Here is a 288,358-nt window from a genome sequence, read left to right on the forward strand (position 1 = left end):
TCAGCTCAGCTCAAGGACATCACCACAGAGGTTCCTCAGGGTAGTGCCCTCGGCCCAACCATCTTCAGCTGCTTCATCAATGACCTTCCTTCCATCATAAAGTCAGTGACAGGGATGTTCGCTGATGATTGCACAATGTTCAGCCCCATTCGCGACTCCTCAAATACTGAAGCAGTCTATGTCCAAATGCAGCAAGACCTGGACAATATCGAGGCTTTGGCTGACAAGTGGCATTAACAGTCGTACCACAAAAGTGCCAGGCAATGACCATCACCAACAAGAGAGAATCTAACCATCGTCCCTTGATGTTCAAATGGCATTACCATCACTGAACCCCCACTATCAACACCCTGGGGGTTACCATTGACCAGAAACTGAATTGGACTAGCCATATAAATACTGTGGCTACAAGAGCAGGTCAGAGTCTAGGAATCCTGTGACAAGTAACCCACCTCCTGACTCCCCAAAGCCTGTCCACCATCTACAAGGCACAAGTCAGGGGTGTGATGGAATACTTGCCTGGATGAGTGCAGCTCCCACAACATTCAAGAAGCTTGACACCATCCAGATCAAAGCAGCCTGCTTGACTGGCACCACATCCACAAAAATTCACTCCCTCTACCACCGATGCACAGTAACAGCAGTGTGTACCATCTACAAGATGTACTGCAGGAATTCACCTCAAGGCTCCTCAGACAGCACCTTCCAAACCCATGACCACTACCATCTACAAGGACAAGGGAAGCAAATAGATGGGAATATCACCACCTGGAAGTTCCCCTCCAAGTGACTCACCATCCTGACTTGGAAATATATCGCCGTTCCATCACTATCACTGAGTCAAAATCCTGGAACTCCCTTGCTAACAGAATTGGGGGTGTACCTACACCACAGGGACTGCAGCAGTTCAAGAAGTCAGCTCACCACTACCTTCTCAAGGGCAACTAAGGATGGGCAATAAATGCTGGCCTAGCCAGCATTTGGTTGGGCCGAGGGCATTACCCTGAGCAACTCCTGCAGTGATATCCTGGAGCTGAGATGATTGACCTCCAACAACCACAACCATCTTCCTTTGTGCTAGGTATGAATCCAACCAGCGGAGAGTTTTCCCCCTGAATCCCATTGACTCCAGTTTTACCCAGGTTCCTTGATGCCACACTTGGTCAAATGCTGCCTTGATGTCAAGGCACACCCCGTGAATGAATTAAGAAAATGGGGCTGCTGTTTCCAGTTGGAAGGGTGGAACTGTACAGGTGACAGTTATTGCAGAATTACTTGCACTGTTTGAGTGACCAGTTAAATGGCGTCACCACGGGCAGGCTACCTGTCATCATACCACATGAGCTGGATTAACATTGAGGGGAAGGGAATACACTAACTTAAAACGATAAGGATATTTTAAAAATTCCAAAAATACTGCAGATGCTTGAAATCTGAAATCAAAACAGGAAATGCTGGAGATACTCAGCAGGTCAGGCAGCATCATTGGAGAATCAGCATTAATGTTTCAACTTGAAAAGCTTTCATCAGAACTGGGAAAAGTTAGAGATGAAATAGGTTTAAACAACTGGGAAAGGTAGAACTTCTTCAAGGTGGGAATTCCTGGATAAGTAGTGACACTGAAGTAAACAGTTATACCAAAATAAACCACTAGTTACTGAATATTGATCATTCCAATGTATTTCTGCTCATACTTGCAGACTAAGACTTCTAATTATTCATGGGATGTGGGGGTTGCTGGCTAGGCCAGCATTTATTGTCCATTAATTGCCCTTGAGAAGATGGTGAGCTGTCATCTTGAACCGCTGCCATACACGTGGTGTAGGTACACCCACAGAGCTGTCAGGGGTGGATTTTGACCCAGCGACAATGAAGAAACGGCGTTATAGTTCCAAGTCAGGATGGTGTGTAGCTTGGAGGGGAACTTCCATGTGGTGGTGTCTCCATGTGTCTTGCTGCCCTTGTTTTTCTCTATGGTAGGGGCCGCACTTGGAAAGTGCTGCTGAAGGAGGCTTGACGAGTTGCTGCAGTGCATCTTGTAGATTGCACACACTGCTGCCACTGTGGGGGTAAATGAATGTTTAAGTTGGTGGATGGGGATGCCGATCAAGTAGGCTGCTTTGTGCAATGAACGCAGGATTAGCTTTTGCTGTGGAATCCTTGTTCCAGGGGATTTTTTAGATCAATCAGAAATAAAAGCAGAAAATACTCAGCAGGTTATGCAGCATCCGCAGAGAAACAAGAGTTAACAGTTCAGACCCATGACCGATGGTGAAAACTGGGAAAAGATTCATGAATGAGACTCTCAATGATCGATTTCATTCCGAGAAGGGGGGTGTGTGGGGAGGGGTGGGGGGGGGAGGAGCTGCTCCATCCCTCTCTTCCCATTGGCCAGCCCCCGACGGAGGCCCGCCTCACTCGGCTCACCATTCGACGGAGCTGCCGCCAGAAACCGTCCCCTCGATTGTCTCCGATTGGTGGAGAGCGGGCAGTGAGACCCCACCCACTTCTGGTGGGGCGTTGACGTCAATGCGGCAGCAGCCGAATGCAAGTGTTGAATGTAGCGAGAGCGGTAGAGACAGACAGCCAGAAACTCCCATAGACAGAGACCTGGACACACATAGAGAAGGAACCAGGCTGCAGGCAGTCACACCGGGCATCTCTCTCTCTCTCTCACACACACACACACAACCAGGTAAGCGACAAGGCAGCTTCTGGGCTCTGTTTTGGGTCGTGGTTTTCATTAACGATCACGATATCTTCTGTCTAGTCTCTTACATTGAGTGAACCTTGACGATGCTTATTTGCATCGTTACTTGAAAGAAAATTATTGCCTAAACCATCTTTTTGTGTATCACTTAAAAGCGAGACTGTAGTAGTGTTTTTCGTTCGCCCTTTGCTTTGGACGTTCGTAATTGACACCCAGGCAGACTTGATCTTAATGCTGAACCGCTCGCTGTTGCTGCTTTGAGGCGGATTTCTTTATGCATCGAAAGTAAAGCCAACGTGATTCTCCTCTCTGTTTCCCCCCCTGCCAGTGGAAGAAGCTGCACTCTAAAAATATATAGGATAGGATGCCTCTAGGAGAGATGGACAAAACATGGAAAAAGAAGGAGGAAATTAAACTGGCGTACGAGTTCAGAGAAGTCCTGGGAACGTAAGTACGATCAGTATATGTCGGTGTTTTCTCCCCTCTGGGAACTGACTCTGTTGGCGAAGATCAGGACGACACGCCGAGATCTGAATTGATTCCCAAGATGGCATTTCTTAAAAATGCAAATTCTGGTGGCCTGATAGCTTGGGATGAACACTTCATACTCATTTTGGTGCTTAACGACTTAAATCTGAAGGAGATACACTTGTGAAAGTAATTGCATGCGGTATAAGAGGTAACAGGGGACATCCCCAGATCTGTAGCAGCATACCTCTCCTGAGTAGTAACCAGTTACAAGAGGACTATGCCTGGCAGTCTTTTGAATAAGAAATATGAAAAGAAGCTTTGTTTTTGAAATGTTAGTTCTAGGAGATCTTCAATAAACACTGCTGTAGACGATTAAGAATGTTTTCCATGGCTTCAGGGTATATTACCAAAATGTTTGAGAATATTGGAACTTTTATTGTATATGATGATCTGCATAATCCATTATTTGAGTGGTGATACATTAACTTGTTGATTCCTACCTCGTGTGCCTTTTATACTTCACACCCCTTGCCATTTCTTTTGGATGCTCACTCTGAGGTATGGTTCCATAGGGTCTTCACCAATTCTTTGTGTAAGCCTAAGTAGTTAGCGTTAGGACATTACAACAGAACCTGATCAAGTTTTCATCCAACGTCTACACACTGCATGCTGCACGGCTCCCAGGACACAATCAGTGCAGGAACCCTAGCACCAAGATGCAGAGGCAAGTCTAGCACCCAGCGTTGCTATGGTTGAGGCTGGGTGAACAGGCAAAGAAAATTGTATTTTACTGGTCTGTTAGTCTGCACAACGGTATGCTTACCCAAATATCCATTGAAGGGTTTCAAGTTTACAATATGCATCAGATCTTTATAGTTTTAGTTATATTTTTAATCATTTGTAACCTGATGGAACACCACCGCCTGGAAGTTCCCCTCCAAGCCACTCACCATCCTGACTTGGAAATAGTTCCTCATTCCTTCACTGTCGCTGGGTCAAAATCCTTGTACTCCCTTCCTTACAGCACTGAGGGTGCACTTACCATCTTATCAAGGGCAATTAATGATGGGGCTATAAATGCTGGTCTAGCCAGCGAAGCCCATATCCCATGAACCAATAAAAACAAATATGATCTGGAGAACTCATTCCAATGCTAGGGTTGGATTTTTTGACCTAATCTTTTTTGCTGCCTCCCAAATTGTTGCTAATCTTTCCAGCAGCTCCATGTTTGAATAATTCCAAATAAGTTTCTGCCCGTCACAGCTTTGAATCAGCCCTTACTGAAGTTACAACATCATATGTATCTGTGGTAAAATGTCCCTCCCTCACTCTGCATCTGTGGTAAACTATCCATCATTCTGCTTGATCTGTATGCGGCCTTTGACACAGTTCACCAAATCCTCCTCATTTTCTCTCTCTCTCTCTCGTCGCCACCTCCCTTTCTCGACCCCTCTCTATTTCTCGACCCCTCTCTATTTCTCGCCCCCTCTCTCTCTCGCCCCCCTCTCTCTCTCTCCGCCCCCTCTCTTTCTCGCCCACCTCTCTCTCTCGCCCTCTCTCTCTCTTTCGCCCCCTCTCTCTCTCTCTCGCCCCCTCTCTCTCTCTCTCGCCCCCTCTCTCTCTCGCCCCCTCTCTCTCTCGCCCCCTCTCTCTCTCGCCCCCTCTCTCTCTCTCTCGCCCCCTCTCTCTCTCTCTCGCCCCCTCTCTCTCTCTCTCGCCCCCTCTCTCTCTCGCCCCCTCTCTCTCTCTTGCCCCCTCTCTCTCTCTCGCCCCCTCTCTCTCTCTCGCCCCCCCTCTCTCTCTCGCCCCCCCTCTCTCTCGCCCCCTCTCTCTCTCGCCCCCTCTCTCTCTCGCCCCCTCTCTCTCTCGCCCCCTCTCTCTCTCGCCCCCTCTCTCTCTCGCCCCCTCTCTCTCTCGCCCCCTCTCTCTCTCGCCCCCTCTCTCTCTCGCCCCCTCTCTCTTTCTCGCCCCCTCTCTCTCTCTCGCCCCCTCTCTTTCTCGCCCCCCCTCTCTTTCTCGCCCCACCCTCTTTCTCACCCCCTCTCTCTCTCTCGCTCCCTCTCTCTCGCCCCCTCTCTCTCTCTCTCTCTTTCGCCCCCTCTCTCTCTCTCTCGCCCCCTCTCTCTCGCCCTCTCTCTCTCTCTCGCCCCCTCTCTCTCGCCCCCTCTCTTTCTCGCCCCCCCCTCTCTCTCTCGCCCCCCCCCCTCTCTTTCTCGCCCCCCCCCTCTCTCTCTCGCCCCCCCTCTCTTTCTCGCCCCCCTCTCTCTCGCCCACTCTCGCTCTCTCGCCCCCTCTCTCTCTCTCGCCCCCTCTCTCTCTCTCGCCCCCTCTCTCTCTCTCGCCCCCTCTCTCTCTCTCGCCCCCTCTCTCTCTCTCGCCCCCTCTCTCTCTCTCGCCCCTCTCTCTCGCCCCCTCTCTCTTTCTCGCCCCCCTCTCTCTCTTTCTCGCCCCCCTCTCTCTCTCTCTCGCCCCACTCTCTCTCTCTCTCGGCCCCCCCTCTCTCTCTCTCCCCCCCTCTCTCTCTCTCCCCCCCTCTCTCTCTCTCGCCCCCCCTCTCTCTCTCGCCCCCCTCTCTCTCTCGCCCCCCTCTCTCTCTCGCCCCCTCTCTCTCGCCCCCTCTCTCTCTCTCTCTCGCCCCCTCTCTCTCTCTCTCTCGCCCCCTCTCACTCTCTCTTGCCCCCTCTCACTCTCTCTCGCCCCCTCTCTCTCTCTCTCGCCCCCCTCTCTCTCTCTAGCCCCCCCTCTCTCTCTCGTCCCCCCTCTCTCTCTCGCCCCCCCTCACTCTCTCGCCCCCTCTCTCTCTCGCCCCCTCTCTCTCTCTCGCCCCCTCTCTCTCTCTCGCCCCCTCTCTCTCTCTCGCCCCCTCTCTCTCTCTCGCCCCCTCTCTCTCTCTCGCCCCCTCTCTCTCTCTCGCCCCCTCTCTCTCTCTCGCCCCCTCTCTCTCTCTCGCCCCCTCTCTCTCTCTCGCCCCCTCGCCCTCTCTCGCCCTCTCTCGCCCCCTCGCCCTCTCTCGCCCCCTCGCCCTCTCTCGCCCCCTCGCCCTCTCTCGCCCCCTCGCCCTCTCTCGCCCCCTCGCCCTCTCTCGCCCCCTCGCCCTCTCTCTCGCCCCCTCTCTCTCTCTCGCCCCCTCGCCCTCTCTCGCCCCCTCGCCCTCTCTCGCCCCCTCGCCCTCTCTCGCCCCCTCGCCCTCTCTCGCCCCCTCGCCCTCTCTCGCCCCCTCGCCCTCTCTCGCCCCCTCGCCCTCTCTCACCCCCTCGTTCTCTCTCGCCCCCTCGTTCTCTCTCGCCCCCTCGTTCTCTCTCGCCCCCTCGTTCTCTCTCGCCCCCTCGTTCTCTCTCGCCCCCTCGTTCTCTCTCGCCCCCTCGTTCTCTCTCGCCCCCTCGTTCTCTCTCGCCCCCTCGTTCTCTCTCGCCCCCTCGTTCTCTCTCGCCCCCTCGTTCTCTCTCGCCCCCTCGTTCTCTCTCGCCCCCTCGTTCTCTCTCGCCCCCTCGTTCTCTCTCGCCCCCTCGTTCTCTCTCGCCCCCTCGTTCTCTCTCGCCCTCTCGCCTCTCTCGCCTCTCTCTCGCCTCTCTCTCTCTCGCCTCTCTCTCTCTCTGCCTCTCTCTCTCTCTCTCTCTCACCTCTCTCTCTCTCTCTCGCCTCTCTCTCTCTCTCTCTCGCCTCTCTCTCTCTCGCCTCTCTCTCTCTCGCCTCTCTCTCTCTCGCCTCTCTCCCTCTCTCTCGCCTCTCTCTCTCTCTCGTCTCTCTCTCTCGCCTCTCTCTCTCGCCTCTCTCTCTCGCCTCTCTCTCTCGCCTCTCTCTCTCGCCTCTCTCTCTCGCCTCTCTCTCTCGCCTCTCTCTCTCGCCTCTCTCTCTCGCCTCTCTCTCTCGCCTCTCTCTCTCGCCTCTCTCTCTCGCCTCTCTCTCTCGCCTCTCTCTCTCGCCTCTCTCTCTCTCTCTCGCCTCTCTCTCTCACTCTCGCCTCTCTCTCTCACTCGCCTCTCTCTCTCACTCGCCTCTCTCTCTCTCTCTCTCTCTCGCCTCTCTCTCTCTCCCCTCTCTCTCTCTCGCCTCTCTCTCTCTCTCTCGCCTCTCTCTCTCTCGCCTCTCTCTCTCTCGCCTCTCTCTCTCGCCTCTCTCTCTCTCGCCTCTCTCTCTCTCGCCTCTCTCTCTCTCGCCTCTCTCTCTCTCGCCTCTCTCTCTCTCGCCTCTCTCTCTCTCGCCTCTCTCTCTCTCGCCTCTCTCTCTCTCGCCTCTCTCTCTCTCGCCTCTCTCTCTCTCGCCTCTCTCTCTCGCCTCTCTCTCTCGCCTCTCTCTCTCTCGCCTCTCTCTCTCTCGCCTCTCTCTCTCTCGCCTCTCTCTCTCTCGCCTCTCTCTCTCTCTCGCCTCCCTCTCTCTCTCTCTCTCTCTCTCTCTCGCCTCTCTCTCTCTCTCGCCTCTCTCTCTCTCTCGCCTCTCTCTCTCTCGCCTCTCTCTCTCGCCTCTCTCTCTCTCGCCTCTCTCTCTCTCTCTCTCTCGCCTCTCTCTCTCGCCTCTCTCTCTCTCTCGCCTCTCTCTCGCCTCTCTCTCTCGCCTCTCTCTCTCGCTCTCTCTCGCCTCTCTCTCTCTCGCCTCTCTCTCTCGCCTCTCTCGCCTCTCTCTCTCGCCTCTCTCTCTCGCCTCTCTCTCTCGCCTCTCTCTCTCGCCTCTCTCTCTCGCCTCTCTCTCTCTCTCTCGCCTCTCTCTCTCTCGCCTCTCTCTCTCTCTCTCTCTCTCGCCTCTCTCTCTCTTGCCTCTCTCTCTCTCGCCTCTCTCTCTCCCCCCGCGCTCTTGCCCCCCCCGCGCTCTTGCCCCCCCCCGCACTCTTGCCCCTACCCTCGCGCTCTCCCCCCCCCCCTCGCGCTCTCTCGCGCTCTCGCCCTCGCTCTCAGCCCACCCTCCCTCGCTCTCGGCTCACCCCACCTTTCTCTTGGCCCCCCCCCTCGCTCTCTCTCTCTCTCGCACCCCCCCCCCGCTCTCTCTCTCTCGCCCCCCCCTCGCTCTCTCTCTCTCGCCCCCCCCTCGCTCTCTCTCTCTCGCCCCCCCCCCTCGCTCTCTCTCTCTCGCCCCCCCCTCGTTCTCTCTCTCTCGCCCCCCCTCGCTCTCTCTCTCGCCCCCCCCTCGCTCTCTCTCTCTCGCCCCCCCCTCGCTCTCTCTCTCTCGCCCCCCCCCTCGTTCTCTCTCTCTCGCCCCCCCTCGCTCTCTCTCTCTCGCCCCCCCCTCGCTCTCTCTCTCTCGCCCCCCCCCTCGTTCTCTCTCTCTCGCCCCCCCTCGCTCTCTCTCTCTCGCCCCCCCCTCGCTCTCTCTCTCTCGCCCCCCCCTCGCTCTCTCTCTCTCGCCCCCCCCCTCGCTCTCTCTCTCTCGCCCCCCCCCTCGCTCTCTCTCTCTCGCCCCCCCCTCGCTCTCTCTCTCTCGCCCCCCCCTCGCTCTCTCTCTCTCGCCCCCCCCTCGCTCTCTCTCTCTCGCCCCCCCCTCGCTCTCTCTCTCTCGCCCCCCCCTCGCTCTCTCTCTCTCGCCCCCCCCTCGCTCTCTCTCTCTCGCCCCCCCCTCGCTCTCTCTCTCTCGCCCCCCCTCGCTCTCTCTCTCTCGCCCCCCCCTCGCTCTCTCTTTCTCTCGCCCCCCCTCGCTCTCTCTCTCTCTCTTTCAGCAAGGGAGAAATATAAATTGGTTTAAGGTGGGTGGGGGGAGGGGGGGAAGAGACACATTGAGGGTGTGGTGTGAGCAAGACCACCACCTTCAACACCTCTTTGACCCTTTTGTCTGTGACATCCTTTGATTATCTGCTCACACCACACCCTCAATGTGTCTCTTCCCCCCCCCCCCCACCCACCTTAAACCAATTTATATTTCTCCCTTGCTGAAACTATGCTGCAGTTCTGCCGAAGGGCCATGAAGGCTCGAAACGTTAACTGATTTCTTCTCCGCCGATGCTGCCAGACTTGCTGAGTTTTTCCAGGTAATTCTGTTTTTGTTTTGTTTTGGATTTCCAGCATCCGCAGTAGCTTTTAGCTTTTTGTTTTTAGGATTTCTGATATGATTGACCAATACAAAATACTATTTGTCTTTTTAAATTAACATAACAATGACTAATGGAGCCCCAAAAAGGTGAAATGAACATTGAAAGAAAAGCATGCTGACTAGAGAAATAGCCTTTTCAAATAAAATTCCGTGCCCCTTTGAGGAACTCCTTGGCCGGGATTTTCGGGCCCTGCCATACATGTTCTGCACTGGTGGATGCGGTGAGCCATTAAAACGTTTGTTGAATTCGGTGGGACCAGAAGATCCTGCTGGTGGGAGGAGCCAAAAAATCCCGGTCAATGTGTACCTTTTGAAGGGCACTTTGATAGGACTTAGGTTGTATCAACAACCTATCACTGAATCTGGAAATAAGTTTCATGTGGTGGAATTACTGATGCAAATAATTTAGAACTGTTTATAGCTTTGAAATTTGGTAGTCTTGAGAACAACAAATTATAAAGCTTTTAAAAAGAAGCTTTAGGTTAAAAACAAATGTGTTATAAATATTTTTTAACATGAACAAGTTAAAAAGCTTTTCAGCACATGTAGGAAAAAAAGCTTTTCTACTGAAGTCTATAATCTACTGAACTCTTAATGTGGTATTTACAAGTATGTAATTTGGTTAAAAAGTAGGCAATGTGATATAAAAACAGCGTCCCACCTAGGATATGCTAGAAGCAAACTTGTCAGCAATTTTAGTTGAATTGTCATCGTTTATCATCTCTTAGATGTTGGGTTAAGATGAAAATCCTAGTATGCATGAAAAAAGATAGATTTAAATCTGTTCAAAATGTTAGAAATTGCTAGTTGAGAACCACAGATGTGCTTTGAGAGTTTATTTTTAAATTAGCTTCTGCCTTTGCTTGACGGAAACAGTTGATATTAATGACCTGTAAATGGACAGCAAAGCTTAAATTAAAATGTAGCTATGCAGCTAAACCCACACGTGCCATTAATGGTTAGAGGTTATGTATTGTATTGTGTTATGTATTGAAGGCATGTATATATTTTTCTTGTACCCAGTTACAGGCATTAGCTTGGGAAACTTCTCTTGTGAGTAAGAAGTCAGAATCAGAAGCAAAAAGAATGTTTTCAATAACTTCATTCTCACTGGGAATGTTTACTTGGATAATTTGTTAAATGTGAAAGACTGCTAAGTACAATAATAGATTCTCTTTGCCTGTACCCAGTGCCAAATGTTTCCAAAATTCCTTTTATTTAGATCATATCTCTGTAAAAATAGGAAACGTTTCACTTGATCTGCGTCAAGTCCATATTCTTAAATCTGCAACTTAAAAAAATAATTTCTCTCTCACTCCCTGTCTCTCTTTCTCCCTCCTTTCCTTGTTCTCTTCACCCCCCACCCCATCCCCCTGTTCTCTCTGTCACGTGCACTGCACTCTATCCCAAAATAGACCAAGTAATAGTCCCATGAGGTTTTTTTTGAAAGAACAGTGTTTAGGAGGCCAGTATAGTCCAAAACAGAATCTGAGAGTTTATTTAGTGAGGGCATCTGATAATTTTTAAGGATTATTTTCTTTTCTGCTTGCTTGGGTCTTGCTGAGCTTAGGCACCCAAACACTGCCTCTGAATGTTGTCCTCTCTGGCTATTGGCATCTCTGCTCTTTGGCTAGCTGCCAGGAAGAATATGGGAACAGCCAGGCAACAACTCACTCTCTGTTCACTCTTGCCTCCTTCCAGCATGTTGACCAGATATCCATCTAGTATCTTCACCATTCTGCTATGTGCAATTGAGCAATAGTGCACCACCCTGACCAATTTGAATTTTGATACATATGCATTTGGAATAATCTTGTTTACACTTTGATCAATATTTTAGTGATAAATCTCTGTCGTGGACATTGCCCTGCTTTTGAACTCTGATCCGATTTCCTGTGCATGCATAAGATTCATAAATCAAGTACTAAAGGAGGCAATTAGCTTAAAATAAAATCACATGAATTGTAAAATTGAAACCTGAGGTGATTGTTGCAACTTATGTAATCTACTTACCTTCTGACCTGATCAGAAAATCATTATAAACACATATTTCTCATAATATATAGCTCATGATTGCAACAGGCCCTTAATGCTGTTCTTTTAATTGCAATAAAGTTTGTTCCAACCAACAGCTCCCTGCTTTCTTTGGCAATAGATTTTTATTTCCTGTATATAGATTTGATGGAGATTAGCGTAATGGGAGCCTTATTAAAGTACAATTCTCTTCTTTATTTCATACAATACCCAGGGACTTGATGTTTGTTATTGGTTCACATGTTTAGTTTATTTCCCAGTGGTGCCTTGCAAGCCACTGTCAACCACCAGTTACAACCTGTCATTACTTGTGAAACCTAAAGAGCATTGGGTCATTTCTGTATTCTATTCTGTTGGTTTCATAAATCATTAAAGGAACATTTGTGTTTATATGGCCACTTGCACAATGTCAAGATGTTCTGTGTGTGTATCTGCTAAAGTCCTGTACAGACCAACAGAAAGAGATGTCATACTCTCTTAATACCACTCCATATCTTGTTTAAGTGATAGAATAACGTATGTAAAGTTCTGCTCCAGTAGGCTAAATTGCTTATTACCTGCACTTTCCTGTTGCTCAAGGCAATGCTGGGTTTCAGACTGACAGCAAGGTAGTGGCATTTTCAGTTCGCATTACGACTTTGCAATTCCATTTTCTGTTGGCTTGCAGCTGGTTTCTAGATCACGGACGCTCTGCATTCAGATACCTTTGTTTTTTGAGGTGGGGGTGGGATTAAAGGAATGTTTTATTATTAATTGTAACTGGTGTGTTATGCACGGCGACCTGATCTGGAGGTGTGCATGAACATTCCTGCGAGGAGGGAAGCCCGTCTTTTAAATGAATTATTGAGCTCATTTCACAGAGACAATTCCGGCAAGCTGCAGCCTATCGATTCAGAAACTCAGTGGAATCAATGCCAGTGGATTTATTGAAGACTCTGCATTGGGTTATTATTAAAATGGTGGCTCTCATTTCTAAGGTGCTGGGGTAGATCCATAGGTGCATGAAATGCAAGGAGTAATGAATTTGAGCCAGATGCTTTAACTTGGTAAAAGCACACAAAGCTACTTGCGATGAACAATCAGGCATGATTCCACCCTTTTTTTTTTAGATGGTTGAAGCACTTGGTTCAAGGTTTAAACTTTTCTAAATTCTAGTGCCACCCAGCAAAAATAATTTTCTTCCAAAGTAACCATTCAATCTGTCATGGAAATGGAAGAGAATTCAAAATGAACATCTTCCCCATTATGCTGTGCATTGTTCTACATTAACAATTAACTGAGTAAAGAATCTTCTATCCACTACAGCAGAAGGTTTGGGATTTGAGCAGGGTGTGTTGGGGTGAGGGTCTCAGTCAGCGACAGGAGCTATATAAAGGACTTATGAGTGCTGCATGATGCACTTGAGTCACAATGGATGAGTGTCCCATTGTCAGTTGTGAGGTGTGTTGTTCTTTCTAATACATTGTGAAATTCCTGGAGGGTAAGTTTAAAAATAGCTCAATTTTAAAAGGATGTTACATAAAAATAATAAAATCTAAATTATAAACAGAAAATGCTGGAAATACTTATTATGCAGCATCTATATATATTAATATTAATATGCATATAAAATACGTGTGTGTATATATGTCTATGTGCATTTCTGGATGAACTGGACTGAAATGATGACATTTGAGCTGATGTATAGTTGAAGCTTTTTTTGGACTACAGTCACCATTCTCACTTTTTTCATATGTATTTATACACACATACTTATATTAAATCTATTCAAATAAAATACTAATTTGTTTTATAACCAAATGTAACGTAATTATTAAAACAGCAGTTTTGAAGATATTGTTTTAAACATACGTGGTTAGCAATGCCACTTCAGAACTGGTAGATTGTTGTACAGTTAGGAATGGGCTGTAAAGCGTCTGTGTTGGAGATAGGCCTTTGCTGTAAAATACCAATTAGTCTTCAGACAAGGTTTAGCGGTTGTCATGGAATTGATACTAGCCTGCTTGTCCCACAAGGTCAGAAGGAATTAGTATATTTAGAGCAAATTATATACTGTATTACTAGAAACCATGTAAACAAAGGCTGCTTGGAGAATAGGAACAGGAGAAAAAGATGGGCACCCCCAAGGTAATTTTTGTGCTGTACAATGCAAACCTGGATCTAACTGACCAGTACATTTGAAGCTAGCAATCCCCTCTATTGCAGATCTCCTGATTGGCTGTTTGGAACTTGCCAGCACTTGTGTGTCAACTGAGGCTCAATGGGTTGCACTCTTGCCTCTAAATCAGAATGTTGTGAGTTCAAGTCCCAGTCCAGAGACTTGATCATGAAAATCTAGGTTGACATTCCAGGACAGTACTGAGGGAATGTTGCACTATTGGCGTCAAAGTCTTTCAGATGAGATATTAAAGGTCCTGTCTACTCTTAGTCGAGCCCTGGCACTATTTGGCCAGAGAGCAGGGGAGTTTTCCACCATGTTCTGGCCAATATTTATTCCTCAGTCAAAATCACAAAAGCAGATTATCTGGCCATTATCTCATTGCTGGTTGTGGGGGCTTGCTGTGCACAAATTGGCTGTCCCATTTCCTACATTAGAACAGTGACTGCACTTCAAAAGTAGTTAATTGGCTGTAAAGCACTTCAGGACATCCTGAGCCGGTGAAAGTTGCTATATAAATTTTCTTAAACAATTGATTAAATTGCTGCTCTGCCTCTTCTCCAGAATGTTGTTGCTGGAGAAAAGGTGGTAATTCTTTTGTTTTGTTACATTTGTTGCTCTTGAACCCATATGAGTGTTGAGTGGAGTGTTACGCAGCTATTTAAAGTCCTGGTGAATTTTGAGGAGCGGAGCTCAATAGTGCAGTCATAAAGACTCCCGTGGGATCCTTTAACAATTAACCAGTTAAGGATAAAGAGCAGCTCATTAGTATCATTATCCATTCTTGTGCCGATTATGATGATACAGCTGGGCCAATTTTCTTACAATAATGGGGAGCCGTTTGAAGTAACCATGACAGCTGAACACTGATCACTGTTAATGATTGCAATAACATAGCGTCAGATGGGATTGGCGTGTGGAAAATTAACTTTTGTTGTTTATAAGCAACTGACCACTCCAGATGATGATCAATCTAACAAGACTCCCTTACATTGTGTTGGTTCTTAGACTGGATACTGCATTTGGTGTGTGCCTGTCTCTCTGGATTACAGTCATTCTGCATCTCTCTGAAAGCCAGTCCTTTTGTTGGCCTCTGGGTTGCACTACACAAAAACAGCTATAGCCACTTAAACCAGCTAAGTGTTTAGCTTATTCATTGAGCATTACTGTCAGTTCAGCCCCATTCGTTGTGATGAGAAACAACAAATTAATTATAAACAGCTTCTTTCAAGGGTTAGTGAGTGCGTGTTTTACTGTAATTTATTATACCACAGTTTAGCCTCAATTTATAAAAAGATTTACAATTGTCCATGGGCTTAGAAGATGATACAAGTGGGCAGGGAAGAGAAATGGCAACCCATTTATATTGCAAAGCTTGATTTGTAATTCAGAGACATGAGTTTGGATGTATTTAAATGTGCAGAAATTGAGAGTTCTTGATTTAGGCGGAAGGAGAATGATGGTGGTCCAAGGAGATCTTGAATAGGAACCTAAATAGCAACATAACATAAGAAATAAGAGCAGGAGTAGGCCATTCTGCCCATTGAGCCTGCTCTGCCAATCAATAAGATTGATTGTGGCCTTAACTCCACTTTCTTGCCTGTTCCCTATAACCCTTGACTCCCTTGAAGATCAAAAATCTGTCTAATACAGCTTCAATGGCTCAGCCTCCACCCTCAGAATCTTATACATTTCAATAAAATTACCTCCCATTGTTACGAACTCCAATGAATAAAGGCCCAACCTGTTCAACCTTTCCTCATAAGACAACCCCTTCATCTCAGGAATCAACCTAATGAACCTTCTCTGAGCAGCCTCAAATGTAAGTATATTCCTTAAATGAAGCCAAAACTGTGTGTAACGCTCCCGGTGTGGTCTCACCAATGGCCTGTATGGTTGTAGCAAGACTTCCCCTCTTTGGTACTCCATCCCCCTTGCAATAAAGGCCAACATTCCATTTGCCTTCTTAATTACTTGTGGTACCTACGTGCTAATGTCTTGTGATTCATGTATGAGGACACAGACCCCATGGTACCACAGCATTTTGTAGCCTTTCTCCTTTTAAATATTATTCTGCTTTTCTGTTCTTCTGCCCAAGGTGGACAACCTCATTATACTCCATCTGTCAAATTTTTGCCCATTCATTTAACCTATCTGTATCTCTTTGTAGAATCTTTGTATCTTCCTCACAACTTGCTTTTCTAGCTATCTTTGTATCATCAGCACATTTGGCTACAATACTCTGTCACTTCATCCAAGCCATTAATATAGATTGTAAATAGTTGAGACCCCAGCACTGATTGCCTTGACACTCCACTAGTTAGTTTGCCAACCTGAAAATGACCCATTTATCCTGACTTTATGATTCCTGTTAGTGAGTCAATCCTCCATCCATTCTAATATATCACCTCCTATACCATGAGTTCTTATCTCATGTAGTAATTTTTGATGTGGCACCCTGTTAATTGCTTTTTGGAAATTCAAATACAACATCTATTGGTTCCCCTTTATCCACCCTGCTTGTTACATCCTCAAAGAATTCTAATCAACTTGTCAAACACATTTTTCCTTTCATAAAACCATGTTGTCTCTGCTTGCATTATGATTTTCTAAATGTCCTGCTACTACTTCCTTAGTAGTGGATTCCAGAATTTTCATAATGACAGATGTTAGGTTAATTGGCTTATAATTCCCTGCTTTTTATCTCCCTCCTTTTTCTTGAGTAATGGTGTTAGATTTGTCAGTGGTGGAGGGAGTGAATGTTTGTGGATGTGGTGCCAATCAAGCAGGCTGCTTTATCCTGGATGGTGTCAAGCTTCTTGAGTGTTGTAGGAGCTGCACTCATCCAGGCAAGTGGGGAATATTCCATCACATTCCTGACTTGTGCCTTGTAGATGGTGGACATGCTTTGGGGAACCAGGAGGTGAGTTACTCGTCGCATGATTCCTAGCTTCTGACCTGCTCTTGTAGCCACAGTATTTATATGGCTAGTCCAGTTCAGTTTCTGGTCAATGGTAACCCCCCAGGATGTTGATAGTGGGGGATTCAGTGATGCTTTAATACCATTGAACGTCAAGGGACGATGGTTGGATCCTCTCTTGTTGGAGGTGGTCATTGCCTGGTACTTGTGTGGCGTGGATGTTACTTGCCACTTGTCAGCCCAACCCTGGATATTGTCCAGGTTTTGCTGCATTTGGACAGGGACTGCTTCAGTATCTGAGGAGTCGCGAATGGTGCTGAACTTTGTGGACTGTTACGGCTGTTTGCAAAAAAAGGAAAGAAAGACTCCTATTTATACAACACTTCTCCTGAATTCGTGAGGGCTTTACAGCCAATTAATTACTTTTGAGACGTAGTCACTGTTGTAATGATGGTATACAGGTGTCAGCTGTGGCTCAGTTCATAGCACCCTCACCTTTGAGTCAGAAGGTTGTGAGTTCATGTCCCACTCCCGAAAAAAAAAAGTCAAGAACTGTGAATGTACTTGAAAGAGTTACATCTTGTAATGATGGTATAAAACTACAAGTTGTTAAGCAAACACACTGCAACAAGATCAGAGCCCCTGTATCCAGTAGAAAGGATGTAAGGACTGAGCTGCTATCAAGACCAACAGGTAGCAGAAATTCCTGGGAATATATTTCCAGAGTAATATTCTTGGATACAGTGCATTGATTCCAGAACTCTTATTAGCTTTAGCCTGAACACAATGGCCTGATAATGTCCTTTTGAAACTGGATAAGTGAGACATGATGCCATGGTGTAAGGGTAATTCCTAACTTTGTGGCTTGCCATCTCATTCATGCTCTGCCCAAAATTGTGCATTTGGTATTTGGGTTCTGAGTCTGTTTATAGAAATTGCCTATTTTATTCTGAACAGGAATGTTGGGAGGGGACTGACACTGTAACACATCCCATGTACTTTCCAGGGAGCAATAGACCATTATGATAAAATTGTTAAACAGGCTATCCAGTATATGTCAGGGAATAAAGAGGCATATTTCTGTTGGCAAGGGACTTAGTTAACTTAGAAGCTGCCATCGAGGCATCAGAACAAATAAATGTGATGGGGAAAAGTCCTTGAAATTCTGTCTGTAGGGCCTCCATTGACTCTCTTGGGACCCAGGTCTGCTGAGAGAAAGTATAGGCGCCATTCTGGGCTTTAAGTTGGGTCTACAGTGGGGACGGCAAATGTTAATTGATTCCAGAGGGACCAATTACTATTGGAAAAGGCGCCATGAGTACATTTTGTAAAAAGTACCTTTGTTTTCCTTTTGGTCTGATTCAGGCCTTTGCTTTCTACTTTCAGAGCACTTGGAGCAGGAGTGTGGGATGGAAGCCTCTGCTGTATCTATGAATATTGTAGCTGGCAAGCAGTTTCAGTCAGGTTTTTAAAGATGCAGACATGCTGCATGTGGGTAATTGATACAAGAACATTCTGGAAACCACCCGGGAAGAAATAACACTTCCACAAAAATAAACCGAAACTCGACTAGATCAGTTTTTTTCTTGGATGGCACAAGCCCAGAGATTGTGCGACTAGTATTAAATACAACTTGCAACGTTTTACATTTGAATTTGAGCTGTGTTTAACCAGATCCTTCAACAAATTATTTTTAAACTGTTTTACAGCATGCATTTGAGGGAATAGTTTAAGCAGAAGGCAATCCCTTTCTTCCTTTCCGTTTAGGTTAGTATCCAAAATGATCCCCAGTTACTTTGCTGTATGCTGAGGGCAAAGTAAGATTTCAGGTGCTATGTTATTGTAACGTGTCTCCAGAGGGTCCAATTTCCATTTCATTTTTGATTGCTGTTTGAGCTGGTTTTCTCCTGTTCTGATTGCTTGGTATTCCTGTGCTACACACAGTCTCAGGGTGGTGACTGTTCCCAGGTTAACCAATGTATGTAACCCTGTGCATAGGAGGTGTATTGAAATGACCCCTGATTATAAATGACTTCCTTTCAGAGTGAGGGGAGGGTCTTTGGTTGGTGCACCCCAAAGCTGACATGGGAGAAATCCGTTGGAATTTCAGTGCTGTACCCACGTTGTACCAACTCTATGACCCAACAATCTTGACCTCCCTTGGAGAATATTGTATTCAAACAGTAAATCAACAGAGAGTTTCAATTTAAAGAGAGCTATAGCTAGTGAATTATTATTAATATTTACTTAAGTACTTGCTTGGGGAGAACCTGTATCACTGAATATAAATGAACCTATTGAAGATTCAAAGCTGTTATTTAATTTGAGCTTATTCATTGTCTAAGCTTTCACATTTGGAGAGCTGTTTCTTATGGATTGATTGCTGTAAGAGTGATTGAAAAACAGAATGTATGTCCCGAGCTTTTAACTGTAACCATTAGAAATATTCATTCATTGAACATGTGCAGTTGTTATCTTAATTATATTTCCTTTCTGAAGCCAGTATAGCTCTTCCTTGGGGCTCAGACACAAGTCCAAATGGGCAGTAGCAGCTGTTTGTTGAACGGATCTGAAGACCTTTAATAAGAGAGAACGCAGTTTAACATGGTTTGATTCCCAGATGATAATTCTTCCAGCTGGGCTAAGATTACAAAGTAAGCAGTTTAATGGATTTGAACCTTTTCCCTCATGTGGTGGCCGTTTAAATTTTGCCCTCATGCATTTACCAGATTAAAAAAAATGTCTGATTGGTTTGAAAGTTTAATGGGTGAACGAAACTGGACATGATCAATGTTTTCCTTTTTTATTTAGTATTCCAGAAACACTCTGATCCTTTTAAGGACCAGTGGGCACATTTAGCTTGGTTCAAGTGGTATTGTGATGTCATATGTGAGGGGCCAAATTGATTTCTGTGTTGTTTTAGTAACTGGGTAGAATTTGCATTGTTGAAAATGAGTTGTGAACCAGTGGAAGATGAAATATTGTAACTTGTCAATTTGTAGCAGCATTGCCTGACTATAAGGGCAGAAACAACTGATGAACTTTCAGCATAGATGGTGAACTTTCCATTTAGACCTCTGTGTGTGGGGAATCTCCGAAGCTGTAATATTTGGGGAGACATCACTAGGTGGCGGATCAGTTGTAAGAGTGATTTAACAACAAAATGTGAACACCCTGAGCTTGTGTTCCTTGAGTATAATCTCTGATTAAAATAGAACAGGTTGGGTTATACAATCTTTTAATTGTTTGGTGAATTGTGTGTCTTCATCAAAGCGATTGATCTTGGTGCTGAGGAATGAAGCATTTTCCATTTTTGCACTTGGTATTAACATCAAGCACTCCTGGGGTCAGATATGGCATTATTAGAAGTGAAACTGACCCTACTTTGTCCCGACAATATACCTGTCTCAACGCAGAACAGCAGCATAGTTAACTTATCAAGCAATGGTTTTATAAAAGCAAAAAACTGCGGATGCTGGAAATCCAAAACAAAAACAAAAATACCTGGAAAAACTCAGCAGGTCTGGCAACATCTGCGGAGAGGAGCACAGTTAACGTTTCGAGTCCGTATGACTCTTCAACAGAACTAAGTAAAAATAGAAAAGAGGTGAAATATAAACTCGTTTAAGGGGAGGTGGGACAAGTAGAGCTGGATAAAGGGCCAGTGATAGGTGGAGATAATCAAAAGATGTCACAGACAAAAGGACAAAGAGGTGTTGAAGGTGGTGATATTACCTAAGGAATGTGCTAATTAAGGGTAGAAAGCAGGACGAGCAAGGTACAGATAGACCTAGTGGGGGTGGGGTGGGGTGAAGGAATCGAAAAAGGCTAAAAGGTAGAGATAAAACAATGGATGGAAATACATTTAAAAATATTGGAAATAGGTGGGAAAAGAAAAATCTATATAAATTATTGGAAAAAAAGTGGGGGGCAATCGGAAAGGGGGTGGGGATGGAGGAGAGAGTTCATGACCTAAAATTGTTGAACTCAATATTCAGTCCGGAAGGCTGTAAAGTGCCTAGTCGGAAGATGAGGTGCTGTTCCTCCAGTTTGCGTTGAGCTTCACTGGAACAATGCAGCAAGCCAAGGACAGACATGTGGGCATGAGAGCAGGGTGGAGTGTTGAAATGGCAAGTGACAGGGAGGTCTGGGTAATGCTTGTGGACAGACTGAAGGTGTTCTGCAAAGCGGTCACCCAGTCTGCGTTTGGTCTTTCCAATGTAGAGGAAACCGCATTGGGAGCAACGAATGCAGCAGACTAAATTGAGGGAAGTGCAAGTGAAATGCTGCTTCACTTGAAAGGAGTGTTTGGGCCCTTGGACGGTGAGGAGAGGGGAAGTGAAGGGGCAGGTGTTACACCTTCTGTGGTTGCATGGGAAGGTGTCGTGGGAGGGGATTGAGGTGTAGGGGATGATGAAGGAGTGGACCAGGGTGTCCCGGAGGGAATGATCTCTGTGGAATGCCGCCAGGGGGGGTGAAGGGAAGATGTGTTTGGTGGTGGCATCATGCTGGAGTTGGCGGAAACGGCAGAGGATGATCCTTTGAATGCGGAGGCTGGTGGGGTGATAAGTGAGGACAAGGGGGACCTATCATGTTTTTGGGAGGGAGAGGAAGGTGTGAGGGCGATGGTTTTGCCTGACTTCCTATCTTGATCATAACTTCTTACTTTTTGCTTGTGTTCTCTGGCATTTGAACCTTCATTCGAATGAAATAGTTTGCTCGGGTCATTTCTCTTCATAAGCTGGAGGCTTTAATTAAGTCACCTTGAGTCCTTGTCTTCTCTAAAGAAAGCGAGTCCAACTTCCTTAACCTTTACTCAAATTCCTGATATTCAGAATCATCACTTGGCTCTGTACCCTTAGTTGACCAGAACAGCACATAATATTCCGGATATTTGGTCAATTCCTTATATAGCAACAAAATCACCTTTTTTTGGCTCGATGCTCCAGTTTTGACATTTTCTTTTTTGTATTCTGTAATTCATTTGTTTCCCTGACCTCTAGTTTACTGGCACAGCTGCAATCTCCATCTGCTTTCCCCACACTCATTGAAGATCTTATTTCACTTTGTAACTTCTGTTGCAAAGCATCAGGCTTCATAGCAAGCAACCACCACCACCACCCCTCCCAAACCAATCTTCCCTGGCTGTGAAATGTAAAATGCCTAAGAAATATTTGGAACAGTTTGATTGTTTGGCATTATTTAATTGAGAGACTTCCAAATTTGCCAACGTAGGTAACTGGCATTTAAGTATAGAACCAGGAGGAGTGCTGTGGAGTGTCTGCGTTCACTGATGTTTATTTCGCAGATCTGTGAACTATTAATAAATGGAGGCCAGGAAACCACGTGTTGAATAATTTATAACTTTTTGTATCAAGTTAGAAAATGAAAGAGGAGATTATGTGCTGCTACCTGTGGTGATCAGAAATTGCATTGGTTTATTGATGGCTGGATCAGTGGCATTTTTATGAATCTGTCTCTGTGTGTACATGTGTATATAATTCTAAATCTAAAGGCTAACTTACCATAATGACTGCACACCCCTCTCAGCTCCCTGTAAGTTGAAGTGCATTAATGTCTGAGGTTCTATTTCTCCCCATATTGCCTGCTTTTAGGACCAAAATGGGGAATCCATTGAGCTTGAGTAGACATGAGTTTGAATATTTTATAGGTGGGAACCTGGGAAGAGAACAGCTGAATGGGACAAATGTCTGTGTACAATCAATAATTCAGCATCAGCTTTCATTCAGAAGAATATTGATTTTTTTTTTGGTGTACTATCATGAGAATAGAAATATGCTGTACAGCAACGATATAAAACTAAAAGCTGTTAAGCTAACATGCTGCAACAGGGCCAGGGTTTCTGTATCCTGTACCTTAGGATATGATTAAATCAGGATAGGTATAGCACTGTTTACATTCCAATGCACAATCTGGGTTATGCCCTTCAATGGTTTAGCTGTACAGAAAATTGAATGTTGGCTTGGCTGAATGGGTAGAATATTGCATTGGGGTTAAATGTTGTGTATTCCAAGGAGGAGATTAGTAAAGTTTGTATTTACTGTAAATGTCCTGATTTGCACTGAATACTACTTATTTGTCTATTAGATTATTGGTTGCGCTTTGGTCTGATTGTGTACACGCATGCCATGTGCGCGCGTGTGCATGTTGTGTGTGGTTTCCTTTTTTATGAATTTGAGGAAATCGTGATGTATTCCGGGAACTCAGAGTACTGTGCCAATGTTTCTATGTTCTATTTCCAGTCTTGTTACATTTATTTAGATGTTGTTCAAATAAGAGCACGCTCTATTGAAGATTTAACATCCATTCGCAGCACTGGCCAAACATCTTGAACCAATGGAGAACATCGACTTGGACCAGCGAATGCCAGGTCAAGGTCACACTCAAGACGGATGGTAAGGGAGCAATCCTCCATCCTCCTTCCAGCTTTGCTATTGGGGAAGCTGTGGCTACCTTGTCTACGCTGGGCAGCCCAAACTTTTTGCCGCTCATGTGGCAAATCTGGTCATGTGGCGGCCAACTGCAGCGCCGCCCTCTGCAAGAATTGCAAGCAGAAAGTGCACCAGACAAAGGACTGCAAACAGGCTAAGTGCTGCAACCTGTGTGGCGAGGCAGGCCACCTCTACAAGACCTGCCCCAAACGCTGCCTCACTTGTGCACAGGCAGCCAACACCAACGAGGGGCAAGCAGATGACATGGTCAGTGTCTCTACCGCCAAGGACACTTGCAAACCTCCACCCACCATGGCCTCCAGTGAGCACAATGGGACAAAGGAAGGCACAGAGAGAGACAAGGCAAATGGAAACATTGAGGCAGCAGACAGCCAGACAACTGCACCGGCCCCTGAACCACCCACTGCTCAGCAGAGCGAATAATGGAGGAGGAACCAGCGGAAAATCAACCAGGGGAGTGGCAGCTGGTGAAGAGGGCCAATAAGAAGAGACCAAGCCAGATCCCAGATGAGTGGCAAGAGACATCTCCCATCCGACACGGATGACAAGGGCAGCTGCTCTTCGGACAAAGAAGGGCAAGGGCGGCACCGACAGAAGAAGGGGCAAAGCTCTAGGGAGCTGGAGGACGAGACACCTGAGCTCCAGAACATTGGAGACAATGAAGAGACCAGCGCATCCCAACTTCACACTCAACTTGAAGAGGCCAGCACACCCCAGCCCCAGGAAGCTGGGAGCAGTGAAGTGCTCAGCGCACCCTAGTTCTGGGAAGCCAGGAGTAGCAACGCCCCAGAGGGGGAATGGATCAGAGAGACTTCTCTAACAGAGAACAATTCAAACCTCGCTTCTTGCACAAACCCCACCGATGCCACCTGAGTGCAACATCTCCAATGGGGTGGTTCAGGATGGTTTCCTCAGCCCATCCAAAGTGAAACAATTTGCTAACACTATGGGCATGCAGGAGCAGACCAAAGTTCTGAAACTATCAAAGACAACAGGTTTGGTAAGCGACAAAATGCTTTAAAAATGGGGATAAAGATTGTATCCGTTAACGTGCGTGGTGTTAAATCTATTACGTGATGTGTTGCGACCTTGGATTACCTTGCCAAGGTCAAAGCTGACCTGTTTCTACAGGAGTGTGCGATGCTGCACCTCAGCTCCTACAGGCAATGGTCACGATGGTGGTCCCATGGGCCATCGATCTGGTCAGGAGGAAATGACTCACATTCCTCTGGCCTGGGTATTCTGCTGTGGGGAAGCAACTTCACCATCTCCGAAGATAAGGAGATGGTGGGCGCGCACCTCCTTGAAGCAGATTCCTGATGGAAACAGTAAAGGATGCCAAGCTGCACGACGTCTTCAGCAGCCCTGCAGACGGAGCGCAGCGTAGATACACCTGGTTGCAGCCAGACGGGTCTGTCCATTCCAGGATAGACTTCCTGTTTGTGTCCCGTGCATTCGCAGTCAGATCCACCAACGTCAAGCCAGTGTTCTTCTCTGACCACTGCCTCCTACTGGCTGACTGTCACTTACAGGAAGACCTGGGGTTGGCAGGGGGACATGGAAGCTTAACATGTAACTGCTGACCCCAGAGAACATTGAGGTACTCGAGATTACAAAGGTTGGAGAACCGTGAAACCCCTCAGAGTCCCTGACACACCGGTGGGAAGTGATCAAGGAGAACATCAAGAAGTTTTTCATCCTCCAAGGCGCCCAGAAAGCTAGGAAGTAACAGAGGGAAATGCCCTGACTGCAGAAAAAGATGCAGAACCTGCTTCGGCTGCAGTCGATGGGGGTCGATGTCAAGGAGGAGCTCCAAGAGGTGAAGAGCCAGCAAGCCTCGCTCTTTGCCTCAGAGGCCTCCAAGATCATCTTCCGTTCCAGGGTCCGCTCCGTGGAGCAGGATGAGACGTGCTCATGTTTCTTCTTCCAAAAGGTACACAGAGAGCGCTCTGTGATCAGCAGCCTGAAGGAAGAAGACGGCTCAGTAAAGTCATCGCAGTCCGACATTCTGAGGATCAGCAAATCCTTTTATGTTGGATTGTATGACGTGAAGCCCACGGACAGCACGGCCTCCCAGTCCTTCCTGTCCTCTATCACGGAGGTCTTAGATGACAGTACTCAGGAGAGTCTGGACAAACCGCTAACTCCTGACGAACTGACTAAGGCCCTTGAGTCCTTCGAGAAGAATAAGACTCCAGGAACTGACGGCTTGCCGGCGGAGTTGTATTCGGCTCTGTGGGACTGGATCGGTCCAGACCTGCTAGAAGTGTACGAGAGTATGCTCCTGGCCGGCAGTATGTCAGAATCCATGAGGAAAGGCATCATCACCCTCATCTACAAGCACAAGGGGGAAAGGGAAGAAATTAGAAATTGGCGACCCATCTCACTGTTGAATGTGGACTATAAGATTCTGTCCAAGGTCATTGCCAATCGGGTCAGGTCTGCTCTGGAGTTGGTGATCCACCCTGACCAGACCTGCACTGTACCCAGCAGGAAGATCCCTGACGCTACTCAGGAATATGATTGCCCATGTATGAAACAGCCTTGTCAGCTTGGATCAGGAGAAGGCCTTTGACAGAGTGTCGCACACCTACATGGTGGATGTGCTCTCCAAAATGGGGTTTGGTGAGGGAATTCGCAATTGGATTCAACTGCTCTACACTAACATCAGTAGCGCAGTCTCAATTAATGGGTGGGAATCAGAAAGCTTTCCAATTAAATCTGGAGTCAGGCAGGGCTGTCCTCTCTCCCCTGTCCTGTTTGTGTGTTGCATAGAACCCTTTGCTGAGTCCATCAGGAAGGATCCGGGCATAAGAGGAGTGACGATCCCAGGCAGTGGAGGCACTCAGGTCAAAGCCTCCCTGTACATGGACGGTGTCACCATGTTTGAATCCGCTGTCGGTGCGCAGACTGATAAACATCTGCGACCAGTTTGAACTGGCCTCGGGAGCCAAGGTAAATCGTGGGAAGAGCGAGGCCATGTTCTTTGGGAACTGGGCTGACTGATTCTTTGTCCCCTTCACCATCGGGTCAGACGGCCTGAAGGTGCTGGGGATTTGGTTCGGAGGGACCGGGGCATGCGTCAGAAGCTGGAAGGAGCAAGTGGCTATGGTGAAAAGGAAATTGGGCATGTGGGAGCGACGCCCCCTCTCCATTGCGGGTAAGAACCTGGTCATCAGGTGTGAGGCACTCTCGCTGTTGCTGTACGTGACGCAGGTCTGGCCCATTCCACACTCCTGCACGATGGCGATCACCCGAGCCATCTTTATCTGGAGGTCGAAAGTGGATCGTGTCCACAGGGACGTGATGTACAAACCTCTAGATAAGGGGGGAAAAAAACGTGCCCAACATCGCCCTCATCCTGATGGCCACCTTTGTGTGTGGCTGCATCAAGCGGTGCGTAGATCCTCGGTACGCAAACACCAAGTGTCACTACGTGCTGAGGTTCTACCTGTCCCCGGTGTTGCGAAGGATGGGTCTGGCCACGCTGCCGCGGAACGCTCCAAGTAGTTGGACCGTGCCGTATTACCTGTCCCTCGTGGAAAAATTTATGCAGAGAAACACCTTTGACCACAAGTCCATCAGGCAGTGGTCGGCACGTAACGTCTTAGAGGCCCTGAGGGAAAAGGAGAGGGTGGATCCTGTGGGATGGTTCCCCGAGCAGACTGTCAAAGTCATTTGGCAGAATGCCTCATCGCCAGAACTTTCCAACAAGCACCAAGACATAGCTTGGCTGGTGGTGAGAAAGGCCCTCCCCGTCAGATCCTTCCTACACGCCAGGAGTCTCACCCCCTCTGCACGTTGCCCTTGAGGTGGCTGTGGTGGGGAAGAGACTGTTGTTCACCTCCTTGTAGATTGTGCCTTTGCAAGAAGGTCTGGAGAGAGATGCAGTGGTTTTTGTCAAGGTTCATCCTGAGCAGTGCTGTGATGCAGGACTCTGTGCTCTATGGGCTGTTCCCAGGGACACACACCGAGACAAACATCAACTGCAGCTGGAGGATCATCAACTCGGTGAAAGACGCTCTCTGGTCTGCCTGAAACTTGTTGGTCTTCCGGTGCAAAGAGTTGTCCCCGACCGAGTGTTGCAGACTGGCACATTCAAAGGTCCAGGACTACGTGCTGAGGGATGCACTAAAGCTTGGGGCAGCCACCGCAAAGGCGCAATGGGGAAAGGTCGTTGTCTAAGACCTTTTAGCCATAGTGCACTGAGGGGCTGGGAAATTGTATCGACCTCTCGGGCTGTACAACTCACAATGTATTTAGTGAAAACTAAATGTATCATAATTGTACTGAAGCACCTCAGAGTGCAACATGATATGTGTCGATAACTCCAAATCCATAGCACTGTCTGACTGTCTGTAATTGACCATGATGAAATGTCTGTAATGTTCATTGATTGAATTTGATTGCACATTTTGTGATGGCCATTTAGAAACGTTTTGTCATGTCCTTTCAGACATTTTATAAATAAAGTATATTTTTCCAAAAAAAAAAATCTAGTTTAAAAACCGTGAAGCTGTGACAACTTCAACGTAAAACTGGTTCTTTGGTTCCGAATTGGAGCCTGAATGGCTGGATGGAACTCCGAATTTCGGATTATTTGGGGTTGTTCAAACCTGCACCATAAAAACATTGTAGCTTGTGGAGGTTGCCATCTTCCACTCAAGGGATAGGGGTTCCATGGGCTTTTTCTGAACTTGCCCCTGTAGTTTCAGAGGCATGCCTAGAAATCCTGGAGGAATGGCAGTTTATGTAGTTTCTTTGAGGTTTCCACTGATCTTTCACTGCGGTTATGGTGGAAGATCAGGAGAACACCGCTTGCAGAAATCCTACCTCATGATCGTTTAGATTTTCAGAGAGGCACAGTTTAAATAGAAAATGAATGGTTGAAGGCATTGAGAATTCAAGCTTGGCAGTCATTTCTACACTAATGATTTCTGTTAGCACTTAGAACACTCAAGATCTCGCTTACTTAGAAGTCTGTTAACTTTTAGGCTGTATTTGCATTGACTGGTGTGGTTGTTACTGAGCTGACACCAGAAAAGTCCCAGCTTTGATTTCTGGTTAATGATAAGCTAATAGATCTCACTTTGGGCAATTGGCTACAATGCCCTGGACTCGATAAGAGGGAAAATACACAGCTTAACGGTGCTCACGTCCACTTGCATAATACAAGTTATAATCTAATAGGTTGCCAACATTGACATTTGAGGCTCATACATTCAAAGTGTCAACCGTGGTTCAGTGGTAGTCAGAAGGTTGTGGGTTCAAGCCCCATTTGGAACACAAAATCTGAGCTAACCCTTCAGTGCACTACTAAAGGAATGCTTTTGGATGTTACGTTAGGCTTCTCGTATGGATGCAAAAGACCAGATGACATTACTTTGAAGAAGAGCAGAGGAGTTCTCCCCAGCGACCTGGCTAAGATTTCTCCCTCGAGCAACATCATTAATGCAGGCTATTTAATCATTATTGCACTGTTGTTTGTGGGATTTTGTTGTGGAGAAATTATCTACAATGTTTAAAAGAACTGATTATAAAAATAGTTGTCTCATTGGCTCAAGATCGATGGGATTAATGAACGAAGTATGGGGGGGTCATTTTAACACCCACAATATGAGAATTGAGTAAGAGTGTGACGTTAAAATTTTAGAAAACTTAAAACCCAATCCCAGTTTGCCCACTTCCAGTTAATTGACGGACTGTGATATCTCTCTCCCCTATCCCAACACTCCACTTGGTTTTAACAGAGTCATGCTGATACATACACACATGGAGCAACTGTTTTTTCCAGCCTTTTCTATCGAGCTTGCCTCACACCATGATGGCCAGCTCCCCATGGCTAAACACCTTTCCGCACCCCATCCACCTCCCAATACCTTCCCCTTTCTCCTCCCCACCACCCCAGCCCCGCCCATTTAACCATGTAATCTCATGGGCGAGACAGAGGAGCCAAAAATAACCCAAGGCCAGTGGTTTTAATTGAACTGCGGAAGATCATCAGCAAATTATAACTGGCTCGATTCTGTCTCCGCCTTTCCATAGCAATTTTGATCATTAACTTTCAGTCCTTTTGAGATTGTCCCAGTTGTCTGCCAAGAAACTTCTAGTGGCACTTTTTCGCAAAGTGCAGTTTCTGCACAGCCATTTGTTATGGTTTTGATCAGGAGTTAAGCTCTCTTCCACGCAGTTAGAGCCCAGTTTAGTTACACATCTGAACTGGGGTGACCTTGGGCCAGATTTTCGCCTCCCAGTGGAGCTGCGCATCGGATTGCGAAAACGATGAACTTAGTTTTCTTTGTCAGAAAAACAACTTTCTTCTGCCTTCCCGACCCTACAGCATTTTTTGTGCTGGTGAGGAAGGTCTTGAGTGCAAAATTCACATTCACCTCTTCTGAACTTGGGGTCCCCCATAGTGAGGACCACAGGAAAATTTCATTCCCTCCCGCACACAATATTCATGTGCTGATGTGGGCTTTGGAAACCATAAAAAATGCACCTTCTTTGAGAGTTTGTGATGACTGGGGGAAACCTGCTGAGGAGTCAGGAACATTCTGAAGGGTAAGTGTTAAATACTTTGACACCTACAAATGTCACTGTTGGTTGCTGTGTTGTAATGTAGATGTGTTTTTAATGCAATGGTTCATCATAGGGATTTGACCTGCAAAAGTAAGTTGTTCCTTACGCTGACCAGCTTTGTGTAAGTGTTGTCAAGTGTTGTAGTGATTTTTCCATTTGAAAGAAGTGCGATAATGCATTTTAAAAAGTCCTACTAGCCTCTGCTGTCATGTTCTATGCCCTAATTTAAATCAACTGACAGCTCTGACCTTTTTTTAAAAAAAAAACTGATTTTCAAAATTGAAAAGAAATCTTTGTACCAGCCTTCTCCATTGATTTGCAGGCACGTAGCTTTGAAGTGGAAATGGGACACCATTCTGTTCTATTAGTTTCAGGCAATGTAGCTGCAAGTTTTTGTTTTGACAGCTGTAGCCATTATGAATTCTTGGTTAGGTTTCAAAAGCTGCTAACGGCTTCAGCTCAGCAGCTGAGCTATTCAGTCAAGAATGATTGACAGTTCTAAGAAACTGTAATAACAGAATATGCCTTTGATGTGGCTTCTTGTTTGTTTACAAATTTAATAGGCACTTAAAGGATTATTCTTTTGTTTGCAAACCTAATAGGCACTTAATGGATTATAGTTTTGGAGTAGTTTGTTTTATTTTCCAGTATCAATGATGATGGGTTTGAATTCAGGGTTTTATTAGATTGTTAGCCATTTAATTTTTTCCAATGATTTTAAAATAATTTCCATTGCTATTGCATGGCTCCTGAGGACCGTTAACAGTGCATACTGGGTGAGTGACTATGAGGGACCGGATGTGGCATGGATGATCTGCGGGGCTTTGGGTGGCAGGGGGAGGGGGATGGGTGGGGATGGAGGTGGCATAGGTAAACCAAGAGTGTATGGTGTGGCATGAGTAGCGGGTGAGTGGGGTAAGGGAGTATGGGAAACCTGAGGGGGTATGTTTGGCATGGGGGTGGGTGGAGGGTGAGGTTTGAGGGCCTTTAAATGGTGTTGGGATCTGCAGATTAGAGGCGGGTTTTCTCTGCACCCACACTGCTCTCACACTCCTTCGTGGCTTGCAAAATGCATGATGAACTTGCCCCCTGTGTGAAAAGGCAAAATGTCCCAGGCAGAGTCACACCTGGGCATTTGAGAAGCTGCAAAAGTGCGTAGGTCAGGTTTTCGCGAGCCCACAGGAAAATCCAGCCCCTTGAGTTTGTTTTGTCATTTAACTTCACACTTTGGAATTTGTCACCCGTTTTCGATCCTAGTGGGTGCACGGAGTTGTTCAGTTTGAAAAGCAGAGCTTGTGTGTGTTGTGGGCAAGACATTGTTTTTAATTTGAGCAGCTTTCAAATGTTTTCAAATTGCCCTGGTCTTGCTGCTCGCTATCTCTGTAATCTCTTCCAGCCCAACAACCCTCTGAAATGCCTTCACGCCATCGATTCTTGTTTCTTGAGCATGCCCGATTTTAATCACTCTGTCATTGGTGACTGTGCCCTAGGCTGTAGAATTCTCTCTCTAAACCTCTCCACCCCTCTACCGCTCTTTCCTCCTTTAAGACACTCCTCGAAACCTACCATTGACCAAGCTTTTAGCCATCTGCCCTAATGTTGGATGTCATATTTTGTTATATAGTGCTCCTGTGAAGCGCCTTGGGATACTTTATTACATTAAAGGCACTGCATCAATACAAGTTGTTGTAGTTCTCTGCTGGTGTTGCATATAAATTCCACAGGCACTTCTGTGCCACTGATTGCGGGTGAATGAATGACTGCCAGTGTGTGTCTCTAGGGTTGAAGCTCTCTCATAACTCGTACTTAATAACAAACCAGCCCCAAAATACCAGGTGCAAACTAAGAATGAGGGATTTCACATGAGGGTGTGCTAAATGATGGACTTCCCTGTAAGATTGTACAGGAAACCATTTTGATGTATGATATATGGCAAAACAGGCCTTCAATTAAAGGGCCAGGTGGACGCTGATAGGTTTTACCTCAGAGACCAGTTTGTTTCTTATATTGCTCTTGTGCTTCTTTAATACATAATTCATTTTTGTCATTGTTTTAGCGTGTGCCAGCTTTGCACCAAGTTCTTACTTAGTCTAAATGTGCCAAAATTGAAGCCTAAGATCAACTGACAAAGACTAAGGATGCAGGGGCTGGGGGCAGTGGGAATAGCTTCTGTGCAAAGGCTTCTGCCTGTGCTCTGATGCTGAGATGAGCAGTGGTCTGGAAATCAGTGGCAAGAACAGAAATCCGGCTGTCATTCACTTTCATTTCAAGAAGCCATCGTTTTTATGTATGCTGTTAGGCTTTTTATGAAGCTTTCGGGGATTCCCTGCCAAATTGACCTGTTCCCAGGGAATCTCTTTCCTGACGATCATTGCAAAAAACGATATATTTTTATTAACATGCAGTATCAAAAAAAAAAGGTGGGGGAAAATTAGATTTCAGCCTTTCAGATGAGATGTTAAATCCAAACCTTGTCTGTCCTCTCAGGTGTAAAATATCACAAGGCAGAATATTTCTTCTGATGTCATGGCTATTATTCATTCTTGAGATAATGTGGGGCCTTGCTGTGTACGAATTGGCTGTCACATTTTCTTTCCTGCATGACAACAGTGACTACACTTCCAAAGCTTTTCATTCACTGTCAAGTGTTTCGGGATATCTTAAAATACTGTACAAGCACAAGTCTGTCCCTGTAATACACCAGAAAGCCAATGGACGAAGGATAGAACTGGAGCCAATATTTACACATTTATTTACAGAGATGCACATTACAAACATGCACTTCCTCCCTCAAAATCTACAATTTTGGTATATTCCTTTTTGTGGGGCACAGCTAATACTCACTATCTGCATACAATTAAATACAAAGTATATTAGTATATTCAATTAACAGAACCTCCTCTCCAAGCACCCCCCCCACCCCCCCCCCCCCCGCTCACACACAGTACAGGATGATATAAATTTGATTACCTTATGCCCTCTTGAGATTTCCCTGTGGATCTTATTTCCTAAATTTAAACTTGAACAGAAGTAGACTGGAATATCATAGTATTCAGTCCTGACATCTCTAAATCATATAACAGTCCAAAGGAGGAACTTCAACTCTTCAAGGGCTATCAAAGCAGTTTATCAGTAATGATATTGTAACTTGAGTGTTGCTTGACAATTGTCAGAATCTTTCTGAGAGCATTTCAGGCAAAGGCAGATTTGGACATAGCTGTGATATGCCAATCTATAGAAAAACAGCTAATCTCTGCTAATTGTTGGATTACATAGAACATTTGGCCCAACTAGCCTGTTCAGGTGATTATACAAAAAGCTGGACAAATCCAATCTGGCCAATTACTGCCCCATCAATCTACTCTTGATCATCAGTAAAGTAATGAAAGGGGACATCAACAGTGCTATCAAGCGGCACTTGCTTAGCAATAACCTGCTCACTGACACCCAGTTTGGGTACTGCCAGGGCCACTCAGCTCCTCACCTCATTACAGCCTTGGATCAAACATGGACAAAAGAGCTGAACTCCTGAGGTGAGATGAGAGTGACTCCCCTTGACATCAAGGCAGCATTTGACTGAGTGTGGCATCAAGGAACCCTAGCAAAACTGGAGTCACTTGGAATCAGGAGGAAAACATTCTGTGCTGGTTGGAGTCTTACCTAGCGCAAAGGAAAATAATTGTGGTTGTTGGAGGTCAATCATACTGAAAGTAGTGGGCTGTGATTATTCTCACAAGCAGAAATGTTTAAATTCTTAAGTAGCTGGACCCGATGTATTTATAAGATCTGCAAATTTCCAATTTTACTGGGGTATGGTTCTACGGATCCTGGCATCTCTCTGCTACCTTGTCCAAGTGGTCATTCCTGATCTGTGAACCCAGATGGTGAATGCAGTTGGCTTTTTGAATGCGAAAGACATTATAGTTAAACTTAATCCTCATTTCCACTGAGTGTCATTGGTCAGTCATCAGGAGCAGGAATCTGGGCGATTTTCCTTTCTTGCTCTTTAGCCCCCTGGCTGTTCGGGTAAACTCGAATTTGAGCTGAAATAAGCTAAGTCTTCCATGCATCTGAAAATTGGGCCAAAAAGAAAAATGTGGGATCAAAGTATTGAGTATAGGAGTTGGGATGTTATGGTGAAGTTGTGTAAGACATTGGTGAGGCCAACTTTGGAGTATTGTGTACAGTTCTGGTCGCCTAATTACAGGAAGGATATCAGTAAGATTGAAAGAGTGCAGAGAAGATTTACTAGGATGTTGCCGGGTCTTCAGGAGTTGAGTTACAGGGAAAGATTAAACAGGTTAGGACTTTATTCCTTGGAGTGTAGAAGAATGAGGGAAGATTTGATAGAAGTTTACAAAATTATGAGGGGTATAGACAGAGTAAATGCGAGTAGGCTCTTTCCACTTAGATTAGGAGAGATAAACACAAGAGGACATGGCTTTAGGGTGAAAGAGGAAAGGTTTAGGGGGAACATTAGGGGGAACTTCTTCACTCAGAGAGTGGTGGGAGTGTGGAACGAGCTGCCATCTGACATGGTAAATGCGGGCTCACTCTTAAGTTTCAAGAATAAATTAGATAGATACATGGATGGGAGAGGTCAGGAGGGTTATGGACTGGGTGCAGGTCAATGGGACTAGCGGAATAATATTTCGGCATAGACTAGAAGGGCCGAATGGCCTGTTTTACTGTGTTATAGTGTTCTATGGTTCTATGGTTCTAACTGTGCAAACTAATACATGACTAAAGACAAATCTAGCCGCCAAAGCCTGGGCATCCATGAGCTGTTATGAGCATTCAGCAGCAACAGAATTGTATGTCACCATAATTTGTAACCTTATGGTTTGCACACCTCTCAAACTTCAAGATGGGAGACTAGCACTGGTTTACTGTATAGTGTACAAGACCATACCAGAAGTGGCACCAAGGTTACCTTGGAATGAGATACCATGTAATGAAGTTAGTACTGAGGGCAATGTACATGTTCAATACCAAGAACAGGTTATGGATAGACCCATAACCAACAGATAAGAGAAAAGCTCTATCACTCTAATGACCTTTGCCACTGAATGTGTGTGGGGTAATGTTTTTGCTCCTGTTTGTTAGCCTATTTGCCTGTAAACAATATATCTCAAAAACTAATGGATGGATTTCAGCAAAACTTGGTACACAAGAGCATGGCCCAAGGAAGAACTGATTAGTTTTGGGCGAAGATTTTTTTAAAATGTTCTTTCATGGGATGTGGGCATCGGTGACTAGGCCAGCATTTTTATTGCCCGCCCATAATTGCCCTTGAGATGGTGGCAGTGAGCTCCCTTCTTGAACCACTGCAGTCCGTGTGGTTTAGGTACACCCACGGTGCTGTTAGGAAAGGAGTATCCAGATCCTGGAAGTTTTTAAAGGATCCGTTAACATTGGGAGAATTGACTTTTTAGAACGTTGTGGGTTGTTCTATTTCGAATGTTTTTTTTTAGAATGTTATGGGTTGTCCCAGCTGCTATGGTGGTATTTGTTACAGCTGTCAAAATGTGAGCAGGGTTTTCAGAGTAGGTTGTTGAATGTGGATTGGCCTGAAACCACCTCAGTGAGATTGAAGCTCTTAATAAAAAGATTTCTTTTCTCAGTTTTGTAGTTACAGAGCATCAACTAGACAGGGAAAACTCTCAAGGAAGAGTTGCATAAATTGAGTCAACACAGCGTGATGGAGGTATGCGCTCCACTGAGTGCCCTCTTCACTCGTTAAGAAATGTAGCTGGTAACTAGTTAATTAATAGGAAGGGAAAGGTCCTTGATGTGCTCCATTCTCGACTATGGCGAATCCTAACATGCGAGTACAAGAGACAAGGCTGAAGCATTTTCAATCACATTCAAACAAAACGTGCCCAGTGGACAATCCTATAATAGGGTGGCTAGGTGCCCAGATTAGTACTGGACAGTACAGATTTCAGTGCAACTTGCCCCATTCTGGTAATGAACACCGTTGAATCTGGTATTTTGAAGCTTGTACTGTTCACAACGCCATTGACCAGCTTTGGGGTCTGTTCTTTCATGGCCACTTACTGACCAATCTGGAGATGTTTCAAAAGTAAATGATATCATAATCAACCAATTGGAGGCTGGATGGTTCTAAATGGTCACCCTACCAGCCTAATTGGCTAAATGCCAGTCATGATCACTTCCAGGTTGGTGAGTGTTCCCGTGAAAAAAAGTCCCATTAGACCTGTCCTTATCCTTATGATGCTGTCTCAACATTATGTGATGTTGTCCTACAAGCCTCATTGGCTAATACAGATGCCAGTCATTCAAAATCATTTCCAGGTGTTGTCATATATATTGGTTATTATTATATTACATATTAGTTATTAGTACAGTTATTATTGGTAATTATTACTTAAATGTAATCACTTTCAATTATAGCAGTGCTCTGTGCCATGCTGGTTTTAATATTGACAGGCCTTAAGCCCATAGCCATTTTTGCATGTGTGTAGGTGCGGGGCTTGGCAGGCCAGAGACGTGGTCTGTGTCTGGCATTCCTGGCCTCAATCAGTGGCCACCCTATCCTATGATAAATGCGAGCTATTTTCCTGTTCTCTACTTCCACCATCATGGATAGCAATATTCAGTCAATTTGGTTTATTTCATGTGAGATTAAGAAGTCACTGATTACACTGAACAGAATAAAAGCTATAACCTTTTAAAAGCTATAACCTCACAACCAGACGCAGTTCTAAAGACCTGCAAACTAGATAGAGAGAGCCACTCACTGAGCTAACTGATGCCAGTACAACTGTGACACTGGCATCTTCCCAACATTATCGAAGATTGCCCTGGCCAGTCCTATCCACAAAAAAAAGGATAGTTTAATCCAGTCAATTACCACCCTGTCAGTTTCCTCTGATTATCAGCTGAATGATAAAGCAATCCATAGTTCCATTGAGTGACTTGCTCATTGATGCTTAATTCAGCTTCCACCAAACCCACCCATTTGAAGACCTCATCCCTGCCTTTAGCCAAGCACGGCCACAACAGCTGTACGCCCTGGAGTTCAAGGCAACATTTAACTAGCCTCAAAGTTCCCTTGCAAAACTGAGGGCATTGGGAGGCTGGAATCATATCGGACACAAAGGAAGATAATGTAGCCATGACAGCAGTCATCGGGACCCCAGGATCTCACTGCAAGAGATCCTCAGGGATGTATCATTGGCCTCACTGTGTTCAGCTACTTCAATAGCTTTTGCTCTGTCAAATTCAGCTGCTTGCTAAAGACTCCAGAATGTTCAGCTCCCATTCCCAACTCCTTTGATTAATGAAACAACCTGTGCCTGTCTGCAATAGAACTTGGATAACATCTAACTTGTACTGACAAGTGACTAGTAACCTTTTGTATCATGTAAGTGTTCAGTAATAAACCTTCTTGAGCAAGAAAAAGTCTATCCATTTCCACTAACTTTCCAAGAGCACCACTATTATGGAGCTCCCCCATTGTTAGCACTTTAGGAGGAGGGAGTGGGGGACATCATTGACCAGAAGATTAACTAGACCAACCACGTCAACAATGTGGCTACAAGAGCAGGGCTGGGTACCCTGATCTGCTGACTTCTCAGAGCCTGTGAACCGTGTGCAAGATTCAAGGCAGGAGCATGATGGAATGTTCGCCACCCACCTGGAAAGGTGAAGTTGTAACCACACCTGACACCATCAGGATAAAGAAGATCGCTTGATTCCTGCTGCTGGACTTCATTCGCACCCCAGGCTCACTGTGCTGTAGAGTATAGGCCAGGGAGCAGCTGTAAATAAATCAGTGCAAATATAGGCGCAAGTCCAGGGCTAACAGCTAAAGTTCCTGACTGAGAGGTTCTAGAAGGATCATCGGCCCCTGAGCCCTTTCTGACAGACTGCAACAGCCAGATTCGAGTGTAAGTGAGCTCATGGGAGTTGTGGTGCCATTCCAGCCCTCAATATCCGCAAATATCTCAGGCTGGGTGTCTCCATTTTAACAGCATTTTTACGATAAAAACATGGAGCCTCTGGAATGGGGGACGACCCACATCCATGAGGCAAGTGCCCCTTTGTGCTGCTTGTGTGCCAGGGGAATACACATTTTCCCTTCACACACACCCCTCCCCCAGGCCTAACAAGCTCGACCTCCACATGATTGGAGCCCGCAATCGGCCATCCTCCTCCTCCCCCACCCTATGCAATGTCTGATTCACTACCACCGTGCCCCCTTCCAACCACTTGATGTTCAACTTAATTGGCATCTGCACCTCAGCTGCTTTCCCACTGGATAACCAGCCTGTCAAACTGCCTGGCTGTTGGGTGTGTTGACAAAATGTAAAAGACACCCTGCGGTCAATTTTCCTCAGGACACCTGGGAAACTGTCACTTTCCATTTTTTCCTGTCGGAAGCTCTTACCACCTCCCTCCTCACCCCCACCCACACCCCACTCTCTTCCTGGTTCCTAAATATCAGAGCCACTGTGTCTATAAAGTATTCTTCCATATGTCGGGGCTTGAACTTTCAGAATGTACGTGCGCGGTAGCTTTGTGTTACACTGCAACACTGAGGAACCTCAGCCTTGGTCCTTCCCCAGGTGATGCTTTAGACTTTGGTAAAGGTTGATGTGGATGTTTTTTTTTAAGAGGAGAAATGGGGATTTATTGAGAATTCACCTAAGCAGGCCAAGCATAAAGTGTCAGCTAAAAAGGCAAAATGTATGAAATAGCTGCTATTCAAAGTATTTACGTTCATGGCAATTGACACTAATTACCTCTTTTACCAGAAAACTAATTATACTGGCAGATAAGGGAAAGCCAACTTACGGAGAGGAAGTGATGATAATCACTATTTTGAGTGTGTATTTTTTTCTCTGAGAAAGTCTGGGCTGGAGCCAATTCCATTCAGCAGTGTAACGTCAGCTTTAGTGGACGAAAGTTGGACTGTAAAGAAGCAGAGGTTAGTACTAGGGCAGGGCATCGAAATACTCTTTAGATTTGGGAATTGTACTCTTGGATTATGGTGACCTTGTGGCAGTGTAGTGTCCCTGCCTCCAAGCCAGGAGCTCTAGGCCCGAGTCCCACCCCAGGACTTGACAGTGAAGGAGGACGCATTCATATTGTGGCCAAACACATTGTGTATCAACCTGCAAATCGTTCCAGCACATGCCAATGGCAGGAGGTAAGAGCAGGAGAAATTCCTAGTCAGCCATGTGATGGAAATAAATTGGAGCCTCTACCATCACTATCCATAACTCCAGGCCACAACATGCATGTGAAAGTCTATGTTGGCACAGCTACTCGGACTCCTTGAGTGACGCACACCATCACTCTTGGATTGGAATGTCACCCTGCTATTTTTTTTGTTGTTGCAAAAAAGAAGTTTATTCATTAAATATTTAAAAGAACATTTCAAAATGGCTGTTACAATGCAATGATATTCAAATTGTCTACGTAGATCATGTTGCACTCTGAAGGGCTTCAATACAATGGTGATGCATGTAACATTTACTGTATACATTCAATGTGAGTCATGCAGCCTGAGGGGTCTATACACTTCCCAGCCCCTGGGTGCTGTATGGCTGAAAGGCCTTAGCCAGCGATCTTTTCCCATTGTACCTTTACGGCGGCTGCCCCGAGCTTTAGTGCACCCCTCAGCATGTAGTCCTGGACCTTGGAATGTGCTAATTTGCAACACTCGGCTGTGGACAACTCATTGCATTGGAAGACCAGGTTTCGGGCAGACCAATGAGTGTCTTTCACCGAGGTGACAATCCTCCAGCTGCAGTTGATGTTTGTCTTGGTATGTGTCCCTGGGAACAACCCGTAGAGCACAGAGTCCTGTGTCACTGAGCTGCCCGGGATGAACCTCAACAAAAACCAGTGCATCTCTCTCCAGACCTTCTTTGCAAAAGCACATTCCAGAAGGAGGTGGACAACGGTCTCTCCCGCACCACAGCCAGTTTGTGGACAACGTGTGGAGGGAGTGAGACTCCGGGCGTGTAGGAAGGATGGTCTTTTTCGTCACCAGCCAAGCTATGTCTTGGTACTTGTTGGACAGTTTGGGTAATGAGGCATTCTGCCAAATGACTTTGATAATCTGCTCAGGGAACCATCCGACAGGATTCACCATCTCTTTTCCTGCAGGGCCTCTAAGATGTTACGTGCAGACCATTGCCTGATGGACTTGTAGTGGTGTTTTCCCCAGTTTTGATAACTGGATAGTTGGTACTATCAAGGGATAGGTGGTACAACTACTTGGAGCATTCTGCAGCAGTGTGGCCAGACTCATCCTTTGCAACACCAGGGACAGGTAGAACCTCAACACTTGGTGTTAGTGTACCAAGGGTCCCGGCACAGCTTGATGCAGCCACACACAAAGGTGGCCATCAGGATGAGGGTGATGGGGATGTTTTTTCCCCTTTTATCTAGAGGTTTGTACATCATGTCCCTGTGAACCCCTGTTATTGAAGAGACGAAGGAGGGAGAAACCAGAAACTACAGACCTGTCGGTTTAACATATGTTGTAGGAAAGTTACAGGAATTTACCCTCGGACAGAATGACTAAGGGGTCGAGCAAATATTAGCTGATAAGTTACCATGGATTTGTGAAGGGTAGGTCAATTCTAAGTAATCTAATTGGTTTATTTTGTGACCAAGTGAACAAGTCAGTGTCAATGGATGTTATCTTTATGAATTTCCAGAAAACATTTGATTAGGTTTTGTACAAGAGATTATTAGCATAAATGAGAGTGCATTGAAGTGGAGATAAGCTTAGGTCATGAGTTTAAAGTTGATTGGGTTTTAGGAGGCAGCCCAAGGGAATGCATTCTGATTGGCAGAATGTGATAAGTGATGTTCTCCACAGAACTGTTCTAGAGCCTCTGATTTTCATTATATATCTCATATGATGAAAGAGGAGAGTTGGCATTAGGTTAGGAGGAACAGTAAGTTATGTAAATGGGGGCGGGATGCTCCAAAGGGATATAGATGGATGAAGTGGATGGGCAAAAGTGGCAGATGGAGCTCAGTGTGGAGAAGTGTGAGGAACTTGGGATCCATGAAAGACAAATCAAGGCATTTTCAAAGTAACAAGAGACTAGAAACAATGGACCAAAGGGATTTTGGTGGCTGGCTACGCAGATTACTAAAAACTAGTACACAGGCATGACAAGTAATCAAAAGGCGAATGGAATGTTGGCCTTTATCTCGAGGGTTGAAATACAAAGGGAGGTAATTATGCTTCAATTGTACAACGTCTTTGTCAGATGCCATTATCTCGAGTCTTGAATTTAATTCTGGGCATTGTACTTCAGAAAGGATATATCGGCTCGGAGGGGTACAGTACCAATTTCAAAGGTTAAGTTATGAGCACATTTACATAAACCTAGGGTTGGTATTCCCTTGAGTTTAGGGGGTTGAGAGGTGATCTAATTGAAACAATTAACGTGATAGAATGATTCAACAGAGTAGTTACAAAGGAACTGTTCCCTGTTGTTGGGGGTCCAGAACAATGGATCATAAGCTTAAAATTACAGCCAGGCTTTGCAGGCGTGAAATCAGGAAGCACTTTACACTTGAAGAATAGTAGAATTGTGTAATTATCTTCCCTAAAGGGTTGAGGGTGTCGAATCATTAGAAATTTTCAAACTGGGATGGAGAGATGTTAGATTAGGGAATAAAGGGATATGGATAAAGCAGGTAAATAGAGTTGGGCTACAGATCAAAATAGATCCAATTAAATTAGCAGGCTTGAGGGGCTGAGTGGCCTTATCCTAATCTCATACTTGTGCCTAAATCTGGATTGTCTGATTTAAACAGACAACTTGCATTTTTATAAAGCGCCTTTCACGACCGCAGGATGTCCCAAAGCACGTTACAGCCAATGAAGTATTTGTTGAAGTGCAGTAAAAGTGGCAGCCAATATACGCACAGCAAGCTCCCACAGCAGCAATGTGATAATGACCAGAGAATCTGTTTTTCCTGATTTTGATTGAGAGGTAAATATAGACCAGGGCATGGGGATAACTCCCCATTACTATTTTCTAACTCCCCAACACTATTTTCAAAATAGTGCAATGAGATTTTTTAACGGGCCAAACAGGGCCTCGGTTTATTGGCTCATCCGGCTGTGTAGCACCTGAGTATTGAGAACAGGGTTCTGAAGAAGAATCATACGGACTCAAACCGTTAACTCTGTCTTCCTCTCCACAGATGCTGTCAGACCTGCTGAGTTTTTCCAGCAATTTTTGTTTTTGTTCCAGAGTACTACACTGGGGTCAGCAAGTCCAGGTGTGGGGCTTGAACCCATAATCTGCTGACTCTGAAGCGAGAGAACGACCAACTGAGCCAAACTGACAGGATTAGGAGTGAAATTCTGAGCTGATAATTAGTAATTAATGGATTCCTTGCAATACTGAAAAAAACTAAAGAGCCACTTAAGAGGGCATAACACTACAGGAACATCTGCTAAATCCTGGTGAATGGATTCTGAGTCTGCAGTGCTTTTGTTTCCTGCAATCAGTTGGAGACCTGACAGCACAAGAGTCATGCGGACTCGAAACGTTAACTGTGCTCCCTTCCACAGATGCTGCCAGACCTGCTGAGTTTTTCCAGGTATTTTTGTTTCTGTTTTCGATTTCCAGCATCCGCAGTTTTTTGCTTTTATTTTTTTAAATATTTTAGCACAAAGCTGATTTTGTTCGAGAAGGCTGGGCTGTTTGTGTGTTGGGGAATTGGATGTTTTGTTGAATATTGAAACAGTTTAATACGTTTGATGATGTATGTAGTGCATTCATTGCACATGAATTGCACATATTTAATGCTGAAGGTTAGAAGAACTTGAGAGCTGAACAATACTTCTCTTTTCACAGTGTTTTAATTCTGTTTTAAAAAAAGAGTGGCTTCCATACTTCGTGCACAGAAAAAGCTCTTCTTGCAGTTTAGCCCTGTCAGTCTACTTCCTGTTATGAATGAATCAATCAGTCCATCTGTTCCCTATCCTTCAGTCACTTGGTTGTGTTCACAATCCCTGACTCTGCAACTTCCCTGGTATGACTTTGTTTCTCTTCCTCTTGAAAGAGTTATCAAAACTGGGGAAAACACCATGAATTTTACTTATTTAGTGGCTTCCCAGTTTAGAGATGGATTCAGAAGGCTATTCCATAGTAACAGGTTTACCATTGTTCACTGTCTTTCATTTTACTGCCCCTCTCTATCTCTGTAATCTGCTCCAGCCCCAAACTGTCCAAGTTAACTATGCCCCTCAAATTCTGGTCTCATGCAATCCCCATTTTAGTTGCCCTACTATTAGTGGCTGTGCATTCGGTAGACTAGGCCCCAGGCTCTGGAATACCCTCCCTATACCTCTCTGCCCCTCTACCCTGCCTTCCTCTTTTAAGACACACTCTCTTTAAAACCTACTGCATTGATCAAGCTTTTGATCATCTGGTCAGATATCTCCTTACCTGGCTCAGTGTCGTACTTCATTTTATGATGTTTCTGTGAAGCACCTTGGGATATTTCATTATGTTAAAAGTGCTGTATAAATATTGGTGCGAATATTTAATTCCACTCCTGTCATGCATGTTTTTGCTTTCTGTAGACACTGGCAAGCTCTTCAGCGGCTCTCAGTTCTGATGAAAGGTCATCGACCTATAACATTAATTCTGTTTTTCTTTCCACAGATGCAACTTGACCTGCTGAGTATTTCCATAATTTTCTGCTTGAATTCCTTCTCTACTTATTTCCCTTGTGCTTATCTAGCTTCCCTTTAAATGTATCTATGGTGTTTGCCTCAGCAGCTTTATGGGGTAGTGAGGGCCACATACTCCTTACACTCTGGAGTAGAGAAATTTTTCCTGAATTCCTCATTGGGTTTGTTAGTAACTATTTTATCTTTATGACCTAGGGTTGCCTGTATTCCTGGAGATTTCATCACATGACTTTCCCCCACAATCCAGTTATTAGATGGCCAACACATCCATCCTTGTGGCGTACTGCCTCCCTACACCAATTGGGAAGCAAAAAAGACTCTTTGCTCAGTTGGATGATGCTCAACTGTGAACCAAGAGGCCTTTATTCACCCCACACTTTCAATATTTTTATATCTGGCAAAGAGAGATGTTCAAAGAAAATGACAAAGAGTAATCTTTTTTTCATATCCCGATGATTTTTCTCCAGAATTGCACGTGCTGCCCTGCAGATTGATCTTCAATTCCTGGAGACTCCTGGCCAATCCTGGAGGGTGGTCCAACTTATTATGATCCCTGGGTTTGGTGGACATTTCCGCATTTGCCCGACATCTACCTTGTTGAAGCACTTTCTCATTTTAAAGAGCTCGATCAGGTCACCTCTCAGTCTTCACTTTTCTAAAGAAAGAGCCTGTTCAGCCTTTCCTCATGCTTGCACATGCTTCATTCTGGGAACGCTCCCATAAATTATTTTTGCACTTTCTTTTCACCAGACTTCTTTTACAAGCCGTCTCCGATTAGCTGTCACTGGAAATGAAATCCCACTGCAGCAATTTTCAGTTGTTGAAGGGAATTAGTTGAAATCAACTCAGCAAGTGGAAATTACTGTCGATTTTTCTGGCCAAGGGCCAAATGAGATTTTAAAAGCACTTTACCAAAGTTATTTGTTATCACTTTGTGGTGGTGGCAGTATGCATTCCATTTGATGTGGAAATTTCCTGACATTGCCCTGAAACATGGTGAACAGGTACAGGTGGAAACTTAATAAAAGGTAAAATATCTCGAAATAGGGAAAAGAGAGAACATATAATTTTATATTGCCTTTCTTGGCTTTAGAATGTCATAAAGCACTTCGTACCTAACTAAGTATTTTTGATGTGCAGTCACTGTTATAATGTAGGAAACACAGCAGCAAAGTCCCACGAACAACTTCATAACCTGGTCAGACCAAATAGCAAATGGATTAAAGCCAACTTTTGAAATTGCATGAAAAAGAAGTAGTGAAGGAAGATCCCAGTGAGACAAGAACCAGATTAACACCCACTCTCATCTCTGAACATCATTCCTCACCAAGCTCCAATCAGGTACCTCCCTGTAAGGATTAAGACTCGAACCTGAACATTGAAGAAATTTTACCATAACAAAATTGGGAACATTTTGAGGTTCAGTTTGAGAAAGTTCTAACTTTGGCCTGGCTGTGAAACTATGAGGACCTAGGTTACCTGCACTTAATGCATGACGGTTATGTTTTCCTGAGAATAGTTCATTCTGAAGGGAACCCTGTACTAATTTTTGTTATGAACATGGGCTCTAGGATATGGGTGATAATTCTTGAAAATGTTTTTGAAGTCATGCCTGTAATAATACCATTTTTATTTTTTGTAAAACAAAGTATTTAGGGAATGGAGACAGGCATCAATCCAACTAGCGCGCCAATGCTTGGCATCTTTGAGTTGTCTAAATTTTACTTTTTTATCGACGAAATGTGTGCATGACTTTTTAACAATACACCTAATTTTTTATTAGAGGGTAAAATAAACAAGAGGGGGAGGATTTGTGTGGCGCAGTGGTAGTGTCTCTCCCCCCCCCCCCCCCCCCCCCCCCCCACCCTCGACCCAGAAGCTCCTGATTCAAGTCCCACTTTCGGGACTTGACGGCCATGAAAGGTGAGTTCATAACGTGGCCAAACGGGTTGATTACTGGCCTGTAAATCATTCCAATATGCCTGATGGTAGACGGTAAGAATGGGAGAGTTCTTTGGCCATATTGCAGTAGGCAGTGGCAGATCACAGCAGTACTTTGCCCGCATAATCATGGACCAATCCAATGGAAGTCCATGGTCGCAATGCCCTCCTAGGGCATGGTACCTGAAGGAGAAAGAGGAAAATAAATGAAAATATGAAGGTCTGAGCAGGTTCAACAGTGTGGTCTTTTCTCTTTTTTTTTCTTCAAACTGGTATTAAAGTAGCATTTCCTAGATGACAGCAGTAACTACATTCAGAAGTACTTCATGTAAAGTGCTGTGGGGCAACCTGAGGTCATTTTTATCTCTAAAGTGTCTGGTAGGGAATTTAACCATAAACCCATTTGAACATGAATGCAGCTACTGGCAATGTAAAACTAGTTCGGTAAGAAATGTGATGGAGTTGAACTTGCTTTCTCTGAGATACCACAGTTCAACCAGAATAGCCCTGTTCTGTTTTGTCTTTTGACTTGGGATTACAATCCTCCCTCTGATACAACTACTGGAGTAAAGCAGCCCTAAATTATGCTGCTGCTGATATGATTTGGTGTCAGTGCGCCTGGGAGAGATTTTTATTCTCTCCCAATCAGAGTTTTCAATGCCCAAGTACCTGTGTTGGAAAGTGAATGTGTGTAGATAGCTGCTGAGGATCAGGTAGCTATCTTGGCTTTGATGCCTCCTGTTAATATATAAATGGCTCGGTGACCCACACTGGCCTTGCATTTGAAGTATGGCTCTGGTCTGGGCAGGCAGCTTATAAAATTATATTCCAGTGGTACTCTTCGAGTAACCATCACCTTTTATGTGGTTTCTGATAAGGGCGATATTCCAGCACAAGCAGGATTTATGAGGTCTGACCTCTTATCGACCATCAACTGTGACCAGAACTATCTTTAAATTGGTATCGCTTCTCACAAGACACTGATAGATTTTGTATTGTGACTGATTTTGGGTGCCGTCTGGTTTAGACTTCAATAAAATGATAACTAGAATTTCTCCCCAAGTGCCCCCTTCACCCCTCTTTCCCCTCTGCCTCTTTGTGCAGCTGTGCATTAAAATGAAACAGAATTCTGCACGAGTGCACTGCGGGTTTGTCTAAATTGGTCAGTGCCATTAAACTGGGTCACAAGATTGTAGGGCCTGAACTCAAATGCTGTGTACACTTGTTATCAGAAATGCCGATGACAGCTGATTTGTATGTGTAGGCTCTTTTGAAGCTAGCAGCCTTAGGGTCAGTTGCAGCATTCAACATTCAGAGGTGTGGGGGCGAATTGACCCTCAAGCCCCCAAAAAGCCCAGGAAAATTCATTCATGGGTGGTGACCATTGAGAGAAAAGTTGCCCTGTACGTGGAAGTGACAGAATCTGAGAGGAGCGGCTCCTCCAATCATAAGCTGTCTCTCTCCCACATTTGCTGCTGATAGGCTCACTACTGAGATGCAACTGAGCCTATCAGCAGCAAATGTGGGAGAGAGACAGCCTGTGATTGGAGGAACAGCAGGAAGGTGCATGGTGACACAGCAGGGAGAGAGGCTGCGACGGAGAGGGGGTGCAAGGAGCCTGTGGTTAGAGAGAGAGAGTTCGGTGGAACCAGGCAGGAAGGCAAATGCTAAAGGAAGACGGGAGTGTTTGTTTAGCTTCATTTGATTTGGTGTTTTTTCAGTTGTTTTGGTGGATTTTTCCTCAACCCAGAGGAAAATCCCACTTTTGTCTGCACAGGTCATGAGTAGCATCCAACAGGCAAAATTGAGAATCAGGTTCACTGCTACCTAGTCAAAGGTCATGATCAGCCTTTGGAGATTGACGCATACGAATACAAATGGGGAATGTGTCCACCTAAATTCTTCTTTCCACTGCTTTCGCAGAGACTAGCTATCTTCAATACATCAGGCACCTCAAAAAGAGTGGCCCCGGTTCATATTGGGATGCAATCTAGACCAAACTGTCCCTCTTGGCCTTTTCTCTATGACCTTGTTCTGAAAATGTGGCTTTTTCTCTATTACCCATCCAACTGTCGAACTCTAAGCAGAATAATGACATAGATTTCTGGGCTTTGCTTCCAGTTGCAATAACTTCTGGTCTTCCATTTTTGCTTTGACAGGGCCGACAGCTAACACAAATATCTGGAAAAAGCAAGTAATTGTAGGTTAATGAGAAACTGGGGAATCACCACCAACCTTTCCACTTTAACTAATCTCAAAAGAACAGTTTTTAAACCTGTCAGCAAACGAATACTCAGCTAACTGGGAGCCAGGAAAACTTGAAGTCACTGAGTTAATGAATTCCTTGCAAATGAATGTCTGGAGTGTCTAGCTTCAAGAGCTGCTGTATGGGGGGAGGAAAATCTAATGGATGCTATTGTAAAGGACACTGTTAACTGGATAATTTAATACCAAACAATTTTATTTCAGAAAGATTTGCATTTGTGTTACCACATCTTAAAGTGTTTCACATACTGTGAATTACTTGAGGTACAGTGACTGTGTTCGAAACAAACATGCAACCATTACTCATATACTAAGATCCCAAACAGTAATGAACGACTTGCATTTTTGTTGTGCTTTTTATGAATAAGTGCTAACAAAGTGCTTTACAGTCAACTTTGGGAGTGTAGTTGCTGTTGTAATGAAGGAAATGTATGAGATAAATGATCAATTAATTTAGGGGAGTCTAGGGCTAGGGAGCATAATTTTAAAATTAGAATCCGATCTTTCAGGAGTGAAATGGCGAAACACTTCTACATACAGAGGGTGGTGTAAGTTTGGAATGCTTGCTTGTCTGCAAACTGCAATAATGCTAGATGAATATCAATGCTAGATCACTTGTTAAACTTAAATCCGAGTTTAAGATCTGATAAGCAGTAAAAAGGGCAGTGAGTCAGGAGTCTGGTTAAAATCTTTCAGCTTTGTGCGTATGTAATGAAAATGCATTAGCTGTGACCCATTGGTCCACAGAAGGCTTGTATAAGGTGATGGCTTTTTGTGTGTAGAAGTGTGTGTCAGTTATTTTGAAAAAACTTTTGCTGGCTTAAGCTTGTGGTTCTCTTGAGCCAATTTGAATACGGTGGTGTCTAGGGAATTAATGCTTCCCTTGTGTGTTGTGATTTAAGTTTAATAGAAGAGTGATGATCATTGAGGTTATTGATGAGCTCTTCTAATTCTGCTTCTGTGAGTTCAAATACCCCATATGTCAACAAAAATACAGAAGGTAATGTTACTAGTGACTGCATCACCTAATAAAAGAGTTAATGAGAATGAAAAGGAGCCCCTGAAAACCAAGAAGTAGCCCCATGAAAATCCCCAGAAGAGCCCTCAAAAAACCCAATATTTTGACCTGGTCAGTTGTTGACTACACTGTGTTAGTGACTTGAGCAAATGCAGTATAGTGAGATGATGTTGCCTTCACCTTTTATACCTTAAGTATCCTCAAAGAACGGTCACTTAAGGGCACCACTTGACTGACCATTTACTAAAATAGCATGATAAGTAATCTGAAAGCGTTGGGAGCCATACCGAACTATATGCTGGAGATGCTGTCCAGTTCAGGAGATGCTTGTAAAGGTGTGGTGGATATCGCACAGCAAACACAATACTGTTGTCATGTAATAAGCCTAGGGTAGAAACAATTATTTTTGCACCATTGCACTTCAGGTGTATTTAAGGATGAAGCAATTCTCTTGTTATCATCTTCTTACGATCCCTTGGGATCGAGGATGACTTGCTTCCGCTCCGGTTTGATGGGTTCTGAGATGGCTGATAAGTCCAATGCGCAATCTGCAGACTCTGCCACATGTGGGGCAGATGGTGCTTGAAGTGTTGGGTAGATGGGTTGTTTGGAGGTTTGTTTGCTCCCTCCCACATCTTGACTTCACCTCTGCACGTTCCCAACGAAGTGTCTCGATGTGTCCGGTGCCTTCCTGAACGAGCCTTCTCCATTTTGTTTGGTCACAAACCAGGGTCTTCCATGAGTCAGTGGGTATGTTTGACCCCTTCAAGGATGCTTTGAGGGCGTCCCTGAAGTGTTTCCTCTGTCCCCTGGGAGACCCCTGTGTAACTGAGGTTTGAGCAGAGCAGTTGCTTTGGGAATCTGGTGTCAAGCATACGAATGACATGCCCCGCCCAGCAGACCTGGTTTTGAGCGACTAGTGCATCGATGCTGGGCAAGTTGGCTTGGGGGAGGACACTGCTGTTGGACCACCTTTGTTGTCACTGGATTTGGTGGATTTTGCGATGGCACTGCTAATGGTACTTCTGCAGTGCTTTGAGGTGTAGTTGTCCAAGTCTCCGAAGCATGTAGCAATGTAGGGATCACTGCTGCCCGGTAAACCATGAGCTTAGTCTTTGATTCGAAATCCTGGTTCTCAAATACTCCTTTCCTCACTCAGTCGAAGGCTGAGCTGGCACACTGGAAGCGATAATGAATTTCATGATCTTCCTTCATCAGGAGGAGATTCCCAAGATATGGGAAATGGTCTAAATTTTCCAGGATCTCGCTGTTGATCTTAATTGATAAGGGGAGTTGTTGTGACAGTTTCCAAGGACCTTAGTTTTTTGGGTGTTTAGTGTAAGGCCTGTTCTCTCAAATGCTTCGGAGAAGGAGTCAATAATGACTTGGAGCTCAGTTTCTGATTGTGTGTACACACGAGCATCATCTACACAAGCGTCAGCTCAATGACTGGGGTTGCAGTGATTTTGAATTGAAGGCAGTGTAGATTGAACAGTTTCCCGTCAGGTTCTGTAGATTATCTCCATGACTGTGGGTAATTTGCTGGAGGTGAGCTTGTAATAAGGAAAATGGAGAAGAGAGTTGGTGCAATCACATAGCCTTGTTTGACCAGTTTTCACTGAAATAGGGTTTGTGGTGGTTCTGTTGGCGAGAATCACGGCCTGCATGTCATCATGGAGTAGAAGGAGGAGAGTGGCAAATTTCTGAGGGCAGCCAAATTTGAGGAGGATACTCCATAAGCCTTTGTAGTCGACAGAGTCAAAGGCTTTTGTGAGGTTGAGAAAGGCCATATAGAGCGGCAGCTTTTTTCCCCAATTTTTCTTGAATTTGCTACGCAGTGAAAACCGTACCTATGGTGCCTCTTGATGTGTGAAATCTGCACAATGACTCTGGAAGGAGTTTCTTGGCCACTGGGAGGAGGTGGTTGTTCCCTTGTTATACATTTGCATTAGCTGCTAACTTGTATCTGACTCGGCCACTGTCTTGTACCAAGACACATGTTGGCCGTGTTTTGAAAGATCACCTGGAACACAAAAGATCTGTGGTTCGGAATCTGAGGAAAAAGATTTTTTTGGACCAAATGACTACTTTCCCAAGATTTGTATGTTCTTATTGAAAGGGCAGGCCGGCAAAGGGACTGAAATAGTTAGCTTTTTGGAGCTTGAAGTTGTCTGAAGGGCAGAATGTTTAAAATTGGCCCTTCCAAGTTACTTTCTTGGTTAGATCAGCAACCTTGTTCTTCCATCACAAAATTAATTTATGAATTAGTCCAAACACATGCACAATGCTGAAATATACATTGTAATATACTATGTGATATACTAGTAAACACATTGCAGAGTGTGTAGGTATTTGCCATTGGCCACTTGACCATTTTACCCCATGTGACTGTTGGCTTCTTAGTTCAATGACCAAACTCCTCCTCCTCTTCCTTAGCACGAAGTATACAACTCGCAGGCACGTTACTAAACTTTTTATTGTTTTACTCTGCAATGGTGCCGTGATCATAATCTTTTTTCTTTGCTAATTTCTTGCCAGTTAATTACTCTTGGAATATTTATGATCGCTCCTCTAATTGAGCCCCATGTGAGTACGTGTATATTGAAACCGGTTTTAAAATACAGCTAGCTTCCTGGAGCACATACTTGGAAATAGGGAGTTACCTGTCAGCTTTGTATTGTCTCTGTGTTGACCCTTGTACTGTGATGAATGGTGAGCCCACTCTATTTTGGCTGAGGTTACTTGAACTTCTTGAATTGGTCCATCGGAAAGTTTAATGAAAGATGCAGTGAATAAATTTTCATCCTCACCAGTGCTGCTTGTCTGGTTCGAGTCACGCTCGTCCATTCTATTTTAATAACTGTCTCTGAGCTCCCGCCTGCCTCCTTTGTCACATGCTGGCTTGTGGTCTGATGAGAAAACAGCATCAGAAGTTGAACAAAAGTCCCTCGTTGTTTTTAATCTTTAATCAGTATTCAAACTTGACTTTGTTGGAATAATTAAAACCAAACTCCTTTCCCTTCTTTCCTTTTTTCAGTATGATTTATTTTGCCAAATCCTGATTTGTAAAATAGATGTGGAAGCTGCTCTGCCATATTTGATTTAACCTGTGTGGTGCATTGGCCTAGAGTATTGGTATACTGTGGTGTGGTGGGGCAGGGCCAAATACCTGCCTTACAAATTTCCCACCTTGACTGCTTTGGACCCCTTGATTATAAATGAGCATTGGCAGAGCAGTGATAAAAGTTCTCTGCCTCGCCACGTGCTGTCTGAGAAGCTTATGTGCTGTATGATACTAAATTTGAGGGACTGAGGGGATGGGAAGTAAACTGCTCAAGAGGCCTTCCACTGAAATGTTCCAGTGAGAGGTTCAATTTCCCGAGTGTGCGCTGTAGGAAAGTTACTTATTTCTTTTGCTAATGTAGGGGTGAGTGTAGTGCATTATTTCTGTGTTATGATTGTTTTATTTAATTTCTACACATATGAAGGGGAGGGATGTCAGCAGGTCAGGCATAGGAAAGTTGGGTGCAAGGTTCAGGTACCTAAAGTACCTCAATCGGATGTACTCCTGGTTTGACTGTCAGTTCAGTCTTGAATTGAGCCAAGTTATGGTGAGATGTAGCCTGTATCCACACCATGAATCCACTTTTGGGCTGATATTGCACAGAGTTCACATCAAGCCTTGACAGCCTACAGAGAGGAGAGTTGGGACAGAGGGCACAAGTGTGATTGAGAACATAAATCGGGTTTCTTTATCTGGAGAGAGATGGTGTAGAATTCACTTTCATTGGGCAGAATTTAATGCCATGCCCTGAGGCAAGTTTGGAGTTTGGGGAGGTGGGAGGCGGGGGCATTTAATCGGGATGGAGGGTGCCAGGTAAGGATCCTGTCACCTTCCTGCCTCTGGCCCGATCAAGTCTGGGCCAGGAGGGCTTTCAGAGCCTCATCCCATCGCTGCTGATATTCAACCAGTGGCAAGCAGGGCACTTGCCACACGGTAAGACCAAAAAGCAAAGCTTGTCAAGTTCGCGTGCAGGCTCCTGGGTGGCATTTGGGGAGGGATGGGGGGTGGCATTCAGTGCCTGATCGAGGGTCCCAGCATTGGGGTGGGTGGAGCCTGGTGAGAACCGCTCCTTGCCCTTTCTCCCGATTTCTCTCTCCCCCCTTCCTCCCTCCCAAGGCAGCAATCCTGTCCCCGTGACCTCCAACCCGCTTTCACTCAGCTGTTACCTGGGCCTTTGCTGATCCTGGGCCTCTGATGGGTGTATTGCTGGCAGCTACCACCGCTCCCCCGCTGGCACTGACGGCAATGAGGAACTGTCGGCTTCTGACCAGCAGCTTTTGGGGTGTGGAATTTCCGCCCCCAGGGTCCTTGATCTTGGAGAAGGCCCATGGCTGGCTGCTTAGAGCCGGACTAGCAGGGTGGGTCTTCCCCAAAGGAGGAAATGTGGGGCTCCATGGGCAAGATCCCCATTGCCTGGATTAAATTCTGTCCATGGTTAGTGATTAAGGCAGAAGCTACGTCGACAGTCAGATTAGGTTGGAGAGGTCGTAAAGGAAAAAGGGTTGAAGGGATATGAAATTAGCATGGGTAAATTTCATTAGAAATGTTTGGGGATGCTGGAGTAAATGCTGACACAGACTAGTTGAGTTGAATGGCCTATTTCAATGTTGTAACTTCTAAGTATTTATCTAACTTTTATCCCTTTGTTCCAAGTTAGTTTCAAACCTGGAATCAGATGCGAAAACATGGTGTGCTAACACATCGAACTGTCCAATAGCCGTACTTATTGGATTGTGAAGCATGATGCTATGATTTACATGTTTTTAAAAATTCTTTCACAGCCAGCATTTAATGCCCGTCTCTAGTTGCCCTTGAGAAGGTGGTGGTGAGCTGCTGCCTTGAACCGCTGCAGTCCATATGGTGTAGGCACAGTCACAGTGCTGTTAGGGAGGGAGTTCCAGGATTTTGATCCAGCGACAGTGAAGGAATGGCGATATATTTCCAAGTCAGGATGGTGAGAGCATTGGAAGGGAACCTCCAGGTGGTGGTGTTCCCATCTATTTGCTGCACTTGTCCTTTTAGATAGTAGCAGGCATGGGTTTGGAAGGTGCTGTCTAAGGAACCTTGGTGAGTTCCTGCAGTGCATCTTGTAGGTGGTACACACTGCTGCCTCTGTGTGTCAGTGGTGGAGGGAGTGCCAATCAAGTGGGCTGCTTTGTCCTGGATGGCATCAAGCTTCTTGAGTGTTGTTGGAGCTGGACTCGCAGGCAAGTGGACTCCTGGCTTGTGCCTTGTGGACAGGCTTTGTGGAGTCATGATGCTCTCTATTGTATTCCACCTGTACAATTAATTTTCCTCCATTTTGCCTTTCAGACTTGGGCTCGAAAGGTTAGCTACTGTGGTATTATTGGATCTAACAAAATAATGTCAGCCATACTCTTGCTGAATGCATTTTGTATGTTAAGTTTATTCTTGCTCCATCTTCAAGTGAAACAGTAATACAGTGGAATATGTACTCCCAGGGAATTTTATTGATTGCATCGTTTTATTGCTATGGAGCAAGACTTCTGCATTGCTCGGAGGCAAATGATATGAACTGGGATGGAATGGTAATCAATAGATGATTATAAATGTTTAACTAAGTTAATTCTCACAATCTAGTTAATAAATAATAAGAAATGAAGATTTCGCATGTATATGGCTGCTAACATTTTGAAAATGAACCTGAAAAAGTGACAAATACTCAACATTGTTTGAAGTTGAATTAGCAAAATGGCTTCAAAACAAAAACACCTGGAAAAACTCAGCAGGTCTGGCAGCATCTGCGGAGAGGAACACAGTTAACGTTTCGAGTCCGAATGACCCTTCAACAGAACTAAGTAAAAATAGAAGAGAGTTGAAATATAAGCTGGTTTAAGGGGGGGGGGGGGGGACGGGGGGGGACAAGTAGAGCTGGATAAAGGGCCATTGATAGGTGGAGATAACCAAAAGATGTCACAGACAAAAGAACAAAGAGGTGTTGAAGGTGGTGATATTATCTAAGGAATGTGCTAATTAAGGGACAAGCATGGTACAGATAGCCCTAGTGGGGGTGGGGTGGGGTGAAGGAATCGAAAAAGGCTAAAAGGTAGAGATAAAACAATGGATAGAAATACATTTCAAAATAATGGAAGTAGGTGGGAAAAGAAAAATCTATATAAATTATTGGGAAAAAAAGTAGGGGGAGAATCGGAAAGGGGGTGGGGACGGAGGAAAGAGTTCGTGATCTAAAATTGTTGAACTCAATATTCAGTCCGGAAGGCTGTAAAGTGCCTAGTCGGAAGATGAGGTGCTATTCCTCCAGTTTGCGTTGAGCTTCACTGGAACAATGCAGCAAGCCAAGGACAGACATGTGGGCATGAGAGCAGGGTGGAGTGTTGAAATGTCAAGCGACAGGGAGGTTTGGGTAATGCTTTTAGCCTTTTTTGATTCCTTCACCCCACCCCACCTCCACTAGGGTTACCTGTACCTTGCTTGTCCTGCTTTCTACCCTTAATTAGCACATTCCTTAGAGAATATCACCACCTTCAACACCTCTTTGTCCTTGTGTCTGTGACATCTTTTGGTTATCTCCACCTATCACTGGCCCTTTATCCAGCTCTACTTGTCCCACCCCCCCCTTAAACCAGCTTATATTTCATCTCTCTTCTATTTTTACTTAGTTCTGTTGAAGGGTCATTTGGACTCGAAACGTTAACTGTGCTCATCTCCGCAGATGCTGCCAGACCTGCTGAGTTTTTCCAGGTATTCTTGTTTTTGTTTTGGATTTCCAGCATCCGCAGTTTTTTGCTTTTATCTTAGCAAAATGGCTTGAATCCCCTAGCAAAGAACAAAAATGCTACTGCCTAATTAGGCAGTGGGACTTTGGAGCATCAAGGTGAAGGATTAAGAGACCCATGATATTGATGCAGTGAATGGAGGAGGGGCGAAGAAGAGAACTATGATCCCTGTGAATGCACAGCATGTAAATACACTAATATTAGAAGTTATTAAGCGGATGGAAAAAATAAATCTGCTTCCTGTGTTCAGCATCATTACAAGTGTTTGTCGTAATGAAAAATGGCCAAGGAGAAAGGAGTGTCCTGGATAACCCTGTGGAGAACAGGTTCTGTTTTTGAGCAGCTAAGCACATCCTGGAATTGGCATTGGCTGCCACACATTAGCAACTTGCATTTTCTCACGCTCATTATATGTGGGGACATAGGGAAAAGGTGAAAAATATGGTTCAGCTGGAGGTTGAAGGCTTTGTTGAAGAGATTTGAGGAGGTTTTGAAAGAATTAAGGCAGGAGGACAGAGGGAATTGGGCAGCGTAATAGCAGTGAAGGAATGGGTAGAGTGAGGTACAAAGAGTGGTGTTGAGTGATGGATGTGTTGCCGGAATTCAGTCTGGAGGAGATCATTTAGATAGTATGATGCAAGATGAAATGACAGAGTGATTTGAGTTTTGGAAGTAACATGTTGGGGCATAGGGAGCTAATGAAACTTGGAGAAAGCAGGGGTGATGGGACTTTTGAGGGTGAGGATATGGACTGTGACATTTTGAATGAGGTACAACTTATGGAGGATTGAAGTAGGGAAGCCAGCTAGGAGAGTGTTGGACAAGTTGAGCTTCGAGGTGATAATTTGAGAACCTGCATTGGCCAAGACTGTTCAAGTGAGGAGGTAGAATTAACACAGGTGGGCAAAGTTTCGGAGGTTGGAGAAAATGGTCTTGGTTTGCCGATGTTAAGTCAATAGAAATTTTGGCTTCCAAATCTTAATGTTGGTCAGGTAGTAGCATCATCCTTTGGATCATTATAGGAGGTGGAAATGTAGCATTAGATGCAGTCAGCATATATGTGGATGTTGATCCATTCCTGAGCATGATATTGCTAAAAAATGTTGGAGAGAAGAGAATGAAGGATGGATCCCTGGGGTGCATTAGAGGTGACTGCTGGCAGAGGAGGGGGTGTCTATGCAGGCAAAGTAATGCTGGAATTATGAGCGGAACAATAGAAACAGTAGTATGCCATTTAACCCCTTGAACCCGTTCCACTATTCAATAAGATCATAACTGACCTGTGACCTAATTCCATATTCTTGTCTTTGCCCTATATCCCTTAATACCCTTGGTGAACTAAAAATCTATCAACCTTAGTTTAATTGTTAATTTTGGAATTATCATCGATTGCTGATTGCGGAAGAGAGTTCCAAACTTCTACCACCCTTTATGTATTGAAGTGTTTCCTAATTTCACTCCTGAAACATCTGGCTCTGATGTTTAGGCAATGCCTTGAAGTCCAAGACTCTCCAACTCCCAAGCTACAGCACCTGCTCCCATTGACATCTTGAAAACTTCGATCAAATCATCCCTTAACCTCTGAAATTCCAGAGAATGCAACATAGCTTGAGTAAAGGCAAATACTGCAGATGCTGGAAATCTGAAACAAAAACAAAAAATGCTGGAAAGACTCAGCAGGCCTGACAACATCTGTGGAGAGAAAGACAGAGTTAACATTTCGAGTCCGTATGACTCTTCTTCAGAGCTGAGTTTGTGTAATCTCTCCTTGTTACTTAACCCATGAAGCTCAGGTATTATTCTATTAAATCTATACTGTATAAATCTAAACTGTATTCCCTCCAAAGCCAGTATATTTTTTCTGTGATGTGCCAAGAACTGCTCGGAGTGTTCCAGGCATAGTCAAACCAGGGCTTTGTATAGCTGACGCATGACTTCTACCCTGTTACACTCTGTTCCTCGAGATATAAAGGCAGCATTTCATTTGACCCTTTGATTACTTTCTGGGCCTGTTCATGGCATTTAGGGAGTGTTAATGGTAGTGTTTAAAGACTAAAGAATTGTGCTGATAATGTCATAAAGGTAAGATTGCTACTTCTCTTCAGCTTTGAAGAAGAGTCCTAAGGACATGAAACGTTAACTCTGTTTCTCTCTCCACAGATACTATCAGGTCTTCTGAGTTTTTCTAGCATTTTCTGTTTTTATTTCAGATTTCCAGCATTTGCAGTATTTTGTTTTTATTTTCTTCATAAAGCCATGATGGCTCTCCCTGATCTGAAAATTTTCAAGGTGCTTAACCACCCTACCATTAATTATAGACTCTCGCAATTTCCCAACAATAGATGTTTGGTTAACTGGTCTGTAATTCTCCCTTATCACCTTCCATGATAACAGAGTGAACATAATAGGACAGTATTTTAAAAATACCATTTAGAGATGTAACCCAAGTGCTATAGCTGCTAAGAATGATGACTATAGTGAAACACTTCACACAATATGTTGATGGGTGACACTTTGCAAAAATGAAATGCTCCAGGGTCCTAAAGGGAGAACCCTGTCCCTGAACTCTCAGCTGACGAGCCATCAAACTGTCACTTCTTTAATGTGTGTGCCATTCCCCCCCCCCTCCCTGCTAAAGAAATGCTGCAGGTGTACAACAGACAACAAGCATCAGGAATTTTTGAAATGGCGTGGTTAACACAGCTGCACTGTTGATTCAGCACAGTAACTATCAACTGTAACCCGGGACCTTCAGTTCAGATGCTAATTATTGTTGTTTGCTAAAATCTGTTGTGCCTTTGTTAATTTGCGATCTTGTTAAAATATTAACAGGCTTCCATGCAGGCTCTAACATGCAATGGCCCCTGCCTTGATTGTGCTTGTGTTGCTATTAGGTGGGAATAGGTTTTTGTTTAGTTAGTGATGCCCTCAGTGTTTGACTATCTTACCCATTCGCTCTCCAAGCTTACATATAACCGCTTGGACGAGGTACCAAAGGGTGGCTGGTGCTTGTTCAATCATTGCCTTCAAGAGGAAGGGGAGCGGGAAGAAATTTGTGTGGGATTGGAGGAAAAAGTGTGGACTTGGGAAAACCGTAATGCCAGAACCAGGTGGAATATAGAAGAATGAAGTAGGCTGGCAATGCAGGGAACGATGAGAATATGCTGGTAGCTACAATGTTTTGGCTTTTAAGGTGGTTGGAAGAGGTTGCCCCCTCACAGTGGAACTTTGAAATACTTAACATTTGTTGCATTTGGTTGTGTCTTTCTGCTTTATCAATTTTTTCCCCCTCTTCCCAGTGGCCTCTGTCCAGTCTTCAATAGCATGCGGTCATTAGAAGTCTTGGCCTTTTCTTGAACCTGATGTCTGGACCACTACATTGCTCATATCTGAGATACTGGGGATAGATGTTTAGCATCTGGTAAAAATATAAGGCACTGTGCTGCCTGATATTTTAAAAAGTAGTTTTGTTTTTCACAACATTTGTTTGCATCAGAATTGCTCAGGAAACCATTTGGCTGTGTGGTTTGAATAGGCTGTGGTGGCTTGTGATCATGTGACCAGCCAGATAATTAAATCTTCATACATCATAAGACGTGCAGTAGCACTGAAGCAGGTTGCAGATCCTGATATTAAACAGACTGGATTGATGGCTGTAAATGTGCGCATGGGTTTCACAGCTATCTGACGCGTTAGCAGTTAGAAACTCAGCCATCATAATGTTTGCATAGCATCATAAACATTTTATTTAAACACTTGTTTTGCTTTTAAAATTTGTCCTAAAGAAGTCTTTCATACTGATTTGAGAAACCTCCCTTGCCACCGCCTCCTCTCTGTGCGAAACATAAATCTATAATCACGTTTTCTTTGTGCCTGCCTTTCTATGGCTCTGTTGCGGAAAACCACAGAACTATCCTGATTGATATGACTGACTTCAAAGGAATATTTCAGGATGAGTCTGTAGATTTCTTATAGCTGGTTGACAGCTGCCGGCACAACATGCTGTATGGCGTGTTGCTGTCAGTGGAGCTGCAGAGCATGCTGGGAGTCGAAGCCAAAAAGAGAATTGTTGTGTTTTCCACACCCAGTGTTAGGGAATCACGCGAATGGCAGCCCTGAAGTAAATGCTGGAAATTGGTAGCAGTCAATTTAGCTCCTACGAAATAACAAGCCAGCACTTGGGAGTCTCCAACCTTTGTTAAAACAAGTGTACCACGGAGATGTCAACCTATCTTTTCTATTCACAGTTGACGATGGACCTGCTGGATATTCCCTGCTTCTGCTGTTTCGTTTTCAGTTTTGCAACATTCTCAGTTTTCATATTAATCAAACGCCACTGCCCTAGTTATGCAATATGAGTTGTTACTTTCTTTTACAAATGACCGTATAAATTTGTTATTGTCTTTTTGAAAGAAATTAGAAATGGGAGATATTTGCCACAATTGAGGAGAATATGGGCAATGTAGAACCTATTTCCGAGGCTTTCCTTTCAATGAAGCACTTTTGAGAAACACAATGGAAGCTGTGATCCAAGTAATGTGTTGCTATAGTGACATGATGTTCCAGCAGTTGGAGAATTTGCCTTCCCTTCACTGTCTCAACCAAACTGGCAAAACAACGCATCAGGTTTCAGTTGCAGTCTATTTTACTGACTGCAGTAGCTGTTTATTTCAACCTTTCTCTGCTTCCCCTATGCATTTAGAATTAGATAGGCCTCTTGCATTGTCAGATCTCAGGGTTGATGATTTTATCTGGGAATGTTTGGAATTTTACTTGGATTGCAAGCTATTGTACTTGGGAACCAAGGTCTCTATTACCTTGTATAAAATCCTCCTATTAGGTAACCTGAGCCCACATCGTGTGGTGGCATTTTCACAAAGCCATTACAAATGTGGGAGAGCCAAGGGGATCTTGAGTGAGTTAAGCAACAGGGTGACTAGCTGAGTGTTTGCATGCACTATTTTAGGGCAGGTGCCAACCTATGGGATTGGGCAGTTTTCACCTAGTGGTTGATATTCTTTTGTATGATATGGGGTGGGGGTGAGGATTAATGGCAACCGGCATTTGTTGCTAATCCCTAATTACTCTAGAACTGAATGACTTGTTAGGCCATTTCAGAGGGCAGTTAAGAGTCAACCACATTGTTGTAGGTCAGGAGTCACATGTAGGCCAGACCACCTAAGGACAGCAGCTTTCCTTCCCTAAAGGACATAGTGAACCAGGTGGCTTTTTATGACAATCGACAACAGTTTCATGGTCACCATTACTGAGACTAGCTTTCAATGCTAGATTTATTAATTGAATTTAAACTCCACTAGCTTCCTTGGTGGGATTTGAATCTGTACCCCTAGAGCCTGGCCTTTTAGATTACTAGTCCAGCGACATTACCACCATACCACCATCTCCCCACGACAGTTATGATGTTCCTAATTAGTTGGAATTGCTTCCTTCAAGCTTTAGAAAGTCCATAGGGCAGAGCGCTGCTTGAAATGTTTGTTATCCTATCATTTGTCCTCGTTACTTGTAGCCATTGTTTTTCTTATGAGGAAGTCCTTGTGTTCACATTGAGTTCCTCTTTTAAACTCCTTCCTTACACTATTTTTATCTATATATTGCTTAAAAACAAATCTTTGTGTATGGTGCACATTTCCTGTCAACAGTCAATGCTTCCTGCAGGTCATGCTGATAAGGGAAGGGTGGGAGGAGACTTGTGTGGAACAGAAACACTGTCATGGACACGTTAGGCTGGATAACCTGTTTCTGTGTTGTATAGTCTATAAAATTCTATGCAACACTTCGTGCTAACACGTGAGACCTGTATGTAAACATTTAATGGGGAAAAATGTGATGGAAATAATTGCCTTTAATGGTGTGTTGATGAACCGATCAAATCACTTGCAAGTGTTTTCTGAAAACATTTTCATTTGCCATTTTTCCCGATCAGCTGAAATTTCTAGGCCTGAATTTTTGCACGGGTGGAGAATTTTTTGTTCTTTTTTTTCCCCAATAACTTCACCACAGTGCTGGTACTGGCTCCGTCTTCCCGAAAATGCCGGCAGAGGCTCCGTTCTGGAAGCCCTGCCCCCAAATTCAGCCTCTGCCATTTTTGGAGGGAATGGGGGTAGGTTATAAATCGCGCACACAGGGCTCATGGTGGCAGCTGCCCATATAAATCGATAGCTGCCTCCATTCCTATGTGATTTTGATGAAGTAGGTGCCTGAAACCCTAAGTATGCAGATTAGACGTGGTAAGAGCAGGCCTGAACCTTGTGGATTTGTTTGGATAGCCAGAGTACCTTTTTGAAGCGGTAAGGTATCCCTTTGGATATGATTCCAGGAAACCTTTGGGAGAGGTAATGGCACCCTTTGGGTTGGTCAGGTGCCCTTTGGGATTGTTAAAAGTAGACATGATTGTGCATAAAAAGTGTATAAGCTCATTGAAACTATCAAGCTGTCAAAGAACTGTCAAAACTATTAAGGGATTTAACTCGCCGGGCTATAAATTTTTTAAAAGTGGAGTTTAAAAAATCAGTGTTTGATATTTCACTCTGTCTGTTGACATAAACCTGAGGGTTATCATTATAAGATTTTTAAAATTCATTCATGGGATGTGGGTGTCGCTGACTCGGCCAGCATTTATTGCCCATCACCAATTACCCTTGTTCAGGGGGCATTTTGGAGTCAACTTCCTTGCTGTGGGTCTGGAGTCACGTGTAGGCCAGACCAGATAAGGATGGCAGATTTCCTTCCCTAATGGACATTAGTGAACCAGATGGGTTTTTAAATGACAGTCGGCAATGGCTTCATTTGTGCTGCATGACTGATTTTACAACCTAACATTAACACAGTGGGGTGCCTGCTAAGTGAGTAATTTGATTCACAGCTCCAAGTGGTTGTAGAAAAGAAATTTCACTGTATTGAATGATTTTTGTCACTTTTTTTAGTAGTAACATCATCAATAAACGCAACTTTATTTTATGTCAGCATGGCCAGCAGGGAGAGCGCCACAGAGGACGCCCCTATCCTGCTGCCGGAGTGTACAGGGAGTGATCCAGCTACCTCAGCATGTCTAAGGTCCAGTGTCACAAGAGGCTCCGCCTCTCTAGGGGCGTAGTGATATCAATATGCCAGATGACTGGGTCGGAGATCGCCTCCAACTGTGTGTGAGCACCCAATGCCAGTAGCTCTGAAGGCCACACGAACATAAGAAGGAGCAGGAGTAGGCCATTCGGCCCCTTGAGCCTGCTCTGCCATTTGATAAGATCATGGCTGCTGGTCACAGCAACCCTCAATATCCGGATCTTTTCAGGGGGTCAGTTGGAGATCTGTGTGGAGTGTCCCACTCAGCTGTCCACAGTTGTCAGGTTTGTCACAGATCCTCTGTTCAGACAGGTCCTCCCCATTCATTCATTATCAGATGGACCAAGCCCGCCAGGCTGAGTGAGCCACTGGCTTCGCAGCGATTGCTGGCTTCCCCCACATCCAGGGTGCATAGACTGCACTCATGTGGCCATCAAGGTGCCAGCAGGTCAGCTGGGTGCCTGCGTGAATAGAAAGGTTTGTCCATGGTGGATTGGCATGGAGTTAAGGGGAAAGGGTGTTAGGTAGGGTGCATGAGTTGGCATAGGGGCTATAAAGGGCCATAGGGTTGAGTGGAGAGCATGGGCTGGCATTGGAGGTATGAGGAACCATAGGGTGTGGGTAGAGGAGCATAGGTTGGTGTGGAGGGTGAGGGGCTACAGAGGGTGGGTGGGGAGCCATTAGGTGGGATGGTTTGACATGGATATGGTATGGGGGGTATGTGTGGGTGTGAGGAGTGAGGGCTGGAGGGCTGTTTTTTGTTTTGTTTTTTTTTCCCCCCAATAACTTCACCACAGTGCTGGTACTGGCTCTGCGTACCCAACCTGGAAGTGAAAATCCAGGCCCTAGTGTCTGAAATAAGGAAAATAAAAAATATGTATTTCACAATGAAAGTTAAATTTACCCAATGAATTGACTTTGTGTCTTTTTAAAACTTTAAAGTTACTTCAAGGGATTAGCTTAATAACATGGCTCTTGGCTGTATTCAACAATTGAAGAGAGCATTTAGTTCTGCCTCTGCGTTCTGGATTGCCCAGTATGTAATCGATGTATCAGCAGGTTTTGGAAGGTAAAAAGGTTTACTAGATTGACACCTGGAATGAGTGGGCTGTCTTATGAGGAAAGGCTGGACAGACTGGGCTTGTTTCCACTGGAGTTTAGAAGATTGAGGGGTGATTTGATTGAAGTATACAAGATCCTGAACAGCCTTGACAAGGTGGACATGGAAAGGATGTTTCCTCTTGTGGGTGAGGCCAGAATTAGTGGGCACTGTTTTAAAATTAGGAGTTGCTCTTTACGGACAGAAATGAGGATAAATATTTTCTGAGGGTTTGGAACTTTGGAACTCTCTGCCTCAGAAGGCGGTGGAGGTGGGGGTCATTGAATTAAGGCAGAGATAGATTCTTGTTGGGCAAGGAAATCAAAGGTTATCAGGGGTAGATGGGAATGTGGAATTTGAAACACATACAGATCAACCATGATCTTATTGAATGATGGAACTGGCTTGAGGGGCCGAATGGCCTACTCCTGCCCCTACTTCATATACTTGTATGTTATATCATCACAACATGTGAGAACTAGGGAGCTTCTTGGAAACGACTTTGAAAGAAACTGGAGATTGAATTCTCAATGTTTAATTTCAAGCAAATACTTTTATAAACTTTGTTTTCTGTTAAGTTATGTTCAGATAGATAGTGCCTCTGGATCAGCAGCATTTGAGACCTTGGTTCCTTTGATACTGTTTTGCAAACAGTATAGATGGATTTTAGGCAGCCTGCTATTTTAGCTGTGTATTCAGTTAAATAAAAATTTCTACTGCTTAACAATTTGTTTACATGCAAAATCTTGGAAACTAATTACTGAGTTAGTGAGTGTTTTATGACTTGCATTTTTTTGGAAATTTAATGGAAGCTGTACAGGTGAGCAAATGTATTAATAGTGCATTAAAGGGTAAAGCATTTGCTTCTGTGCTTCGGGTGCTAGTGGGAGTCCATACCCACGGAATGTGGACTTCCAACCTATGTTTAGCTGCCCATCAAACACCTGATGCAAAAGAAATAGCTTTTTTAAAGGTTTTGAGGTAGGAACATAAATTTGCTGAAAATAATGACGGTGCAGCCATAGCTGGTGTCACAGAGGTCTGTGGACAAGTTTGGGAATGGCAGGAATGTGACTAGGAGTGAGCCTACTGTTTGAAAGGGACCAAGAGCAGTTCCCATTGTTCTGAGCTCTTTCCCCCTCTCCCCTCAGCTCCTGGGCCAGAATTTTACATACTAATAGCGGGCGCTTACCTGACCCATAAGAGTGTAAAAATATTGCGAGAAGATGTCGGGTGTGCGCCCTGATGCCATCGCGCACTCGCACGTTACTGTGGTCGGCGGGCGTTTGCGGGAACGTGCAGAAGCGCGCCCACCGATGATTATTAAGCCACTTAAGGCATTTAAAAGTTCAATGGAATAAAATTTTACGTTGCCCGTGCGATATTGCACTTGTTGTGTGGTTAGGCAGCCAATACGTTTTGTCACTTTCCTCATCCAAGCGCAGGATAAATTACCTGATGGACTAAGCCAACCAGGCTGAACGAGCCAGAGGCTTTGCAGCTATTGCTGGGTTCCCCATATCCAGGGTGCCATAGACTGCACTCACGTGGCCCTCAGGGTGCCAGCGGGCCAGCCGGGCACTTTCATGAATAGAAAGGGCTTCCACTCCTCATGCGAGCGAGCTGTGGCCTCCCCACGGTACACTACCACGGGAGCCGACGAACATTAGCCACTGATGTGCTAGTGTCTAGCGCTGGTGCCTGGTTCAGGAAGGGTGTGACGCGGGTGCAGGTGTGTGTGTGTGTGTGTGTGTGTGTTCTCCTCTGGGGTTAAAGGGGGGCTGGGGGAGTGGGGAGGCTCAGGGTCCTGTGAGTCTCTTGTGGATGGGGTATCTGTGGGAGGAAGAGAACATGTTAGTACGTTCAATCATCACATAGTCAATGTGCAGCTAGGCAGACTGATGAGACAATAGAGAACTGCATGTGAACAAATGAGCATACAAACATACAAAATAGGAGCAGAAGTAGGCCATTTGGCCCCTTGAACCTGCTCCAGCATTCAATAAGATTATGGCTGATTGTGTTTCGAGTTCTACATTCCCATCTACCCCTGATAACCTTAGATTCTTGTTAGGCAAGGGAATCAATTTACTTCTGCCTTAAAAATATTCGATGACCCCACTTTCACTGCCTTCTGAAGCAGAGAGTTCCAAATTTGCACAAACCTCAGAGAAAAAAAAGTTCTCCTCATCTCTATCCTAAAAGGGTGACCTCTAATTTTAAAACCCCTAGTTCTGGACTCGCCCACAAGAGGAAACATCCTTTCCATGTCCACCTTGTCAAGGCAGTTCAGGATCTTGTATACTTCAGTCAAATCACCCCTCACTCTTCTAAACTCCAATGGAAAGAAGCTCAGTCTGTCCAACCTTTCCTCATAAAACAACCCACTCATTCCAGGTATCAATCTAGTAAACCTCCTTTGAACTACCTCCAATGCATTTACAACCTTCCTTAAATAAGGAGACCAAAACTGCACACAGTATTCGAGATGCCATCTCACCAATGCCCTGTATAACTGAAGCATAACATCCTCACTTTTATGTTCAATTCCTCTTGTAATGAAGGACAGCATTCCATTAGCCTTCTTAATTACTTGCTGTACCTGCATGCTAACTTTTTGTGACTCATGCACGAGAACACCTAAATCCCTCTGCCCCTGAATTCTGCAGTTGTTCTCCGTTTAAGTAATACTCTGCTTTTTTATTCTTCCTGCCAAAGTGAATAACTTCACCTTTTCCAGCAATGGTGCCATCTTGATTGGAGGATTAATGAGCACTGATGCTGCAACATCTCCATTGCAGCTGAGATGACTACGATTTTTGCCCTCCCTGCTACTCTTGCATCTGTGCACCTCCCTCAGAGACCCCTACCTCACCACGTCCGGTGGAACAAGCTCCGTGGTGGCATTCTAGCTCCGGAGCACCCATCTCGTAGTGGCTCCCCACCGTCTGTTCTTCAGTGCTCTGCCGCATTATGGCTTCCCTTCTCCTGAAAGGGAAGAACAGATTCCATCATTAGTGCTCCTTCTTCTTACAGCACCATTCCAGCCTGGACCATCCCACTCCCCCACCAAAGAAACAGGTGGTGGGGTGCGGCAGAGTGGCACACCTCACCCTTCAATGCACTTGGCCAAGCGGGCAGACCTCCCAGCCCTAGCTGGCACAGGCTTCAGTGCAAGTTGGCACACACACACTTACACCTTGAGGCTGATGAGGGACAGCCAAATGCACATTTCCATGCCAACTCTGTACACACCCGTGCCAAACATTGAAGATCGTTGGTGCACCATGTCTTGCACACTGGCCTGGGCAGCCACCTCTGCCCACGCCACCTTTGTGACATGCGGCGGCAGCCCCTTCCCATCCCTGGGCATGAGGGATGTCGCGCCTGGCACTGACCTCCTCTATGAGGATACCCAGGCACTCGTCTGTGAAACGGGGGCCAGATTGCCCACCGGACTTGCCCTCCCGCTTTCTGTGCCCACCAGATGCCGAGGCCCTTAGCGCTGCAAATATTTCTTCTTTGATCCTGTGAAGAATGCTCCAGCAGCCTTCCCCATGACACCTGGCAGCCTTCAGGGTGCCGCCTGTCGGGTCGCCATTGGACCTGGCGCCTGATTCATCCCTGCCCACTTCTTCCTGCCTACCCAAGGACACATTGCACGCTGGGCAGACCTTAATTGGCCACCCAGCGTGAAATAGCGTGGAGAAAGCAATCTCATCGGTGAGCAGATTCTACATCCGCTCCCAAGCCCGCCGACTTTGTGCACCCGAAAAGCGCAAAATCCAGGCCTAGGACTCCAGGACTTGTTTTCACCCAAACGCAAAGCCTGCCTTTCTATTGCTTCCTGATCTCAGAACAATTCTGAGATCGCAGGTCCTCTCTCCTAGTGATTCCAGGTCCTAAGACATGCCCACGTTTACAAGGAACCTGAATCTCCAGATTTCCCTGGACTCATCTTCCAGTGCTCCCAGATCCCTGGACCGATGCTCTTAGACGATGAGACGCCATTCGAGTACTGCTGGATCCTCGGCCTCCTCCTGAATGTTCCCACATCCAGTGTTGATTCCTGGTACTACTATTTGGCATAATATTTGGCCCTTATGAAGTGTCCAACTTATTTGAGCAACACCACAGGAGCCCTATTAGTCATAGAAATAATTACTTCCCTTTGTCCGTATATTTTTGTCTTTTAGTGGGCAGACAGACACACAAAGGAGTTTGTAACAATTCAGCTATGGGAGAATTTCCCACCCATCTATAACTATTTATAAAATCTGTGAGCCATCTGTCACATAACTTTTCTCAACCACATCATTCAGCAGTTCCAAAATGAATGAAGCTGCAAGGCAACATTTTTTGTGACTTGATGTTTGTTCCATAGTGACCCCGTGTACAATGACACACTACTAATGCTCATTTGATGGCACTTTCAGTCAGATGAGCAAGGCTCATGCGTCAATGGTGGCTGTTTTTAGAGCAGCTCTACATCACTCATCTTCTGCAAAAACCTCAAAGCTGTCTCTTAAGTTTGACTGAAGATCCTGGTCCATCAAAGTGCTCTGAGCCCCATTAGAATGACTGGGGAGAAAGGCTGGTAGATCAAGCAGTGCAGAACTTCAGCTCAGACGTGTAATGATAAGATTGAGTGAAGCCTTTTATTCCTAACCAAATAGATTTTCTTAAGATTTGAATTGTGTCTTCTTCCTGAGTGGTTTCACTTGGCTGTAGTGATGTATGCCTGTTTGAGTTATGGAAAAGGATTTCTTCTATTGAATGTTTTCCTCGCGTGTCCTCCTGTACATTTCCATTAAATATTTCAGTGGACTGACTGGCATATAGTGATATGAAGGAAGTGGCAGTCAGAAGGGAGTCAGTACAAATGGAGGGAAAGGAAGCCCGAGGGATGTACACAGAGAAACTGAGAGGAAACTGAAACTGAGACTGGAAGAAAATACAGCAGATTTAAGGGAGAGATGGAAAGAAGGGCTGAGAACTGAGGTACCTGAAGGAAATTGGGTGTGGAAAGAAGTGTGAGATCAGATGGAAGCATGGGTGAGAGGCATTAGGGTTCAAAGGGCCTTGACAAAGAGGTGAGAGGAGCTTCAATGGAATTGGAAATATTCTATAAACTCAGTTTTTGCTTGATCTGCACTTCTCCTTTCACTAGGAACTGACCAAAGTTAAAGGAATTAAATGATCCATTTTTTTCCCCCCCCACAGTTCGAATTAGATGATAAGCGACCTAGCTGGTGTGTTAAGGTTGCACTGTGCACGTGGCTGGAACAGTTTCTGGCTATTAGTGCTGAGAGAGGGAAGTGGAGGCTTGGGTAGAATTCTGGATTAGTGGAGCTACCTCAGATTCAGGCAGGGAAAGGTCGACAGAGTCTACTCTGTACATACATTTTACATACACCCTATGTTACGAAACTCTGAATTTTTCTTGTTTTCATGTCTGGAATTGCCCAATCAATATTGAATCTGTAATGAAATGGTGGTTTCTCTTGAAATCCACAGTGCTGTCAGCCTGACAAAGTTTTGTTATTAGTCTGTGTTTCGTTAAAATATTATTTACTCAGCAGTACTTTATTGAATTATCCAGAAAATGTCTAGTAAGGTGTGGCCACAAAGCACAACGGTGGGTCTACAGCTACAAGTCTAGAATGTCTCTGGATTTAGACTATGTTTTTACAACTGTAGCAAGATCTGCTAGACAAAGTTTTTACTCCTTGGGACAGTGTGGGTGATGGATGTTTGAATTATGTGAATGGAAAAACTAACCTCCAGTGTTGACTGCTTGTACTGGAACTTGTTCAAAACTCATGTAGTTAGAAGAACAGTAATGTGAAGATTGAATAATCAGGTTATTCAGTACTTGCAGACACACATTAAGGTATATTTGCGGACAAGCACCTAGCCGCTGGCACTTGCAAATGGACTTGTGCGCCTGGTGAATATTGCTATACGCCTGGATAAACTGCTTAGCTCTTTGTCTACCAGGTCACAGTCATCTTGAAAATGAACTGCTTGGGATTTTAGTGTCACTAGATTACATAATGTCAGGGAAGCCTGTTTTGGTGAGGGATCGGGAGAGGTAGGGATTACATGGGCATGTAAAGATCATTTGTCTGGTGGGATGTTGGTCTGCTTTACTTTATTGTACTTGATGTCTGTTCCTGAACTTTATTTTTCACATCCAAATATAAATGCTTTCTGTTTTGGAAGAGCTCCTGCTTGTCTACTGCAGTTTATTTGAAATGGGTAAACTTTGAACTTTTCATTATGAATTCCTGTACTCCAGTCCTGGAGTTATTATTGTGCACAGTGGACATAAAATGAAATTGAGGGCAGGCTTACTGCAGTAATGTGTTCAGCAATGGTCTTCCTGGTTAGAAACATGTTTTTTTTTTCCCTTGACATGTTAGCAGTTCATTAAAATTAAATATTTTCAGCACATAATTGGAAAAAAACTCCCCAAATCACAAGTTTGCTGAGCTGCATTGATAGGTGAATCTTGTGGGGGTGACGGGTCTCAGCCCCCAGCTGGAGAACCAGGAAGACCCCCGTCCCCCATGTTGCTCGAGAAGGCTCACCACATCTTATGCCACTCAGACACTTGACAGGCCAGCGGCGGGTCTTGCCAAGGATCAAGGACCCTGGGGGTGGAGTCTGGTCTGTCCAGTACTGTTAACCAATCAGAGGCCAGCAGCTCTTCTGTACTCAGCGGTGCCACCAGGGAGGTGGTGGCTGCTGTTGTTATGACACCCACCCAAGGCCTTGTATTGGCAGCAAGGACAGTGGGCGTGGCTTTCAGCACCCACCCTCTTCCCAATGCTGTGTCCCTTGATCAGGCACTAAGTGCCTTTGAATAATGGACCACCCCCCATCAAACAAACATGCCAGAGTTTACTTGTCATGCACCTTGCATGGCGAAACACCTCTTTACACCCCCCCCCCCCCCCCCCCACTTTAATCTGGAATTAAAAGCCTAATGATAACCAAGAAACTATTGTCAATTGTCGTAAAAATCCATCTGGTTCACTAATGTCCTTTAGGGAAGGAAATCTGCTGTCCTTACCGGGTCTGGCCTACATGTGACTGCAGATCCACAGCAATGTGGTTGACTCTTAACTGCCCTCTGAAATGGCTGCAAGCCACTCAGTTCATGGGCAACAAATGCTGACCTTACCCACATCCCATCAAAGAATAAAAAAACAGCGGCAGTGGGGTGGGGCCCTTAACTGGGCATTAATTGCCCAGTAATGGAAGCATCCATGTTTATGCCAACAGACATAATTAAATAATAAGCAGTCATTTCTTTTTAACGTTCCAGACATATGTTCAAAGATTTAAAGGGCAGGACTTTTCAATGCCTTGAGCGCTCTCTTTGATGGGTGTTTCCGAAAGTTTTGGTAGTTGATTTTGACAGATCTGTTGACGTTCCAATGAGCTTGACAGTAAAGAGGTTATGAACTATTTTTACATACTTTTATGCCTACTTTTAACAATTCCAAATGGCACTGGACCTCCCGAAATGGCACTGGACCTCTACCAAAGGGCACCTTACCTCCCCCAACAGCGTCCCAGGACCAGAACCAAAGAGGGACCTTGCCCATCCAAAGAAGTACCCTGGCAATCCAAATGAATCCACAAAGTTCAGATCTACTGCTACTGGGTCTCATCTGCACGCTTAGGGTTTCACGCTACAAGGTTACCAAAATCCCTCTTCAGTGGAGGCAGCTGATGATTTATGTGGCCAGCTGCCGCCATAAAACACGCATGCACGGAATGCTCCACGCATGCATTCCCGCCTCTGTGAAAACGGGAAGTGCCACGTTCAGAGGTGGGTCTTATGATTTTCTGCACCTTCTGCCATTTTCGCCCCATCATGGTGCAAATCTGGGCCCTGGCCTCTCAAAATTATTGAAGCCTAGAATTTATGTCTTAAACACAACACAAGTAAAATCCGGAAATAGGTGTAAATGGCAAATTGGGGAGCAGAGGTTGATTATTTTAGCAGGGAGAATTTGAATAGCTCAGCTCCATGTAATGCCAAGTATCCAATTTTCTTGCATCCTTAGGTTTGAGCAACAGTTATGTGCATTTCTCAATTTTCTTTTACTGGGAGGGATTTGTGAATATCGCCCATCTTTTTCCTTGAAGAATTCGGCAGGAGTACAACTGGATTTTCTTGTTTTCTAGGGTGTGATGAGAGACCTTAATGAGGTTCTGAGCCCTATTCACTGCTCTGTTGAAAAACACTAGTGTTAACTGCAGCCTTGTGAAGCTGCGATTGGCAAAACTGTGGATATTATTTCTAAAAGAGGAATGGAGGCAGAAGTATTTTTTGTTGTGAATGTAGACAAGTGAGCAGCAGTTGATGTTGGAAAAAACAGGATTGATTGTGTTAATGCCAGCTGTGGCTCAGTTAGTAGCATGCTGCTCTGAATAACAAGATTCCGGGTTCAAGTCCCACCCTAGCGCTTGAGCACAAAATAGAGGCTGACAATCCAGTATGGGACTGAGGGAGTGTTGCGTAGCTGGGGGTGTCCTTTGCCTGCTTGGGTGGACATAAATCCCATGGCACCATTTTGAAGAAGAGCAAGGGAGTTATCCTTTATCTGGTCTTAATCACTTTGCTGTTTGTGGGAGCTTGCTGTGTGTAAATTGGCTGCCCAGTTTCCTACATTTCAACAGTGACTACATTTCAAAACAACAGTCCCTTCATCAGCTGTGAAGTGTTTTGAAATGTCCACTGTTCGTGAGAAGTGTTATATAAATGCACATATTTTTTAATACGTGTCACTTTTGGGGCTGAGCCTTTCTAGTCCTCCCTTCAATCCACCCTTGAATTTGTAAGTGTTGTTCTCTTTTACCAAAAAAACCACAAACCTGAGCTGAAGTGTGGAAGCCTGAAGTCAAATAATATGGGGAAGAAATAAAAACAGAAAATGCTGGAAAAACTCAGCAGGTCTGGCAGCATCTGTGGAGAGAGAAACAGAGTTAACGTTTTGCGTGCGTATGACTTCTTCAAAGCTGAAGAGAAGTTGAAATGTGGTGGGTTTTAAAATCCTGCTGCTTTTATCACTGTCTTCAAAATAAGCTCCTTCAAAACAATGGATGCAGGTAGGATAGGTTATGGTAGGGAGACCATTTATATCTGCTGATCCAATGAACATGAATAGATTAGGGTCAGTGTGCATATTCCGGCTTCTATTCCAATAGCAAGGACTGCATTACCAAGGCCACATTGGGTGATGAATGATTGAAACAAGGGGATAATAAAAGGCTGAAATGATTGATGGTGCAAAACTTCTCCTGGAACAGGAGTGTAATCTAATAATTTTTTAAACTTTGTATGCAGTGGCCTAATGGTAAACAGACTTGAGTCTCCTATGAACCAAAGCCTGCAGCCTTGTACATGCTCAGATGGAGAAAAAAGTACTTGCAATTATGCAGCACTTTACATGACCTCAGGACATTCCAATGTGCTTAATGGTCAATTAAATACTTGTGAAGCATAGTCAGTGTTGTCAAAGGTAGTGACCAATCTGTGCACAGCAAAGCCCGACCAACCGCGATGAGATAAACGGCCAGATAACCTGCTTTACTGATCGGCTGAGTTTGCTGCCAACATGGTGCATGTTCTGTTGTACCATTTTACTCTGACGTCACTGAGCAACAGAGATCAGAATCAAAACAAAAAAAAATTAAAACAATTTTCCAAAGTAAAAAGATACACGCAGTTTAACAGAAATAAGTTTCCAAAAAAAACTTGACACAGAAAGCTAAATGTGAGCCAGAAACTAGGCACAAATGCTACTTTCCCCTTGATCTCTAAGTCCGTTCAAGGCAACTCAGTTCAAGGCTTGCCACAGCAGTTATGTACATAGACCGTGTCATTCAGGGTTTTTTGTTAACTTTTTGATTATGTATTAGGGAAGGTAAAACAAAGTTTCTCTGTTTTAATATCCCCCTCCCCTCTATCACACGTTTTTTTTTTAAAGACTGGCTTTGCTAGCGCTGTGTCTCCCATCAATGGCATCATTGGTTTTCTGCACATGAATGGACAGATATGGGCTGCCATCTTGTGTGGCCATCTTGCATTGGTAGGAGACAGTGTTACTGATATTGGTTTGAGGGCTAATTATTGACCAGGACACCAAGAGAACTCACCTGCTCCTCTTAGTGCCATGGGATCTTTCACATCCATGCGTCAGGCCAGTTGGCACCTCAGTTTGCCTGAAGGAGTGACAGTACGACACTTTCTCCATGCTGCACTGTCAGCCCAGATTGTGTGCCTAAGCCTCTGGTGTGTGGCCTGGAGGATGAGGATCGGAGGACGGTGACCAGGAAGCAGCAGCCCGCAAATTTGAAATGTGGGCTCAGGGGGAACATGACAGCCCTTCCCTGTTTCACGTTCAGATAAGCAAATTTGAAAAAGTTGCCTTTTCAGTAGCAAGTGGACACTTGCTTCAGACAAACCAATCTTGTGCAGACCTCAAACAAAAAGTTATTAGATTCCTTCGATTTGGAGGCATGAGCCCTGCACACCTTTCATTTCCCCTTAGCTGATATAACAGGCAGCACAATCCTGGCATATCAATATGTGCGTCCTGCCTGCCATGTTGGGAGTTGAACCCAGTTAGCGCCAGATTTACAGGATAAATCATTTTAGTTTTGCTTTATTTGACAACTATGTTTCTTTTCTAATTTTTGTTTTTAAGATTTGTGACTTAATTTTCTCTTTTGTTCTCCTTCCTAAATGTTTGTGAAATATCTTTCAAGAGTGTCTGTAGTATTGAACCAACCTGAGACTGCAGTGTCACAATAATCTAGGCAGTGAGAAAATGTACAAATATTGCTCAGGGAGTCCCAGGTACCTCCTTGCAAATTTGGTTCCCTCTTTGCCCAGGGCTATTTTTGAAAGTTATGTTCATTTTCCTTCCAATGCCGGTGACTGGTTTATTGGTGTCCAAAGGTAGCCTGAATTTAAATGATGAACGGAACCTGAGGAAATGGATATTGGATTAATGGAATGGCTTTCCACCCTAGCTCCTGCTCTCAAATCCACACTTTCTATTTTCTACTGATTGCAGGAGTTTAATGTGAAAAGGATTTTGTGTAGTCTTAATCCACTTCTTAATAGGTGTCGTTCAATGATGTCAAACTCCCACCCCGTTTCCGATCCTCCTTTTTTCCAATAATTTATATAGATTTTTCTTTGCCCACCTATTTCCATTATTTTTAAATGTACTTCCATTCATTGTTTTATCTCTACCTTTTAGCCTATTTCGATCCCTTCCCCAAACCCCACCCCACCCCCACTAGGGCTATCTTGTACCTTGTTTGTCCTGCTTTCTACCCTTAATGTCACCTATTAGCACATTCCTTAGATAATATCACCACCTTCAACACCTCTTTGTTCTTTTGTCTATGACATCTTTTGGCTGTCTCCATCTACCACTGGCCCTCTATCCAGCTCTACTTGTCATACAGACTCGAAACATTAACTGTGTTCCTCTCCGCAGATGCTGTCAGACCTGCTGAGTTTTTCCAGGTATTTTTATTTTTGTTTTGGATTTCCAGCATCCGCAGTTTTTTGCATTTATCCCTATAATTTTACTTTAATTGGCTGTCACAGTTAAATAAAAGTACAGATATAGTTAGTTGTGAGACTTTTAAAAATATTGGGTCTGATTTTCTGAGGTTGTGATTGGGATACATTGTTTGAAAAGAGTAAAGGGAACTGGACTGCATGAAGCTCATGTAAATTATTTGAAACACATTTCTGTCTCCCTCCCCACTTTGGTGGGCATTCTCCATCATCTAACAAAGTGCACTTGTGGCAGATATTGATACTTGCCCCTCTTTGGGGATAGGAAGGGATTTTCTCTTTTAAAAATGTCAGCCTTTTCTGCTCAGTTGTTCTAATTTCAAGCTTGTGTTTTAAGTTTGAAACTCTGGAAGGGTAACTTTCATAGAAGAAATTGCTAATGGAATAGTCCTTTCACTTACTGCATGCTTCTTTTTGAAACTTCATTCACGGGATGTGGGCATCGCTGGCTAGGCCAGCATTTATTGCCCATCCCTAATTGCCCTTGAGAAAGTGTTGGTGAGCTGCTGCCTTATAAAGTCATAGAGGTCTACAGCACAGAAAAAGGCCCTTTGGCCAATCGAGTCGGCACCAGTCAAACAAGTACCTAACTATTCCAGTCCCATTTTCCAGCACTAGGCCCATAGCCTTGTATGCCATTGCATCTCAAGCGCCTTGAACCGCTGCAGTCCTTTTTTTTTTAAGCAGTTTGATACAACTGAGTGGCTTGCTAGGCCATTTCAGAGGGCATTTTAAGAGTCAACCACATTGCTGTGGATCTGGAGTCACATGTAGGCCAGATCAGTTGAGGATGGCAGATTTCCTTCCATAGGACATCAATGAACTAGATGGGTTTTTATGACAATCAACAATGGCTTCATGGACATCATGGACTTTTAATTCCAGATTTTTTAACTGAATTCAACAAATTCTCCAGAGCATTACCTTTGGATTACCAGTTCAGCAACAAAACCACAACACCACCGCCTCCTCTCCTGTTCTGCAGTACATTGCTGAGGCTACTCAGAATGTTTTCCTTGATCATGGATGAAAGCAACTGTTTGTTTGAATCCAATTTTTGATGCAAAGAAACAATTGCTGCGGAATAATTTAAATGTATTATAGAGACGTCGTAGCTAGAACTTCCTTCAGAGCCTCGGGGATCCTCTCTATATTGTGGAGTACTGAATTGCTTACAAAAACTATACAGCTGTGTGTAACTGCTATGTTTTCTAAATTATGCAGCCGTTTTAGATCATTGCATTTTTGGGGCCATTGCTTTACTAGATGTGCGTTTTAATGCCTGTGAAAGCTGCTGTTAATACTGGTTTTTACTAATCAGTTGCATTGAATTTCCAGCAGTGAGGTTAAACTCTTTGAGTTTCACAATTGACTTTGTGGACCTTCTGTTATCAATAATTTGTGCCTGCACCAGAGTCTAGAGTGCAGTCGATGATTTTCTTAAACTTGTGCAATGTATCAAAGCCATCTGAACTCTGTATATTGCTGCCTTGCAACATGCTCTGGACTGTGCTATTTTGCACAATGCCAGTACAATAGATCTCTTTTGGCATTGCTTGTGGGAAATCTGGTGTCAAGAAGATATAATAATTCTCCATAATGTTATTGGAATTTATTGTACAATAGAGTAATAGTGGGATGCATATATGTGTGTGTATGTGCATGAGAGAGAAACTTAATTGAATTAGGTCTAGGTGCTTTGATCTAAGAAGAGAGTTTAGGTTTGAAATGTTAATTAAGGAAACAGGGAAGTTTAAACATAGGCGTCAAGGAAACATTTGCATTTTGAAATAAACCAGACTAGATTGTTTTCAAAGAAGGGGTGAAATTTGTCACCTAGCCAGGTGAAGTTTAGAAACAGTATGTTTATTTTTCCCAGCGGTTCCTGGTAAAACTTAGCACTACAAGAGGGTTTTATTATCAGGGAGATAAAGTCCACATAATGAAACAATGGGTATTTGTATTCAAAGAGAAAGATGTGTATAAAGAAGGAGCAAGGGCTATGTGTAAGGGAAGGCATTTTTAAGATTTTACAAGTGTGTGAAAAGCCTTCAGCATCTATGCCTCAAGCTGCTGTCCTCAAAGGGCTGAAGTTAAGGAAACTCACCCTGAACAAATCGACTTCTAAGCATCGTGTTTCTTTGGGCCTTTTAAAATCTGTGTTGTTGCCTTAACAAAAGTGTAACTGGAAGTTAGATTGATTAGGGGATTTAGAAGTTATCATAGTAATTAGTAGATCTATGTATGTACTTAAAATCATTTCTCTTATTAATAAATGTTTAATCTAGTTTTATAAAAACCTATAAGATTTGGCTGTCCTATTTCTATCGAATTCAAGACACACATCTAGAAATTTATACAAATTGAAAATTAGTTGTGGCAGTTGTTTTAAGTTTCCCTCTGGGATTTGAACAGCTCAGCATTTACCATCGGCTGAGTCATAACACCTGGGGTCTGAAGCCCTGCTGACCTGCCGTCTCTCAATGCCACTGCTCAAATTCTCTCCTTGGGAAAATAGTCTGAACCTGAGGTGAGGTGAGCAGAATTTTTTCTATGCAGCGAGTTGTTATGACGTGGAGTGTGGGGGCAGCAAATTCAGTAGAAACTTACCAATTAGAAGGGAAATGGGATGAATTGGATTGTTTTATGGCACAGGCTCGATGGGGCTCCTTTTATTCTAAGGTTTTATGTTAGACACATTTACAGGCAGTCATTGACTTTACAATGTTTGAATTACTATGAATGGCACTTACGACATTTATAAATTGACTTTCTGTTTTGACTTTCCCACGTCGTTTTTAATTTTGACGCCACGCCAGTGAATAAGTTCAAACGTTCATACATGCACATTGCTATTCTGCACAGCCCATCTCCCTGACTCAAGATGCTCAGTTGCTGTCCCATCGCCATTAGTACAGTATTGTATTATATTTCAATATCTATTTTTAGCTTATTGTGTTTTTGATGTCACTACGATTGCAAGTTACAACATAATACATTAATGTTGCGATATTACTTGTTTATAATTGATTGTGTACAAATTCCTGGGTTATTTTGGTGAAAACAGGGTATTAGGCCTTGGTTCAGGAACCAATCCCCTATTTGTAAAATTGTTCTTATGAGAAAATCGGTTCCGAGTTATGACGTTTTGACTTAAGATGCGGTTTGTCGTAAGTCTGAGGACTACCCTTAAAGCAGTTGTAGCTGCTGTAAATTCGAGGTCAGTTGGTAAGGTTTGCATCTGTAACTGTGAGATATCTAGAGGGTAATGCATACATGTTGGATGCAAGACTTGCTTTATATATTCCTGTACATCTTTTACGTCATTGCTGTCATTAATGGGTGAAATTTTAACTCGCTCAAAACCCATTCACTTACGCAAAGTTAAAATTGGGCCCATTTGAGACCAAGACAAAGGTGTATGGGAAGGGTAACCATCTCAATTAAAGCAATTTAGAAAGATGGTTGTAAAAACTTTGCAGAGGGACAATGAAATAAGAGTGTTTGGATTGGCTCCTGGAAAATAATAATTATTTTCCTCATTCCCTGCGGTTAGAATAAATAGATTCCACCGGTGCATAAATAAACCTGTTGTATGAGGAATTGTTTTCCAATTCTGAGTACGAGCCAAAAAAGACAGGTGGTTTAACTACTTTCAGAACTTAGCAAAGAATCTGTACTTTTCCCATCAAAGCTTACCTCTAAAAAGGAAGTAAAGTTAATATTCCAGCTCGTTTTGCAATTGTTTGGAAGAACAAATTAATTCATAATTACTGTCAGTAGGCGGAAAAGTGCACTTTATACCCGAAGTTCGTGCCGACGCAGACTGGAAGATTCTGCAAGTGCCCATGCACAAACTGTGGCCATTTGAGAATTGCAGACACTGGTACAGTTGTTAACTTTTCAGACAGTGGAAAAAATCCATTCAAACCCTTAGCTTTTCGGAGAACTTGAGGTTCCTGAATGACATGTGGATGAAAGCACTCAACATAGGAGGACTATGGATCAGGAGATTATTTTAGGAACGGCAGTTAGCCATTCCGCTCCTCGGGCCTGTTCCATCATTCAGTTAGAACATGGTTGACCGTTACATCAAATCCATTGACCCACCTTCATTCCAAATCCCTTGAAAGCCTAACCTAACATATCGATCACTCTCAATCGTGAACATTTCGAATGACTTAACAATCAGAGCCTTTTTAGGGCAGTGAGCTCCAGAATTCCACTATCCTTCGTGTGAAATAATGCTTTCTGATTTCATCCCTAAATGACCTAGTTCCTAACTGTAAAAATATGATCCCTGCCAGAGGAAATAGTTTATTCTGTTGGATCACTTAATCATGTTAAATACCTCAATTAAATAACCCCTCAACCTTCTAAACTCTAGGGAATACAAGCGAAATTTATGTAGCCTGTCCTCATAATCCATCTAAATTCTGGCCAGGATGGTACCATGTTCTTATGGATAAGCTAAGTCAAGTTATAGTGAAATATATGGTTTCATGTCTCGAACATATGAACATATGAAATCGGAGCAGAAGTTGGCCCTTTGAGCCTGCTCCACCATTTAATAAGATCATGGCTGATCTGTTTGAGTTTCAAATTCCACATTCCCATCTATCTCCGATAACCTTTGATTCCCTTGCCTAACAAGAATCTCTGCCTTGAAAATATTCAGTGACCCCACCTCCACCACCTTCTGAGGCAGAGAATTCTGAAGTTGTACAACCCTCCGAAAAAATTTCCCCTCATCTCTGTACCAAAAGGCCGACCCCCTAATTTTAAAATAGTGCCCCCTAGTTCTGGACTCACCCACAAGAGGAAACATCCTTTCCACATCTGCCTTGTCCATGCCATTTAGGATCTTATATACTTCAATCAAGTCACCCCTCGCTCTTCTAAACTCCAGTGGAAACAAGTCCAGTCAGCCCAACCTTTCCTCATAAGACAGCCCACTCATTCCAGGTATCAATCTAGTAAACCTCCTCTGAAACACCTCCAATGCATTTACATCCTTCTTTAAATAAGGAGACCAAATCTGCACACAGTATTCAAGATGTGGTCTCACCAATGCCTGTATGACTGAAGCATACATCCTTACTTTTATGTTCAATTCCTCTCGTAACAAAGGATAGCACTCCATTAGCCGCCTTAATTATTTCCGGCACCTGCATTCCTGTACTTTTTATGACTCATGCATTAGAACACCTAGACCCCCCTGCACCTCAGAATTCTGCAGTCATTATATTTTTATGCTTCCTGCCAAAGTGAACAATTTCACATTTTCCCACATTATTCTCTATCTACCAGATCTTTGCCCACTCACTCAACCTATCTATATCCGACCACAACCTCCTTGTGTCCTCTTCACAACATGCTTTCCTATCTATCTTTGTGTCATCTGCAAATTTAGCTGCCCTGCCTTCACTCCCCTCATTGAAATCATTGATATAAATTGTAAAAAGTTGAGGCCCCAGCACAGACCCCTGCGGGACACCGCTCGTCACAACCCGCCAGTCAGAAAAAGACCCATTTATGCATACCCGCTGTTTTCTGCCAGCCAGCCAAACTTCTATCCACACTAATGTGCTAATATGTCCACTATATTAACAATATTTTCTCCTGTCTACTGAAGAAAAAGTGATGGCTGAAAAAGCTATAGAAAAAATATTTGTTTCGTTCAGTTTTTACCAAATTTATGGGTAGAATTTCCTCACTATTCATAATTGCAGAGTTTTCTTTTGATCTGATTGTGAAATTTGAGTGAATCCACTTTAATAAATTTACATACGAAAAAGTATGATGACTACAATGAGGAAGTTTGATGGACTGAATTTTGAAGGTGAAGTTGTGCACGAATGTGCCATTTTTAATATATCATTAGCCAATCTCCCACAAGATTGTAAATGGGGAGTAAAGGTTAAAGGCTGCATTTTAATCTCCCCTGTGTAGTAGGAGTAGAGGTGGGGGAGGGGAAAATAAACACAGGGGAGCCATGTTGGGACAGCTCCCTGATGCAGTCCCGCTGCTGGGGAGGTTTCCCTGTGTGGGCTGATGTAAGTCGGCCGCACACTGGGGAAGGAAACAGTTAACTCTTAAAGAGTTTAAATGGTAATCATTAGTTAACAAGCTAAGTACCCATTTGGTATGTATAAAACGGGAAAACCGGTGAGATAAGGAAACTCTGTAGCGTTTTATGCAGCAGTATATAATTCTGAAGAAGTCAGTTTTGGACTTTATCTTTTATCGTCAAGCAGCTATTGGGGCTTTATCACTCGTATCTCACTTCATGGGGAGGCATCCTCCCTACAGCAACCCATGGGGGCAGTCTGAGCTAGAGACACCATGGCCCCAAAAGGGGGGCAACAGGGAGGAAAGGCTGCTCCCGTGACCCTAACGATGCCCAGAGAGGGCATCCCCTCCGATCGGTGGGCCCGATTTGCCCATGGCCACCTCATTTTAAAAAAATTTGGAATCACTGTGTCCAAAGGTGCCTGGCCTGCCACAGCGGTGCCCACCTATCCTTGGTGTTGCTGACCCTCTGAATGGGTGGTGGGTCTGGAGGCCACCTTTAGTAAAATGGCTGAGTGAGTTCTGCTGCCAACAATTGCAGCTTGGGGATTCCCATTTGGTACCAATGCCAGGGTCCTGAAAAATTCAGCCCCAAGTGTAATCTTATGATAACACAGGTTTAAATGATGGGCAATAATTGAGCCAGGGAATTCAGTCCTCATTGTGAAATCATACATTTTGTCCTTGTTTTGATACGAGACTTGATTTTGTGTTGCTAATCCTAAGTTAAGTAAGCAAACCAACAATTTGGGAAACAGAGAAGCGGATTTAGTTGGTGCTTTGGAGTTTCTATACACTAAGTACTGAGGAGCTCGAAGGTGCAAGATTGAACTGCTAAGGTGCCCCTGCTGATGGGAGGGTTTACCTACTGCATGAGCAATTATAAAGGCCACTTCCATTACAATTGTGTATTTGGAAATTTTATAATAGAAAGAAGTGGACAGAGGGACTGTGTACGATGTAAGATTTACTAATATAGTTCCATAAATAATATGTCAGTGGCTCTTCTGTAGCATTGCTTATTGCAGGATGTTTAATAATGTCAAGATCGTTATAACCTGTAATGCACAATGTACTTTTTACTAAAAGTCTATCTCTGTGCAATATGCTGCACCCCTTAAAGGTCACAAGGTATAATGGATGTGCTTTGCTCAATTTTGTTTGATGCTGATTAGTCTTAAAAGGTGTCACATCAACTACAGATGCCATTTGCAACTCCTCAGATAATGAAGCCACCCATTCCCATGTGAATCTGGACCTGGACAACACTTAAGCTTGGGATGGTAAGTGGCAAGTAATGTTCATGCCACACAAATGCCATGCGATGACCATCTACAACAATAGAGAATCTAACCACCTCCACTTGATACTCAGTGACTATGCCATCACTGAATCCCCTACCATCAACATCCTGGAGGTCACCATTGACCAGAAACTGAACTGGACCAGCAACATAAAAACTGTGGCTACAAGAGCAGATCAAAGGATGGAAATTTTGCAACAAGTAACTTGCCTCAATTCCCCAAAGCCTGTCCATGATCTACAAGGCACATGTCAGGAATGTGATGGAACACTCTCCACTTGCCTGGTTGAGCGCAGCTCCAAAAACACTCAAGTTCGACATCATCCAAGACAAAGCAGCTGCTTAATTGGTATCCTCAAATGTTGACTTCCTCCACTGCTGGCAGACAGTGGCAGCAAGATGCACCATCTGCAAGATGCGCTGCAGCAACTCAGCCCGGCTCCTTTGACAGCACCTTTCGAACCTGTAATCTCTACCACCTAGAAGGACCAGGGCAGCAGGCTCATGGAAATACCACCACCTGCAAGTTCCCCTCCAAGTCACACACCACCCTGACTTGGAACTATATCAACCTTTTCTTCTCTGTCGCTGGGTCAGAACCCTGGAACTTATTCCCCTAACAGTACTGTAGGAGTACCTACACCGCAGGGACTGCAGCAGTTCAACAAGGTGGCTCACCACCACCTTGCCAAGGGCAATTAGGGATGGTCACATCCAAATTAAAAACAAGTTCAAGACATGTTATCTGAAATGTATCAGACAGAGGCACACTATTGTCATAAATGTGTATGATGCATATGTGATGCATAATATCTAAATATATCAGAAGCATCTGTCCATTTCCAGTGTCAACCTTTTTCCTTTCTTCCTATGATCCCATTTATAATGGAAACTGGTTATTTTAAACTTATCACATTATAATTATATCCTCCTACCAGTGGAGGTGTTGACAAGTGCATACTGATGTTTTTAATTCATTATTTAATATGTTTAGTGATATCTATTTTTAAAACTATATTCCACTTTTTGGACTGAATGATGTCACGAAGACTTAGTGTCAAATGATGGGAATCTACAGTTCAGGCACACAGTTTGATCAGCACTGATATCGTCCCAAGAGCTTTGGCACCATTTGATGTTGAGATTTATTTAACTCAGGGAATATCACCGATTTCATATTTCAATATCCATTCCAGTATTTCCTGGATAAATTCATATAAAGCAGTGGATAATTAAATCGCCATTTCAGACTTCATGTTCTGGCAGAAGTGACATTTCACTAGTTGGATGAATTAACTATAGTGAGTCTGACAAGTAATATTTTATTGTAGTTGGGACTTTCGAGATCTTTAATTTAAAGCTGCCACGTTGCATGGTTTCACCGTAATTGTTTCTGGCAGTTAAAGAAGCCAACTTGTCTCATCCTAGTGTTAGTTCGATTTTGTGCAAAGACAATTCTGTTTGTCCATCCCGGGAGGTCAACGATCAATGGGAATAATGCAGACATATGTAAATTTAGCCATTGCTATTGCTGCTGGGAAATCTCGAAGTGGCAGGCAAGGGCCTAACATAGAAGGATAGAGAATGGCAGCTCTGTTAATAGGCTACTTGGTCCATCAACTCCCCTGATACTTTTCGTCACGGCTCACTGGGGATAGTGCACCGCAATAACAAGCCCCACTGCTCCTGAGCCGCTACAAATGTGAAAGGTTTGATCAAGCCACTTAATTGTTTAATTTAGGTTAACAGAATACGAGCTCCAGGTTTGTAAACTTAATAAGTAAATAACTGTTTTTTGAACAATTTGTCTTTAACCAGTGGCAAAAGGGAAATATGAACTGCTAATTTCTAACTCTATAAACTAAACTGTACCCCTGCTTAAATCCCAATGCACACTTCTACTAGGCACATAAGACACACAAAAACATGGATTTTAAGGGTGGGTTAAAGCAGTTCAATAGCACCAGTTCCGGAGTATAGGATTTGATGGGTTGACTTTGATCGATGTCTTCCAAATTCCTTTCAGTTCTTGTTGATGCCATGAGGTGGTCTTCCAGCACTTTCAGTCTTTAGTTCACTGGTTGAGCACTTGCTTTTCAATGTCTCTAACGGTGATTTTTCCCTTTCCTTCTCAACAGGGGTTTTTTCAGAGAGAGAGCAGGTTATAGAGATATGAGGAAAATCAAAAAAATCAGCTATTATTGTAGGATTACTGGAATCTTACACACACAGGAGAAAGAGATGTTTTAGCCTTCTCTCTTTTCAGGTTAGGAGCTTTTTGCCCCTGCTGCACTGCTCTCTCACAAACAATCAAGTAATGGAAGGGGTCATGAACAGTGCTATCAAGTGGCACTTGCTTAGCAATAACCTGCTCACTAATGCCCAGTTTGGGTTCCGCCAGGGCCACTCAGCTCCTGACCTCATTACAGCCTTGGTTCAAACATGGACAAAAGAGCTGGGTTCCCGAGGTGAGGTGAGAGTGACTGCCCTTGACATCAAGACAGCATTTGATCGAGTGTGGCATCAAGGAGCCCTCGCAAAACTGGAGTAATTGGGAATCGGGGTTTGGGGGGTGGGGGGACGGTGGGAGGAGGAGGAACTTGGCTGCTTGGAGTCATCCGTAGCACAAAGGAAGGTGGTTGTTGGTCAGTCATCTCAGCTCCAGAACATCACTGCAGGAGTTTCTCAGGTAGTGTCCTCGGCCTAACCATCTTCAGCTGCTTTACCAATTACCTTCCTTCCATCGTAAGGTCAGATGGCTCGCTGATGGTTGCACAATTCGCAATTCCTCAGATACTGAAGCAGTCCATGTCCAAATGCAGCAAGACCTGGACAATATCCAGGCTTTGGCTGACAAGTGGCAAGTAACATTTATGCCACACAAGTGCCAGGCAATGACCATCTCCAACAAGAGAGAATCCAACCATCACCCCTTGATGTTCAATGACATTACTATCACTGAATCCCCCCATTATCAACATTCTGGGGGTTACCATTGACCAGAAACTGAACTGGAATAGCCATATAAACACAGTGGCTACAACAGCAGGTCAGAGGCTAGGAATCCTGTGACAATTAACTCACCACCTGACTCCCCAAAGCCTGTCTACCATCTACAAGGCACAAGTCAGGAGTGTGATGGAATACTCTCCACTTGCCTGGATGAGTGCAGCTCCCGCAACAAGAAGCTTGACACCATCTAGGACAAAGCCCATTTAATTGACACCACATCCACAAAGATTCACTCCCTCCACCACCGACGCACAGTAACAGCAGTGTGTACCATCTACAAGATGCACTGCAGGAATTCACCAAGGCTCCTTCGACAGCACCTTCCAAACCCATTACCACTACCATCTAGAAGGACAAGTGCAGCAGATAGATGGGAACACCACCAGCTGGAAGTTCCCCTCCAAGGCACTCCCATCCTGACTTGGAAATATATCGCCGTTCCTTCACTGTCACTGGGTCAAAATCCTGGAACTCCCTTCCTAACAGCACTGTGGGTGTACCTACACCACATCGACTGCAGCGGTTCAAGAAGGCAGCTCACCACCACCTTCTCAAAGGCAATTAGGGATGGGCAATCAATGCTGGCCTAGCCAGCAAAGCCCACATCCCATGAATGAATATAAAAAAAAAACCTGGTCACCTGGTTAGGAGCCAATTAAAATGTTGTTGCCAGGCAGTTCCCCATTAGACCAAACTCCTCCTCGCCACCGTCCTGTCTTTCATGGCACATTCTGTTCCAGGACAGTAACATAGTATATATCCCTCACACTGTTCCAGTAGACATGTGTTTCAAACTGTAGCCATTGTAATTTTAATCTACAGTCCAACAGAAATAAAAAGATACGTTCTTTGCATTTTCTCCATACCAGACAGTTGATTCAACCCCAATTTACTGTTCACTCCCCAGAAGCTCCTCACTTTCAAATAACTTCCTAATTCATCAATGGTTTGTGGCAGGGAATTGCACATTCTAGCCATTTTCAGTAAATTTTAAACCTTTCCCTTAATTCCTTTTGTGGTTATCTTCCATTTGTACCTCTTGCTCTCATCTCAGCAACCAATGGGAACAATCTATCACTGCCTACCCTGCTAAATTACCCTTAATCTTGAAGAAAAATGTCAAACATTGCTGCCATCCTCTCAAACATTTCTATTAAGGCTTCACCCATCAGAAAGATTGAATTTTGATTCCTTTGCTCCATCCATCCACATACCTACCTGAGCATTTTAGAGAATACAGTAGACATCTCGCAAAGTGTGACTTAATTTCTGACACCAGCAAAGGAAAATCTTTCTAGCAAGAATTCTTCATGTAGTATGTGCTGACGGGTTTGGTCAGTTCTGTATATTGATAACCCCCTGTCATTGCAGTAATGTACTTTGGCCAGAGATGAACTGGCTGAAGCAAATTTTGAAATCAAATTTATTATGTCTATTTAAGTTCATATAAAATATTATTCAGAAATCTTCTATTTTGTTGCATCATTGAGGAAACTAAATAAGAAAAAAGCAGTGCAATGGAATAAATGGTGGATTAGCAATGGATTTTGAAGGTTGGATAATAGAATCGGAAGTATAGGTTGAGATAGTGTCCTGGTGAATCATATGACTAGGGTTGTCGAAAGGGCTTTAAACTAATGGTGGGTGTGAGGGAGGGTTCAGATAAAGGGAGAAATCTGAAGAGAAAAGTCGAGGCTACAGAATAGTGCAGCGATGTAGTGAGACAGGCAGGAACAAAGAGTTTAACAGTAATTGTGCATCAGAGAGTAAGTTCCATGCAATAGTAGTAAAAAAAAATGAAAGCCAAGGCTCTTTGTCTGAATGCTCAAAGGATCCGCAATAAGATGAATGAACTAGTGGCACAAAAAGAGAGAAATGATTTTGACCTGGGCCCGGATCTTCTGTTCAGGGTCAGAACCCCTATTTCTGACCCTGAACAGACAAAAAAGATCCAAACTCACCCTCCCCCAATATCTCAGGGCAGTTTTATGATGGAGGATCCTTCCAAACTGACTCTGTGCTGGAAACCTCAGAGGGAGCAGCGGAAAGAATCCACGAAGAAACCACATCACATTTTTACGGTACGAGCTACCGTATTCTGGAAGTAAAGCATTTAAATGTCCCAAAGCTGCTTTGGAAAGCCAAGGAGAGAAGGGTAAGTGTGTAAGGAGTTAGTGTTGGTAAGGCTTGTGAGTGAGGGGGAGGGTGGGTAAGGTAAGTGGGTGAGAGCGTAGGGTAGGTGGGGTATAGAGTGGGTGAGGCTGTAGGGTGGGTAAGGTAAGTGGGTAAAGGGTTAGGGTGGCAGGTGGGTTGGGGGTTAGTCAGGTTGTGTCAGCAGGGGAGATGGGTCAGGAAGGGGGAGTTGGATGGTGAGGTTGGGTCAGGTCAGGGGGATTCAGGTGGTGGGGGATAATCAGATCAGGTTGGGGGCGATTTGTGAGTTGGGGTGGTTGGGAGGGGGGGAAGTCGGGTGTCAGTGTGAGTGATTGGGGAGATCAGTTCTTTAGTTACCCAGATAGTAGACTAGGCTTTAGTCTGCCTAACATTTCCCGAGTAACTTCAGGTAAGTGAGTTGGAATTATCTGAGGTCTCCAACTCTAAATCAGATTTGAGACTTTTTGGAGCGTCCCAGGGAGCAGTGGGATTGCCCATCAGAAGTTGAAACTTCATGGGCAAGTCTCATGGAGTCACTGCGTTGGGACTTTCCAGGGGTCTCGTGGTGCATCTTCCGGGGTACGTCAGGTCTCTGACCATCCAGAGAGTGGAAGATCTGGGTCCTAATCGTCATTACATGGTGACCAAGGTTTGGAAATAAATATTCTAAGGTATACAGCATTTCGAAAAGACAGGCAGAATGGCAAAGGAGGAGGAGTAGCCCTGATAGTAAAAAATGACATCAGACATTAGTGAGGAAGGATCTTGGCTCAGGAGATCATGAAGTAGAATTAATATGGATGGAGATTAGGAATTGCACGAGTCAGAAAAGGCAGATGGGAGTAGTTTTTGGCCCCCTAGCAGTAGTTATACTATTGGACAGAGCATTAAACCAGAAATTATTGGAGTGTGTAACTATAGCAATGTGATGATTGTGGGGGACTTTAACCTTCATATAAACAGGACCAATCAAATTGGCAAGGGTAGCCTAGAAGATGAGTTTGTAAAACATTTTTGTGACTGTTTCCTGGAACAATACGTTGTGGAACCAACTAGAGATAAAACTATCTTCGATCTAAATAGGACAATGAAGCAGAGTTAATTAGTAGTCACAGTAAAAGATCCACTGGGAACTAGTGATCATAATGTAATTATGTTAAGTTCATATTAAGTTTGAAAGTGACATAGTCCAATCACAAATCAGAATCTTAAACCTGAACAAAGCCAATCACTTAGGTATGAGGGGGGGAATTGGTTAATGTTGAATGGGTAAATAGACGAAAAGGTATGTCCATAAATAAACATTTGAAGAAACAATTCAAAATGTTCAATAAAAATGCATTCAATTGAAAAGCAAAAACTCAGCAAGAGAGATCCATTTCTGGCAAACGCTCAGGATTGGGAGTGTTTTAGAAACCAGCAAAGGGTCACCAAAAATTTAAAAAGGGGAAAAAATAGAATATGAGAGCAAACTAGCCAGGAATATAAAAGCAGATTGCAAGAAGTTTTACAAATATATAAAAAGGAAGAGTATAACTAAAGTTAACGTTGATCCCTTAGAAGCAGAGATGGGAGGAATTATCATTAGGAATGAGGAAATGGCAGAGACATTGAACAAATATTTTTGTCTGTTTTCATGGTAGAAGACACAAGTTGCATACCAGAAATAGAATATAACCTAAGGGCTAAAAAATAATGAAGAAATTTAATACCAGCAGAGAAGTAGTACTGGGGAAACTTAATGGATTAAAATTTGACAAATCCCCAGGATCTGATGGCTTACATCCTAGGATTCTAAAAGAGATAGCTGAAAAGATAGTGGATTCTCTGGCTATGGTTTTTAAAAACTCCCTAGATTCAATAAGGTGCTACACAAAAGGTTAGTAGGCAAAATAAGGGCTCATGGAGTTGGGGGTAATATATTAGCATGGATAGAGGATTGGTTAATGGACAGGGAGCAAAGAGTAGGCAAAAATGGGGCATTTTCAGTTGGCAGGCTGTGACTATTGGAGTACTGCAAGGATCAAGTGCTGGGGCCTCAGCTATTTACAATCTAAATTAATGACTTAGATTAAGAGACAGGGAGTAAGTTTGCTGATAATACAAAGTTAGGTGGAAATGTAAGCTGTGAGGAGGACACAGAGGTTGCAAAGAGGTATAGACATGTTAAGTGAGTGGGTTACAAGATGGCAGACGGAGTATAACGTGGGGAAGTGTGAGGTTGTTCAGTTTGGTCATAAGAATAGAAAAGAAGAATATGTTTAAAAGGCGTGAAACTTGTAAACGTTGATGTTCAGAGACACTTGAGTGTGCTCATACAAGGAGCTCAAGTTAGCATGCAGGTACAGCAAGCAATCAAGAAGGCAAATTGAATTTTGGCCTTTATTGAAAGAGGATTGGAGTACAGGAATAAAGAAGTCTTGCTACAATCGTAGAGGGCTTTGGTGAGACCGCACCTGAAATACTGTGTGCGGTTTTGGTCTCCATATTTAAGGAAGGATGTACTTGCATTGGAAGTCGTACAGCAAAGGTTCCACTAATTTGGTTCCTGAGTTGAGAGGGTTGTCCTATGATGGGCTGAATAAATTGGCCCTCCAAGCTCTGGCATTTAAAGAATGAGAGACGATCTCATTGAAATGCAGAAGATTCTGAAGGGACTTGACAGGTGTCATAGAATTTGTGATTCTTTTTGCTGCCTGTGATCAGTACATTTGTGTAAGAGGGGTGTGTTTTCTTACCCTCAGAGTGAGAATCCCAATTAAATTATTCCAGCAGCAAGCTTTTTGTGAGTTAAAACAATAAAGGAGGTTATTTATTATCACACACTTGCCCTGGATTTTAAAACACAATATCTCACTCAGTCATGTCACATGCATTCTCAAACACTCAAAGATTAGGTACAGATGAAGGTAAAGCAAATTATCTCAGTCTCTTTTGTGGCAGATCTGTAGTTTCTTAGATGGAGGTGCTGCTTTAAAATTGAAGTGAAATTCTGGTAAAGCTAAGGATTCTCAGTAAGTTGTGAGATTTCTTGTAGTTGAATTTCCAGGAGGTTGGCTCTTGGGAAAACTCGAAGTTGGAACAGGTTGGGAGTGTCCTTCTCCCGCTTACAAGATATTGCTGTTTATTGCCTTGACTGCTTGGATGACTTGCAGTTGGTTTGATGGCTTTCATTGGATTTCTCTCTGTCTGCAAGCAGCTTCTGGTTTAAAAGTTGTCAGCCAAAATGGTTTCCTCATTATGTGACTTCCACAAGTTCAAAGTCCTCTTTTCAAACAAAGGGTATGTGTCTGTTTATTCCAACCATCCTGTGTTGTCCTTTGACAACTTGAGAGTTTGAGACAGCCAATGTCTTTGTGTTTGAATCATCCATTTAATTTGAAATTATCCTTTTGAATTAATTTTAGAAAGACATTGATACAATATAAGTCTGGAGTGTTCCTTTTGTTTCCCTCTTGAGACAGAGGAGTGATTTCAATACACAAAAGAAGTCAGGTGACCCACCTTTTGCAGCCTTTTAAAAATATGAAGTATTGACTGATCATTATTTACTGGACCACGACACAGGGTAGACCCGGTTTCCACTGGCTGGGGAATCAAACACTGATTCACAGTCTCAGGGTAAGGGGTCCATCATTTAATACTGAGATAATGAGAATTTTCTTCACTCAGAGGGTTGTGAATCTTTTGAATTCTCCATCCCAGAAGATTGTGGATGCTCCATCATTGACTTTATTTAAGGCTGAGATGGACAGATTTTTGGTCTTTCAGGGAGTCACAGGGTTAACACATAGGTACAATACACAGTTAGGAAAGTAAATGGTATGCTACCCTTACAAAAGGATTGAAGTATAAGAATAAAGAAGCCTTACTGCAATTGTATAGGGCCTTGGTGAGACTAAACCTTGAGTATTTTATGCATTTATTCATTCACAGGATGCAGGCATTGCTGGATAGACCAGCATTTATTGCCCATCCCTAATTGCCCCTGACAAAGGAAAACCTTGCATTTTTGTCTTTTTACATAAAGGAGGATATACTTGCCTTGGAGGGAGTGCAGCAGAGGTTACTGAGCTAATCCCTGAGGAGAGAGGCTTGTCCTACATAGAGAGATTTAACAGATGCAGCCCAAAATCCATAGCCTTTAGAAGAATGAGAGGTAATCTAACTGAAACAACATTTTTACAGGGCTTGACAGGATAGGTACTGGGAGGCCGGGGAGTCTAGAACTGGGACAGTCACAGTCTCAGGATAAGGGGTAGTCATTCAGGACTGAGACAAAGAAAAGTTTCTTCACTCAAAGGGTTGTGAAACTTTGATTTCACTGTGCAGAGAACTGGATGCTCATTTGTTGAGTATATTCAGAGATTGCTAGATTTTTGTATACCAAGGTATTCTAGGGATATGGGGAAATTGTGAGGAGATGTAGTTGATATAGAAGATCAGCCATGATTTTATAGATCATTTAGTGGTGGAGCAAGCTCAAAGGGCTGAATGGCCTACTTCTTTTATTTCATGGAATGTCAGCGTCGTTGGTAAGGGCCATTTATTGCGCATCCCTAATTGCCCTTGAGGAGGTAGTGATGAGCTGCTGCCTTGAACCGCTGCAGTCCATGTGATGTATGTACAGCCATAGTCCTGTTAGGGAGGGAATTCCAGGTTTTTGGCTCAGCAATAATGATGGAATAACAATATAATTCCACTTAGAATGGTGTGTGCTTTGGAGGGAAACTTGTATGTGGTGGTTTTCCCATCCACCTGCTGCCCTTGTCCTTCTAGGTAGAAGTTACAGGTTTGGAAGGCACTATCGAAGGTGCCTTGGTGAGTTGCCGCAGTGCATACGGTACACACTGCTGCCATTGTGTGCCAATGGTGGAGGGAGTGAATGTTTAAGGTGGTGGTGGATGGGGTATTGACCAAGGGCACTCATCTAGGCAAATGGGGAGTATTCCATCACACTCCTGACTTGTGCCTTTTTTCGTTGGACAGGGTTTCAGGAGTCAGGAGGTGTCCTGCTCTTATTTCTATGTTCTTACTTTGCTTTCTGGATTTGATTCAAATCACCTGGGGATTGTCTTTTCTGAGGGAGCATATTCAGCCAGGCATGAACAATCCAATTAATCCTTCTTATCAACAGATACGGATACTTAAATACAATTGAAAACCATCAGGAGTCTTAACAACTGAACTGTGGAGAATTGTTATTTGTCTCCGATTCTGAACCATAACAACGATTCTGTATCTTCCTTAATTGTATGTGTCCATGTTCCAATAAACTCTTAGAATTTATTATTCTAATTTATGACCCATGATAGAGTCTAGACAGATTTATCACTAGAAATTAGATTTAGTTATTTATGACATTTTTCAAAGTTAGTTAAGGCACTGAGCTACCTGAATGGTTACCAAGAACCAGGAAAGTTTTATATAATGAAAAATCACTAAAGTGCACCAATTTCACACAGGCTGCAAGAATCCTACACCTTAAGTTGTGTTAAGAGGTTTTCACATAAACTGGGTAAAGAGTAATGATGCATATGCTTATTGCAAACTGGAGGGAATGTGCAGTATTTTGTATGCTTGTGACACATTATGCTTTATTCTTGATTCTCTAAAACGTTTGATATAATTGGCAATATCTTCATCATCCTCCTATGCGCCGTGTTCATCATCCAGATACATGGCACTCTCTATTGTTGATTTCCTATTCACCCAATCATAACAAGCACAGCTCTTGTTCCCTCACCAGCACCCCCTACCCCACTTCTCTTCTTGGAATACTTGGTATCTGTCCACATGCTGTTCCTCAGTAAACATCCACAGGCACTGGCCACCATTCACGTGTATCTTGATGATATTCAGCTCTACCTTTTCAACACTTCTGTTCATACTTCCTTGTGGTCAGATTTAATATCCAAACATCAAGTTGTTGATCATTCAAAACTCTCTTCAGCTCAATACTGGAAAACCAAAGCCGCTGTCTGTCATAAACTCCTTTTCTGTGTATTCTAGCTCTTGCATTAATTCCATTATCCTCCCTGGCCATGCTCGCAGGCTGGATAAAGCTATTTGTAATCTTGGGGCCAGATATTCGATTGCCGGTGGGGACGGGTGTGGGTACCAGAGGGTGGCATTTGATCCTGTCGCCTCTAGAATGCAATGCAATTTTGAATGGGAGGGCAGAAGGGGGGGGAGGTGTCACCCACCATACCACCAATTAAGTGACTTTTAAGGTACTTGTGGAGCCAATTGAAAGGCCTCACTGGGTCAGTTTGGAATTTTCAATCAGCAGGAGCAGGGAACCTGCAGTGACTGCTCAGGCTGACCCTGGCACGCATACAGCTGATGGCCTACCATGTGCAATGTCCATTGCCACCTTCTCCTTGCCATGAGTTCGTGCAGGTCTGCCTCCTGTCCATACCATCTCCTGGCTAGTGTGTGTGCACTTGTCTTGTAAGATGAGAAGATAATGACACATGAGGGGGAGGTGGTGGTGTAGTGGTATTGTCATTGGACTGGTAATTCAGAGTCCTAGGCTAATGCTCTGGGGACCCGGGTTCAATAAAAATATGGAATTAAAAGTCTCATGATGACCATGAAACCATTGTTGATTGTCATAAAAACACATCTGGTTCACTTTAGGGAAGGAAATCTGCTGGCGTCACCGACGTGTGACTCCAGATCTGTGGCAATGTGGTTGACTCTTAACTGCTCTCTGAAATGGCCTAGCAAGCCACTTAGCTGTATCAAATCTCCAAAAAGTCAATAAAAAGGAATGAAACTGGAGGGGCCACTTGGCGTCGACGTAGGCACCGGAAACGTTAACGGCAAACCTGACCCTGTCGATCAGTTGTCTGTCGCTTTACTAACATCTGGGGGAACAGCCTGACATAGTCATCCTCACGGAATCATACCTTACAGACAATATCCCAGACTCCTCCATCACCATCTCTGGGTATGTCCTGTCCCACCGGCAGGACAAACCCAGCAGAGGTGGTGACACAGTGGTTTACAGTCGGGAGGGAGTTTCCAGGGAGTCCTCAACATTGACTCCGGACCCCATGAAGTTTCGTGGCATCAGATCAAACATGGACAAGGAAACCTCTAGATTACCAAATATCCCCACACTCCCCCCAACTCCAGCTGATGAATCAGTGCTCCTCCATGTTGAACACCACTTGGAGGAAGCACTGAGGGTGGCAAGGGTGCAGAATGTACTCTAGGCGGTGGCTTCAATGTCTGTCACCAAGAGTGGCTTGGTAGCACACTACTGACTGAGCTGGCCGAGCGCTAAATGACATAGCTGCTAGACAGGGTCTGTGGCAGGTGGTGAGGGAACCAACAAGAGGGAAAAACATACTTGACCTCATCCTCATCAACCTGTCTGCCGCAGATGCATCTGTCCATGACAGTATCGTTAGGAGTAACCACTTAGGTTAGGAGTCCTTGTGGAGATGAAGCCCCGCCTACACATTGAGGATACACTCCATCGTGTTGTGTGGCACTTCCACCATGCTAAATGGGATAGATTTTGAACAGATCTAGCAACTCGAGACTTGGCATGCATGAGGCGCTGTGGGCCATCAGCAGCAGAATTGTACTCGAACATAATCTGTAACCTCATGGCCCGGCATATCACTCACTCTGTCATTATCATCAAGCCAGGGGATCAACCCTGGTTCAATGAAGAGTGCAGGGGGGTGTGCCAGGAACAGCACCAGGCATACCTAAAAATGAGGTGTTAACCTGGTGAAGCTACAACACAGGACTGCTTGCGTGCAAAACAGCAGAAGCAGCAAGTGCGAGATCGAGCTAAGCAATTCCTCTACCAAAGGATCAGATCAAAGCTCTGCAGTCCTGGTGAATGGTGGTGGACAATTGAACAACTCGCTGGGGTTGGAGGCTCCACAAAAATCCCCATCCTCAATGATGGAGGGGCCCAGCACATCAGTGCAAAAGATAAGGCTGAAGCATTCTCAGCAATCTTTAGCCAGAAGTGCCGAATGGATGATCCATCTCGGCCTCCTTCGCAGGTTCCCAGCATCACAGATGCCAGTCTTCAGCCAATTCGATTCACACCACTTCATATCAAGAAACGGCTAAAGGCACTGGATATGGCAAAGGCTATGGGTCCTGACAATATTCCGGCAATAGTACTGAAGACTTGTGCTCCAGAACTTGCTGCACTCCTAGCCAAGCTGTTCCCGTACAGCTACAACACTGGCATCTACCCGGCAATGTGGAAAATTACCCAGGTGTGTCCTGTACACAAAAAGCAGAACAAATCCAACCTGGCTAATTACTGCCCCATCAGTCTACTCTCGATCATTAGTGCTATCAAGCAGTGTTTGAATAGCAATAACCTGATCACTGATGCCCAGTTTGGGTTTCACCAGCGCCACTCAGCTCCTGACCTCATAAAAGCCTTGTTTCAAACATGGACAAGAGCTGAACTCCCGAAGTGAGGTGAGAGTGACTGCCCTTGATATGAAGGCAGCATTTGATCGAGTGTGGCATCAAGGAGCCCTAACAAAACCAGAGTCAATGGGAATCGGGAAGAAAACTCTCCACTGGTTGGAGTCATATCTAGCGCAAAAGGAAAATGGTTGTGGTTGTTGGAGGTCAATCATCCCAGTTCCAGGACATCACTGCAGGAGTTCCTCAGGGTCATGTCCTAGGCTCAACTATCTTCAGCGGCTTCATCAATGATCTTTCCTCCATCATAAGGTCAGAAGTGGGGATGTTCGCTGATGATTGCACAATGTTCAGCATTCACATCTCCTCAGATACTGAAACAGTCCATGTCCAACTGCAGCAAGACCTGGACAGTACCCAGGCTTGGGCTGATAAGTAGCAGTAAACATTCATGCCACACAAGTGCCAGGCAACGACTATCTCTAACAAGAGATAATCTAACAATCCCACCTTGACATTCAATGGCATTATCATTGCTGAATCCTCCACTATCAACATCCTGGGGGTTACCATTGACCAGAAACTGAACTGGACTAGCTACATAAATACCATGGCTAGAAGAGCAGGTCAGAGACTAGGAATCCTGTGGCAAGTAACTCAGCTCCTGACTCCCCAAAGCCTGTCCACCATCTCCCAGACAAATCAGCAGTGTGATGGAATACTCTCCAGTTGCCTGGATGAGTGCAGCTCCCACAATACTCAAGAAGCTTGACACCATGCAGGACAAAGCAGCCCGCTTGATTGGCACCCCTTCCACAAAGATTCACTCCCTCCACCACCAACGAACAGTAGCAGCAGTGTGTACCATCTACAAGATGCACTGCAGAAATCTTGCGGCCAGATTCAGTGAAGACAATTTGCTGCCTCACATCACAGCTTTGGTGAGGACCTCTAAGAAGGCATCGGAAAATCTGGGGGCTCCCTATGCCTGCCTGTCCCTGGCAGTGCCAGCCCTGATTCTATCCTTCTCCTTGTGCCACCATCTCCACTGTGGTCCTTGCTGCTGCTCACCTTTTCAAAGGGCCCTCGGTGACTGTACTGTCTCTCTTGTCTTCAGGTCGCTTTTGGCATTGTCGATTTGGGTGCTGAACTTGCCCCCAGGCCAATTAGGTAATATCCATTTGGAATTTGCATTGCATCAGTGAGGCGACTGTGATGTGGGGTCACGACCTGGAACTGTTTCAGTGGCCTGGCTCCCGACCCTCAATTGATTATCTAGCCTTTGGTGTACCATTTGACCATGAATTGCATTTTAAACCCCACATTCTATTCATTACTACGATTACTTACTTCCAGCATAAAATTAGCCTGACTGGTCACTCCAGCTGACCCTTTATTTTTTTTGAAAACTTCCCACATGTCTTTGTCTTCTCCATAATAAATGATTCTGTTGCTCTCCTTGCTGGGCTCCCATCCCCAGAAACACCAATTTTTTCCATCCAGGCTGTGTTTAAGCCTGATGCTGAGGTGGCTGTTACTATGTTATACACACAGCTAGCCACTATTTGGTGCAGGTAAAAACTGCCAATGGATCCTGCATACTCCTGGAGCTGTTCTGTCTCCAAGCAGTTATAAATGGACTTGATGGAAATTTGATTTCATAAATCAACAGGATTTATAGCAGCGATGAAAGCAGATGTTTCCATGGTTATTGCTGCTCATGCAGATTAAATGGAAAATGTCAGGGTGGAATTTTATATATTTCCATTGTAAATCATAGCAGCCCTTGTTGAAGGCTGGGCCTGGTTCCACCTAGATGATTAAGCCTTCGTGACTGAAATTCAAAATGAGAGGTGGTTAAGCATCTGTCTCTCTCTGTTTCCTATGGCTACAGTTTGAGAATGCTCCTGTTATTTTCACGGGAATGAGCATGAACAAGCTATTTTTCTAAAATTGCAGATATGCTTCAGTTGCATGTGTCCTTAGCCAGATTGTTTCCTGCTTGCTTGCTCCAAAGTTTGTCCACCACATTGTAGACAGTTTATCATTGCAGACGTAAGGCTTGTTCTGACACAATGAGACTGTTTCTTCTGTTCATTCTCTCTCCTGAGATACATAATTTGAAAACAAAAGTGGGAAGTGTTTGAAAAGTGACCAATGGGACTATCTCAGCTCTTCAGCAGTTACCTCCTTCTACATCTTGTTAATGAATGCAGAAAACGTTTCCAGCAGATTATCCGATCCTGGTTGTGTTGATCAGCAATATGGCGTAAATGCTAAGAGCGTTGACGATAGCTGTCGTAAAGTGTACCCCATCCCCACCTGTCCTCAATGGCTTGCTGAATGGTGTGCCTTGCTCTGTGCTCTATTAAGTAAGACTGGCTGCAAAGTTCATCAGGTCACTGCTTAGTCTGTTTGCTGATTTCAGCAGTTTGAGTGTTGTGCTCAATGAACTCCATTCTAAGTCCTTTATCACAAAATAACCTGACTCTTGCTGTCTTGACTTGTGCAAAGTAAATTGCTATTTGGTCAATTTACAGAAGGGCTGATTGTGCCTCTGAAATTATATACCTTCATAGGTCAATACCTTCAGGGAAAGAAGAGGAGAATGTTGGAGCGGATTGGAAAGAAACTTGTATTCAAGAATGTCCCTAGGATCAGTAATGTTCCGTTTAATGAATTAACTTACACAAGATGGACTGTTGTGGCTACTTGTGACTTCTTACCAAAGTGGCTACTTGCTACCTTAATGGTCTTGGGCCTATAGCAATCACTAAATGATGCACTGTAACGTGTTAGCACTTTGTATGTGAAACTGGCCTGCTCTCTCACTTGCATGGAGGAACATACATTCACTACATGTGCAGGCGTGTACAGCCAAACATGCAGCTGCAATAGCATTTTCACTTCAGAGTAGAAATGGAGATTCTGCATATCTGGTGTAAATTTCTCCCAGGTTTCTCTCATCACCTCCTCTAATGTTGGGGTGTGGTTCCAAAGACACTTATGCCCTTCTTCATACCTTGCCAGAATAAATAGTTCTTCATTTGTGAATCCAAGCTGTGTTAGATCTACTGTGTGTATGAATATAGACTGTGTTAACTCTGAAATACCAATGTTGCAGCCAAGTCTGATCCTCTTCATCTGGCAGTCAGACACATGTACTTCAGCGATGAGGATTGGAAGCTCTGACTTATTTTCTTTCTTCCCTGGTGTGTTGTGCTAGCAGTGGTTATCCAATAAGAGAGTGCACAATGCATTTGTTCTAACAGCTCTAAGTGCCACTTGTTTACATTTTTAATCCATCTAACTTTTAAGTATTGGAAGAATTGAAATAGTTTTTTTTTCACTCCTAGTTCTGGCATGTGTCCGTGGTGCCAAACACAAGCGGCTGGGAAACTCATCCAGCTTCAGATTCTAACCATCTGCTGAGTTTAACATATTTTTATAATTCGCAGTACGTCTATGTCAGAGATGGAAATTGAGAAACAGCGTGACAAATTATTAAAATATAGTTTTCGGAGTAAGAACTGTGGCGGTTATGGGTGATTGGGACCTGTCAAGACTTGCAGGTTTAAATAACTTATGCAAACAAGGAACTGGTGAATAATAAAGCTATTAAGTAGTCTACACTTTTTAAATAGTCTAAATGTTCACATAAGCATAGTCACTATGCCAGTTTTTCACAATGGTTCTCCTGGGATTAAGACAATGAGTAGACAAATCATAACAGAGCATGAAGGCCCAAGATTCGATTCCCAGTCTGTGCTGTATTGACAGGTTTCAGCTGCAACAGCTGTTAAGGCCTCTGCATCTGGGGAGAAGCATGAAGTTTAAAAAAAAATCATTCAATCCATGTTGTTTCCCAAACATGTGTAATTATTCTTAGAGACGACAGCAGCTGCCTAATCTCCTGAATAAAGATGCTGTCCAAACACTCCCTGATTTCCTAAATGCCATCCGGCAAAATGCGAGTTTATCTATCCTTCCCACGTTCCCACTTCTGGGCTGAGTTCTACAACTGACCTGTCCTTTCTAGCCTAGTACCTCTACCAATGCTTTGCTTAGTCCCATTGCCACAAGAGGAATCGAGCCATGTGAAGCACTGTCATTGGTACTTGGGTTAGATGCTGAGAGGACGTTCCCCCCCCCCCCCCCCCTGCCCAAGGGAGATGGGGGGATTCTAGAACGAGGAGGCATTGTTTAAAATAAGGGTTCTCCTGTTTAAGATGGAGATGAAGAATTTCTTCCGAGGGTTGTTAGTCTTTGGAATTCTGTTCCATAGTGAATGAATTGGAGGCTGGGTCATTAAATATATAAGTCCGACAGGTTTTTGATCAAACACGGAGTCGAGGGTTATGTTGGGGGTGTGGGGGAGGCAGGAAGGTGGGATTAAGGCCACAGTCAAATCGGCCTTGACCTTACTGAATGGCAGAGCTGGCTCAATCGGCCAAATGGCCCACCCCTGCTCTCATTTCTCATGATCTTGCGGATATCTGAGTCTGTTCTCATTTCTGCAACCTTGCTGAAACTACTGGAAATACTTAGCAACCAGGCATTATCTGTGGAGAAACAGAAGTCAGTCAATTGAAACTTTAGATTGAAAATCATTCCTCAGAATTAATTGCTTTTGCTAGGACTGTTTTCGATGTGACTGATATTTGGCTGGGGAAGGGGGGGTGGGGTAGAGTGCTGCTAATCTCTGCTATCACTTTCAACCTTAGTTCTGCACATAAAAGTTCAAGCAATTTCCAAATGTGTGTTTCTACATCAGAATATTTTGAACAGTTGTCAGCTGTGGTTCTTCCATGTTGAACATCACTTGGAGGAAGCACTGAAGGTGGCAAGGGCGCAGAATGTACTCTGGGTGGAGGACTTCAGTGTCCATCACCAAGAGTGGCTTGGTAGCATCACTACTGACCGAGCTGGTTGAGTCCTTATAGGACATAGCTGCTAGCTGCAGCAAGTGGTGAGGGAAGCAACAAGAGGGAAAAACATACTTGACCTCATCCTCACCAAACTGCCAGCCATAGATGCATCTGTCCATGACAATATCAGTAGGAGTGACCACCGCACGATCCTTATGGAGACTAAGTCCCGTCTTCATATTCAGGATACCCTCCATCGTGTTGTGTGGCACTACCACCGTGCTAAATGGGATAGATTTAGAACAAATCTAGCAACTCAAGACTGGGCAACCATGAGGCACTGTGGACCATCAGCAGCAGCAGCAGCAGAATTGTACTCGATCACCATTTGTAACCTCATGGCCCGACATATCCGCAACTCTACCATTACCACCGAGCCAGAGGATCAACCCGTTCAATGAAGAGTGCAGGAGGGCATGCCAGGCGCAGCACCAGGCATACCTAAAAATGTGGTGTCAACCTGGTGAAGCACGTAGGTCTACCTACATGCCAAACAGCATAAGTAGCAAGTGATAGACAGAGCTAAGTGATTCAACAACCAACGGATCAAATCTAAGCCCTGTAGTCCTGCCACATCCAGTTGTGAGTGATGGTGGACAATTAAGCAACTCACTGGAGGAGATGGCTCCACAAATATCCCCATCCTCGATGATGGAGGAGACCAGCACATCAGTGCAAAAGATAAGGCTGAAGCACTCACAACAATATTCAGCCAGAAGTGTTGAGTGGATGATCTATCTCGGCCTCCTCCGGAGCTTCCCAGCATCACAGGTGCCAGTCTTCAGCCAATTCAATTCACTCCACGTGATATCAAGAAACGGCTAAAGGCGCTGGATGCTGGAAAGGCTATGGACCCTGACAATATTCCGGCAATAGTACTAAAGACTTGTGCTCTAGAACTTGCTGCATCCCTGGCCAAGCTGTTCCAATACATCTACAACACTGGCATCTACCCAGCAAAGTGGAAAATTGCTCAGGTATGTCCTGTACACAAAAAGCAGAACAAGTCCAACCCAGCTGATTACTGCCCCATCAGTTTACTCTTGATCATCAGAAAAGTGATGGAAGGAATCATCAACAGTGCTATTAAGTGGCACTTGCTTAGCAATAACCTGTTCACTGATCCTCAGTTTGGATTCTGCCAGGGTCACTCAGCTTCTAACCTCATTACAGCCTTGGTTCAAACATGAACAAAAGAGCTGAACCCCCGAGATGAGGTGAGAGTGACTGCCCTTGACATCAAGGCAGCATTTGATCGAGTGTGACATCAAGGAGCCCTGGCAAAACTGGAGTCAATGGGAATTGGGGGAAAACTCTCCACTCGTTGGGGTCTTGCCTAGCACAAAGGAAAATGGCTGTGGTTGTTGGAGGTCAACCATCTCTGTTCCAGGACATCGCTGCAGGAGTTCCTCAGAGTAGTGTCCTAGGCCCAACCATCTTCAGCAGCTTCATCTCTGACCTTTCTTCTATCATAAGGTCAGAAGTGGGGATGTTCGCTGATGATTGCACAATGTTCAGCACCATTCACAACCCCTTAGATACTGAAGCAGTCCATGTCCAACTGCAGCAAGACCTGGACAATATCCAGGCTTGGGCTGACAAGTGGCAAGTAACATTCATGCCACACAAGTACAGGCAATAACCATCTCCAACAAGAGAGAATCTAACCATCGCCCCTTGACGCCCAATGGCATAACCATCACTGAATCCCCCACTAGGGTTACCATTGACCAGAAAATGAAACGGGCTAGCCATACAAATACTGTGGCTACAAGAACAGATCGGAGTCTAGGAATCCTGTGGCGAGTAACTCACCTTCTGACTCCCCAAAGCCTGTCAACCATTTACAAGGCACAAGTCAGGAGTATGGTGGAATACTTCCTACTTGCCTGGATGAGTGCAGCTCCAAAACACTCCAGAAGCTTGACACCATCCAGGACAAAGCAGCCCGCTTGATTTGACACCCCTTCCATGAACATTCACTCCCTCCACTACCAACAAACAGTCGCAGCAGTGTGTACCATACACAAAATGCACTGCAGAAACTCACCAAGGCTTCTTAGGCAGCACCTTCCAAACCCACGACCACTACCATCTCAAAGGACAAGGACAGCAGATAGATGGGAACACCACCACCTGGAAATTGCCCTCCAAGTCACTCACCATCCTGATTTAGAAATATATCACCGTTCCTTCACTGTCGTTGGGTCAAAATCCTGGAACTCCCTCCCTAACAGCACTGTTGGTGTACTTACAGCATATGGACTGCAGCGGTTCAAGAAGACAGTTCACCGCCACCTTCTCGAGGGCAATTGGGGATGGGCAATAAATGCTGGCATAGCCAGTGACGCCCACATCCCGTAAATGAATAAAAGAAAACTAAAACCTAGGCCGGCACTCCTGTGTGGTCCTGAGAGAGTGCTTCACTGCCAGCGGTGCCATCTATCAGATGAATAGAAGTCCCCATAAATGGGCATAAAAGATCCCATGACACTGTTAAAAACCAACACAACCAAGAACAGATTAGACTCATTATCACACTGTTCTTTGTGGGACCTTGCTGTGCGCAAGTTGAGTGCTACATGCCCTACATTATAACAGTGACTACATTTCAAAAATATTTCAAGCGTAAGGTACTTTGGGATGTCTTGAGGTTGTGAAAGGTGCTAATTAAATTCACACTTTTTCTTTCCTTTCTGTTGTGCCTGAATAATGAAGTTTGTGCAAATACAATGCAGACACATTTGAGTATCTTATTGACTTTCGCTTTTCAAGGTAAACAAACTGTTTAAATTTACTTTTAAATGTACATGTTGGAATATATTTAGCAGTTTTTCTCGAGCTTTGTAATTGGGATTATGAAATATGGCTCTGTGCTCAGTAACCACTTGCATAATATCTACTGATCATATATGAGCAGTATTACAATAACCATTTCCTAGTTCAGTGTTAAACATCATTCCCTACTTTTTAGAGACAGGATTTGCTAAGAATAGGTGCTTAGCAATGGGGTCTATGATAATGAAGAACAGAGGTTTTGTGTAAGTTACCCTGGAACCTTTTATTATGGGCTGTCTGCCCAGATACATCTTGGAAGCTGTTGAATGTCTGTTTTCCCAATTTGGTGTAATGCAGTAGAGCCAACATTATATCATAGAAGCGATGATGTGCCAGGTACTTTGACTTGGCTTCTTGATGAAGCAGCAGCAGATCTTTCAGTTTTCCTTCACCACCTCGCCTTCGTTTCTGTTCCTCCTTGTGCTGGAGTACATTCTAACAGCTTGCATTTATATAACGCCTTTAACATAATAAAAGATCCTAAGGTGCTTCACAGGGTCGTAATTAGACAAAAATTGGCATTGAGCCAAAGAAGGAGGCGGCATTAGGACAGGTGATCAAATGCTTGGTTAAAGAAATTGAGAAGAGTCTTTTAGGAGAAGGGAGAGGTGGAAGGTTTCGAGAGGGGATTCCAAAGCTTAGAGCCTGGACAGCTGAAGGCATGGGCAGCAGTCACAGGGGGAATGAACAAGAGGCCAACGTCGGATGAATGCAGTGTTGTCACAAGGCTGGAGCACAATACAGAGAGAGAGAGAGGGGTCGAGGCTTGGTGGAGGATGGCCCTTGTATACAAACTTCATGGTACCCTGGCTTTCGTGGCCTGCAACCAAACTGCATTATCTGAAATCTTGCCGCTCCAATATTTGGGAGCACAGTGCTTCATTATTGATTGCAAGGATAGCATCATTGGGGTCACCGAAAATTGACTGGGAACTCCGTGTGTCCTGACAGACCAACTGAGAGAAAGGGAGAGAGGAACACAAATTGTAGGGAGCAAGAGTTGATGTCAGTCTGTGATGTGCACTGTTGTATAATGTGCTTTGTTCCTATAGTCTGGCAGCTCTGGTGCTTCCCCGAGACCTGATCCTCACCTCCCCGAAGCTGTGCTGCAGCACTTGGGGTGTGGGAAGCATGGAACAAAATTAAGCTGGGGGGGGTTTTGGTTTTGTTTATTACTTTTGTTTCATTAAAAAGTCAGAAATTTTCACAAAAATTTTAGTTAGAGGTTACTTACATCAACAATACTTTGTTGAATCTGTTGTATTTGCTCGATTCTCATAGCAGAAACATCACAGCAGTAGTTTTCATTTAATGATCAACTATCCTTAAATCTTTCTAATTTGTGTCCTTTCTCTGATTTTTTAAATTGTTATTTATTCTACTTATAAGACAGTAAGTCCAACTTTATTTGGGGCTTGGTGATAATGAGGCTAAGGTCTAAGGCAGGTCCTTGGCCTATTGTCTGTTGGTGCTTCATCCTGAACCAACATCTTAACAGTTTTCGTTACTGGAGGTTTGCCACTCTGAGGGGCAGGGTGAAGAGGCAGGTCCCAAGTCAACCTCAGCTTGAACAAGAATTGAGCATTGCTGACGTTATTCTGAACCACATGCTAACCATTGTGCAGCTGAGCTAAGGTAAATACAATAGACTAATACCAGGAATGGGAGGGTTGTCTAATGACGAAAGGTTGAACAGGCTAGGCTTCTATTCAATGGAGTTTAGAAGAGTAAGAGGCGACTTGATTGAAACATATAAAATCCTGAGGGGTCTTGACAGGGTGCTTGTGGAGAGTATCCTCTGTGGGAGAATCTAGAACTAGGGGCCATTGTTTAAAAATAAGGGCTCACCCATTTAGGACAGAGATGAGAGATTTTTATCTGAGGGCCGTGAGTCTTTGGAACTCCCTTCCTCAAGGCAGTGGAAGTCAGGTCTTTGAATATTTTTAAGGCAGAGGTAGATATATTCTTGATAAACAAGAGGGTGAGAGGTTATGGGGGTAGGTTGGAATGTGGAGTTGTTATTCATTCATGATCCTATTGAATGGTGGAGCAGGCCTGAGGTGGGGTGAGTGACCCTCTCCTAGTTCGTATGTTTGTAATAATAACATTTGCAAGCAGTGGTAAATGGCACATGATTAAACATCATGTAATAAAAGGTTCCATGATCAAACCTCCAGGAATATGTCAAATCAGAGTTGGCAACCCTTATTGTGGTGCATGATGGAATAAACCAGGGTTAAAGTTCTATCCAATGTATTACTTTGGCAAAATTCCATGCAAAGGAATTATTTATTGTGTCCAGCTCTCCTTGGGGATGGCTTGTGGTTGTCATAATATTGGTTTCCAGGGAAGCCTGTTACTTATCATATCCTGTTTCTCGCAGGTCGTGAAGCCTAGGTCAATGGTATTTTATTTAGAAAAGTCGATTTACATGCTTGTTTTCAATTTCGATTGCTTAATCAGATTAAAATAGAACCGACTAAGCATTTCTATTCTTATTCTTTTGGCTGAAGTGAAGCTTTGTCATAACTCATTCACATGGTGTAGGTCTTAAGATCACAATCTACAGTTGTTTGAATTCACATGCTGGAGCCATGTTGCAGTGAAAAGGAGCTCCATTTTGGATAGTGTTTTAAAGTCAGAATGAAATTGTGGTTAGGTAAGGCTGTTTGTTCCCACACAGAAAGAAAAGAAAGGAGTTTCACTGATCAACTTACTGTGCAAAGAACTACTGGGACAGCGGCACAACCTGCCCATTTGTGGTGAAGTTCAGTCTCACTTTCACTCAACAATCTCACATTCACGTGGAATACAACAGAATATTTTCCACACCACCCTAGTTGAAGTTTTGCATTTGTTTCCATTGTTCCAGAGCTGGCATGAGAGGAGCCATTTGCACCACTGTTTTGTCTCTTGAACGATTCCAGATGTTGTGAAGTGAGGTTGAAGCCTTGCCGCATTAATATTACATTCAAGATCCGGAGGTGAAATTCAGGAACATTTGTAATTGAACACATAGCGAATGTTAATGAACTCAGCATGTAGGTGGATATCTACGATTGGATAGAACTTGAAAGCACTTGCTTACATGTTCCAAAGAGACAGCCACAGTGAAGGTTTGGGATCTTGTGTCAACAGTTTTCACAAACGTTTTAGGGAAAAGGAAAGTTTGAGAAGTGTTGACAACCATAAAAGCAATTTTTATTATTGGAGATAGTTTAGTAAAATTAATTTGGCTTTTGCACTCAAAGCTAATCATATGATGGTGAAATAGCAGCACTGATCAGATTTAGCAGTATTGGAGTAGGGAGTGATGCAGTGGATTTGTACACTATCCTTTTATGTTGGAGATCTGGGTTTGAATCTCCCACAGACTGAAGGAGTTTGAAAGGGGCTTCTATGAAATTAATTCAAGCTGCTTTTAGCATTAGCAAAACAATTTTGGTTTTATGTCAGTGCTAAATTGGTGTGTTGTAGATCAGGTGTCAATGCCTGAACTGGCTCCAAGGCAGAGCACAGTGAGCTCCCCTCTTCAAGGGAGACTCCATTTACTTCGTTCTGGTGCTGAGTTAGGACCTCCTTCAGATTCACACTGCATTTGTACTATAGCTACAATTGCAGATGGTCTCAACCTATTTTCTGGTAGATGTGGATCCAAAATACAAAGCTATCTCTAATTTTGAACTGAATTGAGTCTCCGTCAGGCCAATACAATACCTAAGAAATTTCACTGTTGTGTACAGCAAGTTACTCATCTAAGGCAAAGTTGAAGGCATGTTATTAGGGCACAATGGATAAAGCTTTACTCAGCATTTAATGTGATGTACCTGACATAAATTGCTTCATTTAAAAAAATTCTTTAACTGGAAAAGGGCGTCGCTGGCTTGGCCAGCATTTTCTTATTGCCTATATCTCCAGTGCTTTAAATGCAAATTGCTCAATCCCCTGAAGCCTTAAATTATTTACCTTAATTGACAACAAAAAATGTTAAAACAAGCCAAAAAAAAATCCATTCTGTAGCAATTCAAGCATGACTCACCATTCCATCATCCTTTCTGAATGTTTCTTCAACCTTAAACCAACAGTACCTATGTTTTGCTGATCTTCAGATTTTACATCCAATTCATCACATGACTATTCCATCACTGTTACTTTACCTGAATGCTGTGGAAAGCCTCTTCTGTTTACGTCACCTCCAAGCTCGAATCCTCCAAAGATCTTATTACATCCTACATATACTGCCCCACATGAACAAGCTGTCCAAGAATTGGCTCTCTACCTCATTCCTGTTCCCCTCACACCTTGCCAGCCTCCTTTGCTCCCCGTGTTTCACATCTCCGTCCTGCAATGAATTCAAAATCCGGACTTAAAAATGTTCTCCACAGCCTTGCCCCTTCCTACCTTTTCCCTGTACACTGGTGTGTGCTGGCTGCTCCTCGCTTCTTTGCATCTTCTCAAGCTCTATTTCTCCTTAGTGGCAAAGCCTTCGTCTTTCTTACCTGTAGCCTATGAAATAGCTTCTCTAAACTCCTCTGCCTTGCTACCTATCTTCCTTGCTTTGAAAGGGTCTTAAAGGTGAATGGTGTAACTCTTTCGAGTTATGAACAGATCACATGTAACTCTTTCGAGTACATTCACAGTTCTTGGTTTCCGGGAGTGGGACATGAACCCACAACCTTCTGATTCAAAGGCGAGGGTGCTATGAACTGAGGCACAGCTGACACCTCGTGAATGGTGTAGTTGCATTTAAGGGGAGGACAAGTGAAAGAGAAAGGAATAGAAGATGGCTCGCAATGATTGACATTGGATCAGCCGCCCCTTATCTCTCCCAATTGAAAATGAGCTGCCAATTCACTATAACCTGTTTTATATAATCGGACAAAGTCCGAATCTGCCCTCAGTACCTTTTTAAGAAATGAGTGATGTTAAAAGGATCCAAGCCAGATGGTGAAGTATGAAACAAGACACAATTATTTTTGTTGATAGTAGGTTTATTCACAGGATGCAGCCTTATAGGTCTCTGCCTCCTAACTACTATCCCAGTGTCCCAGCTTTCCCTCTTTATACTCTTTTGAGTGTTACAATTAAACAAATGATCCTAGTCCTTAATCAAACAATGCCCATCACATGTGTATCCTTAACAACATAAGCAAAAAACAATTAATAAGTGATGTGTGGAAGTAGGAAACCTTTTGGCAACACTGAGCAATCAATTTATCTTTATTCCAACTGAATGGGAGCTGTCAAAAGTGCCTTCAATCTGCAGATCAGTCGATATAGTTGATGTCTGGTGTGATTTTTAAAAATCTCCTCTTTAGTCTCCACTTTTTCTTTGAAGTTTAGTTTGTTTTTTTTTGTATATGGCCAGGAGAGACAGACACTCTTTGAAGAATATTGCAGAGGTCGCATAAACTTCTGTCTCCTGTCTCTTTTTGTAACATATGAAACTAGCAATGTATGCCACACATTCCTTACTTGGATATCACTATTCTGTGACACACAGCCACACTTGCTGTTGTACGCTTTTATCACCAGAAGTAGGTTCGTCAGCTCTTGAAGCTCTAATCCCCGCACCATAGCAGCCACATGGGGAAAAGTCCTTTGTACTGACTTTCTGTGGTCAAAGCCATTTATCAGTGTATGTGGCAACATTATACACAGTGCACCTCCAATAAAATGGATGCACAACTAGTATGGAGAGGGAACAGGCATAAGATAATTTGTTGACAAAAATAAAATCTACTGGTCATTGTTTTTCAGCTAAAACAACCAAGTGGGAGAGAATACTGAACTGATGGAGGTGCTCACACACAAAGGAATGGCCTTTATTCATGGGAAAATCTGTGGAAAGAGCACAAATAAAATCCATTGATATCAATTTCAAGTTGTCTAACATCATTATTTGCTTTCTCCCTCTTGGTCTGCATCCCCCTAACCTTCCTTCAGCAGCTTCTCATGCCTTAGAATTTGGCCAGTGCAACCTTGTTGCCTTTTCTTGATGATATTCACTAACGATCTTTCTTCCTCCACCATCCTCAGACTGCTTCATTGCTCTTGTGTTCTCTCCGACTAACCCACTCCATCCACCTCCAGAACCATGTTTCATAACTTTCTAGTCTTTGATGTCAGCGAAAGGCGGAACTTTACATTACAGAAGATAATTGATCTGTGCCGCTTCTCATTATCATTCATGCAGCCCTCTAAGTTCTGATGTTCTTCATCATATTATTCACCCCTTAAAAGATGCATTTGGCTCTGCTTCAACCACTGTCCGCCTCAACGCAGCACCCACAGTCCCATTTCCTGATGGTTCCGTTTAAACACATAACATCTCAGAAAAGTAATCAAGTGTCTTCTTTTAAAGGTATACTACCACTAATTTTTTGGGGGGGGTGGCGGGGGTGTGACTCATCCAAACTATGTGGGCGGAATTTTATGGCCCCATCATGGCGGGGGCGGGGCCATAAAAAAAAAAAGGCGAGCCACTCAAAAGTCCATTGACATCAACGGGACCATAAAATCCCGTCGGTGTAAAATTCCACCCAATATTTTTTTTAATGATCTAGAATAACGAAAGGAATGAAAGCGGAAAAATCAGAATAAAAGTTGCATGCAGTGTGCAGTGATCACAAGAAGGCATGAACTGTACCACATACTATTGGCCTAGTCAGTGACGCCCACATCCCATGAATGAATAATTCCAAAAAAAGATTCAGTGACCTAGAACTGCATACTGCCTGTTGGTGCTCAGTGATTACCGGCTGGGCATCCTGGGCATAATAACAGATGGCCTGTAGCAGGTCTTCAGATCTTAGAACCATAGAAGGCACAGAAGGAGGCCATTTGGCCCATTGAGTTAGTGCTGGTCGAGAAAGCTATCTAGCCTAATCCCACCTTCCTGCTCTTGGTCGATAGCCCTGTAGGTTTCGGCACCTCAAGTGCACATCCAAGTGTTTTTTTAAATGCTCCTCGTCCTGAGGGTTGGATGGTCAAAAATAAACGGGGTCAGGGAAAAATTAGACCAAAAGCAGCAACCATGGTGCCCAATGACCTCGTATTTGGCTATTATGTAAGTATCAAAAGCCATACCCCAGAATCAAATAATGGACTATGTGGCAGCAATAAAATCCAATTAAGTATACAGTAAGAAATCTCCTCTTCTAGTTTCTTGTTCTTATTGATGTAACCTTTCCTGACATTTTTGCCTGATTAGATTAAAGCCTAGCCTGGCCTTTTACGATCGGTTTTGCCTATTTCTCTATTTAAGTGTTATGCTTAATTGCCTACTTAAATATTTAGAGAAATTCGCTTCTAAGTACCTGCCTATTTGTAGGACAGTTGATCTTATTCAGATAAGGGATCCTTAACCTGGCTGACCACGGAAAGAAAAAAAATGACATTGGAAAGCTACTTCTCTTAACAATAGCACTACTGTCACAAGTTGAGTGGTATGTTATATAATTCAGCATCAATGTTAAAATAATTAGCTCTAGAATTCGATTATTCCAGCAGCCTGGGGATGTTTTCTTATGAAGTTTGCACAGCTGAGATCTGAAGGATGATGTGGCAGCAACACCTCTGATTAATGCTTTCATCTTATGTCATTATTTGTAGCACTAGCGCAGTACATGTATGTCTTTCTCATGCATATCTATACCAGTGCATGCGCTTGAGTATAGTCATTTTGTTTCTGCCTGTGCCATTTATGCCTTTCCGTCTGTCTGACCGTCTGTCATTCTCATTCTCTTTCATTTCATTCATTTCCTCTCTCTCAATTAATTATCTCTCATTCAGATTCTCTCACTTTTATTCTCACCCTTCCTCTCAATTTAATTCTCTCACACCCCGCCCCTACACTTGGATGCAGGTGCTGAATGAGGGACACCCAAAACTGGACAATGTTATAGACATACAGTACTTCTAAATATATTCTCCCTGATGTATTTCCATCATGTATGTAACCAAAAGCCTTTGTGTTAATTCCTTCTGACTGTTCACTTGGTAAACTACTTTAATCAAATTCATTTCTGGGGATACCAAGGGTGAAGAATTGGGCTCGTTTGCGCCTGTTTTTAATCACTGAGTGCTCTTAGCATTACAAAATGGTATCTGCAGTGCATTTGCACACTTGTGGGTGAATTGTGCCAGATGCCATATTGGTGAAGGCATTAACATGTGCCCTGTGAATGTTCGCTGGAAGTATGCAGAGCAGGCAGATCATGGCACGTTAATTTGATGCCATTGGTACATTTTGGAGCTCAGCGCTCCAGCTAAAGTCCTTTCATAGAAACATAGAAAATAGGAGCCGGAGTAGGCCATTTGGCCCTTCGAGCCTGCTCCGCCATTCATTATGATCATGGCTGATCATCCAACTCAATAGCCTGCTCCTGCTTTCTCCCCATATCCTTTGATCCCTTTCGCAGCAAGTGCTATATCTAACTCCTCCTTGAAAACATACAATGTTTTGGCCTCAACCACTTCCTGTGGTAGCGAATTCCACAGGCTCACCATTCTCATTTTCATTGCCTTGCATTAGTTAACATGCGTTCAGCGGCAGAAAGGACACTCCAATGGTGCTATTTAAAGGGATTATAAACTACTTGCAGATTAGCTGTTGGTTAATTTCTCCTGGCTGTTATGATTCTACAAATGTTTTGTGCTTTCTGTAGTTGGTTTGAATTGCAAAGGTCTGTAATGAGTGATGTGGTAGTTGTTGAAGGAATTTTGCTGACCTCATGGCTGCTTTACAAACCAGTTGCTTCCAGACATGGATGCAGTAGTAGGCCTTCCCCCTGGAATTGAGCATGATTTGGAGAATGAGCAGAGGTCATCCAGAGCAGAACAGGCTGCTGGAAGAGGGAGGAGGACTCTCAGCCAGCAGCTATTTCCACCCTGGGTGTTCAGGGAGCAATTCTTCTACCTTAACTCAGTGATGAACAATGTATGGGACGTCTGTATGTCTGTGCTTCCATAAGAATGTCCTCACTGAAATCTGCCACCTTACTGCAGCAGCATCTCGATTTCAGAGCTACATAAGGACTGCATTGTCAGTTATGAAGGTGGCCGTGGCGATTAACTTTTTATATGTCTGACTCCTTCCAGGCTGGAGCTGGATATATTTGCAACATCTTGCAGTTTTCTGCCTATTGTTGTGTAATCGAGGTGCAGCTGGTATGTGTGATCATAGGCAGCAGCCATGATGCCATCAGTCTGTGGCATTCCACTGTGCCAGCTGCATTGGAGCCACCGTGAGAAGGGTAGCTGCTGGGTGATGGGGGCTATCCACTGATGACATGGTTGATGACTCTGGTGTATGGCCCACACACAAGTGCACAGCATGTGTACAGTGTAAGCTATGCTACCACGTGAAATAGGTTAGAGCAGACCATTGGTGCTGCCTGCACACCTCAAGAGAAGCCCCACGGAACTCAGAAGAGTGGGTGTCAAGATGCGTCAGTTCCATGCTGCACAGCCTCTTCATCATGAGGGGATAACCCTTAACATAAGTTATACCAAGAACAACTGAGGATGGGAAGCAGCAACCTTTGGCAGTCCCTTTCTGCCTGGGCTGTCCATGAAGAGCTCATCAGAATGCGCTAGCAGTAGCTGCAGTTCTAATTCCTCATTCGCCAACAATTCCATACCTTCCTCCATCACTGATCATTGCATTGTCTGGCTGACCATAATGCAAAAATAAAAGCCACTAAAAAAAATGAACATTTTAAATCAGATTTATTAATTAAATCTTTCCATGTTGCATACAAAAAACAACTAATCACCCTGTTGCATTCCTTAGTGCTTGTCTCTTGGGTTCCTTTGTCTATCTTAGTGCCGCGATACAGTTTTGTCCCAGTGGCTGCAGCATGGCTGGTGGATGACTGCTGACTTGCAGTGAGGAGACTACAGATAAACTTGGAGGATGTTCTTAAGCAGCTGGCCTTAGAAGGCCTGGCTGTGGACTGCATCATCTTGGCATAGGTAGCAGCAGTGTCACTGACTGACAGGCAACAGTAAGAGCATTGGCAGAGTAGCACGGAATATGGGAACACCACCACCTGGAAGTTCCCTTCCAAGTCACTCACCATCCTGACTTGGAAATATATCGCTGTTCCTTCACTGTCACTGGGTCAAAATCCTGGAACTCCCTCCCTAACAGCACCGTGGGTGTATCTACCCCACATGGACTGCAGTGGTTCAGGAAGGCAACTCACCACCTCCTTCTCGAGGGCAATTCGGGGTGGGCAATAAATGCTGGCCTGTGAATGAATTTTTTTAAAAAAAGCAGGGGTGGGATACCTCCTCTTAAGAGAGGAGAGCAAATTCGTGCTCCATGGAAGCACTGCTGCACTCCTGCGGTGGTGTCTCACCAATCCTAGTAATCTGCTGAGCTGCTGTGATGCCCTGCAAGTCCCTTTGTGTACTGCAATCCACGGCTGTCTGGCAGTGATCTGAGCTGCAGCAAATCTCAGATGTTAGGTGTCTTTGCTTATGCTGTAATGGAAGCTGCGACATTGGCTATCGGATGTTGTATCGTTGTTGGGTCCACAGTATGCAAATGGAATTGGCTACCCCTGCTATGCTGGAAAAGATGTCCAGCAAGCTCTGCGCAAAGCCCTGTACCAAGTTGGTGCTGACTTCCTCCATGCTCCAAGCCATTGATTGGCAAGATTCCCAATGGATCAAACATTCCATTGTCCGCCCCCATCAGTATTCCTCTGTAGGCTTCTCCCTCAAAGCGCTCATCTCAGTTGTCAGCAGAGGAAACCATTCGCAACCTCGCCCTCCAGCCAACTGGCACCTCCGCTAACCTTGCGCCGTGCTCTGGTGGCACAGCATTCGTGCCCAGTGTCACTCAGCACATGTAGATCTGCCTTTAATCTATCCTAGAACCATAGGAAAGTTACGCTGCAGAAAGAGGCCATTCAGCCCATCGTGTCTGTGATCCTTTAGATTATGGGCAGTGTCAACTTCTAAGCTTGTAGCTGCGAGTGTGAAATCGAAGGAGAGTGCTGCGTCATCTCTACCCCCTTCTTGGTGTCCATCTGTTGGCTGCCTAGGTTACACCTCTTGGCTAGGTGAAAGGAAAAAGGCACAAGGGCAGGGTTGTGCTGCGGGCAAGTGGAGAATGTAAGTGGTACGTGCTTGCACTGTCCGCAGCTCGCACGTCAGATGAGATCAGGGGCTGAGGGGAAAGTGGAAAGTGAGTTGGAGAATTAGGTGTGAGGATATTGACATCATCTATGATTTCATCCCCATAGTTGGCTCTGGTATTAGGAAAGAGAGCCTAAATAATAGTCAACAGTGCCTCCTCCATGGGGAGCGGACAATTAGGACATGGAGGCGTGCTTGTTCCCCTCTGGTTGGGTGCTTCTTTCTCTGGTTGTGCGTCACCTTGTCCTACAAGAGAAAAATGTGTCAGCGTGTTATGAAATCTATTTGAAATGTGCGGCTTTCATGATTGAATAGTTGGCAGTGCGTGGGATGTGGTTTGTGAGCTTGCAGCATGATTGAAGCATATGAATGTTAGATAGGAATCTCGATGGATAGAGATTGTTGGTAGCTGAGTGAGTGGCTGTCTGGGTGATTTGAACAGCAGCTGAGGCTAGTGGCGCTGATGGTGGGATATGACATTAGAAAATGCTTTCATGGTGCTTGACCACTTGTCAGGTCATTGAATTTCTTGCAGCACTGCATCCAATCCTCAGAGCTTAATTCCTGGCAATGAGCTCCACAGCTATCTGCTCCCCACTGCCTTTTGAACATGCCTGGAGGGCCTCCTGACCTCTCCCACGGAGAAAGAACATCACTTCTCACTTTCACCACCTCCATCGAGGCCTCCAGTTCAAAAGCTTTGGAGCCATTCTTAAGTGTTTCTCGGGTCAGCTTCATATCCTGCATGACTACCAGCATCTGCTCCAACCACAAACCACCTCGCGTTTAAGCAATGCAGGCTAGCTTTAAGAGGTGCCAGCAAGTTAGTTTTGGGCCCCTGCAGATGACTGCAGCCATTTGGTAGGCTCTGGCCTACCACAGCAATAATTTAAATGATCAGGCAACATGAACTTGACATGTTGCTTACATTACAGGCGGGGGTTAATTGAGCATCACGATCCCCATGCCTTTTTTTGGGTGACTGTCCAATTTAGCTCCCCTCACCCCTGTCCCTCCCCCACTGGCACACCCAATTCTTTACTTATAAAATGAACAGACACCTCGTTAATTTTAATTATGCCATGTCGCTTCAGTGGGACTTCTTCAAATTCAGGCCTGCAGCTTGACCTTGTGTTGTTCAGTTTGAATCCTGCAGGTTTCTCTGATCCCCCTACACAATTCAAAACGCTCTTGTGTTCTGCGTAACATTGTGTATGTCATGAAAGATGTTGTAACACTTCCATTTTGACAATTAGAGTTCCTTCAGCAGACATAAAGGTTAGGTTTTATGAAAGTTTTGGAAGTGCACTTGAGAGAGTTGTAGTTCTTTTTTTAAGGACAGAATCTATTTTGAAGAGCCAGAAATGTACATTCCTCCCACACAGCCTTGTTAGGGCAGGAATGGAGCAGTAATCTCTTTGGCATCCACACTTCCTTAGAAAGAGTGTTGCAGCCAAATACAAAACTCTCTACTAATAAAAATTATGGTTGGATTATAATGGAGTTTCACTTTCAGAACCAAGATATTTGAGTAATTGGGGAATAAAATACAATAAGTAGCTCCTTATGTGTTAGTAATTGTGGATAAAGGATGCTGCTATTTTATGAAGCATTCCCATTGACTGCTCCAAATGACCTAAATCAGTGAAGTGATCAGTTGGGGTCAGTATTGATTTGGAGAGTCAATATGTCTCCATGATCCTATGTGTGAAATGAGACCAGCGGGTTTATTGATTTGAATGCTAGAAACAGATTTCTCCAGCTGTTTGGTTCCTCACTCTGACAGAGGTGGATAGAGCATTATCAAGGTGGCTTGAAGCAGCTCCTCTCATTGCACATCTTGAATTGCCAGCCTGAGATAACCAACTCTGCCCATATCTGTGGACTATAGTTTCTTTGCATCACTGGTGTGCGATACGTTTTACTGCTTTGGCATTTGATCTCTTCCTGGAGCAATGCAAGGTGGAGCAAGCATGAAGACCTCCCTCTCTCCACTTCATTCAAAATATAGGAAATAGTCAGCTATTCGCCCCTTCGAGCCTGCTTTCACATTCATTGGATCATGGTTGACCTTCTACCTCAATTCCACCTTCCTGCACTATCCCTATAGGCCTGATTCCCTTAGTATCCAAAAATCTTTAGGAATTGAGGGTTCTTAGCCGACCAGCAGAAATAATTTCGGCGGAGCAGCAATTGAATTGGATTGCCACTCCGCTTGTAATTACTTACCTAGAAATCCAGCCGCTCCTATCTTGTCCGACCTGCCTCCTCAGACTGGGCGGCATCACTCCAGCACAGAGGCCTCCCGAGGCCTACACTCGAGGGCAGCTCAGTTAGAGGTAAGGAATCCACGCCCTCATTTTTACAGCACTAGGTCCAGTCACTGAGAATCCATGGAGAAGGTAAGTGGGCAGGATTGGGAGGGGAGGGTGGTGGGGTGGTCAGGGTTTTGGGAGATACGTTGGTCCGGTTTGGGGGGGATATGGTGGTCTGGCCTGGGGGGATCTGGTGGTCCAGGTTGGTGGGGCGGGGGGGAGACGGTGCTGCAGTCGGGTGGGGAGGTCAAGCTGGGGGGTTGTGGAGTCAGGGGATGCAGTTGTGGAGGGGTGGTATAGTCGGGGGGAGAGTGTTCTGTGTAGGTCAGGGGATGGGGCATTCTGTGGGGGTGGGGAAGTCCCCTGGGGGGTCATGGGGGCGGGGGGGGGTCCTGTTAGGTGGGGGTCATGGGGGGTGAACTGGAGTGTAGTCAGTACAATAGTTAGTCAGAAGCTAACTAAGTTTAATTCTTCTAACTTTTTCAGGGTAACTATTGCTGTCAGACAGTCAGAACCATCCGAAGTTTGCCGTGTCCTTTTTTTTGGGTACTGTCCAATTTAACTCCCCCAGATACGCTGCCCTGGATCTCGGAAGCTACAGGGCAATATTTTATCTCAAACCCATGTTTCTGAGGCATCCTACAAAGGACACTAAGAACTTAATAAGAGGAATAGGCTATTCAACCCCCCAACCCTCTTCCTGGTCAGTGAGACCATGACTGATCTGTATCTTAACTCTGCCTACCTGCCTTGATCCTGTAATCCTTGGTGCTCTTACCTGTAGCTAAAGTCTATCAATTTTTGGTGCAAGCTGTGTGTGCAGTGCAGACTTTGCAAGCAAATCCACCTTTGTACTGCTGTGTGGTAAAACCATCAGTATTTGACCGTACATGACCAGGTTACCTTGTGTACTTAGGCATCTGAAATATTTATCTTCTCAGATGTACAGCTGGAAATGTGAAACTTGCTGTGGGTCAGGTAACCGAATTGGTGTTTTAAGATCAGCACAAAAGAGAGGACATCCAACAGCAATCTAATCTGGTCCATCGAGAGCAATTGACATCCAGATTGTATATGATTTATTTCGTTGGGGGTGGTTGGGGTGGGGGGGGGTTGCTGAATTTTACACCCCCTGCCCCTCCGCCCTGAGTTCAGATCTAAAGTGAAACACAATATTTGTAATAAAAAAAAATCTTGGAGCATAATCAGCAAAATCATTTTGGTTAGAGCAAATTGAATATTTTAAGTAAATGAATGCCTTTTGGACCGTTTTCAGAATACAGAATGGTACAAGAAGCTCAAACACCCATTGATCACTGACAACAGAGCTCTGCTTAGTTGTCCGTGTGATCTTTTTAACTGAAGGTGTGTTATGTGATGCAGCTGCATTGAAGAGCAGATCTTTGCTACCTGTGCCAATTTGGAAACAGCCACAGTTTCAGTATCAGAACTGCAATTGGTTGGATTTTATTGGCTTTAACCCTAGGAATTTATCTCCTTGCAGAATAAATTTGTGGCGTAATCCTTAAAATCAGGAGACTTGTCAAAATAAACAGATAGCATCATGTATGCTGCCTGAAATGATGATGTCACATTCAATCCCACTTTCCTCAGATTAATTACTTTTTCTATTTAAAGATATTCACCCAACAGTTCTTCCCCTATCATTACCACTGTGCGGCAGGAAGGCAATTGCTGTCGGCTGATCCCCGATTAAAGCGAAAAGCACATTTGCTTCAGGTCAGAGGGAAATTGAATGAAATTGGCCAGATGCTGTCCAGCTGTGAAGGAGGGTTTAAAAACCACAACTAAACTTCTTTTCCCCCATCCCCTGTCTTTAAATGCATGAGATTGATAGCAGTTTGTTATAAACAGGTTTTCTTTATCCCAGAGCAGAGAAGATTCATCCAGCACCTACCAAAGACTGACCAGGCTCTTTTACGACTGGAATTTTCCTTTGGCAGAAGGGGTTGAGCCCTTGGCCCTGGGGAAAAGCCAATCCTACTTGGTGAATAAACCTGAGGCCCAAGTATTTTCCGAAAGTTAACAAATCCATTGCCACTTTTGTTGTGTTACACATCAGCTTAATCTTTCTCGGCACTGACAGCTTTGTTGTCTACTTTTAATTCCAGTCTGTCACAAAGAGCCAGGAGGTGCTTTTTAATGATTGGTATAGATTATGGATATTACTGCAGAAGACACTTGTTAGTTTATAATGAGCTTTCCAGAATGTTTTATGCTGCAGTGTTGGCAGCGAAGCAAATTTGTAGCTCACTTCAACACAAAACGTAGATGTGAGTGATTTGTAACTACTACTAAATGGGAAAAACATTAATGGGAGCGGGCATTGTGTGTGAAAATTCATGCAAGACTTGTGCTACTTCTAAAGTTGATCTACAGCTGTGCAGCAATGCCCACTTTCTCAATCGACATGATTGCTCCTCGACAATCATTTCTCTGCTACTGCAATGCAGACCATGTTGGTTCAGCAGAGTTGCATTGATCAGTTTGCCTGGTTCCAAGATTGAAGAAATAGGAGCAGGAGTAGGCCCTTCAAGCCTGCTCTGTCATTCAGTAAGATCATGATGGATCTTCGACCTCAGCTGCACCTTCCCACATTATCCCCATATCCTTTAATTCCTTTAAAAGTCTGTCAGTCTCTGACTTGATTAGCAACTGAATATCCGCAGCCCTCTGTAGTAGAGATTTACTAAGGTTGACAACCCTTTGAGTGAAGGAATTTCTCATCTCAGTCCAAAATGGTCAACCTCTTATTCAGAGCTTGTGTGCGCTTGTTCTAGATTCACCAGCCAGGAGAGACATTCCCCCAGCATTTAACCTGCCAAGCCCCTCAAGAATTTTATGTTTCAATGAGGTCACCTCTCATTCTTCTAAACTCTAGGGAATACAGGATTAATCTACTCATTTGATTCTCACAGGCCAAACCCCTCATTCCAAAAGCCAGTCTAATGAACCTTTGTTGCACTCACTCTAAGGTAAATATATTCTTGGGTAAGGACACTGATTCACAGTACCACAGATGTGGTCTCGCCAAAGCCTATTTGATTGTCGTAAGACTTTACTCTTTTATGACAATCCCTTTGTAATAAAGCCATTTGCTTTCCTAATTGTTTGCTGTACCTACATATTACAAACAGAGTAGAATTTACAGCCTGCAATGTTCGCGTATGAAAAGCCAGTGCCCTTTTATGACATTTCTCTGTCTATTACTGTTTATCTGCTAATATCACCAAACAGTAATTTCCATGCCTCTATCTTAGCTATGCATCTCCTACTGTCACAGCGATAGTTGGGCAGCTATCTTTCGTTTACACAACTGTAGGAAGTTGGGTAAACCCACTTTTACACTTGTGGTATATGAACATGCAAAAGTAAACCCAAATTGGTATTATTTTAAAGACTAATTTTCTGCTGAAGGTGATATCTCATGTTGGGTTCCACCAGCTCTGCTGCCCCACCCAAGCAACCGTTTTATAACCTGTGAATGGACATTTGCTGTCTTTGGGCTGTTCAGCTGTGGAATGTCATAACAACCCAATCGCCCAGCATTCATACAAATATACTTATCAATGCGGTAATCAGGGCTAGGCTTTTTCTTCCATATTTCCTACTCTACTTACCTGCTGGAGCACTGGTGACCCCCACCATCACTCCATTTAAACCTCTCTATAGAATTAGGCCTTGTAAGGCGGGGGGGACATTACAGAGATAAAAGCAAAAAACTGCGGATGCTGGAAATCCAAAACAAAAACAAAAATACCTGGAAAAACTCAGCAGGTCTGGCAGCATCTGCGGAGAGGAGCACAGTTAATGTTTCGAGTCCGAAAGACCCTTCAACATAACTAAGTAAAAATAGAAAAGAAGTGAAATATAAGCTGGTTTAAGGGGGGGGGGTGGGACAAGTAGAGCTGGATAGAGGGCCAGTGATAGGTGGAGATAACCAAAAGATGTCACAGACAAAAGGAAAAAGAGGTGTTGAAGGTGGTGATATTATCTAAAGGAATGTGCTAATTAAGGGTAGAAAGCAGGACAAGCAAGGTACAGATAGCCCTAGTGGGGGTGGGGTGGGGTGAAGGAATCGAAAAAGGCTAAAAGGTAGAGATAAAACAATGGATGGAAATACATTTAAAAATAATGGAAATAGGTGGGAAAAGAAAAATCTATATAAATTATTGGAAAAAATAGGGTGGGGGGGGGAATCAGAAAGAGGGTGGGGATGGAGGAGAGAGTTCATGATCTAAAATTGTTGAACTCAATATTCAGACCGGAAGGCTGTAAAGTGCCTAGTCGGAAGATGAGGTGCTGTTCCTCCAGTTTGCGTTGAGCTTCACTGGAACAATGCAGCAGGCCAAGGACAGACATGTGGGCATGAGAGCAGGGTGGAGTGTTGAAATGGCAACAAATGGCCTTGTAAGGACTCCATCCCATTCTCTCAGTTCCTTTGCCTCCGTTGCATCTGTTCTGATGATGCCACTTTCAAAAACAGTTCCTCTGACATGTCTTCCTTAACCGAGGTTTTCCACCCACGGTGGTTGACAGGGCCCTCAACCGTGTCCGGCCCATCTCCCGCGCATCCGCCCTCACACCTTCCTCTCCCTTCCAGAAACATGATAGGGTCCCCCTTGTCCTCACTTTTCACCCCACCAGCCCCCGCATTCAAAGGATCATCCTTCGCCATTTCCGCCAACTCCAGCATGATGCCACCACCAAACACATCTTCCCTTCACCCCCCCCCCGGCGGCATTCCGCAGGGATCGTTCCCTCCGGGACACCCTGGTCCACTCTTCCATCACCCCCTACACCTCAATCCCCTCCCACGGCACCTTCCCATGCAAGCGCAGAAGGTGTAACACCTGCCCCTTCACTCCCCCTCTCCTCACCATCCAAGGGCCCAAACAATCCTTTCAAAGTGAAGCAGCATTTCACTTGCACTTCCCTCAATTTAGTCTACTGCATTCGTTGCTCCCAATGCGGTTTCCTCTACATTGGAGAGACGAAATGCAGACTGGGTGACCGCTTTGCAGAACACCTTCGGTCTGTCCGCAAGCATTACCCAGACCTCCCTGTCGCTTGCCATTTCAACACTCCACCCTGCTCTCATGCCCACATGTCCGTCCTTGGCCTGCTGCATTGTTCCAGTGAAGCTCAACGCAAACTGGAGGAACAGCACCTCATCTTCCGACTAGGCACTTTACAGCCTTCCGGTCTGAATATTGAGTTCAACAACTTTAGATCATGAACTCTCTCCTCCATCCCCACCCTCTTTCCGATTTCCCCACCCCCCCCCTCACCTTTTTTTTCCCAATAATTTATATAGATTTTTCTTTTCCCACCTAATTCCATTATTTTTAAATGTATTTCCATCCATTGTTTTATCTTTACCTTTTAGCCTTTTTCGATTCCTTCACCCCACCCCACCCCAACTAGGGCTATCTGTACCTTGCTCGTCCTGCTTTCTACCCTTAATTAGCACATTCCTTAGAGAATATCACCACCTTCAACACCTCTTTTTCCTTTTGTCTGTGACATCTTTTGGTTATCTCCACCTATCACTGGCCCTTTATCCAGCTCTACTTGTCCCACCCCTCCTTAAACCAGCTTATATTTCACCTCTCTTCTATTTTTACTTAGTTCTGTTGAAGGGTCATTCGGACTCGAAACGTTAACTGTGCTCCTCTCCGCAGATGCTATCAGACCTGCAGAGTTTTTCCAGGTGTTTTTGTTTTGGGGGGGCACATTACAGCTCGCAGCAGCTTCCGCTATTCACTGAGCCTGCCAGCTGTGGGGATGTTTCAATAGAATCATAGAGCGCAGAAGGAGGCCATTTGGCCCATTATGCCTGTGTTGGCTCTTTGGAAGAGCTAAACATTTAGTCTCATTCCCCTGCTCTTTTTTCCCTATGGCCCTGCAAATGATTCTTTTTCAAGCATACATCCACCATCTTTTTTGGAAGTAATTGAACCTGCTTCCACCATTCTTTCAGGCAGTGTGTTCCAGATCATCACATCTCGCATGTGTTTACAGTATATATAAAACCAATCCCCTCCGGCTGCCAGTGGATACAGCTTGTCACCTAACTTCTAGACTTTCCACAGGAGATTTCCTGTCAGGTTAATAGTGCACCTGAGCAGTGCCTGATACCTCTAGCAACAGAGTGCCAAGCATCCTTCATAAATCGCATACTTGATAATGCTGCTTATGCACCCCTGCTTAAACATAACACTCGTGCCTCATGACTGGGTGAGTTTTCTTTTGGCTGGTTGGCTAATTAGGTTTTTTGGATTCAGTCTTTTTATTTTGTCCCATAATGCAATAGTGTGTCAAAGAATGAGTGATTGATGCTGTACAGCAGTAAAATGCTAACCTGTCTGTCTGCCTTTTTTTTTTCAGGGGTGCATTCTCTGAAGTGGTCCTCGCCGAGGAGAAGCGGACTCAGAAACTGGTAGCTATTAAGTGTATCCCCAAGAAAGCTCTGGAGGGAAAGGAAAACAACATTGAGAATGAGATTGCTGTCCTCAGGAAGTAAGTAGTGAGGAATGTGTAAGTGAAAATGAAATGGAGGACGCTGATGGAATGATCTGTCTCCAGTTAAGTCCAGTTGAGTAAAATGTATTCCTCTGCCAATTATAATTTTGTTCCAAGTATGGAAAATCTTGCCATATTAGTCATTTTGTACATTTATTAGGATTACATCGCCTAAACCTGTCTGCTTTCATTCAGCTAAGTTAAAGATGGCATTTTTAGCATGTTTCTATATTGGAGAGTCGCAGGGTTATTCCAGACAGTTTACTGCTGATTAATTTGCTCAGCCTTGCAAATAGATATTTAGACAAAGATATTTACAAAACCTTACCAGAGGAGTGCTTTGGTATGGAGGGAGTCAGTTGCAACACATTTTGCACAGAATGAGCAGGTAGCACATTACTGTTTCTCTGTATCTCATTTAGTGGATCTCACCCCTGTTGCAAAGCGCGTTGGTCATCAGTCATGTTGTCAAAATGTGGTTCAATTTCCCTCAACTAAGTGTCAATTTACCAGCACATGCACTGTATCTGTTACAATGTAGGTCTAGCGATTTTGGCATAACTATAAAAGTATAGGTGTTGCAGATGGTGCAGAAATAACTGCTGTGTCTGACCCATCTCCTGCGCCTCTGCCCTCACACCTTCCTCTCCTTCCCAGAACTATGATAGGGTCCCCCTTGTCTTCACTTTTTACCCCACCAGCCTCCGCATTCAAAGGATCATCCTCCGCCATTTCCGCCAACTCCAGCATGATGCCACCACCAAACACATCTTCCCTTCACCCCCACTATCGGCATTCCGTAGGGACCATTCCCTCCACGACACCCTGGTCCGTTCCTCCATCACCCCCAACACCTCATCCCCCTCCCACGGCACCTTCCCATGCAATCGCAGAAGGTGCAATAACTGCCCCTTTACCTTCTCCCTCCTCACCATCCAAGGGCCCAAACATTCCTTTCAGGTGAAGCAGTGCTTCACTTGCACCACCTTGAATTTGGCATTCGCCGTTCCCAATACGATCTCTTCTACATTGGAGAGACCAAATGCAGACTGGGTGACCGCTTTGCGGAACACCTTCGGTCTGTCCGCAAGTATGACCCAGACCTTCCTGTCGCTTGCCATTTCAACACACCATCTTGCTCTCATGCCCACGTGTCCGTCCTTGGCCTGCTGCAATGCTCCAGTGAAGCCCAACGCAAACTGGAGGAACAGCACCTCATCTTCTGACTAGGCACTTTACAGCCTCCTGGACTTAACATTGAGTTCAACAACTTCAGACCATGAGCTCTCTCCTCCATCCTCACCCCCTTTTTTTTAATCCCCTTTTTTACAATATTCATTTTCATTTTTTAATTTATATTTTTTCATTTTTATTTTTTATGCACTTATTTTTATTTTTATTTATTTTCATTTTTATTCATTGTTGTATCCCCACCTTTTATTCTATTTTCGATCTTTTTTCCAAACCACTGTCCCCTCCCCCCCACCCCACCCCCACAAGGGCCTTCTGTCACTTGTTCATGTTGTTCTTTCCAGAGTGTTTACCCTTGTCCGGCTATTATCACATTCTGCTTTCTGGCCTTAATGCCACCATCAGCACCTCCTTTAGCCAGTACCACTATCATTAACACCCCCTTTGTCCTTTTGTCCATGACATCTCTGGCAATCTCTCCTTTGCCTCCACCTATCACTGGCCTTCTATCCAACTTCACCTGCTCCGCCGCTCCGTCCCCTCCCCTCCCCCCTTAAACAGTATAAATTGCATTACATTTTTACTTCTCTTTAGCTCTGAAGAAGAGTTATAAGGACTCGAAACGTTAATTCTGTTCTTTTTTCTCTCCAGAGATGCTGTTAGACCTGCTGAGTTTTTCCAGTATTTTCTGTTTTTGTTTCAGATTTCCAGCATCTGCAGTATTTTGCTTTTATTATAGCAGAGATAACTGTGCCCTGTTACGTTGTGCCATCCAATGGTCCAATGTTCCTTTTGTTGTTTTGTAAGAGATCATAGCTGATACCATTGTTCTTGCAACAGTCTTTCAAGGCCATAAAAGACCAGATTAATACTAAGTGTGCAGAGCATTTTCTACATTAAAGGTGTTAAGGCTGCATTTATTGTGCATCCTTACAGGTTGCTCTGGATGGGCCTTTTCTTTGAACCACTGGAATCCTTGTGGTGATGATGCTCCCACAATGGGAGGGAATTTCAGGATTTTCACCCAAACTTTTAGGAAAGATTACAGCATAAGTAGGATTTATTATTTCCCATTGGCACCTGCATAAAGATTGGAGAACTAAAATTAGGTGTTTGTGACTTGTCTTATGTACTCAATGTGGCCACCTGTTATACTTAGTTGCTTAACTTTAGACATGAGATAGGAAGGGCCTATTTACTTTAGCAGTGAGGTCAGTGACTAGCAGGCATAGGTTTCAAGTGGTTGGTGGAAAGTTTAGAGAGGAGATGAGGATTTTTTTTCACCACCCAAAGGTTTGTGGGGTTTGGAACTCACTGCCTGAAAGATTAGTAGAGGCAGAAACCCTTGACTCATTTAAAAGGTGTCTGGATATGTACCTCAAGTGCCGTAACCTGCAGGGCTATGGACCAAATGCTGGAAAGTGGGATTAGGCTGGCTGACTTGTTTATTGGCTGGCGCAGACACGATGGGCCAAGTGGCCTCTTCCCGTGCCATAAACCTTCTCTGATTCCCATCCAACCACAGTCAGGATTCCTCTGTTACCTATTTCCACAGATGGTGAATTCCTCCATAAGGTATTGTCTGGTCCACCTAACTCTACTTGGTGGGGGGGCGGGACGGAGGGGTTAGGGTTAGGGTTGAGGGGGGGGATGGTGTGCACATTCCAACCACAGATTTTTGGCTGAAATTTTACGATGGCGATTTCTGATCTTGTACATTCCCTAAAGCGCAGAACATCTGGCAAGATTAGAAAATCCCACCTCTATTGCACTCAATTGGATACCTCAAAAATTCAGGCTTCATAAGTGGAAACGGTAAATAACGAGGGAGTGAGTGGCAGAAGAGTATACCTGCCCTAGGGGATGTATGATTGTTAAGTGGGTGAGAAGGAATGTTTTTCTAGAGGGATTTCATAGATACAGAGAAGGGAAAGCCCTGAAGATTTTGGAGAGAGTCGCTGGATCTAAGTTGTAGAGTCGGCAGGTGGATGTTTACATCCCACACTTTGAAGGCAAAGATTGAGTCAGGTCTGTCCTGTAAAAGTTACATCACTTGCCAAGCTGTGAAAAGCATTTTGTTTGGGGTAAAGTGATCTTCCACACTAATGATGAGCATCTTGCCTTAGAAAAGGTAATGTGTTATGAGCAATTTATCAGCCTGGATTTTCACTGGGATGGGACCCGAGACCAGGATTCCCGCCCCCATTCCCGTTTCTGCCAATTATTGCCACATGCACCACTCTCACCCTTGCTGGCTCAATTGCAGTTCAAACCCAGCCCCCGCTTCCCTGCAGGTTTTGTGGAGTCGGACCTCTTCGGTAAGTATAAGTGGTTCACGGCACCTCAGAGAAGTTATGAACCACAGGGGAACCCCAAGCCCAAGTGAGGAATGGAAAAAAACAAGCGCCTGTTCCTGGAATTCTTTGAAATACAATAAAAACCTGTTCTTTCAGTTTCAATAGTTAGATGCTGTATTATGAGTCAGATGTGGTTTCACTGCGATGTGATCATAAGGTTCTGTCATGCAAAGCTAAGTTGACCATTGCATTGCATTGATCAGCATTGTGTAAGTGTTGAAATGCATTAAAGCACCCTTCCCAGTGGGAAAAGTGCTATTATGCATTCAAAACTGAAGAAAACAGTACTTGGGAATACCTAAATGTCATGATATGAAGTGATATAAATGTCCACTGTGCTTTGAATTTGAAAATTAAACTGATCTGCAGCTTTCACTTAGAGAAAAAAATGCTCCAGGATTGCATTGATTGACAGGCCACCTGGTGTAGTTTAGATAAAAAGCATAGCCACCTGTTCTTGCAGTTTCAATAGGCTGTATTGTTTGGCTTCCCAAGGGTTTGTTTTGACAGCTAAGGCCATTATGAATGCTTGACTGAGTTTCAGAAACTGAGGAACCACTTGTATCAACAGGATTGTGTAGACAGTTTGGCAGTTTTAAGAGGTTATTAGAGGATTATGTCTTTGATGTTGTTACTGAATAGATGTTTGTTTTTACAACAGGTTTACCACTTGAGGGGTTATAATTTTTTTGATTGGCTCTGAATATTTTTGTCAGCACTATTAGATTATTAGAAGTTTAATTTTTTTCATGCCCATCTCAAAGATATGGATCCTAAGGTCTGCCCATAGTAGATATTGTGTAAGGGGCATGGGCATGGGGGTGGGGGTGTTTGAGGGCTGATGATTTATGGGCCTGACATTCATTACAACTAGCCTGATGCCTCAGTAAATGGAGACAGGCATTCTAACCTGCAGGCCTTGCCATCTACTCACCTCTGTTGCTGCTCTAGGGCTGCCACTGGAGATGGCGGGTCTGACCTCATCTTGCCCCCGCCTACCCAGAATGAAAATATGGCTGGAGGGGACCTTTTTAAAGGAGACGGGTCTGCCGAGTCAGGAACTTCCTGCTGCCTCCGCGAAAATCTGGCCCATTATCTCAGTTCTTGTAATAGACTTCTTCTCCATTACGTCGTCTCGAAAGATGGTAAGAATGAATGTGGTAAAAGGTTGCAGATACACTCCTGCCATCTGGACTGCTTTGGAACAACTGTTCTTTTCTAGTTTAAGTGTGGGCGCATTCTTTAGCTTTTTGGAGTTCTGCAGGTTTCAATGTGCAAAAGTCAAATTGATGCCAGTGCATCAGGAGGTGGCAAGTACTTGCAATGATGAGACTCATGGATTGGCCCTATGAAGAACAGAATAATGAGGAATAGGATTATCAACAGTTTTGGATCCTTACTGATTTACAGACTATTTAGCAATTGATAAATGACTGACAGTGAGGCAGAAGGCACTAACTGGGTCAAATGTTTCTCCTGCCATCATGAATGGTGGTATTGATTTGTACTTTAAATGTAGACAAATATGTTTCCCTTCCAGAGTCTCTGATTTGTCACATTGCTTAGCCGATATCCAGTACTGGATAAGTAGAAATCTCTTCCAGCTAAATACTGAGAAGACTAAAGCTATTATTTTGAAGATTCTGTTCCCTATCCACTAATTTTATCCCCCTCCCTGGCAACTGTCCTAAGGTTGAATCAGATCATGTCATATCTGACTCCAAGATGAATTTCTGACCATGTATCCTTGCTATCACCAAGACTGCCTGCTTCCACCACAGTAGTGTTGTCCCTCTCGGTCCCTACCTCCACTCATTTGCTGCTGAAACCTTCACGAAGGCTTCAGTACTTCCCTGATTGGCCTCCCTTCTTTGACCCCTCCTCCTTAAACTTGAGCCCATGTCATAACTCGTTTAATGTTCCGTTCATTCATTACCCTTGTGTTCAATCCTAGTTCGATTTTAAAATTCTCATCCTTGTTTTCAAAGGAATGGCCTCACCCCTCCCTATTTCTGTAACTTCCTGCAGCCCTCAGACCTCTGCACCACTCCAATTCTGGCATTTTGCGCATCCCAAATTTTAATCGCGCCATCATTGGCAGCTGTGCTTTCAGTTGTTGAGGCCTGAAGCTCTCAAATTCCCTCCTTCAACCTCTCCAACTCCATCGACCTTTTCTTTTATGACTCTCCTCTTTGACTAAGGCTGGGATTTTCCTATGGTGGAACCCATCGTGGGGGATGCAGCGTGCCAACCAAGTCCATTGACTTTCAGCGGGACTGGAAAGTCCCAGCCTAAGTTTTTGGTCACTTGTCCTAATATCATCTTAAATAGCTCGAGATGAAATTTAGTTTTATAATGCTCCTGTGAAGCACCTTGGAGTATGTTGCTGCATTAAAGGCACGATATAAACACAAGTTGTTGATATTGTCATGAAGCTTGTAGTTAGTCTTTTAAAATGTTTTGCCATCGTACGACAGGCTTATGTGGTGGCGAAAGGATCAAACGATAAAGGTGTTTAAGGCAAAGGTCAAGTGATGTCTCCTTTCACCTATATCTTGGCATAATGAACTCTAGGAAGCAGGTTCTGTGATTGGGGATACTTAACGTTGAGTGAGCTCTGTTGGACTGAGCTTCCAGTGAGTTTTTGTTTGAAAAATATACTTTATTCATAAAATACCTGGAAAAATATGACAAAACATTTCAAAATCACCATCACAAAAGTACAATCAGATTCAACTTTTACACATGGATCACAAGGTGCATCAATACAATCAATGAATATTACAATCATTTCAATATGGTCAATGCAGAAAATCAGACAATGGTATTGGAGTTATCAACATACATCATGTTGCACTCTGAGGTGCTTCAATACAATTATAATACAATTAGCATTCAATGCATACATTCATTGTGAGCTTTACAGCCCGAGGGGCGCTAAACAATTTCCCAGCCCCCTCGGTGCCCTGTGGCAGAAAGGTCTTAGACAACGACCTTTCCCCATTGCGGCTTTGTGGTGGCTGCCCCAAGCTTTAGTGCGTCCCTCAGCACGTAGTCCTGGACCTTGGAATGTGCCAGTCTGCAACACTCGGTTGGGGACAACTCTCTGCGCTGGAAGACCAACAAGTTTCAGGCAGACCAAAGAGCGTCTTTCACCGAGTTGATGATCCTCCAGCTGCAGTTGATGTTTGTCTCGGTGTGTGTCCCTGGGAACAGCCCGTAGAGCACAAAGTCCTGTGTCACCGAACTGCTTGGGATGAACCTCGACAGAAACCACTGCATCTCTCTCCAGACCTTCTTTGCAAAGGCACAATCCACAAGGAGGCGAACAATGGTCTCGTCCCCACCACAGCCACCTCGAGGGCAACGTGCAGAGGGGGTGAGACTCCTGGCTTGTTGGAAGGATCTGACAGGGAGGGCCTTTCTCACCACCAGCCAAGCTACATCTTGGCGCTTGTTGGAAAGTTCTGGCGATGAGGCATTCTGCCAAATGACTTTGACAGTCTGCTCGGGGAACCATCCCACAGGATCCACCCTCTCCTATTCCCACAGGGCCTCTAAGACGTTACGTGCCGACCACTGCCTGATGGACTTGAGGTCAAAGGTGTTTCTCTGCATAAATTTTCCATGAGGGACAGGTAATACTGCACGGTCCAACTACTTGGAGCGTTCTGCGGCAGCGTGGCCAGACCCATTCGTCGCAACACCGGGGACAGGTAGAACCTCAGCACGTAGTGACCCTTGGTATTTGCGTACCGAGGGTCTACGCACAGCTTGATGCAGCCACCCACAAAGGTGACCATCAGTATGAGGGTGATGTTGGGCACATTTTTTCCCCCTTTATCTAGAGGCTTGTACATCGCGTCCCTGTGGACCCGATCCATTTTCGACCTCCAGATAAAGCGGAAGATGGCTCGGGTGATCGCCACCACACAGCAGTCTGGAATGGGCCAGACCTGCATCATGTACAGCAACAGCGAGAGTGCCTCACACCTGATGACCAGGTTCTTACCTGCAATGGAGAGGGAGCATCGCTCCCACATGCCCAGTTTTCTTTGCACCATAGACACCCGCTCCTTCCAGTTTCTAACGCATGCCCCGGTCCCTCCGAACCATATCCCCAGCACCTTCAGGCCGTCAGCCCTGACGGTGAAGGGGACAAAGGATCGGTCAGCCCAGTTCCCAAAGAACATGGCCTCACTCTTCCCATGATTTACCTTGGCTCCCGAGGCCAGTTCGAACTGGTCGCAGATGTGGATCACTCTGTGCACTGACAGCGGGTCCGAGCAGAAGACGGCGACATCATCCATGTACAGGGAGGCTTTGACTCGTGTGCCTCCACTGCCTGGGATCGTCACTCCTCTTATGCCCGGATCCTTCCTGATGGACTCAGCAAAGGGTTCTATGCAACACACAAATAGGACAGGGGAGAGAGGGCAGCCCTGCCTGACTCCAGATTTAATAGGAAAGCTTTCTGATTCCCACCCATTGATTGAGACTGCGCTACTGATGTTAGTGTAGAGCAGTTGAATCCAATTGCAAATTCCCTCACCAAACCCTATTTTGGAGAGCACATCCACCATGTAGGTGTGCGATATTCTGTCAAAGGCCTTCTCCTGATCCAGGCTGATGAGGCACGTATCCACACCCCTGTCCTGTACATAGGCAATCGTACCCTTGAGCAGCGCGAGGCTGTCAGAGATCTTCCTGCTGGGTACAGTGCAGGTCTGGTCAGGGTGGATCACCAATTCCAGAGCGGATTTGATCCGATTGGCGAAGACCTTGGACATAATTTTATAGTCCACATTCAACAGTGAAATGGGTCGCCAATTTCTAATTTCCTCCCTTTCCCCCTTGTGCTTGTAGATGAGGGTGATAATGCCTTTCCTCATGGATTCTGACATGCTGCCGGCCAGGAGCATACTCTCGTACACTTCTAGCAGGTCTGGACCGATCCAGTCCCACAGAGCAGAATACAACTCCGCCGGCAAGCCGTCGCTTCCGGGAGCTTTACTCTTCTCGAAGGACTCAAGGGCCTTAGTCAGTTCGTCAGGAGTTAGCTGTTTGTCCAGACTCTCCCGTGAACTGTCGTCTAAGACCTCCGTGATAGAGGACAGGAAGGACTGGGAGGCCGCGCTGTCCGTGGGCTTCACGTCATACAATCCAGCATATAAGGATTTGCTGATCCTCAAAATGTCAGACTGCAATGACTTTACTGAGCCGTCTTCTTCCTTCAGGCTGCTGATCACAGAGCTCTCTCTGTGTACCTTTTGGAAGAAGAAACATGAGCACGTCTCATCCTGCTCCACAGAGCGGACTCTGGAACGGAAGATGATCTTGGAGGCCTCTGAGGCAAAGAGCGAGGCTTGCTGGCTCTTCACCTCTTGGAGTTCCTCCTTGACATCGACCCCCATCGACTGCAGCTGGAGCAGGTCCTGCATGTTTTTCTGGAGTCGAGACATTTCCCTCTGTTCCTTTTTAGCTTTCTGGGCGCCTTTGAGGATGAAAAACCTCTTGATGTTTCCCTTGACCACTTCCCACCGGTGTGTCAGGGACTCAGAGGGGTTTCACGGTTCTCCAACCTTTGTAATTCCTCTTGTGCCCTCAATGCTCTCTGGGGTCAGCAGTTGCACGTTTAGCTTCCATGCCCTCCTGCCAACCCTCTGGTCTTCCTGTAAGTGACAGTCAGCCAGTAGGAGGAAGTGGTCAGAGAAGAACACGGGCTTGACGTCGGTGGATCTGACTGCGAACGCATGGGACACAAACAGGAAGTCTATCCTGGAACGGATGGACCCGTCTGGTCGCGACCAGCTGTATCTACGTCTGCAGGGTTGCTGAAGATGTCGTGCAGCTTGGCATCCTTAACTGTTTCCATCAGGGATCTGGACGTAGTGTCCAATCTGCTCTCGGCCCTGCCAGATCGTCCAGCCACATCGATGATGCAGTTGAAGTCGCCGCCCAGAATGACCGGCCTGGAGGTCGCCAGCAGCAGTGGGAGCTACTGAAAAACCACCAGCCGCTCGCCCTTTTGTGCCGGGGCGTACACGTTAATTAACCGGAGTGGAGCATTCTTGTACATTATGTCTGCTACGAGGAGGCGCCCACCCACCACATCCTTACCTCGGAGACGATGAAGTTGCCTCCCCACAGCAGAATATCCAGGCCGGAGGAATGAGAGTCGTTTCCTCTCGACCAGATTGATGGCCCATGGGACCACTATCGTGACCATTGCATTTAGGAGCTGAGGTGCGGCATCGCACACTCCTGCAGAAACAACAGGACTGAGCTTCCAGTGAGGTTTCTTTTTGGAAAAATATACTTTATTCATAAAATATCTGGAAGAACATTCCAAACCATTTCAAAATCACCATCACAAAAGTACAATCAGGTTCAACTTTTACAACGTGTATCACGAGGTGCATCAATACAATCAATGAATATTACAATCATTTGCAGACATTCATTTTGAGCTGTACAGCCCGAGGGGCCCTAAACAGTTCCCAGTCCCTCGGTGCACTGTGGCAAAAAGGCCTTAGACAGTGACCTTTCCCCATTGCGCCTTTGCAGCGGCTGCCCCAAGCCAGTGAGTTGGAGCTGCAATGCTGAATATTCTGTTTTGTGTGGAATAGCAGGCTATTGAAATTCTGCTCTTCAACAAAGAATATCGACTTCAGGGACAACCTGTCTGTGAACAGCAACAGCTAGCTCTAAGGTAGTGCCCTAGTCATTTCTTTACATAGCTTAAAAAAACATGAAAACACATTTTTAATAGTTATGCTGCTTTAAATATAGCCTCCAAATTGAGAATGCTGAATATCAGGGCAGGTAGAATATGCATGTGAAATGAGATAAAAGCAAAGAACTGCGGATGCTGGAAATCCAAAGCAAAAACAGAAACAGAAATACCTGGAAAAACTCAGCAGGTCTGGCAGCATCGGCGGAGAAGAACAAAGTTGACGTTTCGAGTCCTCATGACCCTTCAACAGAACTAAGTAAAAATAGGAAAGGGGTGAAATATAAGCGGGTTTAAGGGGGGTGGGGATAGATAAAATGGGTCCTGTTTGCATTCCTCAGAAGGGAATGGATCATTGTAATTATTTAGTTCTGATGAAGTAACCTTCCAACACCAGGTTTAAGTGGATTTAATTTATAATGCTATTTATTCTTTAAATTCCCCTTAAGTGTTTGGGAAAGGAGAATTAATGTTCTTGTGAATAGTGGGTTTGGCTATCTGCCAGAAGAATGTTCTGTTTTACTGAACATGTGTTTTGAAGGGAGCCGGGGGGGTGGGGGTAGGGAGCGGTGCGAAGTGAAGCGAAAGAGGAAGATTTTTGCAAACCAAATTTGCAGGGACATGCAAAATCCATTTTGTCAGTATTGACAAAGAATTCCCAATGTGCCTATCTTTCATTACTTGGAATGATTATTTTTATGGCTTATTGGAGCTGTTTAGCAACAGCTGAGCCCTATTGTTGGGTAAATGACATTTTTTCTCCTCTATTTACTTATGTATGGCTAAGATTATCGGAAGTGTCTTCTTTTAGTTCTGCAGCTGAATATCAGACTCTGAGTAGCCAAACTTTGCAACCTTCATCGAGTGTCTCGATTCAGCATCCAGTCAAGAGTTACAAATGTCAAGGCAGGACCAGGAGAGGTAGAGAGGTTAATTGTTTTTACCTTAAGCTGGAAGAACTCTTGAAAATTACTCCATTTCACATGAATTGCAAACACAGGGAAATTTGAAAATGATGACAACATTTCAAGCATTCTATTTGGCAAACTTCAGAAAAAGATAATTAAATTGAGAAATGTGAGTGTCTTTTTGTGTCAAACAGCCAATTAGAATGATGGAATTTAGAGCACAAAATGATTTTGTCCATCGAGTCTGTGCTGGCTCTAGCCTTTCAAGAGGACTTATATTGCAGTTTTCCTACATTACAGTTTCTGAATCTGTATTCTTCCTTTACAAACCTAGTTCCATTTTGAATGAGGTTATAGACTCTGTTTCAGTATCCACTTGTATGAAAACATTCTATGTTTTCAAAGCCCAGTGCAAAAGAAACTCTTCAACTTGCCCCGTCATTCTTATGATATTGATTCTTTACTTCCTTGCTACCAAATTTGCCAATCGATGGCAAAGCCTTCATTATTCCTCCCAAAATGTTTCATGTTTTTATAAACATCTTTGAACCTTCAATGTTTTTGAAATCCCCCTCTCTTTTTCTCTTTGTTACCTTTCTAGTCAATCTTTACAGTAAGCATTTCCATGACTCTAATGAGGTGCCCTGGATTTCTCTCAATATTCCAGATGTGGTCTAAGCCATGTCTTATATCAATTCAACATTTTATAGTTAATGGTCTTGTGCTTAAAACTGGGAGTGTGGGTTACAAAAAATGTCAACTGATGTTCTGTGTTTTAAGTACCTGCATTCCCTTAAATCCCTAATTTCCTCCACTCTGTCAAAAGGGTCTTATAGCTTAGGGTCTATTTCCTTGTGCTGTTTTTTCCCCAATTCTACCATTTCTCTGCAATGAATTGTAGCTGCATAGAGTTGGATAAAAATTACAAATGGAAATGGGCTGCTTAGCCCAAGCAGTCCATATTTGTGTTTATTCTCCACCAGTCTGAATTCCATGTGTTTTTCCTGTTCTCCTTGTCCCATTACCACCTTACTAACCTATTCTTAAATGTTGACAATGTCTTTGCATTACTGAAGTCAGTGATTTAAGCATTGTGCAGACCCTCAGCTCTCTGCTTTTATAAAATGTTTCCCTTCCTTTCTGATCTGAATCTCTTGCATTTAATCTTATATCCGCCATCTATCTGCACAATTTGTTAATCTGTCTGTCATCTGGCAGGCTCTGACATCCTTCTTCATGCCTTGTCATTCCCATAATTTAGTATTATCAACAAATTTCAATATCACTACCCTATTTCCTGTGTCCACATCATTTATATAAAAAATATCCCAGCACAGCTCCCTGGGGTATAATCCTGCTGAAAAATATTTATTTATCTTTACTCCTAGCAGTCTGTCCTCTAGCCATCAATCTATCCATACAGCTACATTTGCTTTAATGCCATGTACTTTAGTTTTTCATTAGTCAAAGACAACCTGCCCTTAAATCCACGCTCTCTGTCCTGTCTGTGTTCACTAATGTAATTCTACATTGATAAAATCCATCCTGTATATTCTACAATCTGTGTCTTGGGGATCCACTTGCAGAATTAACCTTAAATTTAGCCACAAACAAGTTAAAACTAATTGTCCTAAAATTTACTAGTTTATTCTTTTGCTCCCCTGGTATAATATTTGCTGCCGCCTTCAACACCACATGGACTGCAGCAGTTCAAGAAGGCAGCCCACCACCGCCTTGTGGAGGGATGGACAATAAATGCTGGTCTAACCAGCGATGCCCACATCCCATGAAAGAATAAAAATAAACTTCTTGTTCAGTGGCAATTCTTATCTCCAAAGATTTTTTGAGAATTGAAGTCAGTGCCTCCATAATCTCTTTCCCATCTTCCCTCTGCAATGCATACATTCTGAGCCTGGTGGAATGTCTATTTTTAGCCCCATTAAATTTTTTTAAATGATGCCTTTTTGAATATTTATGTGGCTCTTCCACATCCTCCTCCAGTATCTCTACACTCATTCTTTCATCTTGTGCCTTAAAAACTAATGCAAGATTCTAATTAAGCATCTCTGCCACTCTCATACAATCTAGTACAAGGTGGCTCCTTCATCTCCAAGTCATCCTATTTCTCTTTGATTATTATTTTACTTGTATATTGATAAAAGCCCTTACTATTTCCCTTTATGTTGACTCCCACAAACCTTTCATGCCCTCTAGCCTCTCCCAATCTTTTTATTTGCTCCTCTCCATTCTTATCATAATTATTGTTTTCTTTCATTTTCTCCGTGTTTATCATATGTCCTTGTTGAGCTTTATTCCTTCCCCCGCTCTCAATTAAGAGAGCCTCTGTCTTATTCCTAATCAAAATATATTTACCTTGCATTTTACCTGTCTGACATAAATATCTTCTCATGCAGATCCTTTGCCTGAACTGTCATTCTTTTTCCATATCAGTTCATCTGGCCGAGGCTACCTTCTGTACCACTGAAATTCTCTCATTTGCAATCCCACACTTTTATCTCTGACTCCTTTCATTTTCAATGTGAGCTTAATTAGGTTTAGGGCGATCATTTCCCAATGTTTTCCTACTTTGAGCTCAACTTTGTAACCCAGAACTGGATTTAATAATATTATCCTTCCTTATTGGTCACATATCATATCGAGTAAGGAAATAGTCCTGGTAAATTCCCTTTCTAAGCCTGTCTCCTTTCTTTTGCGCTATGTAGTGTTCTATAATCTATCCCAACATAGTATCAGAACCTTTAGTATTTCTTAACTCAACGTATGTAACGTGCATTTTTTTCTTCTCTTCAAGATATTGATTTGAGGTCCAATTATGTCATGCTATCCCAACCTCAGTTAATGCTTTAGGTACATATCCTTCATCAGAACAATTGTAAAACAATCAGAGTGCTAGGAACCAAACTCTGCAAACCAAATGTCTCTGTTTGAGAATTCTTTCCATGACTCCTGCTTGACTAGGGATGCACAATACAAAATTAGTAACAAATTTAATACAAATTGTGATACCTTTCAAAGAGAAAAGTTGAACCAAATCGTCTTTAATTTTGGACTACATAGATTTGTATCAAACTATAGTGAGTGTATTTTGTTGTGTGAATTAAACACCCAAAACATAAGAAAATAGCCTGCAACCTTCCTTTGCTAAGCATCTCGGTGCTACTTGTTACCAAAGAGTTCCACTTGTGTCTCTCTTCTCCTTGGCTTTGCATCATTGCCGATGATTCAGAAATGCTGTTCATCTGTTGTGAGTTCTCAAATGGGAGTACAGTCCAATTTGAGCAAGGCGTTGTCATTGCAGTGGGGACATGGTTATTCATCATTCGCTGATGCAGGGGCTACAGCAGCATGCTCCTCCTTGTGACGGTGCTTTTCTGTGGCAGTCTGAAGACATCGTTCTTCAAGTTCCCATGTTCCAGTGTAGAGACGTCAGGCCTAGTGCTTTGGTCCCAGTTGTTGAAGTCAGAAATGATGTCTCATTTGCATGAATGCTTGTATCTTAGTTTTGGCTGCCCAATGGGTCCACAGGCACCATCAAGCTCTCCATACAAGTGCATCTTACATAGTTGACCATCATCCATTTTAATGACATGCCCTAGCCATCATAGTCAATGTTGATTGAGCATTGCCAGGATATTATCTGAGTTAGAAAACTGTAGCATTTCTGTGTCGGAGACTTTATACTGCTAGTTGATCGCAAGGATCTTTCTCCAGCCATTTGAGTACCATATCTATATTTAGAACATTACAGCTAGTCCTCCCTCCCTTAGTAGAATTATGGTAAATTCCTTTCAGGATTTCCTTCTTTCATCCTTCATATCCTGTTCTCATGTTCTCTCTCAGAAAAACATGGATGCACGTGAATAAAATATTCAAATGCTCTCCAACCACTCAGAACAAGACAAATAAACAACGACACATTTCAAACCCCAAATTTTGCTTGTCACACTAACATAATGTTGCATTGAAATATGATCTTTCTACTGACTGTGGGGGAAGTGGACAGACATGCGATGACAGATGTCTGACACCATGTTTTGATTTCCAGTGCTGATAGGAGGGGCATGATGGCTGTTAGGCTGGTCTGCCGGAATCACAGCACTTCCAGGCCTGTGAGATAGCAGATTTTCCATTGTTTGAATATACAATGCCCATTCTAATTAGCTTAGTGGAGCATAAGTCACTGGGCGATGTCTTGTCCAGTGTTTACAGTACAACAGCAGCAGGATGTTCTTCAAATCATTAGCTTACAAAGAAAAAATTAACCTTTGTTAACATCTAATGTAAACAAGGCTAAACCAGCTCAGTCTCTAATGTTTTGTTAAATATTTACATCCCTCATTTTCCTCCTCCTATTGTTTCCCTCCTTGCTGCTCCCCTCCACTTCTCAAGGAGCTCAGTAGGGTACAATTTCACCGGTGATGGTGGCCCTCCATTATTTCGGCCAAGTGATTGGCCTTGAAGTATGAACTTGGACATTTTCAGCAGAATCCTGAGACAAAAGAGCCTGGCCCTGTACTTGCGTAATGACCACACACTTCTATAGCTCATAGTGACGAGGAGCTTGGAGCCCAAGGATACTGTGAAGGTTCAATGTCAACATAAGTTGGATTGAATATCTCAATACCACATCATTTGGTGTATTTACCAACTGAGGCACGCAAATGGGAGGGATGTTTTTGGAGCTCAATTATTGACTTACTGTCATAGTTTTCTCAATGTATCATTGTGTATAAAGTAGCAATAAAGTAATTAACCACATTTTTGGAAAATAGTGATGAAGGCTCCCATTAAGGATGCTCTTCAATACAGACACATGGATTAAGTTGGACATGCTTCTAATGTGTTGGCCTTCTCTTGTGATGTTTGTAAAGACACACCCCCACAGCGATACTTCATTTGTATATTTGCTGAAAATATTCCCTCCTTTTTTCATGCCATAATTTATCCCAAATGTATTGGAATGTCAGTGGGATTGAGACAGGGAACAATTGGTTGGGGGGGCTGAACACACCCTGATATGCCCAGTGAGAGCCAGTGCTTTCAGGTTATACATCCGATTTACACCCAACTTGATTTCCAGTTTCTTTGGAGACAATGGACTGAATATCGACTAGAATGTAATCAACAGAGCACTGATACATCTAGCCTGTCCTATATACTGTGATGCGTTTTTTTTCGTTCATGAGATGTGGGGATCGTTGGCCAGCATTTGTTACCCATCCCTAGTTGCCCTGGTTCGGAGGGCATTTAAGAGTCAACCACATTGCTGTGGGTCTGGAGTCACATGTAGGCCAGACCAGGTAAGGATGGCAGATTTCGTTCCCTAAAGGGCATTAGTGAACCAGATGGGTTTTTACAACAATCGACAATGATTTCATGGTCACCATTAGACTTTCAATTCCAGATTTTTATTGAATTCAAATTCGAACCTGGGTCCCCAGAGCACTACCCTGGGTCTCTGGATTACTAGTCCAGTGACAATACCACTATGCCATTGCCTCCCCGTGATTCAGATAACCACTGCCTACACAGAGCCAGGTAATCTCCCAGGAGAGGCAAAAAAACAAAATCCGAGAACAATTAGGGGAAAAAAAAAACCTGGAAAATTCCTTTCCGACCCCTTTCAATGATCGAAACTAGTCCAGGTGACTGCGTTGTCCTTGATTTAGTTATTGTATATCCACCTCTTGTATGATGGGATCACCATCCCAGCCAGAAACAGGTCTCTCTTAAAGGCGCACAGAAAATTAGCATCCGTCGATTGAGCCAGCAATCTGATCCATGGATCTGCTTCCTTTGGGAAAGGGAGGATGGGCTAACATCCAATCTAGTCCTGCTGTTGTGTAACTTGTAAATATGAGACCTGAACCTTGCTAACTTGGTCTGTTTAAATAACTTGTCTGCGTTATCTAGTCTCATCATTATTTTGTAAACCTCGATTAAACCTCCTGAATCTACACTTCTCCATCAGATAGAGATCCATCTTTTTAAACCTATCTCAGCAACTAAGGTATTTAAATTAGGAGCAATGTTGTGACCCTCCTTTGCACCATTTCCAAACTATCAAAATCACCTACCATTTGAGGGGACCACAGCTGGGCTCAGTATTCTAAATGAGGCCTAACCAAAGTCTGCTAACACAATGATTTGTTTTGTGATGATTTGTCCTGTGTTAGGTTAAAATTGGGAGAGAGTCTTTGGCAGATAGTTAGAATATCCTGCTGGAACCTAAAGACATTCATGATGCAAAGTATTGTCACCAGGTTAGTTCAGTTTATTGGAAATATTATCTATTTGATAAATAAATATATTTGAATTCAGCCGTAGAGGATTCCCTGAAATAACCCAGCATCAGTTTAACTTTTATCCCTTGAATCTGTGTTGAGCCGACAGTATTCTTCAGGTCAGTCCCAGGCATCAATTTGCTGCAGGCAGAGCTGAGCACAAACTCCCGCACAAATGTTGAGCTTGGGAAGCTTAATCTTCAAAGTTGGAATGCAGATTATCTATGATAAGTCAACAGAGCACATTCACTTTGTTAAACCTCGTGGCTGGCTGAAATCCAGTTTCCAACCTGAGTTCCAATCTGGTGGGAGCAGATAGTCGTACCTTTCAAAAGGATATATGCTGTAAGGAACATAACTTTTTATTTTCTGTTGGACTGTGGTAAAATTACAATGGCTGCAGGTTGAAAGACATGTCCACTGGAACAGGATGAGAGATATGTACAATGTTGCAGTCCTGGAACAGAGTGTACCATGAAAGACAGGATGGTGCTGGAAAGGACTCCTGGACCAAGGGAGCTGCCTGACAGCAGCATTTTAATTGGCTCCTGACCAGGCGACCAGGTTTTATGTAAGAAGCAGTCCAGTTGAATGGCTCTTAGCCTGAAAGGAACAAGACCTAAAACCCCTGTGTATGGAAGATTCCAGTAATTCCACGACTGAACTGGAATAGCCATATAAATACGGTGGCTACAAGAGCAGGTCAGAGGCTAGGAATCGTGTGATGAGTAACTCACCTCCTGACTCCCCAAAGCCTGTCCACTATCTACAAGGCACAAGTCAGGAGTGTGATGGAATACTCCCCACTTGCCTGGATGAGTGCAGCTTCAACAACACTCAAGAAGCTTAACACCATTCAGGACAAAGCAGCCCACTTGATCGGCACCACATCCACAAATATTCACTCCCTCCACCATCGACGCACAGTAGCAGCAGTGTGTACCATCTACAAGATGCATTGCAAGAATTGACCAAGGCTCCTTTGACAGCACCTTCCAAACCCATGACTGCTACCATCTAGAAGGACAAGGGCAGCAGATAGATGGGAACACCACCACCTGGAATTTCCCTTCACCATCCTGCTTTGGAAATATATTGCTGTTCCTTCACTGTCGCTGGGTCAAAGTCCTGGAACTCCCTTCCTAACAGCACTGTGGGTATACATACACCACGTGGACCACAGCAGTTCAAGAAGGCAGCTCACCACCACCTTCTCAAGGGCAACTAGGGATGGGCAATAACTGCTAGCCCAGCTAGCGAAGCCCACATCCCATGAATTAATAAAAATAAATAATAGCTAGCTGGCTTTTTCCCTCCCCATAACATATCTCTATAACCTGCTCTCTCTCTCTCTCTCCCTGAAAACCCCTGTCAAGAAACAAAGGGGAAAGTCACTGTTAGAGACATTGAAAGACAAGTGTTCAAACAGTGAACTAAATACTGAAAGTGCTGGAAGACTGCCTCGTGTCATCAATAAGAACTGAAAGGAATTTGGAAGACATTGATCAAAATCAACCCATCGAATCCTGTACTCGGGATTGGTGCTAGTGAACTGTTTTACCCCAGCCTTAATATCCATGTTTTTGTGCATCTTATGTGTCTTGTATGTGTGTATATAGGGATTTAAGAAGGAGGTAGAGTTTAAATTAGTGTTAGAAATTAGCAGTTCATATTTCTTTCTTTTTGCCAACGGTTAACGATGTTTGTTCAATAAACAGTTATTTAGTTATTAAGTTTACAAATCTGGTGCTCGAATTCAGTTAACCTAAATTAAACAGTTAGGTAGAACTGGGGCAATCTGGTGGTTTCATCAAACTTTTTCACGTTTGTCATGGCTCGGGGAACAGTGGGGTTTGATATTACAGCGCACTATCCCCAGTGAGTCCTGACAGTACATGTAAGGAAAAATTGCCGGGCTGTGAGGAAAGAACAGGAGAATGGAACTATTTGGACAGCTCTTGTGAAACGCCTGCATAGGTGTGACAAACAAGTGACCTTTTCCTACTGACTCAATGGTTTTTGTACTCATCTAGGGGGTCAGGTTCATGTTCTATGTCTAGTTTAATCAACTATTGATGCCATTTCTGACTAGCAAATAGAAATCAAAATTGCATTTTTGGAGCTGGTGATTGTCTGCTTGCCCTGCTGACGTGTGTTTGTAGAACTATTTGCCTCTGACCCAAAGGCCTGATCCTAGTTACTTTTCAGTATTCACTATCAGCAGCAGGAATGAGAGCGGCCTTGGGTGAAAACAGCGCCCAGAGAGAGTGACTAAAGAGCTGGGGGGAGAGACAGAGGCCCCACTATCAGCGGCAGGAGCGAGAGTGGCCTTGGTTAAAAACAGCGTCCAGAGAGAGTGACTAAAGAGCGGGGGAGAGACACAGAGGCCCCACACAGTGATTCAAACCAACACTGACAAAATAGAGTGATGTCACAGGTGGGAAGGCAGGTGATTGGCTGGTGAGAATTTCAGTTTTTAGCTTTGTTTTAGAATTAAATTAGCAGCTGAGTAACTATCACTTGTTGATTTTTATTAAATTAGTAACTTAAGGATAGGGAGAAATTAAATAAATAATAAAAGTAAAACAACAAAAAAGAGAGTGCAGAGCAGCTGTATAAAGAGTAGAGCGGAGTTTACCTGTGAGGGAGCGGAGTGACTGTATAAAGAGCGGAGTGGTGTTTACCTGTGAGGGAGCGGAGTGACCGTATAAAGAGCGGAGCGGAGTTTACCTGTGAGGGAGCGGAGTGACTGGATAAAGGGCGGAGCGGAGTTTACCTGTGAGGGAGCGGAGTGACTGGATAAAGAGCGGAGTGGAGTTTACCTGTGAGGGAGCGGAGTGACTGGATAAAGAGCGGAGCGGAGTTTACCTGTGAGGGAGCGGAACGGCTGTATAAAGAGCGGAGCGGAGTTTACCTGTGAGGGAGCAGAGTGACTGGATAAAGAGCTGAGCGGAATTTACCTGTGAGGGAGCGGAGTGACTATATAAAGAGTGGAGCGGAATTTACCTGTGAGGGAGCAGAGTGACTGTATAAAGTGCGGAGCAGAGTTTACCTGTGAGGGAGCGGAGTGACTGGATAAAGTGCGGAGCAGAGTTTACCTGTGAGGGAGCCAGTTCTCAGTCAGACACTTGGTGGCACTGGAATTCGGAAGGAGTAACGTCAGGACAAGGGAGAGAGCTGATTCGTAGGTACTGGGGGTTAGTCTTTTCCTTCACACTTTAAAGCGACGTTACAGAAGGTAAGAGTCTCAGCATTTGCTTTTTCTTAAGAAAAACTAAATAGTTTTCTACTTGGCTTAAATTTAAGGAAATAGTCTTTTAATTAAAAACAAACAAAAAATATGGCAAGGGAGCTCAGTCTTTTGTGTTGTATGGCCTGCAGCATGTGGGAATTCTTAGACACTCCTTGCAGTCTGGATGACCTCATGTGCAGGAAGTGCCACTGGCTTGACCAGCTTGAGCAACGGGTTACAGAGCTTGAGCATCAGCTGGAGACACAGCGCTGCATCCATGAAGCTGAGGGTTACATGGATAGCATGTTTTTAGATCTGGTCGCTCTGCAGCTTAAGGAAGTGCAGTGAGAGGGAATGGGTGACCACCAGTCAGAAGAAGGGAGGCAGGCAGGTAGTCAGGAAAGCCCCAGAGTGCATTTCACTCAAGAACTGTTTTTCCTGTGTTGGAAAATGGTGAGGGTGAAGGTTCCTTTGAAGAGTGCAGCCAGAGGCAAGTGCATGGCACTATTGGTGGCTCAGCTGCACAAGGGGGGAGGAGTAAGACTGCAAGAGGAATAGGGGTAGGAGACTGAATAGTGAGGGGTGCAGACAGGCACTTCTGTGACTCCAGGATAGTGTGTTGCCTCCCTGGTGCCATGGTCAAGGATGTCACAGAATACCTGCAAGGCATTCTAAAGGGTGAGGGCGAATAGTTAAGAGGTTGTGGTTCACATTGGTAGGAACGACATGGGTAGAAAGAGGGATGAGGTCCTGCAACAAGAATTTAGAGAGCTAGGTAGTAGATTCAAAAGCAGGACCTCAAGGGTTGTAATCTCTTGATTACTCCCTGTGCCATGTGCTGGTGAGTATAGGAATATGAGGATAGAGAGGATGAATGTGTGGCTGAAGAGATGGTGCAGGAGGGAGGGCTTTATTTTCCTGGATCATTGGGTTTGTTTCTTGTGAAAGTGGGGCCTGCACAAGTTGGATGGGTTGCACCTGAACCGGAATGGGACCAGCACCCTTGCAAGGAGGTTTGCTAGTGTTGGGGGTGGGGGGTTTAAACTAATTTGGCAGGGGGGTGGGATACAGAGTGGTGGTACAGCCAGGGTTATTGCATAGCCAAATATAGAAGAGAAACTAAGTCAGGCTGGAAGGCAGAGCAAATATAGGCCTGTAAAGGCACAGGGAATAATGCAAGGCTGGGTTGCACCTATTTTAACTCGAGGAGTCTTACAAGTAAGGCAGATGAATGGAGGGTGTTGATTAACACATGGGAATATGATATTGATGCTATCACAGAGACATGGTTGGGGGAAGGGCAGGGCTGGCAGCCCAATATTCCAGGGTATAGAATCTTCAGGCGTGACGGGGTGGGGAGGAGTGGGTGGTAAAAGAGAAGGTGGCATTGCACTATTGATCAAGGAGTCAATTACTGCAGTAAGGAGGGATGATATCTTAGAAGGCTCCTCAAATGAGGCCACATGGGCAGAACTTAAAAAGGGGGCAATCACTTTGCTGGGAGGGAGCTCCAAACAGTCAGGGGGAGATACAGGAGCAGATATGTAGGCAAATCTCAGAGAAGTGTAAAAATAATAGGGTAATAATAGTAGGGCATTTCAACTTCCCCAATATTAACTGGGATAGTCTTAGTGTGGAAGGCTTAGCGGGGGCAGAATTCTTAAAGTGCATCCAGGAGAGCTTTTTGAGCCAGCACATAGAAAATCCTACAAGAGGAGGTGCGGTACTGGACTTATCTTAGGGAATGAAGCCAGGCAAGTGGTAGAAATGTCAGTGGGGGAGCAATCTTAGGGAGTGAAGCTGGAAAAGTGGTAGACGTGTCAGTAGGGGAGCATTTCGGGGATAGTGATCATAACTGTAAGATTTAAGGTAGTTATGGAAAAGAACAAAGATGGCCCGGAAATAAAGGTCCTGAATTGGGGGAATGCCAATTCCAATATGATAAGACAGGATCTGGCCAAAGTTGCCTTGGAGCAGCTACTTGTAGGAAAGTCTACATCAGAACAGTGGGAGTCATTCAAAAAGGAAATAGGGACAGTTCAGGGCCAACATGTTCCTGTAAAGGTGAAGAGTAGGACCAACAGGTCCTGGGAACCCTGGGTGTCAAGGGATATAGAGGATTGGATAAGGCAAAAAAGGAGGCTTATGGCAGATACAGAGGGTTGAAAACAGCGGAAGCCCTAGAGGAGTATAGAAAGTGTAGGGGGATACTTAAAGTAATTAGGAGAGCAAACAGGGAGCATGAAAAATCACTGGCGTGCAAGATGAATGAAAATCCCAAGGCATTTTATAAATATATTCGGGGTGAAGAGGATAACCAGGGCTTGTTAGGGACCAAAATGGCAATCTGTGCATGGAGCCGGAAGACGTAGGTGATGTTTTAAATGATTACTTTTTATCTGTGTTCACTATGGAAAAGGACGATGTAGGTGTTGAAATCAGGGAGGGGCCCTGTGATATACTTGAACAAATTAGCATTGAAAGGGAGGAGGTGTTAGCGGTTTTAGCGGGCTTAAAAGTGGTTAAATCCCCAGGCCCAGATGAGATGTATCCCAGGCTGCTATGTGAGGCAAGGGAGGAGATTGCAGGGGCTCTGACACTAATTTTCAAACCCTCTCTGGCCACAGGGGAGGTGTCAGAGGACTGGAGGACAGCGGATGTGGTACCATTATTCAAGAAGGGTGGTAGGGATAAACCAGGTAATTACAGACCAGTGAGCCTAACATTCATGGTAGGGAAACTATTGGAAACAATTCTGAGGGACAGGATTAATCTCCACATGGAGAGGCAGGAATTAATCAGAGGTAGTCAGCATGGCTTTGTCAGGGGGAGATCATGTCTAACAAATTTGATGAATTTTTCGAGGAGGTGACTAATTGTGTAGATGAGGGTAACGCAGCTGATGTGTGGTCTACATGGACTTCAGTAAGGCTTTTAACAAGGTCCCACGAGGGAGAATGGTCAAGAAGGTAAGAGCCCAAGGGATCCAGACAATTTGGCAAATTGGATCCAAAATTGGCTTAGTGGCAGGAGGCACTAAGGAGGCAGGAGTCGAAGGTTGTTTTTGCGATTGGAAGCCTGTGACGAGTGGTGTACCATAAGGTTGGGTGGGACCCTTGCTGTTTGTAGTGTACATTAATGATTTAGACGTGAATATAGGAGGTATGATCAGTAAGTTCGCAGATGACTTGAAAATTAGTGTCCTAAATAATGAGGAGGAAAGCCTTAGAATACAGAATGACATAGATGGGCTGGTAAGATGGGCAGAGCAGTGGCAAATGGAATTTAATCCTGAGAAGTGTAAGGTGATGCATTTTGGGAGGACTAACACGGCAAGGGAATAGAGTGAATGGTAGGACCCTAGGAAGTACAGAGGATCAGAGGGGCCTTGGTGTACATGTCCATAGATCCCTGAAGGCAACAGCACAGGTCGATAAGGTGGTTAAGAAGGCATATGGGATACTTGTCTTTATTAGTGGAGGCATAGAATATAAGAGCAGGGAGGTTATGTTGGAGCTGTATAAAACGCTAGTTGGCCACAGCTGGAGTACTGTGTGCAGTTCTGGTCGCCACACAATAGGAAGGATGTGATTGCACTGGAGAGGGTGCAGAAGAGATTCACCAGGATGTTGCCTGGGCTGGAGTGTTTCAGCTATGAAGAAAGACTGGATAGGCTAGGGTTGTTTTCGTTAGAGCAGAGAAGGCTGAGGGGGGATCTGATAGAGGTATATAAAATTATGAGGGGCATAGATAGGGTAGATAGGAAGAAACTTTCCCCCTTAGTGGAGGCGTCAATAACTAGGGGCATAGATTTAAGGTAAGGGGCAGGAGGTTTAGAGGGGATTTGAGGAAAACCTTTTTCACCCAGAGGGTGGTTGGAATCTGGAACACACTGTCTGAGAGGCAGGAACCCTCACAGCATTTAAGAAGCATTTAGATGAGCACTTGAAACGCCATAGCATACAGGGCTACAGGCCAATCGCTGGAAAATGGGTTTAGAATAGATAGGTGCTCGATGACTGGCATGGACACGATGGGCCGAAGGGCCTGTTTCTGTGCTGTATAACTCTATGATTCTATTATTTCCTAAGTGGATTTTAGTTGTTTAATCTGAGCTCAGAATTGAAAGGATGAGTGATTGTGTTACATGTACACTCACAGGAATTGTGTTATAATTATTATAAAGGTGAAGTGCAGTGGCAGTTTGTCTTCATTGCTGCACACTATGAAAAGATGCAGCTTTAGTCCTGAAAATTAGTTTGCAATCTTGGAAGAAGGGAAAGGTTGCAGAGGGAGGGAGTCATTCTGAGTGATGTTTGCATTGCTGCCGAGTAGTTTCTTGCACTGCATCTGAAAAAGCTTGTGGATTATCTTGATGAGTGTGTACCTATAAAACAACAAAGGGAGAGCTAGAGCAGAAAGCCATTGTCAGATAAGTGCAGCATGCTTTTTGAGTCAATTGGTTGTGCTTTCCTAATCTGCTTATCACAGATTGCAGTTGGTGCCCTTTTACTTGAGTAATTTTCACTTCAAACCACCATTTGACTAAAAGTCAGACTTGTGTACAGAAGTTGTTTTGAGTGTAAAAGGTGTGAGAAGGGTGAAGGTAAATGTTCCGGCGAGAGACACATTCGCTCATGCACCCGCCCATCATCGCCTTCATCACTACTGGCTAAAACCTGTCAACATTTTAGGAGACAAATTCTACAGAGATGAGGCAACAACTGCCAAGAAAAGGAAGTTTAAAGTGTTAGGTGAGCACAGAGTAGAACATTTGTGACTTAGGTTATTTTTAACAGAGAAGAGCCTTTTTATTATTAGTCCCAAAACATCTTACCCACCAGAACTGTTCTCCAGTATTCAGCAGTTAACCTATGGAGTGTGAGACCGGAAAATTCAGTGCTATCTAGAAACCCAGGGATGTCCAGTCAGCAGTGAATATCCGGCACCAAAGAGTATACCAAGCCATGCTGGATTCCAGGAGTGCACCAAAACCAACATTCACCATTAACTCTTTTCTTTCTATCCCTTAGCTAATTTTGTATCCATGCAGTCACTGCTCCGTTAACCTCATGGCTTCAAATTTGCTAACAAGTCCCTTGCGTGGTACTTTTGAGAGTCTATATACACGATATGAACAGCACTTTTCTCAGCCACCTTTTCCATGACTCCATCCGATACGAAATATAATTGAAACTCTCAAACTGCCATGGTGGCATATAAACTCGCATTCTTTGGATTATTAGTCCAGACCTATGGGTTTAGTCCAGTAATATAACCACTACCCTGCTATATCCCTTCTGAGGAACCTCACTTGACAACAGTCACAAGCCGTAAACATGTAGGCCACACACCTCGCATACAAAGCACTTGCTAAAACAAGCACTTACACTATTCAGTGTTCAATTTCTCACAGTTGCATATCTGAGAGGTGCATGCTGTAGTGCCTACTGTTGGTCCAGAAAGACTATGGAAGAAAACATAACAACAGTTACAAAAAAAAAACAAACACTAATCCTTAAGCGTTTCCCTTTCCTGTCCGCTGCCCTTGTATCACTTTTTGGTTTGTCTTCACACCAGCCACTCCGTCTCAATGCTGCTGCATTGTGCTGGGTTATCAAGATGCAGCAGCATTAATGGTGAACTGATTGTTTTGCTGCAAACTTTAACCACCCACAGTAGCTAGGCAAGCATACTAGGCTGGGCAGAGCTACAGGGAGCCAGGCAACAAGGATCATAACAATGACAACTCCTTGACAGCCAAAATATGGCTGTAGCAGGTGCCTTCACAATTTAATGACACTGTTTTCCCCTGGGCTATGTTCCTGTAATTGCCAGGGAAGGGCTGGTATGTCTAATGGCAACCAATGTTTTGATGATCATAGAACTGGCTACCTAGTTTTGCAACAATAGCACCCTCTTAGTGCCTGACTTTCCGACCGCAGCTGCTTAAATTGAGTTGCCCAAATAACCATTGTATTCATGTGATGTGCCCGGTAACCAACTGTGATGACCTTCCAGTTCATATGCTGGCTGAACTAACTATTGCACTGACCCCGTTCTACATTTCATTCTGATGTGTAGCGAGCATAGCTTCCTCTCTGTGTCTCTCTCAGCAGTGGTTGTGTGTAATATATGTATTTTAAAACTTAATTTAAAAATAAGTCATTAAAATTGCAAAACACCTCATTGTTGACAATTACCTCACTCAGTCAGATGATCCCTGCCACCCTTTGGCATCAGCTTGCCCTTTCATCCCACCCCTGGCATGTTAAATTTTGAATCAGCTCAGATTCCCCTTTGGATGTGATGCCCAGGAACTCAGCTTATGAATGTATGTATGTAATATTCCCAAATCCTTGATGTGCTGTTTGGTATTGAACAGTAGTGATTCTCCTCTGCATGTGTCTGATGGTTTCTTCCTCCCTGACCTCAGTATAGTTGTGAATCCTCCTGGTATGTGCATGAGCGAGAACTAGAACCGGAATGCTGAGTTGAGTTAGTTTCTATTTGAATAGTCATCTATAATAGTGTGTTTCTTTTTATTCGCTAAGCAAGGAGAGGTCAAGAGGAGGTAGCAAGTTTGTAAAGGGATACGGACAGGTTAAGTGAGTGGGCTAAAAATTTGGCAGATGGAATATAATGTGGAAAAATATGAACTTGTCCACTTTGGCTGGAAGAATAGAAAAGCAGTATACTATTTAAATGAATTAGAAGCAGTTTGGAGAAGGTTCACTCAATTCATTCCTAGGCTGAAGGGCTTATCTTATGAAGAAAGGTTGAACAGGTTGGGCCCATATCCATTGGCGTTTAGAAGAATGGTGATCTTATTGAAACATAAGATCCTGAGGGGACTTATAGGGTAGATACCAGGAGGTTGTTTCCACTTGTAGGGGAGACTAGAACCAGGGGACACAGTTTAAAATAAGAGGTCTCCCTTTCAAGATGCAGATGAGAATTTTTTTTTCTGAGGATCATTAGTCTGTGGAATTCTCTTCCCCAGAAAGCAGTGGAGGCTGGGTCATTGAATGTATTCAAGGCAGAGTTAGACAGATTTTTGATAGACGAGGGAGTCCAGGGTTATGAGGGGCAGACAGGAAAATGGAGTTGAGGCCACAATCTTATCGAATGGCGGAGTAGGCTCAAAGGGCCGAATGGCCTACTCCTCCTAAGTCCTATGCTCCTATGAAAACTGTGCTTCCATTGATGCCACAATTTTTCTGGGATACGGAAGTTGCCAGTTGAGCTGTTTTTTGCAGAATCTCATGGTTTTTTTTTGCTTTTCCGTTAAAACCCACAGATTGAATCATTCTGTGGCCTGTGATTTGGATGATTGTTTGTAAGAAGATGTTAGTGTCAAATTGATTTATTTACTGTTGCACCAGCCAATACTCAACACCAAGCACTGAAAGCTGATGTTGGCTCCTTCCTCATCTGGTTTGAGAAGGGTGCTTTCCAGTCGATTGTAAGCTGCAGCCTGTCGATGCCTGGGTTGTTGAGCATCTCCTGGGCAGTGTGTAAAAAGGAAAAAGCATGCTTGTTATAGAATCCATTGGATTTCCTTCCACTTGTTACAACGGAAGGAAATTCTGATGGATTTTGTAAGAGGCCTGTGATCCCTCGCCTTAGATTTTCCTTTCTGCGAAATGTTTGAGAAATGTTTAACACTGGGCTAGACAAAAACCAATCCCTGGTCTTTCCAGTGTTGATCTTACAGAGGTGTACAAAGATACCTTAAGGTTAAGGAAAAGATGATGCTTTCTATTGTGAGTAAGATGCGGGAACAAAGCTCAAACTAGTATTAAGCAAATTTAAGATTATACTAAGAAGTTTAAAGGAGAAATCAGCACACACAATAGGCTTTATATAAAGCAGGAATCATTTAAGAAACAATTAGATGTTGCAATATGGGGAATATGCAGTCCTTCTGCTAGGATGAATTAAGATGGGCTGAATGGCCTTCCTCATCTAGTGCTCTTGTAACAATCCGCATCGGCTTAAGACGGCTTCCCTTCCTAGAGGATTGAGGAAGGCACCGTGTTAGCAAAAGTTGAACTGCTGTATGCAAGATTGCTTTTCAATCTAATGAAGTTACTACTTCTCATTCAGCCCTAAATTAAGAAGAACCCTGAAACAAGTTTCAAAGTAAGAACATTAGTTGGTGTCAGAATAGGGGTTGAATGACAAAGAACACAGCCATGAATCACTGCGTTGGGTGGAAACGCCCTGGTGCTGTAAAGCAAGAGCTAAATGGAGAAATGGTGATCTTCCCTGAGACTTCACGCGGGAAGAGTAAGCAGCACTGTGTAGACGGTGCCAATTTCCCGAGGGCCTTAAAGTTGCTACCTAAGGGCACATGCAACATCTGACAATATCAACGGAGAAACCTGCGTGGACTACGTGGGTACCGCCAGGTGATGCTGTCTGCTGCCTGGGATTCAACGCAAGCCTGCATCGCACCATTGAAAACAGCGCTACTCCTGCCGGTTTCTGAGACAGAATCGTATCGGACTTGACGTTAACTCTGTTTTTCTCTCTCCACAGAAGCTGCCAGTCCTGCTGAGATTACTTCCTGTTTTTATTTCCTGCCAGGTGTTTGGAAACCTAGCAGAAAATTGAAAATGATTTAAAGAACAGTTTGAATGGTTAATAACTATTGAAAAAGATGAAAGCATCCATTTGTTTAGAGGCAATTATAACGATTTCAACTGAGGAATGAAAGAATCCATGACTGGCTGTAATAATGAGTATGTACGCAAAATGTGACATAGGAAAGGTATGGATGTTTTGCTTGTAGAGGAAAAGAAACCATTGACCAGTTTTTATTTAAATTCTGGATTTACAGTAAGGCATCTGAATTTGGTAAACTAATTGGATCGCTGGTATTGGGCAGAATCACTGTGGATTAGTTCTCTGAGTGGCTGCTAGTGGAGGGAAATCTGATGGTAAAGAAACCAGTGTAGATTCGTACAACAGTCCAAACTATCCAAGAGCAAGACAATAATCTGCGGAGTGAGGAATAAAGCCAATAAAGCAATAGTCAATAATGAAGGAAATGATCATATGAGCCATCAAGAAAATTGGTCCATCAACGATTAAGCAACAAGAGGAATTGAACATTGTCCGGACTTTGGAATGCAGCTCTAAAAGTCGCCCAACCTTTGGGAAAACGTAGACACTAGATCTACCCTTTGTCAGTTGAGAATCAGTCAGGATTTAAACAGAAGTTCAGCTGAGCAAGATTACCGTATAGCACACCTTGCAGTAATTCAAAATAAAAGTGATGGGATATTTGGTATGAGACATACCAATTAAAGGAAGCTGTGTTGCCAGCATACATATAAGGGCACCGAATATCAGTTCTCAATGTTAATGGTACCAAATGATGAACAGCCAGTTTAGGGTTATGCGCTGTAAGAAACTGGATCTTCTGAAAAGAGCACTTGCAGTGAAGACTCCAAAGGGCAAGGACTATGGGAGTAGTTCATGTCCCTAGTTAAAGCATTGGATTGCACACCCGGCCTGAAAACCACCAGTTGCACTGCGGGGATAATTTAAAATGAGCACATGAAAGAATGGAGGACTTAAACGTCATAAATAAATGAATCAGTCGACAAAATGAGTGAACTCATTAATAATTAATGAATTTTCTTTTAGAGATGGTAAATTGCAAATTTATTTGCATCCCAGAAACTTAAACAGTGGAATTAAAAGGGAGCATTTTAAGCTTCCAGTTTGATAAAAATTATGATGAGAGTTTGTTAATGCAGTTTTTGATGTTTCTGCAAGTTTTGGCAACTGCAACTAGATGAAGGAAATCACAATTTTCTGCATTCAGTATTCCTATAGAAAGTTCTCTGAGTTGCTCTGTTACTGCTTCAATATCGTAAAACCATCCAAATGATACGTGACCACATTGATGGCATTCACACATTAATGCACGATGGAGGGTTCATCCAAAGAGGAACAAGAGGGTAGGCTTTGAAGTTGCTGGAAGTTAATCGGAAACTTTTTAAAGCCAAGTACATCCTAGTGTGTCCCCGAGTTATACTTCCTCAGCCTCTTTAATTGTAATTCCAAAAAGCATACATAAATAATTGCCACAAATAATTTGAGGGACGGGGTGGGGGGTACATATAGATGTTAAATGATAATCGGAGGCTGTGTATTGGAAAATTGCATTAGAACATTGCTCATTTGCTTTAAAAAATATTCATCCTGTTTAAGAGACAAAACAAGTCTATCATCATGTGAACTTCTAGGGCAGGATTTTTCACTCAGTGCGTGGGTGTGTGCCCGACATGCCCGAGCGTAAAATAGCGCACGATATTTCGGTCGGCGAACGCACGTGAGAGTTGGCAATGCACCCACTGACAATTAAGAGGCCTATTAAGGCCATTAATGTATTAATTGACCTGGATTTTTCGCTGCCCAACCAACCTTACAGTTGGCGGGCTGGCGAATTGGCCAGGCGGCCTTTGGATTTTTGAGGAAACCTCATCCAAGGGCGGGATGGGGTTTCGAATATTAATTAAAAAGAAATAAAAATGGCTGGGCAGAATTTTTATGATCGATATGTTTAGGTGAGTGAGTCCGATGTGTGGGCACTTTTTTCTGTATTTTAAAATCTGTACTTGATGTTTTTAAATTCTTCAGCTCTCTGCCTTCAGGGAGCTTTCATTGCGTGCTCCCCTGGGCCCACGCTGACTTCACCGCTCACCCTCCACCCCGGCAGTGCTGAGCCTCTCAGTGCGCCTTTCACGCTGGCTGGCCATTAATTGGCCAGCCAGCATGAAATCACGGTCGGGAGCCAATCGCAGGGGGTGGGCCATTTCCCAGCAGCTCATGGGTCCGCCCACCACCCCTGCCTGACAACCTGAAAATTCTACACTTATAGTAACAAGATACAGTTATGAGATTAAATGCTTGTAAGCCTTGGGGATATGTTGAAAGGCTTAAGTTTCTATTGCAAGTATGCAAAAGTAAATATTAGTTCCAAGAAATGCAAGTCTATTCCTGTCCATAATGAGTAAGGCTGAGCAAACCTGAACAAGAGGAAGGATTATAAATAATTATATTTGAATATTAACCTGTACAAATTCGTCTTTTAGGATGGAAGTTACAATAATCATAGATGTTCCTTTACTTTATTAATTTTTCTATTTTGTACTAGGCTGGTCGATAGTGGCATTGAGTGCAGCCCAATTTTGAAATCGCTGTCTGTTAATCAATAGATTATGAGGGGCATGGACAGGGTGGATAGGGAGCAGCTTGTTCCCCTTAGTTGAAGGGTCAGTCACAAGGGGGCACAAATTCAAGGTGAGGGGCAGGAGGTTTAGGGGGGGATGTGAGGAGAAACATTTTTACCCAGAGGGTGGTGACGGTCTGGAATGCGCTGCCTGGGAGGGTGGTGGAGGCGGGTTGCCTCACATCCTTTAAAAAGTACCTGGATGAGCACTTGGCATGTCATAACATTCAAGGCCAAGTGCTGGTAAATGGGATTAGGTAGGTAGGTCAGGTGTTTCTCATGTGTCGGTACAGACTCGATGGGCTGAAGGGCCTCTTCTGCACTGTGAGATTCTGTGAATAGTAGTTTGTAGCGCTGAAGACTTGTGCTCCAGAACTTGCCGCGCCCCTAGCCAAGCTGTTCCACTACAGCTAAAACATTGGCATCGCCCGGTGCGGAGTGGGGCCGGGAGGGAGGAGGACCCCCTTGTGAACCTGTTCCTGGGCCTGGTCAAGCTGGCCATTAACAGGTCCAGGCAGCGGGTGATTGAGGGGGTCGTCGGACCTGACTGCCTGCCCCTCTTCTGCGGCTATGTTTGTGGCCGGGTGTCCCTGGAGAGGGAGCACACAGCGTTTGCCGGCACTGTCAAGGCTTTCCGTGCTTGGTGGGCACCGCTGGGACTAGGGTGTTTTATTGATCACATTTTGGTTTAATGTTTGCAAGTTTCCTTTAAATTTTCTTTGTTTATGCAGTTTCCCTTTAAGGGACTGCTTTTTACTTTGTCCCTGATTTTGTTAATTTAGTTTATTTGGTTGACTGAAAAGAGTTACAACACTGGCATCTACCTGACAATGTGAAAAATTTCACAGTTATGTCATGTCTGGCCAATTATCATCTCATCAGTTTACTCTTACCATCAGCAAAGATTGAAGCTATCAAGTAGCATGGCACTTACTCAGCAATAACTTGCCCACTGATGTTCACTTTGGGTCCAGCCAGGGCCGCTCAGCTTCCGACCTCATTATGGCCTTAGTCCAAACATGGACAAAAGAGCTGAACCCAAGAGGTGAGGTCAGAGTGACTGCTCTTGGCATCAAGACATCATTTGACTGAGTGTGGTATCAAAGGAGCCCTAGTAAAACTGAAGTCAATGGGAATAAGGGGGAACATTCTCCACTGGTTGGAGTCATGCCTAGCACAAAGGGAGATGGTTGTGGTTGTCAGAGGCCAATCCCTTCAGCTTCAGGACATCACTGCAGCTGTTCCTCAGGATAGTGTCCTAGGCCCCACCATCTTCAGCTGCTTTGTTAATGACCTTCCCTCCATCATAAGCTCAGAAATAGAAACGTTTGCTGATGATTGCACAATTTTCAGCACCATTCGTAACTCCTCAGACACTAGAGCAGTCTATTCCTGCATAGAGGAAGACCTGGACAACATTCAGACTTGAGCTGATTAGTGGCAAGTAACTTGTGTGCCACACAAGTGCCAGGCAATGACCATCTCCAAGAAGAGAAAATCTATCCACCTCTTTTTGAAGCTCAATGGCATTACCATTGCTAAATCCCCCACTATCAACATTCTGAGGATTACCTTGGGTTAGAAGCTGAACTGGACCAGCCATATGAATTCTGTGACTGCAAGAGTGGGTGAGAGGCTGGGTGTTTTGTGGTGACTGGCTCACCTCCTGACTCCCCAAGCCTGTGCGTAATCTACAAGGCGCAAGTCAGGAGAGTGATGGAATACTCTGCACATGCCTAGATGAGTGCAGCTCCAACGATACTCAAGAAGCTCAACACCATTCAGAACAAAGCAATCCACTTGATCATCACCCCACCCACAACCTTAAACATTCAACCCCAGACCACTGGCACACAGTGACAGCAATATATACCATCTGTGAGATGTACTGCAGGAGGCTCCTTCAACAACACCTTCCAAATCCATGACCTCTACCATCTAGAAGGACAAGGGCAGCAGATGCATGGAAACACCACAAGCTGCAAGTTCACCTCCAGGTCACACAGCATTCTGTCTTGTAGTTATATCACTGTTCTTTCACTGTTATTGGGTCAAAACCTGGGACTTCTTTTGTACCAGCACTGTTGGTGTACCCACAACATGTGAGGTTGGATTTTATGCTCTCCTGCCGATGGGTTTAAAGGCGCGATGGGCTCTTAAAAAGCAGCTCGCCCCTGACCTGTCTCTCATTTTACTGCCTGCCCTTGAGCCTATTGAAGCCCTTATTTGTGACCACTTAAGTGCCTCAACGCACCCCTGCTGCTATTTTACCCACGGCAGGGGGAGGCCCATGCCAAGTGGCTAGCCTAACAGCTTTTATTGGGCAGGCTGGAGTTGGGCAAGGAGAGGGGACCTCCTTTGGGGGTCCTGATTGCCCATCATAGGCACCCTCCAAGGTTACAATGCCCCCTTTCCTCTCCCCACTGGTCTCTCAAATCCAGCCCTCCACCCCCTCGCCTCTTGCTGCCTGTCAACCAGGCAGTGCCTGCAGATACTCCAAGCCCCGGACTTACCTGCAGCCCGTCCTCCATTACCGCCTCCTCCTTTTCAGGGACTGGCTGTAGTCCCAGAAGTGGCCACTGCTTGAACCTGGCGCTGCTGGGACTAGGTTGGCTGGCATTTCTCTAAGGTAGGATTTCTTCCTCAGTTGGGGGAGGGAATCTTGCCCTGAGCCAGTTACTGCGCCACCGAATGTAAAATGACTGCAGGGCAGCTGGCTTCTTTATGGGCAGGGCTCCTGGCCAACATTTTATTTGGCAGGGGTTGGGTGGTGGCGGGGGGGGTGGGTGGTAGATGGGTGGAGAACACTGACGCATAAAATCCAGCCCATGGACTGCAGTGGTTCAAGAAAAGCAGCTCACCACCAACTTCTCGAGAGAAATTAGGGATGAGTAATAAATGCCAGCCTTTCCAGCAGTGCTCACATCTCATAAATCATTAGAAAAAACAACCAGTGCCCTGTTGTGGCTGCTGGCTGGGAAGACCAGCCATATTTAGACATTACATGGTAAAAGGCCAGACCTGCTACCATATCGTTGCCTGGGAAACCTTCCGTGGCAATCCTTGTGCACCCTGGACCTCAGCAAGTTGGGTTTCACGAGACCAAGAGGAGAAGCTCTGATCTGCTTATTCCGTGCCTTGGATTCCCAAAGATGAACACTCAGGAGGTGGAGGTGTAACTGAGGTCAAGAAGCAGCCTGTTCAAGGAGTCAAACAGGGACTGCAGCCTTTGGCACTGTATATAATGTGGAAAATAGTTTTGGCTTGTTTTCAGAATGGAGAAGCTGCCAGGATATCTTAAAAATGGCTTAGGTATTTATGGGATGCCACTATATGGTGTAGCACTCTCTGTCCAAGGTATATTGCTTTTAAATATTCTGATCAGCCATGTTGGACTTGAAATGTTAACTCGGTTTCTCTCTCCACAGATGCTGCCACTCTGGCTGAGTTTTTCCAGCGCTTTCTGTGTTTATTTCAGAGCTCCAGCACCTGCAGTATTTTGTTTTTATTACATTGCTTTCATGGTCGTTTGTGAATGTAATTTTGAGACATGTCCTTAATAAACAGTATTTGATGGTGCTATTTAGATCCTGACTATTCTAGTCAGAGCGCCGAAGGGGGAGCTCTGCAAGCAAGGGCTGAACTCCTGTTTGTAATGTTTATTAAGCTTTAATGAAGTAATTTATTTTCTTTGAATCTTGGATTACAAAAACCTTTAAAAGTTCAAAAAGCTTTACTTTGTTGACTTGACTAAATGTACTCTGGCTTCAACCAATGGTACAGAAGATAAAACTGACAGACCAAGCTCACCTTTGTAACTGATTAAAAAAATTAGTTTAGTCTGTTTAACCCATAACCTTGAGATTTATGTGCGTTACTTAGATTTAACATGGTGATCTTATCACCTGATGATGTGACCTAGGACATTTGAGTGTTGGCATGAGTTAAGTTTCAGGGATATTAGCTGAAGTTGCTTTCACTTTGATCCTGGTATAGTACCATTGCGCCAGGTTCCTAACACATGGGACTTGTGCAGCATACACATTCCCTAACTTCAGCCTCTAAGAGGCTCTGGTTTTAAAGAAGGAAAAGGTCTTCCTGTGGCCAGACTCATGAATTGCGGGCTTGTACCCCAAACCACCCTCTCAGGAAAATGTAAAAGGGACTTCAAGCAGTCTCACAGTTATCAAATCTTTTACCAAAATAACTTTTTCAGTAAAATTCTACCTCCTTGACTGAGTCGCGCTCCTTTAGACATGAAGGTGTCTTCCTTTCGGTTTTATGATAGATGTTGACTGCAGACTGTTACGATTGGGACCAGTAACTTTTAGTTTAAAGTAGTCAAAGGTTGAAATTACCCACTAGGAGAATAAAATCACAAGATTCCATAGTGTTAAACAGACAAAATAAACTTTCCTATACAAAATCAGAAAAGTATAACAAGTTACAGTACCTATCTTATACTCAACATTCAGAATGAACATGAGGTAAATATGCACTTCTGAGTCATGACTGCTTGGAGGCTGCAAACAGCTGCAGCTTTTCAGTATGGAGCCCCTTCCCTTGCTGCAGAACAGTTGGACAAATCGAAACCAGAGAACCTACTTAAGCTCTGCCCATCTCCATGATGGTGCAGACTTTCAGGATTCACTGTTTTTAAACTAATTTAGCTCTAACTCCCAAAACAAAACATCTCTCTGGACTGCACTTCTTTGCAAGCAGTGTAGACACCATGTCTCCAGTTCTCCAGCTAAGTAAGCCCACCTGCTTTTTTATGGCTCCATCTCTTCTATTCTGACTCTATTAAGTAAACGTGGGCAACCTTCTGAACTGCTATTTTCTTTTAGGTGTTCTGACTATCCCTAAATCCCAGCATTTTAGTTACCTTACCTTCAAAACAACAATCTGCCTAGAACTAAACATTACCGCTAAAATATTAACATGAACCGTGAGGTAGATATTAATAACAAGATGGTGTAGGTTTTTATGGCAGTGTTTATCAATATTATTTTTTCTTATTTGGGAGCATTACAGCCCATTAGTTCTAGAACAGCAATGTTAGCTATTTTGCTCTAGTTGTGTACAGACAAAGAATTTTTATTGTGCTATTAAATGTAAAAACTGTCCACATAACTATCATAAAATGGTCATTTGTACTCCGTAAAACTTGAACCTTCAACACCTTTGCTGGCTGACAAAATGGTACTTGCATTCACATATATTTTGAGGTAAGGTAATGGATCTTCCCTGACTGCTGGGCTACTCTGTGATGTTAGGCACAGATAAGCCTTTGTCACTCCAGACTTGCTTGCTTAATACTCACCTCGCTGGTCTCCCATCCTCCGCCCTCCATAAACTCCAACCTGTCCAGGTTTTGCTGCACATTTACCATCGCGCACTTATCCCCAGTTGTCCATCACCCAGGTCCTCATGGAAGTACATTGGCTTCCCATTGCCTAGTGCCTTTGATTCCTTGTTCCCATGTTTAATTCCCTTACAGCCTTGCCCAATCCTTCCCCCTGTGCCCTCGTTCAGTGTTATAGTCCTCACCTTGAACACACTCTTCTCTGATTCTGGTCTCCTCAGCACCTCGTTCTCTACCCCTGGTGGTAGAACCTTCAGCGCTCTATAATTCCTTCCTTAAACCTCCTTATTTTTCTCTCCTTTAAAGAAACATCCCCAAAACCTATCTCTTTGATCAGGTTTTTAATCATACCCTCCTAATATCTCCTTTCTTGGATTGGCATCAGCTTTCCTTACGTCTTCTGAGAAATACACAGGACATTTTATTATAATGAAGGCAATATATAAATGGTAGTAATAGTTGATGGTACACCAGCATTAGCATGGTTCATCTTGCTAAATGTCCACTCTTCTGACATGGTGAGCACACATTTTAGCTACCTTACGCCAGTGTCTTAGCATAATAGCTGAGTCAAGTCCTGGGTTCAATCCCTGATCCAGGCTAAACTAACTGATTTCAGCCTGGATGTCAGTTGAGGGTGTCCCTTTTGGCCCAAGCACACTTGGGTTAGAGAAGTAAAATTGGTCTGTGTTGTTGCACAATCAGTTCCTATTGTGTGGGAACAGGCTTGTGATGGGTGTCTTGATCCAGTGGTTTACTATGGGCTGGATTTTACTGCCCCCCCCCATTGGGCATGTTTTCAGTGGATTGGGGGGGTGGGGGGGAGGTACGGGTACATAAACTGGCACCACTGATTTCCTGCCCAACCCCAATCCGGTCCCCATAATATGGCAGGGCTAGCAAGGCGCCCAATAGCTCACCAGAACTTGGGTCTATTGAGGCCAATTATTGCTCACTTAAGACGCTCAGTCCACCTCCACTATCCGAATACACTGGACTGTGGCAGGTGGGCGAGAGTGCGAAGGTCGTGGTGAAAAGACAGGAAGGAAGGGGGGTGCCCTTTGTGCATCAGGAGCACCCTCCCTCCAAGACTATACCCCCCCCCACTTTGTTTTTCCCCGCCTGGCCTCCAAACTACCACCAACCATAACCCTAACCCTAACCCCTGCCCACCATCCCCAATCAAATTGGCTGGCAGTTCTCGAGGGCGGGACTTCCTTCCACTGAGGGGTGGAAGTCTGACCCTCTGCTCGTTGAGGATATTGCTGTGGGGCAGGCCTTTTTTAAAGTGGGTCGGAAAGTTGGTCGCTTTTCTTGTGGGCAGGTGGGGCCAGCGAGGATGAAACTTAACCACTTTGCTAAATATGGTTCGACAGAGTGTCAGCTTGGCTCAGTGTAGCATTGTTATCCCTCGTCACGGGTTTGTGAACTAAAACTCTATCCAGGACTTAAACACACAACCTAGACCGACATTTCAGTGCAGAATGGAGGAATTTCTACATTGTCAGATGTACCCTCTTTCAGATGAGATGTTAAACCAAACCAATATTTGCCTATTAAGGTGGATGTAACCAATCCCAGGACAGCATTAGATGAACAGGGAATTGTCTTGGTATCCATGCCAATGTTCATCATTTGACCAAAACCACTAAAAGCAGATTGGCTGGTCATTTATCTCATCTGTTGATTGGGGGACTTTGTCAAGTACAAATTAACAACCGCATTTGCCTGCAAAACAACAATGTTTACACTAAAGTAAGCTATTGTGTGCAAAGTGTTTTGAAACGTTATGAGGTGCTATATTTAATGTAAGTCTGCCCATTTTTCTTTTACATATCTTGGAATTGCCACTGAGATGCCATGCTAACTATATTTAATTGAATAAGTGGTTCTCCTTTAATGGGCCTGTATTGTACATGCACGTGTCTAGGCACTGATTAAGATAAACATGAACCATACCAGATGTGTGAGTTTTATCCTTCAATGGGAGTTACAGTAAAGATGCAAGTTTTCAAATGATTTAAAACTTGGGTCCTTTAATAATGAACTGCATTATGAGTGCGAATAAAGACTGAAGATAAAAGCACAACAGTGAGAAGCTTTGTTGTTGATTCACAGTTGGTTTCTTTGACACTTGAATTCTCAACATCAACATTGTTTTATATCTGTCTCACATCAGTGGAGGGGCAGCATAAGGTTGAATGACATTTTAGCCAGGAACACCTATGCAGTATTGCTGAGCCCAGTTCCATCTTGGTTACAGTGTAGTCAGGAATAGGAATAGTAATAGGAATCAATGATGGAAAGATTGGGAATTTTGATCATGAATTATCTTCTGTTCAATAACTGGCCGTATATAAGACATTGATCATGTATTTTATTGATGCCTGACACCAAGGTGTAAAGTTTCTTCAGCTGTGAAGAATTTTCAGGAAGATCTCGATTATATTACATTGGAATAAAGCTGCTGAGGTAATGATGCCGGGACTAATGTACCTGTTCTTACTGCTAGATCTACTGTTTTAAACAGCCCTGTGATACAAAAAACCTACCTTAACTTGCACAAGATTGTAATTGTGTTACTGGGTTTCCTGATAGTGCCTATGTTTTGTCTAAGTTCACTCCTGTGCTGGTGAGCAAATGTGTATTCAATTAATATGTCAACTGTGGCATTCTTTCCATTGTGGCTTTCTACCCATTGAACGTTATCACAGCTGGTTACTGTAACATGCTCCACTCACTGGCATAAGATTGCTTTTAAAAAAAGGTAGCGAGTTGTGTAACGCTTTTTAAAATCAAATGCAAGGTAAGGGAAAATTTTAATCAGCTTTCTGCTTCCACTTTTTTGAACCCCTGACAATCGAACAGCCTTTTAGAACAGAAATCGCCCCTTACCAACTCCAAAGAGAAATTTGTCTGTTCAAAGTTGTTTACATTATCAAAGATTCGTCTTGATTCTGATTCTTCGCTACGTTAGTAATGATCATAATTGGGGACTGCATTTTTGTGTGGGCAGGTGTCAGAAATTGGATGATATAAGCTGCAGGGCCTGTGAGTCGCTGTGGCGCGCTGTTGATTTGCAGTTTAAAAAAAATTATTTTAACTCCTTCAACGCTGACCTCTTGAGAATTACCTCTGCCATTCTAACACTTAAGATTTGTGAAGTCAATATGCTGCCTTTCTCCAAAATGATGCAAATATAACCTGTAACAGTTATGAAATCAATAGCAATTACACACAAAATGACTTTCCAGAGTCATTCTGCACAGCAGGAGCAGCAGCCTTACGCTTTAGATTGAGCATGCAGAGAGAAATGGAAGTAGGACTCTGTTTGGAAAGTCATTTTATGCGTAATTGCTGTTGATTTTATAACTGCTACAGGTTATATTGGCATCATTATGGAGAAAGGCAGCACATTGACTGCACAAAGCATAAGTGTTAGAATGGCAGAGGCAATTCTCCTCGAGGTCAGCAGCGTTGAAAGAGTTAAAATAATTATCTTCTGTTCAATAACTGGCCATATAGTGATAGCAATCAAGTATTGGGCTATCGGTTAGCAACCTCCTGCTGGAATTTGGACTACCTGTGCTTGAACCTTACATCTGGCACACTTAACCGACTGTGTCCTGCATGACTACAGCAATAGCAACTATGTCCGGTGTAAATACAGAAAACCATTAATTATAATGGGAAGGCATCCACTCCAGTGCTTGTAATGCATGGGGGAAGCAGGGAGCTTCATGCTGATGTTTTAACTTATTCTTTAGGGGCAATGGAAAGGGGTTATCACTAATTAAATTTTATTGCTCCTTTCAGAATCAAGCACCCAAACATTGTGTCACTGGAAGATATTTATGAGAGTCCAACACATCTCTATTTGGTGATGCAACTGTAAGTATTGATTGCACATTTCATACCTCTACACAGAAATTCAGTTGTAACTATCCATCCACTAAGTGGTATTGCACATTCAATACTAACTATTTATTGTACATGGACCTAGTAATACAACTATAAATTTTTATCCAGTGCTAAATATCAATACTGCATAGTCCTGGAAATACGGCTGCAAACGTCCATCTAGTGCAAGCTCCCCATTACAGATTGACTCAAAAATGCAAATGTAACTATCTTTCCAGTGCTGAGTGTTTATTGCAAGTATCAATCTTTCCCAGGATAGGGTTTAAAATAACTGTGAAATCAACAGTGAACTGTACATGGTATGTATTTTAAATAATGTATGTAAACTAGATTATATATAGGGTGATGTCAAGTCTGAAGTGTGCTACAGGACAGAATCGCATTGAGGCTGGATAATGCTCTGAATCATTGAAACATCTTTGTTTCCTATCTTGCTCATCTTATTAATGTGCACATGTTTGAAAGAAGTATTGTTGTGATGATATTGACAAACAGGTTTCATATGATGGTACATTATAGTGCTACTGAACCATATAATTAGACTAATAGTGATGGGATTCATTTTATGGCTTTGTATTACTGAATGACTTCCAATATTTCCTGAATTGTATTGTATTTTTAATATAGCTTCAGCACAAAGAGCTGCAGGTCTACCACCTAACTTAATGGGCTGTCCAAGTCAGTTTCCAGGAATACAAAATTGCCTCAAATAATCATCCCTTGTTTTCTCTCCTTGCTACCACAGGATCTGTTTACAGATATGGTAGCGATGTGTGGGAGGTGTGGGATATGATGGGCCCTTACAAATATGACTTTGGTAAATTATCTGAGGTATGAGTGATCTTCATTGTGCCTGCTTTGGAGTACGTGCACCCATTTGGGTAGATTTTGATTTTATGTGATAGTGCATGATGGCTGATAGCAAGTCAGCAGCCCGCTTTACATCACTCCCGATGAGTTTTTTTTAAATTTGCAATGACTTCAATGGAAATAATAATCACTATTACAAAAAATCAAGATCTTCCCCACTGAGCATGGAGTAGGCATGCCCGCTTCTTGCGTATTGCTGAAAAAAAGAGACATGCTGTCAAAGCCTTTAGTCTTGCACTCATCAGGACAGACACAAGTATGCCAAATTTCAAAGGGAACAACAATTTATGCTGCATGAGAAAAGTGGTTCTGATTGGTTGGAAAGTCAGCTCTGATTGGTTGCAACATTACCATGGCAAATATACCAGAGAACTATTGTCCCCCATGCTTTTCTTTATTTAAAAATGGTGCAATATTTGGACATATTCCTTTTTCCTGCAGAGGACAGGTCCCTGCATATGAATATATGTGGCTTCTAGCAAGCGTAAGTGAGCCTCATTGCCACCACGACTGATAATCTTAAGTTAGTTGTTAGTGTCATTCTTAGCACACTCAGGGTTGTTCATCAAGTGCTGCCCAATTGCGGAATCACATCTAACGTTAGATATTATGTCCCGCATTTTGCAAGCATGGGTTGGTTGAAGTAGGGTCAGTACTCTGCCTATTAGTGCTGATCGATATGATCCACCAGTTGCTGGGGCATGCAGCCCATGTCCCTAGCATTGTACCGGCATTCAAACTCATATACCACATCACTCATTTGTGTGGTAGGCAGAACATATTTTTGGCTTGAAGGCAGCACCTTGTTACTGGAAAACACCACTTGTGTTGCCACTGCATAGTAGCAACATGAAAAGGCTAGCTCCACCTGTGCTCAAATTTTTGAGATACTTTACCCTTCCCGGGTAATTTGAGATGGACTGGGCCCTTTGCAGGTCCAAAAGTGGTGGTGATCTTAGGCTCGTGCATGAGCATGCGCGATATACAGTGAGCAATGATCTGATCGCGGTGGCCATTATCCCGCAAGATAAATTTGATACACCCTATTTCAGTGTCAAGTTTGTATGGTGAGTAAATGAATTGGGCCTTATTTGAGATTGCTGATAAGGCCAATCTTCTAGCGCTGGAGCTGTAGCATTCTAACAGGTATATTGAGCAGTGAAGGTAGACTTGTTGTAGACAATAGTAGAGAACCTGTTAGCGGATTTCTCAACTAGCACGTCAAGGAAAGGGAGCTCATTAGACTGAACAATCTGGAATGTGCTAAGAATTACACTGACAAACAATTTAAGATGATCTGTTGGACTTGCAATGTAGCTTACTTAAGCTTGCTAGAAGCTACATATATACAGTGACATGTCCCCTGCAGGCAAAAGAAATATGTCCAGACATTGTACCTTTTTTGAATAAACAAAAGCATGGGGGACAATAGTTGTCTGGCACATTTACCATGGCAGTATCTCGACCAATCAGAGCCAACTTGTCAACCAATCAGCACCCCTTTTCTCAGGCAGTATAAATTGTTGTTACCTTTGAAATTTAGCATTCTTGCACCTGTCCTGATGAGTGCGAGATGAAAAGCTTCAACAGCACGTCTCTCTTTTTCTAGCGATATTCCAGTTCTGTACTATCCAGCAACTAGTTCCGCAACTCCTCTTCTCCTGCCACTCGTTTTACCCCCACTGTCAGTAAACACTAGGTACAAAGCTGCAGGCTGGGTCGAGGAGGCTCCTGCAGGTTCCGACCCTTTTCAATGATTATCCTCAGCATCTGGCCCTTTTTTTATGGACTTGTAGCTCATACTGGTTTGCTGTTAGCAGTTGATCGGGAGCTCTCATGGGGGAATGGTGCCTCAGAAATGCTCTTCTGCAGTTTGTTGACCACCTTGGTCCCTACTGTGTATTTTGCATTGAACTCTCTTTGATTGAGCCAGGTTGCATAGTAAATGGCTCACGAATGGGTTGCTGTAGTTTCTGTTTTATTGTTCATGTGCTTAAAAATCAATGACCATCATACCCAGCGACAGTTTGAAAGAAGCTGGCCTGCATTAATATTGCTTGCAGGTTAATTTGAATAATACGATCTCTTCAAGTACTTCAGAAAGCTCTGATCTGTAATATTCATGGGCTGTTTGTTCATGATGTAGGAGTGTGTGGATTGGGTGGTGGGGGTCGATGTTATCTTCTTGTGTGCTGCTCCACGGGGAGGAGGTTGGAATCTATGACCTCTGCTGGCTTGTGAGTGCTGCCGACAACTAATTACAGTGTGGGAGAGGGAGCTGTAGACAACCTGTACTGTACATGTTGACATTTGAGTCATTGGCCCCATTGACATAACAGAATCAAGCAAAACCTACTTTTGACGTTCCTTTTTTGCCATTTTTTGACAGGCTTCAACATAAATTGCAACTTTTTCTCCTAATAAGAATCTTTCACCCTTGACAAACATGGAATTAAGGGAACACCTTTAACTCTGTAAGGGACCAGCTCATATGAAGCTTTGTTCCCTGGGAAAAACATGCATCAATGGAGTTTTGTAATCTCAGCAGGACTCTCTCTAAAGGGAGGCTTACAAATACAACTTCTTTAACCCTGTAGGGCCTTGGTGCAGTGAAGTAATGTCAGCTCATGATGATTGCTTGATTGAGGTTTTGGAACTCTTAAGGGAAATGGAGCAGCTTTCTTTAAAATAAATAGTAACACGTAGATTCATTTATCTCAGAATTTGTGTCTTTGGATGGTATTAATTAGAATTGTGGACTCTTTTGACGGTAACATAATAGGTAGACAGGAGCTCATAATCTCATCCGAAATTGTCACCTGACACTATTACGCCCACTCAGTGGGTGGAATCTTCTTCCCTCCCCTGTGGCGAGTTTGGTGAATATATGAGCATAGGTGGGGGGTGCATTTAATTGGGCAGGTGGGAACCCCACTGCCACCTTGCCTCCAAACGATTAAGACTGTGGCAGGAAGGCCTGTGGATGGCCTTCCCACCTCACTGCCAACTGAGACACTCAGGGTATTAACCCAGCGATGGGCAGGGACTCGTCATGCAGCGAGCACAACAAACCTGTGTGGGGCTGCTTGAAGTCTTCCAGGGTGGGGGCCCCTTTTTCAAAGGCATTCAATGCTTGATTGAGGAACCTGGCATTGTGGTGGGGGTGGGAGACGTGTCGAGAGCCACCCCCTTGCCCTTGCTGCTGACACTCCTCTCCCCACTCCACCCAAGTGGCACCTACTTCACAAACCCCTCCTGCTATGACTCACCTCTTCCCCTCGGATCCAGCAGGAATCCTAGGCCTTGGGTGGGCGTTGTACCAGCAGTAGCCACTGCCTCCGTGGTGACGCTGCTGAGTACAGAAGGACATAAGAAATAGGAGCAGGCCATTTGGCCCCTCAAGCCTGCCCTGTCATTCAATAAGATCATGGCTGATCTGCCCCAGGCTTCAACTCCTCTTTTGTGCCTGCTCATCATAGCCCTCAACTCCCCGATATTTCAAAAATCTATCTACCCCCTCTTTAAATACCAGTGATCTAGCCTCCACAACTCTCTGGGGTAGAGAATTCCACTTCCTTTAAAACCCTTGGATGCAGGCCATCAGGTCCTGGTGACTTGTCTGCTTTAGACCCATTAGTTTTACTTTTACTTTTCTCAAAGGGTCGTGAATCTGTGGAATTCACTACCTCAGAGTGCAGTAGATGCTGGGACGCTGAATAAATTTGAGGAGGAGATAGACAGATTTTTAATTAGTAACGGGTTGAAAGGTTATGGGGAGAGGGCAGGAAATTGGAGTTGAGGCCGAAATGAGATCAGCCATGATCATATTGAATGGTGAGGCAGGCTCGAGGGGCTGAATTGCCTACTCCTGCTCCTAGTTCTTATGTTCTATTAGTTTGTCAAATACTTTGTCCCTTGTGATAGAGACTATTACAAGATCTTTTCTCCCATTAGTTCCATGCTTAACTGATATCTTTGGGATGTTTATAGTATCCTCCACTGTGAAGACCGTTGCAAAATACTGGTTTAACTTATCTGCCATTTCCCTGTTCCCCATTATCAATTCTCCAGTCGCATCCTCCAAGGGTCCCACACTCACTTTAGCCACTCTTTCTTTTCATATACCCGTAGAAGCTCTTGCTGTTTGTTTTTATATTTCTTGCCAATTTACTTTCATAATCAATTTTCTCCCTCTTTATTAGCTTTTTAGTCATCTGCTGCTTGTTCCTTAAATATTCCCAATCCTCTGGCCTACCATTAGTTTTCGCCGCTTTGTATGCCTTAGTTTTGATTGGATACTCTCCTTGACCACCTTTGTTAACCACGGGTAGTTCATCCTTCTCATTGAGTCCTTTTTGACCAGGATAAATTTTTGCTGAGTGTTATGAAATATCTGCTTAAATGTCTGCCATTGCTCATCCATTGACTCTCTCCTTTGTCTATTTTCCCAGCCCACTTTAGACAACTCTTTTCTTCATACCTCTGTAATTGCCCTTATTTAAGTTGAGGGCACTGGTTTTAGACCCGAGTTGCTCGCCCTCAAACTGAATTTAAAATTCTACCATGTTGTGATTGCTACATCCTATAGGATCCTTAACTACGACATCGCTTATTAATCCCACCTCATTACACATTACTAGATCTAAAATAGCCTGTTCCTGGGTAGGTTCTGCAATGTATTGTTCTAAGAAACAAACCCTGATGCATTCTACAAATACGCCTTCCATGTTACCCCTGCCAATCTGATTTGTTCAGCCAATATGCACCCATGACAATTGTAGTGCCCTTCTTATACACCTCCATTATTTCCCAATTTATACATTATCCTATAGTGAGGCAACTCTTTGGGGGCCTATAGACGACTCCTACCCGTGACTTCTTCCCCTAGCTATTCCTTATTTCCACCCAAACTGATTCCACATCACGATCTATTGCACCTACATCACTACTCACCACCGCACTGATACCTTCCTTTATTAACAAAGCTATCCCACCTCCTTTTCCTTTTTGCCTGTTTTTTTCTGGAATGTTGAACACCCTTGAATATTGAGTTCCCAGTCTTGGTCACCCTGCAACCACATTTCTGTAATAGCTATCAAGTCATATTCATTTAGTTCTATTTGTGCCATCATCTCATTTATCTTGTTACAAATGCTGTGTGCATTCAGATAAAGAGCCTTAAGCTTTGACTTTTTGCCATTATTACTCATTCTAATTTCGGTTGCAATCATCTGCTTGTATTTTTTGCCCCTTCCTGTCACACTTTGATTATTGTTCACCCCTTCACTACCCTGCACACCTATTCTCTTGTTTCCTTTTGATTTTTTAATCTTCCCTTCAATTGAATCCTCCCCATCACTAATTAGTTTAGACTCCTATCTACAACTCTAGTTATACGATTTGCCAGGACACTGATCCCAGCATGGTTCAAATGAAGCCCATCCCAATGGAACAGCTCTCTCCTTCCCCAGTACTGGTGCCAGTGCCCCATGAATTGGAACCCATTTCTCCCATACCAATCTTTGAGCCACGAATTTGCCTCTCTAATCTTATTTACCCTACGCCAATTTGCATGTGGCTCAGGTAGTAATCCGGAGATTATTATCTTTGTGGTTCTGCTTTTTAACTTAGCCCCGAGCTTATCGCAATCCCTCAGCAGAACCTCTTTCCTAGTCCTAACTATGTGATTGGACCTGTGTGGACCACAACAACTGGATCCTTCTCTTCCCTCCCATTTCAAGTTCCTCTCCAGCCCAGAAGGGATGTCCTTGGCACCAGATAGGAAACACAGCCTTCAGGACTCTGTCTTTGCTGCAGAGAACAGTATCTATTCCCCTAACTATGCTATCCCCTATTACGACTACATTTCTCTTTTCTCCCCTCACTTGAATGGCTCTCTGTATCACAGTGCTGTGGTCTATGCCCTCATCCACACCGGGAACAAGAACCTCATACCTATTGGTCAAGGATGTTGGCTGAGGATCCTCCAGAGCTAAATTCTGGATCCCCATACCTGCCTCACTCACGGTCACACCCGCCTGTCCCTGACCACGGTCCAAATTTGATGTAATTAATCTAAGGAATGTGACTCTCCTGAAACAGTGTCCAGATAACTCTCTCCCTCCCTGATGTGCCACAGTATCCGCAGCTCAGACTCCAGCTCATCAACTCTGAGCCCAAGTTCCTCGAACAGCCAACACTTGCTGTAGATGTGGTCACCGTGGATCACACCAGCATCCACCAGCCCCCACATACCACAGCTGCAACACATCGCCTGCCCAGCCATCTCTATTCCATTTAATTAATTAATTTGGATGTTAAATATTTTAAAAATGAATTTCTTAACTGTACTCTTCAGCTGTAATAACATCCCCTGATTTAAAACACTTGGCCAATCAAAAGAGACATGGAAGAGATACCCACCAATCACCTACCTGTTTTCCTTTGATATCACACTTTGGCTCTGACATGTAGAAACAGAGCTGCTGGTCTTTGGCTGGCAGCTCAGGGTAGGCTAGGACTTCTGCTCCCAGGATCAAGGGCCCCGGGGGAAGGCCCACCATTGGCCTGTCAAGTGTCTGAATGGCACATGATGTGATTGGCCTTCCCAAAAAGAGACAACATGGGACTCTTGCTGGCTCTCTAGCTGGCGGCCAAGACCCCCGTCACCTCGAGATTCCACGCAGTAGGTCATTGCACTGTGATCTCAGTTATGTGGTTGAATCTTGGAGTGCGATTGAGCCTACAGCTTTCGGCCTTGGAAGTGATGGTGTTACCTACTGAGTATGGGCTGAAGGCAACATTCAGCCCTTATTCTTTATATGTAGTTGGAGATAATTTATCAGCTCACCTTTGTTAATGCTAGCGTTGGTTAAACGTATTGTTCTTTGATTGCTGGCAAAGCTGAGTTATGGTTGATGTTGCTTTTTATAATTGTGTGGGTTTTGCCATTAAAGGTCTGCCCTTTGTTTCCCCTGACCTGGATTCAAATATAATGCAGGCAGAAGGTGCAAGAGGCTTCTCCTGGTCGTGTAAAATAATTTGGGCAGTCTACAAACATAATGATGGACAGGACATGATCCTCTGGTTCATTCAGTCTCTCCCACAGCATTGTGATAACCATCCATACACCTTCCACAGTGCACCCAAGACTCTGATTTCCTGGAAGAAGCGAAAAACCAGATTAAAATTCCAGGCCAATTTGTGATGGGAAAAGAAATCTGGGAAATTCCTCTCCAATCTCCTTCAATCCAAGCTGTGATTGTATGGGCTTCTAGTGAATGTTGCCTATGATGTAACACTAATTGGTGTTGCTATCTCAGTTAGGGAGGACATAAAGAAGACTGGTGCAGAAAGTGCATAAAACTCTCTGGAGAGGGCGATTGTTAGCTGGTTGTGGTGGAGCTGGACCATCCAAGAAGGCTGCTCTAGACCTGGGAGCACATAATGCTGACACCACCTTATGAAAAATGGAAAAGCATTAAGGCAATAATGTTCTCTGGCTCCCCTTCCAGCACAGAACCTCCAAAGGCAGTGGTAGAGATGGGAATGCAGCAAACCTCCACACTGGGAGCGGAGGCTGGCAAAATTATTTTTGAAGTATTTTTGTTGTCTTCGTGAGCACAAGTGAAATCTGTGGGATGGGTCCTGTCCAAACAAATCACTTTGTAATCATCAGCTTTGGTAGCTTTAATAACCATTGCATTTTGTCTATGATATTGCTAACTGCTTATTATAGTAATGTTTTTCCCATTACCTTTCGAGCCGATCTCGCTGCTCTTGGTGACATGGATCAATTTGCAAACCCAACATCGTATGTAGTTTAAAAGATATTGTATTGAGTCGAATTACCAGAGTGATGGAAGTTATGATCAGGTGTAATCCATTAATCTGTCTTTAATAATTCAATTAAGTCTGTCTGCTCCAACTAAATGATTGCTGCTCTCATGAGTACGATTTAACTGCAGCCTGGATTAATGAAGATGAACGGCTATTATCTTCAAGTGGGGCTGAAACTGGAGCCTGTTCATGCAGTCAGTGTGAAGAGGAGACTGAGTATAAAGCATCTTTAAGAAAGACAAGACAGCGAGACTAGTTGTTGCAACCAGTCCATCCCACATTCACTTTTCCCTTGCTCCCTTGTAAATGAGGCTCCTGTGACTATCTGAGTCCTAAGCAAAGAATTAGAGCAGAAGGAGCCCAGTCAGACTATTGCCTCTGATGGGACTTTGAACATCCTCTCCAATATGTCTGATGCTCCTGCTCTATGGTCACAACCCTGAAAATTTCTCCCTTTTTAAGAATCCAGGTGGATTTGCAAGTTGCTATGAATCGGCATACACCACTTTTTCAGGTAGAGGTAGACCATTCCGATCATTACAACAAAGTCCTTATTGGGGCTTGGCTGTAAAATCCTCATCCTAGCTGTAGTGGAGGGAGCGTGGCTTTCACCACCAGACCCACTCTTGACATAAACAAAAACAAAAATACCTGGAAAAACTCAGCAGGTCTGGCAGCATCGGCGGAGAAGAACAAAGTTGACGTTTCAAGTCCTCATGACCCTTCAACAGAACTAAGTAGAAATAGGAAAGGGGTGAAATATAAGATGGTTTACGGGGTGGGGGTTGTTGGGACAAGCAAGCAGTGATAGGAGCAAATAACCAAAAGATGTCACAGACAAAAGAACAAAGAGGTGTTGAAGGTGGTGATATTATCTAAAAGAATGTGCTAACTAAGATTGGAGAGCAGGACGAGCAAGGTACAGCTCTAGTGGGGGTGGGGTGAAATAAACCATGGGTGGAATACATTTAAAAATAATGGAAATAGGTGGGAAAAGAAAAATCTATTGTTCCAATGAAGCTCAACGCAAACTGGAGGAACAACACCTCATCTTCCGACTAGGCACTTTACAGCCTTCCGGACTGAATATTGAGTTCAACAACTTTAGATCTTGAACTCCCTCCTCCATCCCTACCCCCTTTCCGTTTCTTCCCCCTCCCTTTTGTTTTTTCCAATAATTTATATAGGTTTTTCTTTTCCCACCTATTTCCATTATTTTTAAATGTATTCCACCCATGGTTTATTTCACCCCACTCCCACTAGAGCTACCTTGCTTGTCCTGCTCTCCAATCTTAATTAGCACATTCTTTTAGATAATATCACCGCCTTCAACACCTCTTTGTTCTTTTGTCTGTGACATCATTTGGTTATCTGCTCCTATCACTGCTTGCTTGTCCCTACAACACCCCCCCCTTCTTCTCCCCTGCCCCCTCCCCCGTAAACCAGCTTATATTTCACCCCTTTCCTATTTCTACTTAGATCTGTTGAAGGGTCATGAGGACTCGAAACGTCAACTTTGTTCTTCTTCGCAGATGCTGCCAGACCTGCTGAGTTTTTCCAGGTATTTCTGTTTTTGTTTTGGATTTCCAGCATCCATAGTTTTTTGTTTTTACCTCATCTTCCGACTAGGCACTTTACAGCCTTCCGGACTGAATATTGAGTTCAACAATTTTAGATCATGAAATCTCTCCTCCATCCCCACCCCCTTTCCAATTCTCCCCCCATCCCCCTTTTTTTTCCAATAATTTTTATAGATTTTTCTTTTCCCACCTATTTCCATTATTTTTAAATGTATTTCCATCCATTGTTTTATCTCTACCTTTTAGCCTTTTTCGATTCCTTCACCCACCCCACCCCCACTAGGGCTATCTGTACCTTGCTCGTCCTGCTTTCTACCCTTAATTAGCACATTCCTTAGATAATATCAACACTTTCAACACCTCTTTGGCCTTTTGTCTGTGACATCTTTTGGTTATCTCCACCTATCACTGGCCCTCTATCCAGCTCTACTTGTCCCACCCCCCCCACTTTAAACCAGTTTATATTTCACCTCTCTTCTATTTTTACTTAGTTCTGTTGAAGGGTCATTCGGACTCGAAATGTTAACTGTGTTCCTCTCCGCAGATGCTGCCAGACCTGCTGAGTTTTTCCAGGTATTTTTGTTTTTGTTTTGGATTTCCAGCATCCGCAGTTTTTTTGCTTTTATCCACTCTTGACATACTCATACTCTGTGGTAACCTGCTCTTCCTTTGAGCGTTTAACCCTCTATAATTATTCTTCCACCTCTGCCTAATGACCTGTGAACTCCTTTGGGAGTTTCCTGCTGAAACCTCTTTCCTTTTCTCACAGCTTCTGCACTAAACAATCCCTAAACTCAACGATTCTAACCATGTAAGCTTCTCTAATTCCCTCTCCTCCTCCGACGCTTTTTCTCACCTCCAATCGCATGTTTGTGGAACTTGTGGATTTAAGATCTAGATTCCTGCTTCCTCTAACCTTCATCCATTCTGTAGCTTCTTACCCCCTCCCCAGACTTCACAAGGCACATCTCCTCAACTTCCTATGCCCCCAGTCCCGATCCTGTCCATGTAATGAATTCCCACTAAACTCAATACTCAATATTGAACGCTCACTAGCTGGGAGGAATGGGATCGAATTAGCCATCGTCATTATAAGTCACCCATGACTCTCTTTCTTTTCTCCATTTTATTTTTAACCTCCATGACTAAACCTTTGTTTAGTCTCACTTCCTTCTTTGGTTCGACTTCTAACTGCCACATTTCAGTTAGTAAATCATCTGCACGAGTCTCCCCTCAATTTCCAAGGTGATAATCTCAGATGTACCTCAAGTTTCCATTGGTGGCTCTTTGCAGACACATTAGAGAGAGATTGGGTGAGCAGTACATTGAAGAGAAGACTGGAAACAGAGCGATTGGCTGAGCAGTAAGCTGCCATCATTAGCCCTTTCCTTTACCATTTCTACATGTTCCATCTGAATGCTGGCGTCCAAGGGTTTTGGGATTAGCCTCCATGTCTGTGCTGCTAGCGCCTGGCTCTGCCTCTGTCACCACCCTTGGCCATCACTGTGTTGTCCAATTGCTTATCAAACTCAAAGCGCTCACTGACATGACTGAAGCCATCCTGCTTGTTTCTCACCAAACACTTTGTGCCCTGCCCCATATTCAGTGCTGTTCACTCGTTCGTAAACCAAAATATACCAGTATTGCTGCCCTATTTCACCTTCAAGTCCCGTAAAACCACCACTAAAAGACCCTCTTTCACTTTTGCCAAGCCACCTGCCTCATCGTTATCAGTACTGAAAGCCACATCTTTGTACTTCCAGGCCTGCTTTCTCCAGTACTGTACTTGCCAGGTGCCTGGGTTGGGTTCCACCTTGTACAAATTGCTAAAATTCTTCTGCCTCCACTCTGTCCTTAATTAAGTTCTGCTCCCATATCACCCCATCCTCATCAACATCCCACTCTCAAAAACTCTCAGTCCATGTCCTTGTCTACAGGTGCCTTCATGGCCATTGTAATCCCTACATGCCAGCCCTAAGCCAAGCACTCGTTCCGTTCCTTCAGCTCTTTTGGTCCCACACATTGGAACAATCTTTCTAAACCTCCCCACCTTGCTTACTACAATCCTTCCAAAATTTTCCTCAAAATCTATTTCTTTGATCTTGGCTTTGTTCATGGTTCACCCCTAACTGCTTCCCCATCTTTCCCTTGAGTCTATTTTCCATTCCTCTGAACAGACTGGAAGTTCTCATTGCTTGTGTCCAGGGGGAGGCTGTTGGCACAAATCAGACGATCAGCAAACTTGGGAGGCACAGAAGGTTGAAGCTGGGTAGGAGAAGGCAGAGAGCGTTCCTGGGCAAAATGCTGGCAACTGATTTATCACATTGCAATGAGATTTTTACATTGAGGGACACAAATGTGCAAGGGTTTTGTGGCGCAGGGGGTAGTGTCTCTGCCCCTGAGCCAGAAGTTCCGGGTTCAAATCCCACTCCAGGACGTGATGCACGATGGCCAAGGAAGGTGTGTTCAGGTCATGGCCAAACAGGTTGAGTGTCAACCCGCAAATCCTCTAAAATGCCAATGGCAGGTGGTAAGAGTGGGAGAGATTTCCTGGTCAGCCATGTGCTGGACAGAAACTGGAACATCTACCATCGCTATCCATAGCTCCAGGCTACAACGTGCATGTAAAGGTGTATGTTGGCACAGCAGCTCGGAGTCCAAGTGAACTGTAACACATCGCCGCCACCACCACCACACGTAACTGCACCAGAGCCAACGTTCCCTGCCTTTCTCTTTTTAGTTCTATCCTGAGTTAGTGGTCATTAGTTACTCCTCCCTCTGTTCCTCCCCTGTACCCCCTCCCCCCACCCATCCGGCAAATTCAATAAAGGGCTGGGCTTTTAATTCCTTGCATGTTTTGCAAACGGTTTCCTGCTTCAGTTTGCTGTGGCCATGCCCATGTTGTTTTCCCCTGGATGTTGTAGCTGAGGGGTCCTTGAGCAGGTACCTTCTCACTGCCTGTGCTGCTTCTCTCTCGTATAATAAAGAGTAGAAAGGCCCCAGTGCTGAGGCTTGGCCTGTGCTCACTTAGCTGACCTTAGCCGGGACAGTGATAGGGGTGCTGGACGAGGGAGAGAAAAATCATCCAGCATTTCCCCCCTCCCCACCCCCCACCCCACTCCCAACTCCTTCTCAATCCCTATTTGGTGAACACTCCTGGATTGTGCATGTGTGTGAATACCAGCTAAGAATAGGTCAGACTCCACAGGCTGAATTTTCAGAGGCTGTTGAAGACAGGGATGGTGTTGGCAGGGTGCGGGGCGGTGGGGGAGGGGGAAGGGAATCGCGAAAATACTTGGGGGTGGGTGGGGGAGGACCTTGAAAATACCCGTGCCAGGCAATGTGTCAGTTTCAGGATGCCATTCTCAGCACTGGGCAGTTTGGAGGAAGCAAGCCTGGGGCCCAGGAAAGGCTGCCCCCCACCCCATGAGGTGGACAGTCAATTCAGCTCGCCAACAGCCCTGTTGAAGCAGGAAGCTGACACGTTTTCCAGTTGGCCTTTAGTTTACCAATGTGACGACGGAGGGGGCAGGTCAACTGCCTGGAGGTGGGCACCCAGCGGCAGGCCAGGGCCAGAACTCCAGGCATGCCTACAGGCCCTCCCTGCCTGCCTAGCTGGGATACAATCGAAGGCCTATGTAGGACCCTCCCACCCCGCCACTGTTCCCCCACAGCGGTGGCTTGGCTGCTGTTTCTGTTTTTTAAATTAAAGTTTATAAGAAGTGGATGAGAGCGCACCATCTTGCTGACGCATCCTCCCAGTTTCTTAGCTCCTGAGGGTGCCTTTCTGAAGCTGCAAGGCCTCTCGTTGGCCCTCCAGTTTTGAGAGCTCCATCTGTCGCCCTTAACTAGTCCAGTGAAGGCCTCGCCCAGTTGAAAATCTTAATTTGAACCTGTTTCCTGCTTCCATGGTGAAAATCCAGCCCCAGGCGACTTCCCCAGTTGGCAGCCCCCAACACCCTCAGTCCAAGTTGGCACATGAGCACTGCCATCTTGATGAGGTTTAAAATGGCTGCTAGATCCCATGGAAACGGGAGTGGGTTCAAAGCAGGGCCCATTATCTTCAGATAAGGTGCAGGGAAAATTGAAAACAAATTTTGATGGTTTTTCCTCATAAGGTACACATGGGAAGTCCTTGCAAGCTTCAATTCCCTTTAATACTCTGGGTGCTACTAATGCACTAATCCTGCTCTGAGACTGTAGAGTCCTAATCGCTTACATTGTCAGCAGCTTTCCGCAGTGATCTGCTCTGTTAAGGTTACACTGAAGGATTTTTGAGTCTTGCTTTGGAACACAGTGAGAGCCAAAGGTCTCAGATATATATTTAAAAAAGAAGTTATTTTAAGATGTATTTGTTATGAAATCCTGACCCAAGTATAAAATCTTCTCCGGTCGTTCTGAGGCTGTCGGGAGCAATAAATTTGTGGCATTTCAAGCAGGTTGCTGCTCAGTCCATGGGAGCGTAAACGCACTATCCCATTCTGCTGGCCGCTTTTACTGCAGCCCTGGTTATACAGGGATTTTTGCGGCTTGAATGTTTACAATCATTTACTGAGTAACTCCTTGGCTTAGTGCCCTTGAACTTAATGAAATTATTCTTCTGCTCATCAAATATAAAAAAAAATAGGAGCAGCAATAGGCCACTTGGCCCCTTGAGACTGTTCTATAGCTTTCAACATTTCAATACGATCGTGGTTCATCTGATTGTGGCCGTAACTCCACTTTTCTGTCTTCCCCGCCATAACCCTTGACTCTCTTGGAGATCAAAAATCGAACTCAGCCTTGAATATATTCAACGATCCTGCCATTCCCTGCAGTCTGTGAAAGAAAATTCCAAAGATTAACGATCCACTGAGAGAAGAATTTCCTCCTCCATCTTAAATGCTTATTTTAAAACTGTGCCTCCTAGTTCTAGATCCCCACCCCCCATGAGAGGAAACATCCTCTCAGCATCCATCCTGTCAAGCCCCCTCAGAATTTTATATGTTATAGTAAGATCACCTCTCAGCCGTCTAAATTCCAATGAGTATCAGTCCAACCTGCTCAACCTTTCCACATAAGACAACCCATTCATCTCGGGAATCGACCTAGCAACCCCTTCTCTGAACTGCCTCCAATGGAAGTATATTCCTCCTTCCTTAAGGAGGCTAAAACTGTGTGCAGTACTCAAACTGTGTGCAGTACTCAAACTGTGTGCAGTACTCAAACTGTGTGCAGTACTCAAACTGTGTGCAGTACTCCAAGTGTGGTCTCACCAATGTGCTGTACTGTAGAAAGACTTCCCTACATTTTTATTCCATCCCCTTGCAATAAAGGCCAATATTCCATTTTCTTCCTAATTTCTTGCTGTACCTGCATGTGCAAAGACAGTCGACCCCTCTGTACCACAGCATTTCTGCAGTGTCCCTCCATTTACTCCAGCTACAGAAGTAACAAGATGAACTATATTGCTGAAAAGAGAGACTTGTTGCTGAAGCTTTTCATCTTGCACTTGTCAGGACAAACACAAGAATGCCAAATTTCAAATGATCGCAACAATCACGACAGGCAAAAAGGCTGCTGATTGGTTGGCAAGTCGACTCTGGCCGAGGCTTTGCCATGGAGAAAGCAACAGGGAACTATAGGCTCCCCAAGCTCCCTGGTAATTCAGAAAAGACGCAATGCTGAACATATCCATTTTGTTTGTAGAGAATGGTCCCTGCGTATGAATGTATCTCGTTTCTAGCAAGTATAAATGAGCAGGAGTAGGCCACTCAGCCCCTCAAGCCTGCTCTTCCATCCAATAAGATCATGGCTGATCTGAATGTAATCTCAACGCCATATTCCTGCCTGCACCGCCCTCCACACCCCCCCCACCCCCCCAACCCCCCCCCACCGCCAATAACCTTTCACCTCCTTGTTGATCAGGAATCTATCCACCTCTGCCTTAAAAACATTCAAAGGCTCTGCTTCCACTGCCTTTTCAGGAAGAAAGTTACAAAGACTCTCAACCCTCAGAAAAAATTTCTCCTCATCTCTGTCTTAATTGAGTGACCCCTTATTTTTAAACAGTGGCCCCTAGTTCCAGATTCTCCCACAAGAGGAAACATCCTCTCCACATCCACCCTGTCAAGTCCCCTCAGGATCTTAAAGATTTCAATTAAGTCGCCTCTTACTCTTCTAAATTCCAGTGGGTACAGGCATAACATATCCAGCCTTTCCTCTTAGGACAGCCCGCCCATTCCTGGTATTAGTCAAGTAAACCTTCTCTGAACTGCTAATGCATTTACGTCTAGACCAGTACTGTACACAATACTCCATGTGTGGTCTGACTAATGCCCTGTACAACTGAAGCATAACCTCCCTACTTTTTGTAATCGATTCCCCTCGCAATAAATGATAGCATTCTGTTAGCTTTCCTAATTACCTGCTGTAGCTGCATACTAACCTTCTGTGATTCATGCACCATGACACCCAGATCCCTTTGAATCTTGCAGATCTGCAATCTCTCAACTTTTAGATAATGAGCTTCTTTTCTTATTCTTTCTGCCAAAATGAAAGATTTCACATTTGTCCACATTATACTCCATTTGCCAGATCTTTGCCCACTCACTTAACCCACTTTGTAGCCTCCTTTCATCCTCATCACAATTTACTCTCCTATCATTCTTTGTGTCCTGTTATCTTAAATTGGTGGTTAGTGTAGCTATTAGCGCACTCAGGGTTGTTCAGCAAGTGCTGCCCGAATGTGTGGTCACAGCTAACAGTAGATGTTTTGTTTTGGGTTTTACAAGTGTGGACTGGTGAACTATGATGCTTCGTTCCATGCGACCTTCTGACCTCGCCCAGTGATGTTTTCTAAGTTCCAGAGAATATTCTGTCAGTCCTCTCGGGCAGAATATTGCTGTTGGCGTGCGGGGGCGTGCCCGACACACCGACGCATAAAATGACGCGCGGTGACATCGGGCATGCGCCCCGGCGTCATTTCGACATTTTGTTCAGCGGGCACATGCCAGAGGCGGCTGCGCGCCCGCCGAAATGTAAATGGCCTGGTAAGGCCATTAAAAAAGTAATTAAACTAGTTAAGAACGGCGCCCGTCCAACCTTAAGGTTGGTGGGCAGGCGAAGAGCCCAAGCGATCTTTGCATTTTTCATCCACGGGTGGGATGAGGTTTCCTGAAGCTTTCATAAAATAAATGAATTTTCCCAGCTTCACAAACATGTCCCAGCTCGTGTGACACTGTCACATGAGGGGACATGTTTAAATAAACTTTTGCTTTATTTATTAAAAAGTGTTGTGACCCATTCAATCTACCTCAGGCAGCTCCATGCCTCAGGGAGTTTGTTGCGCACTTTCCTGCTGGTCCCGACTCTCCCTGCTTCCCCTCCGCCCGCACAGGGAGCGCTGAGCGCTACTGGCTGTGCGTTAAGCTGGGCAGGCCTTAATTAGCCCGCCCACACAAAATGGTGGCACGCAACGATTGCGGGTGGTGATCAGCTCAGCGCCAGCTCCCACCCAGTCTGCCCACCGTAGGAAAGATTATTTCCCTTGATATCCTGTTCTTTAACATGCAGGTGAATTTGAAGGAATAAATCCAGGGTCATGTTAATTACTCGAAAATATAATTTGGCCTCTTCATAATAGTGAGTGAGCTATTGCAGGAACTGATTGTCATATTTACAACTGACAAATCATGAAGTTCATTTGTGTTTATCACACTTGAATATCAACTAAACTAATTAACATCATCCGCATTGAGGAACTTTAGCAGCACTTTACAGAAGGGGAAGATTAACTTTGGGCAGATTATGGGAAGGTTAAAGTGTAGGCTGGGGTGGGGAAGCCCCATTGAGGAATAAGATTTGAGAGGATTTGAGGCTGGGAGAAAGTTAGTGAGGTCAAATGGTTTCGTTAGAGCTTAAAGAAGCTGTCGCCTGTGATGGAGGAGTGTGCAGTAGTCTGGGATTTGTACAGCTGGAGGAATTATTAATTGGGATGGGGTGAGTGTGGCAGAATATAGAGAAAACGAGGGTCTTGGAGTTGGTGTTGTTGGGGACGGGCCGCTAGACAAGACAATGCTGGGTATGAGGGAGTTCTGTGCAAGACACAGAAACCACAAGCTAAACCTAACCTATACAGTGTAGTGCAGTGAATCCAATGTCAGTATAGACTCAGCAAATGTGGACTGTGCCAGAATAGACACTCGAAATACAATGAAAGCAGATTTACCTGAAGCATTCAGAAAGTAAAAGGACAGATTCCTGATTTTCAGGAGAGAGGAGTGCTCTGATAAGAAACAATAGCAAAGCGGGAAGGAGATTTGGAATGGACTCTGATCCTTTTCTTGCTCCCGCCTCCTTTAATTATTCAGTGAAAACTTGAGATTTTATGAGCTACATGTGAACTAATTCATATAAAACTTCCTTTAAGCTGCTTTTGTAAGATAGTTATGGATAAAGGAGATCCATTCTTAATCCACTTATTTCCACCTCTGTATCCTCGCCCCCATCTCAGCACAGCCACTGCTGAATCCCTCATTCGTGCCTTCAGTACCTCGAAACTCAACTGCTCCAAGGCACTCCTGGCTACTTTCCCACATTCCACCCTTCGTAAACTTGAGATCATCCAAAACTCTGCTGCCTGTTCTTAACGGACGCCAAGTCTCGTTCCCCTATCACCCTGTGCCTGCTGACCTACGTTGGCACCTGGCCAAGCATTGCTTTGATTTTAACATTCCCGTTCTTGTTTTCAAATCCCTCCATGGCCTCGCCCCTCCCTATCACTGTAATCTCCTTCAGCCCCACAACTCTCCCAGATCGCGGCGCCCCTTTAATCCTGGCCCCTTGTGCGGCTCTGATTTTATTCCACACCCTCAGTTGCCTGGGCCCCAAGCCCTGGAACGAAATCGCCACACCCTCCCGGTCCCTCTACTTTGCTTTCCTCCTTTAAGACACCCCTCAAAGCCTAACTCTTCCACCAAGCTTTTGATGATTTGACCTGATGACCCTTTATGTGCCTCGGTGTCGTGCTTTGTTCAATAATATTCCTGTGAAGTGCCTTGGGACATTAACTCATTCACTCAGGAAGATGGTAAGAAATCCCCTCCTTCAGTGGTTTCTTCAAAGATGCCACTGTCTTCCCTTCCACTCCTGTAGCTAGAAATCTATTCCATATGTTGCCCACTCTCTCTGTAAAGAAACATTTCTCTACATCAGCCCTAGTTAACTTTTTACTGGATTGAATCTCCTTTCCTGTGTTCTACTATGCCAGGATAAGGTGCTATATAAACTCAAGCGTTACTTATTGTTCATATTTCACTAAAATTAATGTGACACCTGAGTGGAGAGAATAAGTTGTGCATTGCTTTTATTTTTATGAGTGAGGTTTCTCCCCAGAACAGAAATACTAGCAAAGTAATTCTAACCTGGTACCTTCAGATATGCTTCAGTTTAGAATAGCTTGTTTTATTGTAGCGATTTATCTCATCCTCTGTTATTTTTCTGCTGTGTGCAAGTCCCCAAATGAACAGACAGCTAACGTGTACCATAGGAAGCGTTCAAAGGCTCCAGAGGTAAAGTGAGGCTCATCTGCCTTTGTGCAGACTGTATTGGGTGGGGAAGCTTTTTCTTCACTCTGTCCTGAATGTGTGGGCATCACTGGCAAGGCCAGCATTTATTGCCCATCCCTAATTGCCCTGAGAAAGTGGAGGTTGACCTTCTCCTTGTGGGGATGTTGCTCCTTCGATGGGGTTGTGTAGCGAATTCCATTGGTAATACTGAAGGAATGGTGATATTCTCGAGGGCATTTGGAGGTGGGCATTTAATGCTGGCATTGCTGTGGCACCCACATCTCATGAGTGAATTTTTAAAAAAATGTCCAAGTCAGGCTGCTGTGTGTCTTGGGAGGGAAACTTGGGAAGTGTTGATGCTTCCACAACATTGCTGCTCTTGTGCTTGTTGGCGTTATAGGTCACAGTGGAGGGAGATGCTTTTGAAGTAGCCTTGGTGAGTTGTTGCAGTGTACACACTGTGACCACAGTGCACCAGCGGTGGAGGGCATGGGTATTGTTTCCAGTGGCAGGGACACCACTCTTGTAAACTGCTCCTAGCTGCTGTCGAGTTTCTTGAGTTTTGTGCAGCTTTCACCATCCAGGTTTGAGCCTTGTAGATAACGGAGTGGTTTGGAGGGGGTCAGGAGGTGGGCTGCTTGTTACAGAGCCTCTGCCCCTGAATTTGCAGCCAAAGTATGGCTGCTCCAGTTCAGCTTCTCCAAAATGGTGACTCCCAAAATGTTGACGGCGAGGTCTCGGTAATGGTGATGCCGTTAAAAGTCATAGGAGGATAATTGAGCTTTTTCTCATTTGGGACGGTCATAACATGTCACAAATATCAGCCTTCGCGAGTTTCACCATCTGTGACTGCTTCTTTTGTGACTATTTCCCATCCGTCTACAACTGCCTCCCAAAACAGCAGTGCTTTACCACCTCACTCTCTGCAGTCACACATGTCCTTAAAACACATCTCTCGTATCCTGCTGTTAGCTGCTTGCTCCTTTATCCCATTTTGCCCATGACTCTCTAAAATAGTGTCGAACAACTTTGCCTGAGGAATGCTGTAAAAATGCCTGTTGAGTCCTGTAGATGGTGCTATGACACCACAGGATGGGTTTCCTAACTAAGCCCACTAGGTGGTGCTATGGTTCTATGTATCCGTTAATGTTTTATTCTCTGAGCCGCAGTTTTACACAGAATTACATCAAATTTTAAATCAAAAAATAGGCCATTTGGCCCAACTGGTCAGTGCTGACATTAATGCTCCACATGAGTATCCTCCCACTTTACTTCTTCTAACCTCATCAGTATATCCTGCTATTTCTTTCTCCCTCAAGCACTTGGCTAGCTTCAGCTTAAAGGCAACTTTGCTAATCATCTCAGCTACTCCTTGTGGCAGCGAGTTCCACATCCTAACCACTCTCTCTGGATAAAGATGCTCCTCCTGAATTCCATATTGGATTTATTAATGACTACCTTAGGTTTATGAGCTTGAGTTTTGGACAGCCCTACAAGTGGGTACATCGTCTGCAATGTTGATTCCCTGGTGTATGTTTACTGAGATTGTAAGTCAATGCAGAAAGATTTGTTTTGCTAGATTGCTTAGCCTGGAGGAGATCCTCCACTCTGGAGCCCCTTGACTATCCTGTGCTCTTGTCCTGTGCCGCAGCTTCTTCATTGCGAGGTCTCAGGGAATGATTTGTAAATTCTTGAGGGTCTAGTTATTTGTTTTGCTAACAATCGTTATTGCCAGATTATCGCTAAAAACCTGGTAGTTGGGACGTTCCTTGTTACTGGAGCGTCCATTGTTGAGATCCCGCTGATAATGAAATGTAAAGGAACTTGTCACCGTTAACTTCCTGTAGGTAGAGACCCAGGCGGTGATGTGCCTGTGTGGTGCGAGGAATTATTTAAATTTTACTTTCAATGGAAGTCGATTCAAATCTGCAAACCACATTGTAGGTGAATCATGTTGTTGGAGCTTTCCCTGCAGCCAGGAAAGTGTCATGTGAAGAAAGATTTCAGAGGAGCTGTCCTGGGACAAAGCCTAACTGAAAGTGTCATAGTGCATTGATAATAGTGGCTGGGCTGTGCTGTGAGCTTCACTGTCCATTTTATATCTGTCACCACAATTTCAGCCAAACTAAGCAGTGGTTGTTTGGAATTGTTGTCCTGTTTAGGAAAAATAGACTTGTAGATTCTTGTCCGTTTGAAGGTGGGTTGTGTATGGAGAGAGCGTTTTAATCTTAACGCCGAAGTAGCAATGGGCGCATGTCTTTCACTGTTGGTGGTAATGCTGGAAGGCAGTTGAATTAAGAACATCACACAAGAAGGCTGGTATGCTTATTTTTCCTGGAATGTATTTGGACAGTACCAAGGGGAGACCTTGGTGTAGTGGTAATGTCACCGGCCTAGTAATCCAGAGGCCCAGGGACATGGGGTCAAATCCCACGCAGGGCAGGCGGTAGAAGTTAAACTCAATTAATAAAATCTGGAATTGAAAGCGGGTCTCAGTAACTATTACTGATTGTCCTAAATCCCCATCTGGTTCAGTAATGCCCTTTGGGGAAGGAAATCTGCCATCCTTACCTGGTCTAGCCTATATGTGACACCAGACCCACAGCAATGTGGTTAACTCTTAATGGCCTTCTGAAATGGCCTAGCAAGCCACTCAGTTTAAGGGCAATTAGGGATGGGCAACCATCAAAGAATAAATTGAAAAATTCCAAATCTACCTGGTGACAGTGCTCCATGGTGAAGGTCAATCTCTCTGGTTAGATTGTGAGCCCATATAGCTTAAATGTTTGTTCTGATAACCCTAAACATGGGCCTTGACCTCATCTGTGTGAAGAACTGTGCCTTATAGGAGCGATAGCTTGAGGCCAAACCTTGCTTCGTGTCACTATCATTGTGTTTCCTTTTGGTCTTTCCCAGGGTGTCTGGTGGTGAACTATTTGACAGGATAGTGGACAAGGGCTTCTACACAGAGAAAGATGCCAGCATGTTGATTAAGCAAATCCTCGATGCTGTCACGTATCTGCATGAACTGGGCATTGTACACAGAGACTTGAAGGTACGTGTCTGACCAAGACAGAAATTTCCAGGTGTCTGCTTCCAACGATTTGAATCAGTAATTTTACTTTTCCCATTCAGTGTCTTGCAGCTTTAGATAAAACACATGCAGGTGTCCGATCCACATCTTGTGTTTAACCGGGACGTTTTGTAATCTCGGAGCATTGCAAAGCACTTTAAAGCCAGCAACATACTTTTTTGAGTTGTGATGTAGGAAACACAGCACATTATACCAGACATTCTGCATTTGCTGACCTGTGCCTGGATCCACAGAGAGACCCCTCTATTCACTGACTGAAATGATTGGTTTTTCTGCATTTTGCCTGCAGCCCGAGAATCTGCTGTATTACAGTGTCGAGGAAGATTCCAAAATAATGATCAGTGATTTTGGCCTGTCCAAAATCGAGGGGACTGGGAGTGTTATGTCAACAGCGTGTGGCACACCAGGATACGTGGGTGAGTCCACATGACCTCTGCGAATCGGATTAAACGTGTTGCAGATTCACTGGTGACCAAGTCAACGTTACATTTGCCCGGGGCGGGGGGGCATTGAATGAAGAGATATAGGGACGTTTGGAGGGTGCAGGGTGAGTAGCAGCAATAAGGAAGTACCTGCGTGGAGTTTAGGAGCACTGGGCTGAAGCAGTTGAAACAAAGGGAAATAAACAGTTGCTATTTATGGACTGGTTCAAAGGTCCCTTCTGCAAACCCACCTTCAGAAGTAAATGTGGATTAAGAGTTTGTGGAATTAGTTTTTTAGGTCTTATTTATCAGGATGAAGGCTTTAATAAGATTGCCTGAATGGAGCAGGTGAAAAGGATTGTTGCAATCTGTGTGGAAGAATATGCGAATTGTATGCAAATTGTATGTGAAATGTATGCAAATTGTATGTGAAATGTATGCAAATTGTATGCAAATCATACGACTTGAGCCAATACTCAGACCAGGACAGAGTCACAAGTGCACATACTAAGTTGATGAAAGCTTTTAGCTATTAAACATTGTATGGAGATGATGTGCAGTGCAGGACAGACAGGCTCCACGTGTACTGTGGGTGTGCCACATGTGGGGATGTGGGAACAGGAGAATGCCTCAGTGGGTGGTTAGAGGGAAGGCAGAATGTGGGAGGGGAGCAAGTTTCTTCAGACCAGTTTCTGCAGCTTCAAAACTTTCCGAAGTAAGTGAGAAGAGAATTTTATTTGTATTTGAAGAAGGAGCAAATGGAAGAAAACTATTTATAAAAATTTTCACCAGGGATTGTTGTATGTGCAGGCATTAAAACCGTTTGAGATTCAGGGGATTTGTATATTTAAGAAGGGTGAATGAGTTATCCAATTGCTGAGATTTCCAGCTGCTTTTTTAATTGTCTTCAGGGCTCAGAGAAGAATTTACCTGAAGATTAATGCAAGGTTTATTTTCACTTCTCTTTACCTCCCCTCCACTTTCCAGTAAACTGTGTGGCTCAGGGAAGGGGTGTTGTGTTGTGGAGTGAGGCAGCTACAAACATAACAGGGTTACCTTGGATAGACCAAACCTTTCTCTTTTGCATATCCATAAGAATTTCCATTAAGATGTAATCCAGGCAATGGCGTAGTAGTATTGTCGCTGGACTAGTACTCCAGCGACTCAGGGTAATGCTCTGGGGACCCGGGTTCAAATCCCACCATGGCAGATGGTAGAATTTGAATTCAGTTGAATTAAAAGTCTAATGATTACCGTGAAACATTTGCCGATTGTTGTAAAAACCCATCTGGTTCACTAATGGCCTTTAGGGAAGGAAACCTGCTGTCCACACTCGGCCAATGTGGCTGACCCTTAAGTGCCCTCCGAACAAGGTCAATTCGAGATGGGAAATAAATGCTGGCCTAGCCAGCGACGCCCACATCCCATGAATGAAATAAACTGTTAATGAAGGACAAACACACAAGAACAGAGCTAATGGAAATGGGCAAGTTGCTTGAATAAGAAACGAGCTTAGACTTGCGCTAGGTTTGCTGTATTGTCACCAGGGGTCAGTTATGCCTGCAGTCACTCGGAGGGATGACATACTATGCCTGCAGTCACTCGGAGGGATGACATGTTGTCTGTTCCGCTCATCCATCATCTTTTGATTTTTCTCTCAGCTCCTGAGGTTCTGGCCCAGAAACCCTACAGCAAAGCAGTTGACTGCTGGTCCATAGGCGTGATCTCTTATATTTTGTAAGTATCTTGTCTTGAAAAGAAGTAAATGGACCATGGAATACAAATCGGTTAAGGGTGGCTTGAGAGAAACTCAATTTGAATCTTCTCTGATTGGTTTTAACCCCGATTCATATCCAAACCCAAATGAATGGGATGAATGTCTTGGCGTTCCTGGCTGGAAGGTCCTATGGGAAGCGAGGAAGGAGAAATACTGCGGATGCTGGAAATCGGAAATAAGAACAGAAAGTGCTGGAAATATTCAGCAGGTCAGGCAGCATCTGTGCAGAGAGAAAAAGAGTTAACGTTTCAGGTCGATAACTTTTCCTAGTTCTGATGAAAGTTATCGTGAAAATGTAAGATTCATTAGAATTGTCAGATTAAATTTAAAATTATTACTGTTCAAAACTCTCAGATATCGTTAAAATGTAATCGTGAAAGGATGGAGGGTGGAAAATGTACAGAAGGAAAGGGCTGAGAGATTGGAAGACAGGAGAGATTAAATGACCAAAGAGTTGGTGGCGCAGGACAAAGGGGAGTGGTAATGGAACAAATAAAGAAACAAAAGACGTGTCCAGAGGAGGTGTGAATGGCAGAATAGCTGCCGCACCTCTGTGCCTCGGAGATTACTTTCACTTATGAAGCATTGAATAACAGTTTAAAAAAACGTTTACGGACATGTCCCCTCATGTGAAACTGTCACATGTCCATTCATTTTAATAAAAATGTTTCAAACACTTTAAAAACATTCATGAAACCTCATCCTGCCTGTGGATGAGGTTCCATGAAAAATGCAAAGGCTGCCTGGGCTCTTCGCCTACCCCCCCCCTGCCAGCCTTAAGGTTGGACAGGCAGCTCAGCTAATTGCTTTATAGGTTTTCGCGCAGTGACATCAGGATGCACGCTTGACATCACTCCGCAAGTGGGCCCCGCCCCCGCTTGCTGACCCAAAGATTCTGCCCTTGGGTCATACCTGTGGGCTGAATTTAGGTGTTCCGCAAAGTGATCACCTGATTTGTGTTTAGTCTCCCCAGTGGAGAGCAGACCGCATTGTGAGCAGTGAGTACAGTGCGCTAAATTGAAAGAAATCCAATTAAATCATCGTTTCACCTTGAAGGAGTGTTTGGGGCCTTGGAGGACGAGAGGAGTAAAGGAACTGTGGGAAGGGAAGAGGGTGATTGAGGAGTGGATCAGGGACGATTACCAAGTTGGTTCAGAAACTCTGTGGTCCCAAAAACTATCCAGTTTGCCTCTAAATTATCAATCTTACCGAGAGGGTCCAAGAAGGTCTGTCTGGTGTGAGAAACTAATGCAGTTGGGGATGTACTTTCTGACGATCGAGACACACGTGGGTGAGAAATACAGTACTTTAACTCTGCAGCTGGCTTGAGTGCCTAATAATAGGAGGTGACGCGCCATTCACCAGCCTTGGGATCTTTTGCTGCGACGAGTGGAAAGATTCATTAGAATTGTCAGATTAAATTTAAAATTATTACTGTCCAAAACTCTCAGATAAAGTAAAGGTGCTGGAGGGGCATCTTTATACCTGTCACTCTCCTTCCTAACCATATCATTGGAGTTCTGCCCCTAGTGACCATGTGGGCTTCCTGAAGGTTGTTCATTTGACATTTGCTATTTTCCTCTGTCTTCTGCAGGTTGTGTGGTTATCCTCCATTTTATGATGAAAATGATGCAAAGCTCTTTGAGCAGATTCTAAAGGCTGAATATGAATTTGATTCTCCATACTGGGATGATATTTCAGACTCGGGTACGTTCTGGTCACTACATTATCCTGACATACCCAGGTTCTCCCATTCACTCAGTTGTCTGTCTCTGATTGAGCATACGTGTGGGGCAGTAAAACAGTTTGCATTCTGATCTGCAGGACTCTAGCTCCAGTTTTTTACCCCCCTCTTACACAGATATTTCATACTCCTCCCTCCCTTGCAGTTGTCACCCCACCCTCCCCTTCGATATAATGATCCATTGTACTTCTTTACCACAAAATGTCTGCTTGTGACGTATCATCGTTACTAGTGAGAGAGAACAGGTTGGTGGATTGACTTGCATTTGGATTTCTTCATGTTAGCTCCTGGGCCAATTTTGCTGAGACCAATGGAATTTATGTAGAAAAAGCCACCAGCTTCTCCTCCTCTGAGATGCATCAGCGAAAGAGAATAAAGTAGCAGTGTTGCCATTCTTCCCAGTACGCTAGGTCATTCCCCAGCTCCGAGCAAGCCCTGCCCCTTGCTCGGAGCTCCGACCCTGCTCCCATTGAAATCCAGGTGCTAAGAGCCCTGGAATCGCTGAAAGAGCTCATTGGACTTATCATGCTGCTGCTGGCTTTCCAACTAGATCTTATACTCTAGTCTTAATTCTCTATCCTTTCCTAGGGGAAATTGTGGTGTAGCGCTAATATTATTGGGTTAGTGATCTGGAAGCTCAGACTAATGCTCAGAGGACATGGGTTCAAATCCTGCCATGGGTGAAATTTAAATTCAGTGAATAAAAATCTGGAATATAAAGTTAGTCTCAGTAATGGTGACCATGAAACTATCTTCAGCTATTGTAAAAACCCATCTGGTTCACCACCATTCTTCTCAAAAGGGAAGGGCCATCCTTACCCAGTCTGGCCTACATGTGACTCCAGACCCACAGCAATGTGGTTGACTCTTAACTACCCTCTGAAATGATCTGACAAGCCACCCAATTCAAAGGCAATTAGGGACGGCCAGTGACCCCCCCCCCCCACCCCACATCCTATGGAAGAATTAAAAAATAATTATTCTTTCTGTTCAAATACTTAACCAATTCAATTTTAAATGACGTCAGAGTTTACAGCTGAATAGCAACTTGTGGTGCAGGATTCCATTTTCCAATAACCTTTCAATTTTCCACTTCATTAATCTGGGGAAAATTCTGAGTTTATGCTCCCTGTGTACTGATTTTGTCAGCTAGTGGGAACAGTTTCTAGTTTGCCCTCTCAATACCTTTTGCGATTTTTGCAATTCTTTACTACAACAACAACAACTGTCTTATGGCACATTGTAATGCGGAAAAACATCCCAAAGTGCTTCACTGTAATCTCGATCTCCTCTATTCCGGTGGGATAAAGTCCATAAGACCATAACACATAGGAGCAGAAATTAGGCCATTCGGCCCATCGAGTCTGCTCCGCCATTCAGTCATGGCTGATAAGTTTCTCAACCCCATTCTCCCACCTTCTCCCCGTAACCTTTGATCCCCTTACCAATCAAGAGCCTATCTTTCTCGGTCTTAAATACACTCAATAAAGTCCTAATTTCTTGAGATTGTTTTCGTAGTAACTTTTCATTCCTGGTATCATTCGGGTGAATCTTCACCATCTTTTCCCGTCTTTAATATCCTTCTTGTAATGGAGTGCCAAGAACTGCTTGCAGACCTCCGACTGTGGCCTAACCAATGTGGAGTACAAATTCAACATCACTTCCTTTTGTGTTTATATTTCCTGCCCCATGTATAAAAGCTAGAATCCCTGTTGCCTTTTTACAGCCTTTGTTTCCCACGCTCCTACCTTTAAAAATCAAGCTAGCTGCAACACTACCCCTCTCGCATTTCATTCCTGGGTTATACTGCCTTTTAATCTTTCATCTTTAACCTTTAATCTCTACCCTGCTTCTCAATTTTCTGTATCTGTCACCTCTCTGTCGTCTCCTGCAATCTCTGGAAAGTTTCCTCACGGTTTACTATGCCCCCTATCTGCAAACTTGGGCATCATTTCTCTTCTATGCCTAAATTAAAGGGGAGGGCAAATCACCCAAAAAAAATCTCATCCCAGATCCTTGAGCAAACCAATATCCATAGCCATTCATCTGGAAAATCTTCCATTTACCTGTACCCTTTGCTTTCTATTTCTGAGCCATCTCTCTATGCAACCACATTCCCTTTAATACAAATGCTTTCATTTTATCGATATCACTCTGTGGTGCTTTATCTAACACTTCCCAAATACCCACATATACATTTAGTGTGTAGAATGACCATCAGTCATGCAAGGCCTGGCATTTATAAAACGATGCTGACCATACTAATTACCTTTTCTAAGTGTTTGTTTATTTCATCCTATTAATAATGAGCCGTAATCATATCTAACTGAGGTAACAATGTGCTCCTTCATTGAACAGGAGTGTGCTATTTGTCGCTGTCCAGTTCTTTTACATATTATCCAGCAGTCCTTGGAAAGAGGAATTTAAGTTTTAGTGTATCTGCTACCTCTTCCTCAACTGTTTTCACTGGGATACAGACCACCTGGATCTGATGTGTCAAAGCCTAGCTGATTCCAGATGTTATCTCCGGCAGATTTTGTGTCCTGTCCTTCGCCATGAGTTATGGCGATGATACCAATCATTTTTAGATGTAGCGATCCTTTGCCTCCGTTACTGAGAGGTGCAGGTGTGTAACCTGCAGGGGGCTCGTCCATCAATTCCCCCACCTTTCTGTGGGAAAGCAACAAACCTCCACTCGCCCTCTTCCCCCGACAGCACAACTGAAATCAGAAGCTCTTTGGGTGGTTTGTGGAAAGAGGTTTTCTGGGGTGTGAGTTTGCTGTGCCATTGTCTGTATGGGTTTAGCCCTAGACAGTACTTTCCAGCTCTTCCATAATCAGAGGCCAATCTGTTGACTACCAAAGCCCTTCTTCAAACTTGCTTGTCCGTGGGGAATGTTTAGCTGGGTTACAGACAACGAAAAGTCTTATAACTGCTATTTACATTAAGGTTTTATTTGGTTTCAATCCAGCCAAAGATTTTATTCAACATCTGATGGAAAAGGACCCAAATAAACGCTACACCTGTGACCAAGCTTTGCAGCATCCCTGGTAAGATTTGACCTGCATTGTGTTTGATTGTTCTGCTATCGATAGGTTTATAGATAGAGTTCAACAGAAAAAAAGATGTGGAGGAGAGGGGGTGTGGGCTTTGGGTGGTTGCTGATTTAAATGTTGAAAGGACTTTGTTATAGCAGGAGAGAGATTTTAAAAAAATAGGCTAAATGAGTCCTGCACATGGGCCCAAATCGCAGCGATTTAGATGGACCAACATTCATTCTCATCTTGTATTCTTGTGTTCCATTGTATGGTTATATTGGGCCCAGAAACCCTACAGTAAAGCAGTTGACTGCTGGTCCGTAGGTATGATCGTGTATATTTTGTAAGTTATATTCATGTGAACCTGATCTTAAAGGAGTGAATGGACCATACAATACAAACCTGTTCAAGGTGACTTGAGATCAATTAATTGCCCTTCATTTAGTAATTTAACAATTGTACTCCTGTATTATATGGGATATCAGTTTGCATTTGTTTGTTCTCTTATACTGACCTTGTCTTTGCTCCTGCAGGATTGCTGGTGATACTGCATTAGACAAGAACATCCACGAGTCTGTTAGTGCCCAAATCAAAAAGAACTTTGCAAAGAGTAAATGGAAGGTGGGTGCCTGGGAGCACTGGTATGTTTTGAATTTGTGCAGTATCCCCTTAAGTGCAGAACACTCAGCAATTTATCAAATACAGATTTAATCCCTGATCCTTTAAGCTTGGGGGTCATGCTGCTAATCATTTAGGCTAACTCTGGGTTACAGTTGCCTCGCAATATGCGCTCAGCAGCATAAATTATATCTCTAGGCCGTTGATTAGAAATGAACAATTTAAATGAAATGTCTTTTATTTTCTCTTGTTATGGCATTTGGATCCACTGCCTCAAAAAAAAAATCCTGACAGGAAATCTTCATTCTCCAGAACCTTTATTGGACATGACATGACATGACATACGTTGTACAGATGTGTAGAATAGAACCTTTGTCTAATCTGTGGCTATCCAAAAGCATGAAGACATTTTTAAATCTGATAAGGATAGTGAGCTTTCCGGGAAGGTGCAGTAGCTACATGGAATGGAGTCGTCATCCTCAGTGTCTTCATTTTACTGCAGGGATATTAATGAAAAGAAGCCCCCTTATCACAGAGTTACTATGGCACAGGAAACCATTCAGCCCATTGAATCCATCCCTGTGACAGTGCTGCATATAATAAAAAGTTACCTGAATGAGGGCTGCATTGTATTTTTATGCATTCATTTTCTCATTCATCGGCCTACATATATTCTTCCTCACCCTCCCGTGGATAGTGCTTCAGCATGTCTGTGTCTGCCTCTTTATCTCTTCGTCTCCCACTCACCCCCCAACCTCCAACGCCATTTTAACACTCAGATATTTCCATTGTCTCCCAACAGCAAGCTTTTAATGCCACAGCTGTTATACGGCACATGAGGAAACTACAACTGGGCACCAGTCAGGAAGGGTCAGTGCAGAACACACCAACCAGTCCATGCCATGGGACACTGCTGGTACCAGGGGGAGATTCAAAAAATGGTAAGGATTTGTGAAGCTGTGATACTGTATGTGAAATGTGCTGCAGATTGCACCTGTGCTCAGGTACACTTCTCCAACTTGTTCAAGCTCTGGGGAGAGGTGTGGTTGGAGTGCAGCCTAGCCTCTGAAATTCATTCACCTCCATTATCTGTGCCCTCTTTATATTGTAGAATGGATTCTACAGCATTTGCTGACTAGCCAATGGCTTTGCATGTTTGGTCATTGAAAAATCATGGGCCAGAATTTTACGTCCCATGACCAGGTGCATGCCCCACCCGAACGCAGGAGATGACGTTGGGCGAGCGTCCCGATGTCATTGCGCACTGGCGTGATGTTCCGCTCGGTGGGCATGCGCAAAAGTCGGAAGAGTGCCCGTCGACAAATAAGCGGGCAATTAAGCCTATTAACAGCCCAATCGAAAGTGATTTTTCGTGGCCCACCAAACCTCACGGATGGCGGACGTGCCAATCGTCAGACGGGCTTTACATTTCTGATGAAACCTCATCCAAGGGCGGGATGAAATTTCCGTTAGGACCTAAATTAAAAGGAAATATCTGGGGACTGACTTTTTTTGAGTTCTGCTTTTAGGTGCTTGAATGTGCTGCATGAGCATTTTTTTTTGCAGTATTTGTGTGCTTTAGTTTATTATTTGGAGGTCTGCAATACAGAACAACTGTGTCCAACTATATCACCACATCTAAACAGGAAGTCACTGCGATAGGAAACTCTTTATTCTTGAAAAGCCAGTCGATTTGGGTAGAGCTTAAACTCCTTGTTGCATTCTAGCTTGGCAGAAACTAAAATCCCTGCTACTATATGATGCGCTCTTTTGAAAGTAGTCCTGAATTAAAAACCCCCTTTAATGGTAGACCTGCCTATTGTGTTGATTTTTGTCCCACCCTTTAGTTTTTTTGTGTGGGTCAGCTGGATGTGCAGCAAATGTGGAAAGCCAAGTTTGAGTCTCCGCACAGATATGGAATGGATGTGCTGTTCTCCATGCGACACACCTTACATAAACCCAGGGAGTTTTGGTGCAGATTGGCAGAGTCAAAGTCTTGGAATGCCCAATTGAGGTGGTGTACTGTTTGAATTTAACTAGCTAAAACTGTACCTATCAGCATGGAGCGCTGGTCAGCTTCCTGTTGCTCATCCAGCAACAGAAACACTACCTGTCAGGGTTTGGCTGCTAGAGTTATCTGAAGCTGTATAAGAAGAATTCAAGTCGTAAATGGCTTGTTTACTGTTCCCAGCTCGCATTAGGTAATCGTGCTGGCTGGCCAAGCATCTAGAGTGTCCTGCAATACTGCAGACCTGCCTGCTTCAGATATGGGATTACCAAATCTGCCAGAGTGTTCACCTAGTTCCAAACTTCCATCACCAGGTGTGTTCTCGTGAAGCCACCTCAGCCTCAAAGGTTTCTTGTTTGGCTATACCAACTCTATTCATGTGGCAGTGGAGTCCGCAAACAACAGTTTTAATTTTTCGGGGGCTACATGTTTATATTGTGCTTTATGGACCAACATTATGTTTCACGTAGGTATATGTATATGAGATTTTCTGTGGTCTGGCAGTTGGCCTTTCAAAGCACGCGTGCTGTTTTTTATGATGGTGCAGTTCTGTTTCTGGTCACTTACAAGTTATTTACCGTCTTATTTGACCGTAACAGTATCCTATTTATTTTCCAAGGTTCACCCTGTGATGAATGCCCTCTTCCCTCACCACATTCGCCAGTACAAACGGAACAAAACTTGCTGACCAACCATTCTCACAGTTGCCACTACTCTAACCGGGTCTAAGTCCAAGTGAAGACCATCAACATGCTGGTTATTGATGATGTAGCCTGGGCTCAGAGGCAGATTTTAAATGTAACAATCATTCCATTCTCAGTACATATTACCTGAGAGCCTTGTGCTTGGGGCCTCTTCTGAATGCTCTTAAACTTTCCTGTTCCCCAGAATGTCGAACCAATAGAACTGCTGCCTGTGGTGTGATGATTACTTCTGGGTGTGAGGGGGGGGGTGCTACGGGCAAGCTAATGGTGCAAGTGATACTCGGGAGTGGTAAGAACTCGATCAGGGCCTGCATTTTAAATTCCATCGCTGCAAACTGATTACTTGCGAATCGGAGAGATAATACAGAATAAGTTCGACGCCAAATCTTTGTGCTAGCTAAAAAGCTGGGACAGGAATCTAAATATTTTAAATTTCCAATTGAGATGTTTTAAAAATAAAAGCAAACAGAAAAAAATCAGTAAGAAAGGGCTCGATAAATTCAGACACTGAAATCCAGGTGGGCTTGACCCTGCATTCTCTCCCTTTATATGATGATTCCTTGTACAAAGGTCACCCTATAGATAACTGTTGTTTTAATGTTGATGATACTTTGAATCCTCTTTGTAATATCTAGAGGATTGTTCCAGGTATCGTGCAAAGTGCCACACAGGTTTGACCTGATATCGAGGCTGTTTTGTGAGAGTATGTATATATAAATATGAAGAATTTAGTCAAATTATCTCTTATATCGGGACCAAGCCCCACCACATTGACATCTGGATTCCTGCGCCGTCAGATTTTCCAGCTTGATTACTGTGGACTGTCACAAATGATCCATCTGAGTGTCTGCGATCACACCTTATCTGTTTTTTAGAACCTTTAAACCCAAATGGGTAATTGGATCAACATTGCTTTGTCCTTACTTGAAATGCTTCATGAACCTCTACTGCAAGAGCCAGAATGTTGTGTGATAAATGGATAGTTTTGAAGTCCAGCTTCTAATGCTCCCTCAGACCGAGGAGCCATTTTAACAGTTGTTTGAAATTGTGCTGCTATAGGAATTATTCAAACTTGCCAACCAGTACCATTTGATTAACTCAGTGAATTTTTTCAGTTCAAAGATTTTAGACAGAAAAATAGTGGCTTTTATTGGGCCTTTTGTACTTTTCCTTTTTATGGATCTCCAGTAGAACACACCGTTTAAGAATGCTGATAGGCCGAAATCCTTGTAGCTGAATGTTGGATAAAGTATGAGAAGAATATGATTGGCTGCTGCAGAGCCCCTAGATTTTCATCTGCTCCTTTATAATACAGGTGATAAAAGAGAGGTTAACCATTGTTTTGGTGCTCTTCATTAGATCAGATGTTGACTTTAGTGACATTTGTTACATTCCGTTTTTAATTATTTGATATTTGCTTCCATGAGAATTAATCCTTTCCTAAAGCTAGATGATGCCTAGCTCAGGAATATTTTTACATTGTTAAGCATGGTTTTAATTCTAATCAGTTGATGAAATTGCATGTTTGCAGGTTTGAAATACTAAGAAGGGCTAAATCATAGAGTTATACAGATAAAAATCAGTCTTAACTTCCTTTCCAATTTGTACATGCAAGCACATACAATGTGGTGTAACCGGGATTACTATTTCCTACTCTGTTTCTCTTTAGTAGGATCAATTTTGGGGAAAGAAACATCAGTAATATGAGGGGTTTCATTCATGGCCTACTCCAGTTTCTCTACTTACTCAAACTGACTTCTTTCCTACCAAAACCTTGTTCTGAGATTGCAGTGCAGTCCTTCTGGAAAGCAGCTGTCATCACCTCCGCTCTGTGAAATGCTGGATCGGACTTCTTGCTTGCAAATTAGGGAATCAGATATCTTCTATGATGGTGACTCACTTACCATGATGTGACTCAGCTGATGGATCTGAATAGACTGCTGTCATATTGGCACTGTGACCATCTGTCAGTTCTGATACAGCTACAAGTACACACTGGGTAAAGGGGCCCAATGCACTTTATGTTTGGAACTCTACAGTTCTGGCAAATCCCAGTGCCATCTCCTACATTAGGTAATGCTATTAACTGGGGAAATTGGATTCTCGCCACAGCAAAAGAGCTGGTGCTTAAGAACCGAGAGAATCCTGTCGATAATGGAGGACTCCGTTTTGAGTTTGTTTTGTGTTCTAAAACCTATAAATCCAGGAGTTTCTCTGGCCTAGGTTGGCATTCAGTAACACTGCCAGCGTGACTCAGTTGCACTTCAACTAAAGCACCAGCCATACATCAGCCTGCCTCAACAATATGTCAGTCACACTACTGCTTTACCACAGTGCTCAGGGGCTAAGAAAAAGAAGGACTCCAATAACTATTGAAAAGAAAATGTGAAATATTTTTTGTTTAGATGAGTTAAACCTATGGATACAGTTTTATGAGTTGGTGCTTGCCCTCTAATGCTCCAAATAAGTGAAATGTGAATCTCATTATTGAGTGAGGCTCCTTCTCTACAATTCTGTGGTGATCTGACATTAGTATTGCTGAGAAAGAGACATGCTGTCAAAGCTTTTCGCCTTGCACTCCTCAGGACAGATGCAAGAATAGCAAATTTCAAAGGGGAAAGTAATTTATACTGCATGAGAAAAGGGGTGCTGATTGGTTGGCAAATGATTGCTGAGACATTGCCATGGTGAATGCACCATGGAGCTATTGACCCTCCATGCTTTTGTTCATTCAAAAAAGGTGTGATGTCTGGACATATTCCTTTTACCTGGAGAGGACAGATCCCTGCATGTGAATGTATGTAACTTCTAGCAAGCGTAAGTACCATTCGGCCATGGCAACATCTTGTCCAATCAGAGCTGACTTATCAGCCAATCAGCGCCCTTTTCTTATACAGTATAAATTGTTCCCTTTGAAATTTGGCTTTCTTGTCTGTCCTGATGAGTGCAAGATGAAAAACTTTGACAGCATGTCTTTTTTGTTCAGCAATATTCAAGTTCTGTACTACCAAGCAACTATTCGATCTAACATTGTAGAGTTCATGAGCCAATGACAGCAAACAGCTGATTTTGGAAGTATAAATTTTTTTTTTAAAAAGCCCTAAGGTTAAGATAAAACAGTGAAGTTTTCTACAGTGCATACTCTCTCGGTTTGCTGCCATAAGCTATTAGTCATTAGCTGAGGGGAAACCTGAAATTTCAGAATGTTTGACATTTTATCGAATGGTTAACACCATCTTTTAGCCTTGTGCCCCTCAGCTGGTCAGCAAATAAAGTTAAAATTCAGTAATGTTACACACAATTTGTCACGCTGGCATGAGGTGCATAAGTGGAGATTCTGACCATCGTTAGTAAGGGTAACTAATGGGGAAATTCGAATGGGTGTATTCTCTAGCACAAGTCAGATAAACTGTTTACTTAGGAAATTTGGACTTCAGGATTGATGTTGTAATGTAGACTTCATCTAATTTCCCACCCACGTTAAAATTGGTATTTAAACCCTCTTTGATTTTTGTCCTAATTAAATGACTTAATTTGGGTACAAAAGTAAAGCGATCGTTGGGTTTGAGCTTGAGTAACCTTTAAATTACGTCTCACCAGAATATCATTGTAAACAGCTCAGCTGTGTGATCTTCCCTATATGCTGAGGTGCCTGGCAATCTCCCACATTTAACTACTTCTACATCCTTTATTGAGGGATAACCTGTCATTTAGTCAGCCTGCTCTAAGAAAACAGAAACTGAGTACTTCAATCGCAACTGAAATATTCTTCCATTGTTCAGATGCTGAGCATGGTCGCTGGTTATGCCAATTAGTACTAACCAGTATTGTACTGTTGGAATTTAGTCTTACAACACTCTAGGTTAAGAAGCATTCATCCTGTTTCATTTAATCACCAAGTGCTGTGACATCAATGTGTCTGGGACTCTTTGGTTTTACAGCTTCAGTCATGGCTTGTCCTATTTTACTTTGGTAGATTGGACTCATGGTTTTTTTAACCGCCTGCTATGTACTGGTAACCAATTGCTTGTATTCGAGTGAATTTCTGGGCACATTGTAAGATGTTAAGATGATACAAAATTAACGTGATATTTGACTTTGTGGTAGATTTTGAATTCCGTAGAAATGAAATGAAAAAACTGGATTGCTGGGAACCTGCGATATAGCAGAACATTCTGAAAATACACTGCAGGCCCACAGCATCTGTGATAAGGAAAGGTGGATGAATGTTTCTGTTGACAACACTTCTTCAGAAGCCAGTGTTATGTCTGCAAAGATTTTACACCTCAGGTGTTAATCGGGCCTTTCTGTTCTGTTGGGTCTGCTGTATATTTTCTGATTTTTATTCTTATCAATTAACAGTCACTGGGGCTATAAACTGCAGATTAGTGTCTTTCTTCAGTCCAATGTTTCCCAACTCTGCTAAACTGTTTTCCTTTGTGACTTGTCTACATTTTGGACCAGTCATGGGGGAAATAGTGGTAATGTCACTGCAGTAGTAATCCAGAGGCCCAGGCTAATGCCCTGGGGACATGGGTTCAAATCCCACAAAGGCAGCTGGTGGAATTTAAATTTTGTTACTAAAACTCTGGAATATAAAGCTAATATCAGTAATGGTGACCATGACAACTATCATTAATTGTTGTGAAAACCCATCTGGTTCACTAATGTCCTTTAGGGAAGGAAATCTGCCATCCTTACCTGGCGTGGCCTACATGTGACTCCAGACCCACCAGAATGTGGTTGACTCTTAACTGCCCTCTGAAATAGCCTAGCAAGTCATTCAGTTCAAGGGCAATTGGGGGTGGGCAACAAGTGATGGCCCTGCCAGCGACACCCACTTCCCATGAAAGAATAAAAAGAAAAAAATGTTGTTGGGTGCCCAGTGGTTTCGAAAACATCAATAAAAAAGTTTGCTTTTTACTTTTATTCATTCACAAGACATCACCTGGTGAGGCCAACATTTAGTGCCCATCCCTCGTTCCCCTAACAACGTAGTGATGAGACTTGAGCTGCTGTAATGGTTTTGATACATCTGAGTGGCTTGTCAGGCCATGTTAGCAGGCAGATTGATGAGGGCCTAAGGTCACATATATAGCCAGAGTGGTTAAGGGTAGCAGGTGTCCTTCCCTAAATGATTTTACTGAACCGGTTGTGTTTCTATGACAACCTGATAGCTTTGTGATCATTTTTATTTTAACTGCTGGCAGTTTTTTATTTGCAGATTTTTTTTAATGTAAAGTCAAATTTCAATTCTCAAACTGTCATGGCTAGATTTGAACTTGCATTCTCTGGATTACTAGCCCAGTAATAGAACCACTGAACTACCTTATGCGCCCCTTCTGTGGCCTGGCTTAGAAACTTTGTTTATTTAGAATTGGCAAAGCGAATATAAGAATTCAGATCCATTCCACCCATCCCAAAACTCCAATATCTTGTCCCATTCTTTTACTCTTGAGGCATGGGAAAAACTGGTCACCTTGGAAGTAGTTTCAATGGAAAGTATAGTCAAGAATTCCCTTTCTTCCCACCTTGGGGCATAGCAAAGGATTGAACTAACTTGTGAAAGTGCGATCTGCCTTTTGAAGGTGACTTCTGTTTCAGATCCATGGCATTAAGCCAATGTGTGCCAGGCTGCAGGGCTAAGCCAATACTAGAAAATGCAGCAGTATTATTCCAAAGACCACTGTTGCTGTTCGTTAGCAAGCCTCGATTAAAGTACCTTTCAGAGACTGTTATCATCGAATCTAAAATGTGGTGATTTACTTCAGTAAATAACATGGTATTGTGCTATTGAATTATTGAAATTCAGCCTTGAGCCACCCCTCCCTAGCTTAAAACAAAAAGTGAGTGCAGTTGATAGCAATAGATGTTAGTGCGAATAAAACTACAGGTAAAAATAATAACGCCATTGATTTAGGATATTGGGCAGGATTTCAGTTTTAGGTTGGGATCAAATGCAGTTCCCAACACCACACCAGGTTGGGAGCACTAACCCGACATTGATTTTTGCTGAATTGGTCAATTATTGACCAGAGGCCATCTAATTGGCTGGGGAGGGGGTGTGTGTGTGGGGGTGGTGGGTGGGCAGCTCTCTAAGCTGGAGGGCCAATAAGAAGCCTTCTAGCATGGAAGGTATATTTACCACAGCTGCCGGACCACCCTGACACAGGGTGACTTGCAGATATAGCTGTGGCCAGGTAGGCCGGTGGGGAGATGGAGAGCCTCGAGGTGATCCTGGTGTGCTGGGCCCTCTGTCTGCTACAGGGAGGCTGCCTCTGGGCATCTCCCATGTTCCTGACACTGCAGGGAGGGCCCGCTGCTTGCTGGCAGGTAGCTGTTCCACGCCCGACCTAGCCTCCAGAAAATGGCCAAGAGCTGGGACTGTGGCAGGGAACCAGCATGCCGACTGGCACCAGGAAATGCCTGCCCACCTCCATTCTCACCCCCTATCAGGGCCTAAATCCTGCGCATTTAAGCCATTACCATTTAATGCAGTACGGAAAGCAATGGTAACTAGGGGCAAAATGCGAATGGTAAAGTCAGTTCATTATCTTGAGGTTCAGGTGGAGCAATACTCTGGAAGATCGATTCGAGACAAGACAGGAAATAGCAATGATTAAATGGAATGCATTACCCGTCGCTCTAACAAGAAAATAATAGGGTCCCCAACATTAGTCTTTAGGGTATTTTAGTCGTTTATAAAAGAATTAAACAAGAGTTTAAAATGGAATGTAAAGGTTGGTTTGACCCTTTTATATTTCGTTCCATTTTCAGCTGTTGATCGGACTTTTAGAGACTGGCATTTGTGTTCACACCGTGTATGTGATAGAATATCCCAGTGCACCAAATGGGCGGGTTAAATATCATGCTCTCTGCATCATGGTAGATCCTCTGTACAGGCTGTTTGTGTTGTGTCATGTTGAGTAGAGTGGTGTGTATAACAATATAATGGTGTGGAAGGGTTTTGCTGACAATCAGTAGTTTGTATTCGGGGTGGGGGGTGGGTGGGTGCCGGGTCACGGCAGCTTCCTTGCTCACCAGTGTTCACAGTGACTGTCCTGTTAGCCCCAGTCCATCTCTACTTGTGAAACAGCTGGCAGTGCATTCACTTCTCCTTTCTGCCCACCGCTCAGTCTGAGGTATCATGTCCTGTGGTTATAACAGCTGGAGTCGCATTGTATTTTTTAAAAATTGTATGAACTTGGCAGCTCTTTGCATGATGGGCTGTAATATATTTCAGCAAATTTCCAGCTTTCTGTGTTAAAATACTTGAAGGAAGATGCTTGCTAAACATAACTTTAATTCCAAAAATACAATAATTCAAAAAACTGATTCATTGCAGCAAGGGCTGTTAAACATGGTTTGCTAATTGATTCCAATCCTACCCTTCAGTTTGTAGTATATCAGTTTATAAATGGCTATTTGGCTGTCAGCGGTGTTTCTAGCACTAGAGGAACAGGCACTAAACATTATGTAGTAACTTCACCTTAGTACTATGGCTGTACTGGTACCCAGAATGCATGGTCAGTTTTATGCAGTCTGATACCATTGCCAACATCTATGATATATTAATGTTCTTCCAAAAACCATGTTTCCTGTTGTAACATTTTTGTCTACTTTTGCACCTTATAAATTTCAGTGTGCACATTTATAATAGAAACCACCTATCTAATACGTACTATATGATGAGAATAGCTCATAAGGGGATGTCTTGTTTGCCTATCCATTCGATGGCCTCTTGTGATGCCAGGCAAAGAAATGAAGTGTGTCCCACCACAGGTCTTGGTGGGCAGGTTTATGGGATGGCCACAGTTGCACTTCAGGTTGTCCCTCATCTTCCACTTGTGGAGCAGCTGGCTATGTCACTCACACCCTATGCAGATTCAGTTGTGCGCTGTCTTCAAGGGAGATCGAAGCCAGGGACTTCTACTATTGGGTCAGTGATGACGGCTTGTTTATTTATGCTGCATGCATCCCACAATTCCGTCCATTTGGATAGTGCGTTGATACCAGCTGTATGAACATTAGCTGATGTTTCCCAAAAATGGTTGGTGCAATTTTAAGCGCTTGCCATGGTGGGTTGTTTCAAGTCTTTGTGAATAGAAAGGTCGTTGTTGCTCATGTTCTTTGTCCATCTCTCCGAGCACAATAGCATCACGGTGAATGGCAAGCTGGGCAGTGTAGGACCTCACTGGGAGCCACTCAGTTGGAGAGGGCAAAAGCATCCCTTACCCCATCCCCAGGGCAGTGCTTAATTGCTTTATGGCAGCATCAAGACCATGAGGCAGCAGTATAGAATGGAACCACAGTTCAATGCAAAGTGTTCTGGCCGTGCTCCCCCAAGACAGTCCATTGAGTCCCTGGACCAGGTTCACCCTGGTTTTTACTTCTTAGCCAGTGCTGATGAGATGAGGTGAATAGGTGAGGATCCTGTCCGTAGTGACATCCAGGTATTTTGGATGAAGGCATTGGTAAGTCGCCTCCTTCAGAAGAAAGGGTTGGATTCTTTCCCAATGCCTTCGTTGTTCTGATGGAATGCCGGAAAACTGTCTTCTCTGACTTAGGGTGGAGGTGCCAGGACTGCAGAAGTAGCATTTTCAGTAGGTCCAGGCCAATAAAGAGCATCTTACTCGCTTGCTCTAGCATTGATGCCTGCGTCAGCAGTACTATGTCATGGGCATAGATGAACTTGTGGGATCTGGTGCAGGGTGTGTTCACTCTATAGAAGATGTCGAAATAATCTAGCGTGAGTGCCCCCATGGCAGACTGTTGGTGAGCATCCATGTTCGTCTGGCCTTGTCACTGAGATAACAAAAGAACTTGCGAACGCTCGTTACATAATTGATAAACCGAAAAAGTTTGCAGCATTGAATTATTGCTGAAAGCTTCAGTAACGGACCTGCATGCCAGACTGTGTTACAAGCCAATAACAAGTCCATAAAGGCAGCTGCTCCTGAAACTCTGCCTCAATGTCGGTAGTGAGCGTAAGGACCTGATAGTTCATAAAACTGCAGCATTTTAATGGAATCTGTAGCACTGTTGTTTCACAACAAAAAAAAATGGATTAAATAAGTAAGCGGATGTACCTTTCCTGCATTTTTCCCTTGAGGATCTCATGTTTGTGCATTCTGAGACTATAATTAGTAATAGAAGAATTAAATTTCTTTGAAACTCATCAGTTTCATGTATCTTATAGGCACATTCTGTGAAGCATTCAAATGAACTCTTACTGTGTAAACAGCCACAAACTTCACACAAGGAGTTCTTACATTGCAATTAATTTGTTCAGATTACCATCCATGTATCAGTCCTATAACCTGGCAGCAGAAATGTAGACCTTTGTTTTCTTCTGAGATTCTCCCGCCATTATATAACTGCTCTTAGTACACATGTGAGGAGCTGACAAAGTGGCACTGCTGAAGGTCGATCAAACACGAGTGTAAAATTTACCTACATACTCAGTGTGTAACCCTTATACTAGTTGCCTCAGATGGAATTAAGTGATTATTGGGGATCAGTACTAAGGCCTCTACCATTCACATTATACATAAATGATTTGGAATTTTACTGATACAGGAAGCGATGGTGAACAAGCAGAGTAAGTACAAAGCTATTTGGAGTGATTAAGGACTGAGTTACCAAATGGGAGATACTTGATATTGCAAATAAACGGGGGAATTAAGCAGTGGCAATATAAGATGAATGATGGTAGATTGCCTTGGGAGGTGGGTTGATGAATGTGATGCAAAATGGAGTATAAGAGTAAAATAGGCTACAAGACTCTAAGTGTAGGGGGGGATAGACTGGAAATTCTGTGGGGTAGTGAGCTTTAAGAGTTCTGGGAATTCATACAGTTAGACACAATATTACCTGTACATTACTGAATCAACACATGTATTAAAAGTCACTCTCTGCTTGTTATTGGTACTCTTTTTATTCTTAATAGTTAAGCTTAATCTATTTTTTAAATAGGGAGAGGAGAAGAGGTTGTGGTATTTGTGTTATGTTGAGCAAACATCTTCCCTTGCAAGTTCTTGTATTGTGTTCTTTCTGCTAATTTTTATGAAGACTGCACTAAACTGTAAGCAGTTCTGAGCTCTCGGTATGGATGCAATGCATCGTGGGTAATATTGATTATGCTAATGGAAGCCATTGATTTGTATCTTTTTTGAAATTTGTTATCGATCAATAAAATTGTTTGTCTACCCTCCTGTTTGTATCTAAATGCACCGGTGTTGTGAGTCATTTAACATAAATGAGTACCCTTATGGTTTCAATCACCAAAACGGTACTGATGGTCGACTACTATGGTCATAGTGCTTCCTTGACCAGTCCAATTGAGCCTAGAAGTGATTAAAGTTAGCACAAGTGCACATGAGGGAGACCAATAACCCGTGAAAAATCACTCCTGTGTGTTTTTAAGAAGATATACTGTGAGGTCAATGGGATATTCTTTTAAAAAGATATTTTCAATTTATATACACAATCAAGTATGTATACAATAGACATGCATTTGAATGCATTGTTATGAACACAGTGAGGTGAATTGAATTATTATTGCTGTTCTCCCCTTTTGCCCATGAGAGCGATAGTTTAATTTCTAATTTGATTTGTTTCCCTTAGTATCCTTTCCTTTGTTGAAATGGGCCGTGGTGTGTTTCCCAAACCCCGGTTTATGAGGTCCAATGTTAAAAATAACCCCACAGAAAATTCTCTTAAGGCGAAACAAAACTAGGATTTATTAACATTCAAAACCTGAGGGATGGATCGCGACACACATTCATACTCACCAGCATTCAAGCCCGAAAGGCAGAGAAAGAAAGAGAATTACAAGTTGAGTTACTTAAAAAAAATCAAAAAGGTCTTAACATTAATTCACGTGAGTAGAGTCCAGTAAGACAATGCCCAATGAAGGTTCTTTCAGGTGGCTTTGCATGGCAGAATTCCCGGCCTTTGTTCTCGGAACTTGTTCAAGGCAGTTGAAGATGCAGCAAAGTATTCTTGTATTCTGGGAATTAGTTCACTATGTAAGCAAAACACAGGGTTCTTTCTGGAGATCAGACTTTGAGAGAGATGGAGGTCAGAGGCAGGCTGCTATCCTGGAGTTGGGTTTTCTCTTCTGAGGTTAAACCACAACTGAAGATAGAATTGTAAAGCTGTGTAATTAAAGCAATTAAAACAGCTCAAGTCTTGATCATGTGACAGAGTGGGTTTGGGTTGAACCATTCAGCTAATGATGTTCTTTAAGGACTCTCGTTGAAACCCCATAGTATTTTGAGCAGGTAACTGTAGAACCATTAGCACAATGTTAGAGATGAGTCACAAACAGCTCTGCCTTTGTCTAGAGCTGGCTGGGGCAGGCGTCTCGTCTACCAGGTCCTTTGTGTTGGCTTGGCTGGAATGTTCATACAATGCAAAGGGGCTGTCGCATTCCAGGAGGATGATGAGTTAGCCTTTGTCCATTGGAATGGCTTAGGATCTTCCACAACAATTAGCATGTGACCAGCTGTGGCCATTTTGTCAATCCAGCAATTGTCCATTTTGCTTAAAAAAAAGTGTAAACCTGAAAATGAAAGAGAAACGACCACTTTCAAGTTTTTTTTTCTTCATGCCTCATCGCCATGAGTATTCACTTCATTACAATAAATCATTTTCATCATCAAACACACTCCTACACTTTAGCAGCAGAATATTACACAACCTGCTATCAAAATAATGGTGAAGCTAATGGCTTTTGCTGTTGTTTATGCTCAAATGATATGGCAACGTCAAGCAAGGGCCAGATGCATTGTTACAAAGGTGAAGTCTCACTCCTTCAGGTCTTAATTTTTGTTGGAGGTTTAAAATTGTAAAATTTTAAATTTATATTTGCCTTTTTTCTCTCTCAATCGGATCTTTATCCCTCCCTCCTTCTCTTTCTGTACTTGATTTGACATTGAATTCACCCACTCTAATGTATGCTTCCTCCTCATTCCTTACACTCATTCTTTCCCAATCCTCCAATCTGATTGGTTACAGAAATGCACATTTGCTTGCCTTGTTCACTCAGGTCTCAGTTGCCCTGTTTCTTCACTGACATAATGCCAGCTCACACTTTCAGCAGTTTGCCACACAAATTAAAAAACGTCTTATAAACGTGCAAGGGCAAGTCCAACTAACAGGTGCCAAACTGCAGCAAATTATGCCCCTTAACGTTTTACATAATATAATTTTCTTGTCCTTTATGAAAAGCATATCGTTTGACTAGCAAGGAAAGTGTGGGTGATTTGCTAGTTTTATATATGTATTATTTGTTTTTGACTTCAAACTATTTAATAAACTTAACGATTATATTGTAGTCATTAATACTTCACCGAGAACGTAATCATCCATTAGCTGGTTGTAGCATACCAGCCATAAATATCCAAAGCATTAAACTGACCCTAAACATATTAATGAACAGCCTCTTTGAATGCGAACATGGTGCTTTATAGAATCACAAAAGGTCACTCAGCCCATCGTGTCTGTGCCAGCTCTTTAAAAGAGCTACCAATTAGTACCACTGTCCTGCTCTTTCACCATAATTAAGTGGCCACCAGAAGGATATAGGCCATTCCTGACCTTGAGAGTCAACTCATTCTGCTTAACCCATCTTTCTACATCAGTGGCACTGAATAAATGCATTATGCTGCTATTGATTTTGTTTATTTGTACTTACAGCAAACACTTTCTATTGTCATCAAAGTTTTCTTCACCTAGGGCAGATAATCCCACCGAATTTTGAGACCTTCTTTTCCTGGGTTCTTTGATGCCTGATTTCCATGTGGCTTATTGCCTCTTGAACACTGTTGCATCGGAGTCCTGAATGAAATCAATCCAGCTAGCCAACAACTTCCATGGACTAAAAAAACTGAAGTAGCAATGTGACCAATGTATCAGTTTACTATTGATGGTTGGACAGGCAGATTGCCTGTGACTGAACCTCTTTCAATGCTCTCTGGAACTAAACTAGTCGAGAGCCTAAAGTCGAATGATGCAGTCGCTAGGCTGCCTTGCAGCCATACTACTCAGAACATTTCACAGAGTTCTTAATGTCACTATCTTTTGTCATCTAGTTAGTATGATTTAAAAAAAACCACAGGATGTGGGCATCACTGGCTGGGCCAGCATTTATTGCCCATCCCCAGTTGCCCTTGAGAAGGTGGTGGTGAACTGCCTTCTTGAACCGTTGCAGTCCATGTGGTGTAGGTACACCCACAGTGCTGTTAGGGAGGGAGTTCCAGGATTTTGACCCAGCTACAGTGAAGGAACAGCGATATATTTCCTAGTCAGGATGGTGTGTGGCTTGGAGGGGAAGTTGCAAGTGGTGGTGTTCCCCTGCATCTGCTGCCCTGGTCCTTCCAGGTGGCAAGGGTTGTGGGTTTGAAAGGTGCTGTCAGAGGAGGCTTAACGAGTTGCTGTTGCGAATCTTGTATATCGTGCATATCATGGCCACTCTGTGTCACTGGTGGAGGGAGTGAATGTTTAAGGTGGTGGGTGGGTTGCCAATCAAGCAGGCTGCTTCATCCTGCTTTTTCAAGCTTCTTGAGAGTTGTTGGAGCTGCACTTATCTAGGCAAGTGGAGAGTATTACATCACACTCTTGACTTGTGCCTTGTAGATGGTGAACAGACAAAGGTATGTAACTCACCACAGAATTCCCACCTCTGACCTGTTCATAGTCACAGTATTTATACAGCTGGCCCAGTTTAGTTTCTGGTCAAGTGTAACCCACAGGACGTTGATAGTGGGGGATCCAGCAATGGTAATGCCATTGAATGTCTTGGGGCGATGGTTAGATTCTCTTTTGTTGGAGATGATCATTGCCCAGCACTTGTGTAGCACGAATGTTTCTTGCCACTTATCAGCCCAAGCCTGAATGTTGTCTAGATCTTGCTGAACATGGACATGAACTACTTCAGTATCTGAGGAGTTGCTAAAGTGGATATGTTTGTTTGTGTGTCTCACCCCGTAGCCTGTCCCCCAAATGCAGTGATTTCCTACCATCACCTCCCAGTTACTCCATATGTTATTTGCAGAGCAGCTAAGTTATTCTATTTTCCTCCCTTACAGTCTTGCAAATGAACTATAAAACCCCGTCTTCTCTCTTCCCCTCACCCTCCCCCCCCCACCCCACCTCCATGTATACCTCTGCTTAAGTGGTTATTTTCCTGTTCATTCCACCTCACATCCTTTGGTTCTGTTTTCCACATGCTGTTGCTGTATTCGGTGTGCTTTTATGTCTAAATTGATCAGTCTTTCATGAACTATTTTATTTACATAAAGGGAATGTTTTGTCTAAACTGGTTTTAATTTGCATCAGAGTCCCTGCAAATACATTGATAACAGAAGTCCACTGCCTTCCATCCTCTTCATCCGATTCATCTCATTGCTGCCTACTGCTTTCAATCACGAAACAAATCTCAAGCAGCGCATTTAAATCCATCATATATGTCAAAAAAAAACGTTTGGAATTCCACTAAAGGAGCCATGTGCCTATTTCCGTCATATTGTAGGTTGTTTACTGAGCATCAGCCACTTCTTCAGCATTCTTATCCACCCTAATTTTAAAGCGTTTTTGTATCCAGTTCATCTGGGAAATGCTAATAGTTTGCTGGTGGTGGTGGGAGTAATGGGTTAATGCAGTTGCTGTCCATGAATGCAAAATAATGAACAGTAATGGACCATATTTTAAATCCCTGAGAAAGGGAGGAATAGAAGGTAAACTCAGGCTGTGTGGAGAAAAGCCTCAGAAATCCAAGGATTTGAGATGAATTGCAAATGAAGGTGAATGCAATGTAAACACTAGTCGCTATAAGCCTGTATTTTTGGGATGTATCGCATTTCATTCATCTGAAAGCAGCAGAAAACCAGAACCTCCCAAGCAACACAACAGTTCTAAGGTACTGAAATAAAGGAAGATCCCTGAACATTTGTTGAGTACAATCATGGAAAATGTTTGCAGTAAGAAGTTGCATCTTTCAGCATTCCATGGTGCACCAATTCACTTGCCAGTTAATGTGATTGATGTAGCTGTTGAAATGCCACCTGTCATGCCCTAGAGCTGGAGGTAAAATTTCACTGATATTTTCAGGTACGCCACATCAAAGATGCCTTCTGCCTGCGAGCCTCTTCAGTACAGTAAATGCAGTAGTTGCATTATCTTTGTTTTGCCAGCAATAACAGAGCATTGGCTGGGCCAGGCTGCATGGAAGGTTGACACCGTGCTAATAAACTGTCGAAGTCACTAAAGTCCATTCTTGTCCTGACCCCCTCTCTGTTGTGCTTTTTAAAAAAAATTATGTGGCTCAAGCGTGTGTTTTTAAGGTAGGTCATGCAAATTGTGAATTGACTAAAGCTGACCCCAGAGTTTTTAAGAGCTGCCTCCCCAATGTGTTATACCATTAAACTTCCAGAGAATACAAAGTAGGTTTGACCAAAGCAACTTACATAAAAATGATAATGATTACATGTGAAATCTTAGTGGTTGAACATGAAAAGATCTCCATTGGTAAAAATAGGGAAAAGAGGTTTGGGGAATGATAATTGACTATACTCTGAAAGCATTTGGTCAGGGTGAGGCAATTATTAATAGGGCTAATTGTCTTTTGTTGCAGCTAAAGTGCATTATATTACAGGCCAGAAGAAATTGTATAGATTAAAGTGATCCCAGTGCTATTATGATTGGACTATTGTTTATCCTGTATTGAAAAAGACATGGATGGGTCTCTCATAGACTCATAGATGTTTACAGCACAAAAGGAGGCCATTCAGCCCATTGTGTCCATGCCAGTCAACAAAGATCTGACTACACTAATCCCATTTTCCAGCACTTGGCGCATAGCCCTGGAGGCTATGGCAATGCAAGTGAATGTCAAAATACTTCTTAAATATTATGAGAATTTCTGATCCTTTCAGAGTTCCAGACTCCTGCCACCCTCTGGGTGAAAAAATTTCTCTTCAATTCCCCTCTTAGCCTTCTACCTCTTAACTTAAATCTATGCCCCCTGGTTATTGACCCCTCTAACTAATGGAAAAAGTACCTTCCTATCCACCCTATCTATGCCCCTCATAATCTTATACACCTCCATCAGGTCCCCCCTCAACCTTTGCTGCTCCATGGAAAACAACCCCAGCCTATCCAATCTTTCCTCATAGCTCAGACCCTCCAGCCCAGGCAGCATCTTGGTAAATCTCCACTGCACCCTCTCCAATGCAATCACATCCTTCCTGCAATGTGGTGACCAGAACTGCATGCAGTACTCCAGTTGTGGCCTAACCAGCATTTTATACTGTTCCAGCATAACCTCCCTGCTCTTGTATTCTATGCCTTGGTTAATAAAGGCAAGTATCCCATATGCCATCTTAACCACCTTATCTACCTGCCCTGCTACCTTCAGGGATCTGTGGATATGCACACCAAGGTTCCTCTGATCTTCAATACTTTCCAGGGTCCTACCATTCATAGTGTAACCCCTTGCCTTGTTAGCCCTCCCCAAGTGCATTACCTCACATTTTTCGTGGTTGAATTCCATTTGCCACTGCTCTGCCCACCTGACCAGTCCATTGATATCCTCCTGCAGCTTACGGTATCCTCCTCATTATTTACTACTACCAATTTTTGTGTCATCCACAAACTTCTTGATCATACCCCCTACATTTAAGTCTAAGTAATTTATGTGCACCACAAACAGCAAGGGCCCCAGCACCGAGCCCTGTGGAACCCCACTGGAAACAGACTTCCAGTCACAGAAACATTCCTCAACCACCACCTTCTGCTTCCTGCCTCTCAGCCAATTTTGGATCCAATGTGCCACTTTGCCTTGGATCCCATGGGCTCATACTTTCTTGACCAGTCTGCCAAAAGGGACCTTATCAAAAGCCTTGCTAAAGTCCATGTAAACCACATCAAATACATTACCTTCATCAATACTCCTGGTTACCTCCTCAAAAAATTCAGTCAAATTTGTCAAACACGACATTCCCTTAACAAATCCATGCTGACTATCCCTGATTAATCCGTGTCTCTCCAAGTGCAGATATATTCTGTCCCTCAGAATTCTTTCTAGTAACTTCCCCACCACCGAGGTTAGACTGACTGGCCTGTAATTTCCTGGTCTATCCCTTCCTTTTTTAATAATGGGACAATGCTAGCAGTCTTCCAGTCCTCTGGCACCTCAGCTGTAACCAGAGGGAATTTGAAAATTACTGCCAAGGCCCCTGATATCTCCTCCTTTGCCTCCCTCAACAGCCTGGGTTACATCTCAACTGGGCCTGTGGATTTATCCACTTTTAAGGCCGCTAAACCCACTAGTACCTCCTCTTTCTTTCTTTCTATGTTAATTTCTTCTAATGTTTCACAGTCCTCCGCCCTGATGTTTATACCTGCATTGTCCTTTTCCAGTGTGAAGACCGACACAAAGTATTCATTGAGGACTATACCCACTAATCTGGGTCCATTACCTCTATGGTCCCTAATTGGCCCCACTCTTTCCCTAGTTATTCTATTGCTCTTTATATATTTTTAAAAAGCCCTTTGGGTTTTCCTTTATTCTACCCACAAATGTTTTCTCATGTACTCTTCTAGCTTTCCTAATTTCCTTTTTAAGTTCCCCCTGCACTTTTTATACTCCTCTAGGGACTCTGCCATATTGAGCCCTCAGTATCTGCCATAAGCTTCTCTATTTTCTTAATCCTAACCTTTATGTCCCTTGACATCCAGGGTTCTCCGGGCTTGATAACCCCTCTCTCCACCCCCCCCACCTTTGTCTTTACGGGGACATATTTTCCCTGTACTCTCGCTATTTCCTCCTTGGATGCCTCCCACTGCTCTGACACGGTTTTATCTGCAAGTAGCTGCTCCCAGTCCACTTTCCCCAGTTTAGAACTTTTATTCCCAGCCCAACCTTATCCTTTTCTATAGCTATCCTAAATCTAACTGAATTATGGTCACTATCTCCAAAATGCTCCCCTACTGATATGCCTTCCACCTGCCCAGGCCCATTTCTGAATATTAAGTCCGGAACTGCCCCCTCCCTTGTTTGGCTTTCTATGTACTGGCTAAAGAAGTTCTCCTGGATGGAATTTAAGAATTTTGCTCCCTCCCTACTTTGCACACTCAAACTATCCCATTTAATACTTGAGTAGTTAAAATCCCCGGGTCAGAAAAGGCTCTACCAAAGTGTATATAATTTTAAAAGATTTGCAGCAGAATCCTGCTATACTCATCACTTAAAATGATCAGACTTTGTTTTCCAAAACCAGAACCCATGTACCATCACATTATTTCATTAATTTATGATGATTAGTGTAGTAATCACTTCAATCTCTCTGTTAAAAGATAACCATTCCAGTGAATATCACGCAGATAAACTGCAGTATAAAAGGGTTCCACTACATTAATTGAGAAGGTATGTATATAAAAGCAAAATGCTGCAGATGCTGAAAGTCTGAAATAAAAATAAAACATGCGGGAAATGGCAGAATCTGACAGCATCTGTGGAGAGTGAAATAGAGTTAATGTTTCTCCTCCCCTAAATAGACCGCCGGATGCTCCATTATCAGTGGGGTGTGAGATGTTGGTGGTGCCTACGACCTTTTCTGAAGGAGATGGCTTTTGGCTATTGTACATTGCCCAAACTTTTGAGGCACTAAAGGAAGGTTTATATAAGACTGGAGCACCATCAATGCTATAAATTGATAGCTGTCGAAATGAATAGATGGCCAATAGATATTATCGCGAGGATATTTAGAATTTCCCAAAGTCCAGCTGACATGCAACAAAAGGCAGTGCCCGCTGGTATCCCGTCTCGCTTCAGAGACTATAAATAATCTCCTTTGGTTTATCATCGTTTGGTTTTAAAGTTGAACAGTCATTAAATGGAAAAGCAATTTGACCAGACAATGGAATTCCTGGTCAGCCCTCAGTGAGAGAAGGGTTTATTGTTTTACACAGCAGCTGGGTGATGTGTAACACCGTGAGGGATCGTTACCTCCCACCTCTGGCTGCCTTTTTTTAATTGAACCACACGATGTATGAAGTCTCCTTCAGGCAGTCGTATTTTCATCGAGTCCTGCCTCATGTTCACGTCTTTATTGAGCTGTTGGTCGAGTGGCTGTGGTTTGGGTGAAACTGATCTTTTTAAGAAAAATCCCAAATTATTTACTCTCTTTCTCCTACTATTTTACACGCGGATTCAGTTTTTCGGATTGCTGGTATAATTTATATAGGAACATGTTTCTAAGAAAACTTTCAATCAAAGTTCGGCATGTGTTATATCTGTAACTACAACTGCTGTTGGGCGACATCAACTCGCTTCGTGTTTTTCCTGGGCAGCTAAGATTGACTGGATGAAGTGAAGCCCAAAGTAAAAACATTTCGTAAAACTGCCGTTATTCCGTCTTCACTTCGTTACTAAGTTAGCCTGGCCCTGAATGTGCTGTGCTTGATCAAACTGAGAGCGAGACAGGAAAGAGCCTCCTTCACTGACGTGTGGTTAATAAACAACAGTTTCCAGATTCATCTCACACCCTCCCAATTCGACATCGTACTTGCAAGATAATTAGCTATTCTCTCAGAAATCCCCGCGGGTTGAGCTGTTAGCTGAACTTTGCACACACTAATAGTACTATTATGCAAATCCTCCTTGCAAGTCTCATAATAAGGTGACCACAGTGCACTCTGACTCAAACTCAGGCTTTGGTGACTGGGACAAAAACAGAAAATGCTAGAAAAACCCAGCAGGTCTAACAGCAGATGACGATTTAGAAATTTTTTGTTATGTTCTTCCAGATATTTTATGAATAAAGTATATTTTTCAAAAAAAAACAGCAGAACGCCTCATTGCCAGAACTTTCCAACAAGCACGAGGCTGGTGGTGAGAAAGGCCCTCCCCGTCAGATCCTTCCTACACGCCAGGAGTCTCACCCCCTCTGCACGTTGCCCTCAAGGTGGCTGTGGTGGGGAAAAGATTGTTGTTTACCTCCTTGTGGAATGTGCCTTTACAAAGAAGGTCTGGAGAGAGATGCAGTGGTTTTTATTGAGGTTCATCCTGAGCAGTGCTGTGACACAGGACTCTGTGCTCTACGGGCTGTTCCCAAGGACACACACTGAAACATCAACTGCAGCTGGAGGATCATCAGCTCGGTGAAAGACGCTCTTTGGTCTGCCCGAAATCTGTTGGTCTTCCAGTGCAAAGAGTTGTCCCCGACCGAGTGTTGCAGACTGGCACATTCCAAAGTCCAGGACTGCGTGCTGAGGGATGCACTAAAGTTCAGGGCAGCAGCCACAAAGGTGCAATGGGGAAAGATCACTGTCTAAGACCTTTCTGCCATAGTGAACCGAGGGGCTGGGAAAGGTATAGACCCCTTTCATTGATTGTATTGATGCACCTCGTGATACATGTTGTAAAAGTAAAGCTCACAATAAATGTATGCATTGAATACTAATTGTATTATAAATGCACTGAAGCACCTCAGAGTGCAACATGATATATGTCGATAACTCTAATCCCATTTCACTGACTGTCTGTAATGACCATAATGAAATGACTGTAATATTCATTGATTGTATTGAAGCACCTCGTGATCCATGTGTAAAAGTTGAATCTGGTTGCACTTTTTGTGATGGCCATTTGGAAATGTTTTGCAATGTTCTTTCAGATATTTTATGAATAAAGTATATTTTTACAAAAAAAAGCATCTGAGGAGAGAAAAAAAGAGTTAAAGTTTTGAGTCCGTATGACTCTTCTGACAGAGCTCTGAAGAAGAGTCATACAGACTCAAAATGTTAAATCTGTTTATTTTTCTCTCCACAGACGCTGTTAGACCTGTTGAGTTTTTCCAGCATTTTCTGTTTTTGTTTCAGATTTCTAGCATCCGCAGGATTTTGCTTTTATTTTGGGATTCCTGCCTATTACGGAGTGAGAGGCTCGGGTGTGAAAACCGCTGGTTGACACAGTGATGTCCAAACTGTGTGTAGCTGCAAATGGCCTCTGCTGCAACCAGCCGAATGTGCCCCTGGCTCTGAAGAAGAGTCATATGGATTGAAACATTAACTGATTTTTTTTTTCTCCACAGATGTTGTTAGACCTGCTGAGTTTTTCCAGCATTTTCTGTTTTTGTTTCAGATTTCCAGCATCCGCAGGATTTTGCTTTTACTCCTGAACACATCAGGTGTTGCTGTATTGACCGCAAGTTGTGAGATAGCGGTGGTGGCGCCTGTGAACTTCTTCAGCTTCTCCAGGGATACAAAACCCTGACTTGTGCCTTGCACTCACACGTGTATATTAAACCAGTCAATTTGAATTGCAGGAGGATAAATTACAATCATCATCAACTCTGTTCAAAGAAGGTTCATATGCAAGATAAGCTTATGACCGGGTGAGGGGGAATGAGCTTGCTCCCCTTTTTATTCAACCCCCTCAGTTAGTCACAACAAAAGTTGGTTTAAAATTCTTCCCTGTGGACACCATTTCCCAATCCAAATGTATGTACCTTTTAATAAGGAGCCAATTCAAACAGGTTTTCTGAGTCAATGAAAGAGCAAGTTTATTAGTTACTAAAACCCAAGGAAAAATAACAAAAGATGTGTCACATGCACACACACACCCACACACACACACAAAGATCAGAAATAAGAAAGGTAAGAGTCCAAATAAAAGTTAAAAAGAATATGCAAATCAGTATTTGGCTTGTCCATGAGGAGTAGATGGTGATTCGTTGCAGCCATTGTGATTTGGTAGAACTCTGGAGCTGACTTTGGCAGTTTTGCAGTCTGTTGGAGACACTTTTTGGCTTGTTCCCAGAGGGAAAGATGAGCTGCTTGTCTCTTCAGAGGTGACTGAGGAGGCTGTTCTGCTCCTTCCTGCTTGTTGTCTGTCGCTGCTAAAGCACACTTGCCTCCAGTAAGAGAGAGAGATTCTGTTCTCCTTCTTCTCCTCTGCCACTGCTTACACCGGTCTTCAGAGCCAGTTTTCACTCATTTCTCTGTGCAGTCCTGGGAGGGGAAATAGGCATATCTTGCATCCATAGACCATTTTGCTTTCATCTCAGAAAGTTTTTGACACATTCTGAGATATAAATCAACAAGAGATGGGTTTTTATATGTCTGATAGGATGTAGCTGCCTGGTGGACAGTTTCCATTGTCTTCACAAACACAAGAGATTAAAGTCCAGCCTTTTACATTTTCCATGCCTTCCTTTAAGTGCTTCTGTTTGAAGTAGGCCTTGACATTCTTCAAGTGTGACATTCCATATCCTCCCAGGACAGGTCTGTCAGTATAATCCACATAGGAATTTTCCAAAAAGTGGTCACTTTACAGTATCAGCCATCTTTTGATCAGTGTCTTTTCTCATATTTCTTTAAAAAGCAGGTCTTCTTCAAACAGTTCAATATGTTCATGGTGAAGTTGTAGGTTGTAAGTCGCTCTCACTCCAACATCAGGTCGGCTTTTGTGACAATAAGAGCTCGTGGCATATATTAGCATGGGTGGCGGATTGATTTGTGAACAGGAAGCAGGCAATAGGTGTAATAAACTTGGTGTACCGGACATGTTTTTTTACTTGAAACAGATAACTTAATTACAGGGCTCTTGTAGAAGCTACACGTTTGAACAAGGTCCATGACTAGAAAGCTCCGCCCCTAAGATTACCCGCACTTAGGGCTCATTCGTCAGTACAATCACGTGGCCCCCTAAAGGTCAGTTGGAAAAGTTTTACCCTACAATCACTACATTTTCTCCCCCTTCAGTTTTTTTTTTACATTCTTTATTTACAAAGAATATCTTAATCCATAACATATACATATATACACAGGTCTTGCAATTTAAGATTAAGTCTCTGAGGTAGTTTTCTGATTTGGTTAGAGAGACATAGCTCTACAACATCAGATTCTCCCACTGGATCGACACAGTCAGGAACTGCAGCATCAGAAACATCCTTAGAATGTGGCAGTTCAGTATTAGATAATTCAACAGAGACATCAGGTATGTCTATTCTGGGTCGATCTGTCACCACAGGAATTAAAGGTTCAACATCAATTACAGTCGGAACAGCTGGTTGTTGGAATGTCCCTCTATTTCTTAAATATCCACATGTTTTCAAACAGTCCGGTCTTCCACTTCCACTTGGTATGACAAAGGTCCAGTTTCAGAAAAATTATACCAAGATTCCAACTAGGACCATTTCCAAAATTCCACATGAAATCTATCTCCCACAGCAAATTTTCCAGCTTTGCAATGCATATCATGATTCAGTTTCTGATTACTCTGGTTCTTCTCTACCTTCCCCTCTAAATTTGGGAACACTAGGCTTAACCTTGTATGAAGGTGGTGTTTCATCAGTAATTCAGATGGTGTTGCATGAGAAGTCGTACGATAGTTGAGAAGAAAACGGGAAATTCGAGTTTCTAATGGTACCTTTGGATAACTTCTTCATTCCTGATTTGAAAGTTTGCACTGCTCTTTCTGCTAACCCATTTGGTAAGTGATGATATGGTGCTGTTTTAATATGTTTAATTCCATTTAAACTCATGGATCTCTGCAATTCCATACTAGTGAAAGTAGTACTGTCATGACTCACTGGGGATAGTGTGCTGTAATATGAAACCCCACTGTTCCCTGAGCCATGACAAATGTGAAAAGTTTGACCAAACCACCAGGTTGCCCCAATTCTACCTAACTGTTTAATTTAGGTTAACAGAATAGGAGTACCAGGTTCGTAAACTTAATAAGTAAATAACTGCCTATTGAACAAACATTCATTAACCAGTGACAAAAGAAAGAGATATGAACTGCTAATTTCTAACTCTAAAATCTAAACTCTACCCCTTCTTAAATCCCTATACACACACATACAAAACACATAAGACACACAAAAAACATGGATATTAAGGCTGGGATAAAACAGTTCACTAGCACCAATTCTGGAGTACAGGATTTGATGGATTGATTTTGATTGATATCTTCCAAATTCCTTTCAGTTCTTGTTGATGACATGAGGCGGTCTTCCAGCACTTTCATTATTTAGTTCACTGGTTGAGCACTTGTCTTTCAATGCCTCTAACAGTGACTTTCTCCTTTGCCTCTTGAGAGAGGTTTTCAGAGAGAGAGCAGGTCATAGACTTATGAGGAGAAAAAGCCAGCTAGTTATTATTGTGGAATTACTGGAATCTTCCATACGCAGGAGCAAGAGCTTTTAAGTCTTTTTCTTTTCAAGCTAGGAGCTATTCTTCTGCACTGCCTTCACAGAAAACCTGGTCACCTGGTCAGAAGCCAATTAAAACGTCGTTACCAGGCAGCTCCCCTTATCCAGGATTCCTTTCTGGCACCATCCTGTCTTTCATGGCACACTCTGTTCCAGGACTGCAACATTGTATATATCTCTCATCCTGTTCCAGTGGACATGTCTTTCAAACTGCAGCCATTGTAATTTTACTCCACAGTCCAACAGAAAATAAAAAGATATGTTCTTTACAACAGTCCAACAGAAATAGAAAGATATGGTCCTTACAGTAGTTATCCGAAACAATGACTTCTGGTAGGCCATGTATACTAAACATTGATGCAACTTTTCATTAGTTTCACACAATGTCAGTGATCTAACTTCATACACATCCATCCACTTAGAATGCACATCGATGATCAATAAAAACATGGCATCTAAAAATGGACCTACATAGTCTATACGCAGTATAACCCAGTGTCGACTAGGCTACTCCCACAGATGCTAAAACAGGCAACTTCTGTTGTTGCTGACACTGGAGACAGTGCTTGACCATTCTTTCTATGTCACTGTCTATACCTGGCCACCAGACATAGCTTCACACAAGCCTCTTACCTTCAAAATGCCTGGATGCGCGCTCTGAAGCTCTGTCAAGAGTGGTTCTCTTCCTTGCGAATGAACGATGACTCTTGATCCTCACAACAAGATCCCATCTTGACAACTTAACTCAGTTTTATGGGCATAGAATGGTCTTATCTCTTCAGACACTGGTGAACTCGACCATCCTTGCAATACCTGGTCTTGGACTTCTGACAAAATTGGATCCTGGTTTGTCCAATTCCTTATTTGCTTCACAGAGACTGGCAAGGAGTCCAAGAAATTCAACACAAGCACAACTTCTTGTGACACTGGTGCATGTACAATGCTATCTGGTAACAGAAGACAACTGACTGCATCTGCTTTTGCAATATGCGCATCAGGATGATGCATAAAGGTGTACCCAAATGCTGATAAAATCAAAACCCAGCATTGAATTCTGGCTGAGGCTATCAGTGGAATGGCTTTATTTCTACTAAATAAACCCATGAGTGGCTTATTCCAACACTATGGTGAAATGTTGACCATGCAGATACTGATGGCATTTCTTCACTCCAAATATTACTGATAAACCTTCCTTTTCAAGTTGTGAATAACCCCTCTCGGCTGCAGAGAGGGTTCTGGAGACATAGCTGACTGGCCTTTCGGAACCATCTTCCATCTTGTGTGACAACACAGCTCCTACTCCATAAGGAGACTAATCTCAAGTTAATATTAATCCTTTTGAAGGGTCATTATGTACAAGTTGACATGATGAGTGTAATAGCTTCTTGACTTTTATGAAGGTTTCTTCTTGTTGCACTTGACCAACAATGATTCTTTTTCAATAGTAGGTGTAAAGGTGCTAACACTGTTGACAAGTTTGACAAGAAGTGATTGTAATAATTTATCATGCCCAAAAAGGCTTGTGCTCAGTGACACAACACTGGTAGGAGAGGGCACCTCCTTGATTGCTCTGACTTTCTCCTCTACTGGACGCAACCCCTGGGCATCCACTTGATGACCCAAGTAAGTGACTTCTGTCCCTTGGAAAGTACACTTCTCTTTCTTCAGTCATATACCAGCTTCAAAAAATCTTCATAAAACCTCTTCTAAGTTGGCCAAATATTTGGCATCCATTGATCCTGTGATCAGGACATCATCCAGGTGCAGTACTACGTGGGGAAGTCCTTGCAATAGGCTTTCCATGGTACTTTGGAAGATTGCACAGGCAGATGATACACCAAAGTGTAGGTGTGTATATTGGTATAGGCGTTTGTGCATGTTGATGGTTACATACCCTCCAGATGTGCTATTAAGCTGTAGCTGTTGGTATGCATGGCTCATGTGCAGTTTTGTGTAGGATTTTCCTCCAGCAAGCTGAAGTGTACAAACCTTCAATCCTCAGGATAGGATATTCATCTAATTTAGCAGCCTTGTGCACAGTTAATTTGTAGCCTCTGCTGATGCAAATAGTTTGATCTGGTTTCATGACATGGATTTTGGGCGTTGCCCATTTCAAAAATTGGACTATGAACATATGAACAAGGAGAAGGAGTAGGCCATTCAGCTCCTCGAGCCTGCTACTCCATTTAATAAGGTCATGGCTGATCTGATAGTAACCTGAAATCTGTATTCCATCTACTGCTGGCAACCTATCACCCCATTGCTTACCAAGAATCTATCCACCTCTGTTTTAAAAATATTCAAAGACTCTGCTTCCACTGCCTTTTCAGGAAGAGAGTTCCAAAGGCTCATGACCCTCTGAGTGAAATTTTTTTTGCCTCATCTCTGTTTTAAATGGGTGACTCCTAGACCCCTTGTTCTAGATTCTTCCACAAGAGGAAGCATCCTCTCCACATCCGCCCATGTCAAGACCCCTCACGATCTTATATGTTTCAATCAAGTTGCCTCTTACCCATCTAAATTCTAGCGGATACAAGCCTAGTTTGTCCAACCTTTCCTCATAAGGCAAGTCACCCATTCCAGGTATTAGCCTGGTAAACCTTATCTGAACTGCTTCCAACGCATTTCAATCATCTGGGTCTGCTGTCTGATTTTCTGTCTCGATTTCACCCTGCATTATTTTATTACATGCCCTTTTCTATGGCAGTAGTGGCATTCTGCCTCTTTAATTCTGCAGGTTTTCGGTACATAGTTACCCCCACATTGGTAACAGATTAATTTCTGAATCACTGGTGAGATGTTTACACTATGCCCTTTTGTTTTTTGAGCAGTAGAGACTGTCTTCTGCTTCTCCGCTGTCTCTTTGGTTTTCATGCCATGCCCGGCAGTAGGCTCCCGCACCAACTGAAGAATGGCACTATGTTGGACTCTGCAAAGCCTGCGAGTCTCTCTCAGCATTCTCCACTGATAGCGCTATTTCCACGGTATGCTTCAAATCAATATTAACTTCTGCAAGTAAATGGTGCTGAATTGCAAACCAAATGATCTTGCAACATGACATTGAATGATTCTCCGGAATCGCAATGCTCAGTCAATTGTTTCAACTTCATGATAAGTTGTGATGGACTCACCCAGGGCCCTTACTCTGGAGTTTAACTTAAACCTCTGCATAATTAAAGATGCCTTCAGCTGAAAATGCGTCTTTACGAGGTCTACTAGCTCGTTAAAAGATTTAGAATTGGGGGGTTTGGGGTCATCAGACTACGGATGAGGTTATATGTCTCGCTACCACAGACACTTAAAAGAATTGCTTTCTGCTTCTCCTCTGCTGTTATTTCATTCACCACGAAATAAAAACCTAGATGATCGATGTACTGGCCCCAGTCTTTCATGGATGAGTCATAAGGGTCGATTCTGCTGAAAAGTGGCATGACTGGTGAGTGTACTTTTCTTTCTTTCCTTAAGAATTGATGCACTGACGTTCAACATTTTATACTTCATGAGGAGAGAGTGCTGATATGTTGGCAAGTGGAATCTGATTGGCCGAGGTGTTACCATGGAGAATGCACCAGTTAACTGATGACTGACAGTTAACTACCAAGCTTTGTTTAAATTAAAACCTGGCATATTGACTCTGGTCAAGGCATTGCCCTAGAGAATATATATTGCTGAAAAAAGACACGTTGTCAAAGCATATTTTGTTAGTTGAAACAGGCACAATATTTGTACATGCTCTTTCTATCTGCAAAGATCAGGGCCCTGTGTATTAATATATGTAGCTTCTAGCATGTGTAAGCATGTCACACTGTAAGCTTGATTGATAATCTTAAATTAGTAGTCAACGTAATTTTTAGCACCTTCAGGATTGTTTAGCATATGTTGGACATTGTGATTTGAGTTTTGCAAGCACAGGCTGGTTGGGTACGGTCGATACATTGCCTGTTGCGAACAGCCAAAAGGACCTGATGTTTGATACAATCCGCCAGCTTTTGACACGTATGGCCTACATGCCTAGCACCACACCAGCAGTGACAGAAAGAACATATACACACATTGCACTTGTTTCAACTAAACAAAATATGCGACAGCCATTCTCTGGTTCGTACCCCTCTTCTACCTCAATTCCACTTTCCTGCCTGCTCCCCATATCTCTTGATTCCCTGGGAGATCAAAAAATTATCACCCTCATCTTAAATATATTCAACAATGGAGCATCCACAACCATCTGGGGTAGACAACTCCAATGATTCACAGGCCTCTGAGTGAAGAAAGTTCTCCCTATCTCAGTCCTAGATGATCAAGCCCTTATCCTGAGGCTGCGCCCCCATGTTCTAGATTCCCCAGCCAGCAGAAACAACCTCTCAGTGTCTACGTAGTCAAGCCCTTTCAGAATCTTGTATGTTTCAATTAGATTACCTCTCATTCTTCTAATCTCCAGATGATTTAGGCCCAATTTACTCAGCTTCTCATCATAGGACAACCTCCTTATTCCAGGAAACAATCTAGTGAACCTTCATTGGATTGCCTCCAATGCAGGTATATCTTCCTTAAATATGGAGACCAAAGCCGAAGGCAGTACCCCAGGTATGGTTTGATCATAGCCCTATACAATTGTAGCAAGACTTCCTTATTCTTGTAGTGCTTGTAAATTGTCCTGTTGACTGCAAGATGAAAAGCTTTGACAGCGTGTCTTTTTTCAGCAACATTCTCATATTACCTTTTCTATTGGCATGTCCATGCTGGTGTGACAAATCAACTGCTCCTAAAGAGCTGATGTTTTTTACAATTGTAAAAATGATAATGATACTTTTTCTCCCCTACCTATTGCTTTTCAACCTACCATATTTCCTTTGTATTAATGTTTTATATCTGCATCTTCCATGACTCCAGGATAACACCTTCTTGTGTATTTGTGCCTCACTCTAAGACTTCTGTCCCAAGCCTATTTCAAATCACTGCTCCATGGTTCTCCATTTACCTCCCTCTTCTTACTGTTGCCGCTTCCTCTCATTCTTGCTATGGAATAGAGAGATAGGCTGGACCGTCTCCTTTTTCTTCTTTAAGTGAAATTGGACTGATTCCTTCAATAATGCTTAGGAGTTTGGGACAGCACCAATTCTTGGTACCCCCCTATTGCCATGTAACCAGCTGTGATGTAGAATGGTCATAGAATAGGTTCAGGAGAGGATGGTAGGAAGGTTTGAGTTTGGCATCGGAGGTACGCAAATCTGACACTTCCCCACATTACAACAGCAATGACGTTTCAGAAGAACTTCGTTGGCTTCGGGATAGCCTGAGGTAGGGAAGGCTGTATATCTGTCTGTTTGTCTACCTATCTATGCAATAGCAGGCCCCTCCAGGATTGACATTTCAACAATTCCGCTGGGAGCTGTAGGTAGATGAAAGAGGGGGTGCCTCAAGGTGGAGGCTCCTCAGAAGACTTTTAAAAAAACTTTAAAAACACCATTGTGGAGGGGGAAGCCCCATTACAGGGCCAGCCTGAAAACATTTCGGCTGTGGTGGGGGAGGGTGAGGTTTGAAATGGCGCATACTTTACGATTGAACCCCAGAATTGCAGCTAGTTAGAGAATAAACCAGGTTGTGGAGTGTTGTGTATTAATAACTGTGGAATGTGGAGTTCAGAGATTCTTACCAGTCAAAAAGAAGAATTGGCCTCAAGGGACATTCCTGATAAGAATGTAGAGAGAAATAAATTCTAACTCTATGACCCATTCAAAAGTTTCATCTCAGGGCAAGATATGTCTTGCAATGAAGAATGAGTTTTACTAACAGAGACAACAGGGCCTCAATCACGGCATTTATGAGGAAACTACATCTGTTCCTAACGAGGTTTGAAGAATGTAGGTGCTGTTGAATTTGATGTAAGTGCCAGATTTTACCACCTGTTATTATGTATACATCTGTCACATGTTGACATTATTGGATAACCCTTTTATTAAGGTAACTGAAGGATTAGAATACGCTTTACGTAATATTCTACGGGTGAGGGGATGAAAGAATATTCTCCAATATTGTGTCTTCACCCCTGTAACTCCCTAGCACTAATCACTATGTAGTCCTGAAAAATCTCAGCACTGTGGGTGCACCCACACCACATGGACTGCAGCAGTTCAAGAAGGCAGCTCACCACCACCTTCTCAAGGGCAGTTAGGAATGAGCAACAAGTGCTGGCCTAGCCAGCGATGCCCACATCCTGTGAAAGAATAAACATGAAAACTTCCCATTCTCAAACTTAGTTAAGAAATCATACCAGATTTAGGCGAAATTGCCAAGGACCATGAGTAAAATCTGATTGTCCCCATTAATTCCAAGTTGGCATGGGCTCACCATGCTTAATTGGCCCGCAGTGTGCTTCCTAATACGGATCTAGATCTTAGTTGATCCTATGTGTAATGTTAGGGCATGGGTTATATTATAGGAGTTATTGCAGGCTCAGTGTACCTAATGGGTGACACAGTTTACATAATTGGTACTAGTCTGTTGCAGGCGGGCAGGGCAGTCACCATGCAGGAAGGCTGGAAAGCAAACCCCGTCAGGGCACCCTTATTCAAAGGCACAGTGCCTGATCGTCGGACACGACATCGGGAAGTGGGGCGTCACTGAAAGCCACACCCTTTTCCTGCTGCTGACGCAGGAAATGGGGTATGTGGAACATTCCTTGTTCCAGTCCTACTCCGGCCCCCTCCCACAACTCTTTCTCCGGTACGTCGATGATTACTTCGCTGCTGCTTCATGCTCTCGTCGGGACCTGGAAAAATTTATTAATTTTGCTTCCAATCTCCACCCCTCCATCATTTTCACATGGTCCATCTCTGACACTTCTCTTCCCTTCCTTGACCTCCCTGTCTCAATTTCTGATGATAGACTGTCCACCAATATCCATTACAAGCCTACCGACTCCCACAGCTACCTCGACTACAGCTCCTCACACCCCGCTTCCTGTAAGGACTCCATCCCATTCTCTCAGTTCCTTCGCCTCCGTCGCATCTGTTCTGATGACGCTACCTTCAAAAACAGCTCCTCTGACATGTCCTCCTTCTTCCTTAACCGAGGTTTTCCACCCACGGTCGTTGACAGGGCCCTCAACTGTGTCCGGCCCATATCCCGCGCATCCTCCCTCACGCCTTCTCCTCCTTCCCAGAAACATGATAGGGTCCCCCTTGTCCTCACTTATCACCCCATCAGCCTCCGCATTCAAAGGATCATCCTCCGCCATTTCCGCCAACTCCAGCATGATGCCACCACCAAACACATCTTCCCTTCACCCCCTCTGACGGCATTCCGTAGGGATCGTTCCCTCCGGGACACCCTGGTCCACTCCTCCATCACCCCCTACTCCTCAACTCCCATCTATGGCACCTCCCCATGCCCACACAGAAGATGCAACACCTGCCCCTTCACTTCCTCTCTCCTCACCGTCCAAGGGCCCAAACACTCCTTTCAAGTGAAGCAGCATTTCACTTGCATTTCCCCTAACTTAGTCTACTGCATTCGTTGCTCCCAATGCGGTCTCCTCTACATTGGAGAGACCAAACGCAAACTGGGCGACCGCTTTGCAGAACACCTGCGGTCTGTCCGTAAGAAAGACCCAAACCTCCCTGTCGCTTGCGATTTTAACACTCCACCCTGTTCTCTTGCCCACATGTCTGTCCTTGGCTTGCTGCATTGTTCCAGTGAAGCCCAACGCAAACTGGAGGAACAGCACCTCATCTTCCGACTAGGCACTTTACAGCCTTCCGGGCTGAATATTGAATTCAACAACTTTAGATCTTAAACTCCCCCTCCCCCCATCCCCACCCCGTTTCTCCCCCCTCCCTTTTTTTTCAATAATTTATATAGATTCTTCTTTTCCCACCTATTTCCATTATTTTTAAATCTAAAACTAAAACCTTGTTAGTCTTTCCACCCCACCCCCACTAGAGCTGTACCTTGAGTGTCCTGTCTTCCATTCTTAATTAGCACTTTTCTTAGACAAATATCACCACCTTCAACACCTCTTTGATCCTTTTGTCTGTGACATCTTTTGATTATCTGCTCCTATCACTGTTTGCTTATCTCCACAATCACCACACCCTCAACTTCTCTCTCTCCCCACCCCCCGCCCCCCCCTACCTTAAACCAGCTTATATTTCACCTTTCTCCTAACTATGCTTCAGTTCTGCCGAAGGGTCGTGAAGACTCGAAACGTTAACTGATTTCTTCTCCACCGATGCTGCCAGATCCGCTGCTTAAGTACCTGTTTGACACTTAATTCTAGCAGGCCTTACCCAAAGGAGGTGACACAGCACTGCCGATACAGGTGTAAGAACTCTTTCATAGAACTGGATGGTCTCATTTTCCATGCTTGTTGAGAGCCTAGATGCATTAAAGGATTATCTCAGCAGGAGATTCTGGTTTGACAACTGATGAGAACCATTGACTTTCCTTGATCGACATCTTTAAGTGGTTATAACAAGTTGTTCATTCTGTGATTTCTTTTGTCAATGTCTCAATGTTTATTTGGACAATATTACAAGGTGTGAAGTGTTTGAAGACTCTGTTATTGCTACTTTACTGGTCTGTCTGATTGAAATTTTAAATGGTTGTAGGAGCAGCAGTTTTTTTCCAAAAGGAGATTTATGAATGGGTATTTTTTTGAGCCATTCCACGCATGTTATTGTTTCTATATGGCTCATTGGTTCTGTACATAGAGTATTCTGGTTAAATGGTCTTGGAAAGGCCATGTGTTGGCATTGAGGTGGCATAGGCACTGGGTGGGGAGATAGGGATGACGGCTAGGAGACCTAATAGCCTTTAATGCAACTGAAACAAAGTCCCAGAGAACTGAGGTGGACCTTCCAACCGGCCCGCCTCGGCACTCAGACGCCAACCCCTCTCCCCCTGGCTCCCTTTGTCCTGCTTCCAGGGTCAGTGGGTCCAGCTTCATCCTGCACCCCACCCCTGCCACATTCACTTCTCTGGAACGAAGATCATGACTTTCAGGGGCCATTCTACTGAGGAAGGTCTGCCAAGTCTGGGAATTTCCTGACTCAAGCTTGGTAGCAAAATTCTTTTTGTTGCCTTTGATTTTTTGCCCTCCATTGATACTTAACACCTTTAAAGACATTCATCCCCACATGCAGCCACTTCCCTTTGACTGCCTACATCTGTTTAAATGGCTGCTGCTGCCCTTACATGCACTAACGTAACAGCCATAAAGCCATAACAGCACTAGCATGATGACTTCCACTAGTGCAAACACCCAGCAGTGTTTCTTTTAAATTCATTCACGAGATGTGGACTTTGCTGGCTCGGCCAGCATTTATTGCCCATCCCTAGTTGCCCTTGAGAAGGTGGTGGTGAGCTGCCTTCTTGAACCTTCTTGTACACCCACAGTGCTGTTAGGAAAGGAGTTCCAGGATTTTGACATCCTATGCCAAGAGTTCAACTTAAGTATATTATTAATGTTAACATGGAAGATCCAATGGTTTTGCTATGTATCATACATGGAGCGCAGCAACAAAATACTGACCTATCTGATTCTAATTACACTGTAATCTATCCTACACTAATTGCACTGTAACCTCTCCAGTCCAGAATGTTTGGGACCAAGCCATTTCTGGATTTTGGAATTATCTGGATTATAGAATGAAGTTAGAACGCCTAAGCACACACGTGTGAACTGGAAAGCACCGTAGATATAAATATTTACCCGAAACATAAGACAATGATAAAAAATTACAAAGCAATAATAAAAATTGTTTAACTTATTCAAATACTGTATCTTCCATGTTTTCACTCCCAAATTACTGAATTAAAATGATGCCTTGACTTTGAGGGTCATTAGCACGTTTCTCAAAAAATTTCTGGACAACTTGTGTTCCAGAGCAATTGATTTTCAGACTGGAGAGGTGACAGTGTATTATCTTTCCACATTATCCTCTGCCTTTATTCATAAAGATTACTTTTCCTAGAAGGTACAGTAATTGTTATATACACGGAAACACAGTGGGAATGTTTGATTTTTCTTAAGTACATAAATGATTAAACATCTTCCATCAGAAATCTCAGCTGAACCTGAAAAACAGTCCATTGGGCTCCCACCAATGGATGGATTGCAGACATAGCATTGTGCAGTATAGGAGACAATGTTGTTATAGCACACAAAGCAAGTTAAGTAATATATCTACTACTGGTCCTTATTTATGTCACATCTTTTTCTCCAAATATATGAAGCTTACTCATAATATGGAGTACATGCTTAGTGTGTATTCTCATGCTTCAGCAAGTAATGTTAGCTTAGTACTCTGGCAAACTAGCTCTTCTACATGTGTAATGCGAGAAAAGGCCTCCTTGTGTACACAGTGTGTTGGGAATGGAATTTATGAGCCCTAGCACCCCATTGACATTATTTAGTGTGGGCTTGGGTCCAAGCACACAAGACATAATGTAGTTCAGACATGGGCATCTGAAGCCCAGATTCTTTGCATATTGTGGGCATTATGGCTTTATCCACCCCCAGTAACATATGTGTTTTAACCAAGCTTTTGGCCATCTGCCCTAATTGTGCCTTATGTGACTCGGTGTCAAATTTTGCTTTATAATGCTCTTGTGAAGTTGGGATGTTTTATTACATTAAAAGCACTATATTGTTCTATTTACGTTGTAAAATGCCGAATGGGTGACCAGATTAAATCTACTTCAAATGTAGCTTCTAAAAGTTATAAATTTGGTATAAACATGCCTTTCCATATCTTGGGATAATTTAAAGATAGAAGTGAACATATCAGTAAAAGATATGGTAATGGAGAAAATGATGAGACTTAAGATAAATACATCATCATCCTGCTAGTTTCTCCCTTTGAGCAGTAAAATAAATAAAAGAGAAAATTGATGATAGTTTAGTCATCGTTTTGTTAGCTTTCTAGATTCAGGTATTATGGTTATGAATTGGGATATTGCAAAGGTCACTATTATTTATGAGATGGGGGGTTGGAAGGGTCAGGAGGAGGTGGACGGAGAAACTAAGTACTGGCAACCACAGATCTGTCAGTTTAACATCGGTTCTTGTGGAGAAATTAACTGGAATCTTATCATTAGGGATAGAATGACTGAGCACTTGATTAAGCATGAGCTGATTAAAGAGTCAGCCTGGATTTGTAAAGGCTAGGTCATGTCTGAGTAATCTAGTTGAATTTTTTTGAGGTCACTTGCATGGTCGATTGTTATAGATGTTGTCTGTGTGGATTTTCAGAAGGCATTTGATAAATCCCGCACAAGAGATTATAAGTAAAAATGAAAATGCATGGAATTGGAGGCAACCTTGTGATGTGGGGTGGTAATTGATTGGGACAGAGTTTGTTGAAATAGAACTTTCTCTGACTGTCAGGATTTGACAAGTGGTATTCTGCAGGGATTTTTACTGTGGTCTCACTTTTCACCATATATATATTAATGACTTGGATGAAGGAAAAGAGAGCTGTTTATCCAAGTTTGCATATGACATTAAGTTATAAAGAGGTACAGTAAAATTGGGAGCAGGAAATGACAAAGAAACAGATTAAAACTATGGCAAAATAAATTCAATGTTAGGAAAGTATGATGTCCTACATTATAACAGTGTCTACACTTCAAAAGTACTTAATTGGTTACAAAGCGCTTTGAAGCATTCGGTAGTCATGAAAAGCAGTAGGTAAATACTTGTTTTCTTTTCTTTAAATATCATTGTTGATCTTTAACTCAACTTCATTTGTCTGCCTTTATTCCATCTCTTGATGTCTATACCTAACAAAACAATCGATTGATTTACTTTAAAATTTCATTTTTAAAAATTCATTCATGGGATGTGGGTGTCACTGGCTAGCCTAGCATTTATTGCCCATCCCTAACTGCTCTTGCTCAGAGGGCATTTAAAAGTCAACCACATTGCTATGGGTCTGGAGTTGCATGTAGGTCAGACCAGGTAAGGACAGCAGATTTCCTTCCCTAAAGGACATTAGTGAACCAAATGGGTTTTTTACAACAATGGTTTCATGGTCATCATCAGACTTTTAATTTCAGATTTTTATTGAATTCAAATTTCACTATCTGCCGTGTTGGGATTCAAACACAGGTCCCCAGAGCATTACCCTGGGTCTCTTTGAATATTAGTCCAGTGCCGATACCACTATGCCACCACCTCCCCAAACAGCCACTGACATTTGTGCGACAGAGTGCCAGATTTCCACTAAATGTGAAAAAAATGCTTCCTGATTTTTATATCTGGTAAAGAGAAATGTTCAAAGAAAATGATTAAAAAATAAATTATTTTTAATGTGCCTACGATTTTCCCCCAGATTTGCACACAGCAGTGTCCTGGAGATTGATCTTCAATTCATGGAGACTCCAGGCCAGCCCTGGAGGGTTGGTGACCCTATTGACCAATGCTCTGTACAGCTGAAGTATCATTCCTCCTTTTGTATTTCAATCCTCTTGAGATAAAGACCAATATTCCATTCAGCTTTTTGATTGCTTTTGTATTTGTGTCCTAGGTTTTAATGATTTGTGTAGATGGACAACTAAATCAATTTGCCCCATCACAGGTCCCGGGGGTGGGGTGGGGGGGAAATTGGTCTGCACCCAAAATGGGTGCATAACGAATCAGCAGCCAATTCCACACCGTACCTGATCTACTTTCCACTGAAGTTCCTAGAATGGTAGTTGACCTCTTTTTGGAGACTCAATTAGTTTCACTGTCAATTTTAATGGACTTAAAGTTTAAAGTCTGTTTTTCAAGTCAATGGAAAATAAAAACTGGTGTGGAGTATTAGGGGCTTCGGATTTGCTATTATCTGTTTCGCACTTCTGAACTCGATCCGTTTTACTGCCCTAGTCTCCACCCATGAAGAAGTTGGATTCAAAGAAGGCATGGAGGAGGTAAGGGCAAAGGGAGAGTGCTTGGAAATCGGAGGTTTGTATGACCAGAGACCATATTATGGGGGATGGTGAGATCAGAGGCCTTGTGGGTAAGATCAGAAGCCCCTTGCAGAGATCAGAGCGGAGATCAGAGGGGTTGAGGGGGATTTGGAATGGCCCTTACCTCCTGGATTCAACAGCCCTCACTTTCCTGTAGTTACCAGGTTTCGCATGGCTGCCAGCCTCATTATAATATTTAAATTGCCAACCTGACTCCTGCGAGCTATTTGTTTGCCCCTCCTTCATCCCTCCTCCATTAAAGCCAGAAGTGGATACATTGGGAATGGGATTTAATCTCCCATCCTACCTAAACCTGTCTGTTTTTGAGGTTAAAGCTTCCCTCTATGTTTCTATATTCATCACTTGATACTTTAGTATTTATCCATGTATCTTACCCTAGGTCTTACTCAAACTTATATGGTTCACATCGGAGGATGAACTAGTGTATGATTCTATTTAAACTCATTATTATTCAAAGTAAAATTAGTATAAAATAGGGGATCCTGATATTAACACACTGGTTCTATCTGCTAAGACTGAGGCCAAGTATGGTGTCCAGAACTGGATGCAGTACTCCAGGTGAGGCCTAATTAGGGTCTTATACAAGTTCAACATGACCTCCTCACTGTTGTACTCAATACGCCTATTAATAAAGCCTAAGATAACATATGCTTCATTAACTGCTCTCTCAACATGCCCCGCCATCTTCAATGTTTTAAGCACATATACACTGAGGTCCATTTGTTCCAGCATCTCCTCTAGAGTGTCTCCCTTTATTTCATACTGTCTCTCCATATTCTTCCTGCCAAAATGAATCACCTCATGCTTCTCTGCATTGAACTTCATCTGCCATTTGTCTGCCCTATCCACCAACTTGTCTATGTCCTTTTGAAGTTCAAGACTATCCCCATCACAGTTAACAACATTTCCAATCTTCATATCAACTGCAAATTTTGAAATCATGCCCTGAACACTATGGTCTAGGTTATTTGTCACTCACCAATTTATTATCCAAGTGCTCACTTTCCCTTTTATTCCATGAGCTAGAATTTTGCTTACAAGCCTGTCATGTGGCACTGTATCAAATGCCTTTTGAAAACCCACATACATCACGTCACCAGTGTTGCCCTTGTCAATCTTCTTTGTTACCTTCTCAAAAAGCTCCAGCAAGCTAGTTAAACCTGATTTTCCCTCAATGAACCCATGCTGGCTTTCCTTAATTATCCTGCACTTATCTAAGTGACTATTGATTTTGTCCCTAACTATCGATCCCAGAAGTTTCCACACCACTGAACACAGACTGACTGGCCTGTAGTTTCCGCCTTTATCCTTGCACCCCTTTTTGAACAAAGATGTAACATTCACAATTCTCCAGTCCTCTGGCACCTCCCCTGTGTCTAAGGGAGACTGGGAGATTATCACTAGTGCCTCTGCAATTTCCACTCTCACTTCCCTCAGCACCCCTGGATGCATCTCATCTGGTCCTGATACCTTATCAATTTTAAGAAAAGATAGTCTTTCTAACACCTGTCACCTCCTCTCTCACCTCAGCCTGGGCAGCATCTTCTTCCTTTGTAAAGACAGATGCAAAGTACTTGCTTAATACCTTCGTTATTTCTCCTGCCTCCACATGCAAACCCCCTTTTTATCCTTAATTGGCCCTACTCTTTCTTTTACCATTCTTTTATTATTTATATGCTTATAGAAGACCTTGGAATTCCCTCTTATGTTAGCTGCCAGTCTCTTTTCATGCTCTCTCCTTGCTTTTCTTACTAGTTTTTTCACTTTCTCTCTGGTCCTTCTATATTCAGTCTGATTCTCCATTGTATTTTCTACCTGACGTCTGTTGTACATGCACTTCTTCCTTTTCATCTTCATCTCTAACTCTCTCATCATTCCAGGGCGTTTTGGATTTATTTGTCCTACTTTTTCCCTTCAAGGGGATTTACCTTGACATCGTGTTCAATACTTTTTTTTTTGAAGGTGGCACATTTCTTAGCTGCCATCTTTTCTGCCAACATTTTATTCCGACTCACTCGACTCAGATGCATTCTCATCCCACCAAAGTTGACTTTCCCCAGTTAATTATCCTGCTCTGGATTGTCCCTTGTCCTTCTCCATGACCAACCTAAACCCTATGATACGATGGTCACTGTCCCCTAAATGCTCTCCCTCTGATATTTGATCCACTTGGGGCCAACTCAATCCTCAGAACCAGGTCCAATAGTGCATTTCCTCTCGTTGGACCAGAAACATACCGCTGCAGAAAACTATCTTGACTATATCTCTGGAACTCTCCACCCTCTTGTCCCTTTGCACTGCTCCTATTCCAGCCTATATTTGGATAATTGAAGTCCCCCATTATAATTACTCTATAATTCTTGCACCTTCCTGTAATTTCTTTGCAAATTTGTTTCTCTATATCCTTTCCACTAGTTGGTGGTCTATGTACTATATTGATCAATGTTATTGCACCTTTTTCATTCCTTACCTCTAGCCAGAGAGATTCTGTCCTTGACCCCTCTGGAACATCCTTTCTCTCCAGTACTGTAATGTCATCTTTAATCAATACTGCCACTACCTCCCACGCCCCATTTTCTTCCTTTCCTGTCTCTCCTAAATATCTTGCACCCAGGAATATTTAACACCCAGGCCTGCCCTTCTTTGAGCCAGCTCCCTGTTATAGCAATAATATCATAATTCCATTTGTCAGCTGTGCCTGTAGTTCACCAATCTTATTCACCACACTCCATACATTCACATAAACCCTAATTTAGGCTTTACTTTCCCCCTTACTCTGACCCTATCTAATGATTTACTATTGCCTTCTTCAATTCTATCAAACTCTCCAATTAACCTTGATACTCTTTCGAGTTATCAACAGTCACAGATTGCAACTCTTTTCGAGTACAAACACAGTTCTTGGTTTCCAGGAGTGGGACATGAACCCACAACCCTCTGATTCAAAGGCAAGGGTGCTATGAACTGAGCCACAGCTGACACCTCAATTAACTTTGTTACTGCTCTGATATATCCTCCTTATCAATTAATACCTCTCTATTTCCCACTGACAGATTTTCTCCTCTCCACCCTAATTTTCCCTCAGGTTCCTATGCCCCTGCCAACCTTCCCCAACAGGATTAGTATATCTCCCCATGAAGACATTGGTCCCAGTCCTGTTAAGATGCAACTTGTCCTTCTTGTACAGGTCCTATTTGCCCCAGAACCAGCCCCAATGCCTCAGAAATCTACAGCCCTTCCTCCTTCCCCATTTCTCCAGCCACATGTTGAACTGCCCAATCTTCCTCTTCTTATGCTACTAGCATGTGGCACTGGGAATAATCCCGAGATTATTGCTTCTGAGGTTCTGCTTTTCAATTCTCTTCCTAACTCCCTAAAATCTGCTTTCAGTACCTCATCCCTTTTCCTACCTATGTCATTGATCCCAGTATGGACCACGGCCTCTGGCTGGTCACCCTTCCCCAAAGAATGCCCTGCAGCCGCTATGTGACATCCTTGACCATGGCATCAGGGAAGCAACATACCATCCTGGAGTCACATCTATGGCCGCAGAAACACCTGTCTGCTCCCCTAACAATGGAATCCCCTAACACTATAGCTCTTCCAGTTTTCCTCCTCCCCTCCTGTGCAGCTGAGCCATCTGTGGTGCCACGAACTTGGCTCTTGCTACAGCCCTCTGAGGAACCATCTTGCTGACCAGTTTCCAAAATGGAAAAGCGGTTAGAGCGCGAGATAGCCTCATGAGATTCCTGCACTACCTGCCTGTTTCTCTCAGATACTCCAGCGGTCACCCATTCCCTTTCTGCTTGTGTACTTCTTAGCTGCAGTGTGACCACCTCTTTAAATGTGCTATCCACGTAATGCTCAGCCTTGCAGATGCACCACAGTGACTCCAGCCACCACTGGAGCTCTGCAACCCGTAGCTGAAGTTACTTGCAGCTGGTGACACTTCCTGCAGATGCAGTCATTGAGGGCACGTTGTGCCTGCATGACTTCCCACATCCTGCAGGATGCACATTCAACATGGCCACGCTGCACTAACATACCTTAATCTTCATATGAAGTGTTTACTAGAGTATGGTATAATATAATAACTCATCTGTCAGTCACCAATCATCTGCTTTGTGCCAAGTCTGGAAAGGCCTATACTTATGAAGCAATCAACTTACCAGACTCCGAAGAGATTCACAAGAATAATTCCAGGGATAAAGAACTGTAGCTCTGAGGAAAGATAGGAGAGGTTGTGACTGTTTTCCTTGGAGAAAAGAAGGCTGAGAGGAGACTTGAAAGAGGTATTCAAGATCCTGAGGGGTATGGACAGGGTAAATAGTGAGAAACTATTCCCACTCAAGACAGCATCAAGAACTAGAGGGCACAGATTCAAAATAGTTGGCAAAAAGAATAAAAGTGATGTGAGGAAAAGTTTTTTCACCCAGAGAGTGGTTGGAGTCTGGAATGAACTTCCTGAGACGGTGGTAGATGCAGGTTCGATTGAGGTATTCAAAAGGGAATTGGATGGCTATCTGAAAAGAAAGGATGTGCGAGGTTATGGGAATAAGGGGAGTAGGACTAGATAGAATGCGCTTTCAGAGAGCAAGTGCAGACTTGATGGGCCAAATGGCCTCCTTCTGCACTAAAGATTCTGCAATTCTGTGATTCTGTCTAGTTATGAAGCCAAGTCTTGTTTGAAAATTGGGCTGTCAATCAATTGTGGTCAAAGTAATAATATAACTTTGACACATGACAAAATCATGATTTTCAAGTAGGACAATACAATGATTTAAGGACTGAGAGTTTCACTTTCAAAATACAACGGAGCTAGACACTGACTATATTGTTCTAAGGGGTAACTTAGAGTAATCGGAATGTTTGCTCAGGTGCTCACATCTTGCAATTTTCATTTTGCATTTTAAGCACACCACCCAGGGTCACTCTCAGATCAAAGAAAGTCTTGGTCCTAACTAATCCCTCTGAAAAAAGACTTTTCCCATATTCTCACGGCAGGGCTGTGCCAATTTCTTCATAGATTGTGGGAGAGGACATGTGACAACTATTATAGAGACTCCTGGTTAATTACACCACAGGGGGCCGTACAAGACAAGCGGAATCAGTTTTGTTTTGAAAATTCCGTGGTGGATCATAGAGGTTGTAAAGTTTGGACAATTTGGCATGTAATTTGTTTTTTAAACTTTATACATTGACCAAGAGTTTATCATAGCAAGAAACTGTCAGTGCTTGTCTTCATTATTTCGCTGTCAATGATCTTACCCCTCAGGTGCACTGTTAAAATATCCCCAGACTGCAATCAAGTAGATATCTCTGAACTGACCACAACTCATCCTTTTACGTTTTAAGTCTTGCTGTAAAAAAATTGTGTAAAGGTTATGCCTTGTAGAATGAGGTGTAATTTATGGCTTTTTAAACAGCATGCTAAGTTCATTATCACTGCTGAACAGCCCAACCGTCCCTGAAAAACTATTTTTATTTAATTGTGGAATATCAAATCTCTCCATGATGATTTAAAGTTTACATAGTTTTAAAATAAAATAATGACTTTTTTAAAAAATTGTTTATATTTCAGCTTCCGCCTTAATGTCCCAATCAATTATTTCGCTCTCTATTTTTAAAATAAAATTGAAGCTTTCAGTGCATTTTACTGACACCATGAGAAAAAGAATTTTGTACTTTGAAAAAAGCAAAAAAAACCTTTCTCTTTTACATTGTTTCCTTTGTTGAAAATGAGAAGAATTTGTGGCACTTATTTCTGTACTAAGCAGCAGATGTGTCAGGAAATGAACAGTGAATGGCTCCCTTTAATTAGAGAGGAATCTGCAGTCCTGTCATTAATAGAGACCAGCAGATCAAACAGAGGTTAACACAGCCAGACACATCAAATAGCAAGCCATGCAATCTGGACTGGGTGTTGAATAGAAGGTAAAAAAAACTCCAAAAAAACAGAAAGAAAGGGGCATATGTAGAAACTGGAATATTATGTACTTCTTGTCCAATGTTAAATCTGATACTACTTCTATTCTGCTTTAACAGCTTGGCTGAACGGCTGAAGTTGGGAATCCTTCTACTCAATTTCAGTGTTATAGGTTGGCATTTCTTGGAGCGGGTGGTTCACATCATAGAGGCCTGTGGGCTGACTCTGGCCTGCTGGATTGGGTGACTTGTAATGCAGTTCCATGCTGGCTTTAAATAAAACTTTAGTATTTGTTCCATAAGATCTCTGCAATATGCAGTAAGATTATCAGTGTGAATCATTGTTTTCCTTCAATGGCAAATAGGTTTATTGTCTCTGGGTGCATTAATACATATGTGAAAGATTTCTATATGTGTGCGCTTTGGTTTTATATTGAGTTAATTCTAAATTTATACATTACAGTAAAGATGTGACTGAACATGACACCAAGTTGTGATAGAACCATCAAGGCTATACTCTAACCATCCTGCCATTCAAGTCCTTCTGAGTTTCAGCTTTAAAATTATGAGACAAGAACATATATAAGTGAATAAGTCCATTCACAGGTCTATGCTATTTATAGATTGTACTGTTCTTTTTCTGTTACCATTACATAAAATTACATAGAATTAACAGCACAGAAGCAGTTTATTTGGACCAATTGGTCTAATGCTCCTCACAAGCCTCCACCCACAATACCTTATCTTACCTTATCAGCATATCCTTCTATTCTTTCCTCCCTCATGTAACATCTAGCTTCCCCTACGTGCTTTTGCCTCAACAATTCTATGTTGTAACAAGTTCCACATCCACATTACAATCCTGCTTCTTGTCATTCTGTTCTCTGAGAGAATTAAATATAGGAGCCTAGTGTTCTAGAAGTGGACTAATCACCCAGAGTTTATGAGTTCATGACTTAGATGAGGGGACTGACTTCAATGCATTTAAGTTTGGAAATGATATAAAGGTAAGTGGGAAAGTGGGTGTCAAGGAGGAGGATGCAAAGTGGCTGCAAAAGTATTTAGACAGGTTAAGTAAGTGGGCAAGAATGTGGCAGATGGAATATAATGTGGAAACATTTGGTAGGAATAGTAGAAATTGGAGTATTTTTTAAATGGTAGAGACTGAGAGATCATAGAATCATAGAATGTAACAGCAAGAAGGAGGCCACTTGACCCATTGTGTCTGTGCTAGCTCTCTGCAAGAGTAACTGACGCAGCCTCATTCCCCTGCCTTTTCCCTCTAACCCTGCAATTTTTTTTCTCTTCAGATGATGATTGGTGATGTTCCAGAGGGATCTGGCTGTACTTTTACATGAATCACAGAAAGGTAACACGCAGGTACAGCAAACTATTAGGAAAGCAAATAGTATGTTAGTCTTTATTACAAGGAGCTTGGAGTATAATGGTAAGGGAGTTTTAAGGGAATTATATAAGGACTTAATGGGACCAAACCTGGAATGTTGTGTACAGTTTGGTTTCCTTACTTAAGGAAAGATATATTTGCCTTAGAGGCAGTGGAACAAAGGTTCACTAGACTGATTCCTGGGATTAGGGGATTGCTCTCTGAATACAAATTGAATAAACTAATCCTAAAATTCCTAGAATTTAAAAAAATGGCTCTCATTGATAAATAAAACATATATATATTATAATTCCTAAAGGGCTTGACACAGTTGATGCTGGGAGAATGTTTCCCTTAGCTAGATAGTCTAGAACCAGGGTTCACAGTCTCAGAACATGGGGTCAGCCATTTAGGACTGAAATGTGGACAAATTTCTTCACTTAAAGGGTTGTGAACCTTTGGAATTCTCTACCAAAGTGAGCTGTGGATGCTCAGTTGTTGAGGTTATTTGATACAGAGATGGACAGATGATTGGGGTAGGATTTTCCTGCGGGCTTCTGAACCCTGACCAGAGAGAAAGCTCGATGTCCAATTAAGGATGGCGGGCAAGCTCTCGAAGCTGGGGTGTCAGTAGACCTTACAGTTTGAAAACAGCAGCAGGATACCATGACAAGCAAGTAAGAGAGAGAGGGCACCCCAAAACAGAGGTCCTCTCTGCAACTTATTAAATTTCTAGTAAATAAGGCCTTTGCAGCTGAGCCACCACTGTGGGGGGTGTTGCGATGGGGTTGGGGGGTGGGGGTGGTGGTGAGAAGGGAACCTCTCCACAGAGCAGCCTGCAGTTGCTGCTGAACCCAAGCAGACAGGAAAGTCCTCTAAGGATGCCTGGAGTGCTGGCTCCTGGTCTGCCGCTGGGTGGCTGCCTCCAGACAGTTAAACTGTCCCCTGCTACCTGCAACTACTTCAAAATTCTAGTCAGCCTCCTTCAGTAGGCCTCAATAGACCTTTAATTATTTCAGTTGGGTCAATCCTGCTGTATATGGGCAGGTAGCTCTGCCCAGCCCCACCCAACCTTTGGGTGAATGGTCCGAGAGTGGTTGGAACTGGGGAACCAGCATGCCAGCTAACAGTCCCAATTTTATCACCCTCCCACTTCTGTCCCTGACCCTGACGGGAACTGAAAAACCCTTAGATATTAAGGGAATCAGTGAATGTGGGAATAGTGCGGGAAGAATAGTAGCCAAGATAGAAGATCAGCCACTGTCTTATTGAATGGCAGAGCGGGCTGAAAGGGCCAAATGGCCTACTCCTGTCCCTACTTCTTATGTTCTTATGTCCAAATCCCACCATGGCAAACTAGTATTCAGTAAACCAGGGTAATTTTCAGGCCAGCAGCAGTTGTGAAAACCCAATTGGTACAGAAATCACTTTTAGAGAAGGGAACTCACCACTCTGCATGTAACTTGTAATACACTCAGAGCAACTCCATCCATTAGCCAAAGTCCACGAGGAACTGTAAGAGTTTCATTCTGTTGGAGAGAAATAAATGGTTATAGCTCGAGGGGCACCAATCTGCATCCAGCGTGGCTGACTAAGAATCTCTCCTCCTCTTACTGTCTAGCATGGGTGTGTTAGAAGGATCAGCGGGTTTGGCCAGGTCATGAGCAATGTTACGGACAGGGGAGAGATGGTAGGACAGTCCCCCCTTTTTTACCACCCCTCACCCAACCGTGACAAGATGTGTTTTAAAGAAGAAGTGTTTTAACCACTTGAGCACTGTGACTCTAAAGAACGGACACAGGACAGATTTTCTTGTAAGTTCAAAAATGAAAGAATCAATGTTTATTTTCTCAACACCCAAAACGTAATCACATCAGCACCCGCCTACTCATTCACACAAGAGACACACACACACACACACACACACGTGCAAATACTCACACACGCACACAATCAATAAAAGGTGATTACAAAAGAGATAGCATGCACTTAGGGCTTTGAAAAGTCCAAAAAGACACAATACTATTGTCCTTTGAGATGGAAGCTGGAAACATTGCAGGCTGATGATTTCCTTTTGTTTACTGAAGAAAATGGAGGTTGGAAGTTTCTGGTATGAATTCACAGTGACTTACTCCTCGCAACAGTAGGTGTCTGGATTTGCTCCAGTTGAAGTTGTAGTCAAGCCCCTTTTCTGAAGATATGGCTTGGTTCTGCAAATCTGCAGGTAAAAGGATAGCCTCACTTCTCTGCCTGTTAGGATTCTAGGTAGGGCTCTCTCCTTTTTTGGGTGGGATCTCCTCCCTCTGTGGTCTCTTTGTCTCCCAGACTGACTGATGTGAGACTGCTGCTCAAGATGTGTGTTAGTAAACGTTTCTTCTCATAAGCTGGTTTCTGTCAGGCGACCATGATATTGGTGTTCCCATTGTCCACACAGATGGTCAGTAATGATGTTAGCATTGACACACAATGGGGTTTGAATCTTCGCCATTTGCATCTTCTTGTGAGAAGATGGTTTTTCTTCACACCCATTTTGTGGAATTTCAATCTGCAGACAATAAGGCCTGAATTTTCTCCACGACAGAAATGGCAGAAGAGGTCCAAATCTGGATGTCTTGCCCCTGAACATAGAACCTGCCATTTTTGCAGTGGTGGGAATGACCCAGGTGGGATTTGCACATACGGATTTCATGGAGGTAGCTCCTCTTAGAAATCAGCAGCTACCTCCAGTACTGTGTGATTCTGGTGTGAGAGGTGTCTGAAATCCGACGTGTGCAGATTAAACCTGGTAAGAGCAGGTCTGAACTTTGTGAATTTGTTTGGATAGCCAGGGTATCCTTTTGGAGAGGTGAGGTACCCCTTTGGATATGGGCCCCTGACACCTTTGGGGAAGATCAGGTGCCCTTTTGGGGAAATTATGTGCCCTTTGGGAGAGGTAAGTTACCTTTTTGGGTTGCAAAAAATAGGCATGAATGTACATAAAAGTGCATAAACTCATTGGAACTGTGAAGCTCATTGAAGCTATCAAAAACAACTGCCAGAAGTGTCAAGTTGAACCGCCAAAGGGAGCTGTTAAAAACAACTGCCAGAAGTGTCAAGTTGAACCGCCAAAGGGAGCTGTTAAAAACAACTGTCAAACCTGTCATGATGAACAGTCAAAGGGAGCTGCCAGACATTTAAACCTCTTGCCCTTTAACTCTTTGGTAAAACTGTCTGGAGTGTTTTAAAAAAAAGATTGTTTGCTATTTCACTCTGCCTGTTGACATAAGCCTTAGGGCTACCATTACTAGATTAGTGCTGCATGACTGATTTCACAACTGACCATTATCACAATAGGGTGCCTGCTATTTCACAGTTTGATTGACAGCTCTAAGTGTTTATGGGCTCTTTGAAGTAGTACTATGATTGCTTTATAAGGAATTATGCAATTGAATGAAATGTTTGTCATTATAAGGGATAATGTGGTTGAAGGGATAATGTGGTTGAAGGAATGTAAATGTAGGAAATGGGTTTTTACCAACCAGAATGTTTTTTTTAAATAAAGTCTGCATTAGACACTTGAAACTTTGGCCCAGGTCTTTAAGTCTCCGGAAGAAATATTTCTTCTCAAAAGCAGGTTTCTGTCAAGTGACCATGGTTTGGTATTCCCATTGTCACACAGATGGTCAATGATGATGTTTAGCATTGACACACAATGGGGTTTGAATCTGGGCCATTTGCACCTCCTTTTGAGAAGATGGCTTTTCTTCACACCCATTTTGTGGATTTTCAATCTGCAGACACTAAGGTTTGGATTCTTGCCATGACGGAAATGGCAGAAGAGGTCCAAATCCAGAAGTCCCACCCCTGAACATGGCACCTAACATTTTTCAGTGGTAGGAATGGGCTCTGGTCGGGATTTGCACATGCATGTTTCATGGAGGCAGCTGCCCATGAATAACAGCAGCTGTCTCCAGTCATGTGTGATTTTGGTGTGAGAGGTGTCTGAAATCTGATGTGTGCAGATTAGACCCGGTAGGAGTAGGTCTGAATTTTGTGGATTAATTTGGATGGGCAGAGTACCCTTTTGGAGAGGTAAGGTACCTCTTTGAGACACCTTTGGGGAAGTCAGATACCCTTTGGGGAAGGTCAGGTGTCCTTTGGGAGCAGTTAAGTGCCCTTTGGGAGAGGTAAGATGTGCTTCAGGACCCCCTGGAAGTCCCAACACAGTGACTCTGTGGGAATTGCCCGGGAAGTTTGGAATCCTGATGGACAATTCCCCTGCTCCCTGGGGCCCTCCAAAAAATTCTGAGTTAGAGTCGGAGACTTTGGACAGTTCTGGCTTACTTACCTGAATAGATACGCAGGAAATGTTAGACAGATTAAAACCTGGCTTAACACCTGTGGTACTATACAACTGGCCCCTCCCATCCCCCCAATCACTCACACTGACCTCGCGACTTGGTCCTTGACCCCTCAACTCCCTCCCAACCCCATGACTCACTCTGACTGACCTGGCTAGCCCCCTACAAACACCCACCCCCCACTCCCATGCCCCCCACCCCCGAACTGCCCCCTGACCTGACCTGGCTAGCCCCTAACCCCCTCACCTCCCAACTGACTCCGCCCCCGACTCGACCTGACCCGATCCACCTACCACCCCACTCACCCTACATCCTTACCCACTTACCTTACCCACCCTAGCCCATCACCCACTCTGCCCTCTTACCGACAACCTCACCCATCTTACCCCTCACTTACCCTACCCTCTTACCCACTTAACCATACCCACCCCACCCCCTCATCCATTTACCTTACCCATCCTACCCCCTCACCCCTACCCCTTTCCCTACTTACCTTATCCACCCACCCCCTTACTTTCCCTACCCACTTATCCATTTACTTTCTCTCTGCAGCTTTTCAAAGAAGCTTTGGGACATTTAAACTCTACTTACAAAATAAAGCAGCTAGTACTGTAAAAAGGGGGCATGGTTTCTGCACAGATTCCCCCCACTGCTACCACAGAGGTTTCCTGCACAGAGTCCGTTTGGAAGGATCCTCCATTGTAAGACTGCCCTGAAATATCAGGGGGAGGGTAAATGTGTATTTTTTGTCTGAATGGAAGATTCGGACCTTTATTTTATTTTATCTCAGAATGGGTCCTGAGGTCTGCCCATGGTGGACACTTGGTGAGTTGGCATGGTAGGTATAAGGACACAGGGTGGTGAGTAGGGGCATGGGTTGGCATGAAATGGCACTAAGTTAGCATAGGGACTATAAAGGGCCATGGGAGTGGGGTGGGGTCATAGGTTGGCATAGAGGGCATGAGGGGCCATGGGGAGGGCAGAGAGGTATAGATTGGCTTGAGGGTTTGGAGACCATGGGGGTGGGCAGGGGTGCATTGGTTGGCATGGAGGATATGGACCATGGGGGGTGGGTGGAGGCATGAGGTAGCAAGGACTGGCATGGATGGGGCATTTGGAGTATGTTGGGGTGAGCAGGTTTGAGGAGTGGGGGCTGAAGGGCTCTTTTATGTTTTTCTGGCTTTTTTTCTTAAAATCCAACCCAGTGCTGTTGCACCAAGGCAGACCTTCTGCCCAGACCCTCTGCACCCAGCATCCTCCACACTAATTCCGGGGTCGCCTGGCCTGACTCCCAGCGAACCCTGCACCCTCGAATGAAAATCCGACCTTCCGGGCCACATTCTCCCAGGTCAGATTTGCGGAGCTGAGAAATTCCCCAACTCTGCGCACCTGACCTGGGAGCAAAAATCCAGGCCTAAGTCTGGTTGGCTGTTGCTCATCACGTAGACATTTGGACAACAGTAGTTGTTAACATCACAGGAAAGACCTGTTGCGTTTTAATGTCTCATCACTGAAATATGTCCCAGAAAGGTTGTTTACATTTTAACGTCCTGACTAGACAGGCAAGCTACTTCCAGCCTTGGGCAATTGCATGTTATATTTTCAGGCAAGGAGGGAGGTCACCTGACCCCCTTTGCTCCATCTTGTTCCAAGTTAAATTGTCCATTTTCTATTCTGCTTTTAAAAGTAAAGTGTCCATTTTTTCATAAATTCACAGGCATAACAACAGTCCTTCCATAGCTGACAAGTCTTGGAGTAGGCCTTGACCCTGGAAGCTCAGAGGCAGCAGCACTACCTACTGAGCCACAAGACCTCCTATCCGCAGAGCGACCAGAAATCCAGAAATGATCAATCCCATTGCATTAAAGGTGCTATATAAATGCAGGCTGTTGTTGTATTGGATCAGGAATACCTGGGACATCATTGTTCATGAAACACTGAGAGTTCCAACCCTATTGCTCTTAAACTGCGCTAGTCTATATTTGTACCAGTAAATGACCCCATTGCTTTGATATTTACATTGAGTTATAAATTCTAGATTGAGGGAATCTTTCATTGGATTTATTTTGACTGTACATCTATCAGCATAGGTGCAAAGGGGGATAAGAAAATAAACAGTGCCGTTTTTAAACAGGGCAAGTGCTTTGTGATTGACTAACAGCAGCCCTGAGTGCATGCCTCAGAAAACTTGATTTACAGCTGATAGTTTTAATGAAGATTTTGTGCTATGTTTAATTTGCGCTTAATGTAGCGAGGGCATGATGACTGGGATCTGGTTCAGGATTTGAATTGGTTTATTTTGGCTCAAGGTTAATTCTCAGACTTTCTACAGCACTTGGAGAGAAAGCAGAGCTGGAATTCAATGTCTTTCACATCCTTTGGGGTCTGTGGTATGAATTACTGTGGCATTTGGTAACACAGGAGAGGTGGTCAATTCACTGAACTTATATAGTGGATATGAGTGAGAGAAACTGTAATCCCACATGTGTGGTCCCAACAGGCATAACGTGGGAAAGATTTTCAACTTACACTGCAGCTCTTACAATTCGATTTATACAGGAATTTAGAATTTCGTAGAGATATGCATCTGAGTATATTTAAACCAGATTCAGCGACAGAGGACTAGCAATTTAGGGTTTCACAGTAACACAGTTGGTCTTCATTTCCTGACCTTTGGTATAAGCTCACTTTTTAAAGCCTTCAGCCATTTCTAATATTACTCGGTCTCTTTGGTAGTATTTCACATTAATTTTGTGCTCAACTTAGTCTGGCTACTTTGCTGCACAGTTTTCGGCATTTTGTCCAGGATTTTGTCTTTCTTTTTACGCAAAAAATTGGGTCAATTCTTTCTTCCTACATGTCGCCCGGTTTTGATCAACACCTTTTGCTACCTATTTGCTATAAACCATGTTCATTATCAAAGATCAAATGCCAAATTTACAGTTGTCAATGTGGCATATAAAGAATATTGCACCTAACATACCATTGAATGGCTTAACCCACTTCCAGCAATGAACTACCATGCACGATGATGGAGCAGCATACTGTACTCACAATCAGCAGCAAATATCTGCTATTTACATATAATTACTACCACATGTATTTTTCCGCCAATATACAGGACAATTTCCATGATAGAGACAGCAAGGTACTTGCAAATTTAATACTAGATCTTAATAATTTGCTCGGGAGCATGTGCAAGCAGTTTATAATAAAGTTTAAATCTTTAGTGTTCAGGAATCTAAATCTCAACAATAGTTATGTACAATCTAATCTGAACAGTTCTAAATTGCAAGCTGGTGATGCGAAGTATTAATTGCTTTGGGAATTGCAAAATCAGAAGGTAATTGAGAATGAGGAGGTTAAACAGTTAGTTCCATTTCTTAGGTATTCCTGCCTCTCAGATCATGTTACATTTGATTGATGATTGACATAGGGCAGGATAGATGATGTACTTAGATTCAAACCTCTTGTGGCTATAGGGTTGTTTTCTAAAATGGAACAGTAAGAACATAATAGGACTGTTTTGATTTACGCATACAAGAATTCTATATTTTTCAACAGCATCTTCTACACATTTAAGCTGTACATTGGGTTCATTGCATGGGCACAACATGTACAATGGAAACAGGCAGGGCCACATTAATAATTCTTGGGGTCAATGCACCAAGAAAACCCGGGTCAGCCCTGCTCACCCTCCCTCAAACCACAACCACCCCTCACTGGCCCCCTCCGCCCCCATGTAGTTCCAATATCCATAAAACATTGTGTAATAAGATGCATGAAAATAGAATGTTTGCACACAACATTAATAAAAAAGCAGATCATATCATAATATACTATGGTTAAGTGAAGCTGCTTGATTTTGTGTTCTATGGTTTCACTGCGATCCTGGTCTGTTGACAGACTGACATCTTCTTCAACCATCTCTCCATTGCTGGGACCAGGTGCAGGTGTACAGAGTGCAGCTGCAATGGTCCAGCCACAGTCTGATAAATCTGACCAGCTACTCCCCACCACAACACTAGCTCCAGTCTCTACCTGCTGGAATTCGCAGGATGGATATGCAGCATTGTTTACGTTTGTGGGTGGGTTACTGTTCAGCTCTGTTCACAGGGCCCCTGACCGTGCTAACATGGCTCTGGATATTTGATATTGTGTAGTTTATACTTAGTATTTTATGTGATTTATTGATCAACCACTGCATCTTTATATCAAGGTAGACCTGCTTTTATTTTTGTAAATCACATACCCTGGCTATCTATAATTTACTTAAATTAATTTTGAAGTGTAGTCACTGTTGTAAGGAGCACTTTCGTTAATTTGTGCACAACAATGTCTCACAAACAACAGAGATAAAAAGCGATATAATCTGTTTTTAGGAGGAAGAATTAATATTGACCAGGTCACTGGGGAGAATTCCCTTGCTCTTGTTCAGATAGTGTGATGGGATCTTTTAAGGCCAACTGAGAGGGCAGACAGGACTTTGATCCTAAAGACTGCATCTCCAACAGTGCAGCAAACCCTGCATACTGCAGTGGAGTGTCAGCCAACATTATGTACTCAAGTTTCTAGATTTGAACTTGGTTTCACAGATTATTCAATTAGCAATAGTTATGATTTATCTTCCATAAACTATTAAGAACTGACCTGTGTCCTTAGGAAGGAGGCTGGTATGCCCCAGAAGTTCTGCTTTAGTTGAAAGGTGCCAGCGTTTATATGCTTACAATGCTGTAGTTATGCAGAAACACAAACACTGGAAATCTCCTGTAGAGAATAGAACATACAAAAGATCAATGTAATGATAATATGTAACTTTCTAAACTTCAGGCAGCTTGCTCACTCTCCTTGGCCAACACTTGAAGCTTATGGGGTAGATGTGGTAACTGATATGTCTCCTGTCTGGATTTGGATATGGTACAATAGCAGCAGATAGTTGCCTGATTATTTGCACCTAATATGCACTATACTGCTGTAATCTTACGAGAGCAGAATTCATGCATTGATAAGTTATACATCATCTATGCTGATTAGAAATAGCTACTGAGTAATAAGATGTGGAGAGTGGCTGGAGGTATTCTGGTATTCAGCAGCTTTTGCGTTTTTGAAGGGGCTCTAAGGTCCTTTGGATCATTCAAGTGAATATTTTTCAGGTTATGGTATGCTGATCTGTATAAACAATTTTTATTAGGAAGAAAGAAGAATGGAACTGCCTGTAGAAAAAAAATGTTCTTATCTGATAGCTCTGTGTTTGGGTCACTGATGCTAGCATTTAACTGTTCACCAGGCAGAGATCTAAGATGTTTAACTTTAAAATCCAAACAAAGGAAAGCCCCCAGGACTTCAGATAAGCATAAAATCTGATAAGGCACAGTTGATAAAAAAAATGTCAAGATCACTTTCTGTAACTTGAATAGATAATTCAATTTTTTTAGATTTGACCCTCAGCGAGGATACAGAATTCTGTGGAGCTAAGTACAACTATCTGATCAAATACATTCTTCATTAAATCCGTTTTTCACCCCTCAATCAACATTTTGAAGACATTTGTTGGTTGTTGTTCAAATGCTGTTGTTTAGCCACGCACCGTTGGTTAGTTCTGTTGGTTTAACACCACAGTTGGAGCCTGTGACTAACCTATACCAACCGACTAGTAGAAATCTCCTTTTTTGAAAAGTTTTAGTGTACCACAATGTTCAGATGGAGTAGTCAGATTTGGCTCACTTCAGTACTCAATATACTGCAATGTTGAATGCCCTAATTAAACAGAGCCTCAGCTGATTAGTTTTTGAGGGACATAGAGCAGGAATCCAAAGGAAGTGCAGTAACGATAACAGAAGAGATGAGAAATAAAACTATTTTTCTTTATTCTGTTGAATTATTCAATATGCTGAAGCCTTATTGACCATCCAAGCTTTAATCCAAGGTGAATCTGGCATACATCAGGAAATTAGTTGGCTCACATATTGTGTTGGCTGGCAGGTTGGGGTTAGAGGGTGCTGGGTGGGTAGGTGGGGTGAGATAATTCTGAGAGCATGGCCTTGAATAGGTCAGCAGTGGGCTGAAGGTATTGATCATGTTCCTCCTAGGCCCACCAAAAAAAAGAATTAAAAGCTTTCTCGACTATTTCCTGAGCTGTTTTCAGTGATTCCTTTAAGGATCTCTGGTTAGCCCCCTCAACACCTGGTACAAATGGCTCATGGGTAAAATGTTGAAATTTTTGTTTCATGTGATATGGGCCTGGACTTTCCTGACTTTGACCCCAGGGCATACCCACTTCCCCAAAATTAAGATCAGGAGAAATGGCAGAGTGTCAGGACTTCCAATTTTTTTCTTGGAATGGAGGGGCAGGGAAGGGAATGGAAGAAAGTAGCATTAATGAGGCAGGATGGGGTCTTCTCAGCCATTCATCTCATTTTTCAGTTTGTTGAACGCCCTAGGGCAGGTCCACCCAGAAAACTTGACCCTAGATCCCTGCCAGCAAGTGGATCCATGAAGGCCCCAGAGAAAGCTGGAGATTTGCAGACAGACCTGATGTCCATCCACTCAAATTGCTTCACTTAAATTGGAACCTTCTGCCTGCCAATGTCCATTGGCAGCTTCTCTGAATTTTCTACCCATAATGTGAGCAGTAGGGCTCACTGGACAACCGTGCCTGTGCCGAGATAGCCAAAGGCTATCAAAGGCTAGAGCTTTGTCTATAGGGGGGATTTTCAGGTTGTCGGGTGGGCGCAGCGGGCAGGCCCGGGAGCGGCTTGGACGCAGTCCACCGCCCACAATCGGACACCGGCTGTGATTTCACGCTGGCTGGCCAATTAACGGCCAGCAAGAGTGATAGGCGCGCTGAGGAGCTCAGCACTGCTGGGGGTGGGAGTAGATCAAGCACAAAAGTCTGCGCATGCGTGGGGGAGCGGGTACTGAAAGCTTCCTGAGGGCAGGGAGCTGCCTCCGGGAGCTGAAGAAAATTCAAATCAAAAATAAAGATTCTGAACATGTCCCCACATAGGACTCACTGACATGAACATAAACATTATAAAAATCCTGTCAAAAATGTTTTATTTTTAGAAATTAATTTCATCCCTCCCGAGGTTTCCTAAAAAATCCAAAGGCCACCTGGCCGATTTGCCCGCCCGCCAACCGTAAGTTAGGACAAGCAGTGGAAAATCGGTTTAAATTAATTGATTAATGGCCTCTTAATTGTCGGCAGACGTGCTGCCAATTCTCGCACATGTCCACTGACTGAACTAGCATGCGAGTGCGCGATGATGTTGGGACGCTCGCCTGACGTCATCGCGCGCTATTTTGCGCTCGATCGGGTCTTGCATGCGCCTGCCTGTGGGATGTAAAATCTTGCCCTATATGTTATTAACTTCAGCAGCTCGAGGGCTGTGCTTCAGGTGCACTGCTGCCATTTGGCAGTGTGGTGATGGAGGCAAAACATCTGCCCATTACCATTACATCTCCACCAGGAGAGTTTCACTTTACAATGATAGAAATGGGAAAGAACCATCATCGATCGGAACGAATATTTCAACCCAAAGATTTTTTTTTTGTGTCCCCAGAGAGAGCTTCAGATGATGAAAATAAGGCCAATGGAATGCCATATATTTTATTAATCCATGCTACAACAATATCTTTTCTTCCTATAGAATTCCTAAGGAGGTAGCAATGAGTCCCCGAGGTTATGTTTCCAAACTCCATTCACAGCTGTTCCAATTCAGATATGGTTTGGAACAGACCATTCCTATGTCAATCTTCATTAAATAAGGATGGAATATATTGGCACAGTGCAAAGGATTACAGTCTCTGTTACTGGGTCACCTAGAATTTATCAATGGTCTAAGGCCTCTTGAGCATGTAACATTACCAACAACTTTTGCTGTGAAGCTCATCATCGTAAGACAATTCTGCAGAGAAAAGGACAAAATTGCAGAGCAGGAAAGTTACTGCTTGCTGAGGGCGGACTGCTTCTGAGGAGAATCCAGAAAGATTCCATATCATTCCCTTCAGTGCAGGAGCCTCAGGCACAAATTTCCACAAATTATATATTATGCGCAGAGCCATACTGTGGTCAAAGAGGACATAGCCATAGATTTGTGTTCTGAAAAAAGATTTGTGGGCCCTATTTTCATCTATTTAAAGGGACACTATTTTCATGAATAAAGGATTTGGCAAGTCTTCCTTGGAAGTGGAGGAGGGCACCCAGAGACTCATGGATAATTTTAATCGCAAAGAAGTCAGCTAAATTTTAATCAATAATCTATTTCAAAGTGATTTAAAGCATCACAGAATGAACAATTTTTTTAAAAAATGCAGCATTTTTCCTAAAGAATATCCCATGCGGAATGTAATGAATTTTTTTTGAAAAATCAGAGAGTAAGGCAAATATACCAGCCTTTTTATTTCTTCATTCTTGGGTTGTGAGCATATCCGGCAAGGCCAGCATTTATTGCTCATCCCTAATTACCCTTCAGAAGGTGATGGTGAACTACCTTCTTGAACCACTGCAGTCCATGTGGTGGAGGTACACCTACAGTGCTATTAGGGAGGGAGTTTCAGTGATTTAACCCAGCAACAGTGAAGGAACCACATTATATTTCCAAGTCAGGATGGTATGTGGCTTGGAGGGGAACTTGCAGGTGGTGGTGTTCCCATGTGTCTGCTATGTTGTTCTGGGTGGTAAAGGTTACAGGTTTGGAAGGTGCTGTCAAAGGAGCCTTGGTGAGTTGCTTTAGTGCATCTTGTAGATAGTGCACACTGCTGCCACTGTGCGTCGGTGGTGGAGGAAGTTATTGTTTAAAGTGGTAAATGGGGTGCCGATTAAGCAGGCTGCTTTGTCCTGAATGATGTTATGCTTCTTGAGTGTTAATGGAGTTAAACTCATCCACTCAAGTGGAGGGCATTCCAACACATTCCTGACTTGTGCTTTGCAGATGGTGGATGGACACTGACGAGTCAAGGTTACTTAGTGCAGAATTCTCAACCACTGACCTGGTCATGAAGTCACAATATTTATATGGCTGGTCCAGTTATGTTTCTGTTCAATGGTAATCCTTAGGATATTGTGGTGGGGGAATTCAATGATGGTAATGCCATTAAGCATCAAGAGTAGAAGGTTAGATTCTCCCTTGTTGGAGATGGTCATTGCCTGGCACTTGTCTGGCACAAATGTTATTTGCCACTTATCAGCCTAAGCCTGAATGTTTTCCTGGCATGCTCACACAGACTGCTCAGTTTCCAAGGAGATGCGAATTGTACTGAAAACTGTGCAATCATCAGTGAACATCCACACTTCTGACCTTACGATGGAGGGAAGATCATTGATGAAGCTGCTGAAGCTTGTTGGGCCTAGGTCAATACCCCAAGGTGTAGTGATGTCTTTGAAGTACTTAGTTTGTCCTTTCTTCTTGTAGTAGTTGTTTTCTGTAGTAGCTTTTGCAAGAGTGGTGAAGGTAGCATAGTGACTATTCCTTGGACTAGGACCTGAGTTCAAATCCCACCACAGCAATTGGAGGGCTTAGACTTGGTTAATGAAGAAATCTGGAATAAAAAAGCTGTTGTTAGTAATGGTGACCATGAAACTCCCAGATCTGGTTCACTAGCACTTATGCATTCACCAGATTCTGGTTCACTAATGTTCTTTAGGGAAGGAAATTTGCTGTCCTTACTTGGTTTGTATGGCAAAATGTGACTCCAGGCCCACAGCAATATGGTTGCCCCTTAAAATGGCCTGCAAACCATTCTGTTTTATACAGATGGGCATTAAATGCTGGCCTTGCCAGTCACATCCTGTGATGAAATTAAAAAAGTTGCGCTACTCCTTTTTTCTGATCTTTTATAAGAGAAAAGCATTGCTATTATCTTTGATACAACCTGCAGCTTCTGCCCTTTATTATTTCTTTGGTCTCCTTTATTTGTTCCTATAATCTGTCCCATCTTCATTCTTTCCATTGTTCTTGTCCTTACAGAAACCTTCTTTTGTTTAATACTGGCCCTGGCCACATTGATAGACAACCATAATAACAACTTAAAGGTATCTATGATGTATTTCAGAAATATGTTTGTTTTGTGATCCACTCAATCAACCACTAATCAGATTCCATTAGTGGGCTGTGAACTCTATCATATTATGGTCAAAAAGGCAAAATACTGTGGATGCTGGAAATCTTAAATATAAACAGAAAATGCCAAAAATACTCAGCAGGTCAGGTAGCACATGTAAAGAGAGGGAAACAGTTAACTTTTCAGGTCTGTGTCACTTCGCCCGAATGATTCTTTCACTATTCCCAAGGTCGTTGTCTGCTTTGCCCCTCTGAGTTCCCAAGATATTCACTTTTTAACAAATCACTAACTACTATTGTGATTACTCAGAACTAAACAAAGTATCATCATCTCTCTTGTTGGGTTAAATGCACTCGTTTAATTTATTTCTTTTTCCACTTTATCTGCCAAGCTATATGCAAATTAAAATCTTCCATTATTAAATTTTCTCCTTACTTGCCTTCCAGGACTGATTAAGATACATTCCTTTATTAAATCATCGCAGTCAGAAGGTCTGTAAAAAATTCTCTCTACATCCTTTCCTGCTCCTAAACTGTGCTTATACTGATTCCACTTACTGATTACATTCATTCAGCTCCTTCCTTTGTGTGATATTATTATATAATTATATTTTATGAATGCTGTCATCCCCTCTTATTCCATTTTCCCCCTTTTCTGACAAGCCTACATATTTTTCATCCTCTAATCTTGCCCATGCCACAACTAGGTTTCTGTAATTTCTGCTATATCAATATCGCATATGATTCATGATTCCAGTTCCTTTCATAAATTTGCAATATTTCTGAATGGAATAGAGAGAATTTTTTCTTAACTGCCTACTTTGCCTATCATGAATTCCTCCATATATTTTTCTCCTTGCCTCTGGTAATCCCTACCTTACTCAATTTCTGTTAAATGTCCTACTTAATGCATGTAACTGATGACGAACAAGATGGGAAACTAGCCTTTCCTCTCCCACTATACTCTATCTGTTATAAAGTCCTAATTGTCCCAGCCCTGCTGCTTTATGAAATTTAACTCCCCTCCCAATGCTTTATTTATCTCCTGTGAGGCTGTTGATACAGTTCAGTTGAGATAAAATGTGCATTCATTGGCCCCAACTTTCGTCACAAGAGAGAGGGGAGGCTAGCCATTATGACAAAAGTCCTGGAAATGGCAGGAAATTCTAAGTCCTGCCCCCAAACCCAACACTTCCCATATTCGCAGGGACAGGACTGGAGTCTCGCTGGGGTTTGCGCATGCATGATTCATGGAGGCAACTGGTCATTTAAATCACCAGCTGCCTCCATTGAAGTGGGATTTTGGACAAACAGGAGTGTGGAATCTGGGATGTGCAGATTAGAACAAGTAAGGGGAGGTCTAGGCTTGGTGAATTTGTTTGGATAGCCAGGGTACCCCTTTGGAGAGGTAAGGTACCCCTTTGGATAGGGTGCAAGGAGACCTTTGGGAGCGTTAAGGCACTCTTTGGAAGAGGTAAGGCACCCTTTGGTGGGGGGTAAGGCAACCTTTGGGATTTTTAAAATTAAACATGATCATGCACTTTTTACACACCAACTCATTGGAACTGTCCAGCTGTCAAGGAACTGTCCAATTGTCAAGGAACTATCCCAGCTGTCAAAGAACCGTCCAGCTGTCAAGGAACTGTCCGGCTAACAAAGAACTCACAATGAACTGTCCAGCTGACAAGGAACTCTCAATGAACTGTCCAGCAGTCAAGGAGCTGTCCCGCTGTCAAGAAACTACCCAGCTTTCAAGGAACTGTCAAAACTGTCAAAGCTGTCAAGGAAGTGTCAAAGCTGTCAAGGACTTATCCAAGTGTACTAGGTGAATTGGCATGGAGGGAGTAAGGGAAAAGAATGGTGAGTGGGGGCATGGGTTGGAATAGGTTGGCATGGATAGGGCATAGGAAGTGTGTGTAAGGGTGAGAGCTGTTTTTTGTTTTAATATTTTCTTTTATTTATTTAAACACAGTGCTGGTGCATAGAGGCTGGCCTTGTGCCCAGCCCACCTCTGCACCTGGCAGCCTCTGCACTAGTTCCAGGGTTCCCCTCCCTGACTCCTATTTCAACCTTCCACTTCCAACCCTTCTCCCCCACCCCACCCAAGCTAAAAATCCAACCTGTGGGCAGACATCTTTAAAAGTTGGGTTCACAGAGCTGGGAAATCTCGTGATTCTGCACACCCAACCCCAGGACGAAACTCTGGGCCTTAGTCTTCCGTGCTCTGTGGATTAAATGTGGATTGCATTCTGAATTGCATTGGAATGTATTTTGTACTGCTGCTGCTCCATGTTTTGTGGCCATTTAGGATAAGAGATGCGTTTCTACAGAATGGAAATATTCAATCATGCAAACCAGGTTAACTTGAACTCAACCAAATGTAGTTCATCTATTCTTCTAAAACATTTAAGGGGAAAACAAGGACTTGTAACTTCTCACAACTGGCAATGCAAAGTGTGCTTCACACAGATTGACATCGAGACTGGTTGCAGTGGTTTACACTGGTTGCTATTGTCACATGCAGTTTTTTAGATTGCGGCTTCTGGCTCTCAGTTGGAAGCATAGATTGAGAAATTGCCCACATGCAGCCCACGATTTCCAATGGATAGGAAAACATCAGCTGTCTCGTGGAATTTTTTGCCATGTACTCCTGACAGGTGAGGTTCTGTCCTGAGAGCACAGAATTGGAAAATCTAACCTCACAAATTTAGCAGCAGAGCAAAGATTACTTTGGCTTTGCACTGAGCCTAAACCTGTGCAGGTGTAAATGTAAGTCAGATCGCATGTTTCCAATTGGGAGGCACAATCGAAGGGAGATAGGGCTCCAACATTGTAGTTGTTATTCTTCGGCTGTGCTCCCTAAGATTCCAGAATTACTGTACTTCCATTTAAATCTGGTGCTGAAGCCCTCTTTGATTCTGGAGTGAATTTGTTGAGGTTCCTTACGCCTTCTTCTGATGACAGATCAGACTGACTCCAGATTGAGATTGCATTAACTGCATCTCAATGACACTACAGCTGTCATGTAAATTCAGCCTAAATGAAAAAGTAGCAGCTTGTGCCATTTCCAGGCAAGGTTTACGTTAGTTCACATCCTCCACAGCCTAGAGTGTGAACTGAGGTATTAGAACTACTCACAGAGCAAAAGAGCACTTAACACAAGCAGCTCTGACTCTGTGCATAATTATTCTTTTGAATAGTTGTTTTTTTAATTTTGAGAAAATATCCAAATGTCCCATTTAAAAATGGTTAAATTTGTAATGTGTTTTTATAGAGGTAATTATTTTCTGAAATCTAATTTAATGTGGCCACAAAAAATAATAAAAAACAGAAAAGTTTTGAAAATGGAAAACAAATTTAACATGCCAATTGGCCCAAAAGTGGAATGCAGGTTTGGATGGTTTGATGAGAAAAATCTGTAGCTTATATAATGTAGACCAGAGCAGAAAACTTGCTTCCAAGGCCCTGCTGTTGCGCTGACTAGGGCAATTTACTTTACTGGTTTTCCATCATTCAATGCAAGTTCTCCCATTTCTCCCTGGCACGGGTCACATAACTGCACAGGAGAGTGGAAGGAAGTCCAAATTCTAGCTTTATATTATTGCCAGAATTCCTTATTACAAAATAACTTGGTTTCTGTAGGAATATTTGTACATAAGCGCTGCAGTTTTACTTTCTCTCAATGTTTTCCAAATATAATACAGGGAAATTACCTCAACACTCACAATTCATCGCCTTTATTTTGAATTGGTCTTTAGGGGAGGGGTCCTCTTTAAATAGAACTTGAGATCCTTCAGGAATTGGGGAAATTATTCATTTTCAGTCTGTCCATCAATTCTTCACCCCTTCCCAAACAGTCCTGCATTCATTCCATTTGCCTGTTCGCTCCTTTTTATCATGTTCTCTTATTTTGAATCTAACCTTTTCATTTTTTCTTCCACTTGCTTTCCTTTTTTCTCTTCTCATGTTTTCTCCTCTTTTTCCTACTCTCTTGTTCAGCGACGGTGACTGTGGTGCATTTTCACTTCATCCATTTTGACCTTTCCAGTATTCGACATAGTTGGTCATATGCCCTCCAAATCTTACATGGTCAAACTCCATGGGATTACCTTTACTTAGTTAAACTCTTACCTGTTTGATCGTAGCCAGGGAATTACTAGTAATGTCTTCTCTGTCCACTGTGCACCATTGGGAGTCTCCGAAAGATCCATCCATAGACCCCCTTCTCTTTCTCCTACATATGGCCACTTGGTGATGCCATTCAAAGTCATTGAGCTAGATTCTACATTTCCAATAACAGCCAATTTTACATTGCCATCAAATCTCTTGACCCCCTCCACTGCCAAAGTGCTACCAGGCTGCTAGTCTGATATCTAGGCTTGAATGAGCCATACCCCCCACGACATAAACAGTGGGAAGATTGATTGGTTTTGCTCCCCACCCTGACCCTTGCTAACGACTCCATTCTTGACTCCTGTCTCAGGCTAAATTGGACTATTTGGAATTGCTATGCCTTCAGCTGCCTGGGCCTGAAGCTCTGGTATTCCCGCTAGAAAAGCGGAATCTTGTGCTGCTCCTGGGAGCGGAAAGCAATGCAGGCGGAGGAACTTAATTGAGCAGGAGGCCAAAAATCAGCTTCTCAACAGCGGGATGACCTTTTGCAATTAAATTCAGGGAAGTTTGAAGGTGTGTTGAGCTTCCCGATGGCAAACGTCAGAAAGCGCATTTGTGTGCATCTGCATGTCATGCATACTCATTAAAAAGCCAGCTCACCAGAATTAAGTTCCCCTTCCCAAATAAGTTATTGGCGAGCAAGCAATACATGTTTTCAGATTTGCAACTGCTATAAGCGGCGTGCGGCAGGTGAGGTAGTTAACTTGCTGGAGTTGGAGTGAGGAGCCACTGTTTTTTTTCCCCTTTGGGGAATGCTGTTCAACAATACGATAATCGGTTGGTGGCAGTCTAAGGGGCACAGGGCAGGAAGGCTGGCAGAGGGAGGGAGGGATACCGGAGCGGGGATGGAGCCAGGGAAGGAAGGCGAGGGTGCAGGAATGTGGGAGAGAGAGAAGGGCCTTGCATGTTTGGTGTGAGGGCCCTGTGAATGGGTGGGTGTGGGGCATGGGGGTGAGGTTCCAGGCAGGTGTGGTGGGAGAAAGATATTCCTAAAGGGCGGCACTGATGCTGTCTATGGTGGTGTCTTGGGGTTGAACTGAAGGTACTGGGCAGCGGAGGGAACAGTCACAGTAAGAAGGGGTAGTTGGATGCGGTAAGATGGCAGGTCCAGGGTCATGGTCAGGTAGTGTATGATGTCATGGGGTGGGTGGCATCACAGAAACGGACAAAACAGGTGGTGCAGATAATGGGAGGGATCAGGGTGGGCGTGGGGATGATAACGGGTGTAGGCTCTGAGGGGAGAGAAGGCATGTGGTTGATGGTTATAGGCTCAAGAGTAATGGAGGGAGTTTCATGGGTGACAAAGGGGAGACATATGGTTATATTGGGTGGGTCAAGGGTGATGAGGTAAGTTGGTGGGTGACAGGGGGAGGGTAGATGGTGGTGGAGCCTGTTTGGAAAGTTATCCTCATCATTTTCTCAAGGCTCTTCTTCACAACACAGTTACTCTGTACGTGTAAATCCTTGAAGTGGGAGGAGAGTCTTTTCAGGTGGGTAGAGTTAAAGGTGAGCACAATTGGCCAACTAAAGGGACACCCTAATAATCATGAGTCAACTGCATGAGAACCATGCTCAGGTGTGTTCTCCTCTCTATGTTGAAGCCCACATGGCAACGAGCTTGCTCCCTGACTCACGGGTCTCATAACATCAAGATCACAGAATCACAGAATCACAGAGTGCAGAAGAGGCCCTTCGGCCCATCGAGTCTGCACCGACACGTGAGAAACACCTGACTTACCTACCTAATCCCATTTACCAGCACTAGGCACATAGCCTTGAATGTTATGACATGCCAAGTGCTTATCCAGGTACTTTTTAAAGGGTCTGAGGCAACTCGCCTCCACCACCCTCCCAGGCAGTGCATTCCAGACCGTCACCACCCTCTGGGTAAAAAAGTTTTTCCTCAGATCCCCCTAAACCTCCTGCCCCTCACCTTGAACTTATGTCTCCTTGTGACTGACCCTCCAACTAAGGGGAACAGCTGCTCCTTATCCACCCTGTCCATACCCCTCATAATCTTGTACACCTCGATCAGGTCGCCCCTCAGTCTTCTCTGTTCCAACGAAAACAACCTAAGTCTATCCAACCTCTCTTCATAACTTAAATGTTTCATCCAGGCAACAACCTGGTGAATCTCCTTTGCACCCCCTCCCGATTAGTTCAGGAGATTCAGTAAAGACTGTGCTGAAGGGCAACTCAAGTTGACCAAGGTGGGGGGCTGAAAAACAGAGGAAGGGATGGAGGGAAAGGAGGCATGGATTAACACCCTGAGGCACAGGGCGACAACAATTTTTAAATATTCATTCATGGGATGTGGGATTTATTGCCCATCCCCATTTGCCCTTGTTCAGAGAGTCAACCACGTTGCTGTGGGTCTGGTGTCACATGTAGGCCAGACCAGGTAAGGACTGCAGATTTCCTTCCCTAAAGGACATTAGTGAACCAGGTGGGTTTTTCTGACAATTGGCAATGGTTTCATGGTCATGAGACTTTTAATTCAGATTTTTATAGAATTCAAATTTCACCATCTGCCATGGTGGGATTCAAACCCGGGTCCGCAGAGCATTACCCTGGGTCTCTGGAACAATACCACGACACTATCACCCCCCCAATATGCCAGTTTAGAACCTTGAGGATCCCGGCTAGAAGGCCATGGCTAACAATGGGGTGAGTGGTCCTTGTCTGATGGCATTGCAAGGGCCTCTGAAATGTGACTCGAGGGTGATGGCTTTTAAGGGGGGTGCATGGACATGGCTTTCATTACCCTGGTCAATGCTGCAGTCCCCATGCACCTGGATGTATGAATAAGAGGAGGACATATCTGTGGACCCCCAGGATGCGCTTCACCGATCCAATGAGGGGAGGCCAGGGGTAGACAGATGCTAGCTACAGGGTTTCCCATTGGCTGAAATGCTCTGGGTTGGAGGGACAATGTCAAAGAATATGCCAATTGGATGAATCAGTGCAATTTGTTCACAGATCACCACAGGCTTACATGATGCTGCCTCCAGGCAACCCTTCACTCCTACGACCTATGGCCCAGCTGAGGAAGAAATGGTGGGGACATCGACTTCCTGCCTGCACCCACTGCAAGATTCACCATGTTCCTCGCATATGCATATCTAATGAGCTGACCATCGTACATGACCAGCCTCCCCGCCCCCGAGCAGAAATCACTCTCACTTCCGCTCTTGCCTCCCAACTTATACTCCAGACCAGAAGATTCCACCCCAAATCTCTATCACACTTTTCTCCTTGAAACCTACCTCTTTGACCATGCTTTTGATCACCACACCTCCTTATGTGGCTAGGTGTCATACTTTGTTTTATAATGCTCCAGTGCTGGGTCTTGGGACATTTTATTATATTAAAGGTTGTATGTAAATACAAGTTGTTTGCATTGCTATTGTCACCCAATATCATCTGCCCTCAACTTTGTTCAGTCCATCCTCCACTAATGCCCTCATTCATGCTTTTATCACCTCAAGAATTGATTAGTTTGACATTCCCCTGGCCAGCTATCCATTCACCATGTTCTAAAATGCTGCCACCTGTATCCTATCCCACAGTAATTCCTGCTTACCTATTACACCTGTACTTGCTAGGCTACAATGGCTCCTGGTCACCCCTTGCCTCAAATTTAGTATTCTCATCCTTGTGCTTGGGGCACTCCATGGCTTCACCCCTCCCTATGTCTTAAACTTCTTTTAGCTCGACAACCATCCCTGCCCATATCCTCCATTCTCCTGTCTGCGGCCTTTGGTGGATCCCTACCCCTTTTGCCCTGTCATTAGCAGTCATGGCTTCTGTCATCCAGGCCTCACTCACTGGATTCCCCTCCGTAATCCAGCTGACCCTCCATTATCTTGTTCTTCTTTAAAGCCTTCCTTAAACATTGACCAAGACTCCCAATCTTTCCTTCTTTGGCCCAGCATTCATTTTCCTTCAAAGCTTTTCCTTAGCTTTAGAATGTTTTTCTATGTTAAAGCTGCTATAAATGCAAATTGTTGTTCCCTCCCTTGCCTTATATTTTCTCTTCCTGCTCTCCCTCACTCTCTTCATCTTTCTTTCCTCTCATGCACTGTCTCTTCCTCCTCTCTCCTCTATTTTTCTCTCTTGCTCTCCCTTCTTACTCTCATCTCTCTCTTTCCCGCTCAGGTTTTTTTCTCACTCTTTCTTTCTCATTTTCCCTTTTTTATCTCATAATTTCTCTACTTTCTTTTTGTGCTATTTTTCTCCCCCTCCCTATCCTAACCTTATGTGGAAGGACCAATTGCTGCTGGGTTTGATGAACGTTGTTGGCCTCAAGTACCCTCTTATTTTCCTTTTCTCCTACATTATTTTGTTTTATTTCTTGTTGCCCATGGAGACACTAACTGGAGATGCTGGAGAAAACATTTTCCCGGAGTAAAATTCATGAATGCATTTTCAGATTAACTTAGTAGCACGCTCATCTTTGATTTAATAGGTGGTGGCTCACATTTGGAGGTACAGAAATTCTTCCCACTGATTTAAGTTGCCTGTTAATTTTCTCAAGCATATCGTTTTGAGTGCTTAGAACTAATTACTTTCTAATGGCTGCCTTTGCCATTTTCATATTTATAAACCATTGTAAAAAAATTAGTCCATTTTCAACATTGGTATTTATTTTCAAGGTTTTCCTACTGACTGCTACAATGTTTTACTTGTTTTACAATTAGGTGATTTAACTGATAAAGTAATGACACCTTTGAGTCACTTGCTCACACATCATTTAGTTGAGTGGACCAGTACTGATCAGAGTTTGATTACCCCATTTCTAAACTTTATCTGAAATGAGTTGTGTTCGTCTTGTTCTGTAGGATTGTGAAACGCGCCGGATGTTCTTGTCCTTGTGTAGAACTATGAATAGAACTAAATTCTTCTATTCCTGGAGAACCATGAAGGGATGGGAGTGCTCTTTTCCCTCTGTAGAACTGTGCAGGGAGCTGAATACTCTTGTCTCTTGTAGGATTATGAAGGGAGCAGATTGTGGGAATGAAAGTTCACACCACCAGAGTCCCTTGATGTCTTGGGCTGTCTGTGGGACCAGAACATGATGAGTTAAAGCAGTGTTATGTTGGGGGACTTAAGGCAAGGCTATCTTTTCAACATAAAGAGCATGACGGAATATATGATAGTCACTCAGCCGTGCCTATGACGATCTGGAATATATTAGCTTAGTCAATTGTGCTAATGTGGAATGGAAAGAATTTGTGAGGACTGTATAACAATAGTAATAAGAAAATGAGAAGAGCCTAAAAGCACAGTATAACCATGATAACGGGATGATTAGAATGGATTGAGAAGGGCTAAGTGTATTTTGCTGGCTCCATGTTGTTTTTCTGCTGTTACTTGTACTTGCTTTGCTATGATTTATTGGTGATATGCATGCAATTTACAGTCTAAAGGTAGAATTAGTATAAAAAGTGAGAGTGAGATTTTATATGCTACACTCATACTGGAATTATGAAGTATGATGTCTCAGTATAGGTCTAATCCTGCATTGTGTTTGTGAAGCTATCCGAGCACTCTTTTCTCTGAGTAGAATTGTAAAAGGAGTTCTTGGCTTTTATAGAACTGGGGAATAAGCTAAATATATTTGTCCCTGTTGTAGGATTGTGAAGGGAGCTCTTGGCTATTGTAGGATTCTGAAGGAATGTTTCTGTCTGGAATTATGGTGAAGTTGAGTTTTTACTTGTTTAGGATTGTGAGCAAAAATTCGTACTGTTTTGTGAAGTGAGATAAATGCTCTTATCTCCGTAGGATTGTAAAAGGAGGTAAGATGACCAAACGTGGAAATGTTTCTGACCTGGGCTCAATTACTTTTTTACTAAACTGATACTGGCATCTGAGTTTATTTGTACTATGGGCTTTGCAACATATACTGAAAGTTGCCTTTTTACAACCCATACTTCGTCTATGAATTGAATATGTTACTTTTTTATTTTTACACCAAAGTTTGCTATTAAATCATCACAAGCTGAGCTATGGAAAGGAGTGGAAGAAAGGGTTTTCTTACTTCTGGAGAATGGTCAGTTCACGTCATTAAGAAAATGAAGGTTTTTGTTTCAGAAAAGCATCAGGAAATGAGTCTGGGAACCAAGCCTCCCAGCTCAGTCTATAGAAAGATTTCTAATACAGGTTTATTCTCCAGGCACATTTTCGAGATTTCTCATTTACTTTTGCTGTGCACATCTGAATTCATTGTAGGTGGCAGGGCAGGTTGAGAAAATGCTTGATAAGGTATTTGGCATTCTGAGTTTTATAAATAGAGACATAGGGCAGAATTTTCCTGTGGGCTTTGGAATCCCAACATCGGGAACAAATAGGGGCCCTGAGCCCACACTTGCCACAGTGAGACTGACGGTGCAAGCTTTCCAGATGCAGCCTCCTAATTGGCCGCCTCAGCAAATGTCATCTTATTATGGGTGGCAGGCAGGCTTCCAATTTTCCCAATCAGAGGACCGGCAGCTCTAGACCCTTGGCAGTCCCACCAGGAGTGATGGGTGCTGCTGAGGTAGGTTGGAGACTGCGAGGGCATCTCAACTTGGAGGCTTCCTTCGGAGGCATAGGTTTAAATAAAAATTTCAGAGGAGTGAAGTTGGTAGACTCCTTGGAGAGACCACCTCCATTGAGCTGGTGATCTCTGCACACAATGGGAGCTGCTCCGCTGCTGACAAAATGCCAGGGAGGCAGCATAATCGGGCCTTAACTATGTTATAGGCTGCCGCCTGCTTGGAGCGGGCAGCTGATTCTCTTCCCAGGTCACCACTGGAAAGTTCCCCAGTGCTATTCCCCCAAACCCACTGCCTCCAAGTATGCCAGGGTCAGGAAAATTCAGCCCATTGGGTACAAAAAGAACAAAGTTGTGATGAACCTCTTTAAAATACTGGTTCAGCCTCAAGTGAATTATTCTGTACAATTCTGAGCACCGCACTTTGGGAAGTCTGTGAAGGCTTTAGACAAGGTGCAGAAAAGATTTACAAGAATTCTTCCAGGGATGAGGGACTTCAGTACAAGTATAGATTGGAGAGGTGTTGTTGATCTCCTTAGAGCTGAGAAGGTTGTGAGGATATTTGACTGAGGTGCCCAAAATCATGACGGGTCTAGATTGAGAGAAACTGTTCCCATTGACAAGAGGGTCTAGAACCAGAGGACACAGATTTAAGGTGATTGGCAAAAAAATCAACAGTGACAAGAGGAAAAGCTATTTTTTAAGGCAGCGAGTGCTTAGTATCTGGAATGCTCTGCCTGACAGTGCGATGGAGGTGCCTTCAGTTGTGGCTTTCAAAAAAGAAAGTCAGATAAGCACTTGAAGGAAAAAACCTGCAGGGCTAAGTGGAAAGTGAGGGGAGTGGGAATGGCTGGATTGCTTTGCAGAGAATTGGCATGAGCTAAATGGTCTCCTCATGTGATGCATTCTATGATTTTATAATGCAAAATGCTCTTATAATTATCCTTACTGCCTGATACTGATGCTGCCAGACCTGCTGAGTTTTTCCAGGTAATTCTGTTTTTGTTTTGGATTTCCAGCATCCGCAGTAGTTTTTTGTTTTTATACATAATAGCAAACTATCTTGTGTCCATATGCTTGATTTTTAAAAAAAAACTTTCTTCATTTCTTGCCTTCTCTATTCTGTTCCAAACACAGTCCAATCAGATATCCCAAACACATTCTAAGTAGATACTTCAGACCAGAATGACTTAATAATGCTAACAAAGCTCTATCCATGGAGTAAGTGTCAAAGAATGTCAACTTGGCTTAGTTGATAGCACTGTGAGTCAGAAAGTTGTGGGTCATGTTCTCCAGGAAGGACTTAGACAGCCAATTAGTTAGGCTTAGTTGTGGCAGTGCTGTTTTGTTGGAGTTGCCACCCTCAGAATTTGACTGTCCTGTTCAGGCAAGTGTTCAAGTTCCATGACACTGTTTCAAGAAGAGCAGTGAGTTTTCTGTAAAGTCCAGCCAGTTGTGGGCTTTAAGATGACACTGTGAACAAAATTTTATCTGGTCACCTATCCCTTCGCTGTTAATGGGATGTTTCTGTATGTACAACAGCTGCTGTTCTTACCTGCATAACTACAATAATTGTATTACAGAAGTATATCATTGTATGTGAAGTGCTTTGGGATGTTTCTGGAAGATGTGATAGTGCACTATATAGAATTATTAAAGTTTACAGGACAGAAGGAAGCAATTCAGCCCCTTGTTTCTGTGCCAACTCTGCAGGAGCAGTCCAAAATTAATCACGCATCCCTGCTTTCTCCCCATAGCCCTTTTCATCCTCTGATGTTTATACACTTTTCTCTTAAAAGATGCAATTGTCTCTATCTCAATTAATCCCTATGGCAAAGCATTCCAAGATCTCTCAGTGTGAAGAGCTTTTGGATTTAATTCTACCTTCCTTTGTTTCAGTTCCAGATCTCATTGTCTTTTCATTCTTTCAGTGTCAACTCTGATGGCCCTCTTATTGTCTTAATGCTGGCTCTCATTCAATCTCTTGTCCTCATTACAGAAATGAACAACACTTGTTTTCAATCAGTCCTCTCCCCGGGTGCAAAATGCTGCAGGGCGTGCTGACTTTTCTACTTAAATTCACGATTGAGACACAAAATATGTCATGGAGCTTGATTAGGCAAGATCTTCCTCTTCTGTTGATTTCCTGTGAGACAGTCAAACATGGGGAGAGTGAGCATTCTTCCCCTCTCTAGCACGTGAATGCGGAGATAAATGGAGCATCCCGACTTGCACCTCAGAGGAGAACAGTTCACTCAATGTAGACATGGTGGGTGGGCAGTTAATTTGGAGACTGGAAGGTTCCATGACATGCCGCAGAGTGAAGTTACCCATTTAAGCAGCCGGGGAGTTTTCTGACAGCACCCAACTTCACAAGCAACCACTTGAAAACGACATTTTAAAAAAAGAAATGATAAAATGGCTGCTAGAGAGTTTCTATTTGCTTGTTGGAAGCATTCTGGAATTATGCTGATTTGAATGGAGTTTTCCCAACAATTACTCTCGCTGTCAGTCACACTGATCAGTTCAGTGAAGATGCTTTGATCTCTGGGAATGAATGACAAAGGATGGAGAATGATGTGGAATAACATTTTCTGTGTCTTTCGCTGCCCTCTGCTGAAGGTGTAATATGTACTGTGTGTTGATACAGAGAGGTCACAGCTGTGAAAACACTGTCACAACAGATATGTCAACTCGCAGATTCTGAATGCTGTAGATTTCCTTTCTCTATACCTGAAGGGAGAAAACTGTCAGTTAGTATTGCATTGTAATGACTTTGAAGTGAGGGGTAAGCCTGGATCAAGATGGTTAAGACCAACATGAACAGGATAAAAGTCAGACTTTTACTTTGAAGAGTAGATTCTGTTTTATATTTAAATGGAATACACACTTGCCTTGGTATCCCCACTCAATTTCCCAAATCAGTACTTGCAGGGAAATCTGATTTAAAACCACAAACCATTTTCTTGATGTGCTGTTACATTGAGGGGGAACAGTTAGAATGCTGTTGCCATCCACAGACACCGTTGGGGTGGAGGTCCAAAGAGACCGTGCGGGGGGGGGGGTCTGTGAAACAGTCATGCAGTTCGCAAATGAGTGGTAGCTGGAGGCGGACTTCTTGTGAGCTGGGAGGTGGGAATGGGGTACGGCAACGCTGAGTGGACTGTCTCTCTCCCCTCAGAGGGGAGCACGCACAGAGGAGGGTGAAGAGCAAGAGACAGGAAAATTGCCAGGTAGACCCACAGTTACCAAGGCTGCTGGTGGCCACCAGGTGAGCTCAGCCTTGTTTAAGAGAGAATTTTTTAAGTATTTAACTAGTGTATATGACATACTACTTAGACACAAAGAAAGAAAAATACAAGTTTGTCCAGTTATTATGAGAATTATTTCATATTATAATTTAGATGGAGGGCTGTGATCACTAATCCATTTGAAAAGGAGTCCTTCAACCAAAAAGGTTGGAAACCATTGCAGAAGAATTCCTGACGAGTTTTAGATGTTTCTACGGTAACACTGTTCCAGCCACATGCAACCAGTTTTAGTTGAAATCAAAATGGTACCATTTTAAAAGGGAGGACAGAAATTGAAAGACTTGGGGACTCACATACACAAAGCTTTCAAGTGGCAGGACAAGTTGTTACAACTGTTAAAGAGCACAAAGGATCCTTGATTTTTTAAACAGAGACATGGGGGGAAAGCTTGTTTGCATTCATTGACTCCCTGGGGTCAGACAGCACCATGGGCTGCTACCCACGCAGGTTTCCTCATTGATATCATTGCTAAGCACTACACTGCACAGGTTGCAGCCCGTGACTCTGTCTGGCCTCAGGGAATTACCGGGCTGCGTAAAGCCGCTTTAAGTGGCCTATGCAGATGAAGTTTTCTCCCATAAAGTATAAAAGCAAGCAGATTACGCTAGATCCTCCTAAATCACTGGTTAGGCCCCAGTTAGAATATTGTGTCTGGGCATGACACTTTAGGAAGGATGTCAAGGCCTTGGAGAGGGTGCAAAGATTATTGACTAGAACAATTTTAGGGATGAGGGGCTTCAGTGAGAGGAGATTGGACTGTTCTCCTTAGAGCGCAGAAGTTTAAAGGGAGATGTAATATAGTTGTTCAAAATTATCAGGGTCGGGGGTTTGTTGGGGTAAATAAGGAGCTGCTGTTTCCTCTAGTGGGTGGGTCAATAATGCAAGGACGCATATTAAAGATAATTGGCAAAGGAACAGAGGGGAGTAGAGGAAGATTATTTTTTAATGAGTTGAGTTGTTATGGTCTGGCCTGAAAAGTTGGAAGCAGATTCAAGAATAACTTTCAAAAGGGAATTGGATATATAATTGAAAAGGAAAACAAATTGCAGATTTATGGGGAAAGAACAGGGCAGTGGTAATAATTGAATAGCTCTATCAAGGAGTAGGAAAAGGTACAATGAGCCAAGTGGCCCCCTTCAGTGCTGTAAGGTTCCAAGATTTTTTGGAAAAGCTTTACATACAATCACAATGCAAATAAATGAACTTCATATGTGTGTATTGACTTAAACATCCACCACCATTCTGTAACCAAGAAAGTAAAAGACTCCCAGTGATCAAAAAAACCCTTGCACAATCTGCTTTTCATATTACCATTTTATTAAAAGATGCAGAGAAAAGCACAGCATGCACTGTACAAGTATGACAATTGAGATCCTGTACCCAACAAAGGTTCTATTACAGTCCCCACCATGTACACTGTCTGTGCTTATGCTGGTAAGCCACCCTAATATCAGGCAAATGACACTAACCATTTGTCATCGCCATAGGCGTCAATTGCAAAGACACCTCTTACACTGAATTAAACATGTCGGCTATTTTATGCAGTTCAATGTTTACCAATTTAAAAGTTCTGCTGATTTCAGGCCAATTCAAGTCTTCAAGGGGCTGTTTGCCTTGTTAAATCTTTGATTTAAGTGACCACTTAGGATGGCAGCTATTAAATTTTCTAAAACCAGATACCAATCTTTTGTTTAATATGAGATTTATTTATAGAATGCAACATTACAAGTTTCTGCCTCAAAAACTCCCTAACCAAAACCCAGTGTCTTAGCGGTCTCTCCTTATATATGCTCAAGTTACTTAATTAATCAATGCCCTTCACCTGTGTATCCTTAACCTTAATGACAAGGGGAGGTGATGGCGTAGTGGTATTGTCGCTGGACTAGTAACCCAGAGATTCAGGGTAATGCTCTAGGTTTGGATCCTGCCATGGCAGATGGTGGAATTTGAATTCAATAAAATCTGGAATTAAAAGTCTAATGATGACCATGAAGCCCTTGCTGATTGTTGTAAAAATCCATCTGGTTCACTAATGCCCTTTAGGGAAGGAAATCTGCTGGTCTGACCTGCATGTGACTCCAGACCCACAGGAATGTGGTTGACTCTTAAATGCCTTCTGAGCAATTAGGGATGGGCAATAAATGATGGCCTAGCCAGTAATGCCCATGCCCCATGAATGGTTTAAAAAATATATAATTAACATGTTATTAACAACAGTGGCCATCATCAATGAATGCTAGCAAGTGTCTCCTTCAAGATGCACAATTAAAGCAAACTTAACAAATTACAGTATGGTCCAGGGTGTTGATGATGCACTCCAATTCCTCTGGTGTTGACCAGCCATGGAAAGCTTCAAGCATACCAGCAGATACTGTTCCCACTTCAGGGCAATCGGGCACAAACATAGCCACAGAAGGAAGGTGGGTAATTGAGCCAAGTGTTCCGCTTAACTGAGCACCACCCATACCTATGGATGCCACCTTTGCCAGGCCTAGGAGCAACATTAACAATTACAGATAGACAGTCAGAAAGTGGAGGCTTCGGAGTTATTTCATGCTATGACCTATTGTGATTTTACCATTGACCACAAGGATTAGGCAAACCATGTTAGCACAAACTCGCCCATGATACACAATAGGGACTGTTTCATTTTTTTTTAATAGATTGCGACTATTGGCTAAGATATTGGACCACTGTATTTTAAAAAGCTGATAGTGGATGATAAGGATTTATGATCAGGCATTAAGCATTTTTAGCATGCTGCAGTCCAGCAAAAATGTCAGACCCTTAGTAGAAGTGAGCATGGCTTGAAGAGTGTCTGCACAAATCATATTGATGTGTTGAAATTTGCAGAGAAAAGCATGCCTGGAAAAGAAAACAGTTCAAGGATGATGAAAACAATTGAATGGCTCCTCTACTCTGACAGTAAGATGGATGCACTTACTCCTACCTGAGCTATCCTTGATCTCACAGCAAGATACGCCTTCAAGTCTTTACATCTGCTACCCTTATTACTGTGCAGCACTGACACCCAAAACCAGACCACACTCCATCTTCCCATTTACTATCTATTTCAATAAGTTCAACTCATTTTAAATGTCATAGTATGTTTTTTACAGGAAGAATCCACACAGCTTGATGTACTTAATAAACCAGGAACACATGAACCTGGGGGTTTAGTGAAAGGAGTAAAGCATGGGGTTATAGTTCACATCTGCTATGTAAACTAGAAACAACCATGGAGAACTCCTCGGAGACAAATGAAACCTTAAAGAAATAGAAAGTGCACATGCTGTGCCAGACTGCTGGAAAATTACAGCAGGATGACAGTTTGTTCATTGTATCATCAGGGGACTCATCAAGCACAATATTTCTTTTTACGGGTCAAAAGAAAATGTTAATCTTCTATCCGTTGGGATGAGAGATGAACACCTTCCATATTGAGAACCCAGCGTCAGTGCCAAGAATTCTCAGACCAAGAACAATCTACCGCACTCCAACCTCTGAGGAGCGCCACTAGTACACCAATGTAGCACTTCTCCCTTTCTCACACCAGCCAACCTGTGGCCTTTTGGCATGGGGACGCCAATTAATGCAAGTTTGAGCTGTGGGCTGATCCCCAAGAACTGCATCCAGACTGCACAAAATCACTATGCAAGATCCTCAAGCAAGCAAGAGAAAGATCTGGTCAGGTTAGACAAGAATCAAACCTAGATCCTGGATGTGAAGAGCAATTGTCTAATATAATCTAATCATGTTCCCCTCAAATATAGCAGTTCCATTCAAGAAGGGAATTATTGTCGAGAGAATTGAAACCACCAATAACTGGCACCTACTTGACAAGTTCACTCAGAAAGGCTACAGAATGGCTGGCAAGGGTGTCTGGTGACCTTACTACAATGTAACCAACTTTGACCAATCATAATTTACAAAGGATTTAAGATAAAATGATGAAGCCTTTTGAGAGACTGATAATCTTGGCCAGTTTCAAGCATGTCTGTATTCTTCACCAGCATTCAAATATATAATCTGGCAAAATATTACCGACACCAATAGTCCCTGGAATTTTAAAAAATCTTGTCAACAGTCTTGCCTACAAATTTCAAAAAAACGTTGGAATTCCAGAACCATTATATACGTTTCTGTTTTCAAAACTACTTAAAGAAAACATTAGAAAGTTCATCCTTTGCCTTGTTGTGATGTTTTACATAGAAATGATAAATCCTGGTCACTTTCATTTCTCCTTAAAATGATTTCCTGGAGCTTTTTATGTTTAGTGACTTTTCATCAGAAAAGACTGGTCCTACTAGCTGCGAGTGCTAGTATATTCTCGGAATGACCAGCCTTGCTGTTAGTACATACATGCAAACATACCAACTAGGAGCAGGAGTAGGCCACTCGGCCCTTCAACCCTGCTCCGCCATTCAATAAGATCATGGCTGAATTGATTGTACCCTTCCGCCTACCCCTGATAAAATTTCACCCCTTCTTAATCAAGAACCTATCTAGCTCTGCCTTAAAAATAGTCAAAGGCTGAATCATAACTGTTTCTTTAATGGTAGGCACATGTGCACGTTCCAAGCTAACAAGTGATGAACTTGCATGAACTCCGGCTTCAGCTTCTCACACGGGTCTCTGATGAAAAACCTTGATAAAATTGTTCAGACACAGGTAACAATATTATATATTAATGCAACCATTTTCTGTCTCTGTGTCTGTCACTGTATCTGTGTCTGGTTCGGTGTCTTGTCTCTATGCCTCTCTTTATGCCACTCTACATCTGTCTCTGTGTCTGTCTCAGTGTCTGTTTGGGGGCATACCTTGGTATGGGGGCATGAGGGGCCATAGGGGTTCTTTGAGAGGCGTACCTTGACGTGTCAAGCTCCGACACTTTCACCCCCATTCACTCACTATACACTGTGTAGAAGTAATGAATCCTAAAATGGCACTAGTATGTGTAAAAAAAGGTTTAAAACAAACAGTCATTCATTGATAACTTTCCACTTTCTTATAAAAATTCTCCTTGTTACTATGGGGCAATAAAAGTGTCAATCATCCAGACCATTAAAAGTTTCATTAGCTGAAACTGTAAGCACATGACACATCTTAATCTTGTATAAATAAATATTATGAAATTTACAGCAGAGATCAGGGAGAGCCAGAACTGTCAATCAAGCAGTGTTTTCCCTGGGGCTGAGGTGTTTCAACAGGCTAATGGGTTCCTGGGCTCTCAGCCAAGCCTTATTATGTATTCTTGACTGAGAGCCCAGAGATCCATTAGAGTATTAAAACATACTTTGGAATGGGGGCCATGAGGGACCATGGGTGTTGTTTAGGGCTTATACTTGGCATGTGGAGCATGAGGATACATTAGGGTTGTTGGGGAGCATTCTTTGGCATGGGGGCATGAGGGGCAATAAGGGTGTTTGGGGGGCATATGTTGGCATGGGGGCATAAGGGTCCATTGGGGTTGTTTGTGAGGCATTCCTTGGCATGGGGGGATGAGGAACCATAGGGGTTGTTTGGGGTCATGCCTTGGCATGGGGGGCATGAGAGGCCATTGCCTTTTTCTGGAGGGAAACTCCTTGGCACAGGGAAGGATGAGGACCATTTGAACTTACCTTTCAAAAGGTTCCCTCACAGAGACTTTGGTTCATGACACCTCTGAGAACCACGACTCACTGAAAAGCTGGCCCGATTCCATGAATCAGAGAATCACAGGATTTTAACTGCACAGAAGGAGGCCACTTGGCCCATCATGTCTGCACCGGCTCTCCAAATGAGTGTTATGACCTCGTGCCATTGCCCTGCCCTTTCCCTATACTCCTGCACATTGTTTCTATTCAAATAATCATCTAATGCCCTCTTGGACGCCTCGATTGAGTCTGCCTCCACCACACTTCCAGGCAGTGCGTTTCAGACCCAAGCCATTTGCTGTATGAAAATGTTTTTTCTCATGTCATATTTGCTTCTTTCGCAAATCACTTTAAATTTGTGCCCTCTCGTTCTTGATTCTTTTATGAGTGGGAACAGTTTCTCCCTATCTACTCTGTCCAGCCTCCTCATGATTCTGAACATCTGTATCAAATCTCCTCTTAGCTTTCTTCTCTCCAAGAAGAACAGTCCCAACCTCTCCAATCTATCCTCATAGCTGAAGTTTCTCATCCCTGGAACCATTCTTGTAAACATCTTCTGCACTCTCTCCAATGTGTTCACCTCCTTCATATAGTGTGGCACACAGAACTGTACACAATACTCCAGCTGAGGTTTAAAGAGTGTTTTATATATATTCAGCATAATCTCCCTGCTCTTGTACTCTGTGCCCTTATCAATAAAGCCCAGGATACTAAACGCTTTATTAGCTGCTCTCTCCACCTGTCCTGTCACCTTCAATGATCCATGTACATATGCACCAAGGTCTTTCTGCTCCTGCATCCCCTTCAAAGTTTTACCCCTTATTTTATATTGTCTGTCCGTGTTCTTCCTACCAAAATGCATCACCTCACACTTCTCCACCTTGAACTCCATCTGCCACCTATCTGCCCACTCCTCCAACTCGTCTATGTCCTCTTGAAGTTCCACACCGTCCTCCTCACAGTTCACAACACGGTCAAGCTTTGTATCATCTGCAAACTTTGAAATTGTCCCCTGCACACCAAGATCTAGATCATTAATATATATCAGGAAAAGCAAGGGTCCCAATACTGACTCCTGGGGAACTCCACTACAAACCTTCCTCCAGCCCAAAAAACATCCATTGACCATTATACTCTGCTTCCTACTTTTTAGCCAATTTTGTTTCCACATTGCTACTGTCCCTTTTATTCCTTGAACAATAGCTTTTCTCACAAGTCTGTTGTGTGGCACCGTGTCAATGCCTTTTGAAAGTCCATGTGCACCACATCAACAGCATTACCCTCATCGACCTTTTCTGTTACCTCTTCAAAAAACTCCAGCAAGTTAGTCAAACATGATTTCTCTTTTAGAAATCCATGCTGGCTGTTCCCTATCAACCCATATTTTTCCATGTGATTACTAATTCTATCCCGAATAATTGTTTCTAGAATCTTGCCCACCACTGAAGTTAAACTGACTGGTCTGTAATTGCTGGGCTTATCCTTACAACCTTTTTTGAACAAGGGTGTAATGCTTGCAATTCTCCAGCCCTCTGGCATCTCTCCTGAGTCTAGGGAAAACTGAAAAATTATGGCCAGTGCCCCTGCAGTTTCTACTCTCACTTCCTTCAATATACTTGGGGGATGCATCTCGTCCGGTCCCGGTGCCTTGCCAACTTTAAGCACTGACAATCTATTCAACACTTTCTCCTTATCAATTTTGAACCCTTCTAGTGACAGAGGTTCCTCGTCTGTCACCATGGCCTGGGTAGCATCTATCTTCTTGGTAAAGATGGATCAAAGTATTTATTTAATACCTCAGCCCTTTTGTTCACGTATAAATTCCATTTTAGGTCTCTAATCTACTCCTCTTTTTACCACCTTTTTACTATTTATATGCCTATAGAAGACTTTGGGATTCCCCTTTATGTTGGCTGCCAGTCTTTTCTCAAAATCCCTATTTGCTTCTCTAATATGCTTTATCAACCTCCCCCCCCACCCCCGCACCCCCCACCCGACCACCCAACCCACTTTGAACCTTCTATATTCTTCTTGGTTCTCAATTGTATTTTCTGCAATTATGACACCTGTCATAAGCACACTTTTTCTTCTTTATCTTAATTTCTATCTCCTTTATTATCCAGAGAGCTCTGGATTTGTTTGCCCTATCTTTCCCCTTTGATGGAATACACCTTGATTGTGCCCGAACCACTGAAGTCGGCTCTCGCTCAGTTAATTATTCTTACTCTGGATTGCCTATCGTCCTGTTCTATCATCATCCTAAAATGTACAATACAATGATCACTGCCTCCTAAATGTTCCCCCACTGACACTTGATCTACTTGGCCCACCTTATTTCCAGGAACCAGGTCCAACAGTGCATCTTTTCTTGGTGGATTGGACACATACTGCTGTGGCAAATTTTCCTGAACACAATCTAGGAACTTTTGCCCCTCTCCACCCTTTACATTACCACTGTCCCAAACTACATTCGGGTAATTAAAGTCCCCCATTATAACTACCCTATAATGCTTGCATCTCTCTGCAATTTCCCTGCAGATTTGTTCTTCCACATCCTTCTCACTAGTTAGCAGTCTATAGACTACACCGAGCAATGTAATTGCGCCCTTTTTGTTCTTTAGCTCTAGCCAAATTGATTCTGTCCTTGAACCATCTGGAACATCCTCTTTCTCCAGCACTGCAATTCTCTCCTTAATCAATACCACCACCCCACCTCCTTTCCTATCTTTTCTGAACACCTTGTACCTGGGAATATTTAACAGCTAGTTCTGCCCTTCCTTGAGCCAGGTCTCTGTTATCGCCACAATACCATATTTCCACATGGCAGTCTGCGCCTGTAACTCCCCAATCTTATTTACATATATGCATAGTAACCCTGATTTAGATTTTGTTACTTTCTCCCTCACCCCAACTGCATCTATTAACTTACTATTCTCTATTCTAGTGCTATCTGTCCCTCCCAGTATTTTGTGCACCTTGGTATTCCTCTCTAATATTTTCTCTTGGTTTCCACACCCCTGCTCAGTTAGTTTAAAGCCCTCCAACAGCATTAGCAAATCGCCCCTTAAGGAACTCAGTCCCAGCTCTGTTCTTCTGCAACCCATCAGTTTGTAGAGCTGCCATCTCCCCCAGAGCCAGTCCCAGTGTCCAAGTATCTAAAGTCCTCCCTTCTGCACCATCATTCTAGCCACACATTCATATGTCTTATCCTTCTATTTCTGTACTCACTGGCACGTGGCACTAGGAGTAATCCGGAGATGGCTACATTTGAGGTCTTACAAGGTAATTTTCTACCTAGCTCCCTAAATTCTGATTGCAGGACCACATCCCCCTTCCTGCTTAAGTCATTGGTACCAATGTGGACCACGGCCTCTGGCTGCTCACCCCCCACCACAGGAGAATGTCCTGCAGCTGCTCTGTGACATCCTTGACCCTGGCACGAGGGAGGCAACATACCATCCTTGGAGTCAGGTCTATGGCCACAGAAACACCTGACTGTTCCCCTAACCAATAAATCTCCTATCACTATAGCTCGCTCTTTCTTCTTCCTCCCCTCCTACACAGCTGAGCTGCTCGTGGTGCCACAAACTTGGCTCTGACTGCAATCCTCTGAAGAACCAGCTTCCAAAATGGAAAACTGATTTGTGAGCTGGACCCCTGGGGACTCCTGCACTATCTGCCTACTTCTCTTGGATTGCCTGGTGGTCACCCATTCCCTCTCTGTCTCCAGGCCCTTAAGCTGCAGTGTGACCACCTCTCTGAATGTGCTATCCACGTAGCTCTCAGCCTCACGGATGTGCCACCATGACTCCAGCTGCCGCTCGAGCTCTGAAACTCGGAGCTCAAGTTTCTGCAGCTGGCAGCACTTACTGCACGTGTGGTTATCATGTAGCATCCATGACTTCGCACATATTACAGGGCATGCATTCCACTCGACTGAACCGCCCTGCCATGTCTTAACTCTACTTACCTTACTTTAATTTTATTCTGCTTTCAATTATTTATATTACTTTATTATACTGGCCCTAAATTTCCCTTAATCCTGGCACTTCTCAGTTAAATCCAAGTATAGCTAATTGTTTATAAATATTACACTTTTCTAATTTACTCACCAGATCTGACTTACCAAGGTCGCTGTTCTTCTTTCTGAAGAAAGGTAGAAAAGGAAAGAAGCACCTCCTCCCTCCTCACCGAATTGCCTCAGCCACCTCTGCTCTCCCAACTCCTTTTCAACTCCCGGCTCCTCTCCCGGTTCCTTTTCAACTCCCGGCTCCTCTCCTGGCTCCTTTTCAACTCCCGGCTCCTCTCCCGGCTCCTTTTCAACCCCCGGCTCCTCTCCTGGCTCCTTTTCAACTCCTGGCTCCACTCCCAGCTCCTTTTCAACTCCTGGCTCCTCTCGCGCTCCTTTTCAACTCCTGGTCCCTCTCACACTCCTTTTCAACTCCCGGCTCTTCTCCCGGCTCCTTTTCAACTCCCGGCTCCTCTCCCGGGTCCTTTTCAACTCCTGGTCCCTCTCACACTCCTTTTCAACTCCCGGCTCCTCTCGCGCTCCTTTTCAACTCCCGGTCCCTCTCGCGCTCCTTTTCAACTCCTGGTCCCTCTCACACTCCTTTTCAACTCTCGGCTCCTCTCCCGGCTCCTTTTCAACTCCCGGCTCCTCTCACATTCCTTTTCCCCTTGGAAAATTATAGAAGACGAGGACATGCTTATCCCTGCAATGGAGCCGGCAAATCAATACTCAAATCAAGAGCACCTTTCTTTAAAGGCAAGGTAAGGACCCCAAGGCAGGTTGCGGGCTTTTGACCCAAACCAGCTCACACCCTTAAAAGGCACTCCCGAAAATCAGGAACCCCAGGAATGAGGTTGGGAATCCTGGAATTGGATCACTGCTGTCCTTTTCGAAAGGGCTTCTGAGTCATTCCAACTTGGTGAAAATTGGGCCAACATTTCAGGTCGATGACCTTTATGCTGTCTTGCTGGTGTTGCCCACATTCCAAGAAGAAATTAAAAAAATATATACTTCAAAAACAAATTCAGGCTTGCTCCAAGCTGCTTCCACTGAAACCTCTGGGCTTTTGCCTCCTGTGGATCCGCCCGACCAGGTGAAGTGAGTGAATCAGGAAACTGATGATAGACTGAAAAAGAAATACTGCGGACAGCAAGTAGAAAGATAAGGGGCAATTAACAAAGCTACCTGGTAACAAGCTGGTTGGGAACCGTGATGTCCTTTTTAAAATCCCATTTAAAGTTTCTTTTCATTTTCAGCTTGAGGGAAGGTTATAAGTTATACGCTGACATCTGTGATTTGTTTTATTCGTTTGCAGGATGTGAACATCGCTGGCAGGATCAGCATTTATTGCGCATCCCTGGTTGCCCTTGAGAAGGTGGCGATGAGCTGCCTTCTTCAATACAACTGAATGGCTTGGTGGTCATTTCAGAGGGCAGTTAAGAGCCAATCACATTGCTGTTGGTCTGGATTCACATAAAGCCTAGACTGAATTAGGACTGAAGAGCATTGTTGTACCAGGTGGGATTTTAATGACAATCCAACAGTCACCATAACCAATATCAGCTTTTTATTCCATATTTATTTTAACACTATATTTTAAAAACAGAAAATGCTGGAAAAACTCAGCAGGTCTGGCAGCATCTGTGGAGAGAGAAACAGAGTTAATATTTCAAGTCTGTATGACTCTTCTGTTTTTATTTCAGATTGCTTCTCTCTCCACAGATGCTGCCAGACCTGCTGAGATTTTCCAGCATTTTCTATTTTTATTTCAGATTTCCAGCATCCGCAGTATTTTGCTTTTATTTATTTTAACTCTGTTAGTTACTTTTACAAGTTTTCGATTTGACATACATGGAGCAGGGCTTCTGTTGAAAGCAGGATAAGTGAGTATAGAATAGGGACTGTCTGCTGAAAAGTAGGATTAAGCAATTGGGGAACAATGATTGTCTGCAGGAAAGCAGGATGAGTGAGCTGCGGAAAGCAGGCTGCAATAGAAGAGGAGCAAGCCAAGAACATCCACTGGAGGACGAAAGTGTGTGTATGAAACATGAAACACTGCTGGGTGCGTGAAAGGTGAGTCAGGAAGAAGGTGCACTGCTGGAGAGTGGGAGGAGCGAGTCACAGAGTACATGGCACATGACTGGGGAACAGTCGAGCCAACCCCAGGTTCAGGGCTTACTGCCAAATAGCATGAAGAAATTAAGGAAAAACATGATACAGGATCCTGAAAAACAAAGAGGAACAGGACACTTTGCTGGATTGCACGTTTGCACACTTTGGATACCTATCTGGAGGAGAAAGATAAAAAGCAGCAACCAATTTTCGACAAATTGATTTGTTTTTTGGTCCTTATGTGATATTGAGTCTGAGGAATTAATAAACTTCAGGGGTAAGAAAAAAGAAGAACCTTGGGCCTCTATATAGCATTCATAACCTCAGGATGTACCAAAGTGTGTTGCCAGGCAAAGGATTACTTTTCAATGGTATTCACTATTTTTATAAAGATACATGCAGCAGCCAGGTTGCACACAGCAAGGAACCATGAACTGCTGTGACGTAAATAGCCAGATATTCATTTTTGCTGTTTTGGACTTAAATGTAAGGGGTATGATTAAGAAGTTTACAGATGACACAAGAATTGGCCATGTGGCTGAAAAGTGCTGAAGAAATGCAAGAAGATGGTAATGGACTAGTCAGATGGGCAGAACAGTGGCAAATGGAGCTCAATTCGGAAAAGTGTGAGGTAATGGATTTGGGGAAGACTAGCAAGGAAAGGGAATACAGAGAACCGGTACAGACACAAAGGGCTGAATGGACTCCTTCTGTGCTGTAATCATTCTATGATTCTCTAATAAATGGTAGGATACAGATCATTGAAGGTGACAGGTCAGGTCAAGAAGGCATATAGGATACTTGCCTTTATTAGCCAAGGCATAGAATATAAGATCTGGGAGGTTATAAGACCATAAGACCATAAGACATAGGAGCAGAAATTAAGCCATTCGGCCCATCGAGTCTGCTCCGCCATTCAATCATGGCTGATAAGTTTCTCAACCCCATTCTCCCGCCTTCTCCCCGTAACCTTTGATCCCCTTACCAATCAAGAACCTATCTATCTCAGTCTTAAATACACTCAATGACCTGGCCTCCACAGCCTTCTGTGGCAAGGAATTCCATAGATTCACCACTCTCTGGCTAAAGAAGTTTCTCCTCATCTCTGTTCTAAAAGGTCTTTCCTTTACTCTGAGGCTGTGCCCTCGGGTCCTAGTCTCTCCTACTAATGGAAACATCTTCCCCATGTCCACTCTATCCAGGCCCTTCAGTATTCTGTAAGTTTCAATCAGATCCCCCCTCATCCTTCTAAACTCCATCGAGTATAGACCCAGAGTCCTCAAAAATTCCTAATATGTTAAGCCTTTCGTTCCTGGGATCGTTCTTGTGAACCTCCTCTAGACCCTCTCCAGGGCCAGCACATCCTTCCTGAGATATGGGGCCCAAAATTGCTCACAATATCCTAAATGTGGTTATGCTGGAACAATAGTTAGGTAGTTAGGTCACAGCTGGAGGACTGCATGCAGTTCTGGTCACCACACTATGGGGAGGATGTGATTGCAATAGAGAAGGTGTTGCCTGGACTGGAGAATTTAGTTATGAGGCAAGACTAGATAGGCTGGGTAGTTTTCTTTGAATAGAGGAGGCTGAGGGGAAACCTAATTGAAGTAAATAAAATTATGAGGAAAATAGATAGACTGGATAGGAAGGCCCTGTTTTCCCTGGGAGGGGGCTCAAAGGGTTAGGAAGGATCAAGGTGGTGAAAAAAGTTGAGATGTTCTTCATCTACAAAAAGTCCCATACAGTCAGCACCTCAAATAGCTTCTTGTTGGATTCAGTGCCCTTGGTTCGTTGGGGCTAAAGGATCCAGTTTGCACACTTGTTTCAGGGTGACCAAGTTGGTACAGAGACAGAGAACATCAGTAGGTTGTTGTTAGAATAAGCACGTACTGTTTATTTGTAAACAAAACTCAGCAGCTACACTTGTGCGCTCACAACTCAAAACTCTGTCTTCACTCTTCAGTGTCTAACTCAAGACTCTCTCACACAGGTAGCCCATGCTGCTCTGTTATTGGGTATTAAGATCATGTGATCTTACATTACAACACTTGTCTTAAAGGTATATTACACATCAGATTACTATACCCTTTCTCCTTTACTGAAAAATACATTTTACAATTTTTCGATATATCAAGTTATTTACACATCAATTATTTACAAAGTCAGTCTCTCTGGGGGTTTCCTTATGCGTGTAGAATGTCTCAGCTCTGAAGTTTGATTTGGAACCTCCTTTACTGGAGTCGTCTGAGCATCTGGTTCTACAGCTGGCATCTGTAAATCTGTTTCTTCGACTCTTTCAGGTCCCTTCAAGCACATTTGTACTTGGGTGAGTTCTTTCAACAGGAGATGTCGATTCAGTCTCGAACACTGGTGGAATCCTTTCTGGTTATTTGGTTTCTCCTCTTTTTATGTGATCCATATGTCTCCTTATTATTCGATCTTTGACTTTCATATGAAAGGAAAGTGGTCCCATTACTGCACTTACTTCACCAAACAACCATGCTGGTCCTTCTCTAAAGTTTTTCACAAGTACTTCCTCTCCTACATGAAATGTTCTTTCCTGACTGTGACAATCATGTCCCATTTCCTGACTTTGCTGCCTTCTTTCTACCTTCCCCCCCTCCACTAATTTTGGCTTAATTAGGCTCAGTCTTGATCAGAGACGGTGCTTCATCAACAACTCTGCAGGTGTGACACCTGTTGTTGAATGAGGGGTGGCTCTATAATGGAAAAGAAATTGTGCTAATTCAGTCACTATTGAATCACCAGATAATTTCTTCATACCAGATTTGAACGTCTGAACTGCTCTCTCGGTGTGTCCATTTGAAGAAGGGTGGTGTGGAGATGTTTTTACATGAACAACACCACTGAGACTAATAAATCGGTTAAATTCAGCACTCGTGAATACTGTTCCATTAGCAGCAGTAGCAGAAGTGTGTACCATCCACAAGATGCGCTGCAGGAATTCACCAAGGCTCCTTCCACCGCACCTTCCAAACCCACAACCACTACCATCTAGAAAGACAAGGGCAGCAGATAGATGGGAACACCACCGCCTGGAAGTTCCCCTCCAAGTCCCTCACCTTCTTGACTTGGAAATATTTTGCCGTTCCTTCACTGTCGCTGGGTCAAAATCCTGGAACTCCCTTCCTAACAGCACTGTACCTATACCACATGGACTGCAGTGGTTCAAGAAGGCAGCTCACCACCACCTTCTCAAGGGCAACTAGGGATGGGCAATAAATGCTGGCCCAGCCAGCGAAACCCACATCCCATGAATGAATAAAAACAAAATTATCTGATACTAGCACTTCAGGTGGTCCATTAATTGTGAAACTTTGTCATAGCTTGTCTATTGTCGCTGAAGATGTGGGTGATCTCATTTTGTATATACCTATCCATTTTGAATGAGTGTCTATGATAAGTGGAAACCTTGTTCCCATAAAAGGATCCTCACATAGTCGGTGTGTACTTGTGCCCATGGTCTTTCTGGCCACTCCCAGGGGTGTAACTGGGTTGTTGCAGGTAATTTTTGTACTTGTTGACACTTCATACAACATCTCACTAAGTTTTCTATTTCTCTATCCGTTCCTGGCCACCACATATTGTTATTGCCTTCATTTTGGAAATTCTGGGATGTGCACTGTGAAGTTTGGATAACAATGGCTTTCATGCTTTTGGAGGAACAATCACTCGAGTTCCCCACAATAAAATACCTTCTTGGCTGGTTATCTCGTATCTTCTCTGGAAATACGATTTCATTTAATCAGACTCTTGTGTTTGTGGCCAACCATAAAGAACTTGATTTCTCACTTTGGATAAGACTGGGTCTCGATTTGTGCAATCTTTAATTTGTTTTGCACATATTGATGATGAGTCCAAGAAGTTCAATAACAAAACAAATTCCTGAGGAATTAGAACATCCTCATCTTTTACTTGCAAGAGTAAACAACTGCGTGCATCTGCATTTGCAATTTGACTTCCGGGTCTGTGAATAAAAGTATATGCATACACTGCCAAGATCAACGGAATTATTTGTGCTTCTGTGTCTTCCTTCAATGCTGACTTTATTCCCCGGCTTCTTTTCGACTTCCATATTGGCCAGACTAACCTCAGATGTAAGCTCCACTTGAGTGAACTCAGTGGTTGAGTTTTCCAGAATTTCATCATCTGTTTGCTTCTTAGAAAATTCTGTGACTTTTGTTTCCAAAGCCTCTTTGGTTTCATGTCGTTGATTTTTCAGCTCTCCCATCTCTTTTTTGCACTGGTGTACTGCCTGATGGAATATTAAGCACTGTCGAGCCTTCTCTGCCAACTCATCCTTCATTTTACTTAGAGAAGTGCAGAACTTTTCCTGTTTCTCTTCATACTTTTCCAGAGGTGCATACTTAGAGAGGAGGGAAACTGGTCGTGTGTGAAGGTCTTTCGGCAGGTTTTCACTTTTCTTTTGGAATCTCTGTGAGAAATCAAGGTTGATTTCCCTCCGTCAGTTTTAGCTTGTGTGCTTAGTCCTCTGCCTGCCACCACCATCAAGGGTAATCTCACTGTTTGACCTCTGTAGTGTACTGTGACGTTACATATGCCCTTGACTTGTATGCCTTCTCCTGTGTAAGTTTTTAATTTGTCATCAGTCTCTTCCAAATTCAGCTTATGTTCTCCATGATTCGGGTATTTAAAAGTATGCTCACCAATCACCATAGTGCCTCCACCAGTATCCACTGTTTCCTCACTCCAGGTGCCACATCTAAACTGCAGTTCTGAACACAGTTCTCAATGCTTGCAGCCCAGGTATGCTCCAGCGAAGACATGGCCCCAAAAACCAAGAAGAGTTCAGTGACCCATCCCTGGAATGTCCTTTGGAGTCCTGCTGTGGTGGCCTCTACCCCCACTCTGGTCATAGGAGGTCCAGAAATCTCACCACTCTGGCTTGGGAGGCGGTGGCAGTGGTGGTCAGCGCCAATGCTGCACAGAAGAGGTTGGCCATCCAGTGCAGAAAGAGGATGAATGATCTCATTCATGCCACCAGTGTATGGCAACCTAAACTCACACACTCACAAGGCCATCACACATTCACTGGCATCTCACTCACTACCAGCTCAAGGGACATCACCACTCACTCCCTCTCACACACCCTCATATCTCCATCTGGCCTCACCTTCTCTGGAGACTGCTTCCTCAGCCCTCACCATATTGAGGCCACTTGCACAGAACAACATGAGCCTGCCCACATACCCTGGATACCCCACTTCCCCAAGCAAGCCCTAGCCCTGCAACTGTTGAAAAGCCATCCCCGCCTTACTGCTGATCTGGTAGGTAGAGACCTGCCCTTGACCCCCCCACCCCGTAAAAGCAAAGTGGTGTTGCCTGCGAACCCTGGCGCTGATGACCATAAGTGCTGCCAGAAGCAAGGTGGGTAAACGACCCTTGAAGTCCCGAGCAAAGTGCAGGTCACCAGGTGCATGTGCTTATGTACTGTTGTGAAAGACGTCCATGTGCAATCACGCCGATGTGAGCTCACAAACCA

The 288,358-nt window shown here is 43.6% G+C and overlaps 1 protein-coding gene across 1 annotated transcript; it reads left to right on the top strand.

Annotated features, from left to right (window-relative positions):
- The first annotated feature begins 2,522 nt into the window (after positions 1 to 2,522).
- Positions 2,523 to 208,377, top strand: LOC144681610 (calcium/calmodulin-dependent protein kinase type 1-like). The gene is made up of 12 exons (XM_078543364.1): positions 2,523 to 2,695; positions 3,039 to 3,157; positions 123,513 to 123,644; positions 164,803 to 164,877; positions 187,661 to 187,799; positions 188,128 to 188,254; positions 189,922 to 189,997; positions 191,632 to 191,744; positions 194,753 to 194,831; positions 195,353 to 195,440; positions 196,240 to 196,378; positions 198,065 to 208,377. Exons 2-12 carry the CDS (start codon positions 3,075 to 3,077, stop codon positions 198,172 to 198,174), a joined length of 1,161 nt encoding a protein of 386 aa, XP_078399490.1. The 5' UTR covers positions 2,523 to 2,695; positions 3,039 to 3,074; the 3' UTR covers positions 198,175 to 208,377.
- The last annotated feature ends 79,981 nt before the right edge of the window (positions 208,378 to 288,358 follow it).

This window comes from Cetorhinus maximus, chromosome 6 (assembly GCF_964194155.1).
Source record: "Cetorhinus maximus chromosome 6, sCetMax3.hap1.1, whole genome shotgun sequence".
NCBI classification, from domain to species: domain Eukaryota; kingdom Metazoa; phylum Chordata; class Chondrichthyes; order Lamniformes; family Cetorhinidae; genus Cetorhinus; species Cetorhinus maximus.

Bases quoted from the DNA above. Each gene is read 5' to 3' on its own strand.
- LOC144681610 (XM_078543364.1), top strand. From the start codon at position 3,075: ATGCCTCTAGGAGAGATGGACAAAACATGGAAAAAGAAGGAGGAAATT. The intron at 164,878-187,660 runs GTAAGTATTGAT...GGTCTTTCCCAG, and splicing joins CTCTATTTGGTGATGCAACT to GGTGTCTGGTGGTGAACTAT. The intron at 187,800-188,127 runs GTACGTGTCTGA...TTTTGCCTGCAG, and splicing joins TTGTACACAGAGACTTGAAG to CCCGAGAATCTGCTGTATTA.